Source organism: Leopardus geoffroyi, chromosome X (genome assembly GCF_018350155.1).
Source record: "Leopardus geoffroyi isolate Oge1 chromosome X, O.geoffroyi_Oge1_pat1.0, whole genome shotgun sequence".
Classification (NCBI taxonomy): domain Eukaryota; kingdom Metazoa; phylum Chordata; class Mammalia; order Carnivora; family Felidae; genus Leopardus; species Leopardus geoffroyi.
Window position 1 is genome coordinate 119,177,281 of NC_059343.1, and position 288,358 is coordinate 119,465,638.

General features: G+C 40.7%; 1 pseudogene; it reads right to left on the bottom strand.

Annotated features, from left to right (window-relative positions):
* Nucleotides 1–57,311: 57,311 nt before the first annotated feature.
* Nucleotides 57,312–61,602, bottom strand: LOC123594467 (annotated as a pseudogene).
* Nucleotides 61,603–288,358: the final 226,756 nt, after the last annotated feature.

Here is a 288,358-nt window from a genome sequence, read left to right on the forward strand (position 1 = left end):
TTAGGAGTTCAAGCCCCGCACAGGGCTCTGTGCTGACAGTGCATAGCTTGCTTGGGATTCTCTCTGCCCTTCCCTTGCTCGCTCTCATTCTTTAAAAACATTAAAAAAAAAAAAAAAAAGAATGTTTAAAAAAAGAGAATGTGGCATTTGAATAAAGATGAGAATTTGGCATGTAAACAGATCCTGAGGCTAGCCGGAAGAAAACTATTCTAGGCAGAGTAAACAGCAAGTGCAAAGGCTCTGAGGTGGAATCATGCTTAAAAAGAAAAAAAAAACCCAAACAAAAAGAGACCAGTGTGGTCAAACCAGCAGGAAAGTAGTAGAAAATTAATTCAGAGAGGTAAACACTATGAGTTCTCTGGTTCTTTGGTTGCAGTAATGTTCTTTTTTTTTTCATTTGATTGTTTTGCTTTATAAGTGAAGTGAGAAGACACTGAAAATTTTCAACCGACAAAAGACATTTTCTGATGTATATTTTAAAAAATTATTTGAGTGACAGCATTGGCAACAATTTGTGAAGGGTAGAAGGGGAAGAAGCAGGGATAGCATTTAGCAGATTCACTGCGATGATCTAGGTCTGAGATGATGGTTCTTCGGAAAAGAGGGAGAGAAGTGGTGGGTAAAAACAGATGGATGTAGACAATTCTATTGCTTAACCATTATCGAAAATTGGGGGGGGGCACTGTGGAATTTGGGGGCTACTGTGGAAAACAGTATAGAGGTTCCTCAAAAACACTGAAAATAGAAATACCATATGATCCAATAATTCCACTACTGGGTATGTACCCTAAGACAGCAACAATAATTCAAAAAAAATGCCTGTACCACTATGTTTACTGCAGCACTATTTACAATAGCCAAGACACGGCAGCAACCTAAGGGCCCATCAGTAGATGAGTGGAGAAGGAAGAAGTGGTATTCCAGAAGAGGATGAGATCCTGCCATTTGAGACACCGTGGATGGACCTAGAGGGCATTATGCCAAGTGAATTAAGTCCAACTGAGAAAGACAACTACCATAGGATTTCACTCCTAAGTAAAACCTTAAAAAAAAAAACCCACAAATGAATATATACACAAAATGCAGAATCAGACCTATAAACAGGGAACAAAGTGATGGCTGTCAGAGGGGAGAGAGGCAGAGGACTGGGCAAAATGGGGGAAGGGCGGTGAGTGATACAGGTTTCCAATTGTGAAATGAGTAAGTCACAGAAATAAAAGGCACGGCATACAGAATATAGTTAATGATTCCGGTAATAGCAACGTATCCGGACACATAGTAACTACACTTGCGGTGAACTCAGCATAATGCGTCGACTTGTCAAATCACCATGTTGTATCCTTGGAACAATGTGTGTCAACTGTACTCAAATAAAAAGGTTTAAAAATAATTTAAAATTTTATAAAGAAATATGGGAGTGCCTGAGGGGCTCAGCTGGTTAAGTGTTCAACTCTTCATTTCCACCCAGGTCATGATCTCACGGTTCCTGAGTTTGAGCCCCGCATCAGGCTCAGGGCCTGCTACGGATTCTCTCTCTCTCCCTCTCTCTCTCTGCCCCTCCCCGACTCGCACTCTCATGCTGTCTCTCTCAAAATAAATAAATGTTAAAAAAAAAAAAAAAGGAAATATGAAGAACGGCTTTTGTTTCTTCAACTGATGAATATATCTAGAGTTGCGTAATTCTCCACTAAACATCCTTTGCACATGAAAATCGTGACACAGGACCCCATTTTATTGTTAGCAACACATACTATTGCATTAGTTAAAATAACATATTCTTAATTAATATAATAAAATTAAGGATTTATAATCTCTGAAAAAATGAGGGGCCTAAATTTTATCTTCATATTATTAATTTTCTCTCATGAATTCCTATTAAGTCTTTGAAAAACATGATGAGCAGCTACTTGGTTTCCTTGGTTTTGTAGGACTTGAAAGGAAATTCTTATTTGTCTAATAACATTTAAAATCATGTAATTGCCTGCAAATAAAACAATGTAGTTGGCACAGAAATGAATTTCAGCTTCATTTAATATTTCTCCAAAGCCAAATGTCATTTCCTTAATAATTATTTTTCCCTTATAAAATGCCTCCAAGTCATCTGCACTATCTTAATGTGAAGTACACAGTCTTAAACACATTTTGCTCCTATCTCAGAATAATATTTCCAGTAGTATTTCATATCCAACCATCAGGGAAGGATTCAGGGTTTGTTTGCCTTTTTCTCCTTCAATGTGCTCCACACATTTTGATTCCTCAGCTTAAAGAAATTTTCCCCCTTGGGGCGCCTGGGTGGCTCAGTCGGTTGAATCTCACTGTTTGTGGTTTCAAGCCCCATGTTGGACCCTGTGCTGATGCTACGGAGCCTGCTTGGTATTCTGTCTCCCTCTCTCTCTGCCCCTCCCCTGCTCTCTCTCTCTCTCTCTCTCAAAATAAATAAACTTAAAAAAAATTTTCCCCCCAAATCATCAATTGGTAAATTCCTATTTTTCTAATACAAACAACAAAGCCAATCTGATAGCACTTAAAAGAAAAAATATATCGGGGCACCTGGGTGGCTCGGTCCATTGAACTTCCAACTCTTCATCTGGATTTCGGCTCAGGTCATGCACGATCTCATGGTTCGTGAGTTCGAGCCCCACATCAGGCTCTTTGCTGACAGCACAGTGCCTGCTTGGGATTCTGTCTCTTTCCCTCTCTGCCCCTTCCCCCCTTGTACTCTCTGTCTGTCTCTCTCTCAAATAAATAAACCTTAAAACAAAATTTAAAAAAAAAGAAAAGAAAAAAATATGGTTTGTGTGGGGGGAAAGAAAATGGTGGAGATGAACAAAGGTACCTCATTTTGTTTTCCAAATATACTATAATGATTGGGGGGGGGCGTAGATGTTAAGTATATAGCGCTAAACATGGGCTCTGTGAGGGTAGGGGTTCCTTTTCATTCATTATTTTATCTTCAGCCCCAGCACGCTGCAACGGATCCCTAGTATTTGTTGGAGGATCCTGTGTGTGTTTTTTTCCAACACCACCAAGCGATTCTGTGACACCAGCTAGGTATCTTATAGTTCAACTCAGTTCTGACACTGTTACCTAGAGTTAGTGTCATATCCCAGAGGGCTCAGTGCTACTAGATTACATCCCACCCCCCTTTCAGAAACCAATCTCAAATCCACCTTGTTACCGTCTCAGGTTTGATTCATTTGCCAGAGCGGCTAACAAAATGCGGAGAAACATTTAATAAGGCTTGTCAGTTTATTATAAAGGATACACATGAACAGCTAGATGAAGGTCCAGAAGTCTCAGGAGCCCAGGAGATTTTGTCCCCAAGGAACTGGGATGCACCACCCTTTGGACAAGTGGATGCCCTCACCAACATAAAAGCTCCTCAAATCTTGTTTAAAGAGTTTTTGAAGAGCTTAATCTGTAGCCTGTCACCTTCCCTTCCCAGAGTGAGGCAGAAAGTTCCACCCCTCTAATCAACTGGTCCTTCTGATAACCAGGCCCCTCTTGAGGCTATTTGAGGACACCATCCTAAATCACCTAATTAGCATAAGCTTCAAAGGGACTCCTATGAGTGACAAAAGACACAACTATCACTCTGGAAATCCCAAAGGTTTGAGGAGCTTCATTCCATTAAGCAGGACAAAGACCAAATATATTTCTTATTATACTGCACAGCATATTAAAAAATAACAACAACCAGAGAGAAAAGGAAGTCTGATAACTTCCAAAGCCATTGTTATCTGTTATCGGTTCTGGGTCTTTGCACTCTGCTAAATATGGGACAAAAGCTATGAATCATTTCACCATAAAAACGGACATACACCAAAAATTTTGCATGCATTCTCATCGAGTTGTTAAGCACTGAGGATTTTTATTTACTCATTAATTCATTCGTAATATAAAAACATGGGGGAAAAGCTGCCAGAAACTGAACTATGCATTAAAGATAAATGCAATAAACGCATAGTCAAATGTGGAAAAAAGCAGAACTGAAATTTTACAGGTTTAGAGAAAGATAAACAAGAGGACCGAATTTATACTGGGCAGAGGGGGGAGGGGTATCAGGGAAGATTTCAATGAGATAATGTTTTTGAAAGGAGGAATGAGTAGGAGTTAGCTGAGGAAAACAATGACGGAGCGTGCCTGGCGTGCACGGCGGAAGTAAATGCTTTAGGGTAAGATCTGCAGCAGAAATCAGCTGGCATACTTTAGCAACACCCCAAACCTCACTCCGGGCTACCTTTACCAGGCTTTCTGTCACCATGGGTTAGTTTTGCAAGTTCTAGACTTTACTTAAAGGGACTCGGTTGGTGTTCTGTTCTCTTTCACTCCCAAACCATTTTGTTGAGCTTCATCCATGGTACTGTGTGTCATTAGTTTTTGTTCTTTCATTACTGAATGTGTCCCATTATATGACTCCCTCACAGTTCATTTATACATTTCTCCCGTTTATTCTACATTTGCATTGCTTCCGGCTGGAGGCCAATAGGAATAAAACTACCATCATCATGAACATACAGGTCTTTGAATGGATATGGGTCTTCATCCGGTCTGGGAGTAGGATGGCTAGATCATAAGGCAAATGCGTATTTAACTCCATAAGAAAGCCAAAGTGCTTTCCAAAGTGGTCATAGTCATGCTACACTACCACCAGCAAGATACTTGAGTTTCGGGTGCTTTATGGCCTTGTCGCACTTGGAAATGAATAACGTCTTCATCTTTACCATTCTTGTTGGTGTGTAGTGTTAATTCATTATGGTTTTAATTTTCATTTGCTTGATGACTAACGACGTTGAGCATATTTTCATGTGGTCATTGGCCATTTACCTTTTGGGGATGTATCAGTTTAAATATTTTGTCCGTCTTAACTGGCTTGTCATTTTTGTTGTGAGTTGTGTTTCAGCATAGCCTACACAGCAGGTCTTTTTCAGATAATTCGTGCTGCCATATATAATCATCGTTGCTGTATGTTGCCTATTCATTTGTCTTGTCTTTTGAAGAGCTGAATACTTTAATTTTAATGAAGTCTAATTTATCATATTATTGTGTCTTCAACAAGACAATTCTGCCTGCAATTAAGTTTCCAAAATATTCTCTAAAGTTTTCTTCTAGGAGCTTTATAGGGTAAGGTTCTATATTTAGGTTTAGAATCCATCTCAACTTAGTTCTTATGTATTGTAACTGGGAGTCGAGGCCCACATTTTTGAAAATGGACATTGAGTTGTTATAGAACCATTTGTTAACAAACAATTTTCTTTTTCCAATGAAGAGTTCTGGAACATTTGCCAGAATCAAATGACTGATTAAGTATAAGTCTATTACTGCTCCATTTATCCATGTGTTAAACCCTTATGTCAGTATTATTCTACCACAATTACTATAGCTTTATAGTAAGAACTGAAGTAGTCTTCTAAATGTGTTTTGTTTTCCAATTTTTTTTAATATATCCTACGTCTTTTTCATTTCCATATTAATTTTGGAATCAGTTTGACTATTTCTACCAGGAAACCTGACGGAATTAGGACAGAGATTTCACTGAATATGCAGAAAAATTGGGGAAGAAATGACCTCTTAAATGTATTGAAGTCTTCTAATCCACGCATTTTTCTTTCATTATCTAATGGTTTGTTCTCATACTGCAAAAAGATACCATAAAAATTTGTATATAGACTTTCTAGTAAATGCCTGCTAAATGAAATCATCAGTTTTCATAGGCTTTTAAAAGATAACCTGAAAATTTTCTACATAAACATTCACGTCCTCTACAGATAAAGGCAGTTTTGGTTTTTATTTCATTATGTATGTTTTTCTTTCTTTGACTTGCATATTAAAATTGCTAGGATCTTCAACAGAATGCTAAATAAAACGGTGGAGGTGGTTTTCCTTTTTATTGATCTCATGAGGAAGGTTGTTAAATTTTCACCATTAAATATTGTCAGCTGTAGGTTTTATTGTGCATACACTTAATCTTAGATAATGAGGTCCCTTTATATTTCTACTTTGCTTAGATTTTTTATCATGAATGCATGTTCAATTTTGATGAATGATTTTCCTGACATATTGAGATTATTACATGACTTTTCCTTTAACCTATATGGCAAATTACTTTGGTTCTTTAACAAACTCTTACATTTTAGAACACACCGATATTTACAAAAAAGTTGTGAGTACAGAAAGTTCTGAAATACCCCACAACAAATTTCTCCTACTGTTCTTACACATTTTTATCAGCTTTATTGAGAAATAATTGACATATAATATGTAAGTTTAAGGTGTACAATGTGATGATTTGATTCCTGTGTATATTGCAAATTAGTTACCACAATAAGCTTAGTTAACAGCTCAGTCACTTCACATAATTACCACTTTTTTTGGGGGGGTGCTGATACCATCTAAGGTCTACTCTCATAGCAACTTTCTTTTTTTTTTAATTTTTTTAACATTTATTTATTTTTGAGACAGAGAGAGACACAGCATGAACGGGGGGGAGGGTCAGAGAGAGGGAGACACAGAATTTGAAACAGGCTCCAGGCTCCAAGCTGTCAGCACAGAGCCCGATGCGGGGCTCGAACTCACGGATTGCAAGATCATGACCTGAGCCAAAGTCGGATGCTTCACTGACTGAGCCACCCAGGCGCCCCTCTCATAGCAACTTTCAATTACATAATACAGTACTGTTACCTATAGTCACCATGATGGACAATAGATCCTAAGAAATTTTTTTTTTTTTTAACGTTTATTTATTTTTGAGACAGAGAGAGACACAGCACGAACAGGGGAGGGTCAGAGAGAGAGGGAGACACAGAATCTGAAACAGGGTCCAGGCTCTGAGCTGTCAGCACAGAGCCCGATGCGGGGCTCGAACCCACGGACCGTGAGATCATGACCTGAGCCAAAGTCGGACACGTAACCAACTGAGCCACCCAGGCGCCCCTCTAAGAAATTCTTTATCTTACAAATATGCAAGTTTACACCATTTAACCAACATGTCCCCATTTCCTCCACTGCTCAGCCCCTGCTAACCACCATTCTATTTGATTACTAAGAGTTTCAGTTATTTTAGATTCTGCATACAAGTGAGAACACACAGTATTTGTCTTCCTCTGTCTGAATTATTTTCATGTGTGTATGTATGTGTGTATATACATATATACATATATACATATATACATATATATATTCTTTATCCATTCATCTAATGGACACATAAATTGTTTACATGTCTTGGCTATTGTAAATTATTATTATTATTGTATCATCATCATTATTATTATTGTAATGCTGCAAAGAACATGAAGGTGCAGGTATCTCTTCAAGGTTCTCATTTCATCTCCTTCAGATATATACCCCATAGTGAGATTGCTGGATCGTATGGCATTTCTAATTCTTTGAGGAACGTCCATACTGTTTTTCCATAGTGGCTTCACCAATTTCCGTTCCCATTAACAATGTACAAGGGTTCCCTGCTTTCTATACCCTCGCCAGCATTCCTCCTCTCATCTTTTTGTCTTGTTTTGTTTTGAGAGAGCGAGCGAGTGAGAGAGCGCATGGACAGGGGAGGGTCAGAGAGAGAGAGAATCCCAGGCAGGCTCCATGCTGTGAGCACAGAGCCAGACACAGGGCTCAAACTCACAGAGAGATCATGATCTGAGCCAAAATCCAGAGTCAGAGGCTCAACTGACTGAGCCAGCCAGGTGCCCCATTACCTCAACTTTTTGATAGCAGCCATTCTAACAAGTGTGAGGTGAGATCTCATTGTGATTCTGATTTGCATTTTCCAACGATCAGTGAAGTTGATCATATTTTACGTAGCATCTTTTCATGTATCTGTTAACCATTTGTATGTCTTCCTTGGAAAAATTTCCCCTGCCCATTTTTTAAATGCATTATTTGGGGTTTTATTTTCTATTGAGTTTTATGACTTCCTTATATATTCTACCATTCTACAGGTTATCTTTTCATTTCATTGCTTCTGTTGCTATGCAGAGCTGTTTTACATAGATGCCGTCCCATTTATTTTGCTTTTGTTGCTTGTACTTTTGGTGTCCTATCCACCACCAACCACTGCCAAGTTGGAAGTGGTGTCCAACCACTGCCAAGACCAATGTCTTAGAAGTTTTTCCCCTATTTCCCTTACGAGATCTATAGATTCTGGTCTTATTTTTAAGTTTTTAATCAATTTTGAGTTGATTTTGGTGAGTGGTACAAGACTGGGGACTAATTCCATTCTTTTGCATGTGAATATCCAATTTGCCCAGCATCACTTATCGGTGGGAGTACCCTTTACCCACTGAGTACTCTTGGTTTCCTTGCCAAATACTAGGTGACCATATATGCTTTGGGTTTATTTCTAGGCTTTCAATTCTGTTCCATTAGTTTGTGTTTCTATGCCAGTAACATACAGTTTTGATTCCTGTATCCGTGTAATGCAAGTTTGAAATCAAGAAGTGTAGGTCCTGGAGGCTGGGTCTGTGGGGGCTTGCCTGAACCCTAAAAACTCAGAAGCCCATCTGATCCCTGAGGCCTTGAGGGGCAGCTGGTGCTGGGGCAGGCCTGTGCCCGGTTTCATGGGAGCCCACCTGGAGTTTGGGATTGCAGGGCTGGTCTGGCTCTGGGACAGGCAGGGAGCCTGAGGCCACAGCATCCGGCTTGGGGCTGCGGCAGGCTGGGATCTTGGGCTCACTGAGTTCACAGACCCACCTGGAGCCTGGGTTCTTGGAAGCTGGTGAGCACCCTGGTAGCTGAGGCTACAGGAGCGGCCAATGGCCTTGGGTGCCTGCCCAAGGGTGAGAGCCTCCCACCGCGGGAGATTATGGAGCCAGAGGAGCCAACCGGTGCCAGGGTAAGTCAAGTGCCTTATGGGCACTACCTGGGGCTATGGGAATGGCCTGGTTCCAGGGAGGGGCTGCCCTGGATTCTTCAGTAAGTCCTGTGCTCACTTCACTTGCTTTCTCCCAAGGGGAAGGTGTCTCCATGCTGGGCTGCCCAGGCTTGGGGGAAGGGGACAGGGGTAATGTGAATGTATCTTTCTTACCCTCCTCAAGGTATCTTTTTTTCTGTGCTTCACCCAGGGGCTGTAATCCCTCACCCTGGGGGATTCAGGGGATTACCTGAAACCCTTAGCTTTTGTAACAGTACTTTTATGCATCGATAGCTGCTCAGATTGAGGTTTCTGCAAGGGACAGGGGAGAGAAATTCCTATACCAATACCTTGCTGATATCATTCACTTCTTGTACTGTTAACGTCTTAGGCTACATTTGTCACAAGGTAACAATAAAGATGTCTTTCTCCTAAAGTCCATACATTATTCACATGTTCTTAGTTTTTATACCTAGTGTCTTTTTTCTGTTCCGGGATCCCATTTCAACAAGATATTGCATTTAGTCATCATGTTTCCTGAGGCTCCTCAGAAAACATAGTTTCTAAGACATTCCTGTTTTTTAGCTGTTTTTTTTCCCTCTTTACTTTAGTTGGGACAGTTTCTTTTGCTGTACATTCAAGTTTCCTGATCTTTCATTCAGTAGTTTTGAATCTGCTTGTAAGCCCATCCAGTCTTTTTTTTTTATTTAGTTTATTTTTCATCTCTCACCATTCCATTTGATTGTTTTTTTATATTTGTAAGTTTTTTCTTAGTATGTTCCATATTGCCTTAAAATCCTTGATCACATTTATAAGCTATATTAAAGTCTTTGTCTACTTATTTCATAATTTCTGTTATTTCTGTGTCTGTTTCTTTTGTGTGGTTTTTCTCTTGGTTTTATGTTCCATGTTCCTGCTTCATTACGTATTCACTAAATTTTGATTGGTTGCTGGACCCTGTAATGTTATATGATGGGCTGTCTGGATTCTACTTTATTCCTTCACAAAAAGTTGGTTTTTTTTTAAAGTACTTCTCCAAGAGCCTAATATTTTTCAGGCTTATTTTAAGTGTTGTTATAGTGGGTCAAAAGTATCTTTTACTGCGAGGCTATTTTAGGTCTACTCCAGAGGCCAAACCATTCTAGTGTCTTTACTGAATGCCCTAGGTGCTGAAGGAGTTCTTTCCATCTTAGCTGTTGTAAATCTTAGACCTGCGCGAATTCTGGGAATTGTTCAGCATACGGCTTCCTGGCAGTTCTCTTCTGTCTGGCCTCATGGGAATTCTCTCTATAAATGTTTGGCTTTATGGGGCGCCTGGGTGGCTCAGTCATGATCTTGCGGTCTGTGAGTTCAAGCCCCACCCGCATCGGGCTCTGTGCTGACAACTCTGAGCCTGGAGCCTGTTTCAGATTCTACGTCTCCCTCTCTCTCTGCCCTTCCCCCGCTCATGCTCTGTCTCTCTCTCTCTGTCAACCATAAATAAACATTAAAAAAAAAAAAAGTTTGGCTTTAAATATTCACTTGAAGGGGCACCTGGGTGGCTCAGTCGGTTAAGCATTCGACTTCAGCTCAGGTCATGATCGCGCAGTCCTTGAGTTTGAGCCCCACATTGGGCTCTGTGCTGACAGCTCGGAGCCTGGAGCCTGCTTCGGATTCTGTGTTTCCCTCACTCTCTCTGCCGCTCCCTGCTTGCATGCACTCTCTCTCTTTTGCTCACGTGCTCTCTCTCTCAGAAATAAATAATAAGCATGAAAAAAATAAAAAAACAAAAATTCAGTTGAAGATTCATGGAAATGTCTATGTAGATTTCAGAACCCCTTTTTGTACATAGCTCTCATTTATTACTCTTCCCCACAAGTTCCAGTTGTTGAACCTTTCTGAACTCTGCATCCTAAACGCAATATGACACCAATGACAAGATACCCATAGCCCTGAAAGTGCCTCCAGGGAGAAATCCTGGGTGATCATAGGACTTACCTCATTGGTTTTCCTTTTCTCAGTGATTATTCTCTTTAACTGTCTGCTTCCCAATGTCTGAAAGCTTGTTGAATAGGTTTTCTCTGTATTTTTTTTTTAAATTTTTTAACACAAGGGAAAAAATTCTGGAACCGATAACTGTGTCATAGCTCAATATTATAACTTTAAGGAATATTGTATGGTGAAGATAAATAGACTGTCTCACTTCATGGAAAGGAAGGAGAACTATTCACCATTATCGGAGATAATAGATGAAAACTGCATCTGTCCCAGGGAAACCCAGATAAAATATGAACCTTATTTGAAATAAATAGATTACGTGACTATTGGGTGCAAGATAGGTTGGAATGATAGGATTAAGTGTGGAAACAGGAAAACCAGTTAAGAGACCACTACACCAATGACCGTGGCCTGGACTGTGCTGATATTCACAGAAATGACAGAGAAGCAAACGTATTTAAGATAGTTTGGAAACTGACCTGCTGGAGATGGACTGAATGGTGAGCGACGGATGGGAAAAAGAAGCTAAGCAAAGATTAAAGTTTCTTAATTGTGGGTAATGGAATAACATGCTTCAATTTTCACATCGCCCCAGAGAAGGGGTCACTGCATGCCACTTAGGGCCATAGAGGAAGCACCAGATTTTGATCAGGTGGCAGGAGACAGGAGCCAGGGGAAAGTCGAGGCCAGAGCCTTTACTGAGATTTCCATGGAAAAGGCAAGGCGGGGCACAATAAACAGCATAGATTTGGCTGATGTATGAGAGGTAGGTAAGGAGGTGGGTGGGGCCACAGCCTCAGGATCCGTTGGTTTTGTGCCTCGCCTCTGCTACCTCTAAGAATTGGCTAGCCCAGGAGGGGCCATCTCTACTCAGCCGACAAGATTTTTAAGATGTCAAAAGGTCATAATATGCAGAAAATTTTAAAAAATTGATTAGTACGATAAAAATATTCAAATTTGAAGACCTGAGGAGAGACGAGGGATTCAGATATAAATTTCGAGCCAATGGCTTTTCGTTTGCAGTTGAAGCCAGGGAAGAATTTAAGATGGTCTATGAAGAGCATTTAGACAGAGAAAAGGTGAGAGCTCAGGACATATCCCATAAGACTTCTGACTTTCAGGCTGAGTCAGGGGAAGTGAAGGGACACAGAGGAGAAAAAAAGTCACCCAGGTAAGGAGAAAATCAGAGGAGCACGGTTTCACGAAACCCAAAGTAAGAGAAGGGGAATGCCTTCAACTGAAGAATGCATTCAATTCTGAATTGTGGAGTTCATTGGTGACCTGGGCGAATCAAGTTTTGGCGGAGTGGTGGGCAAGCAGCCCGATCTGAGCGGGTGAAGGGAAAATTGCAGGCGTGATCACAGAAAATGGGAGCAACTCTTTCGGGATTTCAGGGGTGGGCAGGTACAGATGATTGGTCAAATAATAACTTCTTAAAGTTGTAAAACACCTCTACATATTGAAATGCTGATGGGAAGGATCCTGTGTACAGAGGGAGGTTGAACAGGTCAGAGGAAAGGGATAAAATATTCCTAACAAGCAGTAGGGGTAAAATCAAGACTACGTGTCGGGGTGGGGGCGCCTGGGGTGGCTCAGTCGGTTGAGTGTCCGACTTCAGCTCAGGTCATGATCTCACACTCGGTGAGTTCGAGCCCCGCGTCGGGCCCTGTGCTGACAGCTCGGAGCCTGGAGCTTGCTTGGGATTCTGTGTCTCCCTCTCTCTCTGCCCCTCCCCTGCTCACGCTCTGTGTCTCTCTGTCTCAAAAATAAATAAAAACATTAAAAGAAATTAAAAAAAAAGACGTGTCAGGAAGCTAGGACAGGAAGTAGGGTGGTTTCTCTAGTGGGAGACAGCACACCATGAGAGTTGAGACTGGTTTAGGCTCCAAAGGCAAGATGCTCTTTTCAAAACCCCTAACCCTCTCTATTTAACTTTGGGTAAACTGATCAATCCACCTGTGTTTCAGTATCCTTCCTGGCCAAAGCAGGAAATAATTATAGACCCGACCACACGAGGTTGTTGTAAGTATTGAATGAAAAGCTTCGAAGAATGCCTGTGTGAACACCCAGACACCCACAGGGCTTAACATAGTGCCCTGCAGTTTGGAAGCATTATTTTGAACAATATTATGTAATAGGGGTGAAGAAAGAAAATACTCATGCAGTACAAACAAACCAGCCTGATTTAAAAATCAGAGGCCATTTTCTGACTAACTGAATGTCTTCACTAAATTACTTTACCCCTGATAGGTACTTTGTACTTCTTTAAAAGCTGGAATATAAATACTTACATGCATAGCTGTGATAAAGATTAATATCTAGGGGCACCTGGGTGGCTCAGTCAGTTAAATGTCTGACTCTTGATTTCGGTCAGGTCATGAATTCCTGGTTTGTGGGTTTGAGCCCCATGTCGGGTTCTGGGCTGTCGGCACGGAGCCTACTTGGGATTTCTCTCTCTCTCCCTATTTCTCTGCCCCTCCCCTGTTCATGCTCTCTCTCTCCCTCCCTCTCTCTCTCTCTTGCTCTCTCTCCCTCGCTCTCTCAAAATAACTAAAGTTAAAAAAAATCTCCCCCTCTCTCTCAAAATAACTAAAGTTAAAAAAAATAGCATCCTTTAAAAAAAGATTAATATCTAAAGCAGTTCAACTCAAAATGAGATCTGGATATCAATGCTAGTATAGCAAGTGTTCGATTCCAATCTGTGAGGAGTACAGAAATTGAGAGGAAGTGTTCAAAAACATTCGCAACAAAGTTACGTCTCTTAAGTTGAATAATAATTTTAAAAGGAGGCTTGGATCATTGCTTTGTGTTTCCATATGATTTTCATATTAATGCACTTGATTGGATTTTACAGAAGTGTTAATCCATATTAGATTAGGAAAAAAACTGTTCCAACAGTATAGATAATTTGAGAAATACAAATTTGAGACTAAAGCATATTGACTTCCTTTAAAACGGATGTTGGGGGCACCTGGGTGGCTCAGATGGTTAAGTGTCTGACTCTTGATTTTGGCTCATGTCATGATCTCATGGGCGGGATCACGCCCACGCTGGGCTCTATGCTGACAGCGCAGAGCCTGCTTGGGATTCTCTCTCTCCTCTCTCTCTGCCCCTCCCCTGCTCACTCACTCTCTCAATTCATAAATAAACTTTAAAAAAATAGGGGCGCCTGGGTGGCGCAGTCGGTTAAGCGTCCGACTTCAGCCAGGTCACGATCTCGCGGTCCGTGGGTTCGAGCCCCGCGTCGGGCTCTGGGCTGATGGCTCAGAGCCTGGAGCCTGTTTCCGATTCTGTGTCTCCCTCTCTCTCTGCCCCTCCCCCGTTCATGCTCTGTCTCTCTCTGTCCCAAAAAAAAAAAAAAAAAAAAAAAAACAAAACTTTAAAAAAATAAAATAAATGGATGTTGGAAAACTCCATTTATGAGCTTGTTTTTTGTACACACAGGATGGCTGGAGATTATTACAGAATAATAAGATACAGTTGCTTCCTCACAGGAATGTACAATCTAGTATTTCTAGTATTACGTGATACGACAACCAAGAAATTACAGAAAGGAACAACAATCTAGCCAAAATTATACTAATTAAAACAGACTGCCTGATGAAGTGATTATTGCCCATTTTTGGAGGGGTGACATAGGACCAACACATCAATTTGGTTTGGGATTAGAGTAGAATTATACCATTCCTTAAGCTTGAGTTTATACAATTGAGACAATTCACTAAAGTATTAATTCAACCAATATGTATTGAAAATTCAATAACCGGGCACTGTTGGATAGCTGTGAATATAGCAATGCATGAGATAGTGATGTTTTTTGTCATAGCGTTGACAGGCTTGAGTGGGAAAAGTTTTTAAAAATGCATTGAGTTACATTATTTTTAGGTAGTGATAAGTGCTGAAAATTTAAGACAGGTAAACTAAGGTACTATTTGAGATAGGATCATCATTGAAAGACTCTCTGTAAGGAGATCTAAGAGAAATAAGGGAGTTGGCTATGCTGATATTTAGGAAAGGAATGTTCCAGAGAGTGTGGGATAGCAAGGGCAGAGGTCTTGAGATGAGAACACGTGTGCTGTGTTTAAGGAATAGCAGTGGAGGGGTGCCTGGGCGGCTCAGTTGGTTGAGCATCCCACTTTGCCTCAGGTCATGATCTCATGGTTCTTGAGTTCAAGCCCCGCGTCGGGCTCTATGCTGACAGCTCAGAGCCTGGAGTCTGTTTTGGATTCTGTGTCTCCCTGTCTCTGTGCCCCTCCCCTGCTCACGCTCTGTCTCTGTCTCTCAAAGATGAATAAACGTTAAAAAAAAAAAAAGACTACCAATGGAGTCTTTGCAACTGGAGAAAGAACAGTGAAGAGGAGAGCGGTAAAAGATGAGGTCAAAGAAATACTGGAGACACAGATTTGCAGGGAATTTTATGCCAAGGTAAGGCTTTTTTGGCTTTTACTTGGATTGAAATAGGAAGCCACTTGTGATTTTTAGCGGAGGCATCAATGATTTCTCTTACATTTTATTTATTTAAAAATTTTTTTGGGGGGCGCCTGGGTGGCGCAGTCGGTTAAGCGTCCGACTTCAGCCAGGTCACGATCTTGCGGTCCGTGAGTTCGAGCCCCGTGTCGGGCTCTGGGCTGATGGCTCAGAGCCTGGAGCCTGTTTCCGATTCTGTGTCTCCCTCTCTCTCTGCCCCTCCCCCGTTCATGCTCTGTCTCTCTCTGTCCCAAAAATAAATAAACGTTGAAAAAAAAAATTAAAAAAAAAATTTTTTTTAATGTTTATTTATTTTTGAGAAAGAGAAAGAGAGAGTGCACAAATGGTGGAAGGGCAGAGAGACACAAGGAGATACAGAATCCAAAGCAGGCTCCAGGCCCTGAGCCGTCAGCCCAGAGCCCGACGCGGGGCTCGAACTCACGAACTGCGGGTCCATGACCTGAGCCGAAGTCAGATGCCTAACCGACTGAGCCACCCAGGCGCCCCATGATTTCTTTTACATTTTAAAGATAATTTTATGTTATGAAAATGGAGGAGTGCAAAAGAAGAGACAGGGAGAACGGCAAGGAAACTACTGTGACAGTCCAGGTGAGGGATTACGGATGAATAAGGACAGAGAAGGCAGGGTTGGTGGGTCCACTGTGGTGAGAAGTGGTAGATTCTGACCGTCGCACAAATCTCCCTGTAACGTGCACCTGAGGTAACTTTCCAGTACGAATTCTCACTCTGTCTAGTGCAGCGACAACAATAACACCAATAATAATAAAAACTATTAGCTGAGTGCATATTATGTTCCACACACTTTTCTAAGCAATCATGGAATAGTTGAAAAGACATAACATGTTTCACATTCTGCATGTGTCAGCCTATGTGCAAGGCTGTCTTTCTCCCATGAGATTATAAGCTTTGCAAAGGTAACGGCCATATCTTACTTATTCTTACCCCTCCTATAGTATGTAGAATTCTGCACCGAATGTAGAATTTACCGAATGTAGTATTTGTCGTGTTGATTTATAAAGGTGGGGAGAAGATTAATGAAAGAAATGCCCTACACTCAGCATGCCGAAAAAGGACGATCCTTGCAGAAACTGACGTGAACCCAAGGAAACCGGGCATTGTCGGCATAACCGATTCCACAGACTTCCGGAACTGGCACAGAACGGAAGCTATTTCACCAGCTTTCCCCAAGAACAGGCTCCACCGCCCCATGTAACTATCCTTCGTGGCACTCAACGGGTACAACTTTACAAACATGTGAGTGACCCCCGTGAATATGTGAACGAAGTCTGGATCCTCCACAAGAATGTCAACTCCAAGAGAAGAGAAACCGTGACTGATTTTCAACACGTTACCCCCACGCTTAGCACAGCACCTGGCCTACAAATAAGCAGTTGGTATTCATCAACTACATGTCTTGAATGAACGGTTATTAATTATTACTTAGTTTTATTTTACTACCTTGATTGAACTAATGAATATAAAGCCAACGACCATTACTGACGAGAAGGGTAGGCCCGCCACACAGCCAACACAGGTGATCCATGCGTTAATAATCCGTCTTTCCACTGGGCACAGCAAAGACTCCAATTACTGAACTTACTAAATGATTAGCTTTTCAACTGATACTTTGTTTCATCTGTGGGATTCCCAAAGAAATGACGTGATAGGTTTATTCAACCAATTAGCGGGTGTGATTCAATTGATAAAATTTGTTTTTCACAGCCTATCGATAGAGCCTCAGGTTTCGGTCAGAAAAAATAAATGCTTGTGACTAAATTCACAGGTCAAGGCCTCTTCTGACGGCATCATAATTACCTATAAAGTCAGCTCTCTTTTTTTTGCCATTAGCAGTGTAATGCTTTATCCTTGGATATTCACTTTTCTACAAATTAAGTCACACAATCAATCTCATTAAATAATGCATTATTTACATTATTTACAGTTTCCCTACCAGTTTAAGAAGGCAGATTTTATGTTCAGCTCAGATAAAAAAATTTACCTTGTTCCACAGTTCTCAGCTCCTTTTAGGTTCTCCAAGTAGATCTGTCCAACAGTAAAACATGCTGCCTGAGGAATTAGCACCCTTTAAGTCGACATGTTCAAGCAGAGGCTGAATTTGTGAACAGCCATCTGTCGAAGATATTGGATGGCATGATACAGATGATCTGAGAGGCTACTGTACTTCTATGAATTGTTATTTAAAAGTCCCCACCAAAACACAGATTTATAAAATATGGCTACCAAAGATCATTATTTTTAGATGCTCCTTTCTAATGGCTAGCTAATCTTTCAAAGTAACAACTGATGATTTGACAAAGACAGGATATTACCCCTGGTGTTATGATTGAAGAATCTGTTGATAATACTTTTCCAGCCACAGGACATACAGACTGAATATCAGAGTCAGCTGAAAATAATCTCTGGAACATATTCCTCTAAACCTATATCCTGCATCAGTGTTGGTCAAATCTCCTTTGGGGCATCAAGAAAATATGGAACTTAGATACATAGTTAAGATGATCAAATATGGAAATTCATAATATCTTTTAATGATAATAGGCAGGCTACTGGAAACCAGGACTATTCTTTCAAAGTCTGACTTACATACATTTGACCATTGCGGGGCATCTTCACATATCCAATCCAAAACCTTCCACCTGAATTTAGGGTAAAAAATATAAGAGAAATATCTCTCATACCATATATATATCTTATACTATGTACATAGTATTCTTCTATTCTATTTAGGAGACTTTTTAACAAAATAAAATTCATTTTTCACATAACCATAAAAGTTTTTTTTCAATTCGATAAAATTGTTTCTGATCCCCAAAGTAAACTAAAGATTTGACCAATAGGGAAGGAAGCCACTGAATTGGTGGGTCATTTCTTTGACCACACATTCTAAATCTCTGCTTCACCCCTTGGAAAGTCAATCACTGAGCCTCCGTATGAAGGAAACGAAGAGCCTTGGAGACTAAAAGATATTATTACATTCATTTGGTAAAATTATCATAACATCTAAGCATTGCATATCTTTAGTTTTCCACTGTTTCAGGCTTTGTATCATCTTTTTTAACTCATTATTTTCAGTAGGATATGTGACAAAAGGTCCAAGAGATTTCAAAGCTATGAATTACAGTAAACAAAAAGTATTCACTGAAAACACATCACACTTTGGTCTGGAAATATAAATGTCCCAACCGTAGTTATGCAAAACTAAGATCTTAGGTTGGTGGGTAGTTGTTTTGGGTGTGAATTGTAAGGCAATCCTCGCTTCTTGTATTGTAATCTGATGAGAATTCAGCATAAGTGCTTTCTTAAATTTATGAGTATCAAACTCTTTTTAATCTGGCTTTCATACATTTGTTATGTTTCAGGGATGTTGACCCCTCATGGCAAATTAGAAGAAAATCGAACTAACCTGCATTTGCATTGGTAATATCTTCATACAAGTAAAAGGGCTCATAAAAAATGTGTATGTTGATTCCTATTGTGCACTCTTGAAGATACACCAAGTAGAATACTGACCATCTCAACCTGAATAGACAATACTAACCTGAGTAAAAAAAATATATGTATATGCGTTAATCATATCATGTTGAACTGCAAAGAAGTGTGCGTATCATACGAGGGAAGAGATCAGCTCACGTGGCCATTGCAAGACAGGCCTATAATTATTGGTGGCCCAAGTAATATTTAGTTCTTCTGTACTTGAGCTGAACAAGGTAGATAAAAATTCTTTCGAACCCCGGCTCGATCCGTTTCCAGTTAATGTCTTTCTGCTTCGGATAACACTAGGAGTTTTATAATATAAAACGTCATACTCTGTGTCTCAGTATCTTTAGAGATTAAAACAATTCACAATCCATGGTTTAGTTTTAAAAGTATATAAATGGATTAACTCACTATATATCTAAATAGGACTGTACAAAGGAGGGGCAAACAGAGAGCATATGAACATCCTATGTGCTTTAGAGATATTATCTAGATTTTGAATTACTTATGCATTTATTTTATCTAAGCACCTCTGAAGATGAACTTCACCTTTGTCCCCTTGGTATCTCTAACCTATGGACTGGTTCAGGTCCCATGTGGCTTGTTCTCAATGCCTGACATATTTCTTGCAATAACTCAGGTTCCATTTCATACCACTGGCAGAACCTGCTACATTTAAGAATGAACAAAAAGCAGAATCAGACCTATAGATGCAGACAACAAACTGATGGCTGCCAGAGGGGAGGGGGTGGTGGGATGGGCAAAGCGGATGAAGGGGAGAGGGAGATACAGGCCTCTAGTTACAGAATGAAAAAGCCATGGGAGTCAAAGGCACAGCGTTAAGGAATATGGCCAACGATAATATAATCGCACTGTGTCTGGACACATTGTAGCCACGCTTGCGGTAAACAGAGCACAAGTATAAACTTGTAGAATGTTGTATACCCGTACACCCGAAACTAATGTAACGTTGTGTGTCAACGGCCCCCAAATAAAAACTTAAAAATAAAGGAAGTAAAAACGAATATACATTTCACTGATCAAAATGACATGACAACTGAATGGCACATAACAACAAGTCGATAACCTTGTACTGGACATCGCAACAAACGGTTCCCGTAACTAATTACCTAAATAACCAAGTAATAAAGAGAAAGAAAGTAAACAAGCTACTTGGCGGGCAGAAAAAAAATGTGTATTGTTAGCAACTTTTATTTTTCACTTAGTTTTCATACATAAGCCTACATTGAAGGCTACGCATACCCAGTAGAAAACATTACCACTAAAGGAAATACAGCCAGAAAGTCAGACTTATTCAGGGAATTTTCTCCTATTCTCACTTCTGTAAACAGGGCCATTAACAATTTAAAAAGGCCCAACTTACTGAGTGGAATGTACATTTCTACCAATTCCTTTTCTAAGGCTTAATTTTTTTCTTAGTTTGAAATTTTTTAAAAACTATCCAACAATCACTCCACATACGTTTTTAAAAAGTTCACATTTAATATACATTAATATATATATATATATTTATATATCACATTTTATATAAATATATAATTTAAAATAGGTTAGGAGGTTAGCCATATTAATGTGTGTCATAATGTGCAAAATTTTATAATGCTGCAATTTAAGAGCTGGAAAGTTATCATTAAATATTCAAGTGTACAGAGTAGCTCACATAATTTAATCAGGAACTTTGTTAACGACTTCAATGATTTGCAATCAAATAATTTTCCTCTTGTCCATTCCATTCCACTTGGAATATATAAATACAGATTTAAAAAAAAACAGAAATGACTATGATTATACCTATCTAAGGACAAAAATTTCCATATTTTTTGATTCCACAGAAGCAGCCTGCTGTGACTCAGAATTGAAAAACGTAGCTAATTTATCTCCTAAAATTCATTAGGTTTATCTCCGAAGTTCATTATGTAATATTAGTAGCCTTGTGCAAAATGCAACCATAAACAAAACTGATTGTGCCACTCAGTGCCTCACTGTTGAACGAGTAATCAAGACAAAAGGATAAAGTATCTGGAAGCCAACCAACGCCTACACGAAGAAAATACAAAAGTTATAGAAAATACAAATCATGTCTATTGAAAAGCATCAGGAACTACTGAAGAAGCAATGACCAGCGGGGTCAAGATTCTGAAGGGAGGAAAAACACCGAGAGGCCAGCTGACAAGCCAGTAGATGCTTTTACTCCCAGGAGGCCTTGTCATTAAAAGAGCTCAGGGCAAGAAAATGCAGTCTTTGACCAGGCAGACCCTGTTGCTGGGGAACGAAGATACAGGCAAAGAGTCTGTCAGTATCACCCACTAGAGAGAAAATTGAAAGCTTCTCAGCACGAAATCCCAGGAAGAAGGGCAAAGTAGAAAACTGGTCGTTGCCTACATATGGTTTTATCCTCAAGAAATTTACCAAATTCTGAAGCTACAAGCGGCAGGATGCTAAAAGCAAAGCTGAGGTCTTCCGCAAAGTTGTGTACAGTTTTCTGCAACAGTTTACCTTTGCTGAGAGACGAAAGTGAAAGCTCGGGACCGGCTAGGGAAAGGGATCCTAGTTATCATACTAGACTCTGTGTGGAAAACTCTAGATGGCCACGCTGATGTGGCATCGGTGTCCGCTCACAAATCTTTGCATGCAGGAAAATAACATCACCTGGGGCTTCAAATGTGTAACTAATGATTTGCCTTCAGTTAAAAAACAAAACAAAACCAAAAACAAACAAATATATATATATATATATATATATATATATATATATATATATATATATATATGTATATATATATATCAATCACTCCCACCAAGAGACAGGACCGTTATGACTAAAAGCAAGGGAAAAAACATCATACAGAAATGCCAGAGGTACCTCCAACGTTGCAGATGGAAGACAAAGATGGAAAAAAGAGAAAAAATGTGGATGATCTGAGCAGAAAAGTTTGGAGCCAGGACACAAGGCTGTTGCTGGGCCCATAATAGCATCTGCAGTTGGTGGCCTGTTACCAGAGACTTGGACAGGTGTGGATCTTGGAGCAGTGGGAATCCAGTCCCAGGGTTGTGCAGCGTCAACAGTTGGGATCAAAGTCTGTGGACCAGGCTCTGGAGGCACAAGTGGGCATGTCTCTCGTCGGGTCGCTGGCAGGAAGGACCCCTCCCTGACTGTGGCTGGCAGGACCTGGAGGCTAGGAGAGGTTCATTTCAGGATGTCCAATGGTGTATCTGCGAGTGTCTCCCGCTGCGTCCCTGGCCTAGCAGGACTGCTTGCTAGCGTGGCTGGGAGGGGTGAGAGTCCAGTCACAGAGCAATTTCAGAATGTACAGTAGGACCGAGTTCAATGGGTTTGCCTCCATGGGCTCCCAGACAATGGCCAAGAGGAGCTAGAACTGAGTCATGGGCCACTTCTACATCCAAAGCCAGGAGTCAGGTCTGTGGGTCTATTACCCCGGGCAGCGGTATGCGTGAAACTGTGCTGAAGTTGAGTCTACAGTCAGTGGGCACCTGGGAGAGCCCCAATTCTGACATCTTGCTGATGTCACCCCCTTGGAATGTGTTTCTTGCAGTGCTAAAAGTAAACACTCTCAACCTCGCATTCCATACGCAGCTGGATTATCTTTTCTAAATGAAGTAAAAATGAATATATTTCCAGACAGTAACTGAGACGTATGTCACCAGGAAATGTCCAAACTGTTCTTGGGGCAGAGAGAAAAGGATCTAAGGTGAAAAGATGAAAATCCAGAAAGGAACAAAGAGCAGTGGCAAAGGTAAATATAAATTAACATTTACTATTCTACATACGACTTGCCATGCCTCTTGTGTCTTCCAACATACCTGGAATAAAACTGCATGATGACAAGAATGCAAAAGTCCTGGGGTAAAAGGAGCAGAAGGTAATGGTGGGAGAGCTGGGAAGAGTAACATTTATTAGGCTCTAATAACTCAAGAAGCATGTTGTAGTATCTAGAGATCCACTAAAAGATAGGAAAGAATGTATAACTGACGTGTTTTAGAGGAAACTGATGTGTGGGTATAAGTTAGAGAGGCAGAGAAATGATGAATGTAAGAGAAGGTAAGAAAGAAAAATTAATATGGGAGGACCAGTAAAATAGAATCCGAGTTTGCCTCAAAGCAAATTTTTCTGACCGTGGAAATTTTCAAACCCTCCCATAATTCCATTAATTTGAAGGGCCAAGGTTCTACAACAGTGGGGTCTTTAATTCCCTTCTCATAACATCTCCATCCAGCAGACGGCAGAACTCCTTTTGAATGAGGAACTGATTCAACCATTTTTACGAGCTCATTAGTGAAGACGTACTGCAGAGAAAGCAAAAGATACAGTAATCCAGAACACGGAGTGCTCAGAATTACTATAGGACGTGAAGGTGATAATTGGACAGATTTGGCCTAAATGCAGCAGCACACCAAGAACAAAAGTACACAAGACATCGGAGTAAGTGCTGGTAAAAGTGAGTTCATGAAACCTTTCAGTACCCACCATATATTGTCGCTGACCTACGCACCAGGGCTACGAAAGTAACACATCATATCTCTTGCTCTCACATTCTTATAATCTAGTAAGGGAGACACAGGGAAACAAATAATCTCAATCCTGATTTGATATGTATATAAACCTGAATATGGTCACGTGCCTCCAAAAAGTAAGAAAGTAATGAGACATGCCAACTGGGTTTTGCAATTGAATGGGCACTGGTGACCTTAGTGAAATTAGTTCCTGCTGTCTGTAAGGAAGAGAGTAAAATTGTAGTGGTTGAGAAGGGCAAAAGTGGTAAGAAAATGGGGAAAGAAAATACTGACTAGTGATTAAAACATTTTGATTTAAAACTGAAAAATATTAAGGCAAGAGCTACATAAAATGAGGAGTTAAGGTGAAGAGGCTATGATAATGTGGTATGTGTTAAAGTGGGCAATGGGGATATATATTTATCAACTTAAGGGGGGGAAGGAGTAGGAAAATAAGAAGAGAAAGGGAAAAGAGAATGATCTGCTTGGGAGATGGAAGGGGACGGAATGAATAGTACAGGATAAGAGATTACATACAAGAGGAAAGATCCCCCTCCAAAGTTACCGGACTTTACAGTGGAACTGATTTTTCCTCTAGTTAAATGTTTTCATCTAAGTCTTTACTACTAGGCAAATACTTCTTCCCATTCACATTTTCATAGGATGTTCAGGCCCCAAAAGCACAGACTTCATATCTCTAAAGCTATTAATTCTTCTCTTTTGGCCTCTAACTGGATACCTAATTTGTCAGTTCAGGAATCATCCTCTTTGTCCTTTCCAAACCTACTGGATGTTGCCACGACTAGAAACCTAGGTTCTTCCAACAGGGCTATTAGGGGATAACAAACAAAAGGAGCCGGTGGTACGTTCCCCATGATGTGAGGAGGGTTCTGAGTTTCTGTGGGGAAGTGGATGGCATAGATATCTGCTGATGCTCAGTCAGTACAATATTGTGAGGGTTTGGAACCATTGCTGAAAGGCCAGCAAGTGAAAAGATCAGATCGGAATCACAGGTGCACACAGACGTCTGGTGTTTGCTGAGCATCACTCATCCACCGAAATCCAGTTGCGGGGAAGTGGCACTAGAGAATGGGTCAATCCTCCAAATCCCAGCAACACAACACAGGTCTCTCTCATACTGTACCAGTCACCTCACAACCCAGTGACTACCTCATTGCTCTGCCAAGAGTTGCAAACTCAAATGCCTACCTAGGAAGGGCAGGTAATCGAAAGAGACCATAGAACATACGTAAGACGAGAGGCCATAATGGGATCTGGATAACCCGAAAAAGATTGTATCCTACCTTAAATTATGCAAGTCAATTTTTCTTTCTATAGTGGAGGGAAGTTGTTAAGAGCATCGCTTAGAGCCAAGAGGAATCTTGAAACACGACACTTAGGGAATCTAGTCTTAATTACACTCCTCAAAGTCTCTAATAACAGTATTTTTAAGTCTCAGTCTTCAGACCAGCAAAGTGAAGCACGTGGGTGCCAAAACCTCCGAATTCCTATCCCTTCAAATTTTATGATTCTTTTTTTTTTTACCCAAAGGGAGTTTCATTTGATTATTCCTAAATATTGCTACTCATTTTGGCTAAAAGGAAAAATTGTACAGCACTCCCCACCTGCCAAAGAGTACATTTCAGTTTCCTGAGTGCATTAAAACACCTTAAATAAAGACAACCAATTACTGACACATTTATTGACATTTTCAGAAGCTAAACCTGGGGTGAAATGTTAGACTAGTAGGAGACTGTGTAATATTTGCAAGGAAAAATGTGGTTTGATAAGAAAGATGTTAAAAGCTTAACTATGAAATTACCAAGTATTCTAAAATTGAAGCACTTTCTGATATGATGTGAACAGTTTTAAAAACTTTGCCTTAGATGAATACAAACAATTCCACAAGAGTGGTAACAAAGGCTAGGGAGTCCGCGAGAAGGAAAAGTTCTGGAAGCTAGCAAGCAAAACAGAAGTATATGTCCTTACATTACTTTGTCTTTGCCAGAATGTCAGCTAGGCATAAAGGAATCTCAATGGAGCTAATCGAGGTCCCTAAGGAAGGAAAAGATGATTTTTAATACCTGATTAGGGAATGCATTAGCTCAGGCTGCCATAACAAAATACTATAAACTCAGTGGCTTGCACAACAGAAATTTCTCTGGAGACTGGAGCTCTGGAGACTGGAAACCCAAGACCTGTGTGACAGCATGAGCAGTTTCCAGTGAGAGCTTTCTTCCTGACTTGAAGATGGCTACCTTCTTCTTGGGGTTTGCTCACATGACCTTTCTTTGGTGTATTTGTGTGTAAAGACACTATTACTATCATGTTATCACCCTTATAACCTTATTTAACCTTAATTACCTCCTAAAACTTCTATCTCCAAATAATAGTCACAATGGGGATTAGGGCTTCAAAATATGAATTCTGAGTGGACATAATTCAGTCCATAGCAGGGGTGTGAGAAAGAAAGAAGCGAAGATTAATGTTTTTCCTTTATTTATTTATTTTTTTTTTTAATTTTTTTTTTCAATGTTTATTAATTTTTGGGACAGAGAGAGACAGAGCATGAACGGGGGAGGGGCAGAGAGAGAGGGAGACACAGAATCGGAAACAGGCTCCAGGCTCTGAGCCATCAGCCCAGAGCCTGACGCGGGGCTCGAACTCACGGACCGCGAGATCGTGACCTGGCTGAAGTCGGACGCTTAACCAACTGCGCCACCCAGGCGCCCCTGTTTTTCCTTTATTTAAAAATGACTAACATGTAATCCAAAAGGAATACTTACTGACTTCGGATCAAGATGGTAAACTGAGTATATGTATATACTGGCCTACCTTCCAAAAGCCCATTAAAAGTATGTACACAAGGAAATAAACATAGAACAGTAAGGAAAATGAAGGGTAATGAGAGATCATCCTTAGAAGGTAACATCTTCTCATCAAATTCTGTAAGAAAAAAGTAGATGTCAGCACACTAACGCATAGAACAAAGGGGAGGAAGCCACCATCCAGAATCGACACACGGGGAAACTTAAAACCGAGGTGGGAGCCAATCTTTCTAGTATAGCATTGGAAAAACCACACATTCTGGGTTGGAATGTATGCATATGGGATCAAAACAGAAAAGAGGGTAAATACGTAAGAGGGATGTGAAAGGAATGTCTGTATGTGATAACACCGACCACTTTCCATTCCTGTTAACATAGAATCAGCTCCGTGATCTTCACTAAAAGATTGTTCTCTAAAGAAATTACAAGTTTAGCCGCAAAGAGATGGGCGACGTGGTATGCAACAGAAGAACGTGGGTTTGTTATTAACCAATTTTCTGAAGCACAACAAAGCATACGCATTTGATTACACAGAACTCCTTTAAAGAAGGAAGGACACTATCAGGTAAACAATCCACGTTACAAATAAGTAACCTAGGCCTTCATTTTTTAAACAAAATCATTCATCAGCAAGTATAAGCATATATTTGAAGACGCTGATGGAAAAAACAGAAAAATTAAAGAAGATCAAACCAAATACATTTAAAAAAAATTTTTAATCTTTATTTATTCTTGGGCGCCCCCAAACCAAACATTTTATACTTGAGGAAATAGATGCAAGTCAAGGAAGAGAAAAGGAACAAAAAATCTAATTAGACTCCTCAAGTATATGTGAAATGATACCAACTGCACCAATAAAATACGGACAGAATGTTTTATGAAGGCAACTATACGTACAAGTAAGAATTTGTAGAAATTAAACATCAGCAATTTTAAAAGGGGAAGTCCTTAAAAAGGATATAACATATAGTCAAGGATATCTCTTAAAAATAAAGTAAAATGGAGGCTCCTGGGTGGCTCAGTCAGCTAAGAATCCGACTTCAGCTCAGGTCATGATCTCGCAATCTGTGAGTTTGAGCCCCACATCGGGCTCTGTGCTGACGGCTCGGAGCCTGCTTTGGATTCTGTGTGTGTGTCTCTCTCTCTCTCTCTCTCTGCCCCTCCCCTGCTCATGCTCTGTCTCTCCCTGTTTCAAAAATAAGTAAAACATTAAAAATATTAAAAAAAAAAAAAAAAAGAAATTCCAGAAAGAAAGAACAGAGAGAGGAGGTTACCAAAGGGGAAAAATATTACTTGTAAACAATGAGAGTAATAACTCTTTCCAGCTAGGAGACTCATCACGTACCAAAAAGGATGTATTCATTAACTCAACCAGCACTGATGCAGAGCCTACTAAGCTTAGGCCCTTTATGGATGCTGGGAACACAGCGATGAACGTAACAGATGAAACATGAAAATCGCCCTGTCCCTATGCAGCTTACATTCTAGATGAGGGAGACAACAAGTGAAGAAACAACTGATATACACAGGGTGTTGGATAGTGAGACCTGCTATGAACAAGAGAAGACAATAAAGGATGAAGTGCTGGGGCTTGGTATTTTAAATAGGTTAGAATAAGCCTCTCAAATAAAGGTCCTATTTGAACAGAGATTTGAAGAAATTAAGGGACTACGTATACAGACATCTGGTCGCAGAGAGGTCAATATACCTGGAACCGAATAAGCAAAAAGGAGGAAAGGCTTTGTAAGCCACTGTGAACTTTGGACGTCCCTCTCCATGAAATGAAAACTCGGGAGGGTTTTGAGGGTAGCGATGGTGATTTGCTATTTCCATTTTTAAAAGTCCTTCTGGGCTCTCTTGTAAGAATGGGCTACAGAAAGACAGGAACGGAAACACGGCTCTTGTTTTTGTTTCTTTCTTTTTGTGAGAGAGAGCATGAGCGAGGCAGGAACAGAGAGAGAGGGAGAGAGAATCCCAAGCAGGCTCCACACTCAGCATAGAGCCCACCGCGGGGCTTGATTTCACGAACCGCAAGATCGTGACCTGAGCTTAGTCAAGAGTCGGACACTTAACTGACTGGGCCACCCAGGCACCCCAGGGTCCTATTTTAAGCGCAAAGGATGAATGAATTCTAGATGAAAACACAGACCCTTCTACTTCAGCAAAAGTATCTACCAAGTCCTTCATAAAACAATGCTCACAACTAATGCAAAATGAGGTCAGGGACACCAAAGACTACCTTTAAAAGTATGCTTTCATATCCCCATCTATCAGTTTCTCTACTGCAGATGGAAACCATCTTATGGGCATTTTTTTTTTTATGATACTTAGTGCCTTTTTCACACTTTTAACAGTCTTAGGCAATGATACTATATTGATTCCTAAAATAGATCCAACAATTCAAATTCTAGGCTCAATAGGTTACATCACTCCTTATGACACTGGTAATACGTAATTAATTTTTGCTTTTAAAAAAAAATCATGTGATTTTGCAACACAGAAAGGTCTTTGCGAAATTTAATACCCCGACACTGAAGCCGGAAATCAGCATTCATTTTCTACGTGGAAGTGGCTCCTGAAACCAAATCCTATGTACCTTTGTTGCTCCTGGAATTGGTTTATTCTGACGAGTTCCCAAATCAATTCTCATGATTCTTATGAGATTAAGAAAAACACAAGTATGATAGATAAGGTAAAGAGAAATGACATCAGTTAACCCCATATTAGCTCATTTTCAGTGTATCTTCAAATGCACAGATGTTCTTCCTGTAATCATATTCCTCATTTCTTACTAAGGTGAAATTTACATGACATAAAATCAGTCATTTCAGGAACATTAACTATATTCACCACACTGTGCAAACACCACCGATATTTAGTTCTAAAACTTTTGCAGCATCCCAAAGAAACTATACCCAGTAAGCCATCTTGCTCCTTAGCCCCTGACAACAATCAATCCATTTTCAGTCTCTATGGATTTGCCACTCTGGACATTTCATATAAATAAAATCATACAATATGTGATCTCTTATGTCTGGTTACTTTGTCACTATTTTTTCGCAACTCATGTGGGCTGCACCACGTATCCGTACTTTGTTCTTTTTGTGGCTATATAATATTCCTTTTTCTCTCTGTCTCTCTGTCTCTGTGTGTACATATGTGTGTATACACACTTTTTTTTTTATCCCTTTATTAGTTGATGAATATTTAGGTTGTCCTCGCCTTTTGGTTACTGTGAATGGTGCTGCTATGAACACTCAGGTACAGATATCTGTTTAAATACCTGCTTTCGTTACATTTGGGTATAGATCTAGGAGTGAAATTGCTGAGTCATTCGGTAATTCCTTGTTTAACTTTCTAAGGAATCCATATGTTGCTTTTGAGTTTTTATAAGTCGGGAAAATACGAAGCCGTGAAACACACCCAGTTTTCTACATTCATTGTTCAATTTTGTCAATCCCTTAAGTGCAAATTTAGAGCCCAATTTGATAGTGTTGGCATCTTTATGAAATGAGACACATTACTAAGAAAAACACTAAGGACGTTGTTTTCTCAACTTTTCAATGAACCTATAAAATTCAATTACCACTTTTGATGAAACACAAGTTCTTCATAACTTAAGAATATGATCATTCTTAAAGAAGTTAAAATGCATCTGCATTGTCAGTAAATAACATCTGAAAAAGGGAAGCCTAGCATTGCCTTAACTGCAAAAAGAAGGCAGACAAGCAAATTAAACAAGATATATAGAAATTGAAAAAGAAACAAAAACTACCAAAAGTAAAAAAGACAAAAAAACCCCACTTGTTTTAACATACTTCTAAAGCAGAAAATAAACTACAACAGTCAATAAACATATGAAAATACACCCCACCTAGCAACATCTGAAGGAAGACAAAATAATACAAAAATATACTATCATTTAGCAGGCATTAAATTGGAATTGTTTTTTTAATTGCAATACCTGATGTTGGACAATTTGGAAGAAACTTATTTTTCCAATAAAAATTATACAATTTTGGGGGCGCCTGTGTGGCTCAGTCAGTTGACCATCTGACTCTTGACTTCGGCTCAGGTCAGGATTTCACAGTTCATGAGTTTGAGCCCCACATCGTGCTTTCTGCTGTCTGCATGGAGCCTACTTCAGATCCTCTGTCCTCCTCCCTCTCTGCCCCTCCCCTGCTCGTTCTCTCTTTCTCTCTCTCTCTGTCTCTCTCTCAAAATAAATAAGTAAACTTTTAAAAACAATTGTACAATTTTTAAAGTTTTTGTTATATATAATCTGGTAGTTTTTGCATTTATGCTCAGGGATTTCTAATTTTAACTTTGGCTACAAGGATGCCCATCAGAATATTGTTTATAATATCATAATGTATCAACAATCTAACTGTCCAATAATTAAGAAAATTGGAATGACCACAATGTGTCCTCACATTGAATACCAAGACAGCATTAAAAATAATGGGTGTGGGGTTTCATTAGAGGGTGATGAAAATGTTCTAAAATTGACTATATTAATGGTTACACAGCTCTGTGAATATACTAAACCTGTTCAATTGTACTCTTTAAATAAGTGATTTTTTTTATGATAGTTATCCCAATAAATCCATTACCATGAAAATCCACAAAATTAGATACAGGAAAAAATTAGAATATGAAAGTTAGTAACATCGGAAGAAATTAAGTGGAAAAACGCAGTTTACAAAATAGTATGAACGATATAATTTACTCCTTTTTATAAAATATATAAGAAAAACAATCACAAAAAATTAAAAAGCCTTCTTGCAATTGTAATCAGTAACAGAAGGTGAACACAAACCCAATTTTAATTAGAAAGGAAATATAACCACAATAAAGAAGATATCTGTAAATTATAAGAAAATACTGCCAACAAGCATATGATATTAATGATTAATTTTCAATTGAAGGGATGATTTTCTATATAAGATACAGATTATCTAAAGGGAGAAAACTTGAGTAACACAATGATATTGGGGAATATGGAAAACGTTCAAGTATTACCTCAAATGTAGCACTATGCTCATATTGCCTTAGAGAAAATATCTTTCAAAATTCAAGATCCTCTTAATATGCTACGTAAACAGTTCCGTCGCCTACAAAAATAACTAAAATTCACATTTTAGAAACCTAGTTTAAGCTAATACTGCGATCCTGCAGAAAGAGAAGACATAGACTATTCATACGTGTACAGATTAAAAAACATTTTTAATATATCTCAGCAAATCAAATCCATTTTTGTATTAAAAGATGCTATTCCCGATGAATACATTTTTAGTCCATCAATACATGACTTAATGTTATGAATTCTATAAGCAAGTTATAGTAACGTAATAAATTATATTTTCTTATCTACACTATAAGTAGGGAGAACGAGAAAAAAAGGTTTAAGCTCCTCTGGAGAATCCTAAAAGACATTTTATTTAGCGTCTGCACCTGCTGCTGCTACTCCTACGGAGCCCTTACTGTGTGTCAGTCACTGTAGAAAACACTTTACGTTCATTATCTAAGTTAATCTAACACGGGTTTGGAAGGCTGTGTAGCGTATGGAAGTCAGGCAACCAGTAAATGCAGAATTACTCCAAAGGCCGTCGTCTCAGTGCAATGTTGTCTTTCTTTCAAGGATAAAGGATATATATCTTTTTTTTTAATGTTTATTTTTTTAAATTTTTGATAGAGAGAGACAGAGCGTGAGCAGGGGAGGGGCAGAGAGAAAGGGAGATACAGAATCCAAAGCAGGTTCCAGGCCCCGAGCTGTCAGCACAGAGTCCCCAATGCGGGGCTCGAAATCATGAACCGCGATCTCGTGACCTGATCCAGAGTCGGACGCTCAACCGGCTGAGCCACACTGGCGCCCCAAGGAGATCTATCATGGTTCAAAAGCCAAATTACATCCACTGAAACAAAAGAAATGATGTCCACTATCATAATTGATATTTAATACCAGTCTTACTGACTTACCCAAGCTATGAAAAGAGTAAATGATTGAACTCTTGAAATATCGGCGATAAAATAACAATTACTTTTATGGTGACAGTATTACCTAGCTAGAAAAGACAGAGGCAATAACAACATATTAGTAACAGAAGACGAAGGATCATAAACTCAATGCACAGAATCAATAATTTCCTTATAAATGAGAAAATAGAAATATAGCTTATTCAAAATTATAAAATTATAAATACGTAAAAATATATAAAATAATGATAAAACATAAATACTGTATTTATTATCTTAAGAAATCTAAAGCATATTATCGAGAGACTTAAAAGGACTTTCAGAATTCTCCTTTTGGAGAAAGGAATCAATATACCCTCATTATTTTTAAAACAGCACCAATTATTCTGAATTTCACCGAAAACTAATGTTTAGAAGTTATGAAAACCAAGGGAAAAAGCCTTGCACAAGTGATCACTAAAACATGTAAATAAGCATATTAAAGAGTGGATGTATTATTCACACAAGTCTAGACACACAGAGCTGTGGAACAGAATATAATGTCTGGAGAACTGAGAATATTCATGAATGCATTATACGATAAAATATTTGTTTCAAATAGTCATGGAATAAAAAAATCCACTGGCTATACACTATTGTTATTTGTATTTTGATAATCACACATGAAATACATCACAGATGAGTTAAATAATTGAAAGCAAAAAAACTATAAAATATCTTCCTTAACAAGGAAAATTTAAAGAAATGATATCATCATATCGTGGGACTGTCATGAAAATTACAAAATTATGGTTCTCGGAAAATCTTTGACCAACTTGGGAAACTTGTGTGAGAAGTAAGGATAAAACAGAACTTTGTGAAATGTGACCTAACTCTGTCAAAATTTACTAGTGATTGACTTCTAACCAATAAAATTATGAGAACTCTATTTTTATTTTACCTTTATTTTCAAATTTGTTACAGTGAGTGCACATTATTTTTGTTATCTTTTTTAAATGTTTCCTTATTTTGAGCAAGTAGGAGTGGGGGAGGGGCAGAGAGAGAAAGAGAGAGAGAGAGAATATTCCAAGCTGGCACCACATTCAGCGTAGAGCCTGACGTGGGGCTCTGTCATGTGACTGTGAGATCATGATCTGAGCCAAAATCAAGAGTCAGACACTTAAGTGACTGAGCCACCCAGGTGCCCCTATTTTTACGTTTTAAATTACATTTTCTTGATATATGCCTTGAATAGCATAAAGTGGATACATTTTGTGGGTACAACGTGATTAGTATTGACAACTGTTTTACATACACGTAGCTACACAACAAGAAGGAGAATACTTTCTTTACCCTGTAAAGGTAGCTCATGCTCGTGTCCAGTAAATTCCTCACACGCTTGGACACAGGAAAATACTGACAGGCTTTATCTCGCTATATTTTTATCTAGCATTTCACATAAAACCATACAGAATGCATTTTTTCGTTCCTACTTTTTTCTACCATGTTTTAAGATGAATCTGTGTTTTGTGTATCAGTGGTTGGTTCCTTTCTTTTCCCTACGAAGTAGCCCATTGTGGATTTCTTTCCTGTCTTCTGCAACAAACTGCCACACGGTGGGTGCCTTAAAATGACAGTTTTACTGCCTCATAGTTCTCGAAGCTAGAAGTCCAAAATCAAACTGTTGGCAGCACAGCCCTCCCTCCAAAAGCTCCAGGGGAGAAACCTGCCATGCCTCTGCTAGCCAGTCGTTGGTTTTCCTTGGCTGGTGGCAGCACGGTTCTCATCTCTGCTTCCATCTTCACAAGGCTGTCTTCACTCTGTGTGTATGTGTCAAAAATTCACAGTTCTTAAAAGGACACCTCATTGGGCTGGGGCTCGCTCTAATCCATTATGACCTCGAAGGAACCTCATTACGTTGGCAAAGACCCTATTTCCAAAGAAGGCCATATTCACGGGTTCTGGGGCATCCGTCCCAGTCCACATTAAATATTAAGTCTTTGAATTCGTGAATGGCCTATCTTAGCAGGAATTCATGTCTTCTTAAATTTTTCTCAGCAACGTCTACTGTTCAGTGTATGTCTTGTGCATATTTTGTTACATTTATCATTAATCCATATACTATTATGCTACTGTAAATGATAAGTAAACGCTTTTGCAATTCGTTGTTGCTAGTGCGCAAAATACACTTGCTAGCATCACGCATTCCTTAGTAATTTCTACCTCCACGATCGTCTAATACTCAAATAAACAGAATTCCTTCTCAGGCTGTATACCTCCAGATCTTTTCGTACCTGGTTTCGTGTGCTGGGGTCTGGAGGACAATTCAAATGGTGAATGCGGATATACTTTCTTTGTTCCTGATTTTAGGGCTTAAGTTTTCACAAGTACAACTTTCCTAAGATGTCTCTTATGAGGTAAACACACTTCTCTCCTAGTTTGCTGAGGTGGGCATAATACTATGGTTTTCTCCACTTGTGGGTTAATGTATGGGATAACACTGATTTTCAAATTTGTTAAACCCATCTGACATTCAGGGTTAAAAAAAAACCCATCTTGTCATGATGTATTATACATTTTATACGTTGATGGGTTCTATTAATGTTTTCTAGGTTTTTGCATCTGTATCTATGATAGATGTTTGTAGTTTTCTCTTGCAATTTCTAGGTCACATTTCGGTATCAGAACAGGGCTGGCTTCCTACCGGCAGTTGAGAAGTGCTCCCTCTTCCATATGTTCGAAATATTGTAAGATTGGTATTGTTTATTTCTGAATTTTTTGTAATTTAGCAATGAAAATATTTGGGCCTGAAATTTCATCGTGGAAAATCTACTCTTTTTATGAATTCAGTAACCTACATTTCAATAAGCCTACTCAGTTTTTGCGGGTGACACACACTTGGAGTTTCACATTTCTCAAGTATGATCATTTCACGTGAAGCAAAGACGTTTAAGAGCTCCGGCTATATTGGGGGATTTAACTTCTAATATCCTATGTTTCAGAGGGCAAGGCCTTGTGAATTTTTCCTCTATGGATGTTAAGCTGAATGCCCTTAATCCCTATGACTTGTATTTCGGTTAGGTCTCCCCACTCATTTGGGGGAGCATGTGCAGTATCAGCTTGCACACATCTCTCTCTGGCTTTTGTTCCCTCTTTCTTTATAGCACCTGGTAGTGCCAGATTTTTTTCCCTGCAAGCTACGCTCTGAAAATTTTTCTCACATTTTATCCAGCATGGTTTTTAAATAAAAGGGTCTCCAAGCATTTTGGTTTAATTCACCATGATATTGGGACTGGAAGTCCCAGACTGAATAGTAACAAAAGCCTTTTCAGAATACCAGAGAGAATTCTATGGGTTTTCTCTTTTTATATGCTAATGTAGTGTTTCACATCTAAAAATTTCCTAATGTTGAGACATCTTTGAACTACTGGTACAAACCCTGTTTGATCTCAATTTATCACTTTTTTAAAACATATTGTTTCTGTTTGCAAATATAATATTAATGATTAGTTCATACAATTACATAAGATAGGTTTATAGTTTCCTGTCTCCTATGCTATTCTCTCTACAGTGGAATCCAATTCTCTATAGAGTTATGGTAAACTCAGAATGATTACTTAGCTTTACTGAGATAGAAGTCATATGCCATACAATTCAACTCAACGTATATTTCAGTATATTCCAAGAATATACACACACACCTCCCATCCTCATTATATATACACAAGTAATAATATTACATACCATCTACTAGATTCATCCTTATTGCAATTTGTTTTTCAATGTGCTTTACAACTTTCTAATATGAGCTTGTAATCAGTAGGAACTGGTTGAACGATATACAGGATTCACGTGTTGTCCATTCTGTCAAACTGTTGCTATAGATTGTTTCTCATTTGCTTTAATTTGCTCACCTGAAGGCTAATTCTCTGTTGTAAAAGTCATACACCAGGAAGGAGCTGTTAATTCATATTTCAAAATTGGATATGTGTAAGTCTAGTTCTCTAATTTCACATAGCTGCTTTTCCCTTCCTTGAGTCACAGGTAGATACAAGCTTCCTTTTTCATTTCTGAGCTAGTGAAAAGAATTGATAGAACTCTTTTTTTTTAATCCTCTTTAAAATGTTTATTTATTTTGAGAGAGGCAGGGGGAGGGGCAGAGAGAGAAAGAGAAAGAATCTTAAGTGAGCTCTGCACTGTCAGAGCAGAACCTGACACGGGGCTCAGGCTCATGAACCATGCGATCGTGACCTGAGCCAAAATCAAGAGTCAGATGCTTAACTGACTGAGCCACCCAGGCGCCCCTGTAGAGCTCTTTTCAGACCAGAGATGAATGCAGTGTTGCATGCAGAGACCCATCCTGTGGTTACAATGCCTCTTCTCCTGTATCTCTCTAGCTTACTCAAGGCCACAGAGCTTGATATACTGTTTATTGTAATCTGTAGGAAATATGTAATCCACAGTTTTGACTTGAACGGATCCATGTCTGATAACATGTAAAGATTTTCTGTTTGTCGTGCTGTACTATACGGGTTTCCTTTGCTATATTTCCACATTTAATAACTTATGTATAAGCCAGGTTTTCAGATAGGTCTTACATATAGCCTATATTTTCATTATACTTTTAATCAGCCTTTGCATTTTCTTCTAATGATGCCTATTTCATTTACATGTACTGATAAGAGATCAATTTGTTCTTAATAGAGTTCTTATTGCCATTGTACTGTTTCTTGTAGATTCCTCTTTTGCACTTTATTCTTTCATAATAATGAACCTAGGGAGATTTTTGTTTTTACTTTCTTGTATTTCTTCTGCTATTTAGAGGCTTTTTAATCTCTCCAGTTCTTACAATACTTATTTTTTAACTATCATTATAGTTTTACATAAAGTATTCAGTCCTTCTTAAAATTTTTTTTAATGTTTATTTACTTTAGAGAGAGAGAGAGAGTGCTCATGAGCTGGGGAGAGGCAGAGAGAGAGAGGGAGACACAGAATCCGAAGCAGGCTCTAGGCTCTGAGCTGTCAGCACAGAGCCCAATGAGGGGCTCAAACCCACGAACTGCAAGATCATGGCCTGAGCCGAAGTCGGACGCTTAGCCGACTGAGCCAGCCAGGCACCCTGTATTCAGTCCTAAAATACTAAAATAGATTTCTAGCACCCCAGGATGCTTCCTCCTTACGCCTCCCATTCAACCACATACCTAAAGTAATCACCGTTCTGACTGCTACAGCCATACCTTTCTTTTGCCTTCTTCATAGAAATGGAATCCTATAACAGGCATTGAGTTGTAGGAAGTTTTTCTTTCTTCTTTTATGTTGTTGCATATAGCAATGGTTTATATTTTTGTTGCACTGTAATATTCCGTTATGTAAATATACCACAATTTATTTCTTCATTCTCTAACTGATGGGCATGTGGGCTGCTGTGCACATGCTTGACTAGATCATAATGAACATGACTCATTTCTCTTGGTTATACACCAAGGAGTGAGAGTGCAAGGCCAACAAATGTGTGTAACCCAACAGTGCCGATCTGATTTCTGAAAAGCTGACAGCAATTTATTTACGCTTCCAGTAGCAAAGTGTGAGAGTTCCAGTCAACTCTCGGTATTATTATTGCCTTTGCAATTTCAGCCATCAGTACATGTTACTAGGGTAGCATTGTGGCTTTTACTTGCATTTAATTAATGACTAATGACTCTGAACTTCATTCTACGTGATTATTGGTCACGATCTTTCACCATCTAATTTTAAATTGCGTTGTGTATCTTGTCTTACTCACTCCCAGGATTTCTTTACATATTCTGGAGACAGACAGTGGTTAAATACACATGTAATTATCTTCTTGCTTTGTATGTATGGGTTTCCTTTTTAAGGAATAGAAGTTCTTAATTTTTCACAAGGTCTGACCTGATTTTTTAAAAATATTTTAACTACACTTTCATTAGATTATAGTTTGCGTGGTAGATTCTGCCCACATGTTTTCTTACATTTTTGTGTTATTATACTTAATGTATCTCCCCTTTTAAAGGGCATATAGTTGTATTCATTAGATCACTCTGACAATCTTTGCCTTTTAAATAGAATGTTTAGGGGCACCCGGGTGGCTCAGTCGGTTGAGCGTCCGACTTCAGCTCAGGTCATGATCTCATAGTTCTTGGGTTCGAGTTTCAGATTCTCTGTCTCCCTCTCTCTCTGTCCCTCCCCTGCTCACACTCTCTCTCTCAAAAACAAATAAACATTAAAAAAAAAAACGTTAAGTACATTTACAACAATGACTGATAAAGGAAAGCTCAAGTCAACCATTTTCTACTTATTTTATCATTTCCTATATCATTTTGGTAAATTCATTTCCTTTCACTCAATCATACATTCAAATACAGTATTTTTTCTTACATTAGGTTCTTGTTATTTGTTCTATTTTGCTTTTATTAGTATCACGAGATTAAAGGATACATCCTTAAGCTATTATAATCTCGCCTTTTCTTCAGTAACTTTACTATTTCTATAAAATGCAAGATTCTCACATAAGTGTATATACACCTGCAGTTACCCTCTTTCCATGCCTTGTGTGATCATTGTCATACATATACATATACATTTATTGTAAACCTCATTATACATTGTATTTTTTATGAAGTTCCTTGCCTGATACATTCTCTCAGCATCTTTTGAAGATTACTTATTTAACGTTTAGGTTTGCAGAATATTTTCCCTGGAGATGGCTATGGGCCGAATTGCTTGTGTCCTCCAAAAATGTAAATGTTGGAATCCTAACCTCCAATGTGCTGTATTAGGAACTGGGGCCTTTGGGAGAGGATTAGATAATGAGGGTAGTAGAGCCCTCATGAAGGGGACAAGTGCCCTTGTAAAAAAAAAAAGGCACCAGAAGGCTTTCTCTCCCCTCCTGCCCTGTGACTACACAGCAAGAAGGTGCTACCTATGAAGCAGGAATTGGCCCTGACCAGACAGTGAATCTGCTGGCATCTTGATTTCCCAACCTCCAGAACAGTGAAAAATAAATGTCCGTTGTGTGTAAGGTACTCGCTCTGTGGTTTCATTATAGCACCCAAGTAGTCTAAGACAGGGATAGTATCATAGGTTGGTAAGATTTTCTGTTTAGATGTGGTTTTATTCCTGCATTTTAACAATGCCTTTCAACTGCATTCTTCTTTCCTTTCCTTTTGGAGAAAATCCATCCTTTTTTTTTTTAAGTTTATTTATTTATTTTGAGAGAGAGAGCAGGAGAGGGGCGGAGAGAGAGGCAGAGAGGGAGAATCTCAGGCAGGCTCGGCGCCGAAGGGGGCTCGAACTCACGAACCATAAGATCATGACCTGAGCCGAAATCAAGAGTCAGACGCTTAACCGACTGAGCCGCCCAGGCGCCCTGAAATCCATTATTTATTTATTTATTTATTTTGAAAATCCATGATTTAATATTACTGATACTCACTTGAAAGGAACCTTATAAATGTTTTCCATATTTTTAAAGATATCCTTTTTTTCTTTCTTTTTTTTTTTTTTTTTTTGCTTTGTCTTTGAGAAATTTGACTAAGAAATGCATACAGTGTTGCTTTATTTGCATTCATTCTGCTTGGGATTCGCTGTGAATCTTGAATTTGTGAGTTGAGGCTTTCTATCAATCAATTTTAGATGTCACATCTTCAAATACTGCATCTGCTCTGTTTTCTCTTATTTCTTTCTGGAACTCAAATTACATATGTTACTTTTTTTTTTTTTAACTGCGAGCATATTTTTCTTATACTATGTCCATCTTTTAAAATTCTTTTGGCCCTGTGTTTCATACTAAGTATTTTCAATTCACAACTTCTTTTCACTCGTCTGCCTCCTGCAATGTCCCATCTTCTGTTAAACATATCCAATATGGCCTTAGTTTGAGATATTGTATTTATTTCTAGAACATGAATTTGGTCCCTTCTCATAAACTCTAATTACTTTTTTTTTTAATTTCCCCATAATTGTCACTATTTTCCTGAAAACAAAGCCATTTCTATTTCAAACTCTGTAAGGTAATGTCACTGCCTGAATGTAGTGCTATTTATATTGTCCTTAGTGGGTTCAGAAACATCTCATTTTTTTCATATTAACTTAGTCGTGGAATCGTAAATTGGCACAGATGCTCTAAAATGTAGCATGGTGATAAGAATCAAAGGAACTTCAATATTAATATGCTTTAATCTAAGTACATAAAAATACAATTAACAGAAGCTAGAAGATGCATGAAAACTTTTGAGTACATATATCCTCACTGTACCACTGTTAATATAAGCAAAATATGGAAAGCAATCTAAATGTTCAGTATATGAATCAACAAAAACATTACTGTCTATTCTAATTTATTATTGTGTGGTCACAAAAAAGTCATATTTTCAATGATTATTGAAGGACACAGAAAGCTTGTGTTAACATAGTATGTGAAGCTTCAGGCTGTAAACTTTATAACTGTACGTGTTTTTATCTACCACCATATATCAGCTGGGTGACTGTCATCTTGGTGAAAAAGAAATTCATTATCAACCCCTTTCACATGTTCAGTAGAAATGAAAAGATCGCCTCAAGATTACAGAAAATTACTAGAGACTAGTGTTTTTCTGATATTTATGATTCTAATGTTTTTATCCTACTGACATCTCAATTTCATATGCATGTCACTTTCCATGGCTGTTTTTTTCCATCTGCTGAGTGTGTGTGCGCGCGCGCGCACACACACACACACACACACACACACGGGATAAATCTTATTAAAATTTATCGCTGGATTTGTTTGAATTTTAATATATTGAATTATTTTCACTTTCTTCATTATTTTCTTCAACAGTTTTATGATGCCATTATATTTTAATCAAAAGAATTTTTAAAATTTAATAAGAACAAAGAAATATTGATGGGAACTATAAAGAAAATAATTAAACTGAAAATATGTGCTAGTTGGTAATTTTAGTCATATTCATCGAGACTCTAATTCATGATTCATATGATCAACTATGTAATTCTATCAGAAATAATTAATGTAGCAGCAAAAGTTAAACAAACACCCCTCACTGGTTAGCCAGATATAGGCACTGAAAGCAAACGTACCCTCAAAATCTTCATCATGTAGACAAGCACACAAAGTTGAGGATAAGCACATACTCAGATACAAATACACTCATTTAATTACTGAATCAGGCATGAAGAGTGTACTATGTACGTACCTTATATATTTGTCCTGATCAACTCTGAAACCTACACACACATGAAGTTTCACTAGTATATTTGAATATATAATTGTTATTGTCTGCACTAAATGAACTTCTTTTTTTTAATGTTTATTTTTGAGAGAGAGAGAGACAGAGACAGAGCGTGAGCAAGGGAGGCGCAGAGAGGGAGGGAGACACAGAATCGGAAGCAGGCTCCAGGCTCTGAGCTGTCAGCACAGAGCCCAAGGCGGGGCTCAAACCCACGAACCGTGAGATCATGACCTGTGTTGAGTCAGACGCTTAACCAACTGAGCCACCCAGGCACCCCTGCACTAAAGGAACTTCTTAAGCATATCATTAGAGCACAGACATATAAAATTTGATCGTATTATATAGTTCTAGCTTTAATTCTGAATTTAAGTATGTGTCTACAAACTTTCCTACACAGATATTGAGAACAGCATCTACAAAGCAGCAAGGCTGTGATAAAGAAAACTATAGACTCTGTTACAGATAACTAAAATTTAAAATATTCTCTGGGAATTATAGCTCCACAATTGTTTGTCCTTAATAAAACAACTTCAAAACAACAGTAAACTAGTGAACATATAATGCAACTATTTTTTTTAATTTTTTTCATTGTTTATTTATTTTTGAGAGACAGAGAGAGATAGAGTGTGAGTAGGGAAGGGGCAGAGAGAGACAGAGACACAGAATTCAAAGCAGGCTCCAGGCTCTGAGCTGTCAGCACAGAGCCCAACGCAGGGTTTGAACCCATGAACCGTGAGATCATGACCTGGGCCGAAGTTGGACGCCCAACCAACTGAGCCACCCAGGCAACCCTATAATGCAACTATTTTACAAGTCAAAATTTCAAAGTAAATAAATGATGTGCTATTTCACAGGGAACTATTTCTACAGGCTGGCCTTGTGTTAATTTCTGCCAAGTGAAAGTGACACACTTCACATTTGCTTGTCATGGAAACAGGGATGGGGTATGCAAAAATTGCCTTTACGAGGAAAAATTCACATTGGTTAAACTCTCGCAAGTCAGAAAAGCAGTTGCATTCTATTGACATCAGATACTTAAAAATTTAAATTCTCCCGCTAAGATTCTATCAGCTTGATGTGATCGATTTATACAAACAATCAAAACCACGGTAAGGTAATGTCTGAGAAAGTATCTGCTAATACTGACTCCCCACTAGACGGTTTGCAATGAGCTTTGTGAGCCCTCTTTCATTTAATTTCACAATAACCGTATAAATTATGACATGTAATTCAAATTTCATAGCAAGGAAATAGAGGCTTATGAAGGTTTAATAGCTTTACCAAGATCACAAAGCTAAAACTGAGAAACACAGAATTTTAACTCACATTTATTGGCTCGAAAAGTAATTCATCCTATAAAAACACGCTTTGGAAGCCTAGTATGTCATCACAGAATTATCCTTAAACACACTCAAACACACCCACATACATTCAACCTTTTTCACACTTAACCTTCCCTTCTCCCAATCTTGTCTCTCTGAAAGTTAGATGGTAGATAGATAAATAGATAAAAGAACAGAGAGGGCAAAAAGACAGAAAGAGATGGGCATACTATTCAGAAGAGGTTAAATTTTGCTTCATCCTTCCATCCCTGCAGACGATTCTCAACATGACCCTTGATTCCCAGCTACTCAGCATAGCAAAGAACATTTCCTGTGACTTCACGCAGGAGACTGTCCCCACTGCTGTGCACTATTAGAAAGTTCTTTACACTCAGTGAAAATTTTCTTTGCTGTAACTTTCACCTCTTAATGCTAGTTATGCCCAAATATTTCAAGACAACTAGCATGTCTCCCCTTATTCTTCTAGTCCCCAGGCTAAACACCCACGGAAGATTATACTGCAGCATTAATATCCCCACCTTGCAGTTCCTACACTCCCACCTGTCTTCTCTTTGTTCCTCCTCTCTCAAACAGTGGGCACAATGAGAAATTATGTCATCGGTGAACCAAGTTATATAATCTCACTCACCTCCTACTTCATTCACGCACATGGCTTCTTTGCAGACCTTTCAGGTAGCAAAGTACTATGGGAGTCAGAGGAAAGAAACCATTCAGGAATCTTTCTTCGACCATGAAGTTCTTGTTTTCAATCCCAGAGGTCACAGAGATATACAAGGCAAATATGACATAGGGAGCAGTTACTATAACGAATAAGGAAAGTTGCTACAAGCATGTTTTAGAAAAAAAAAAAATTGTGCTTTTCTTCTAGCTTTGCATTTACTAGCTATGTGTTCTTACACAACTTGCAAATATTCCCTCAATCACAATTGCCTCAAAAAGGGAAACTAACTCTTAATTCACATGGTTATTGTAAAGATGAGAAACCTATTCATGGCAGAGTAGAGCAGACTGACTTTATCTGAAAGCACACAAATGATCAAGTTCACTCATGTACTGGAATACTGCAATGACCAAATTAATGGTTAATTCGATTTAAAGGTATAGGCCAAATGTTCAACATGAAGGCTAATTCAGAAAGGGTGGAGCTTTTATCATATCGGAAGAAGGAGCTTCCAAGATCCCCGACAGTCATTTGTAGGCATTTATTTCATTCAACATGGTAGATTTAATCCACACATTAACCTCTGTTCTCAACCTAACTCCACTAAAATGACAGTAGAATATTTAAAGTCATAAATCTGTAAAGCCAGAGGACACAAGAAATGCAAAGCAATTTTGGAAAATGGAAAGCAGATGGACAATTGGAAATTGACTTAGCAGTCCAGAGAAATTTAAGTATCTGCAGAAGAAAAAGCCAACAAGTAAACCAGTTTGTGATGTAGCACCCAAGAAACACTCAGGAATTGCAGACATCAATTCCTTTTAAAGACAAGGATGTGAGTGGCGATAAAAAGAATTTGTAGTTACCCCTTCTTTCATACTCTTTGTGGAAATCTATTCAGCTAAATATCCAAGATGATCACTTGACCTACTTGTGGGTGATCCTACAAGTGATCAACTTTCTACTGCCCAGTAAACAACAAACATAATTCAGCCACATTCTCTTATCTCTTTACACAAGGGATCGAGTGTTTTCCAGTTTCCAGTCGCGTGTTCCTCATTTCCATTTGAGACCTCAACGTAAGCACTGTTAATGTTCATATTTCCACCAACATTCTGTTCATGACAATTTATACGTAGCCTCTAAGAACACAAAAGCTTTCTCTATGGTTCTCCTCTTTTCTTTCTGACATCCACCAGAATTTCCTTAAACATATTTGTGATGGTTACTCTTATCTGTCAACCTGACAGGGCTATGGGGGGATTTAAATGTTAATCTCATCAGAAGATATTTGAAAACGATATGAGATTAATATCCAAAATATATAAAGAACTCACACAACTCAATATCAAAAAACCAACAATTCGGCTTAAAAATGGGCCCAAAACAGGAATAGGCATTTCTCCAAAGACAGTCAGGTGGCCAACAGACACATGAGAAGATCCTAAACATCACTAATCATCAGGGAAAATGCGTATCAAAACCACAATATGATGTCGCCTCACGGCAGTGAGAATGGTTATTATCAAAAAGACAAAAGATGACAAGCATTGCCAAGCGGAGAAAAGGGAATCCTAACGCAGTGCTGATGGGAATGCAAAATGGTGCCCCCACTATGGAAAACAGTATGAAGTTTGCTCAAAAAATTAACAACACGACTACTCTATGGTCCAGCGATTCTACCTCTGGGTATTTATCTGAAGAAAACAAAAACACTAATTCATAAAAAATACACGCACCCCTATTTTCATAGCAGCATCATTTACAACAGCCAAGAGATGGAAGCAGCCGACGTGTCAACCAATAGATGAATGGCTAAAGAAGATGTAGTGTGTGTGTGTGTGTGTGTGTGTGTGTGTGTGTGTGTGCACGCATGCATGTGGGTATGTATACATGCATACATACATACCTACACAACGGAATGTTACTCAGCATCAAAAAAGTATGAAACTTGCCATTTGCAACAACATGGATGGACCTAGAAGTTATTATGCTAAGTGAAATAAGTCAGACAGAAAAAAGACAATACCATATAAATTCACTTTATATGTGGAAACTCACACACAAAGAATAAAAGAACAGCGAAAACAAGACAGAAACAGTCTCATAGATACAGAGAAATATCTGGTGGTTGCCAAAAGGGAAGGAAGTCGGGGGAATGGACCAAATAGGGCAAGTAGATTAAAAAGTACAAATTGGGGCGCCTGAGTGGCTCAGTTGGTTTAGCGTCCAACTCTTGATTTCGCCTCAGGTCACGGTCTCACAGATAGAGCCCCACACGGGCCTCTGTGCTGACAGCGTGGAGCCTGCTTGGGATTCTCTGTCTCCCTCTCTCTCTGCTCCTCCCCTGCTTGCGCACTCTCTCAAAATAAATAAACAAACTTAAAAAATAAGGTACAACCTTCCATGCATAAAATAAATCAAACCCGGGGATACAATGTACGGCATAGGGAAAATATTTAACAATATGTAACAATTTTGTATGTGACAGATGGTAATGAGGTTTATCATGGTGATCATCTCTTAACGTATATAAACGTTGAGTTACCATGTTGCACCCTTGAAACTAAGTTTGTCAACCATGCAACAGAAATATTAAAAAATATAAATATGTGTAAAGAGCTTCCCCCTAAAACATTACTCTCAACAAAAAAAAGTACCTCCACCGCAACATCCAGATGTGTTTGACCAAGTATCTGGCTACCAACTATGACAACTGCACACAGGTTTCAAAGGCACATCGATATTCATAGCAGCACTATTAAAACAGTCACAAAGTAGAAAAAACCCAATGTTCACCAACTAACGAACAAGTAAAATGCAGTCTATATAAGACAGAATATTTAGCCATAAAAAGGAATGAACTTTAAAGACATTATGCGAAGTGAAAGAAATGACACAAAAATCTACATATCATGTGATTCTGTTTAAGCGAAATTTCTAGAATAGGCCAATCCACGGAAATAAAAAGCAGATTGGTGGTTTACAGGGTCTAGGGAGAGAAACAATGGGAAGTGACTGCCTAAAGTGTACAGGATACCGTTGGGGTCGTCAGAATGTTCTGGATTTGGATAGGTGTGATGGTTGCACAATCATGTGAATATACGAAAAGCCACTGAACTGTAAGTTTAAAATGGTTGAAATACTGAATTTCATTAGGTGCACTTTACCTAAATAAAAAAAACTACACAATGGAATTTGCATCCACAATAATATAAGACAATTCGACAGCAAGAGGCACCAACATTCAGATAAAGGGTAACATATTTCAACAGAAATCTCACCAGAAAAAGATAATCAGAAGGTAAACAAGCATGTTATATGATAACATCATTAGCCGTCAGATAAATGCAAATGAAAAGTGTCATGTTTTACCGTTGCACACCAACTAGAACTGTTAAAATTAAAAAAAAAAAATAACGAAGACTGATAAACTCTCATATGTTGCTGGTGGAAATGGAAAACGGTAGAGCCGATTTGGAAATCTGTGTTGTTCCTAAAGTGTTCAACAGATATTACTACCTGCTCCTCTAGCAATCTTGATCATAGCTATTTACTCCAGGTAAATGATTCACAATACCTCGATTCATAGTAGAAACTAACTGAAAGCGGTATAGTGCCTCTTAAATAGTAATTAGATCAAGTGTGCTTCGTCCACGGAATCAGCTTCTGATAAACTTACAACATGGATGCATCTCTAAAGTTTTATGCTAAGTGAAAGAATGCAAACAAAATATTTAATGTATTATTCCACTTATATGAAATTTCAGAAAAGGCAAAATAGAGTACAGAAATCAGGACAGTAGATACCAAGGGCTGAGGTGCAGAGGTGTGATTAACTGCAAGATGGAAAGGAGTTCTTGCTGGGGCGCCTGGGTGGCTCAGTTGGTTAAGTGTCTGACTCTTGATTTCGGCTTAGGTCATGTTCTCTCGGTGCATGAGTTCGAGCCCCGCGTCAGGCTCTGCGCTGGCGCATGGAGCCTCCTTGGGATTCTCTGTCTCCCTCTCTCTCTGCCCCTCCCCAGCTCACATGCTCTCTCTCTCTCTCTCAAAATAAATAAAGAAAAAGAAAGGGAGTTCTTGCTGATCGTGGTGGTGGCTATAGAAAAGCATAGCTTTGCCAAAAGTCATAAAGAGTGTAGGTAAAATTTGTAAATTTTACTGTAGGCAAATATTAGAGCTGTAAATAAGAACAATGATAGATAAAAATGAATTCTCATCTAACACTGGTTAGAGAGATCAGTCATCAACTCATGAAAGCAATCTAAAGCGATTCATTCACTTACTCATTAAACAGCTATTTACTGAGCACCTACTCTTTACCTGGTGGTATTCTATACAGTGGTAGTACATGTCCTGTGGCTTTTTAGGAAATGTGTTTCATTCTTTTACTATACATAGGAAATGCAGACACAAAATTTTCCTGGGTGCCTTGGGAATTTCATTGTTATATTTACATACGTATGAATATTTTTTAAAGAAAATAAGGTCAATTTCAACTGAAGCAAACCACTGAACCCAAAACACTTCTGCTGGCCCTTTGTAATGTAGATATTAGGAACCACGTTGTTAATTGATTTAGCTGTTTCTCCCCATAAAATAGTACCTTTCACATCCACCGTCTCCCTGTTTAACAGTACCATTTAGCAGATACTTGTCTTTATGACCGTGTGTGTATACATTTCTTCTTCCCTAGATTGGAAACCTTGAGAAAGCAAGAATCATGGCTCTTTTTAAAATTTCCTTATTCTTTCCCCAACCCTGCCAGACTCAGCATACTACAGTCACTAAATGCTTTTCAGATGAACTGAAAATCTAGTCCTATGCCTTTGATAGACACATGTCTGCCAATGTACGGAAAACGCGCAGTTACTTGTTTCTGATTCTACTCCCCTCTGCAGTTTCATAGTGGAGTTCTACATCTACCATCTACCTCCCTCCCAGTTTTCCTCCCCATAAAAAAACGCAAGGAGGATGCTTAGATGGACACGAGGCTCATAATTCACTCCTGCCTCTCTGGTTAGACAATCACTGACTTTGTATTTTAAACCTCAGGAGGAATTATCACCTTAAAGCTTTCAGAGGGCTCCTTCTGGCCAAAGTAAGAAAGCGGCAGTGGGAGAACAGTCCCAGAAACCAAGTCTTCCTCATAAATGAATTTATTTTCTTCTAGAACCGCCTGCCCCACCCCTCCCCAGTAATCCGCACAATTATTCAAGTTGCCTCAATTGAAAACAGGCCCTCCAACTCAATGACTGACTTACTGAAACCTATGATTAGTCTGCAGAATCCAGATAGATGGAAACCCTGTGCCAGAGCACAAAGCATTTTAAGCCATCGCAAACATGCTCGTTAGAGAGTCAGAGAACTTCAGGTGCATCCGAAAAACTGAAGAGAATCTTGGGAATTTTAATAATCAAAGTCTGCCCCTTTAACATGTTTTGAGAACACCCACATTCATTCAAAGAGCAACTACTGAGACATTACTGTGTGCTTGTCACTGTTTTGGGAACTTGGGATACATCTGGAAATAAAAGAAAGCCCTTGGCTGTCATGAAGTCTATGATGATAACTGCGTGGACTCTGACATAGCAGTTACACTCTTATTCGGTTAAAAAATACAACCTAAAATACTTTGGCTCAAATACACATCTAGAAGCAGCAGAATTTAACATATGTGCTAATTCAAATGAAAAAGCCTACACATCGCGAAACCATCTGTTTCTGAGAAATCCAAATCATCTTCAAGCACTAATAACATGAGTATGGTCTACAGGGCCATGAATACTCTGGTTCATTCTTACCGTTTTAGTCGGCATTGCCATTCCCAACGTATCCCCTATGCTCCTCTTATAAATCCACACTCTTCGCAAATTGTCTGCCATACCATTCTCGTACAGGCTGTTGTCCCATCAAACGTGTTTCTTCTGCCCAAAATGCCCTCATCCTGTATTGCCCACCCATGCAACATCTCTTTACCTTTGGAGGCTCAGTTGCAGTCAATATCCACCTGTGAAGTCCTCTGCCACACTAAGCTACACCTGAAAAAGTCATAGTTCTTGTGTGGTGTTATCGTCCCATATACCTTCACTAAAACAAAGGGCAGAGTACAGGGTAATTATTTATTATTTTGTTATTAATTAATTTATAAATACACAGTGAATATGAGAATATGAGTTATAATAAATGTTGACCAACTGCTTATCGATAAAAGAAATTGAAAAATGCATATATCACTTCCCTTTTAAAAAATATACCACTTTGGACCTTATATTTACTCAGACATCAAAAGGGGGTACTTGTCCCCCCTAGCAGAATGGGAGACCCTCGAATAGTAATCTCTGGCATAGTTTCACTGTACTCAAATGAATTTTGGCCACCTAGCCAAAGTGCTTTAGAAAATGTATTGTTGGAGCACCTGGGTGGCTCAGTTGGTTAAGCATCTGACTCTTGATTTTGGCTCAGGTCATGATCCCAGGGCCGTGGGATCAAAGCCATGTGCTGGGCTCCACTGGAGCGTGGAGCCTACTTAACATTCTCTCTCTCCCTGTGCCCCTCTCCCCTACTTGTGCTCTCTAAACTAAAAAACAAAAATTGAAAAAAAAACGTACTCTTTCGCTTCCAGAATACAAGGGTGGAATTAACGAACATATTTTGTCTAACTGCCTAAGGGAGGTGGCAGGCAGCAAGAATATCCAACACCCTGTATTCGGAAAGGTAGCTATAGTTATTCCTAGACACTGGGCGGTTCTCTTTTCTAAATTATCACATCAGAATAACAATACTGTCTACAAGAATTTGAGGCTAAACTTGATTTGAAGAACTTCGTCTTTATGAATCAGTCCAACATTTTTGTCATATCCAGAAATTAAATGTGGCCTCATTTCATTATTTTGATGTCTAATTGGAGACAGTGCCCCCGGGGCGCCTGGGTGGCTCAGTCAATTAAGCAAGCAACTCTTAGTTCACCTCAGGTAATGATCTCACAGTTCGTGAGATCGAACCCCGGCTCAGGCTCTGCACGAACAGCGCGGAACCTGCTCGGATTCTCTCTTTCTCCCTCTCTCTGCCCCCCCCCGCCCCTGGCCCCCACTTGCTCATGCGCATTCTAGGGGCAGTTTACGTCATGGTGGTTTGCTTCTTCCAATTCGGGTGAGCGCATGTCTCAATTCAAATCTCCCTCCACAGGGGGCCGTGTGGCAAGAATCTGAGACTGTTCTCTAGGATCCCACACCGATTCCTGGCCCATGGTCACCAAGAAAAAGGGTTAAGAGGCGCCTGGTCTAGAGACCCTGAGCAGAGAACACTGCTAAGCTGGGTCCCGACTCCTGACCTCGGGAAACGGCATGACACTAAATTTGAGTTATTTTAAGCCAGTAAGTTTATGGTAATTTGTTACACTGCAATAGAAAATTACCTATGTCACAGCATGGTTATAAAGACTAAATGAGTGTAATATTTAAATCTGCATAAGTGCCTGTTAATGAAAAATGCAGATCTGTGAATCATTCAAGAAACTAAAAATGAAGAGTGTCTACATCTGCAAACTCATATAAAGCAGGGAGCAATACCGGGAAAATTTCCTCAACTCTCAATCTTTATTTCCAAATGTTAGACTCGAGACTCGTAATTACGCTCCTTGCCTCTTTCAAATCAGAACCATTGTGACTACCTCCACAGAGCTGGACTATAATTTATTCTCCATTAATCTAACATACATAATACCCTCAGAAACGGATTCAAATATATTCCTTTTTCGTCCAATACCCACTTAATAACAGTCCACTTCTCTTAAGATCTCTCCAAGCATAACAGCTCTATGAAACTGAGGAAATTCAACATATTTAATCAAATGTATGCAACCAAGATGAATCACTTTTTCACAAATTATTCTCAAATTCTGTAGGATGCTGCAAATGAAGCTTCAGTTCTTTTAAAAATTCATTTAGCTTCTTTTTCGACCTCCCATTATACTTAAAATAAAACATCTGTAGCGGTTTAGAAAGCTTAGACTATTAAAACAAAATAATCGACATTTTAGCGCTGATCTCAAGCTGTTCCAAGAACAATGAATCACCAAAGATGCCAATTTTACACTATGAAATAAAAACGTTTCATCCAATAAAAGTTTATGTTCCTGGTGGCAGCCAACTTATTATTTTATTTAGAAAGATTCATTTAACATCCAGCTGTTGTAGGCTATGTATATTTTGGAATATGCGAGGCACTTAGATATTGATTTACATGCATTAAGAACATCAAAGCAAGTTGATGATTTTCTTCTTTTAAATGATTGTTACATAATCAGGTTGAAGCCTTTTGCAAGCATTTTCATTGCTGGAGCATATAAAATTTAAATTTTACCAACTGACAAAAGAATTATCTCACAAAGACTCATTATATTTCTACATTCCAAATTAGATTGGAAAATAATGTATGCAATAAAAGAACTTTAACCTCACTAAATTTTATGACACGTCTTACCGGGTGTCTTGTATTATGTAATAGAACCTTCACTATCCAGTCTGCAACTGCCACTATCTGGGTTTAATCGGTCTGTGTTGTGGATTTCTACAAGAAGCACTTTTCATCCTGGGGGTGGCTGTATGCCAAAGGGAGGACTCCCCCAAGCAGAAATTCTCTGCCTGCTGAAATAATAACTGACCCGTCACGTAGTACGCATGCTTACACTCTCCCACACCGGGGATGTGAAAAAAATCTTCTTTACCAGGATGCTGACAGATTCGATCTACTTGGAGTGCCTGAGTGGCTCAGCTGGCGGAGCGACCAATTCTAGAGCGACCCACTCTTGATTGCCGCTCAGGGCAAGATCCCAGGGTCGTGGGATTGAGCCCTGCATTGGGCACCAGGCTCGGCACAGAGCCTGCTTAAGATTCTCTCTCTCCGGGTGCCTGGGTGGCTCTTTCGGTTATGCGTCCGATTCTTGATTTGGGCTCAGGTCATGATCTCACGGTTTGTGAGGTCGAGCCCTACATGGGGCTCTGCACTGACAGTGTGGGGATCACTTGGGATTCTCTGTCTCTGTTCCTCACCCACTTGTGCTCTCTCTCTCAAAATAAACTTAAAAAAAACACAAAGATTCTCTCTCCCTCTGCCCCTCTCCTCTGCTCGTGCTCTCATTCTCTCAATAAATAAGCAAGTAAATAAATTCAATCTTCTTTTTTGGGGCCCCACTTTCCCAACCTCAGGGAAGGGTCTCTGATATTTAACACATCACATAAATTGCTAAGGTGCATCACTGTCAAATTCTGTTGGGAACTCTAATCCCTTGGTGTTAAGAGTGGGTACAGGGTTCTTTTACCACAAATTCCAAGTCTACGCTAGGCTTATTAATTAGTATTCATTTCGTTCAACCTATCTATCAATCAGTTACTGTTAACTCTTAGGATGCTGTATGGTAGTGAGGTAGATGTCTTCACCACTGGAACCAACCTGTTTCACAAACCTAGTGAATCTCTTTCTACTCAAAGGCAGAAGAGGCTCTGTCTCTCTCTCTCTCTCCAAAATGAACATAAAAAAAAATAAAACTTAAAAAATTCAAAAAATTATTTTTTGAAATAATTCTGGATTTCCCATAAAGTTTTGAAGACATGTTTATTTCCATCTCTGATCCAGTTCCCTTTAATATTATCTTAATACATTTGTCAAAATTAAGAAACCAACGTTTGTTTCGTATTAAGCAAGCTCCAGACGTTATTCAGATTTCACCAATTTTCCCACTAACGTCCTTTTGCTGTTCCAGGACCCAATCCCGGATGCCACATTGTATTTAGCGCAATGTGGTTTTTGCCAAGAAACAAAAAGAAAATGAAGGTCTTCCACAAGCAGCAGAAGTCTAGATTCTTAATGCAAAAGCTTCTAGGGATAGGCAAGATGAGGGGACTCCCATTCTTTCCTCCATCGTCCACAGTGGCAGGATAAAAATCACTACTTCAGTAAAGTATCCTGCCACAAGAGTTAACAAATCCCTTTCTCATTTAACAATACGTTTCAACCATAAACATATCTTTATAATGAGATGTCAGGAAAGCGCTGTCAGAAAAGAGCTGTGATTTGCCACATCATATAAATACAGCTTTGACATTCAGGGCTAATTTTATTAGCTATAATCCTGGAGATCTTTCCACAATACTCTGTTGCTTCCCAGCCCTTCTCTGAGCCAACAGAGACTCACGGACTTGAGACAACTTAAACAAAAATAAAATTAGATAACAGAGTGAAACGATGAGGTAGGATATAAATAAATTAGCTGTTTTTTACATATGTATGAGTATATATTAGATAATACCTAACAGGGACAAAAATCGTACCAGTATTCTGAAATCAGTGCTGTCAACAGTCAACCAAATCCAATTATAACAGATTTAAAGAGACGTTCCAGACTCCATTTTGTATCAAATACTCTTTGAAATTCATCAACGATCAAGCGGTCTCTTGATCACTTTTTTCATTTGTACACCACTGACATTAGGATTCAAGGTGACATGTACAAGCAGTGTTTTCTTTGGCGGGGCGGGGAGGCCTGAAGTCTCTTTTCCTACTTTCTTGCTCTAAAAGGAATCCATGCTGTCCTTGTGGAATTATGTAATTAAGAGTTTAAATAGTTTATGCAAGTATACCACGGTGGTCATAGCAATAGGCTTCAGCTAAACATAGCAAGATAGTTTGTTGGAAGGTAAGAATTCAGTGTTAAACTTCGATATTAGGACTATGATTATTTTTATCTCAGAATGAGCCTGCTTCCAAGGTCCCGTGACACTAAAAAACTCAAAAGATTAAACCTGTTGCAGAATCCAAATCTTGTAATTTATGGAATATTTACGTTGGATACTCATGAAACTCACAGAATTTTTAATTTCTAAGAAAAGGTTCCACCTAAAATGGCTATGTGACATTCTGTTTCATGACTGGTAATCCGTCAAATTTTAAAAGTGCCTGGAATTACAAGTAGAAATTTCTTTCCCTCCCTTTTTAGAAGTCTATTAGAACATAGCAGTTTTCCTTTATAACTCGATTTCTACTGGAGGAAAAGAAGTATTCAAAAGAAGATGTCGGGAAAACATATTCTTTGCTTGTTTAATGATCCAAATTTCCCATGAATCTTTATGCATTTTGTCTATCTTTGCCAAGAGGGAACATGTCTAATGGTTTGTGGTCTACGCTTAGAACCAAAGAGCGGATCCCTAACTGAATAGAAAAAACATATCATGCCTCTCTTGGTTATTCCCCCTCTAGACCCGTCTTCATTGCAGAGCCTTTTGGGGTTGCTCAAGAAACATCTACTTTTGCGCTTGGGTCTCCCCCAGACTCCCCACCAGTTATATTCTTCTGTCTAGCCTAATCTCCCCAAATGACATGCTATTGACAAAGGAAATACTGGTGTGCTCATTCGTGTACAATTCAGTGTTTCTTCCTGTGTGGTGTTACGTGTGCTATTTCTCCGTCTACTGAATATTAGGAAAAGGTTTCAAATGTCATGTCTAGGGAAACAAAGACGTGACAAACCTCACGCAGCAAATCAAAGAATTCTCTATTACTTTTTCTCTTCCAGTCCTTGAGGAAATTTCAGTATATTTCTTAGCATAATTTTATGCACACTGGCACCTTACCAGAGTGCGGTTTGATTACCAGACAATAACGACTGACATCTGCTGTAATTTATCCCTCTTCTAAACTGGCTTCGCTACACATCTCCTCTGTCGCGTGGTCTTTCTGAAGTCCTTTTCCTGCTAAGACTACCTTCCAGCAAATTAAGTGTCACCCTACAAATCCATCGAGAACCAACCAGGTAGGGATGCACAGTGTCATTTCCCACATTCCACGTTCCTTCTTGCAAATAACAGTAACTGCTTGCTTACCTAAAGCTGACTGAACCAGCATCGTTTACAAAACAAATATAGATTGACCAAGAAATAAACTCCTATGTTAAACATTTAAAAAATCAAATTTTTCCAAATTTGATGGGGGCTAAGGGCTTCTTTGGACATGTTTTCGAGTGTCAGGGCCTTTACTGCAGAAGTCTCAACCATAATGCAAATATTACCGTTTTCAGTTTCTGCTTCTTTAAAGGGAACCTAGAAACTTGTGTAGAAGGCTGCATATAATACTTAGACGCTTTTGTAATTTCTCTCAATATTTTATACTTTTCTCCTCCCATATCTAATTTGACAACTCGTGTCTTAATGAGTCATCTTTGTACTCTTTTTAAGATATTCCTCGGGGCGCCTGGGTGGCTCAGTCGGTTAAGCGGCCGACTTCGGCTCAGGTCATGATCTCGCGGTCCGTGAGCTCGAGCCCCGCGTCGGGCTCTGTGCTGACAGCTCAGAGCCTGGAGCCTGTTTCAGATTCTGTGTCTCCCTCTCTCTGACCCTCCCCTGTTCATGCTCTGTCTCTCTCTGTCTCAAAAATAAATAAAAAAAAAACGTTAAAAAAATTAAAAAAAAATATTCCTCTCGTTTTTCCATAGAAACCTTTCAAATTCATGGGTCTTCCGCATACATCATATTTTACCTAAATTAGATAACTGTGATACTAAGTAGAAGCGGTATGATCAGGGTCGTGAACATACACAGCTACCTTTTGGAAGGCACACCACTCAGCTGTGGTGGAGACAAATGCGGGGTCACCTCAGGGCGCCCTGGGGGGTGCCAGCCTGCCCCAGGCACTCGTCCGCGTCTGCAGGAAGAGGTGTAGATTAATCTGATGAGGAAGTTTGCTGAGCTCAACAGCATTTTAGACACTACATGGGGCGGGGGGAGTGTGGCAAGGAGGCAGGAGGAAAGAAGAAACTTCTTCGGCAAATGAGAAAGGGATAGTTTTATATAAATATATGCATAAACATCACTTTATGTTTCTGAGAGTATCCGATCACCTGCAATCCCAAAATATCTCCTCTCAGACATGCTGTACTCTGAAGGAATTCTTTCCTGAGAAATGTCCCTGATGAGTTCATTTTCTAATTTGAACTTGAATTAATTACCTTAAGCAATTTCACAAATGCCCCCAAAATATCTTTTTAAAGATGTTATCGAAAGTATACTATGTAACTAGAGCTAAAACTGGAAAAGCGACAGCTTCACTTTCTCCCCTGTGTCTTTAATACGTATTCCAAGTTCCAGATATAGAAATAATGCAGCCAGTACCACCGGGTTCGACAAAAGAGATGTTGATTGAAATGACTCAAAAGTATCTTTTGGAGGTGAGAGTTATACTTTCATTTTGCCCACCTAACAGCATAATGCTTGGGAATTCTTCTCAGAATTAAGACTCCTGAAATTTTCCCATCCTTAAAATACACGTTTAAAGTTCCCCATTAGTCAACTTCTCACAGCGTGTGCTAAAAATACACCAATAGAAATTACATTCAATGAGATGCTCTCTCGCTAGGAGCCCCTATTTTTAGCAAGCAGGTGACGGTTCTGAAATTAAAGATTGCTTCTAATACATAAAACGTTCACACTTTAAAGTATTCGGTTCCTTTCAAACGTCGTCAAACTTTTCTAAGTGAGCAACCCCAGAGGCAGTCTTCTTCCAAGAAGAGCTATGAAAGGTCAACTTTCTTTTGAGGGCACATAATGCGAGATCACAAATATCAGGAACCGAAACTTGATTTTACCCGGGTGATACAGCGGTGCACTGCTCGTTCGGAAGGGTCGAGGCAGCAATGCCTACTTCTGGTTTTTGCTCGCTTCGCTGCATGCAGCCTGCCGTCACTCTCCCTGGTCTCCTCCCCATGGTTCAGGAGAGAATTTCCAAAAGGACATTTTTTTCCAAGGTCTATTTTGCCATCGCAATGCCAATTGGCGTTTTTTGAAGTGCAAAGCGTTGCGTTTGTAAACTAGGAAGATAAGGTCTAGCAACAGATTGAATGGGCTTTCATTCGCATTTACCTTTACTTCACTCTGAACCTAAGACGTTTGGCAGGTGCTGACCCCAGCCCATTGCCAAATAACTGATTTGTAAGCCTGTATACTGGACGATGCGTTCGTTCTAATTAAAAACAAAACAAAAACAAAACAAAACACCTTTGGGTAAAATGTTTAAGTTGAAAGCAACTTTTTTTGGCAAAATGCAGTTCATGTTCGATTGTCACTGTTATCACCATAGCGGCATAAGTCTTGCAATAGTAAGATGGCTTAAATTCCTGGTAATGTGCCAATAAGAACATTAAGATTTCTTTTCCATGGGCCAAAAACATCTAATGGTATCTGCAGGCTCATACGACAGAATAAGTACGTGTGTATATACACACTTATTTTTCCTTTGCGGTACATAGATTTCACATTCAAATCATATTCAAGAGCACAGATAGATTTCCTGAGATCTTTTTTCAAAAGCGAACAGCTTAAAAGCCAAGGTTCCTTGAGATAAATGCATATACTATTATAAAAACGGAGCTGACTGGAAAATTATATTTTTATAATATAATCCACTACTGTATCTTTGGTTACCTTGCATTTCAAAAAATGTGTATTTAACCGTAGGACGTACAGTCACGATGAAGAAACAAAGAACGGTACCTGCTTATCAAAAATGTTAACCATTTACTTGATATTAATATTTGACCTACCGTTCTTTTAAGTTTGTCTTCAGAGAGAGGGAGTGTGAATGGGGGAGGGACACAGAGAGAGAATCCCAAGCAGGCTCCACACTGTCAGCACAGAGCCTGACGCGGGCCTCACGCTCCCAAACCGTGAGATCATGACCTGGGCCGAAATCAAGGGTCAGACGCGTAACCGACTGAGCCACCCAGGCGCCCCTTGATCTATATTTCTTTGAGTAAACGCTTAGGAACGACTTGGAATAAAAGAGGAGAGAAAAAATCTCGAGGCATTTTCTAGTTTTAAGGACATCCAATTGATAAATACATAATATTAATTTTCTTACCAGGGAACATAAGCACAGAAAGCACATACGTATATACAAGACAATTATAAAGAGGATACATATAAGTGCCACCTGAGTCAAAAAAAAAAAAAAAAAAAAGAAAGTACTGACAGGATCCAATCAACATACATATATATCCCTCAAATAAATTTAAATATATACATATATATTGCTTGTATTAGTTTATTTCTTAACGACATGAATGGAATTATTAAAAATACACAATAACTGTTTTTTTCATTCAACACAACGCTTAAGATTGTGGATGCAAGATTTACCATACTATTCGAAATAGGTACAGGCCATTTATTTTCATAGCTGTATACTATTCCATTATAGAAATATACCCAGCCCTGGTTGTTTTGTATTCTGCAGCTTAAGTATTAAATATACTACTGATATGAACATTTTTGCAGATGTAGCCTGATGTATATATTTACTAGAATTACCCCAGGCCTATAGCAAGGAGTGCAATTTATGGTCATAGTGCAGGTATACCTTCCCTTTTCCCAAGTTGTAGCAATTTCTCATCCTACCATAAGTGTATGAGATTTCTCTTTGCTCCATAGCCAGGATAACTTCAATATAAATGCTTTAATTTCCACACTATCAGCACAGTGCCTGACGCAGGGCTCGATCCCATGGAACCATGAAATCATGATCTGAGCCAAAATCAAGAGTCAGACACTTAAACTGAGCCACCCAGACAACCCACTGAATTGTATTTTTTAAAAAATATATTCTGGGGGCGCCTGGGTGGCTCAGTCGGTTGAGTGTCCGACTTCAGCTCAGGTCACGATCTCACGGTTTGTGGGTTTGAGGCCCACGTCGGGCTCTGCGCTGACAGCTTGGAGCCTCGAGCCTGCTTCCTATTCTGTGTCCCGCCCCCCCCCCGCCCCTCCCCTGCTCACATTCTGTCTCTCAAAAATAAATATTTTAAAAATATTTAAAATAAATAAAATATATGCTGATTAAGAGTCTGTTGATTATGTATGTTCAACAAGTACTTCATTCCATTGTCTTTTTTCATTTTCATTTATATGTTTTGCTAAAGAGAAGTTCTTTAATGTGGACATTTTCACCAGCTTCCCTCTAGAAGTCTATTTTTTCTCTCATTTTTTGTTCATTTTGTTTTCCACACAAGTGAAATCTTACAGTATTTCTTTGTCTGACTTATTTCCCTTAGATTTGTACCCTCTAGGTCTATCCATATTGTTCTCAATGGCAAGATTTCATTCTTTTTTATAGCTGAGTAATATTCCATTGTGTGTGTACATACACACATGTATATATACATACATACACATACACACACACACACACACACACACACACACACCACTTCCTTTTCCATTCATCTACTGATGGATACTGGGTTGCTTCTCTGTCTTGGCTATTGTAAATAATGCAAGGGTGCACGAACCTTTTCGAATTTGTGTTTTTGCTCTCTTTAGGTAAATAAACAGTAGTGGAATTACTGGATCATAGGGTAATTCTATTTTTAATTTTTTGAGGAACCTCCATACTGTTGTCCAAAGTGCCTCCCCCAACTTACATTCCTACCAACAGTGCATGAGAGTTCCTTTTTCTCCACATCTTCAACTAAGTTATTTTTTAAATTATTTACTTATTTTGAGAGAGGGGGCAGGGGAGGGGCAGGGAGAGAAGAAGAGAGAGAATCCCAAGCAGGGTCCACACTGCCAGTGCAGAGCCTGGCGTGGGGCCTGAGCTCAAGAACTGTGAAATCATGACTGGAGCCAAAATCGAGAGTCAAACCCTTAACCTACTGAGCCACCCAGGCACCCTGTTGTTCGGGTTTTTAAGTTTAGCCATTCTCACAGGTGATATCTCAGTGGTTTCAATTTGTATTTCTGTGATGACTAGTGATGTTGAACATCATTTCATGGGTCTGTGGGCCACCTGTTAGGTCTTTGTAAAAAAAAAATGTCTATAGAGTACCTCCCCCTGTTTCTAGTTGCATTATTCGGGGTTTTTGGTGTCGTGTTGGACAAATTCTTTATGTTTTGGATATGAACCCTTTATCAGATGTATCATTTGCAAATCTCTTCTCCCATTCAGTAGGCTGCTTTTTGGTTTTGTTGATGGTTTCTTTTGATGTATCATATATGTATTTATGAATCATATACATAAAATGCGAGGGGAGAGTAAAACTTAGTGCTTTTAGAATGGGTTCAAACTTAAGTGGCCATCAACTTAATATAGACCACCACATGCATAAATTATTATTAGGGAACCTAATGGTGACCACAAATCAAAAACTTTTGATAGATACACAAAAAACAAAGAAAAACATCCAAGCATATCACTAAAGAAAGCCATTAAACTACAAGGGAAGAGCACAGGATAAAAAAAAAAAAAAAACAACTACAAAAACAACTGTAGAACAGGTAACAAAATGGCAGTAAGTACATACCTACCTATCAACAATGACTTTGAACATAAATAAAATAAATTCTCCAATCAGAAGACATAGGGTCAACGGAACAGATAAAAAACAAGACTCATCTATATGCTGCCTACAAGAGACACTTCAGACTAAAGACATTCAGATTGAAAGTGAAGGCATATAAAAACACTTACCATGCAAATGCAAGTGAAAAGAAAGCTGAGGTAGCAACATTTATATCAAATAAAACACACTTTAAGACAAAGACTGTAATAGGAAACAAAAAAGGACGCTACATGAGGATAAAGGAAGTAATCCGAGAGGATGTAACAACTGTAAATATTTACACACCCAACATGAAAACACTTAAATATATAAACTATTAACATACATAAAGGAAGAAATTGACAGTAACCCAATAAAAATAGGGGGTATTTTCTTTGAGGTGATTGACATCTTTATTGTTTTGGATTTGGGGGTGTGGGGGCAGGTGATCAGGAGCTCTTAGTGGGGCCACCTGCTTCCTCTTCACCATGATAGGCTTCTGGCCGTACAGGGTGGCACTGGCTTTCTGAATGGCGGATCTGGGCAGTAGTCCTTCTTGGGGATCATGTGCCTGATGCTGCTGAGGGTGGCCCAGGCTTTCTCATTAACGGTGGTCCACATGGAGGAGGTGGTAAGTTTTCGCTGGCCAGATCGTGGCTCCATGACCACCACTACACCTTCGCTGTTGGCCACCGGCTCCATGCCCACAGTCTTGTGGTATGGCCCATTGTAGCAGAAGGACATGTGGGCCTTCAGGTTATTGGGTTCAGTGCTGTATGTCTGCTGAATCCTCTGGATCAGGAGGGCGGGGCAGTTTTGCATGACCATCCACTGCAGTTGGGCAGACATAGCCATTCCTCTCACTATGGCGTTGGGAGACGGAAAGAGCAGTAATAGTAGGGGACATTTGCACCCCACTTAGAGCAATGGATACAACATCCACACAGAGAACACAGAAAAGGTGGTTTTGACTAATACATTTGACGAGATAAATCGAACAGACATTCAGAACATTCCATCCAAAAACAGAGGAGTGTGCATTTTTCTCAATTGCATTTTTCTTTATTCTAAAGTCCTATTTCAAAAACTATTTAATGGCTATGAATATCATGGTTTTCATCTAAAAGATGCATAGTCCTGGGCGCCTGGGTGGCGCAGTCGGTTAAGCGTCCGACTTCAGCCAGGTCACTATCTCAGGGTCCGTGAGTTTGAGCCCCGCGTCGGGCTCTGGGCTGATGGCTCGGAGCCTGGAGCCTGTTTCCGATTCTGTGTCTCCCTCTCTCTCTGCACCTCCCCCATTCATGCTCTCTCTCTGTCCCAAAAATAAATAAACGTTGAAAAAAAAATTTAAAAGATGCATAGTCCTGCCTTTGCATTTAGGTCTACAAGTTAAGTGGACTGGATATTTGCATGTTGAGTGAGGTAGGGTTATACTTTTCTCATTTTTGAAACGGATATCTAACCATCCAAGCTCAACTCATGGAAATGAACATCTTTTCACATGATTCTGCAGTTAAAATCCAAACGTGCATATGTGCAAGGGTATTTTGTGGGGCTCTATTCTATTTCATTGTTTTTTTTTTTTTTTCTGTGAACAGGCCACACTGTCTGAATTATCAAAGGTTTTAAATGAGCCTGATGTCTAGAAGACAAAATCTACCTGCCTTGTTTTAAGAGCGTGCTGTTAGTGGATCTCTGAATTTCAATATACATTTTATAATTTGGTTGTTACAAAAAAAAAAAGTGGGAGTTTATGGTGAATGCACTGATCCTATACATTTGCAGAAAATTGACATCTTTACAATATTGATGTTGACAGTGAACCTTAATTTCCATTTATTTCCACCTGATTTAATTTCACCCAGTTATAATAATACTGCCCTAAGAGAATTTACACTTTTCTTAAATCTAACATGTTTGTAAAATTATAAATTGTGTATTTTAAAAATATTTTTTTACTATTTTTTTTCTCATTTTAAAGACATTTCTCAGAGGGCTTTTAGGTTTAAAACAAAATTGAGGGAGGTACAGAGATTTCCCATATACACCCTGCACACATGCAGGGCACCCCTCACGATGAATGTCTCTCACCAAATAGTACACTTGTTACAATTGATAAACCTAACATGAACACATCACGATCACCCATAGTTTATATGATGATGATGATGGTTCATTCTCAGTCTTCTACATTCATTGTATGGGCTGGAACAAACTCATAATGATATCATGCAAGGTATTTTGACTGCCCTAAAAATCCTGTTTTCTGTCTATTCATGCCCTCCCTCCCACAGTAACCACTAATTTACTGTATCCATACTTTTGCCATTTCCAAAATGGTCATGTGGTTGAAATCACGTGGTATGTAGCCTTTGTAGATTGGTTTCTTAAACCTAGTGATATGTACAAGAGGCTGTTTACCATATTTTCAATGCCTGAGAGCTCACTGTCTGGAAGTATCAGTGTATTTACCCAATGACCTACTACAGAGCATTTTGGTTGCTTCCAAGTTTTAGCAATGAGATATAAAACTGCTATAAACATCTGTGTGCAGTTTTTTTCCCCCTACAAAGAGAGTTTTCAAATCTTTTGTGTAAATACAAAGGAACGTTAATTGCTGGATCCTACACTAACCACCAGTTTAGATTTGTACGAAACCACCAAACTCTCTTCTAAAGTTGTGCCATTTTTCATTTCCGCCAGCAGTGAATTAAAGTTGTCATTGCTCCACATCCTGACCACACTTGGTGTTGTCCGTGTTCCAGATTTTTGCCATTCTAATGGGCACGCAGTAGTAGCTCACCACTGTTTCAATCTGCATTTCTCGGATGATACAGGACGTGGATCGCCTTTTGATGTGATTTGCCAATCACATACCTTCTTTGTGAGGTGCCTTTGTCCCATTTTTTATAGGGTTGTTATGTTTTCAAATTGGGTTTTAAGAGCTCGTGGTACAGTTTGGATAAAAGTACTTTATCATGTGTTGTCTGCAAATGTTTTTCTCCCTGTTTATGCCTTGTCTTATTCTCTGGGTATTTTAAAGTACAAAAATTTTTAGTTTTAATGAATTGCAGCTTCTTTCTTTCATAAATGTCTTTGGTGTTGTATCTAAAAAGGCATCATCAGACTCAAAGTCACCTAGGTTTCCTCCTGTGATATCTTCTAGGAGTTTTGCGTTTTACATTTAGTTCTATGAACCATGTGGAGTTAATTGTTGTGACAGGTGTAAGGTCTGTGTGTAGATTTTGTCCAAGTGGATGTCCACTTGTCCCAGCACCATTTTTTGGAGACACTACCTTGCCTCCATTTTGTTGTGCCTTTGCTCTTTTGTCAGAGATCAGCTGACCATATTTATGGGGGTATACTTCTGGGCTCTTCATTCTGTTACGTTGATCTATTTACCTATTCTAATGCCAACACCACACTTTCTTGATTACCTTTATATTAAGTCTAAAAGGCAGTGTCAGACTTCCAGCTTTGTTCTTCAATTGCAATGTCATGTTGGCTCCTGTGGGTATTTTCACTCTCCCTGTAAACTTCAGAATCAGCTTTTCAATATCCACAAAAAGTAACTTTCTGGGTTTACAATTCAGATTATCACAAATCTATACGTCATTTTGGAAGAAAATGACATCTTGGCAATAATTACTATTCCCATCTAATAACACAAACTATCCATTTAACTCTCAATATAATTTTCCTTATGTAGATCTTGCATAAATTGTTAGATTTATATCTCAGTGTTTCATTTTTGGGGGTGCTCATGTAAATGAGATTGTGTTTTCAGTTTCAGGTTCCACTTGCTCATTGTTGGTAGCTAGGAAAATAACTGACCTAGGAAATATATTAACCTTCCTATAATCCCTTACTAGTTTCAAGAATTTTTGTTGGTTATTTTGCATTTTGTGCAAAAATGAACCATGAAAAGTTTTATGTCTCCATTCTGAATCTCTATACACTTTGTTCCTTTATCTTGCATTACTATATTAGCAAAGACTTCCAATACCATTGGAAAGGAGTGGTGAGAGGCGGTATCCTTGCCTTGAACCTCATCTTAGTGGGAAAGCTTCAAATTTCTCACCATTCAATGTGATATGACCTATATAGGTCTTTCTGAAGTCTTTCTCAAGTTGATAGATTTTGCCTTCCTTCCAAGTTTACTGAGATTTTATCATGAATGAGTGTTGGATTTTGAGAAATGCTTTTTCTGTATCTATTAATACGATCATGCGATTTTAACTCTTTAGTTTGTTAATGTGATGGATTGATTTTAGAAAACTGAATCATCCTTATACATCTGGAATAAGTCCCACTTGATAAAGGTGTGTAATTTTCTTTGTTTGGATTGTATTTGCTAACATTCTGTTGAGCATTTTTGCCTCTACGGTCATGAGACGTATTTGTCTGTAGTTTTATTTTGTTGTAATATCATTGTATGCTTCTGGCATTATGATAATGCAGGCCTTATACAAGGAGTTCGGAGGCACTGCCTCTGCTTCTATTCTCTGGAAGATGTTGTACTGGTGTAATTTCCTCCTTAAATATTGTACAGAACTCACCGGTGAACACATTTGTCCTGGCGCTTTCTATTTTGGAAGTTTATTTATTGTACCTTTACATTTTTAAATACATAATGGTGTATTCACATCACATGGATGTTCTTGCGTAAGTTTTGGCAAATAGTGTCTTTTCAAGGAATTGGCCCATTTCCTCATATTACTCAAATGTGTGAGCACAACGTTGTTGAGTATTTAACAGGCTTTTAGTTTCCACGGGACGTATAGTAGTGACCACTTTTCTCTCGCAGTATTACTAATTTGGTTCCAATTTCTTTTTCTCTTCTCTGAGTTTGGCTTTCCTTGATCTCTTTGAGGAACATGCTTTAGGTTTTCTTCATTGACTCTACTATTTCCTGTCTTCACTTTCACTGATTTATGCTCTGAGTCTTATTTTCTTCTGCTTACCTTGGATTTAATTTGCTGTTGATGCTTTTGTTTCCTAGGGTGAACGCTTTGATGAATGACTTTAGATCTTCTTTTAGAATATATGCCTTCAGTGCCAGAAATTTCTCTTCTGTGTATTGCTTCCTTTGCACCTCAAAACTTTTGTTAGTTTGTGTTTTCATTTTCATTTAGGGGAAATATATTTTAATTTCTCAAGATTTTTTTTTTTACATTTTTTAAAACTTTTATTTATTATTGAGAGACAGAGACAGAACATGAGCATGGGAGGGGACAGACAGAGAGGGAGACACTGAATCCGAAGCAGGCTCCAGGCTCTGATCTGTCAGCATAGAACCCGACGCAGGGCTCGAACTCACGAACCGTGAGATCATGACCTGAGCTGAAGTTGGACACTTAACCGACTGCGCGACCCAGGCGCCCCTCAAGATTTTTTTTCTTTGATCCATGTGTCATTTAGATCTGTGTAGTTTCATCTTCATGTTATTTTGAGAACTTCCAGTTACCTTTTTCTTAGTGATTTCCAGTTTAACACTACTGTGGTCTGATTTCTACTCTTTCAAATTTATTAAGGTAAATTTCATGCTCCCCAATGTGGTGTATCTCACTGGATGTTTACCTTTGAGAACAATGTGTCTTCTGCTGTTATTGGGTGAAGAATTCTAAACGTGCCAAATTACATACAGTTCGTTGTTGGTGTAGCCAAGGTCAACTCTGTCCTTTCTCATTTTCTGCCAGCTGGAACTACCCATTCCTAAGAGCAAGGTGTTGAGATCTCCGAGTATGATAGTGGATTTACTGGTTTCTTCTTTCAAAGTTACGCTTGTACCTAACGAAGTTTGATGATCTGTTTTCACTCATGTACACATTAAAACAAAAGATAACATCCTGATCTGGCTTTGGCACAAGAGTAAATCTAACCTCATAAAATGAGTTTTGGAAGTTCCCTCCTCTTCAATTTATCAGAACAGTTTGAGGTTTGGTGTAAATTCCTCTTAAATGTTTGTTAGTATTCATCACAGAAACCATTGGGTTATGAGCATTTCTTTGTTGGGAGATTTTAATATTAAAATCTCCTTACATGTTAGTGGTCAGTTCAAATTTTCTATTTCTCCTGATTTGGTCTCGGTAGGTTTTATGTTTCTAGAATTTTATCCATTTTTCCAGGTTATCCAATTTGTTTCCATATAATTGTTCATAGTAGTCTCCTGTGATCTTTTGTATTTCTGTGGTATCAGATGTAATGTCTCCTGTTTCATTCATATGAGTTTTTTGGGGTCCTCTTTTATACTAATCTACCTAAAGGTTTGTTCATTTTCTTTGCACTTTCAAAAAGCCAACTCTTGGTTTCGATGAGCTTTTCTATTGTCTTTTTAGTCCCTGTTTATTTGTGTTCTGATCTCCATGTTTCTAACATTGGGATTCATCTGTTCTTTTTCTAGTTACTTCACTATAAAATTAGGTTAACTGTGATCTTTACTTTTACTTGTTGGTGTTTATTGCTACAAACTTCCCATTTGAACTACTCTTGGTATATCCATTATGTTTTTGGTATGTCATGTTTCCATTTCCTCTTGTTTCAAGATACTATTCAATTTACTTTACACTTCTACTTTGACCTATGAATTGCTCAGGAGTGTGTTAATTTCCACACATCACACATTTGTGAATTTTCCAGCTTTCCTCCTGTTTGGATTTCTAGATTCTTATCTTATGGTTGGAATAAATACTTGGCATGATTTCCGTCTCCTTGCGTTTGCTAAGGCTTGTTATTACCCTTCTACTGCTTTCCATATTTATTTATCCAATCTTCAAATTTCACTTGGATATATATTTTATATGTTCATCTTATAAATATTATATTTTGAGATTTTTTATGTAGCATAGGCACAACTTAGTTGAAACATTGACATTATCAACCCTCTTACTTTTCAGTGTTATACAAATATAGTGAACATAAAGATCTCTGTATCACATGGAAAGATCAGTATTTTCACAAACAGAATGTACCCGTACACTGGAAATAAAAAAGAATGAAAAAATATTAAGAGCTAAAGAAGACTCTACATGTTCCCTTCCAAAAACTACCCCTCTAAAAAAATCACAATCGTAATTTCTAACTTCATAGTTATGTTTTGACAAATTTTGCACTTCACATAAATGCCATACTGTATAAACTCTTTGGAATAAGGATTTATTCATCTAACACCATATGTGGAAAACACTAACCATATTAAACATAGTTGTTAATCATTGCCAATTTTGGTATCCTAATATGTGATACATGATGAAATATTTATCCATGATATAATTAGACATTTGGTTGCTTTCCAGTTCAGTGCTGTTATGGACCTTCTAGCATGTATATTTTAGTTAACATATGTATGCATTCCTTCTGTGAGTAGAATTAGTGGATCATAGGATATTATGAAATTTTGCAGATATCAAATTTTCAGAGTTTATAGTGATTTCTCACCAATGTACGATCATTCTAGTTGCGTAACATTCTTCGTATTCCTTGGAAATTTAGTCTATTTTTTTATGTGTTTAGTCCAATTTTTTCCATTCTTATGAATATTTATGGTATCACATTATAAATTTAATTTTTATTTCCCTGATGTTCAATAAAGTTAAGGACTCTTTCATAGATCTTTTTTTTAAGTTTTTACCTAAATTCCATTTAATATACAGTGTAATATCAGTTTCAGACATACAATATAGTGATTCAACACTTCCATACAACACTCCATGCTCATCACAGCAAGTGCCCCCCTTAATCCCCATCACCTATTTAACCATCCCCATCTCTGGTAACCATCCCCTACCCCCTCCTCTCTGGTAACCATCAGATTGTTCCATAGTTAAGAGTCTTTTTCTCGGTTTGCATCTCTCATTTTTCTCTTCCCTTTGCTTGTTTCTTTTCTTAAATTCTGCATGATTGAAATCATATGGTATATGTCTTTCTCGGACTTATTTCACTTAGCATAACACTCCCTAGCTCTATCTATTTAAGGGGCAAAAGATTTATGCGATCTGAAGAGAAACCAGAGGATCTAGCTCTGTTTAAATGTTGTTGCAAATGGAAAGGTTTCATTCTTTTTGCGGCGGAGTAATATTAAGTTGTGTGTGTGTGTGTATGTGTGTGTACCTCACCGCTTTGTTAATCATTCATTAAGTAATGGACACATGGGATATTGTAGATACTGCTGCTCTAAATACTACGATACATATATCCCTTCTGTATTCCTTGGGTTAAGTACCTAGTACTTCAATTACGGGATCGTAGGGTAGTTATATTTTTAACAATTGAGGAATCTCCATACTGTTTTCCACAGTGGCTACACCAGTTTGCATTCCCACCAACAGTGCAACACAGTTCCCTTTTATCTGCATCTTTGCTAACACCTATTGTTTCTTCTGTTGTTGACTTTAGCCTATCACTTCACAGGGTCAGAATGCCTATCGTGGTGTTGATTTGCATTTCCCTGATGATCAGTGATGTTGACCATATTTTCATGTGTCTGTTGGTTATGTCTTCTTTCGAAAAATGTCTGTTCGGATCTTCTGGCCATTTTTAATTGAATTACTCATCTTTTGGGTGTTGAGTTTGATTAAATTCTTTACAGATTTTGGATACTAACCCTTTATCAGATATGTCATTTGCAAATATCTTCTCCTATTCCACAGGTTGACTTTTAGTTTTGTTGACTATTTTCTTCCATGTGCAGAAACATTTTGTTTTGATGAAATCCCAATAGTTTCTTTTTGCTTTGGTCTTCCTTGCCTCAAAAGACCTATCTAGGAAAAAAGATGCTCTGGCCTATGTCAAAGAAGTTACCGCCTTGTTCTCCTCTAGGATTTTTATGGTTTCAGGTCTCAAATTTAGATTTTTAACCCCTTTCTAATTTATTTTTGTTAATGGCATAATAAAGTGGTCTAGCTTCATTCTTTTGCATGTTGCTGTCCAGTGTCCCCAACACTATTTATTGAAGAAACTTTTTCCCACTGGATATTCTTTCCTACTTTGTCAAAGATGAATTGGCCATCTAGTTGTGGATTCATGTGTTTTCCTTTCTGCTCCATTTATATAGGTTTCTTTTTTGTTTAAAGTTTATTTATTTAGAGAGAGCATGCATGAGTGGGGAAGAGGCAGGGAGAGGGAGAGAATCCTGATAGCACAGAGCACAATGAGGGGCTCGATCCCCAAAACCAAACTGTGAGATCATGTCCTGAGCCAAAATCAAGAGTGAGACACTTAACTGACTGAGCCACCCAGGGGCCCCTAAAGTTTCTATTTCTGGGCCAGTACCATACTGTTTTGATCACTATAGCTTTGTAATATAACTTGAAATCTGAAATTGTGATAAGTCCAGCTTTGCTTTGCTTTGTTTTATTCGGGGACTTCTGTGGTTCCATACACATTTTAGGATTCTTTGTTCTAGTTCTGTCAGAAATGCTTTGGGTATTTTGGTAGGGACTGCATTCAATGTGTTAGATTGCTTTGAGTAGTACGGACATGCTAACAACATTTGTTGTGATCCATGAGTATGGAATGTCTTTCCATCTCTTTAAATCTTCCATTTCTTCCATCCATGTTGTATACTCTCCAGAGAGCAGGTCTTTCATCTCTTTGGTTAGGTTTACTCAGAGGCATCTTATTGGTTTTGGTGCAATTAGAAACGGGGTTGGCCCCTTAATTTCTTCTGCTGCTGCTTCATTATTGTGGTATAGAAATGCAACAGATTTCTGTGCATTGATTTTATACCTTGCAACTTTACTGGATTAATTTATCAGTTCTAGCAGTTTTGGGTGGATTTTTCTTGGTTTTCTACAAAGATTATCATGTCGACTGCAAATAAGGACACAGATTGACTTCTTCCTTGCTGATTTGGGTGCCTTCTTTCTTTCTGTTGTCTGATTGCTAAGGCTAGGATGTCCAGTACTATCTTAAGTAACAATGGTGAGAGTAGACATACCTGTCTTACTCCTGACCACAGAGGAAAAGTTTCCTGTTTTTTTTTTCCCCATTAAGGGTGATATTAGCGGTCGGTTTTTCATACATAGGCCTTTATTATGTTGAGGCATGTTTCCTCTAATCCTACCTCATTGAAGGTTTTTATCATGCATAGATATTAAAGTTTGTCAAATGCTTTTTCTGCATCTACTGAAATGATCATATGGTTCCTATCCTTTATTAACACGGTGTATCACATGGACTGATTTGTGAATACTGATCCTCCCTTTCAACCCAGGAACAAATCCCACTCAATTGTGGTGAATTATTTTTAACTGTATCATTGGATTCAGTTTGCTACTATTTTATTGAGAATTTTTGCATCCATGTTCATCAGGCATATTGGCCTGCCGTTCTCTTTATTAGCGGAGTCATTATCTGGCTTTGGTATCAGGTAATGATGGCCTCACAGAATGATTTTGGAAGTTTTCATTCCTTTTCTATTTTTTGGAAAGGTTTGAGCAGAGTAAGTATTAACTCTTTTTTAAATGTTTGGGAGAAATCACCTAAGCCATCTAGCCCTGGACTTCTGTTTGTTGGGAGTTTTTTGATCAGTGATTCCATTTTTTTTTTTGCTGGTTATCAGTCTGTTCAAGTTTTCTATTTCTTCCTGTTTCAGTTTTGGTAGTTTTTACGTTGCTAGGAATTATCCATTTCTTTCAGGTTGTCCAACTTTTTGGCATATAGTTTTCCATAATATTCTCTCATAATTGTATTTCTCCGGTTTTGGTTGTTATATCCCCACATTTGTGATTTTATCTATTTAGTTCCTTTCTTTTTTCCTTTGGTAAGTCTTGATAGTGGTTTATCAGTTTGATTATTTTCTCAAAGAATAAGCTCCTGGTTTCATTGATTTGTTCTATTGTTTCCCTATCATTTATTTCTGCTCTAATCTTTATTATTTCCTCCTTCTGCTGGCTTTAGGCTTTGTTGTTTTTCTAGCTCCTTTGAGTATAAAGTTAGGTTGTTTGAGATATTTGTTTCTTGAGGTTGACCTGTATTGCTATATACCTCCCTCTTGTTCATTTGTCTCCATGTAGATTTTAAATTTCTTCTTTGATTTCCTGGCTGACCGATTCATTGTTTAGTACCAGGTTGTTTAAGCTCCATGTACTTGTAGTCTTTCCAAATTGTATTCTTGTGGTTGACTCCTAGTTTCACAGCATTGTGGTCAGAAAAGGCGCATGGCAAAGCAAACTAGTGGCTGCCTGGAGGTGGGATGAAGACTGAAGGCAGGTGGGCACGGGGAACCCACGGCATTGGGTGGTGATAGGAATGTTCCAACAATAGAGTGTGCTGATGGTTGCATAACTATAGAAAATACTAAAGCTCATCAAACCAAGCACATTACTTGGCTAAATTTTGTGTTATAACTCAATAAAGGTGTTTTTTAAACAAAAAAAGGCGGGGGGGGAGGTGCATGGTATGACTTCAGTCTTTTTGTAATTGTTGAGGCCTGTTTTGTGACCTAATATTTGGTCTATTTTGGAGAATGTTTCACGTGCACTTGAAAATAATGTGTATCCTGTTCTTTTAGGATAGGATATTCTGAATATCCTAGTCCAGTGTGTCATTCAAAGCCACGGTTTCCTTGTTGAGTTTGTGCCTAGATGATCTGTCCACTGATGTAAGCGGAGTGTTAAAATCCCCTACTATTGGGGTACCTGGATGGCTCAGTCGGTTAAGCGTTCAACTTCAGCTCAGGTCATAATCTCACAGTACATGAGTTCAAGCCCCACCTTGGGCTCTGTGCTGACAGCTGGGAGCCTGGAGCCTGGAGCCTGCTTTGGATTCTGTATCTCCCTCCCTCTCTGCCCCTCCCCTACTTGTGCTCTCTCTCGCTCTCAAAAATAAACAAACATTAAAAAAAAATTAAATCCCCTATTTTTGTATTATTATCAAAGAGTTCCTTTATGTTACTCATTGTTTATATATTTGGGTGCTCCCATATTGGGTGCATATCTACGATTCTTGTATCTTATTGTTGGATTGTTCATTTATTATATACTGCCTTTTCTTGTCTCACTACAGTCTTTGTCTTAAAATCTATTTTGTACAATATAAGCATTGCTACTCTGGCTTTCATTTGACATCCATTTGCATGATAAATGTTTCTCTGCCCCTCACTTTCAATCTCCAGATGTCTTTAGGTCTAAAAGGAGTCTCTTGTAGAGACAGCATATAGATGGGTCTGGTTTTTTTTTTTTTTTTTTTTTAATGTATTCTGACATCCTATGTCTTTTAATGGAATGTTTAGTCCAATTAGATTCAAAGTAATTACAGATTGGTATGTAATCTGTGCCATTTTATTACTTGTTTGGTCTTGTTTCTGGAGATTTCTCTGATCCTTTCTTGTCTTTTGTCACTTTTGGTCTCACCTTTGAACTCAAAGAGTCCCCTTTACAATTCTTGTATGGCTGGTTTAGTGGGCAAGAACTCCTTTAGCTTTTGTCTAGAAAAGTCTTTATCTCTCCTCCTCTTCTGAAGAATAGCCTTGCTGGATAGAGTATTCCTGGCTGCAGATTTTTCGCATTCAGCACTTTGAATATATCATGCCACTTCCTTCCAGCTTGCCAAGTTTCTTTTGAAAAAACTCCAGCTAGCCTTATGGGTCTTCCTCTGTAAGTTAAGGACTTTTGTCTTGCCTCTTTTAAAATGTTTTATCACTATATTTTGCAAATTTAATTAAAATCGCTCTTGGTGTTGGTCTGCTTTTGTTGATTCTGATGGGAGTTCTCTGTGCCTCCTGAATATGAATGTCAGTTTCCTTCCCCAGAGTAGGGATGTTTTCTGCTATTATTTGCTCAAATAAATGTTCCTCGTCCCCCCTTTTCTCCTCCTCCTTCTTCTCCTGGGACTCCTATGAGATGAATGTTATTACATATCATGGATTCACTGAGTTCCCTATGTCTATTCTCATGTTTCATAATTCTTCTTTTATTCCGCTCCATTGCTTTCCATTAATCTGTCTTCTAGGTCACTAATTCATTCCTCTGATTCTTCCAGCCTGCTATTCATTGCATCAAGCCCGTTTCCAATCTTGTTCATTGCATTCTTCATCTCTGATTCCTTTTTAACTTTTCTGTGGTAAGGGAATTACTGATGTCCCATATTCTTTTCTCAAATCCAGTGAGTATCCTTATGATTGTTGCTTTAAATTCTCCATCAGGCATGTTATTTATACCAATTTTGTTTAGATCTCTGGCCGTGGCCTTATCCTATTCTTTCATCTGGGATAAATTCCTCCATTTTTGCATTTTGTCTAAGTCTCTGCCTGTTTCTCTGTGTTGGAAAAGCCAGTTAAGTCTCCTGCTGCTGAAAGTAATGGCTTGACGAAGAAGAAATCATGTAGTGCTTCAGGGAGTGTCTCCAGTATATGCTGCAATTTTCTTCTGGCTGCCCTATCCTTCAGGCCAGTCATCTGCAAGAGGCTTTCCTTGCCTGCAGTGGGCAGGGTTTTGTCCCCGGCCTGAATGTGACAAATTTTAACTAGGTGTGCTCTTGTCTGCTTATGAAAGGAGACCTGGCAACACTTTGGACAGAACTGAGGTCATGCAGAACTCTCTGGTGAGGAGAGGTGGTGTGCGCAGGGGTTTCTACTGGCCTTTTGGGGAAGGGGCCCACCTCACTGGAACTAGGCTAGCTTGACTGAGAAGGGTAGCCCCTCCACAGGGCAGGGTGGTAGGGCCTGGTGTAAGCAAGTGGCTTGGCCAGTGGCCCTGTGCTGCTTCCTGCAGGTGGGGTAGGGGAGGGAAGTGTGGTCAGCCAGCTCCTTCCCGCCAGTCCCCCCACCCCCCAGAGAGAGGCATCTCCATGAATACTGCCACTTAGGAACACGTTCCGAGAAGAGTGACCGGTCACCCCACCGTGTGCCCTCGGCTGTCTCCACGTCATCTGCCCCCTGGGTTGTTTGTCTGCCTTCTCTCCAGGAGCAGCACAGTGCCCTCAGAACTAACTCTACCCCGACCAAGGCTGTTGACCTTTAAAACTCAAGGCTTTAAGCCCCGCTGGCTGCAAAACCTCACAAAATTCAGCCCCTCCTACTTTCCCAGCCAGTGGCCCTGGGGAAACATTCTCCTTGTGCATTCCCCTCCGTGCTCCTCTCCAGACCTGCTCCATTACCGCCTCCCTCCCCTGAACCATGTCTCTGCACTTCCTACCTTCTTTGATGTGGCTTCTTTTATCCCTTTAGTTGTAGAGTTTGCTATGTCAGTCTTCAGGTCTGATTTCTGGGGTATTTAGGATGATTCGAGAGTTATCCAGTTTTGCTTGTGGGAGGAGACGGGCCTAGGGTTTTCCTACTCCACCACCTTCCTCCCCCAAAAAGCAGTCTACTATTTTAATGTTCTTTCTTGTAAACTTTTCATACAGGTCTTTTGCTGAGATTTCTATTGGGTTGCCTTTTTCTTAAAGATTTATACATCTTCTATGCAAGTCCTTTGTAGGTCAATTATTTACACATATATTAAAAAATCCATTTTTTTCAAAATTTGTGGGTGGTACCTTTTGAGTCCTATTTGGGAAATCACTGCCTAATCCAAAGCAACCAAGTTGTTCCCCTAGTTATTCTCATTTTCTACATGTTGTATTGTATCATATACCAAATGCAAATCAGCAATTAGTCTGGAACTAAAATTTGATAGGATATGTGTTCAGCATACAGTTTTTCCATATGTACATCCATCTGATCTGGCATCAGTCATTACAATAATCCTTCTTTCCAACTGAACTGACTGGTAGCTTTTCCCACAAATAAGGTGAACATTCAAGTGTCGATCTGTTTCTGCACTCTATTCTGTTACATTGGACTATTTGCCTATTCGCTCTCACGGTAACTTCAAAGTCAGTCTCAATTTCTGTTAGTTTGTACCCTCTGTTTTTTCCCCATAAACATCATTTTGCATAGTTTCCTTATTAGCTACGTTAAATACATAATAAACATAACAATGCACCCACCATACAGCCAATATCTTCACATCAATTCCTAACAGCATCTATGCATCAGTGGAAATTTTTACTAGGATTGTAATGATATTTTTCATTATTTTTCAGAGTATTGATGTCTTTTCCAAAATGTGTTTTGAATACAAGAACATAGTATCTTCTTCTATTTATATTTGTCTGCTTTCATTACTGGAAAGTTTAATTTTCAAGTCAAAGGTATTACAAATCTATTTATTCTTAGATATTTGTTGATTCTATTTAAATGCTAATGAAATTTTTTATCCTATTTTTTAAAGTTTGTTTAAGTCATCTTTATACCCAACATTGGGCTCGAACTCCCAGCCCTGAGATCGAGAGTCACATGCTCTTCTGACTGAGCCAGCCAGCTGCCTCTTAATCTAATTTTAAATTTGTTACTTATATAAGACATATATTTGCTTTTGTTTTGAACCATATACTCAAAAACCTTGCTAAATCTACTATACTACAATAAACTATATATTATGCAAACGTTGGTCAGAGAATTCTTTTGAATTTTCTAGGTACACAATCATATTGTCTTCCAAGTAATTACAGTTTAATTCTTGATTTCCATTTCTTCTGCTTTTTCATTCTATGCCTTCTTACACTAGTAATGAGTCTATGTGTTGATAGTATAGGCATCCTAGTGTCCTTGCCCTCACAGGAAACATTTCAATATTCAACTACTAAGAATTAAATTTCCTACACATTTTTTTTAAAAAAATTTAATGTTTATTTATTTTTGACAGAGAGAGAGACACAGCATGAGCGGGGGAGGGGCAGAGGGAGAGGGAGACACAGAATCCGAAGGCAGGCTCCAGGCTCTGAGCTGTCAGCACAGAGCCCGACACAGGGCTTGGACTCACAGACCGTGAGATCATGACCTGAGCCGAAGTCGGAGGCTCAACCGACTGAGCCACCCAGGCGCCCCCCTACGCATTTTTACAAATATTATTCATTATATTTAAATATCCCCTTTTCAATTCCTTGACTGCTAAGAATTTTGTCAAACATAGGTTCATATCTCTCATCCTTTCCTCAGTATTCACTATCATAGTTCAAAGAAACCATCATCCATCCAGTTTTTCAAACCTGAGATCTAGGAACGGTCTTTGACAGCTCTCTATAATCGATCTAACACCAGGTCATTGTGATTTTATCTCAAAACATACCTCAAATCAATTTCAATCTCTCCATATCCACCACTATACCTGGTCCAGAGCACAATCATGTCTTGCTTAGACAGCTGCATCAACTTTACTAATCGTGTTTCCACATAACTCCTGTTTTGCACCACCCCATCTATTATACACATGGCAAACCATATTCCCTTGCTTACAACAGCCCCCAATAACTCTCCAGATGTTCTTAGAAGGCATAAAATTGTAATAAGGCCTATGATTATGGCCTGAAACTCACCTAGATCTTAGTATAATCCTACAGAACTTTCTATATCACTCTGAATTCGTTACACTGGCACTACTCCACTTCCTCAAATATACTGTTTGCCTTTTCCCAGGTAATTCACTTGATCCTGAAGAGACTTTGTACCACTTCGCATTTTGGTAGATATTTTTGTACTGAAACCTCCTAAATTCCAATCAGGTGAAAAATAAGACAGTCAAGTCACATTTCCATATGGCTCTCCTCTAGGAGATGGGTCCACAAGTGGAATAAAATTCCTGTTCAGTACTATCCCTTCCAGCATGCTACACCCTGATTGCTTTCCTATCATTCATCCCTAATGATATCGAAGACTCAGGAAAACAAAGGTACTTCTCCAATTAAAAATGGTCAAGTGAGCAAGAAACTATGTAATATAATACAGTCATATATCAAGACCCAGTTCTATGATTATCTTTGGTAACTTTCTTACTCAACACGTCTCCAGAGGCAAGGGAAACAAAAGCAAAAATGAACTATTGAGACCTCATCAAAATGAAAAGCTTCTGCACAGCAAAGGAAACAATCAGCAAAACTAAAAGGCAACTGACAGAACAGGAGAAGATATTTGCAAACAACATATCAAATAAATGTTTAGTATCCAAAATCTATAAAAAACTTATCAAACTCAACACCCGAAAAACAAATAATCCAGTGAAGAAATGGGCAAAAGACATGAACGGATGGGGCGGTGCAAAAAGACATCCAGATGGCCAAAAGACATGAAAAAAAGCTCAACATCAAAACCATCATGGCTTCACACGTGTCAGAATGGCTAACATTAACAACTCAGGCAACAATAGATGTTGGCAAGGATGCGGAGAAAGAGAATCACTTTTGCACTGCTGGTGGAAATGCAAACTGGTGCAGCCGCTCTGGAAAACAGTATGGAGGCTCCTCAGAAAACTAAAAATAGAACTACCCTATGACCCAGCAATTGCACTACTAGGTATTTATCCAAGGGATACAGGTGTGCTGTCTCAAAGGGGCACATGCACCCCAAACTTTATAGCAGCACTTCAACAATAGCCAAAGTATGGAAAGAACCCAAATGTCCATCAATGGATAAATGGATAAAGAAGATGTGGTGTATATATATACAATGGAGTATTACTTGGCAATCAAAAAGAATGAAATCTTGCCATTTGCAACTACGTGGACGGAACTAGAGGGTATCTTGCTAAGCAAAATTAGTCAGAGAAAGACAAATATCATATGACCTCAATCATATGAGGACTTTAAGACACCAAACGGATGAACATGGAGGAAGGGAGGCAAAACTAATGTAAAGACAGGGAGGGGGACAACACATGAGAGACTCTTAAATGTGGAGAACAAACTGAGGGTTACTGGAGGGCTTGTGGGAGGAGGGATGGGCTAAATGGGTAAGGGGCATTAAGGAATCTACTCCTGAAATCCGGGCACTATATGCTAACTAGCTTGGGTGTAAATTAAAAAATTAAAAAAAAAAAAAAAAGCATTTTTAAAAGGCAAAAAAAAAAAAAGGCCTACTGAGCAAGAAACTATGTAATGTAATATAGTCAGATATCAAGACGCAGTTCTATGATTATCTTTTTTTTTTTTTCAACGTTTATTTATTTTTGGGACAGAGAGAGACAGAGCATGAACGGGGGAGGGGCAGAGAGAGAGGGAGACACAGAATCAGAAACAGGCTCCAGGCTCTGAGCCATCAGCCCAGAGCCCGACGCGGGGCTCGAACTCACGGACCGCGAGATCGTGACCTGGCTGAAGTCGGACGCTTAACCGACTGCACCACCCAGGCGCCCCTCTATGATTATCTTTGTAAGCTTGTACAAATAATGCTTCTCTGGGGCTGCGCCACCCAGGCGCCCCTCTATGATTATCTTTGTAAGCTTGTACAAATAATGCTTCTCTGGGGCGCCTGGGTGGCACAGTCGGTTGGGCGTCCGACTTCAGCCAGGTCACGATCTCGCGGTCCGTGAGTTCGAGCCCCGCGTCGGGCTCTGGGCTGATGGCTCAGAACCTGGAGCCTGTTTCCGATTCTGTGTCTCCCTCTCTCTCTGCCCCTCCCCCGTTCATGCTCTGTCTCTCTCTGTCCCAAAAATAAATAAACGTTGAAAAAAAAAAAAAAACAAAAAACAAAAAACAAAAAACAAATAATGCTTCTCTAATTCTGGTTCCCTTGGGGAAAATAACAATGAGATCGACCTGAAAATAATCAAATAACACTTCTGCGAGAATCAATTAACATATACATTGAGAACACTGTAAACTGATCTACAATTGTTGTTTCTATTGTTGAAGATACTATTATTTCAGAACCAACCAGAGAGCTACGTTAGAAACCTTAGGTAAAACTGAGTAACTCTCAGAAAATGGGAATATCTGCTTGTACAGCAGGATAGTTACTGGCCCACAGCGTCTTGTATCTGGCACGAAATGTTTACATGGTAACACAACCATCAACAGTATTATATGCTCTAAGGCAACTTTTTCACCTTCCTGTACATCCATCTCTGCATCCTGCCATGCTTTTTAACCGGTTTCACAATAAGTCACATAGGTCATGATACAAAGGTCATATAGAAAAGGAGAATGTTTTCTTTTAAACACGGGCATCAGTATGTTTTAGGAGGAGTTCTATAAATAGTATTAACTGCTGAGGTTGTAGGATACAAGAAGGAGGCTTGATCATTAGGAACGAGGTACCTCATAATAAATAAAAGGATATACGACAATAAAGCATTTGTATTTCACAAGCCAGGGTATCTTGGACAAAGTACTTCAGCCTGAATAAATCTCGTGCAATATTTTCTGAATTAGACACTTCTGAAAAAGTGAAATTTGTCACTGATAAGTTACCCAGCAGAAAGCTTTTGTGTTCACCAACACTAGTAAAATGTGTCTACTAAGATATCTGTCTTAAGCCGATAAAAATAAGAAGCCATTATTAACCTCTTCAACCAAGTATTTTCCAGGACAGTTTTTACTAATGTGGGTAGAATGTTTTAAATGTAGCCTTCAGAAAATCCAATTACTCGGACCAGTCGGCAATAGCTATGTAGCTCCTGTGAATTAATCGGACTAAGGTGGTTGTTATTCCTTAGATACACACACACACACACACACACACACACACACACACACTCACACACACAGAGAATGTATTGTCCTTATCCCATAATTATCCCCAGTGCACATCATAATTTTCTAGAAGCGACTTCTTCCTCTATTAGCTTTTTGGACTGAATAGTATTTATATTTTTAATCTGTTCTTAGTTTCTTTTTCTACCTTGAATATATGACACTCTAATTTTTTTCAATGTGACCATAGAATTCTAAGGGTCAGAAGCCAAATCTGCTTATTTCTCTAGAGCAGTTCATGGCACATAGCAGATGCACCGTAAAGGGCTTTTTAGTGAACGAGCAAAAGAACAAATGAGTGAAACCATCCTAATTAGAATGACTCTTTCCTGCCATCTATGTCCATAAAGGATAATTACTGTTTCCCCATCTGGGTACTTTCTCTACTACTCTTTATTGTGCTCTGAGCCCAAAGAAACTAACCTATGTGGACTGCTTCAACATGTTTCCTTGAGAACTTCAGGCTTGGCTTGGGTGTGACAATCACTGGCCAGAGTTCAGGGTGAAGGAGGGATACTGCTATAGAAATATTCCTCCGATTTTGTCTACATGTAGTCATCTCACACTCGCTGTGTCCCTCAACCAAACGGCTCTCATCCCCTTATTCTTGGGTTTATATACTATCTTGCAGTGGTTTTCTTAACCCTGCACACACTTCATCAAAATCTCTTTGAATCTCTTTCTTTGGCTGAGCCATCTGCTTACTACCAACACTGACTGAGACAGTGCTTCAGAACGTCTTTATGGACATGAAATATACATACAATAAAATGCGTATGTAAAGAATATTGGCAAATGTGCACAACCACGTATCTAATGCCACCATCAAGACAGATTTCGCACAAACTGGTCTCCTTTCTAACCCACAGAGGACTTAGGTGCGTTCTTGAACTTCATATGAAAGTACCTATAGTAAGTACTATTTTCTGTCTACATCAGTTCAAGAAAATGTTTTTAAGATGCATCCAGTGTTTTTTATTGCTAAGTAGCATCCACTGTTTGACTCTCTAACATGTCAAAACGCATCGACCAAATAAACATTTGGGTTATTTTCAACTTTCACTATTGTCAAACTCTTTTCTAAGACTTTTCATTTCTCTTGGACGAATTCCTGTAACCAGAATTATAGGTCATAAAGTAGCTCTACAGTTAGTCTCTTGAGAAACGACCAAGAAACACTGCGACACAGTCGTCCCTTTGTACGATCCCACAAACATAGGAGCACTTCGATTTCTCCACATCCTTGCCAACGCTTGGTTTCAAAGTCTTTTTAATGTTTGTGATTTTAGAAGGCACATAGTCCTCTCATTGGGGGTTTAATTCCCATGTCTCTAATGTCTGATAATGTTGCGTACATTTGCATATACTTATGCACCATGTACATATTTTCTTCAGTAAAATGAAATTTCACATCTTTTGTCAGTTTATGAGGGTTTCTTATTACTGGCTTTTTGAAGTTCTTTATACATTCTAGATACATCCTTCATCAGATACATCTAACACAAATGTTACATCCCAGCCTACGGTCTGTCTTTTTCATTTATGAATATTGCCTTTTGATGAACAAAAGGATTTCATTTTGATGATGTCCAATTTATCAATTTTTCATTCTGGTTAATGCATTCTGAGTCCTAGGAAATATCTGTCAATACCAAACTTGTCAAGATTGATAAGCATAAAGATTAAGTTGAATACTTACGTTTTCTTCTGTAAGATCTGTAGTTTTAGCTTTTAAGTTACATCTCTGATGTGTCATAAGTAAAATTTTTCTTAGTATAAGATAGTGGTCAAGCATCATATTTCTCTGTATAAATATCCATTCACTTTGGCTTAATTTGTTGGAAAATCTAAACCTTCCCCTGTGAATTACCTCCATGCATTTATCAAAAATCAATTTACTGCATACATATGAATGTAGTTGGGATGAATTTGTTCTCTAGTCCTAGGCTGACACAAGACTGTCTTTATTATGTGGCTTTACGGTAAATCCTGAAATCAGGTAGTGTGATTCCATTAACCTTGGACAATTTTTTTCAAGATTGCTTTGGCCATTTGGTCTTTCATTTTCACATAAACATTAAAACCACCTCGTCAATCTCTACCCATGAGCTTTTTGTGATTTTGACTGGAATTACATTAAATCTATGGATTTAATTTGTGGGAAAATTTACATCTTAGCATTTTTAATTTTCCTAATGCTTATCTATTTTTGAGAGACAGAGCATCAGTGAGCATGAGCGGGGGAGGGGCAGAAAGAGGGAGACAGAATCCAAAGCAGGCTCCAGACTCTGAGCTGTCAGCACAGAGCCCGACACAGGGCTCGAACTCATGAACTGTGAGATCATGACCTAAGCTGAAGTCAGACACTTAACCAACCGAGCCACCCAGGCATCACTTTAGCAGTTTTAAATATTCTTTTCCATGAATACAGTAGAATTCTCCACTAACTTAGGTCTTCTCTCACCAATGACTTCCCTCACCCAGATCAATATACAGATCTTACATGTCTTTTGAGTTTGTTCCTATTTTTTTATACTATTGTCAGTGGCATGTGATTTCTTAAGTTTCATTTTCCAACTGCTTTTTGCTGGTATAATTAAATACAATTTTTTTTAAGTTTTTTTTGTTTTTTTTTAATTTTGAGAGACGGAAAGCGCAAACAGGGAAGGGGCAGAGAGAGAGGAGAGAGAGAGAGAGAGAGAGAGAGAGAATCTGAAGCAGGCTCCACACTGCCTGCGAGGAGCCCAATGCAGGATTCGAACTCACAAACCACAAGACCATGACCTGAGCTGAAGTCAGATGCTAACTAACTGAGCCCCAATACAATTGGTTTTCTATACTGACACAGTATCTTGCCAACCAGCCAAATATTAATTTCAATCCTTTTTATGGTGCATCCTTTACTTTTTAATATCAACGATCCTGCCATCTTTACAAAGACTGTTTTTGTTTTTCCATTCTATTATGTATGTCTTTTATTCTTCCTTATTACTACACTGGTTATGGATTTCAGAACAAATTTTCATAAAAGAGTAGACACCCAAGTATTCCCAAATTGAGGGAAATGTTCTATATATGAGCTGTAGGGATCGTTTATATGTATCCAGTTAATCAAATTCAGATTACTACTACTTTCTGTTAACAGTTTTTAACAAGAGTGTGTGTTAAAGTGCACCCCAAGTAGCTTTGTTTTGTTTTGCATATACAGAGATCCTATTGTTTTTAATGTAATCTCTTCTATTATGATGGTAAGCAACATTGAAAATTTTAAGAAATGCAGACGTCCGTTCACATGTGTGTCTGTATGTACATACATAAATATTTCCTAGCTCTATTAAGAGGGTGTAGGAGGGGTGCCTGGGTGGCTCAGTCAGTTAAGTGTCCGACTTCGGCTTAGGACATGATCTCCCAGTTCTTGAGTCCGAGCCCCACATCGGGCTCTCTGCTGTCAGCCCAGAGCCCACGTCAGATCCTCTGTCCCCCTCTCCCTCTGCTCCTCCCCCACTCATGTTCTGTCGCTCATAAGCAAACATTTAAAAAAAAAAAAAAAAAAGGAAGGTCTAGGAGCAGTAACATTTCCGTAGTAATCAGCACATCTAGTTCTTGGTGTTTTTGTTATGTTCTCTACCAAAAGGAACCAGACATCCTTGGAAAAATCGCTGATTCCAGACCTGAGGCAAAGAACGTACAAGATGAACTTGAAATATCTGGTGGCTCCTGAAAATAATGGAAATGCTCTCAAGGAGATAAAATTCAGCCACAAAGGCTCCCCCCTAGCCAGACTGGTAGTAATTTCAACATAAAATAATGACATTAGTAGATATGGCCCATGGAACAAGTTATCAAGCTAGGTTTCCATACTTACACTAATAAATACATGAATAAATTTTAATTATGTAACTCACCCAGAAAAGTTCACTATCATTTCTGAAAAAAAAAAAAAAATGGGTGGCCTGAGTGTTACCATGATTAAACAATGCATAGACCCAGGTCAAAGGGCATCCTACAAAATTATAAGACCTGACCTCTCAAAGCCTGTAAAATATTGAAAACCGCGTGAGACACATGAACTACTCTGGATTGAAAAACTCTAAAAGCATGTGACAACTAAATGTATTTAAAATGTTGGCTTATACTCAGGTAAAACACTGTGGAGGCAGTTGGCAAAATCTAAAGGAGACCTTCGTTCACAGATTGTGAGAATGTGCTATCAATTTCACGGTCTTAATTTGAGTAACTAATGGGGCACGTTAGGTGGTACCCTTGTTCTGAGGCAGTGCACACTGAAATTTTTAGTGGTTACAGTTTCTTCTCAAATGATTCCGAGACCAGTTGCATGTGTGTACTCAAACACCATAAACAGCACGACAGAGCAAGCTGGAGGTAGAACAAGTAGGGTAAAATGCTGAAAAGGGGCAGAATTGGAAGAATTTTCATGAAGGCTCTCTGTGGGTTTTTTATATTGGTCTCTCAACATTATTAAAAGCATTTCAAAATTAAAACACAAAGAAATAAAGCTCATCTATTGTGGGCAACATGATGGTGGGTGTTAAGGGACTAGGCGACTGCCCCAGAAATTGGTTGGCATGGGGACAAGCCTGCATGGGAAGGAAGCTCCTCCCAGGAGGAGATGGGCCAGAGGCAATGGCAAGGGGGCAACCGTTAGAAAGGGGAGGAGGGGAAGGGAACTACCAGAAGAGAAGGGGATCAGACAGAGACCTTCCACGTCTAGATGATGTTGATCAGCAGCAGAACAAGGAGTCTCTGGGTCAGGCAGCTTTGAAAGGTCATTGCACCTTGGAGGTCTTAGAACTATAGTGTCATACGATAAGAGTAAAACCTATCAGATGAGGTTTCATAGGGTATGCAAAGGATGAAGGCCCTCCATTACCAAAAAAAAAAAAAAAAAAAAAAAAAAAAAAAAGCTTATTTAGGCTATTCAAAAAATAACTCCATGTGTCAAAATCTGAGTTTAGAACCCGTAATCTTTTAAGCTCGCTGGTCTCAGCCTGGATGGAGAAATATAAAAAATCTACGGGCCAATATACAGGTTCCATCTTTAGCTCATTTAGACAACTGATATTCCTTTTATTACAAAGTCTGCCTTTAACTGGTTTCCTCAGTTGTTTTATGTTTGATGCAATCATGTTCATGGGCTTAAGTATACCAACTTGCTATTTGTTTTCTAGTAGTTTTTTTTTTTTTTCCCTGCTCTTTTGTGCCATATTTCGAGTTAATCAAATGTTTTTGGTCTTCTTATTTCACACCATCGCGTTTTAAACTAAATTACTTTGTCGTTTTTTAATGTTTTCTCTAAATGTTACAGTACGCTTAGGGCTCACGTTGTCCAAATTCACAGAAATGTTAGAATGTCACAATAGGAGGGGTGCCTGGGTGGCTCAGTCAGTTACGCATTCGACTCTTGATTTAGCTCAGGTCTTGATCTCAAGGTTTGTGAGTTCAAGCCCCACATTGAGCTCCTTGCTGACACTGTGGACCCCACTTGGGATTCTCTCTGCCCCTCCCCCACTCACATTCTCTTTCTCTCTCTCTCTCTCTCAAAATAAGTGACTTTTAAAAAAAGAATTTATAACGTCCCAACAGGAAAATTTCATATGCCACATTTTTGGTGTTATTGTTGCCGTATTTACATTACACGTGCAATAAATGCTACAATATAAGGTTATTATTTTTGCTTTGAAGAAACAATCATCTTAAAAAAAATTTTTAAAAATAATGCTTTTTCCATATCCATATGGATCTACTTTTTCTGGTGACCTTCACTCCTTCCTGTAGATCTTAGTTACTGTTTGGTGTCATTTCCTTTCACATTTCTCTACAATTTTATTTATCCAACAATGTTCCAATTTCTCTCTTTTCTAGTCTAGGGCATTTCCAATGGATAGCGAATTCTAGCTTAACAGGGAATCCTCTCTCCCTGCCTTCAGTACTGGAAGATTTCACTGTCAGGGCCCCTGGATGGTTCAGTTGGTTGAGCGTCTGACTTCAACTCAGGTCATGATCTCATGGTGTGTGAGTTCAAGCCCCACATCAGGGCTCTCTGCTCTCAGTGCAGAACCAGCTTGGGACCCTCTGCCCTCCCTCTCTCTCTGTTCCTCCTCTGCTCACACACACGTGCAGTCTCTTTCTCTCTCTCAAAAATAAACGTTTAAAAAATAATAAAATAAAAGATTTCACTTTCTGACCTCCGTTCTTTTTGGCAAGAAGTCAGCCATCACACATACTGTTATTCCAGTGTATGTAATTTGTTTTCTTGATCAGACGGATTTATTTTTTAGCTTTGGAAATTTCTGGCCAGTATTTGTTCAAATATTCCTTCTGCCCACATTACACATAATTAGGCCACTATATATTGCCCCCCCCCCAAATCAGTGAGTTTCTATCCATTTCTTCTAAATCTTCTGTTTTTAAAAATTGGATAATTTCTACTGACCAATATTCAAGTTCACTTCTTTTTTCTGTAGTCTACAAACAGTTGTTAAGTCTCTACAGTGATTTAGCATTTTAGATACTATTATTTTCAATACCCTATTTTCCATTTGGTTCTTTTGTATATTTTCCTTTTCACTGCTAAGATTCTCCACCCAGTCATACATTATGATCTTTTCCTTTAACATCCTTACCCGCTTATTCTAATATCTGGGACATCTCTGGGTCTCTTTCTCTTAACTGTGTTTTTAAAAGTAGTGTAACATTTTCTTTTATCATGTGTCTCATAATTTTTACTTAGGGCACTGTGGGTGATCATTGTAGGGTCTCAAATATATCGCCTTCCTTTAAAAGATATTGGGTATGTTGGTAGACAGTTATCTCCAATAGTTCTCAGAACAGTATGAAGTCTGGTGTCACCACTCAATGCCCATCTACACGTTAGGCAATGTTCTTAAAGCCTGTGCGTCCTTTGCCTTGCACGTGTGTATCCTAGTCCTTGGACAAAGACACCATGAATCATCTCACAAACTTCTGAGAGCCTTCCTCTATACAGTCACCACTTTCCTAAAACTACTGTAAAATATCCCTCTCAATATTTGCTCTTAGAGCAATGAGCATTTGCTAAAGGTCTGTGAAAATTCCCTCTAGATCAGATGTTATCACAAGAGATTTAAGTTTAAAGACTGGTTCGCTCATTTTATTGCTATATGACTTGGGGCAATTTATTGAATCCCAATGGCCACATCTGAAAAATGACAATAAGACCATTTATATCTTAGATCTCTAAAAGGTATTCTAAAACGCATCAATATTTCTAGGACAGTGCCTGACACAGAATAGTGTTTAATAACTGTATTAGTGGTAACAGCGTTATCATTTTTAAATGGCCAAGTGACCTTAAACATGGTTCTTAGCTACCACCTATAAAAATACAAAATCCAATGTTTTTCTCCATATGGAAATTAAACTTAACTTTGAAATTCCTGATTCTTTTGCACACGGTCACTTATTTTTGATACAAACGAACATAACGCACCCCTACCCACCACCGCGCAGCTTGAACGTGGCCCCGCCGGGACAGGGGTAGGACAGGGAAGCGCTGACATGCATCTCCAACATTCCCAGGCTGCAGCCCGGATTCCAGGCACTGGGATACGGCAGGGCGCGCGCCAACCTCTCAGGTTATGGGGAGGGGGGTTCTCTGCAGAGTCAGGGACTCTGAGGAGCTAGTCCCAGGTTCAGGTGCTCATTTATCTGCCCCAGTCAGCACGTCCCCCTCCACGAGGAAGCGTGAGGAACGATGCAGGGAAGTGTTTTTCTTTTTATGTTCGCACGTAAGGGGTAGCAGTATCGAAATTGACAAGGGGAGGCAACAGTCAGGACCCCAGCTGGTCACCGGCAGCTCCCGGCCACAGGATGGTGGCGAGGGGGACAAAACCCCAACGCTAGTCCTGCCCTTCTCATCCCCTTACCACTCGCAGATCGTGAAGAAAATTTTAAATAAAATTCCTGACTCTCAATGTATCTTGAAATACAGAAATTATCAGTAACTTTCTGAATCAACTCAAACTGCATTCACAGTCTAGACACAGACAAGCTTTGAATCTGGCCATTTCTCTGGTCATGGACATATTTAAAATTGTTTGATATTTAAGCTTAGTTCATACTCTAAATTCATCCGGAAAGCATCAGATAAAAATATGAGTAAGAAGTGAATACATCTGTATAGGACTCACAACATTCAACACGCACAGAAACCAATTTGTAATATTGGTAAACATTTAAAAAGAACTATCAATGGCAAGTTAATATTACCATGACATGCGCTTAAAAATAAGTAGGTCAGGGGCGCCTGGGTGGCGCAGTCGGTTAAGCGTCCGACTTCAGCCAGGTCACGATCTCGCGGTCCATGAGTTCGAGCCCCGTGTCGGGCTCTGGGCTGATGGCTCAGAGCCTGGAGCCTGCTTCCAATTCTGTGTCTCTCTCTCTCTCTGCCCCTCCCCCGTTCATGCTGTGTCTCTCTCTGTCCCAAAAATAAATAAACGTTGAAAAAAAATTAAAAAAAAAAAATAAGTAGGTCAGGGGCACCTGGGTGGCTCAGTTGGTCAGGCGACCGACTTCGGCTCAGGTCATGATCTTGCTACTTATGGGTTTGAGTCTCACCTCAGGCTCTGTGCTGACAGCTCAGAGCCTGGAGCCTGCTTTGGATTCTGTCTCCCTGTCTCTGTTCCTCCCCAGCTCGCACACTGTCTCTCTCTCTTAAAAACAAACATTAAAAAACTTTTATTAAATAAGTAAGCCAAGGGATTCTGGTTTGGTAGCTACAGCTTTTTTTTTTTTTCATGTTTATTTTTTGAGAGAGCAACAGACAGAGTGTGAGCGGGAGAGGGGCAGAGAGAGAGAGGGACAGAATCTGAAGCAGGCTCCAGGCTCTGAGCTGTCAGCACAGAGCCCGATGTGGGGCTCAAACCCACAGACCGTGAGATCATGACCTGGGCCGAAGTCGGATGCTTAACCCACTGAGCTACCCAGACGTTCCTCGTAGCTACAGCATTCTATAAACATCAGTTCTTTTATCAAGTTTAATATTGATTTATAAATCCAAATACATTTGGCTGTGACCTTAGTCTCATTGGTTCATGATATAAACAGGAAATTTAGAATTGATGTTAAAGGAGACATACTTCTTTTTGAGAATGTTCTCATGGAAATGAGAAAAATACCTGAAATTTTCCATATAAATTCTCTTATAACTCGGGTATCTTTTTTTTTTTTTTTTTTTGGTGTAGGATTTACAACGTAGTTTCTAGATAGAGAATTCACCTATTCTCCATTGCCACATTTGCTATCATAACTTATGAGGATTAAGCTAAAATTGTTAAGCTCTTTTGATTAGGATGTATCTATCATGGAAATCTAAATCTGCCAGATCATTACTTCAAACAATTTCACACTCTTTTCCCAACCATACTCATGAATTGAAATATCCTTCAAGTACCACACTATGATTTTCATGGGACACACTTTGAAATCCGTACTAAATTTTAATGAAGGATACAGAGCCAGACAGCAAGAGAAAGTGTATGCCTACATAAATCTTGAATGGAGTTGGGAGGGGGACAGTGGAACAACGACCTGAAGCAGAATTTTACGAATTACTTCTCCTGTAAAACACTGACTTACACTTGCATAGTAATGTGCGGCCTGAAATCATTACTACAGTATTGATTTCTAGTCACTAGAAATGATAGAGTGACATCTCTAAAAAAAAAATAATGAAAATAGTAATTTGTGGACAGTTTTTTATTTAAAAAAATTTTTTTTAACGTTTGTTTATTTTTGAGAGAGACAGAGACAGAATGCAAGTGGGTTAGGGGCAGAGAGAGAGGGAGACACAGAATCCAAAGCAGGCTCCAGGCCCTGAGCGGTCAGTACAGAGCCTGACGTGGGGCTCGAACCCCCGAAACCGTGAGATCATGACCTGAGCCGAAGTCGGACGCTCAACTGACGGAGCCACCCAGGTGCCCTGAGTGGACATTTATTTTAAGGTGCAAAAAATACTGACATTTTTTTTAAGTTTGCACATATGTATTAAAGACATTATTTAAGTTGTTTTTTCACTGGTTATTTTGAGTTTTTAGGAGTTTACAACAGTAAATATGGAGAATAGTGATTTCTTGTTCTCAAAATTCCATAAATCTGAATTAAACATAAAGGAGAGCAAAAAAAAAAAAAAAAAAAAAACAACAACCAGAAAAACAATGGGTCAAAGTCATTTCTTTACCCTCTTAGTGCCTAGCACATTGTTATTATAATTATAGGGACAAGCCAAACTGTTCCCCGAATAGAGAACTGAGGCAGCCTCCACGGTGAATGGATCTTGCCTTGGAAATGAAATCCTTAATCCAGAATTTTACTCTGCCTGAGGACCGTGTTGTATTTTCGCATGACGCACAGTAAGAAACACATGGTCTGTGGCCGGCAGCGAGTTGTCATTGAGTGAATTCTGATTACACAGCTATAGCTGGTACCCTCGTGGACTGAAAAGAAGCACCAGAGCTAGACCTAAATTAATTAGATGTAGACAAGTGCACAATCCGAAAACGCCATCTTCAAGTACAGGTCAAGTGTTTTCATGGTCTCTACCTCGCTACCTTTGTGCATGCCCACGCACCATGATGCTCTGACACCGAAAACTATTACATCCTGACAATAACGGAGTACTGAGCCAGGCATTTCAGTAGCTAATATAACTGAACTTCAGGGACCATATCAAAATAATGGACTTTCATAATTGAAATCAACAGCTGACATTCCAAATGTTTCACAAATTTAACATAGGAAAACTACATGAATCCTAAGAAATAAATATCAATAAATAAAGCTATTCACTACACCGGACTAAAATTAAATCTTGGCCCAACCTTTGCCACTTCCATGATAATAAGTACTGATTAGGGCATTTTTATATCAGATTATTCTAATCATAGAAGAATACCTTTCAAGCAATCAGAGGTCTTCCCAATTGCATCCCTTAAAATATCTACTACAGTTTAAGAAAGAAAATTTAGGGGCGCCTGGGTGGCTCAGTCGGTTGAGCGTCCGACTTCGGCTCAGGTCACGATCTCGTGGTCCGTGAGTTCGAGCCCCGCGTCGGGCTCTGGGCTGATGATGGCCCAGAGCCTGGAGCCTGCTTCCGATTCTGTGTCTCCCTCTCTCTCTGCCCCTCCCCCGTTCATGCTCTGTCTCTCTCTGTCTCAAAAATAAATAAACGTTAAAAAAAAAAATTAAAAAAAAAAAAAAATTTACTGGGGCACCTGGGTGGCTCAGTTGGTTAAGCCTTTGACTTCGCTCAGGTCATGATCTCACGGTTCATGCCCCGCATCAGGCTCCGTGCTGATAGCTCGGAGCCTGGAGCCTGCTTCAGGTTCTGTGTCTCCCTTTCTCTCTCTCTCTCTCTGTGCCCCTCTCCTGATTGTGCATGCTCACTCACTCTCTCTCTCTCTCAGAAATAAAAATAAATAAAAAGAAAGAAAGAAAATTTACTGCTATGCTGTAGAAGCCAAATATACATTTAAACATACTGAAATGTTGGGGCCCGTGGATGGCTCAGTCGGTTGAGTGTCTGACTCTGGACTTCAGCTCAAGTCATGATCCCAGGGTCATGGATCAAGCCTCATGTTCAGGCTCTGTGCTAAGCGTGGAGCCTGCTTCAGATTCTCTCTCTCCCTCTGCCCCTCTCCCCACTCGTGCTCTCTCTCTAAAATAAACAAAAAAAACATACTGAGATTTTTTTCAATTTTTACTTTAAATAAATATAAGTTTATTAGAGGTATTTCATTGCCATTGAGTGATGTCATTTGTCAAAAGCCATACTTTGCTACATATATTAAAATCAATTACCTCCACTATCACTTATTTATCGCTCATTAGCGACACTAAGTTTAAGTAAGAATTTGAGAATTCTTATTCTTTTTAGTGATTCATTGATAATTCACAAAGGAAATGCAAATTTTATGAGTTAAATGTTAAGCACAAAAAGAATACACTTGTCAAATACACAAAATTAGATATAAGATCCAAAATTGTCAGCAAATGAATTTCAAGAGTCTATTACATTGGCATTTAGGCATGCAGTACACTAAGATTCTGGCTGCTTAAGACAGTAAAATACGATTATTAATCCATCAGGTACCAATTAGGTTTGACAAATGACTATATGAGACAGCCTTTTCTAAAAACTTGGGACCTGGGGCGCCTGGGTGGCTCCGTTGGTTGAGCGTCCGACTTCGGCTCAGGTCATGATCTAGCACTTTGTGGGTTCGAGCCCCCGCGTCAGGCTCTGTGCTGACAGCTCGGAGCCTGGAGCCTGCTTCCGATTCTGTGTTTCCTTCTCCCTCTGCCCCTCCCCCACTTGTGCTCGCTATCAAAAACAAATAAACGTAAAACAATTTTTTTTTAATAAAAAATAAAAAAATAAAAACTTGGGACCAAAGAGACGAATTGTCGAGAAATCGTTGCCTTTCTCATTCCAGAGGTGTTGGGAGAATAAAAGACCCAAAAAGGCACTTTCAGATTTTCAATGTGAGGAAATATTACAAAAAATCAAAAAATATATATATGAAACTGGGTTACATTTCCAAAGGCTCATTGGTACAACCAAGGCATGCATTTTATTATTCTCTGTCATAGGGTAGCATAACCCATTTGTCCTACAAAGGGTCTGGTATAATAAAAAGTGCCTGAAATTTGAGATCAAATACAGTTGACTCCTGAACAATGTGTAGGCTAGAGAGACTGGACCCCCACACAATCTAAACTCTGTGCATAACTTTTGATTTCCCAAAAACATAACCACCAATAGCCTACTGTTGCCCTCAAACCATACCAATAGCACAAACAGTAGATTAACATACATTTTGCATGTTATAGGCATTGTATATCATATTCTTAGAATAATGGAAGCTAGAAAAGATTAAGAAAATCATAAAAGCCATTTATGATACTGTTCTGTTTTTATGAAAGAATCTTTCAATAAGTGGACCCACACAGTTCAAATCCATATCATTCAAGTGTCAACACTATATGTAAGTTCTGCCTACAGGTTTATAACTTACTAAATGTAAAACATAGACATCTTACCATTGCTGAACTTCATGCCATGTAAAATGAAAAGATCTTATTAATATGGGTATAGAAGATAAGGCATGAAAATAATCTAGCACAGTATTTAGCACCCATAGTTGGAATATAACATACAGTTATTCCCTTTATCCCTTTCTGCTTTTTATATGTATGGACAAGTGCTCAATGGATCATGCAACAGATCTTGAGAAGAATCTTAAACCCTGCAAAAATTTAATTATGTTCCGCGAGATGTGTGGTGGTTCAATATTCGCAGATCAATGTGATACATCATATTAACAAGAGGAAAGATTAAAACCATGAGATCATCTCTATAGATGCAGAAAAAGCAATCCACAAAATATCTGTTCATGATCAAAATTCTCAAGAAAGTAGGTTTAGAGGGAACATATCTCAAGACAATAAAGGCCATACATGAAAAACCCCCAACTATCCTCATACTCAACAGTGAAAAACAGATTTTCCTCTCAGATCAGGAATAAGACAAAAGATGTCCACTTGCAAAACTCTTATTCCACGTAGTACTGGAAGTCCTAGCTGCATCAATCAGACAAGAAAAAGAAAAGACCTCCAAATTTGTAAGGAGGAATGAAAACTATCACTGTTTGTAGATGGCATGATACTATACACAGAAAACCTCAAAGACTCCACCCAAAAACTATTGGGACTGATGAATGAGTTCAGTAAAGCTGTAGTATACAAAATTAATATACAGAAATCTGTTGCATTCTCATACACTAATAAGAAAGCAGCAGAAAGAGAAATTAAGAAAACAATCCCACTTACAACTGCACCAAAAAGAATCTGAGTAAACTTAACCAAGGAGGTCAAAGACTTGTACTCTGAAAACTAGAAGACACTGATGAAAAAAACTGAAGATGACATACACAAATGGAAAAATATACCTTGCTCATGGATGGGAAGAATTAATATCATTAAGATATCCATCCTACTCAAAGCAATCTACAGGTTCAACGAAAGCCCTATCAAAGTACCAATAGCATTTTCCACGGAAGTAGAACAAATAATCCTAAAATTTGTATGGAACCACAAAGGACCTCAAATAGCCAAAGCAATCCTGAAACAGAACAAAACTGGAGGTATCACAATTCCAGATTTCAAACTACACTGGAAAGCAGTAGTAATCCAAACAGTATAGTACTGGCACAAAGATACACACATAGATCAATGGAAGAAAATAGAGAGTCCAGTAACAAACCCACACGTACATGGTTATTTAATCCACACCAAAGGAAGCAAAAAATATATACACAATGGGGAAAAGGTGGTCTTTCCAATAAATGGCGTTGGCAAAACTAGATGGCTAACGTGCATAAGAATCAAAATTTCTTACATCACATACAAAATATGAATAAGGCCACTTTCCTACATCATAGACAAAAATAAACTGAAAATGGATGAAAGACCTAAATGTGAGACCTGAAACCATAAAACTCGTAACAGAAAACATAGGAAGTAATCTCCCGGACAATGGTCTCTGTGGGCACTGGGTAGAAAATAACCTATGTGAACTACACCACAGTGAAAATCTTCTGCACGGGAAAGGAAACCATCAGAAAACAAAAAGGCAACCAAATGAATGGAAGATGGTATTTGCAAGTAGCATATGTGGTAAGAGATTAATCTGCAAAATGTATAAAGAACCCCTATAACTCAACACCAAAAACAAACAATCTGATCTTTACAAAGGGGCAGAGCTCCTCTTCCTTTTATCCACCATCGTGGTGTGTGCGATGGACCGTCCCTCACCATGTCCTCTCAAGACTTCCAGGATCAAGTAGTTCCCAGCCAAGAAACAGAAGCAGAATTGTCCCATCCCCCAGTGGATCTGGACGAAAATGGAATAAAATCAGGTGCAACTCTAAGAGGAGACCTGGGACAAGAACCAAGCTGGGTCTATAAGGAGCCACATGAGACGGTACACAAATTTATGCTGCATGAAGGTCACTTGGTTGGATCACCTCACTCTGTAAACATCACTATTACCTGACAACAGGCACGTTTTATTTTTGTTTGAAAATACATGAATAAAATAAATAAATAAAATGGGCAAAGGACCTAAACAGACATTTTTCCAAAGACATAAAGAGGGCCAACAGACACACAAAGAGGTGCTCAACATCACTCATCATCAGGGAAACACAAATCAAATTCACAGTAAGATATCACCTTATACCCGTCAGAATAGTTTGTATCAAAAATAAATAGGAGGGCACTTGTTAGGATGAGCACTGGGTGTTATGTGTAAGTGATGAATCAGTGGGTTCTACTTCTGAAATCAATACTACACTGTTAACTAACTTGAATTTAAAAAATTAAGGGTCTTTTTCCAAAAAAAAAAAAAGAAGAAAGAAGTGTTGGGGCACCTGGGTGGCTCAGTTGAGTGACTCCTGATTTTGTCTCAGGTCATGATCCCAGGGTCATGGGATCGAGCCCCATGTTGGGCTCTGCACTAAGCTTAGAATTCTCTCCCTCTTCCCCGAACCCCATTCTCTAAAATAAATAAAAATTAAAAAGAAATAACAAGTGTTGGTGAGGATGTGGAGAAAAGAACCCTCCTGCACTTCTGGCGGGAATGTAAATTGGTGCAGCCACTGTGGAAAACAGCAGGAAAGTCTCCCAAAAAATTAAAAATAGAAATGCGATATGATCTTGTAATTCCACTACTGGGTGTTTACAAAAAAAAAAAAAAAAAAAAAAAAACCCAAACACAATTCAAAAAGATTTCAAAACACAATTCAAAAACAATTCAAAAAAATGTATGTACCACTATGTTTACTGCAGCATGATTTACAGTAACGGAGAAACGGAAGCAACCCAAGTGTCAGTCAACAGATGAATGCCCACACACATGCTGGAATATTGCTCAGCTATTAAAAAACAATGAGATCTTGCCATTTCCAGCAACGTGAATGGACCAAGGAGGTATTAAGTGAAATTAGTCAAAGACAAATACCATGTGATTTCGCTTATATATGAAATCTGGGGGGGGGGGGGTACTTAAAACACCAACTCTTAAATACAGAGAACTAATTGTTGCCAGAGTAGAGATGGGGAGGGACTAAGGGGCAATAAAGATAAAGGGGATTAAGAGGTATACATTTCCGGCTATTAAATAAGTAAGTCGTGGAGATGAAAAGTAGAGCATAAGGAATACAGTCAATAATATTGTAATAATGTTGTATTGGAACAGATGGGGACTACATTTATCATGGTGAGAACTGATTAATGCATAGAATTTGGAATCAATATATTTTACATCTAAAACATAAGACTGTATGTCAATTATTCTTCAATAATATAAATAATAAATTACATAAATAAATATCTGCTTCCAAATGTGTAGCCTTCCCGGAAAACACACTAAGCTTTGTCTTTATGCGTTTTCATGGTCTATCATGATTCTTGCTCTTGTAGGCATCTTTCTATCTGCAGTCTCAATATTCTCCTGGGGGCATCATTGCAGCCATGCTTTCCATGCTAGACTATCCATCCTTTCTCCCAGCGTGTCGTATACTTCAAATGTAAAAATGAACACAGAAAACTTTTTGAAAATCTCAAGTACATCACAATACCTCTATCTTGAGAAGACACTGCTTCTCAATTGTGAATTTGATTTCAAAGTGAAAACAGTATGATCACTGATCATTTGTTCATGTGTGCAACGTGGAGAAAATCTTATTGCCTAATTTCTGCAATGAACAGAATTACACAGACACAGATTTTTGGTCTAATAAGCTAATAAGAAATAATTTGTATTCTAGTAATTAGTATTGCTTTGAGACCACACAATGACTTTGTCTTTTTCATTTTGAGAAAATCACTTTTATGCATAATTTTTGTATGCTTTCAAATTAAAGTAAACCCATTCAAACTTCAATGTTACTAATCTTATTTTTTCCCTAACCCAAATGTACTTCAAACGGTAACAGGCAATAATGAAAGTACAATGATACGTGTAAGAGAATCCAGAGATATACTTTATGAAGGACTCATTGGTAATTAAATGTTTTATCTTATTCTTAAAAAGAGTCACAGTAATGAAAGGCTTATTACGGTTGATTACTACTACTGCTAATGAATGATTAAAACAATTACACCTTACATTTAAATATCACTTAATAATATACAAGACTTTTGTACATATTGTTGCTGTTTTGTCAGAGCAGTACGAGTAAATGTGAAATTTGAAATACTATCCATATTAAGTTACATGAGCACACACTTTAAGACAGCTCGCTATTGTTTTCAAAATAACATGCAAATGTATGGTCATTGCATAAAAGACCAGGGTTCCACAATGGAACATGCACTTTCTGGCTTCGTACCCTTATCCGTACTATTTCGTCTACTTGAAACCGTTGCCTACGCTTGTTTAAACCAGCCCAAAGAGCATCAAGGCACGCTGCCATGGTAGGCATCCTTCCTCAGACATCAGTTCCGCAAGAGCATTCAAGTGCCTGCTTCTAACTTTTCAGAGTGCTTTGTTGCGGTTCTCACGGCACCTTATCAAGATAGAATACGTGTCTCTTGCCAGTATTGTGGCGGTATCTCTTTTCAAAAGTATCTCTGTTCCCTACTTCATCCTCATACTGCAGGAACCAGAGCAATGTTTGAAAACCCAGATATGATCATGTTACTTCCTACTGAAAACCTGATGATCACACATCTTTGAACTCTCTCCTCACTCTCTGTACTTCAGCCCCATTTGCCCTTTCCATTCCTCATAATCAGTCAATTCTTAACCACCTCAAGGACTTGAGGCATACGAAGCCTACCAAAAAAAGGGAAAAAAACAAAATGGAAGGAAACGGAGTATCTAATATCTTTAGAACCGTTGTATCAACATGGGACTTACTGGAGCCATTTTTTCTCGTCACCCGAATGCACTTAATCAAAAGTGACGTGGCGATCTCTCACGACAGAGTCCGTTAACTGACATTTAATGGAAACTATATTCAATGAACATTTTCTTTTTTCAATCAAACCCAAGCTCTGACCGCTGCACTAAATTAGAGGGCCAGAGCCCAAATGGTGGGGGTGGGAAGCACACAGAGGGAGTCAACAAGGAAGAAGAGTGTAGATGTACCAGGGGATCTGCCAGGTTATCCATGCAGGGATTCAGTATCTCAGACACAGGTGAACGAGGTAGTAATCCACTGTTTTGAACTAACCGTCAAGGTAACAACAGGATATCTGGATGAGATGGTAAATGTGTGTGATTACCACTGCTCCTACTCCTCCCTCCAGGGCCACAAAAAGTTGTTACTAATGGGTATCGTGTTGAGAGGAGCTCAGACTTGGTCTCGAGAGTTCGTCACAAACCACTACCCGAGATGATCGTATTACCAATCGAGCATCATTGCATTCAAGATTAAACCTGTTGACATCCTGTTTACAAATATAGGAACTGAATTAACTGACATGGATCAAATAACCAAGTTTCACGAAAAGAACATTTAATTTCAGAGACCAAGAATGAGGCAAGGACGGATACCTTCTTCCTGTTTCCTCTTGTTTGCCCTACTGCTGTTGACTTTAATGTCCCCGCCATCCTTTCTAATTGTGACATATAAATTCCTCTCTCTATACTGACTGACCCACTTGGGGTTTCGTTCACAAATACTGTATTCTCAGGGCCAGGCTGCAATCCGATCCCACAATCCAGGCAGTGGCCGTGTTTATCTATATGCCTAACTGATGCCTCATTTGAACATAATATTTTCATAAAGTACACTTTTCACTTTGAACTAGAGGCTTTAAAAATCAGTGTTTTGACACTGGCATAGCGTGTTGGGAATTGATGCTTCATCCTAGAATAAAAGAACAGTCAAATACATCTAAAAATTTCTATAAACAGCTAGTGTATGGAATTGGAAATCATTTCACACAAAATCAGGACATCTTGGTAAAATAAAAAAGTATATACACCTGTGATATGCAACATTCAACAACACATACCAGGATCTCCACCTCTGGGTGTTATCCCCATGACTGCATTACATTACACAGCAACGGTAAAGGGATTTTCAGATATCATTAAAGACCCAAATCAATGGACTAAGCTAAAAAGGAGATGATCCTGGGACTCCCTGGGAAAATGGCAAGGTAGGAGTACCCTGAGCTCACACCGTCCCACTGACACACCCAGATGACACTCACGTCTGTATAAATAGCCCGGAAAATGACCTGAAGACTGGCAGAACAGACTGCCCACATCTCAATGTAGACAAGAGGCCGTATTGAAGAGGGTAGGTCTAAGAGGGTAGGAGGGGCAGAGACAAATCCCCAGAACATCTGGCACTGAAAATCAGAGATGCCAAATTTCCCAAGTCCTTACAGTCAGTAGGGCTTCAACACCTGGAACTTTCAAACTCAGTGGGCTCGGCTCTGGGAGAGCCAGAAAGGCAAAAACCAGTCCCCATCCTTCCAGAGATAGCACAAAAATAGTCCCATGGAGTTACAGCAGAGAAGCACCAGTTTCAAAACCTCCTGGGGGATAGTGGGGAGAGATTTGTTTATTAATCTCAGAGCATGCGCTAGAGGGGCAGGGATCATCAGGAGACTTTTCTAGGAACAAAAGAGCTGACCGATGTCATTTCCGTCCCCTGGCCCCCAGCAGAGACACACTGAACACCTACAAAAACTAGCTCAGAACCACCTAGCGGGTTAACGTCATGCCCCAACCGCATTTTCCTATGGACGCAGCCCTTCCAGACAGGCCTCTGGTCGACGTCTGCTGTCACAGAAGACCCGCACGAATCGTGCTACCACCACACTCCCTGCCTGGGCACACCCGTGTGCAGATCAGGCCCTCCACGCAGGCCCGCCTCATCCAAGAGGGCTGCGAGTCCCAACCAACGTACACCTTGCTGGCCACACACACACCCTGCCGCCACATTCTCCTGTGGACCTGCCCCAGAACTATGTGCCTTTAGCCAGAGCCAATCCAAAGCAGTGCCATAGGCCCGACAGTGTTTAAGCAGCCTTCACAGGGGCCGGCACCGCTCCAAAGTGACTCCTGCCCCTGAGAAAAGGGAAGAAAACCACAAACATGAGCCCAGGTGAAGCCCCAGGAAGGGCCTGGGGCGGGTCTGGATGCAGGCCCCACCCACCAACAAAAGCTTTCCAGAGGACAGCAGGAAAGCACCAAGCAGACAGGATCAACTACATCTATGGCAAATGCTTGGTCTGACTCGAGCCCGATGTGGCACCAGAGTGCCTCGCTAATAACACAGGCACCAAACCACACCCACAAAAAGCAAAGACAGTCGTTGCAGAAGACTGGGATACAGGGAAAAGTGGCTCAGACACAGGGACTTAGACAGAATGAATATGGGACAGAGGAATATGCCCTAAATGAAAGAAGAGGACAAAGATCACAGCAAGAAACCTAAATGAAATGTAGATAAGTAATACACCTCAAAGAGAATTTATTTTTTTTTTAACGTTTATTTCTTTTTGAGACAGAGACAGAGCATGAACGGGGGAGGGTGAGAGAGAAAGGGAGACACAGAATCCGAAACAGGCTCCAGGTTCTGAGCTGTCAGCACAGACAGAGCCCGATGCAGGGCTCGAACTCACGGACTGCGAGATCATGACCTGAGCCGAAGTCGGCCGCTTAACCGACTGAGCCACCCAGGCGCCCCCACCTCAAAGAGAATTTAAAGGAATGGTCATAAGGATACTCACTGGACTTAAGAGTGGGATACACTTCACAAAGAAAGTAAACATCAGAAAGAACCAATCAGAGATGAAGAACTCAGTAACTGAAATTAAACATGCATTAGATGGAATCAATAGGAGACAAGAGGGAACACAAGAAACGGAACAGCAAATCGGAGGACAGAGTAATGGAAAGCAATCAAGCTTAACGGCAGAGAGAAAAACAATAAAAACTAAAAACAGACATAGAGAACTCACTGACACCATCAAGCACAATGTGTCAGAAGGAGAAGAGAGAAAAGGGGTCACAGGATATGTTTGAAAAAACAACAGCTGGAAACTGTTGCAAATCTGGGGAAAGGAACAGAAATCCGGATCAAAGAGACACAGAGAACACCCTCCCCCCCAAAAAAAACAACCCAGTCAGATCCATACCAAGACAAACAGTAATTAAAATGGCAACAAGAAGTGATGAGAGAATTTTAAAAGCACCAACAGAAAAGAAAAACAGTTACCTACAAGGGAAATCCCAGAAGGCTATAAGCTGATTTTTCAACAGAAATTCTACAGGTCAGAAGGGAGTGGCAGGATGTATTCAAAGTGCTGAAGGGAAAAACATCTGCAGCCAAGAATACTCTAGGCAGCAAGACTATTATTCAGAATAGAAGGAGGAAGAAAGAGTTCCTCGGGCAAATAAAAGTTAAAGGAGTTCATGACCACTAAACCAGCCCTACAAAAAATGCCATTTCCACTCTTTGAGTGGAACCGAAAGACCATTAAGTAAGAGTAAGACAATTAGGGAACACAAAAAGAATAAGATTAAGTACATCTATACACATCAGTCAAGGGATTTAGAAAATAAAAGGATGTAAAGTATGACAACCATATACCTAAACCGTGGAAAGAAGAGAAGTAAAGGTGTGTTCAAACTTAAGTGACCATGAAGTTAATATAAAGCCATGTGCAGAAGATGTTATGTACAAACTGAATGGTAACCATGTATCCAAAACCAGTTACCGATATGCAAAAAAATAAAGAGAAAGGAATCCAAGTATATCACTAAACAAAGCCAAAAAACCCTGAGAGAACAGATCAAGAGAAGAAAGGAACAGAAAAGAACTATAAAAGCAACTGTAAAACAAGTAACAAAATGGGCATAAGTACATACCTATAAATAATTACTTTAAATGTAAATGGACTGAATGCTCTAATCAAAAGACAGTAACAGAGTGGATAAAAAAGCAAGACCCATCTATAGGCTGCCTACAAGAGACTCATTTTACACAAAAAATACACATTTGGATTGAAAGTAAAGGGATGGAAAAGCATTTGCCATGCAAATGGGAGTTAAAAAGAAAGCTGGAGTAGCAATACTTACATGACACAAAATACACTTTAAAATAAAGACTGTAACAACAAACAAGAAGGACACTATAAAGTCATAAAGTCAACAGTCAAAAAGAATGATGGAACAACTGTGCACCCTACATGGAAGCACCCAAACACATAAAGCAGCTAAGAGCTAATACTGAACATAAAAGTAGTACCAGATAGTAATACAATACTAGTAGGGGGCTTTAAAATCCCACTTGCACGGAGTGCCTGGTATTCAATCAGTTAAGCCTCCAGTTCTTGATTTTGGATCCCAGTTCATGAGCCCCGCAGTAGGCTCTGTGCCGACAGCATGGAGCCTGCTTGGAATTCTCGACTCTCTCTCCGCCCCCTCCCCCACTCGTGCAATCTCACTCAAAATAAACATTTAAAAATAAAAAATAAAACAAAATGCCACTCACATCAATGAACAGATCATCCAACTAGAAAACCAACAAGAAAACAGTGGCTTTGAATGACACATTGGAACAAATGGATCTAAGAGATATATTCAGAACATTCCAGCCCCAAAAAACAAAGTATGCGTTCTTCTCAAATGTATATGGAACATGGTCCAGAACAGATCAAATATTTGCCCACCAAAAAAAAAAATCTCAACAAATTCAAAAAGATTGAAGTCCTACTATACATCCTTTCCAACCACAGCACTGAAATTAGAAATCAACCACAAGAAAAAAAATCTATAAAGAACATTTATACATGGAGGTTAAATAACGTGCTCCTGAACAATGAGTAGGTCAACCAATAAATCAAAGAGGACACAGAAAAATACAGAGCCAAATGAAAATTAAAACACAAAATCTTTGGGATTCGGCAAAAGCTGTTCTAAGAGGAAAGTTAAAAGCGATATAGCTCTATACCAAGAAGAAAAATCTCAAATAAACCACCTAACCTTATACCCAAAAAAAGCTTTAGAAAAAGAAAAAACAAAACCAAAAATGAGTAAAAGGAAAGAAATGATAAAGATTACAGCAAAAATAAAACCGAAATTTCAAAAACAACAGGTCACATCAGTGAAACCAGGAACTGGTTCTTTGAAAAGATCAACAAAATTGATAAACCTTTAGCCAGACTCATCAAAAAGAAGAGGAAGGACTCAAACAACATTGGAAGTGAAAGAGGATAAATAACACCTGAAACCACAGAAACACAAAAGATTATAAGGGATATTAGGAAAAACTATATGCCAGCAAATTAGATAACCTAGAAGAAATGAATCAATTCCTAGAAACATTTAACCAACTAAAACTTAAGCAGGAAAAATAGAAAATTTGAACTGATTACCAATAATGATTGAATCAGCAATCAAAAAAAACTCCCAACAAAGATAAGTCCAGGACCAGACAGCTTCCTGGGGGGAGTTCTACCGAACATCTATGAGTTAATACTTATTCTTCTCAAACTGCTCTAAAAAATAGAAAAGAAAGCTTTCAAACTTGTATTATGAGGCCAGCATTACCCTGATATCAAAACCAGATAAAAACACACCAAAAAACAAAACAAAAACAGAGGCCAATATCTGATAAACATAGATGCAAAATTAATCAACAAAGTATTAGAAAACCAAATCCAAAAACACATTTTAAAAAAATCATTCACCACAGGGGCACCTGGGTGGCTCAGTCCATTAGGCGCTCAACTTCGGTTTAGGTCATGATCTCACAGTTTGGGAGTCCGACCCCCACATCGGGCTCTGTGCTGACAGCTCAGAGCCTGGAGCCTGCTTCGCATTCTGTGTCTCATTTGCTCTCTGCCCCTCTCCCACTTGTGCTCTGTCTCTGTCTCTCAAAAATAAATGTAAATATATATATATGTATACATATATATGTATGTATGTATATATATGTGTACATATTTATATATTTTATATATATATACATATATATGTGTGTGTGTGTGTGTGTATATATATATATATATAAAGTCATTCACCACAATCAAGTGAGATTTACCCCTGTGATGCAAGGGTGGCTTGATATTTCCAAATCAATCAACACGATACCTCATATCAATAAAAAGTAAAAACCATATGATCATTTCAATAGATGCAGAAAAAGCATGTGACAAAGTAGACATCCACTCATGATAAAAAAAAAAAAAAAAACCTCAAAAAACAGGTTTACAGGGCACATACCTCAAGATAATAAAGATCTTTGATGAGTAAAAGCCCACAACTAGCATTATACCGAATGGGGAAAAACTGAGAGCTTCCCTTTAAGGGCAGCAATGAGACCAGGATGTCCACTCTCACCCACTTTTATTCAACACGGTACTAGAAGTTCTGGCCACAGCAATCAGACAACACAAAGAAATAAAAGGCCTCCAAATTGGTAAGGAAGAAGTAAACCTGAAGGGGCATCAAAGAATCTACCCCTGAAATCATCGCTGCACTCTATGCTAACTAACTTGGATGTCCGTTTTAAATAAAGAAATAAATAAATAAAAATTTCAAAAATGTTCAATAAAATTATAAACTCCTAAAAAAAAAAAAAAAAGTAAAACTGTCACTATTTGCAGATGTCATGATACTCTACATACAAAACTCTCAAGACTCCACCAAAAAACTACCAGAACTGATAAATAAATTCAGTAAGGCTGCAGGGTACAAAATCAATATACACAAATCTGTTGCATTTCTATACACTAAAAATTAAGTGGCAGAAAGAGAAATTAATAAAATAATCCCATCTCGCCCACTTATCATCGCGCCAAAAATAAAATAACCAAGGTGAAAGACCTGTACTCTGAAAACTATAAAACACCGATGGAAGAAACTGGAGGTAACACAAACAAATGGAATGATATTCCATGCTCATGAACTGGAAGAATGTTGCTAAAATGTCAATACTATCCAAAGCCAACTCCACATTTAATGCCATCTCTATTAAAATACCAACAGCATTTGTCACAGAACTAGAACAAACAATCCTATGATTTGAATGTAACCACCAAAAGACCCCCAGACAGTCAGAGTGATATACTACAAACTTTTAGCAGTCAAAACAGTATAATACTGACACATAAACAGACACACAGATCAAAGGAATGGAGGGCCCACAAGTAAACCCATGGTTATATGGTCAATTCATCTTCAACAAAAGAGGCAAGAATATGCAATAGTGGGCGCCTGGGTGGCTCAGTTGGTTAAGCGCCCAACTCTTTTTTTTTTTTTTTTTCTAGTGTTTATTTTTAAGAGAGAAATACACAGAGTGCAAGCAGGGGAGGGGCAGAAAGAGAGGGAGTCAGAGAATTCAAAGCAGGCTCTAGGCTCCGAGCTGTCAGCACACAGCCTGATGCGGGGCTTGAACTCATGAACCACGAGATCATGACCTCAGCCAAAGTCGGACGCTTAACCGGCTAAGCCACTCAGGTGCCCCAAGCGCCCAACTCCTGATCTCGGATCAGGTCATGACCTCCCAAGTTTGGCTCCTGGGATCGATCCCTGCATCGGGCCCTGTGCTGACAGTACAGAGCCTACTTGGGATTCTCTCTCTCCCCCTCTCTCTCTGCCCCTCCCCTTGCACACACATTCTCTCTAAATAAACATTTAAAAAGTACGCACCGGGAAAAAGTCTCTTCAACACGTGGTGTTAGAAAACCTGGACAGCTACATGCAAAAGAATGAAAGTAAACCACTTTCTTATACCATACACAAAAATAAACTCAAAATGGATTAAAAACCTAAACGTGAGACCTGAAATCATAAGAATCCTAGAAGAGAACATAGGCAGGAAGTTCTCTGACACTGGCCACTGCAGTATTCTTCTAGATAGGTCTCCTGAGGCAAGGGAAATAAAAGCAAGAGGAAAGGGAAATAAAAGCAAAAACAAACTACTGGGACAAATCAAAATAAAAAGCTTCTACAGAGAAAAGGAAACAATCTGGGTGACTCGGTCAGTTAAGCATCCAACTTCAACTCTGGTCATGATCTCACGGTTTGTGAATTTGAGCCCTGCATCGGGCTCTCTGCTGTCAGTGTGGAGCCTGCTTTGGATCCTCTGTCGCCCTCTCTCCCGACCCCTCTCCTGCTAGTGCTCTCTCTCTCAAAAATACACATTAAAAAAATTGTGAAAAAAAAAAAAAGAAGGAAAGAAAAGGAAACAATCAACAAAGCTAAAAGGCAACCTACTGAATGGGAGAAGATATTTCATAAAGAGATATCTTGATAGAGGGTTAGTATCCAAAATATAAAGAACTTCTACAACTCAACACCAAAAAAAAAGACCCCACAAATAATTCAATTAAAAAAATAGAAGACACGGACATTTCTCCAAAGAAAACCTACAGATGGCCAATAGACACATGAAAAGATGCTCAACACAACTCATTACCAGGGAAATGCAAATCAAAACCACAATATCATCTCACACCTGTCAGTATGGCTACAGTCAAAAACAAAAGAAAGGCACCTGGGTGGCTCAGTAGGTTGAGTGCCAGACTCTTAATTTCAGCTCAGATCATGATCCCAGGGTCGTGGATTTGAGACCCATGTCAGCATGGAGCCTGCCTAAAGATTCTATCTCTCCCTATACCCCTTTCCCTAGCTTGCAAGCTCTCTCTCTCATGAAAACACCACATAAGAAACAAGTTGTTGGCCAGGATATGGAGAAAAAGGAACCCTCTTGCACTCTTGGTGGGAATGCCAACTGGTGCAGCCACTGTGGAAAACAGGAAAGAGGTTCCCCCCAAAATTAAAAAGAGAACTACCATCTGATGCAGTAATTCCGCTACCGGGTATTTACCCAAAGAAGACAAAAACACTTATTCAAAAAGAGATATGCACCTCTATGTACATTGCATTGTTATTTACAATAGCTGAATTATGGAAACAGCCCAAGTGTCCATTAACAGATGAATGGATAAACAAGATGTTGTGTGTGTTTGTGTTTGTGTGTGTGTGTGTATGTATATATACACACAATGGAAGATTACAGAACCATAAAAAAGAATGAAATCTTGCAATTTGCAACAACATGGATGGATCTGGAGAGTATAATACTAAGTGAAACACATCAGAGAAAGACAAATACCATATGATTTTACTCACATGTGGAATTTAAGAGACAAAACGAACGAACAAAGAAAAAAACAGACAAAACAAAAACTACAGAGAACAAACATGGTTGTCAGAGGGGTGGTACATGGGGAGGTGGGTGAAAGAGTTTAAGGGGATTAAGAGTACACTCAACATCACGAGCACTAAGTCATGTAAAGAAGCGTTTAATCGGGGCGCCTGGGTGGCGCAGTCGGTTAAGCGTCCGACTTCAGCCAGGTCACGATCTCGCCGTCCGTGAGTTCGAGCCCCGCGTCAGGCTCTGGGCTGATGGCTCGGAGCCTGGAGCCTGTTTCCGATTCTGTGTCTCCCTCTCTCTCTGCCCCTCCCCCGTTCATGCTCTGTCTCTCTCTGTCCCAAAAATAAATAAACGTTGAAAAAAAAATTAAAAAAAAAAGAAGCGTTTAATCACTATGTCGTACACCTGAAACTAATGCTGTATGTTAACCATACTGGAATTAAATTTTTTTAAAAACTGAAAGCAAAAGAGGATATAGTCCTAAATGGGCCTGATTTAACAGTTGGAAGCCCTTTGAAAAGGGTCTAGGCTTTCCCTTATGTCACAGATGCTCTTCTGCTGACTTCCAGCACCATACCGCCATGAGTTTTACAGCAGCAAGAAAGTGCATTGTGCCCACAACCACATGAGCATGGGGGAGAGAACCCAGAACCTTATCTGAGACCCCCAGCCCTAGCCAAGACCTTCACTGCAAACCCTTAGCAGGGGACCTAGGCAAATTGTTCCAGACTCCTGATCCACAACGCTTTGAAATAATAAAGGAGTATTGTACTAAGCATAATGTTTGTTGTAACTCATAAAGCTGAGCATAATATACCTAAAAAAAAGTGTTCTTTTCCCAAAATTTTATCTATGTGTGTTTAAAAAAAACATCTAGTGCTATGTGTAGTGAGCTGAACAGTGCCCCCCCCCAAATAAGTCCATATTCTATCCCCAGAAAGTATAGTTTGACCTTATTTGGAAAAGGGGTATTTATAGATATAATTAAGGATCTTGAGATGACATCATCCTAGATGTAGGATCAGCCCTCAATCCAATGACTGGTATCCTTACAGGAGGCAGGAAAGGGCACTTTGAGACAGAATGACACAAGGAGGTGAAGGCCACGTGAACACCTAGAGCCAGCAGAAGCTGGAAGAGGAAGGAAACCTGTTCTCCTAGGGGCTCCGGAGAGTGTGTGGTACTGCTTACACCTGGACTTTGGACTTCTCACCTCTGTAACTGTCAGATACGAAGTTTCTTTTACGTTCATCTACTAAGTTTATAGTAATTTGTTACGGAAGCCCTAGAAAACTAGTATGTGTGTAGCTACATGAGAGGTGGGTGGAAAGGGAAGTTGAATGCAGAGTCTACCCTCTAGGAATTCCTAATCTAGTACTACATCTATGACAGACACCAAAATGGCATGTGCCCAAAGAGAGATAGGGAGAAAACGGTTCTGGTGTGAAAAGAGGGAAGATCTCCTTCCACCCAGGACCAACAGAAGGTCTCCTGGAAAAAAATAATGGTTAATGGAGGTCAATATTTGGGCATGAAGATGTTGTGAGAAGCACTTTCCAGATAGGACAACAGGGAGACAGAAAAGTAATAAGCACCTGTGAAATCTCCTCTTTTTTGTTAGAGCAACCTACCACCAGACATCCATTAGACATTAGTTGCACCTAGCATGCCCACAAAGTTTCAATATCATGTTCTCATCTGAAAGTTCAAATGTTCAGGGTGCCTGGGTGGCTCAGTCAGTTGAGCGTCCGACTTCGGCTCAGGTCACGATCTTGCCATCTGTGAGTTCGAGCCCCGCGTCGGGCTCTGTGCTGACAGCTCAGAGCCTGGAGCCTGTTTCAGATTCTGTGTCTCCCTCTCTCTCTGCCCCTCCCCCGCTCATGCTCTGTCTCTCTCTCTCTCTCTCTCTCTCTCTCAAAAATAAACATTAAAAAAAATTTGAAAGTTCAAACGTTCTACGTAAATTCAAACAATTCTAACAAAATCTAACTCTACAATTTCATATGAATCTAAGAAAGCAAATTCTTCTCTTCTTCCAACTATTAGTCACTATCGAGTGCCATTAGGCAATACCAAACACACATATAAACTTGAAACTCTATAGCAATAAGAATATAGTAAATAAGATGAATGTACTTGCCTGATGTTGTGTATATACACGTACGTAACGATACCAGTCCAACACTTACTGACCTTTGTACGTTCAATCTTTATATTTACTTAATTCAAAATTTTGCATTTAAAATCATGCCACATCATATCACCTGATAAGTTAGAATCAAAAAGTAATTTATGGGTTCATTTTTATTATTACAGCCACCCACCACTTAAAATTAATAAACCAATCTTCCCATGAAAATTGAATTCTAAAAATTATTATTGCTGTGGTAACAAATAGGAAAGAGAAAGCATATTGCCTGGAGCTTTGTAAAACACAGGTGTCAAAATTAAAACAGAACTAGTCAGAAGATCTAATATAATCATTGGTTCCATCCATGCACAAAAAAAAAAACCATTTTATGATAGTATACTTTATGAAGATGAGACTTACATTAGACCAAAATTTTCCACATATTAATCCAGTAGTGATTTCAATTGGTAAAGAAAAACATAAAGGATGGAACAAGCACCACACACAACATGCACAAACAGGTGATTCTAAAAACACTTTGAGTCAAGCTGCTAAACTACTTATCTTCACTTTCTTCATCAGTAAAATGATGATTAAACAGACACAAAGTTTCCCTGTTACCCTAAATATTGTGAAAAGGAAATGAGATTATGTGTGTACAAGTGCATATAACTCATGATTGCATTGAAATGAGGAAAGAGAGGGGCGCCTGGGTGGCTCAGTCAGTTGACCGTCCGACTTCGGCCCAGGTCATGATCTCACGGTTCGTGAGTTCGAGCCCCGCGTCGGGCTCTGTGCTGACAGCTCAGAGCCTGGAGCCTGCTTCGCATTCTGTGTCTCCCTCTCTCTCTGCCCCATCCCCACTCATGCTCTGTCTCTGTCTTAAAAATAAATAAAAAACATTTAAAAAAAATGTAAATGAATGAAGAGAGATAAAGACTCCAGTAGGAGAATCCGTTAAAAACACAACCACTTTGACACATTTCGACTCTGTTGATTTTCCTGCAACAGTGAACAAGTAACACATCTAGTAGATTTGTACCTCATATCAAATATTGTCCTCCTTTAATGTTAACTAAAGTCTTCCTTATCTATGGTGAAATAGCTTTTGGCAGTAAGTGAGGGACGTCAATGAAATCAGCAAAGGGCCATGGGCATAATCCAGATAAAGCTGGACATTCTCTTCCCCGTTTTCAAGCCTGTTTCTGGGCATCTGGGTGCCTTGGCTCAGTCAGCTAAGCAACCGACTCTTGATCTTGACTCAGGTCATGATCTCAAGGTTCAGGAGATTGAACCCCATGTTGAGTCTGCGCTGGTGATGAGGAGCCTGCTTGGGATTCTCTCTCTCCCTCTCCCTCCCCCTCCGTCCCCCACACTCTCTCCCACAAAATAAAGAAATAAACATTAAAAAAATAAAGCCTGTTTCAGCATGGTGACACAGGGAAAATCAAACTCAAATTGCACTCCAAAACTTGGTTGAGAGCAATATACAACTTTTCAGATGTTTCTATCAAGATGCAGTGAAGGCAGTTAGCAGTGATCACAGAGCCAAACTTCCTAATTTTTATTTCACTCCTCCATTTTACACCCCATACGGAATCAAGGCTACTCTCATCTCTTCTTTACTTCCCTCAAAACTGTTTACTTGGCTTTATGGGTTCACATCTCCATTCAGGATTTCTCACTGCACCATCCTGCTTCCCAGATTTTATTTTTCCTCAACCTGTGTCTCCATATACATTTTCCGTTGAACATTCTTCTCATATCTTGCTCTAAAATATTTCAATTTTGTCTCTCAAAAAATTGTGCCCAGCAGACAAGGTAATACAGAAACATCGTTTCCTCCTCCTTAAAAAATAGAGCACCTGGGTGTTGCAGTCAGTTACGCATCCAACTCTTGATCTCGGCTTAGGTCATGATCTCACGTTTTGGGAGTTCAAGCCCCACATCGGGGTCTGTGCTGATGGTGTGAAGCCTCCTTGAGATTCTCTCTCCTTCTCTCTGCCCCTCCCCCAACTTGTGTGCTCACTCTCTCTCTCTCAAAATAAACCTTCTAAAAATAATTTCAGAAGTAGAGCATATGTAATTTTTCTACTATAATATATATATATGTGTGTGTGTGTGTGTGTGTGTGTGTGTGTGTGTATTTTCCTAGCATATACAGATGTCTTGGGAAGGCAACTTATCTCTGTCAACTTGAACTTCCTAAAATCCAACTGATGACATAGAAGAGAGCAAAACAATGCCTTGCATCTGCAGCTCACCACGTTCATGCATTAAAGGATGTAAATTCCACCTCCCCGTCCTCCCTTTCCCTTTCCAAAGGGGTAAGCCCCTCCAGTAGAGGCTATATTTTACCATTTAAGCAAAGTTAGCAAGTTGAGAAATACACTTATATGTGCACGATAATTTTTCTGTATCAATATTATAATTTTATTATAATACCTATTAATATATGACATATAACAAAGTTATAATTGAAATGGAAACTGCAATTTTAATTAAATTACCTTGAAACATTTTTGAAATAAAAAAAACACCTTGGTTTATCATATACAAGTAAATGTATTCCAGAGACTTAAATTATTATTGGAATAATTTTTCCAAAATTCCGCATATGTAAATTTGGAACAGAGGGTACGGAACCAAAAGGAAAATAAATGAAGGGTTCGAGCATATAAAATTATAAAAACAAGTCATACTTATAAAAGGCATTATCACACAAGGTTCAAATACAAATAAATCTAGAGAAATAATCCAATAAAAAGACAATATGACGACAAGGAAAATGGAATGGATGTGTATCTCCTGTTTGTGCTCCCTTATCCACTCCTGCTCTTTTTACGGCTCTATATCCAGGTATGTTGACCCGTGTGGATTAACGTCAATGGTTTCCAGTGCCCCTAGCTTCTGGTGGGGTTTGGCACACAGAGGCACTCGAAGTGGTGCAGGTCAGAACAAAATGAGAGAGGCTTATTTTCCTCCCAAGACGTCTCCTTGCCAGGTTACTATGGGTCGGCTACATCCCTCTATGAAAGATCACAGGTCCTGTTGAGCACTCCTCCCTACAGCCTAGGCCACTCTTACATGTTAAGTCCTCCTTGTGGTTGAGAGCTCTCTGTTGTTACTACCCTCTGGGGTACTGCATTATCCCTGGTTTCCCTAAACTAGATACACTCAAAATGTAGTTCAAAGAACCCCTGGGACCCTACAACATGTTAAGAGACTATATGAAGCCAAATTTATATTCATAAGGATGTTGTTACTTACCTTTCCCACAACAGACCGAATGCACAAGTAAATATGCAGCTATACCCTCTTAAACCACACATTAAAAAGATCTGTAAGGCTGGAAAACAATACAACTCTTCTCAGTAATCATGGTTTGCAAAATGTAGTTATTTTTCATAAATTATATTTATGTATTAACATATAATGGGTTTCTGAAGGCTTAAATGAAACAAGGATCATGCAAATACTTGATTTTAAAGTCTAATATGTTAAATATGGATAGATAATGGACACAGATAAAAGTTCATTGAGGTCCTCAAAAGTTTTTAGAATATAAAGTGGTCTGGGGTCTAAAAACTTTGATAAACACTACCTAAGACACAGTACCCACCTTTATAAATAGACCCTTTTTAAAAAAAAAGTTTATTTTGAGAGAGAGAGAGAGAGAGAGAGACAGAGGGAGGGAGGGAGACCAAGGGAAGGGCAGAGAGAGAGGGAGAGAGAGAATCTCAAGCAGGCTCCACACTGTCAGTGCAGAGCCCAACGCAAGGCTGGATCTCACGAAACAGGAGATCATGACCTGAGCCAAAATCAAGAGTCAGATACTCAGCCGACTGAGCCACCCCAGACACCGCTATAAACAGACCCTTTTATTTAACCCTCCGACCTTTGGCTCAGTGGAGTATGACATGTTCCTAGCCAGGACACTGAGTGAGATATAAATTGCCAGTAAACTTCACTAACAGTTAATGAAAAAAGTTATACAAGGAAAAGCTATCATTTTAGACCCCACAAACTTTTCCTGAAAGGTTTAAAACATCCAATATTGTCAGAGTGTAAGGAAACAAGCATTTTCACTTTTGTTGGCGGGGGGGCGGTGGAGGAGTGTAAATTGGTACAAATTTGTGGAAAGCAATTTTTCAGCATCTCTTAAAAGTAGAACTGTGAATACTTTATGACTTAATATTTCAAATTCTAGGAATTTATCCCTCAGAAATTAAATTGGGAGGATTAAAAATATCATTACAGTAATACCCACTATAGCAGCTTGTAAGAGCAAAAAAGGAAATAAAAATACAAAGGAAAGATATGAATGTTTGTTAAAAAATTAGATAAACTATTGTATAACCACATAATACCACGGAAGTGCTTTAAAGCAAACACAAGTTAGATTTATATGTACTTAGTTTACAATTGTAACTATGATATATTCAGAAGCCGAACACTGCATATAGCATAGATCATTTTCATGTACAGATGTATAAATATGCACACGTGTTTATCTTTCTGTGTAAATATGACAGTATCTAGAACAAATTATTTAATACCCAAGACAGGAGGACTAGAGGTGGAGATTTTCATAAAAGGCTTCTGTTTTTAATGAAAATACAAGAACTTGGGAGTGGGCGGGGGAAGCAGTCCGAGGTTATTATTTTTTTTAATGTTAATTACGATTTATTTTGAGAGGGAGAGCATGCATGCGCGCCAGCAGGGGGGAGGCAAAGAGAGAGAGAGGACAGAGGGAGAGAATCCCAAGCAGGCTCCATGCTGCCAGCACAGAGCCTGAGGCAAGGCTCGGTTCCAGGAAATGAACCCTGAGATCATGATCTGAGTCAAGATCAAGAGTCAGACACTTAACCTAGTGAGCCATCCAGGCACCCCTTAGGTTATTTAACATATGAACAAATAACCCACCAAAAATCAGCCCGAGGATATTGATATATTATTGATTTTATTGAGACTCAGATGATTATGGCTTAAAAATAATTTTATGCTCCTTTACCCTTCTACAGATTTATAATTATGCTAGTATACAACAAACACGCACACATCTTATTTACTTAGACCACAAAGACGAAGGAAATACCGAAAGAAGTTAATGATATTCAGGGTTCTGCTGAGGACTAGGAGTTTCAGAGGGCACAACAGAACATCTTGGAAGGTCAGGGAAGGACGTGCAGTTGGGTCGGATTACATTACGTACAAAAAGCCACGCCCAGATAGCGTCGGGACAATTTGGGCATGTGCTGGTGAGGTAAATGGGAATTAGGGGCAAGCTGAGATTAGTCCAGATGGCCTCTTACAGGAAGTCACCTCTCAGCCATTACAGGAAAGTTAAGTTGTGTCTGTTGTACGCTCTTAAGGACGGTTAAGAAACATGTTCTGGTCTCTACGGGTACACATAGAGATATGAGGCCTATGAGGGACGGTGTAGTGCAGAACACCTAGACTCCAGATTCAACTTTGCCACCTGGGCCAGCAGCCGGACAAGAGATCTGTAATGCTCTGGGCTTCAGGTTCCTTAGTCATCACCTGGGGACCGTGATATTACCGACCTCACGGGTCTGGTACGAGGATTAAATAAGTCCATGTATGTAAGGTTTTCACCACCACGGTACCTCAAACAGAGCAAGGCATCAAAATACGAACGTTGTTACTGTTATCAAAACACAATTTTCACTTTTAGGGCAAATGAAAGTGTAGGCTCGTTCTTATCCCCTAAATTCTGCACAGATGAAGCGCTCTCCCTCATTTGTGCATCCCGAACGACCCGAAGCAGGGCTAACTCCCATAACAAGCCATGTCTATCCCTCTGTACTCTTCCGTGTTTTCTCCTCTTCCTCTGCAGATCATTTAATCATACAAAAGGGGATTCGTTTCGCCTTCTATTAGCATTTAAATGTTTGCTTTTTTCATTCCGGTAACTTTCTCGAAAGTGACCTGTCTGTATTAGCTTATCGTACTGAGGGACACTAGGGTACTAAAACCTGGTACCCAGAAAGCTGAGGGGGACAAAGTGTCATAGGAGGGCAGTTTGGTAATTCTATTTTGGTCAACAAAAACAGTTTCTTCAACCTTAATAGATCTAGTCAAATATTCTTCCAAGACTAAGAGGATTTTTAAATCTTTAGAATTTACCCTGAAGCATTTTAATAAAATATGGTGTTTTATTAACAGTTTATAGAGCTCTTAATTATTTAACAGACTTATGCTATTTGGTTCTACGTGTTTTCTCCATCATTATACAACGCTTAGAACACTGGAAGATCGATACATAGATTCATGCCCCCACATCCCAGCCCCTATTCGGACAGTGTCTCCAATAGGTGACAATTACATAGCTCTCAATAAAATAGAAACTTTGGTGTTCTAGAGGACAATGGAAGAAATTAGATGGAGAAAACACAGTCATTCCCAGATTTCAATGCATGTTTTAAATCATTTCCATGGGAACCAACATTTGGCACAAAGGCCACCGTTATGAAAAACAGTTAGAAGGCAGCTTCTACCAAGCCAGATGGTTAATTTTTAACAGGGGACTATAACAAGGAGGAGCTGGATTATATAACCCCTAAAAACCCTTGATAAGGGATTCAAGTGGACCAAATCACTGGGCTCTCTTCCAGTTCTCTGCCAATGTTACTCTCCGTGGCAACAACATCATCAACCACAGGAGAAAGCACTACTAATTGCAAGGTGTTTAAAAAGTGAAATGCCACAGGTAAAGAAACAGGACTAAATATTTCTAGACCAACCAGGGAAGTTAAGGTCAAGAACCCTGAAGTTCTTTAAATGAAGTTATGGGAGCAGAAGCAGCAAGGCAGAGGGAGAAAGTGTGTTGGCTTAAATTCCCACTGCAATTAGAATAAAACTCATTATCCAGGTTAACTGTCAGTATACCTTCAAGCCAGCATCGTGTAATGTCACTTTACATTGTATAGAACTGAGCATTCTCTGATTTTAGCACTAAAAGCAACCCTAGATATTCAGCAAGTTACTCAAAATCACACAGCAAGTTATTAACACAGCTGGGACATGAGCCTCGGGACAAAGACGTATAGATAATCCATCCAATGAGATTTATCTGGACACACTGCTCTGCTGAGGAAAAGCTGAACTCTATCCTTAAGATAATTCTTGGAACAACTACTTCCCAGGGTCTTTTACCAGATTCTCATGAGACTACCTAAACTTATATTACCTGTAGCCACACTGCCAGTCCCAGACTTTAAATTGAGGTGGGACATTATTTTTCCCGTCCTCGGAGGTTATCTTTGGTTACAAGGGTTACATAATATGAGGAAATAACTCAAGACATACATACATACATACGCACACACAAACACAGACACACACACATCCATTCAAATAAACACATACCATAGTATGTTCCTTTTCGGAAGCAAGACATCAATACCTTGAGGTTCAATTCTTGAAGCTACGACTTTAAATTTGTTGTGATGTTGAGAAAAATCAGTTTCTGTATCCTCAATTCTCCTAGGTATAAAATTCATTTACTGATGACTATCTCAAAAGGGTATTATGAATCTAATAAATCCCTTAATTACGAGAAAACATATTACAAAATATCTAACCTGACAAGAAACACATTGTTTGTATGGCTTCATTAACTGGTATACGATATTTTTTTCTCATTTCTTTCTTATAATTTATTGAGTTTATAAAACTAGTATAGCAATAACCAAATTTTAGTATAAAAGTGAACATAAAGAAGGTGATGTTTAACATAGAAATGAAATATGCGTGTTGGACAGTGAAAGTATTTCTCTGCAAATTCTTTATCATGTGAGAAATATTTTTAGAAATTGATAAATATGAGCACTCTAACATTTGTGACTCAAATTTGTTTACTTCTACAGTAATTTGAAGAACAGACACTTCTTTTTATTTTTCTTCTCATTCCTGAACGACTTATCTATAAATGTCATTGAAAGCCTCATTATCTTACTTTGGATGACTAATCTATAATGGCAAAGAAAAGGCCCATTTTGATTACTTTGCCTATTAGAGAAGATACTTAAATCGATAACCAGTTTTGTGAATATTAATTATAAGAAAATACTTTGACTTACTCCCTAAGCTCACTCAAAATGCCAACAAGACAACTTTATCCCCGTGACTGTCTACTGATGCAACAAAATTGGCCCAAATATCATTGCTTGTTCATTCCTAGTGTTCTCAGTGGGCTCTCCTGGAACATTCCAGCACAGCAGGCATTGTTCTGTGCCTCCGGCCATAAGTTAATGGAGAAAGCTGTCAAGATAGACCCTGCTTGGGAAAAAGCATCAATGGAGCATCCAAAGGTGGTTCCTAACTCCTGTGAAAACATGTCTTGGGAGCCAGACCTATCTGCTCCATGGGACTCATTAAGATATACAGGGCCACATTCGGTCTCAGCATCCTCACACTCACAAATGTGGCCATCACGAGTGCTACAGGCATGATTCTGAAAAGAGACAGCAGTCTATGGGAAAGAAACTACTCTCCAATCCACTGAACCCCCTTCCCTCGGTCTTGGTGTCCTCTCAGGAGATGTGCAGATATTGACAGGGTTTCGGAGTGTGATCCTAGTGGCCAGCTGCAAAGATGGATGCAACCAACCTCCAAGGGAAACGGACTCCAGAGCCGCCTCTAAACTACTCCCTTTTCTTGCCACCGCATTCCTAGCACTCTGATTCACACAGGGCAGATTCTTTACTCCTGCCTTGCCAGCTTCCTAAGTCACCATCGAAGCCTCCTACTTCCTCCTGTCTGCACATGAATTCCTGGGGCTGGGAGGGGGTGCCTCTCCATCACGCATGCTCCCGCCCCCCGCCTCCCCCCCGCCCCCCCCCCTCCACCGAACAGGGCGCCTCTCAAACCCCACCCTTGTCACTTCTCTGGGCTCTAAGCCATTCTCAAACCCTATCACTAGGCCATCGGAATCCCCTGCCTGAATCCATCAGAGGCTATATGTGTGCAACGCACTTACGAGTATGTCCAAGCAGCAGCCTTTACCATAGCAGTCCATACCCTGACCGCACAATCCACACCTCCAACACAGTGTTCTCTAAATAGGATTTTACTCAAATGCAATCTCACATTCCAAGACTGACTTACCCTAATTTACAGCCGGGGCTTAAGGCCAGAAGAGGTGCTCCCCTCACCGACTCTAAAATAATATTGTCACAAGCAGTTAGAAGGCAGTGGCTTCATGGAGAGGTAATAGTTGCTTTGATCAGGGAAGTAACAGTGGAGATGGTGGGAAGTGGTAGAATTTTTGATATATATGAAGGTAGAGCCAGTTAAGACATACTAATGGACTGGATGTGGGTCATTAAAGAAAGAGAGGAGTCAAGGATGATCCCCCATGTATGGGAAGAATGGGCTTGCCATTTGTTGAAATATAAAAGAAAATGGGAGTAGCAATTTGGGTGGCGGAAAAGAACATTTTGGTCCTGAAAGGTGCAGAGTTTAAGCGGCCTAGGAGATACCTGATTTATCCACAAAACTGGATGAGATCACCGAGCAGGTGAATGGGAATCAAAGACCAAGGAAGGAGACCAAGGTCATTATGTTTAAAAGCTACAGACGCATTATTTGCAATAGCCAAGACTTGATGACAACCTAAGTGTCCAGATGGACGAATAAAGAAAATGTGATGTATACGTACAACGTAATTATGCAGTCATAAAAAAAGTGAGGAAATCCTACCACTTGTGACAACATGGCTGACCGTGAAGGCATTATACTAAGTGAAATAAGTTACAGAAAAACAAAGACTGTAAGATATCACGTGCGTGTGAAAACAGAGGAAAAGAGATCCGACTTGTGGTTACCAGGGCTGGGTGGGAGGAGGGGGCGAGGGTAAGGGGGAACTGGAGGAAGGTAAGCAAAAGTTAGAAACTAGGAGATAAATAAGTACTAGGGATTTACTGTACAGCGTGATAACTCGTTAACATTGCTGTATGATATATAGGGAGATCGCTGACGGTAGGTCCTAATAGTTTTCATCACAAGGAAATTTTTTGTCCTTTTTATTGCATCTACAGAAAATGGATGTCAGCTAAACCTACTGCAGTAATCATTTCACAATATATGTAAATCAAACCATCATGCGGTATGCCTTAAACTTATACAGTGATGTCTATCAATTATTTTTCAGTAAAACTGGGGGAGGGGAAGCTAAAGATAAGTGGAAGCCCCAACATGAGGGACTAAGAACGAGCATCCACTGATGTAAGACAAAAATGAAACGTAGCTGGCATCCTGGAACCCATGTGGATATAGTGTATCAAAAAAAAAAAAAAAAAAAAAAGGAGGGAGTGATCCATGGAGTCAAATGCTGGGCTCAACGACATGAAATTGAGAAATGAGTAATGATTTCACAAATGCCGACATCATTGGTATATTTGGTAAGGGCAGTTCTGGTAGAGTGGTGGGGGCAAGGACCTGACTGCAGGGGGCTGAAGAGTAGGAGACAAAAAAACTGGAGACCATGAATATGGATGCTTCTCACACAAGAAGTTTTGCCACAAAGGATAAAAAAGAAATAAGGCAGTGACTACAAGGGGATCCAAGAAGTGTCGTATTTGTTCACTTGTGAACTGTGATGGAAGAAATTAAAAAAAAAAAAAAAAAAAAAATACGTGTCCCAGGGCTGCAAATCAATCTGCAGCTAGAGAAATATCCATGGCGTACTGAAATGAAATATTTGGCATCTAGTGCCCAAGTGGCAGGCTAGATAAGACCACAGAAATTTCCTCATAGTCAAAAGGCCAGAAGACAGAGTATTTGATTGCAGATGGGTAGATAGGGTAGAGCGTGTCTACAGAAACTCTCTTCTGACTGCTTTAGTTTTCTCGCTGAGGAATGAAATAAAGTCATTAGCAGAGCATGACAGGAGAGGAGGAGGAAGTTTTAGAACTAGGAGTAGAGAGGAAAAGGTATGAAACAGAGACATAGAAAAGAGGGAAAGTGACTTGCCTAGGGAAGTACAGTAGGACTGCTGTCCTGAATAAGACAGGTGGGAAGTGAGAGCTAACTGGCCAGAATCACATATAACCCGGGGTATGCCTGTGCATGGGGAAACGTGCAGGACGGTATTGCTTATGTGGGTACAAAAAAAAAAAAAAAAAAAAAAAAGACAATTGGGAAAACAGACTGTGGAAATGGAAATCCAATAAAATGTTTATAAACCATTCATAGTAACAAGGAAAACGTTAATCTAAAGGTGAGTGAAAAGGGACACAAAAGTCACATAAGCCATATGAGCTTAAGTATGGGGAGAAAATAGAAAAACAAAAGCCTGCAAGGGAATATGCCCAGATGTCATCAGTGACCATTTTGATGGGCAGATTTAGAACTATTTTTTCCTAACGCTTTTCTACACTAAGCTTGCTTACTTGGACAATGAAAAAAATGACCAGACATATTTGAAGGAAACCAGTCAAAATTCTCAAAGAATTGCTACAATTACTTGAAAGTGTGAAAGTAATGTCTAGACAGCAAGCATTTTTGTCTAAACTTGCAGGTCAAGCTTTCTCAAGGGTCATCCTCGAACCACTGGTATCTGAAATACTCTGGACACTTTTTAAATTGCAGATTCCTGGGCTACAGCCAAAAGCTACTGAATCAAAATCTCTAGACGTGAAGCTCAGGAATCTGGACCTGAACTAAACGTTCAACGAGGGATCTTTTTGCCCTTGTCAGGGCTAATCCCTCCACCTGTGCTCTGAACCTCTTCCCCCTTTACAGGAACCTGTCACTATCAACTATCCCCAAGGTCTCTGGAAACATGAATCTGTTCCTCTCAACTAGATTTTTTTTTTTTCATGAGGACTTAAATTTAATTAAGAATCTAAAAAAAAAAAAAAGTGTTTGATTCCACGTTAGAGTTACAGACTAATCTCATTCCTTCTTTGCGGTAATTATCAAAATAAACCCATCGTTTCTATTTCCTCATCTGCTACTCCCAAATCACTACAATTTGGTATCTTCCTCCATTATTCAACTGAAAAGCTAATGCTATTAACGTTGCCTAAGCCAATGGACATTCTCCATCCCCATCCTGCTTGACCTCCTGGTAACATAGGACACTACTGAATGCTCTTTATAACATTCTCTTCCCCAGGGCGCCCGGGTGGCTCAGTCGGTTAAGCATCCAACTCTTGATTTCGGCTCAGGTCATGATTGCGTGGTTCACGGGATCAAGCCTGCATGGGGTTCTGTGCTAACTGCACAGAGCCTGCTTGGGATTCTCTCTCTCTGCCCCTCCCGGGCTCGTGTGCGTGTATGCGTGTTTCATTCTCTCTCTCTCTCTCTCTCTCTCTCTCAAAAAGAGATAAACTTTAAAATAAAACAAAAAACAATCTCTCCCCTGGGTTTTCACGTTACCATAAGTCCTTGGTTTTTGTCTTACCTCTCTGGTCCCGGTTGTTCTCATTCGTAGGCCTACTCTCGTCTATTCAGCCTTCCGATTTTGGAATGTCTTAAGACATGATATTCTTTTCACCCTGTACTTTCTCCTCAGGCAATCACATATTCACTCTGGACTTCAGTTACCTCCTATGAGCAGGTGACTCTCAAATTTATATCTTCCCATACCCTAGTACATTGATAGGTCAGGTAACAGATCTGTAATTTGCTTCAGAATGATCCAAGATGGGAGCATAGTGTGTATAGATGAAAGGTATAAATGAAACAAGATTGATCATGAACGGATTATTCTCGAGGCTACAGCTTGCATATATGGGATTCTACAGCTCTGTTTTTATAGATTTGGGGGAGTTTCATAAGAAAAAAATATACCTCTAGCTTTGATGCTGTTCTCAGCTCAACAGCCCTATATCCAACTGCTTAATTCACATCTCCTCAGATAATATTAGTAAACATAAATAAAATTTTCTATTTATTTCTCACAAGAACTGCACAAGGTGGTTACTATTATTCATGGGTTACAGATGAGGAACTGATGACACAACAATACTAGATAATTTTCCCTGGGTCCCCCAAATGGAGGTTCCAGGATTCAGATTCAGGCAGTCAGCTGCAGAGCCCTACTGAAGTAGCTCAAAGGTACTTAAAATTTTTTTTTAATGTTTTTATTTATTTTTGAAGGAGAGAGAGAGCATGAGCAGGGGAGGGTCAGAGAGAGAGGGAGACATGGAATCTGAAGCAGGTTCCAGGCTCTGAGCTGTCAGCACAGAGCCCGATGCGGGGCTCGAACTCACCAATGATGAGATCATGACCTGAGCCGAAGTCGGACACTTAACCGACTGAGCCACCCAGGCACCCCAAAGGTACTTTAAACTCAACCTGTCAAAAATGAAACAGGATCTCCCCTTCCCCACTCCTGTCCTTTTCCACGGTTCTTTATCTTTGTGAAGGTTACCTCCATTTATCCACTTATGAAAAATCAGAAACGTAACTGTCAATTTGATGTTTTCACTCTCAGTTATACCGATGAAACAGCCACAGAATCTTCCACCACAGCACAATTTCAGACCAAGCGACTATTGCCTCTTTTCTCCACTGCTGCAGATTGGACTTTTCAAAAGGAAAATCTGATCATGTGACCCCCTGCTTAAAACACTGCAGGGCTATAAGACGAAGTTAAGATTTAGACTAAACTCCTGAACGTGGCCTTTAGTTATCTGTAGGACCTGACCCCCTCCATCCTTCACTTTCACTCTGCACTTAGGCAAACTGGATTTATTTAAGCTCCTTTAACGCACAATGGTCCCCTGATAAAGTTCTTTGTCCATGCTCTCACCCCTCATCTAGAAGGCTCCATCCAATCTTTGCTGATAACTCTGCCTTATCCTTCACTTCTCAGCTGTAGCTGCTTCCCTCACCCTTCCCGGTATCAGTTGGTCCCTCTTATGTGCTTTTATAGAAGCACATTCCTTCCAGCCCTTATCATCAGTTTTTTTATTTCACCGTCTGTCTCCCCATCAAGGTTCTCAGCTCTATGAAAGCTGGCATCGTAGGTGCCACAAAGCAGGTGCTCAATTTGTTGATCGCACGAATGAACGAATACACGATGACATCACTAGATGCACACAAAGTTTGAGAATCCCTGTTGTACAAATGCCGTTCCTCTCCCTTGCTCCCATATTCCTTAAGACTGCTTACAGGAGTAACAGCTCTCCTTGATTCAGGCCCGTCCTAGTCCATAAAATGAACATCTAGAAAAGCATTTTCTATATGAAGGCATCTGTCAATATCCAACGTTGAAGAGAGTGGAGAGCAACAGAAACTGTTGCTCGTAGATTGCTGAATGGAGGAGAAGTTGCTACAACTATTTTCAAAACTGTAGGACAGTTTTGGGATCCGATGAGCAGGCCACTCCGTGGGTGCCCAACGACTCCAGGTTAAGAATTCCTACTCTAGAAAAATGTGTACATATGCATGCCACAAATGCACGCAGGTATATGAAAAGCAGCATTGCTCCAGAATCAAACATTTGAAAAAAATCAAACGTCAGTCAACAAGATAAACTGTAGGATACACACATCACGGAATGTCACTTAATCAAAATGAACAATGCAAAGCTATATAATGGCCCCACAACATAATTTCAGACTCATTTCTATCAGCAGATACTCCATCTGGAATTGGTTTTGTTTTTTGTTTTTTGCTTTTTTACAGCTTTGAGATACAATTCACAGCACACACAATGTGTCCGTTTAAAGTGGATGGTGCGGTGGGTTTTAGGATAATCAGAGTTGTGCGATCATCACCACAATCAATTTTAGAACATTTTCCTCACGTCGCCAAAATAGGATTGTACCCATTAGCGGCTCTTTCTTATTTCCACCAATGTCCCTGGACCTTGGCAACCAGTGATCTGCTTTCCGTATCTATAGATTCATCAGCTCCGGACATTTCCAAATAAATAGAACACCTACTCAGGTCAATAGGTCGCTTACCGCAGCTAGCTTCTTTTACTTCGTGTAAGAATGATTTAATTCCTGAACCCAAAAGCAGGAGACACTGAGTTTGGGCATTTAAGGGTACATGCATAGGTAGTAGAACAGAAAAAGAAAACATCACAGAAGTCCCAATAAAATCATCTGTAGGATTTAGAATTTTAAGGGTTAACAGAAATTTGTGATCTGGTAGGGAAACATCAGAGACCTCTGAGCTGCTGTCAGTGTTATTTTTCTTGTCTTCAGTTAAGACTACGTGGAGTGTTTAATTTAATAGCTATTTATTAAAGTAGACATTTATGTTTATGCATGTTTCTGAATGATGGATATTGTATCATTAAAGATTTAAACAGTAAATATTTAATCAGAAAAAACTATGCCCAGAGCCTCATGATCTGCTCATTTTCAGTGGAATTGAGTCAGAGTCCCACAGCGTGAATCTAGCGACCTTGTTGAGCTTACTGGATTATTATGAAGATCCCTAAGCCACTATACTGTCACTTACTGATTCATCTGGCCATTCATTCATTTATTCTCAGACTGTTAGAAATGGGAGGGCCGCTGAACATCTTCTAGTACAATTCCTTCACTTTGCAACAGGGAAATTAAGATCCCAAGATAAAACTGCCCAAGGTCAAATGTTAACTTTGTGGAAGAAGCCAGCAGCAACTTGCAAAGAGCTACTATTCATTCTCCCCTGATATCCGTTCTCTCTTCTTCGATAGTCATCGAATTTTTGTCTGAGAATGTGGTCGCACAAATAGAGACTAAATTTTCTAACCTCCCTTAAAGTTACATGGGACCAGGTGATGAAGTTCTGGCAAAATAAAGTGTGTGGGAATGCTGTACCTTGCGACGGCTTCTAAGAAGTTCCTGTAAGACAGCTGGGAGAGCCACCTTGTCCTCTATCCTGCGGCCCGAAATGTAAATGCCATCATCTTAACCCGCAAGGATGCAGAAACCGAGCATGCGGCCGGAGGACGGTGACGTTCCCGAGGACCTCTTGGAGGACAGATGCCACATCAAGCCAGGGTCTGCTTCCCATGGAATGTTATGTAGAAAGAAATTACGTTCCCTAGCATTTAGCCCACCGGCTCCCTGGTTTTCCTATTACTTACCTTTCAAATAATCCTTATTAATGCAGAGACGCCAGATACATACTGAATAAATTAAATTGGCCGATTCTGTGACGTACGCGACCCTGTTCTTTCTACCACACCATGCTCGTCATCCTTGTCCTACCCTATCTCCTTAAAAAATCACAAAAACGAAACTCCCTATGCTAGATCACCTCTCGGCTTTGAACATGCGCTCTGGTTCTGTTATCAAAATCGGATATACGAGGGATAAGATACTTTAATTTAAAAAGACGGTCCAAACCAAGCTCCAAACTCATAAGTAACTTCACTGTGGACGTGGAAGGTGTGTGGATGATGTAGAGATAGGGGCCAAGTTACTGTAAATAAATCCAGAAAGTCCAGCTGATGGCTCCTCAGATATTGTTTTCATTAAAAGTTGTTCCAAGCGAACGTGCGTCTTTGAGGCTGCGGCAGTTACGTCTCACGAGTCTATCTTCCAAGAATGCTGTGGGGGCTGTTAAATAGTTTCCTGCTCGGTGCTTTAAGCTTTTAGGGGGGGAAATGCGTCAGAAATGTAAAGTGTTATTAGGATCACTACAAAGTGAGACATGAAAAATAAACGCACATAAACATCTCTCCTGGCCACTGTTCAGTAAATCCAGGCTGCGAATTAGAAATCAGTTGTACGTACCATACAGGGACCCGAGGTTCACGATGCACGAAAAGGAGCTTGAGAGACGTGATGTCAACAAATAGGGGGAAACGACAACTTGGAAACGCAGGATGCGCTCACACTTTCAGACTCCTGGTTTGCGTGGACTCCTCTGCAGGACTGCCGTAGGTCCCATCTGAGACCCAGAAATGTGGAGGCGGCGTAGGTGTGTCTCAGGTCACTCTGGCCTCAGCTGCTAGAGGAGGACTGAGCGGTTGGGAAGCAGCAGGAACTCTGGATTTTGCAGAAAACCTGCGCTTAGAGAAGGATGTGCAGCAGGTGCTCCAAGGAGCTGCCTAATGACCGTCAAAGTTAGGTTCCCGGAGCAGTGGGGTTTCATTTGCTTTTAATGTTTATTCATTTTGGAGACACAGAGAGTCAACAGGGGAGGAACAGAGAGAGACAGAGGGAGACACACAATCTGAAGCGGGCTCTAGGCTCTGAGCCGTCAGCACCGAGCCCGACGTGGGGCTCGAACCCCCGGAACCGTGAGATCATGACCCGAGCCGAAGTCGGACGCTTCACCGACTGAGCCACCCGGGTGCCCCAGAAGCACCCACGAGGGCTTTAGAAGACCCTATGGTATTAGGCTGGCCTTCGTGTTTCAAGCTGAAAGGGGAGGCTAACGGGAGGAAACAGGGATGGCACAGGGTGGCAGTGAGCCAACATCACCGGACCCCCTAACGTCTACACAGCTTCTGATCCACATGCACACAGTCCCCTCGAGAACCTTAAAGCTGACTAAACCCAGGCCGCTCCTCTTTGCCATCCATAACATGCTCAAAAGGCAAGTCCCATCCCGTGACCCCAACCTACCCTGTCTTCTCCCAATCCTGCTGTGACCTTCTGGCCTCTCCTGACTGACCTTAGTCCTTCCTTTGTGCTCTCGACACTTAGAATGCTCTAGAAGCTTAACTTCTTAATTGTGGATTTCCTTCATCTTCCGCCTAAATTAAAACTCAGCTCTCCGCTCAATCCACCTTCACATCCTGCAGTAGCAAGTGCCACTGGGACAAGAGGACGGATCCGCGTCTACCTCAATCTCCAACACCATTTCGACCACTGTAAAAATCGCATGCCAGCTATGTGCACACCGCTTTCTGTTCTTCTGCGTTGCTTTCATCTGTAGTTGCCACGGTCAGTCCTGTAGGTTAAGACTTGGCTACCTAGCTCCCTCCCTACCCCAAATCCTGTCGGTATCTTGGGTGACTCCACACTTAGGGCCACAACGTATCTGATGCCTTGGCCTCAAAGTTCCTTACTGATTACGTCCCCGGTGACTTCTGGGCTCCTCTATACTTCCATCACCACAACAGGACTTTGTCATCAACCCAAACTCCTACACCTTTCATATCACAAATCTCTTCTCCACCTGCTAATTCCAACCCCCCATCCTCTAGCCCTTTGACTCCCTAATTGTCCCTAGATGTGCACCTTGATTTCAGAGAAACCGCCTGTCATCTTTCATTCCCTTTGTCTCTCAGCCTATAGAGAATGCCTGAACATGCTCGTTTCTCTATCCAACTCAGGATCCATCACCAATCACATAAAAAAGTCTCTAACCACGGTCTTCAACTTCCAGAAATACTCAGTTTCTTGGAGACACCAGGTTTTCCTTTGCCTCATTGCCTTTGTGTTTGCGATTTTCACCGTGGATACTTTCCCAAATTCTCTGCCTGATTAATTCATACTCATTCTTTAAGACTCAATGGTCTCCTAGGGATGTTTTCTCAGTCATCCTGCCCTCTCCCTTCTCCTCAACCACGCTGGGATAAACATCCTCCTTCTGTGTTCCCTCTGTGCTGTTCTGTTATTGCCCCTTTCAGAGTGCTTATCACACTCGATTAAATTTCCATTTAGGTGTCTGTCTCTCTCGAAAGACTGCAACATGCATGAGGTTAAAGATCTTGCCTGTTTCAACCATAACTGTATCTCCAAAACCTAGATCCATGACGGGCACAAATATTCACTGAATGAATCCCGGAACACCAAGATTCCTCACATTTCCACGTCTTTGGACTTTTCTCTCAGCCTAGATGTATCATGCTTTGCCTCCATCCACTTCTTCACCTGATTCTTGCTTTCTCTTCAGTCATCAGCCCTGGTCCCATCTCTTCCAACAAGTCTCCTCCGATTTCTCCATCCTTCTCTGGTCCCCACAACAACCTGTATGTATTTATTATCATCATGTCCACCTATTGTTGATGATGGACTCTTCTGTCTCCTTAAAAGTTAGTGAATTACTGAAGAAGGTCCATGACTTCTTCCTATCTTTCCCCATCAACTAGAATGAGACCTACCCAGAAGAAGGGCTCAATAAATTCCAATTTAGACATATGAGCAAATTGTAATTTCAAGTGCTTCCATCTAAAGCATAACTTTTAACACCAATCAAAAGCTCTCTATTACCAGCCTTCTCTCTGCAGGGTCTGGGTAATCCACAGGGGAATGGATTTCTTCCAAACTGAGAACCATATCAATGATCTTTATCTGAGCATTTGGTTGTTTCTTAATGCCCAAGTTAGTCTGCAGGCGTTTTCTCCCCATTCCTGAGTATTTGCCTGGATAGTTAAATCCCCACAGTTCTCTCTTCAGCTCCTGTGGATGTTAACATTCAGGCTTGCCTACATGTTTGACTTCTCACTTTCTTTTGTCCTCTTATCTGTCCGCCTGATTTCTGATACATCATCCCTAGACCTATAAGCTTAAAATGAAATCCCTAAGCTCTTGAACTTGAATCCAGTTTGCAACTGAATTTGCTTTGACTCAAACATCTGCAACACTGATCTGCATTTTAGTAGACACAGCATTATGGGAAGCTTGATGCCATTAAATATGTTTTTCAAGAACACATCCCATAACAGATCTCTTCAGGAAGACCTCACATCAAGTCTCAATGGAAAGAACAATTACCAAAGTCTCTGATGCCAGAACCCACATTTGCTCCCATAAGGAAGAACCTCAAAACCTGCCAAATTGACCGAGGTTACACAAGACCTCATCTGGGAACCAGATGGAAGACATGAGCCTATGGTCACAGTCCCCAAGGTTTTTAATAGGTGTCCTCTTCTGGTGCCAGCAGTCAGCACCAGTCCTGGCACGGCCTTTGGGTCGTGAATTCCTGTGCAGCCAGCAACATCAGGCACCTACTTTAGCCATGAATGCCCTCTAGGGACTTGCTAAAGATCTTGAACTCCTTCTGTTCCGCTTGATTCTGTCTCTATCATGAGGAGAAGGGAGGGTGTTCTGTGCATCGTAGGACGTTTGGTATACCACCCCTCACTTTTATCTCTCCAGATGTTACCAAATGGCCCCCGGAAGGCAAACTGCCCAACTGAGAAACACTGCCCTAGCAGAAGGTGTCTGTCCGCCAGGGTGAAAGCAGGTAGCCACCATTCTGTAGTCTGGCCCCAGGAAAAGGGAAAAAAAAAGGGAATCCAGGCAAATACACGCCTAGCTTCAAGGGAGGCTGGGAAATGCTGCTACTAGATGGGACATTACACACTGAGAGAGAGAGAGAGAGAAAAAGAAGGGAAGAATAAATATTAGGGGGTAAAAGGAGTACTTAGCAGAATGCTACATGTGTATAGTAAAACAAACAGTATTGTGCTCCCCTCTGCTCCTAAGAGTTATAATGCCTTACAAGGGAGCAACGACTTAAATTGCATTCACATTCCAGGGTTTTCCTCTTCAGGTGCTTACTCAGAGATCACAGAAACCTATGGGAGAGCTGTAACTAGATAAGGCACTGACTTTCATTCACGCTTGTTCTTTTTTGTTTTTATTTTTATTTATTTTGAGAGAGACAGAGAGAGCACGCGCGCCCAAGCGGGGAAGGAGCAGAGAGAGGGAGGCACAGAATCCCAAGCAGGCTCCGAGCCCCACATGGGGCTCAATCTCACAAACCGGGAGATCGTGACCTGAGCCGAAGTCAAGAGTTGGACACTCAACTGACTGAACCACCCAGGTGCCCCTCATTTCACTTGTTGTTTAGGAAAAGGACAAAAGTATGATTGTAAATGTAATGAATAAAAAAGAACATAGGAGGGAAAGAGCAGGGATAGCCAACAAGAAACCACAGTATAATTCAAGTTTGAGAATACTTTTTATGATTACGTTGGACTTTTCCTTAGATTATTCTCTTCGGTGTCAGGTTACATAGAAGTATTTAAAGCACACCATGTTTTAGCTTTGTTGAATATTAAAATATTGACGGGCCATATTTTAGCACGCTGCTCTGACAACATTTAGCCTTTCCCCTGCATATTCTATTGAAAATTGTTGATCAAATTACCAATCTGCACTATTAAACCGCGTTTACTTAAAATATATAACAAGACACAGCTCATTATTCCCTGATTAAATCTGCAGGGACTACTGTTACTTGCATCTAAACTCTCCAAAGTCAGTTGAGCTCATTTTCCAATAAATGCAGAGTATACTTGAAATACCTGCATGGAAAAACAGCAAGTCCACAGACCACATATTCATGCAGGCTCTTGGAAACCTTTCTCCACATTTCTATGTCATGCCCATCCTCCCTGTGTCCACCCCCCATGATTGGAACCTTCCTAGAGAGCAAGGTAATTCTAATTAGCACTCTTTCTAGAAGATTAACAGATGTACCTCATGACTTTCTAGTCTAATAAGTACCAGAGATTCTCTACGCCGACTGTTACTTTAGGTGACTTTGAAAACCAGCAAAATGATAGCTTTTTATTACCACCGTTTCCTGGTTAAGAAATGGAGTCATGTAGACCAGACTGGTCACAAGGATGTGATGCAATGAACCGAGGAATGGTGAAATGATCGGGGGGATCTGTGGAAAGCTTTCAGAAGGATAAAGAATCCTACGTACTAGTCTGCTGACCCCACAGAAGATGGGACCATGTTTCCCATGCTGACTACAGTATCGCTTCATACAGTAGCCATCAATAAATACGTTGTTGATATGTGACAAGGCAGGCAGGCAGGCAGACAGATGTGAGCCAAGTATTAAAGGATGGCTCACCAGACAAAGCAAGAAGGCACTCCAGCCCCTGGAACTGGCACAATGACAGTGGCACTGAGGCCCACAATTTGCACATCATAAAAAAGGTACCCAGCTGATAGAAGGAAGGGAAGCCCACATCCAGCCATTGCTCTGCTTACCGTGGACTCTCCTTGGGGGCTGTAATAACTGCCCAGCACGTTACAGCTTTTTCCCAGTTTGTCAGACGAGAGGGCGTGCGTTTTTCTTATTTACGCAAAAGGATCGTGTAGGCTTCTGTATGATGTGTTATATATAATGCAGAATGCTGCTCCAGTGGGATTTAAAAGTACAACGCATTCCAGGAAGAGCTTTTAGTATAGCAGAACAAGGCACGTGAGGAAGGAAGAAAACAAAGCTGGAAAAGTAGGTTTGGGATCACTTTCAAACCATAAATTTTATCATATAGGTAAGTGATAAGAGACAGAGTGCTAGAATGACCAGCTTTTCATCGTGCCTTCACTACTTTCTACGGCTTAACACTCATCGTCTTCAAGATAGGGCCGGTAACAGTACATCCCCCATATGGCTATTGGGATCATTGCAAGGGACCGTATGGACGACTGCTACAAGCAGTGTCTAGAATTTGTCTAATGCTCACCAGAATCATAGCTACATAAACGTCAGCATTTTTCAAAGACTTGTCTGACTGCAGTACAAGGTGTTTAAGAGAAGATCAGAGGCTTGAAGACCACTGAGGGGACGAGGATAACGGTCTAGGACAGAGATGGTGACGACTGAATGAAGGAAGCGGCTGGGAGGAAGGGAAGAGGTGGTGGATGGGAGAGAGGTGAGAAAGCCTATTCACAAATTGCGTCCAAATGCCAAAAAACGATCTTCTCCAAATTCTAAATGCCAACTCCACAAAATCCAGTATCCATGAAAGATTTCAAAATACCCTTGCATAATTGGTATGTGGAGCCGAACTAAGCAAGGCCTTGAAAGCCAGATTAAGGAGTTGGGCATTCATCCTGAAGATCAGTATTTTCAAAAGTGTCATTTTTTAAACCACCAACATCAAAAATCACCAGGGGACTTATTAAACATGCAGATTCCTGGGTTTCACTCCAGGTCTCAGGGATCAGTCTTTGTGGTGTGTCTGCTTATTATAAAGGATGTTAAAGCGCACAAAAGCTTGAGAACAACCAGGGGAGGCTCTGATGCTCTCTATGCTAGTAGGTAATATTCTCATTTGTGTTTTAGAAAGGTTACCATGGTGACAAGGAGTGGGGAGGGAACAGGGTAAAAGGTGGGTGGAATGGTGAAAAAATTAAGGGCAGGGGCCACTGGTATTTCCCGCATGCTGCATTTCTCAGGACAGACTCCAATAATGGCACTGGCATTTACAAGTAAGCTTTATAGTTACGATGATTCTAATGACGGAACTTAATTCACAAAAACCCACTACGAACCCTGGTGGGGTTTTCAGCGCCCTTTCCTTAGGACATCTGGGAGTGGAAAGATGAAAGCTCTAGACACAGAACGCCTCAGCACGTTTTATTTTTTCTGGAAATATAATCTTTCATTTCAAAAAGAACAGGCACTCGAGGCCGAACTAGGAAGCTAACCGCAACAGCCAATTTGGCTTCTAACACCTCCCTGACTCGTACGCTTTTGGAGTTGGACGTGCTGAGGTGCATAAATATTTGTACGTTTTGAAAGAGCTAACCCAACTGCTCTTAGTCGAGGGGGCCAAGAGGAGCGCACTGAAAGCTCTAGAACTGTGGAAAGTGAAACTTGTTGCGGTTTTGGAACCTGCAGCAACTGGGATCTCCGGGGGGCGGGGATGTCCCGATTGCTCAGCCTGCTCAGCCGGAATACTAGAGTTAAGAGCCTTTGCAGTCAGTGAGACCGAGTTTTAGCTCCGTGCCATGACCTAAATGGTTCAAAATCCTCAAGCCTCTGTTTCCTACTTGGAAACTGTAATGTTACAACAGCAAGAAAATGTTGTCAACGTGCAAAACGGAATACCAAGGACGCCTGCCCTTTGTGGATTCAAGGACATAATCCTGGCACCATGTAAGTACTCCAAAAGGCCACTTATTATGGAAGATTAAAATCCATGTCTATGTAGTATCCAGTAGACGAGTGGCATGAGGGAAGCGTTTACTAATTCGGTTACTACCAACAGTTATATTACAACCAAGGTTAATAATAAACACTAGATAGGGCTTGGCTTTCCTTAGAGCATTCTATTTCTGTAGACTTACCTTCCTGCATTGAAGAGCGCACTATCCTTTTCCTTTGGTGGCTAACTCCATTAACAGGAGCCCTGAGCTGAGATTTACAGGGAAGGGAGAGAATACACTTCATTTATACATGGAACTTACCGAACCCCTCCCGTGTGCCAGGCCCCGTGCTAGGTACAAAAGACAAACAGCTAAGTCACGTTTCCTTTCCCGAAGGCACTCAGCCTAAAGAAGAGAAACGTAAGGGGGATCATGGACACACACGCTCTGCAATCTACCAACACTCCGAAATCATAGCCAAGTCAGCGTTCTTGTGTATTCGTCCACGCTTACTACAGGGCAGGCCCTGTTCTAAGTGTTGACTATATATGAACTCATTTCACATCGACAAAAACATTACTGAACACGTACTATTACCATCATGCACATGTTGCAGATGAGGGAACTGAGGCCCACAGATAGTAAGCAACATTCCCAAGGTTGCACATTCGGGTGGCAGAGCTGTGATTCAAACTTGGGCAGGGTGTCTCCAGAGTCTATATGCCTAAGCCATTGCTGTACATTCTACAGTTCATGTGGCTCGAATCCAGAACTTCAACTGGATTTTTACGGGTTTATGTGACACAAAATCTGATGACAAACTCAGTCTTGGGGAAGAAAACATAGAAACTAATAAGTACAGCAATGTGACGTGTGCTACAATCAAGATTTATGGCAGGTGCTACGTGAGAGAACACAAGGGAGAAAAGACCCAAATGTCACTGAATGAGTAGAAAAAGGAGAAACTGGGAAAAGAGTATTCCAAACAACGTGCAATGTTAAGCATGCCATTTTAGCAAGTTTCTCGTAATTTTGTTCTCGTAATTTAGACAGCAGGACAACACAAACACAGGCATGCCGTTTTATCCTGATTTTCCAAACATTATTGATATCTATAGACTTCGGTGATGCTACTGTAGTTTAACTTTGGAAGCAATGGAGTCAGGGGGTCTGTGGCATGAGTCTGGGCTGGGCTATGAGACTACGTGATCACCCCTGGTAGCAGGTTTAACCTTGGCAGGAGTCCCAGAAGCCTCTCATAATCCAACGTCTCAGCATATGTCAGTCCTTTACTATTTAGGGCTGTTGCTGCATCAGATGTTTTTGGTCATTATTTATGTTGCTCTTGTGTTCTACACAATTGCTTCAAATTTCCACGTTTTGTACGTAAAAAATTCCCAAATGCAGAAATGAGGTAAATGCAAGGATGTCGTCAGTTAATTGTAAGGTATACCCAAGAAGCAAGCTACGGTTTAGGGGTGCCTGGGTGGCTCAGCGGGTTAAGCATCCAATTTTGGCTCAGGTCATGATCTCGTTGTTCGTGAGTTCAAGCCCCACACTGAGCTCTCTGCTGTCAGCACGGAGCCTGCTTCAGATCCTCTGTCCTCCTCTCTACCCCTCCCCCACTTGTGCTTGCTCGCTCTCAAAAAAAAAAAAAAAACAAACATTAAAAAAAAAGATATGGTTTAGATTCTTTAGCCTTTGTTATTTATGAATCTGTAAGCTTATATGGCTATAGTCCTCTATCAAATAATAAGGAGCCCACATCTCCTCAAACTTGGTAGTCTGCATAGTTTGCAACTATGTATCCATACAGGGAATATCCTTCTTTCCATCTGATATCAATCAATGAGTTGGCATCAATATGGATTTGTAGCTTCTTCATCAATATGCCATTCTAAGGCCCTACTTGGAAAATATTTTCAAAGGTTATCTTAAAAAGTACAGAAAGTTCGACAGATTCCCCCATCTGGAAATACTTTATTAAACACAAAGTTTGGGATTACTCAAGTCCTTATATTCTGACGGTCCACTCCTTCAAATGCGTACGCATTACAAACAGAAAACCGCCCCAGACTTTTACAATCCAGATGTGTTGTCCAGACACACTGATGCTAAAACAATTAAAATCTCAGGTGACATAGCAGGTGATTAAATGGAAGCCTAAGTAAGGAGCCACGGGGAGTGACCTGGGTTTTCAGAGAGTGCAAAGGTATTCAATGAACACGCAGTTGAAAGAAGTAGAATGTGACTTGTCATTTGGGACACGTGGGATTCGGACATGGAGAGAGGAAAATTTTGCGAGGGCGGGGTCGAGGGCCAGAGCTGCTTCCGTGCCCTTAGCTGACCCTCCTACCCTCAACAGAGACTAAAGCTTGGGCATCCGACAAAAATAACTCCTAAATCTTACATAGTAACTGTCACGTGCAAAGCATCGTTCTAGCTGCTTTATTCTTGCGTGAACTCATTGAATCCTCGTGGTCTTGTGAAGATCTCCCCATTTTACAGACGAAGGAACTGATAGATGTGGATGCTTGGCATGTGCCCAACTCACAGCTACAACGTGCTAGAGCGAGAACTCAAGCCCGTGCAGTCTCGCTTCACATTCTGTGCTCCTAACCACGACACCTTGGTATTTCTCAAACCCTTTGGTCTTAGGGTCTCTTTACACTCTTAAAAATTACTGAGTGTTCCAAAGCTGTTTTGTTACTTTGAGTTATACCTGGCCCTATTTTCTACAGGGGAATCGACATGGGTAAGCATCAAATGCTTATGTATTAATTCATTTAAACAACGAAATTATAGACATTGAGAACACATCAGTGCTTGCCAGGGGCTCTCTTGCCGAGAGCAAAGCAGTGGTGGCTAATAACGGGCAATGCCCGTGTGATGATGAACCTGTTCTATATATTCTAGATCTTGAATCGATGCCACTAGCCTGGCTGTGCTAGGATACTATGGTTTTGCAAGACGTTGCCACCGCAGTAACCTGGGTACAGAATATATGTGATCTCTACTATTTCTTTTTTTTTTATTTAAAAAAAAATTTTTTTTTAATGTTTATTTATTTTTGAGACAGAGAGAGAGAGAACATGAATGGGGGAGGGGCAGAGAGAGAGGGAGACACAGAATCTGAAACGGGCTCCGGGCTCTGAGCTGTCAGCACAGAGCCCAACGCGGGGCTTGAACTCACGGAACGCGAGATCATGACCTGAGCCGAAGTCGGCCGCTCAACCGACTGAGCCACCCAGGCGCCCCAATCTCTACTGTTTCTTACGATTGAATGGGAATCTGTTTATTATTTACAGGTAAAAAGCTTAATTAAAAGACAATAAAACCATCGCATTCAAACATGAAATAACCACACTTCCAAAAATAGATTAGCGAGGAGGATAGCATGGCTTCACGTTATTACAAATCTCTTCAATGCTTCCTTTAAAAGCAGGTTCAACTCTCTTACCTGCTTCTGCCTTCAGCCTATTGCAATATCACACCTCAAGTAGCCTTTCGAATCGTCTATTTTTTTTTTTTTTAATTGAAATCCAAGTCAATTCAGATACAGTGTAGTATTGGTCTCGGGAGGAGAATTTGGTGGCCCATCACTTACATATGACACCCAGCGCTCATCCCAACAAGTGCCCTCCCTAATGCCCATCGCCCCCCAGTATCCCTCCAGCAACCCTCAGTTTGTTCTGTGCGGACTATTCTATACTCGTGAGAGAAGGAGAAAGCAAAAGGAAAAAAAATGATTTTGAAGTTTTCGTGGACACCCTAAAAATATCTCCGGGCCCCCAGTGGTCTCTAGACCACAAAGTGCAAATCAATGCCTTAGAATATACTGCCTCCTGACATGAATGTTCGATGCTGGCATAATATTAATTGTGCTAAGAGTTCGGTTTCGGCTCCAAGGTGATTAGTACGAACCCAAGTCAGTGGCCGGGTGTTTGAATGCACAACTTCTTTTGCAGCCTAGGAGATCTAAAAGCTCCCAAATGAGCACACAGTAAGCAAAACAAACTGTTCGAACTGCTGCAATTTGCCGGCTCCCTCTCCGCCGAAGACTCCCGACTGCCTGACTTCAAAGGGAACACTGTGTGAGGAGAGCATCTGTGGGAAGAAGATAGCAAGGCAAACGTGGCAACGAAAGAACCATCGGCTTGAAATGTTTTTGTAAAATGCCAAGACGCTTATGCGTGGGGACACGGTGTCATTGGAAAGCATAAAAGAACGCTGGAGCACGACAGTTAGCCGTGACTTCAGAAGGAACCCCTTAACCCTTCGGAGGTCTCTTCTGCCAGCCTCTGCTTCAACTGCCGCTGCCGTGGGACGAAGCTGGAAGAGAAAGCGCTGACATTTAAAAATCAGAGTGCAAATCTGTATTAATACCCACTTTGGCTTGGCGGTAGATTCGCTCTCACGCTGGGCAAGAGATGCTCGGCGCTAAAGCTGGAGGAATTTACCGTCAGCTTGGGCTAATGCCAAAGCTCGGGAGCCCACGACCCGCTCCAAGTGGCCGGCTGAATACACCAGAGCTCGGACAGTCTGGATACAGCGAACATAAAGCTTCCCACATGCAACATTCAACAGAGCAATTGGGAGACCCTGAAACAATTAATGTTAGAAGAAATTTAAAGACCAGAGGAAAATACTCATTAAATGAAGGCTGATCATGAGTTGTGCCTTCAGCCTTTATAGCCCAAATAACTTTCCAAAGTCGGTTTTACCTCCCTGAAACTGATATTTCTACACTTCCAAGTTTTTGCTTAACTAAGTTTAATAACACCGACTGTTTACCGAGGGTATGATATTTGCCAGACGCTTTGCTAGGGACTTTGTTACATTAGCTCTACTCTTCACAAAATCCCTGACGAGCAATTGCCATTTTTCCTCTTCTATGCCTGAGTAAACTGAGTCTCAGAGCCCATAAGTGCCTTTGCCTTGCTAATACAGTGAGAAGACAGAGGAACTGATATCCAAATTCCAAGCCACGTCTCTTACCTCCAAAGCCAGGATATCCTATTGCTTCCTCCTTATTTCTGTGCATTTAGGAGGATTTTCAGGTGGGCTTTATGTAATTGCCTTAGTTTATACGAAAATTCCTAGCTCTTCTGGACTCTGAAGGTATAAATGATGAGAGGCAAAAATAAAGTTCTTAATGTGCTTTAATGCTTCCGGCTATAAGACTTGACCTAGGCTTCGGAGAACTCCCCAACTCTTAGCCACGGAAGTTCCTTCAATTCAATTGGTCAAAATCACTTGAACATGCTAATGAGAGCCTCTCTCCCACATTTTCTAAGCCACGGTCTGCTTGGTAATTAGCATGACAACTGAAGTCGATCCTTCAAAGGAAGACCCTACCTAAGCTGGGGCAGGATAGTAATTGTCCCAGGGCTGACTTAACAAAGTGCCACAATGGAGGTGGTTGAAAACAAGAGAAAATCCATCTCTCACAATCGATATTTGACTTCCAGTCTTTATAAGCTGTGGGTGGGGTCAAACTTCCTCCGAAGGCTCTAGGAGAGAATTATTGTGGCTTCTTCCTAGTTCTCTCAAATGCCACCAATCCCTGAGAGAATCCCTCATGTCCTTGGCTGATGCAGGTGTATCACTCCAATCTCTGCCTTAGTTGTCCTGTAGCCTTCCTCCTGAGGGTCTGTGTGTCTTCATTTGGAGATCTCTCCTGTGTGTGTCTATGTCCTAATTTCCCTCTTCTTTTAAAGGACAGTCATTGGATTAGAGCCCATCCTAATCCACTATGACCTCACTTAGTTTAAGGAATTACTTCTGCCAACACCTAATTACATCACATGCTGAGGTTCCAGGTGAAAGGTTTTGTTTTTGTTTTTGTTTTTTTTTTTTTTGAGAGAGAGAGAGAAGCGTGCACACGGGACAGGAGCAGAGGGAGAGAGTCAGTCCCAAGCAGGCTCCACGCTGAGGGCAGAACCCAACGTGAGGCTCTATCCCACAACCCTGGGATCGTACCTGAGCCAAAACCAAGTCTGACGCTCAGCCAACTGAGCTAACCAGGCACCTGCCAGGGGAAGGGATTTCTGAAGGTAGCTATTTGACCCACTACAAGCAATTAGCAGAAAAGAGCAGAGAGGGGAGTCCCATTTTAAGGATTTGTACAGCACTTGGCTTTCGTAAGGCCAAGGAGTGGGCTCAAACCTTTTGTGTCATTTCACTCCTACCCTTGTTTGCAAAAGAAACTGGTTGGTGAGTAGACCTCATGTCAGTATGTCTCACATTAACATAATTACCCTATTTCCTTCTTGGGCACATGCCTTTGTGTGAAAACATTTTCTCGGAATGCTGGCTTACTGTTTCGCCACTCTCCGTTAGAACGTAAGCCCTCCGATGCAGGAAACTTACCACTCTTAGTTGCCGCTATAACCCCAATACCCCAAGAAGAGTGCCTGGCATGTAGACATGCAGTAAATGCTCAGCGAATGATTGGATGGATGTGTAGGTGACTTCTGGCTCTTAACAGCTGACTGATTAGGGTTTTCACAGTGCTGTTCCCTCACTCGTTTGCTGAACATTTAGGGACTGCTTTACTATTTTGCCAAGCACTGTATTCAGCACCGGGTATGTAACAATACAACCGCAAGCCTAAGCAGGCTTATATTCCCAGATCTCCTAGAACATTAAAGAAAGAACCCTCAGGGCACCTACAAGGTTATCAAGAACTGTACTTGGTCCCATGGGTACACATACTACCATAGACTTAGCCCTCGTCCACAGACAACCATTGTATGTAAGATTAAAGAGTTAAGAGAGTGTATGAAATTATGCCTATGTTCAGAGTACATAAAGAAAAATAAGAATAGTCTTTTATAAATTGGTGAAAACAGAACTACAAGTAAATGTTTTGACTAGGCAGAGGGGGAAAAAGGTAGAGATTCCAGGCCTACAAGTCTGATTTGTGCAATGGGATAAAATACACTAAGAAATGAAGCTGAGTCAGATACAATGAATTTCCATATCTTGACGGAATGATATTAAAAAAGGTACTTATTTTTCCACAGATGATTAAATAATATTTTACAGGATAGAGTGATGACAAAATCAAGCTCCCCACTGATCCTCCTGGACCACTAGGCCAAATAAAGTCAACATGATAGATTCTAAAGAAGATACATGAGGGGTACCTGGGTTGCTCAGGTGGTTGAGCGTCTGACTCTTGATTTCCACTCAGGTCATGATCTCACAGTTCGTGAGATCGAGCCCCACGTCCAGCCCTGCGCTGATGGCCCAGAGCCTATTTGAGATTCCCTCTCTCCTTCTCCCTCTCTCTCTGCTCCACCCATGCTCATGCATGCTCCCTAAATAAACATACAAAATAAAATTAAGATGATACATGAAAGTTTCGCCTTTAGCTTGCTTGCATGGAATAGATTTTTGATCAATTACAGTAGACCAAATGGAGGAAACTTCTTGTCAGACAGAAGCTCCTTTGAAAAATCACAAAGTCAACCACAATGTCCAATAGTGTTCTCGGATGTCTCTCTGAATCCAGTGCAAGCATCCATAACAATAACAGAAAACCAGGCCCCAGATCACCAAACTAGTAATCTCACTGTGCTTGGGACCAGTCAGATCACAGCTAGAACATGGTTTAAATCAGAGCTCTCCCTTTTAAGATGTACATACGCATACTGGACTGCATTTAGACAAAAACAACTATGATGCTACCTGGTTGGAAAATTGTAACAGAAAAGGTTCAAGAAAATGGACAAATATACTAAGTGGAAATAACACAATGGCCGATTATTAACTTTATGAATTAGAGGGCTATTATGTGGAAAAGAAATAGACCTATTTACAGTTGCTCAAGAAGTATGGGGTACTGTAATCAAAAGGAAAGCGCTATTAGAGCCACTAAGATCTGGATTTCTGCCTCGATCACTTATTGACTGTTACCAGAGATGAATTACTTAACTTCCGTGAGCTCTCAGTGTCTTAATCTATAAATGAGAGTCATGATTACATACGCTTCCCGCATTCACAGGGTTGTTGAGAAAATCAGAAGAAAAGTAATTCTACAAAGAAGGAGGCTATTACGTTGAGGACAAAAATAGATGTGAGGCAGGGTTTTCTTTTTTTATATTCCAGTGTGATTACCATACAGTGTTAGATTACCTTCAGGTAGACGACACAGTGATTAAACGTGATGGAGTTTTAGTCAACAATGGAGGCATATTTGAACAATCGGACTTGCTCCAAGTTTATACGTTCCTTCAACAAGAATTCTTAAAACTTACTATGTTAGGAGCACAGTCCTGGGCACTAGGGATGCCACAGCGAATAAAGCAGACCAAACCCTTGCCCTGATGGACCTAACATCCTGGGAGGGGGGAGAAACAACACCGTTATGTTATAACAAGAACGTCTGTAACGTAATACCAGCCAGCAAGAAGAGCCATGAAGAAACAAACCACGGGTGAAGGCCTCCGTGGCAGAACATTTTATATCGCGGGGTCAGCAAAGGCTTCTGAGGAGGTATGATTCCAGCAGATTCCCACATGACAGTGTGAGAAAATACCCGAGGGAAGCGCTTTACTGGGAGACACGCTGGCAAGGGTATCAAGCTCGGAGATGGAAACAAGCTTGGTTGTGTTAGAGCAACAACAAGGCCAGCGTGGTTGGAGCAGAGTCAGTGAGCGCAGAATGGTAAAAGCAAAGGTAAGGAAGTGTGCCGAGGGCCACATCATGCAGGACATTGCAGGCTGGTGAGGAGTGCGCATTGTGTCTGAGTAGTCAAAGTGTTGAGGAAGCCATTGGGGAATTCTGAGCTAAGGGGAGATATGATCCGATTTAATATTTTAAATTCTCAAGTGGCATGGTTGGATGAGGGTAATAAAGATCCCGAATAACATCTATGGCTTTATCTTCCTCACGTGAGTGTGTTCACTGGCATACAAGCTCTGCTCCTTGCAGTTGTCAGGGCCGGTGTGAAGGTGTGGTACTCTGTAGTGGCCAGGATCCAGACTACGTGTGGCTCCTGTGGCTCGCACATTCTTAGCTCGTTGCCCTCATCTCCATGATTGGGAGCATCATGTACAAAATGTTATGAAAACAAAGAAGCCAGGGAATTAACTCTTCCTGAGAAGTTGGGGGTTGTGTCACAGCGTTGATTTAGATTGGATCTCCTAAACAGAATTTCATCAGGTAGGACATACAAAGGAAGACAATGATAATCCTAGGTATGCCGGTACATAATGGGTACGGAGGAAATAGCGTATTTTGGCCACAATAAAAGGCATACTGGGAAGGCACAGCGGGTAGTAAGCAAGGCAATATCCATTTATTGAATTTCTATTGTGTTAAAGGTTCCATGATGGGAAAAACTACATACAAAATTAAGGCATAGTCTATCTCAAGACCTTTAAAACTTAAGTGAGGAGACACGCACGCACACATCTTACCATATAAGACAGAAATTGGAGCAATGAGAGAAATTTTATCGCATTTTCAGGATGTAGACTTCCTACATGGGATGATGATTTTTTTTATTCCTTTAATCAAGTCACATTTTTATTCTCAAGAAGTAGTTCTAGCTTATTCATATAGATCCTGAACAACAAACTTATTCCTAGGTGTTCCTATAGACTTTATATATGTTTTTCCCTTCATGTTGGGCTCTCTGAACCCAACTGCCTCTTGAAAATTATGTAAATAAACAGTCAGTGACCGTTTTGTGCCAGATAATATTCTGGGTGGTAGAGATGTAGCAGTAAGCACAATAAAGGGAAAAAAAAACTCACCTTCATGGAGCTTATATTCTAGCAAGGGTTCTCAGAGAAATGAACGTAATGGATAGGTTAAAATATGTAGTATGTGAATAGTGATAAATTTTAAGGAGAGAGATAAAGGAGGGAAATAGGAAGAGATGTCAGGGGTGTGTGTGTGTCTGTCTGTCTGTGTGTCTATTTTTCAACGTTGATCAGGCAATGCCTTCTTGAGTAGAAAATATCCCAGTATTGACTTAAAGGACATGAGGGATTTAACAATGTGGATAATATCTGTTTTGAACAGTATATTTGAAACAGTGCTTTTAATAAGACAGGTACAAAATCCCTGAGACCAAAGTTCGACTGTGCAGTTCAATGAAGACCAAGGATGCCAGTGGACTTAATGCCGAGCACGTTGGGATGGAGGGGCAAGCATCGGGACGTAGGGACAGAGTAAAATTGTGACAAGACTCCAAGGCCCTCAAAAACTATTATAAAGACTTGGGCTATTACTTTGAGATGGGGAACCAGAGGATTTTCAGCAGAGGAATGACAGGGCCTCAGGTATGTTTGTAAAGGATCAACCTGGCTGCCGTTCTGAGAATAGGCTTTGAAGAGACGTAAGAGTGAAAGCAGGGTGACATTAGAGACGGTGCTGTGATGAAACAGGAGACGTGATGGTCACGTGATCTAGGCTGGCAGAGTGGAGATAATGAGAAGCGGTCGGATTATGCACATGAGTTTTGAAGCTAGAGCGCAAGAAGATTAGCTGATGGACGGATTCGATGTGGGAAGATAGGGAAAGAGTGAAGTATGGAAGACAGCCAGGTGGTTGGCCTGCAGTACCAGAAGGACGGTGCTGCAATTCAGGGCAGTGGGTAAGGCTGAGGGAGGAGCAAGTTTAGAAGAAATTTCTGGAGTACGATTCAAGATCGTATTTGGGTGCTCTCATCATTACCCTTACTGGGTACTGGCAGACAGTCATTAGATGTTTGTAGAATGAAAACAGACGTTCGTGAATGGATGAGTGTGTTACAGATTGAATGAATTAGCAAATATATTAAGAGGAGATGCCCTAGTTTTGGCAGTAATTCATGAGCGTTGACTGGTCCGCAGCAGGAGTCAGAGTCAGGTGATATGCATCTGGGTATGACAAACCTAATAAAGGGATTAAATAAAAGGTGGAGACCGTAACCAAGCCCAGAAGAGACTGTCCTCGCCAATATATCAAGTCAGAAGACTGTTAAAAGAGAGGACCAAGAGCGCACAGTAGAAATGTTGCAAATGATTGGATGAGTAGTGAAGCAATAAAAATAAAGGCACATAAAAGAGTGAGACTGAACTAGAGTCCCTCAGATGTGGTTTTGACCTTGAAAAATACTTTTGATGCGGCACAACATATCATCTAAATTATTACACGCCAGTCTTAAAACAGCTAAAACGGAGGCAAATTTTGGACTTAAAAAAAGAAAACAATACAGGGATGTTGCTCTCTCTTCCTGCTTAGCAGGTCTACCCTCTTTCAAAGGCATGTCTGTCTCTTGCAGGTAGTAGGCCAAGGTAGTGAGGATTTGCAACCTGGGAAAAGCTCAAGGTGCATGTATTATTGAGAGAAAAATAACTATCCAAAATCCTTTAGCTTCTAATTGACATTTCAAGGACAATTTTAAGAACTGATCCATGAGGACGAAGGACTGGAGACCACCCCATAATGTGCAGAAGATAACCTTTCTACCTACCATGTTTGTTAATGAGTTGTATCGACCTATAGCGTAACAATTATATGACCTAGAAAGATGAAGTAAAAGAAAGCCCATTCTTTCTAGCCCAAGAGCGTAAAGAGAAGAACAGAGACATGCGTGTCTCAGACTCTACTCTCCAGTCCTCAACACTGAAGGAAGAAATATAAATCAGTTGAGGTAAACACTGAGGGCAGATTTTTCCAACCTACTTGGGACAATGAACGGAGACAGATGTGCTACACGGTTGGCCTTTTGCTACTGGTTAACAGTGTGGAGTGGTGTGGTTAGGCCGAGAGAGGTTCTAACGTCAACAACAAAAAAAAAAATTTAAGAGGGGAGAAAACAATAAAGACACGAAAGTATGTTTTTCATTGATTTTTGTCTTCTTTCTCTAGAAACAGATATAAATTCTCCTTTGAGAGAGCTCCTTCGCTCTGGGATTCGGGGAAACCAATGACGACCCTTTTAGTTTTGCTGAAGTAAAACTAGATTCCATTCTAAAATGGAAAGCTTCAAACAAGAAAAAGCTGAAGTGTTCGGATAATACAGTAATAGCAGAGCAGTATCTCTGCAGATAATATAAATTTAGTTTTACTATCTAAATCTTAGGATTTGAGTCCAGCATACTAGAACAGATAAAGCCTTATATTAGAGCAACCAGAAAATGCTGGCAGGCCAGGGACTAAGATGAGAAGAGGAACGTACGAGAACCTAGACTATGTGTGCAAATATGTCTGATTTACACTTTTAGGACTCTCATGCATTTTGGCTCATTTGTATTCTATGTAAGTCTGGAGTAAATATAATTAAGTATTATAATCTGACCCCATCTGAAAGAGAAGAAAATTAAGACAACGATTTGTATCCGCACAAATGTCACATCGGTAAAGGTGACAAACAATCGATACCAGAAGGAATATTGTCATCAGATGGCTACAAGTGATAATGCAAATTAAAATCAGGTAAATCACAACAAAGAAAATCCCAGGCCCAGGAGGGGTCGGTGGTAAATTCTAGCAAACATTAACAGAAGAATTAATACCAATCCTTCAGAAGTTTTTCCAAGATCTAAAGGAGTAAGGAACCCTTCTTCACTCTGCCAGATCTGGCTGCTATGACAAAAATACCATAGTATAAAACACAAAAGTTGGTTTCTTACATTCTGAGGGCTTAAAGTCCAAGATCAGGATGCCAGCCCAGTTGGGTTCTGGTGAGATCCCTCTTCAGACTTACAGACCAGCAACTTCTCACTGTAACCTCACACGGCAGAGAGAGGAAGCAGGCTCTCTAGGAGTTGCTAAAAGGGAACTAATACCTTTCATAAGGGCTCCACTCTCATACTTCATCTAATTCTGATGATCTCCCAAAGATTTCAGCTCCTAGTACCATCACAAGAGGGGGTCGTGTTTCCACATAGGAGTTTCGGGGGCAACATTTAATCCATCACACCCTCCTACAAAATTCAAACATATCACGAGCAAAGTATGAAAAAAATTCTTGTTTTAATATATGCAAAAAAATAAAAAAATCAACTAGTAGCAAACCAAATTCAGCAACAATTACAAAAAATCATATACAGTCGACCAAGTGAGATTTAACCCAGGAATCCAAGTTTGTTTTCGTACCCCAAAATCAAGCAGTATCATAACAAACACCAAACAAAATAGAAATATGGTAAGAACTTCCTCAACCCAATAAAGGTCATCTACAAAAAACCCAAACATAACATCATGCTTAACTGTGAAGATCTGAAATATGATCGCACATCGAAAATACAGAGGCCTGTAGAGGAAAAAACATGCCCACACCTACTTTCTTTTACATGGACAACAAAACATCACCCTGGGTATAAAAGATTAGGAGATGCCCAAGTGATTTCTTTGGGATCAGTGTACAAGCATGAAAATCAGGTGGTACACCCCAGGAACCTCCACACAGAAATCCCCGAAAGGAGGCCTTCTGACCCACAGCGAACAGGCTACTTACCCCCTCAAGAGTAGTGAGGGCTGTAGAATTTCAATAATTGAACTCACTGGCTAAACCAGCATTACCACACAGCTGCAAAACTCTACAGAAATTGCAGACAGGCTATTAAACTAGGATTTATGAAGTCAGCTTTTGTCCAACCAAGTGATTACAATTTAATAAGTTCGCCTACTTAGCTCTGAATTGGACACAACCGGTCAGAAGAATGTGTGAAAAATAAGCTTATGAGAAGACTCGTGTCTCGTATCCGAATAGGCCATTTACTCATTTATCAAACAATTCTTTAAAGTCCAGTTATAGGCACTTCGGGGAATATAAAATGGTGTTAAATGTGGGCTCTGCCCTCTGGAGGCTTATTGTAACCTAATACGTGAACCAAATTCGTACACAGATACCTATATCCAAGCATCATGGAGGCACAAATATAATACCGTGGAGGTCAGATTTGGGGAAAAGTACTTACTACTAGCTAGGGAGAAGGCATTAAAAAAAAAAAAAAAAGTAGCACTTAGGCAGACTTTACAGTCTGGACAGAAAGGAGGGCAGAAATGCACAAAAAATGTACATGGAATAGAATGTACATCACTTTGATTAAAGAGTGTTAAAAGCGAGGTAAAGAGGCTGGATGTAAGAAATATATAGGTCAGATAACGAATAGCAAAATACCTCTGAGCTGGGATTATGACAATAGGTGGAGACTAGCTTTAATTGGATTCAATTAGCCAAATACTTTCTGTGTGCCGGACATGGAGAACTGGGGGACACAGATACAAGAGAGGAGGGCAGATATTAGACAACTGTAATACTCCAATGTCAGTTAACGAGGGCCAGAAAGAGGATAAAGATTAGAGAAGTCAAAAGTACCCAAGGCAGGTACTTCATCTGTCCTGTGCAATTGTCCCCTCTGCACCTCAATAGCTAATTTGAGAAATCTGAAGTCTCTTTGTGTATTTTAACCAGGTCAAAATAAATTTTAGAATCCGTTCCTAAGATTTCCAAGAGAATAGATAATGAGTACCATCCTTTTGTTCTCTTCAGATTGGAAGAAGAATGCTAAATTAAGGGTAGCACAACTCCTCGTACAACAAACCCTAGCCTTCTGGGAGCCTAAATCATTCATTTCATCTTCTGGAAGTTTTGAGGATAATATAGTAGACACAGTTTACAAATCCACCCATTCATTCCATCATTCATTCAGTGAGTATTTATCTTCAAAGTACTGCATGACTCCAAATGTTCTATGCGGTGGGATAGGAGGAAAACAACCCAGATACCTTTCCATCATAGAGATAAATAGTCTAGAGAAACAAACCGAAAATGAACGAAGATTACATCAGTTTGTATAAATGCTACAAAGCAAAATAAGTCAAGATGCAGGCAGAGAGAATGATGGCGGCGCTACAGATAATTCAGATATTCTTTTCATGATTGATTTTAATGTAGGATTTTTCACCTTTTTAGATGTACAGGTAAAGTTTTCATGAAAAATTACAAATAGAATGCATGCACACCGTACTGGTTCAGTTACCTAAACTTATTTGATGATTATCATTCCACTAAGTGATTTGTTGTGTGACCAAATCATTCATATCAGTAAGTTATTTTAAACATTTTATAGGCACAATCAACATGAATGGTTTGGAGAAGTCACATTCTTTACTCTCTTTACTAACAGATAATGTTCTCATACCGGATTGCATCTTTCCCGGGCTACATTGCACACTGCATTCTCTGTTCACTAAAGAATCCCCTTTTCTTAGTCACTTTCTCTAAGATGTTGAAAAGAGATGTAGCTAGACTAATCCAACAACATAAAAAAGAAAAAAACCTTCACATATTCCCTGCCCTGTATCCAAGAGGTTTCTTGTAAATTTCCCCACCTATCTTTCCATAGTTAGTACTGCCACACTCATTATCTCCCTCCTTAAATAATTATTTCTCTCCTTGTTGATTCACCTTTCCCAAAAGGACTAGATTAATATTCCCAAAATATGACTCTAATCATGTTTCTTACCTCTCGAAATCCATGATGCCTCCTCATTGCTCATGGAGTTACCGACATGTCTCCAACAGCAATTACGTAGTGTATTGCTAAACCTCCAGTACCATTCATCCAATGCAGGTTGGCTGTCACACTTTGTTTACTCTCAACTCAAGTGACAATTGATAATCTGTGTTTTTATTGTAGTGGTTCATCTCTCAACTCTTCTAAACACAGTACGAGGAAAGAAGAAAGGCTTAAACTGATAATTTAAGTATCAATCTCAAGATAAAGAAGAGGAAAACAAAACCAAACAAAGATGAAAAAGAAAAATCAGAGATAGGAAAAAAAATATACAAAAAAAGAACTAGCAAAACCCAAGTTGATTCTTAGAAAAGACTAACACAAATGATAAATCCTTAATAAGATCACTCAAGAAAAATAAAGAGGCAAGAATCACCCATGTCAGTAATGAAAAGAAAAGTCTATACAGGTTCTATAGACAGCAAAATAAAAATATATCAGGAAAATCTTTATGAAAATATAAAAATTGATGTGAAAAGAATACATTCCTAGAAAAGCTCAATAAACCAAAACAAACAAAAGAGAGAAAATGCCAGACTAAGATGGCTTTGCCAGTTCATTCTCCAGAGAATAGAAAAGATATTTCCCACTTCATTTACTGAAGTCACCATTACTCTGATAGAAAATTTTACAATAACACCAAAAAAAATTATAGGGCAGTCTCTCTCATAAACATAGATGCAAAAATCCTAAATAAAATATAAGAAATGCAGTATTATATGAAAGGGATAAAATACAAGCAGACTAACTAGGAATGAAATATTACTAACATTTTAAAAGACCCCAATATACATATATATACATACACACACACACACACACACACACACACACATATATACATAGCATGCTTATAGGCTGTGACAATGTCCTTTATCCACAAGTTGATCTATAGATTCAATGCAATTTGAATAAAAATCCCCTTGAAAATATTTACAAAATTGACAAGCTGATTCTACAATTTATATGGAAATGCAAAGGGACAAGACAATCTTAAAAGAGGACTATTGGATGACTTACACTATTGTCTATAAAGACATTTTACAGCTACAATAATGAGAAGTACGCATTTGCCTTAAAGACAGATAGGCTAAAAGGGAGAAACCAGAAACACATTCGTACATACATATAGTCATTTGATTTATGATACAGATATCATTGCAAGGCAGTATAAAAGGTATTGTTTCTTCAATGAATAGTTCTGGGTCAATTTACTATATACTTGGAAAAAATAAGCCTTTATCAGTACCGAAAACTATACATGAACGTCAATTCCATATGTTTTCCAGCATGAAAAGTGAAACAAGTCTTCATACACACACAAATATATACATATATTGGAAATTATCTTTGTGAACTTGAGGTATTCAAAGATTTTTTTAAATTTTTTTTAACGTTTATTTATTTTTGAGACAGAGAGAGACAGAGCATGAATGGGGGGAGGGTCAGAGAGAGAGGGAGACACAGAATCGGAAGCAGGCTCCAGGCTCCGAGCTGTCAGCACAGAGCCCGACGCGGGGCTCGAACTCGTGAACCACAAGATCATGACCTGAGCCGAAGTCAGACACTTAACGGACTGAGCCACCCAGGCGCTCCGAGGTATTCAAAGATTTATGAAGGCTATAAAACAGTAGTGGTAAGAGATAATATTCATAAATTGAACTTTTATCAAAATTTATCAATGGGAATATGAAAAGGCAAGCTACAGCATTGAAAACAATATTTCTAACATATCTGGCAAGATTCATGTACAGGATATATAAATACTCTTACAAGTCAATAAAAAAAATTAAACTCAATAGAGAAATGAGCAAATGAATTGAACAGGCATTTCACAAAATATTCAGGTTGACAATAAACATGGAAAGCTGTTCAACATCTTTTGCCATGAAAATGCAATTCAAACTACAATGGGATACCATCATATACAGTCACCAGAATAGCTACAATTAAAAAGATAGCCGATATCAACTGATAGCAACAATATAGAGCAACTAACATTCTCATGCACTTCTGTAATGTGTTCATTGGCCTACTGCCTTTGGAAAACTTTTTGTTAGCGTCTACTGAAGAGATCCTACAATCTGGCAATTGTAGTCCTAAATGGATAGCCAAGATAAATGTGTGCACGTGTGGATGAAGACACGTACAAGAGATTACATAGAAGCACTATTACTTTTAGCGCATGAAATCATTTGTTGGAAGACCATTGCAGTTTACCATAGGGAAAGACTTGACGGCAGATGAACAGAAGCATTATTGTAATAGCTCCAAACTGGATACAACCCTGATGGGGAAATAATTTTCATATAGTAATCAACGGAGTACTATACATCAATGGAAAATAGATGAATCCATGCTACATGTAAACTATGGATGAAACTTGAAATAGAAGAATGAGCAAAGAAAGAAGTACAAAGTAGCAAATATTGTATGAGAATGTAATAATGTCATTTTGACGTTACACACACAAACGTAACATCAAAAACAGGCAAAAATAGTCAATGGTATTAACTACAAAGATAATGGTTATTTATGGGGAAGATAGGCGAAAATCTACTAAGGGTAGGAAGGGATCTTATGACATTCTATTAATACTTTATTTCTTAATCTCAGTTATGCGGGGGAATGTAGAGGTGAACTTTGACAGCTATGTTACGAGTGTGGATTCTTACAACAGCCTCAGTCATTCTTTCATGTGAGCTCATCTGTGGAAGAATTCATGAGCTCCATTGGGAGAATTTCCATTACTTGGAGGATTTTGTTTTCCCTTTTCTCATATGTCTATCTCTAGAGAACTCTGGAACATATTCTCACATTTCAAACATTTCTCTGATAAATGGCATTATTGTGATTGTTCTCCACGGAAGACTAAGACACTGGGGATCACAATACCTCCACTTTCCCACTGCATCTCATTACTCTAAACAGTACCCGTTCACTCTAGGTCATGGCATACATAAGTTACATACAAATGTTATCTTTTTAATTAAAATTTTTTTTGAATTGAATATTGTTTTTATTAAAAAATAGATGAAGGATGGTACAGCCATTATAGGAAACAGTATGGAAGTTCCTCCAAAAATTAAAAATAGAACTACCATATGTTCCAAAAATTCCATTTCTGGGTATATATGCAAAGGAAATGAAATCAGGATCTTGAAGAGATAACTGCACACCCGTGTTCACTGCAGCATTATTCACAATAGCCAAGATACAGAAACAACTTGCATGGAATATATATTTTGTATCCTTATATCAATCCCCATAACTTAAATCCTAAAATCAGGATTTTGGTTATTGTTTTGAATATTTATGATTGATAAGCAATTACATGTATAAGATAAACAGAAATGCATTCATTCTTCTGCACAATATTTGTTCAGCGCTTATTATGTGCGTTAATCTTCTCTAATTCCCACAACAACCCTGTGGGGTTTTATTCTCACAAGTGTGTGAATGTGGAAATTGAGAGAAAGCTTAAGCGACTTGCTCAAGGTCTAACAGCTGCAGTGTAGATATAAAAATTGTAGACCCTGCATTCATCTCTCTGCCTTCAGAGACTACTCTTTCCACTGTGATGCACACATTCTCTCTCTCTGTGCTAAGAGTGAATGGAACAGAGGAGTACCCCAGGAAGAGGTGATCAAGGAAAGCCTGGCAGAGTAGGTGGCTCAAGGGGAAAATTTAGAGAGTTAGAGCAAGCCAACTGAACAACTGACGAAAGAGAAATCCACCTACGGACAGACATTAACTTGTTCCGGAGTCGGCTACATTCATAAAATACAAGCAGTAGGTTTCCTCCCCAAATTAATACAGTGAAACCCTACTCCTCAATGTGATAATATTAGAGAAGGGAGAGCCCTTAGGAGGTGATTAAGATTAGAGGAGGTCATAAAGGTAGAGCCCTCACGAATGGGTTTAGTACCCTTTTAAGAGTCAGGAGAGTTCTTGCTTCCTCCGCTCTCCCACCACGTAAAGATACAAGTCAGCAGCCCAGAGCTCAGAAGAGGGCCCTCACCAGAACCCAACTATGATCTTGGACTTCCAGCCTCCAGAACTGTGAGAAGTAGCTTTCTGTTGTTAATAAGCCCCCCTCCCCCAGCTATGGCATACTTGTTATATGCCTGAACAGACTAAGACAGGCATCATAGCTAAAGTTTAGTGTGGAAGGGAAGGCATCTGATTCAAGGTAGGGGTGACATCATAAAGAATACATCTATATTAAGGGCTTTGAATGTCACCCTGATGGTGAAAAGCCAAATTCAGATGGTCTTTTAAGTGATCACCACCACATTAAATGACTCCACACTATTTCAACAATCAGGATGCTGAGTGCCTTTAAAAACTCAAATATACTACTACTATATCCAAATATTGACCAATTATTACAATTGTTCCAGAGTACCCACCACTCTTTAGCCCCTTATCCTCAATAATGATGGCCTACACTCGACGATCTGCATACTCCACGCCTACAATGAACATGGAAGATTACTAACAACTCCATGGGCAATTATCTCTCAAATTATGATCAATAATTTTAGATTGGGCCTTAATGCTTTCAAGTAATCCTAGTATTTTTTCTTTTTTGCGGTCAGTTCTTTCTCCCACCTTTCTAGACTAGTATTCCAAACTTTTTTCCATCTTTTCAAACTTCCCACACCCACTCTCCACTTCTCATTCTCAGCAGATAATTCTGCTTCCTATTTCACCAGGGATGTTGAAGAATTAGAAAAGAATTTCCAAATGCTCCCACCATCCACATACACCCACCTACCTACATCTGTGCCTATGTAGTCTGTGCCAAATTAGAGACATCTCTACGGCAATTGTTCCCTATTTCTTCTACAGAAACAATTTGCTCTCTCTGATGGATCATTCTAATCAGCATTAAGACACACACACACACACACACACACACACACACACACACACACACCAGTTCTCCAAATTAAAAATATACCCTTCGTAAGCTCATTTTTCTTTTATTTACAGCTCTAGTCCTTCTTATATACAGCAAATTTGAAAGCATTGTGTATAAGGTGAGCGCAATCTCTTCCCCCCATCCTTGCTAGAACCCATTTAATCAGGTATTTTTCATCTATCATTCTCTGGATGGTTGCACCCGATGTCCTGACTTTACCATTCAAATGCTGACTTCCAAATATATACTTTCGAGCACTCTCCTGATCCTCTAGACGCATATGTCAAACGGCATTCTTAACATCAGTACTTGAATGTCTAATAGACGACTTAATATAACCAAAGGCCCTGATGTTCCCTTCAAATGAAGTCCTTTTGCAGTGTTCCTCATTTCAGATAATGGCAAATCTTCAAGTTGTTTATGCCAAAAAATTGTTTAGTCATCCCTGACTTCACTCACTGTCACATCTCACATCTAATGTTGTACAAAATTTTGTTGACTGTAACTTCAAAAATACATCTAAGATCCAATCATTATTTATCACTCTCTGTAACAGTACCACCCTAGCTCAAGCCAACAATCATCATTTCTTAATTGGATTATTGCAATAGCCTTCAAATTGATTTCCTGCCCTCTGTTTTTGGAAGTCTTTTCTTTCTACGCTCAATACAATAGCTAGAGTAATCACATTAAGTGTAAGGCAGGATAGGTTATTTCTCAGTTTGAATCCTGCAAAAGCGACCAATTCCCCATAAAGTAAAAGGTTAAGTCCTTACTAAATCCCACGAGAGGCATATTGGCCTCTGTGTACTTTTCCAACCTCCTCGCCAACAACTCTTGCCATCCCTCACTACTCTCCATCTACACTGGCTTTCCTACTATGCTTCCACCACAACGAGCAAGCCCATGCCTACATGTCTTTGTCCTTTCTATTCCCTTCCAATTTCCTCCCTGCAGATATCCGTATGGCAACCTCCCTCATTCCACTCAGTTCTGTACCCAAAGGTCACCTGCTCAGGTCATCTGCTTCCAGTTAGGATGTAGAAATCTGTAAAAAGAACACCGCTCCCACCCCAACAACTAAAGAGAGCCAGGTAGTCTATAAAAATCATAGCTTAAAACAAGAAACAAAAACAAAAGCAAGCAAACAAAATATCAGAAAGCTGAGATCCAAGAAACCTCAATGAACTAAATTCCAGAAAAAGAAAGGCACTTCATGGAAGAGAAGAGGTCCATGATTATTTTTGTCCACGGTGGGATAGTGGTGAAAGAAAGTATTTTTCCATAGACTGGGATAAAAAACTAGCCAAAAGTTTACTAAGCTGTAATGCCCATATATTGGCTGGGGTGATCAATTAGAATTTCAAAGATCCCTCAAAACAGAATGAGATTGAATCCATCTGTCAAATCTTTCCCAAGAGTCTTCACGGAGTACACAGAGGGGTCTTCACAAAAGCTAGGGTAATAGCACAAAAATTAAGAGAGATCCTTTGTAGCTACTCTAGTTCTTAGTAAATCTGAAGCAAGGCAATTTTTTTTCTGAAGACTGTTGGCTGGGCAGATGCCTAAAATACAGAAAGCCTGGAGCAGGAATGGAAAGCAAGGAGAACTCTGAAATTACCCTAAAAGGTGGCAGCCATGCTGGAGAACAGAAAAAGATCTCAGACAGTCAGGAAAACACAAAGGGAGGTAACCCATATTCATGGATAGGAAAACTCAACACTGAAATATTTAGTCTCCCTGCATTTATCCGCAGATTTAATACAATCCCAATAAGAATTCCACCAGACATTTTTGAAGAAATTGGCAAGAGGATTCAAAAGTTCAAAAAGCAGAAGGACGTAGAATAGCCAAAACAGTTTTGAAAAAGAACAACATTGGAACAATTATCTGATTTTAAAACATATTATAGAGCTACAGTAATCAAGACACTGCAGTACTAGCTTAAGGACAGAAATAAAGGTCAATGGAACAGAATAGAAGGTACAGAAAGAGACCAATGTATGTTCCATGAATACACCAAGTAATTTTAATTGGGAAAGGAAAATCTTTTCCGCAAATGGTACCAGAACACATGGCTATCTGTGTGGAAAAAAGAGAACTTGGACCTTGTACCATAAATCACAATCCAAACATAAATCCCAGGATCATAAGCCTTCTAGAAGAAGGCATAGAACACTTCCCTGACCTTCATGTACTTTAGATTTCTTGACAAGTTAGAAAAGCACTAGTTTTAAGAAAATGTTTAGATAACATGGGCTTCATCAACTTTAAATTTCCTTTTCAACAAGAAACCACAATAAAATAGGCAAACGCCATACTGAGAAAAATAATACATATATCTGATAAAGACTCTTATTCAAAATACATACAAAACTTCCAAAAGTCAAAAACAAAAAGGCAAATAATACAATAAAAATTATGCAAATAAACAGCTATTTTTTAAACAAATGGCCAATAAACACACGGAAAGGCATTCGACATCATTAGTCATAAGGAAAATGTACATTAAAACCACAATAAACTGTCGCTACATACTCTCTAGTGCAGCTGTAATAAAAAATTATCCACAATACCAAATATTTGCAAGGATGTGGAACAAGTGGAATTCTCACGCATTGCTAATGAGAGCATAAAATGATGATTTTGGAAAACAATTTGGTAGTTACTTGTAAAAGCTAAATACACATATACCCTACGATAAAGAAATCCCAGTTGTATTTACCTAAGAGAAAGGAAAACATGAGTCTACAAAAAAACTTTAATTGCTATGATCAAAGCAGTCCTATATATAAAAGCCTAAAACAGGGGCGGGGGAGAGCCTGGGTGACTCAGTTGGTGAAGCGTCCTTAAGCGTTTCAGCTCAGGTCATGACCTGGCAGTTCATGAGTTCGAGCCCTGCACGGGGCTCTGTGCTGACAGTGTGAAGCCTTCTTGGGATTCCCTCTTTCCCCCTCTCTCTGCCCCTCCCGCACTGGTGCTGTCCCGGGTGTCCCTCAAAATAAACAAATAAATAAACTAAAGCAAAAAAAAAAAAAAAAAAAAAAGCCGAAAACAGAAAGAACGCAAATGTCCATCAACACAAAAATAAGTTATGAAAAACTCACGTTGAATGCTACCCATCCATGTGAAATAACCAACTGGTGCAACCTGCACAACTCAGAGAATCTCACCCACGTTATCTGGAGCAAAAGCAGCGCGGTAACTACAGGCGCACGTACACGTAAACACACCACCCAAACGCTGCACACTTTCACTACCATCAAGTCCAAGAACAGGCAAAACTCTGCTGGAGTCATAGATCAGAAGAGCAACTGCTTGGGGGGGGGGGGGGCAGGGAGAAGCACTGACTGGTGCTAGCAAAGAGATCTTACGGGGACGTAGAAACGTTCCGCATCTTGCTTCAGGTCCTTGGGGCATGAGCATATACAATCGTCAAACTTGTTAACTGTAAAAAACTCAAGTGCACATGTTAATTCTTGGAAGTTAAACCTCAAGAAGTCAACCCGTTGCTTTTATCCTTGAACCACTTATTCAAAATTTCAATGTCAATACTTCGTAACCCCTTTCCTCATTTCTTTCTTTAGGCCTTATCCCTTCCAGATAGGTTATATGTAATTACATATTTCTTTTCCATCCTCCCCCTGAATATTCATTCCAGGAGGCAAGAAAGTTTTGTTTTCTTCACGGATATATACGCAAGCCTAGAACATTACCTGAAACATAGCAGGTGCTCAATAAACATTTGCTGAATAAGTGGATGGGTTCTCAGTAAACTGAAATTTGTTAAAAACATCCATTACAATGAATCTGTAACATCATCCCTATGCAGTCCAAGAACGGAGGCACTTAGAGGGGCCTCGGTAAAGGGTCTAGTGTTTTACCGATCGCTGTCACATCCAGAATGGGTACACTGCGTTTTCTTTTCCAGACACAAATGGCTGCAATTTTTGTAAGCATCGGTGTCTCTGGATGGCCTAACTATTCACCATCTATCTGGCACTGAAGTTTGGTTGAAGGACGTGCATCAAAATTATGGGGTTGATTACGGAAAATAACTCCAATTATCTCATGTTATATTGAATAAACAATTATAATGAACATTTCATTATTCAAGTCACAAGTTGGTAAACGTCTAGGTGAGATCTGCCTAAGGCCCCAGAGAGAATCAGTGAATAGTATTTATGGCCAACTCATGTGTCTGAATGAGAGAGGTTGGGGAAAGGAGACCTAGGGGTTCTTTTCTTCTAAAACTTTGTCTTTATTAGATGTTAGCTTTGAGCCCATGAGAAGAATATTTGCACATTTTCACACGGATATCAGTATGGAAGTGGCCCAGGACACCCCAATAGATTCCCCAGCAGTTAAATCACAGACTTTCCTTTTAGGAACCACCTGTGACCCTGCCATCCATGGAGTCTCACTATTAACATGTCGATGTACTTCCCGCCAATCTCGTATGAGTTTTCAATAAAATATGAACGTTTAACTATTGGTACACTGATGACCACGGTTTTAATGGTCAATTGTTTTCCACTTCTGTAACTTGATCTTTTATCCTTTTTTTGAAAATTTTGTCATTTCCTTTATTCATTCATACTTTAAGAAACATTGTGCTGGAGAGTACAACTTATATGCCCATAACTTCATGTTCAGCTTAAGATTCAAAGCAGGTCCCAAGATCAGTACATTCCTTTTTCTTTTTCTTTCTAATTTTTGCGACATGCCTGGAGGGAGGAGAGGGACTCCTGACAATAGCAGATGGGATTATTCCGGAGTACTGATTCTTCAAAGAGATGATACGCTTTGTGTCAGTCTCTTTTCTTGTGAGTGACAATTCTGATGATGGTACAAACCCAACCAATCAACACTGCCAATGATATTGTGTTAATACAAAGAAGAGCACTCCTGGGATGCCTGGGTGGCTCAGTCGGTTAACCGTCTGGCTCCTGATCTTGACTCAGGTCATGATCTCACAGGTCATGAGTTCAAGCCCCGTGTAGGGCTCCGCACTGTCAGTGTGGATCCTATCTCTCCCTCTCTCTTTGCCCCTCCCTGCTGATGCTCGCTGGCGCTCTCTCTCTGACATTCAAAATAAACCTAAAAAAAAGAAGAGCACTCCCGTGGGCTGTTCCCATTGAGAGCCCAAAAACCTCACCACATACACACAGTAACAAAGCTCTTTAATAACCATGGAATTAAAATGAAGAGTCTGACAGGCTTTGCTTTGCAGAGCAAGTTTTTTCCTTGTATGATTAACCTGTGCTTCTATTAGAGCTTTCTGTAGCACAGCGCCTCTGACAGAAACAGTTAGGCTTAGGGCTTCTCCTATACCCCTTCTATTATAAATCTTGGCCCCTAGAAGACATGAAATTTCAATACCCTGAAATTTCTCAGTTCCTTGACTTCTCCTCATCCAACGATCTCATCTTCCACACAGCGTAGACCACTCACGCCCACATACCTAAGGATTTGTTCAAACCAACTATTGCAATCTCTCCATAATGTCAATTTCACTCTCTACCACGTCCTATCTTTCCAGGTTGTTTTCTCCCGTGCCATGATGCCAACAAAATTCCATCTCCACTTGTTCATGACCCTTTGATGTCATTTCTCTTCTCCATACCCAGCTTGTTATTAGTTCATTCAAATTTCTGGTAGATCATAAGAAGAACCCCCTCACGTGTTACCCTCACTCCCTCCCCCCGCTTTACTCAGTCTTCTCAGAGTAAAACCACAAAACTACTTCAATCTAACGTTTCCTACAAAAATGCAGGAGAACATGGTTGGGGAGCTAGCCATGATGACTGGTCTCACGTAAGATTCATGCTCATTAATCTCAAGTGAGTCTTCAATGCTGCCTCATAATTCTAATACATTTCCTAGTCCATTCTCTCCCAACTCTGAGGAAATGATCTCGTAACTTTTTCTTCCTCCCTCAAAACTCCCAAGGCCTACTTTCTCATCCTTTGCAACCAACTCGTGACTTTGCTTCCTGTTTTCACTAATAACATTGAAGTAATCACAGAATTTTCTTACTACAGCGCTCCTCTCTGACTTCCTCCTACACACACACATGTGTATATAAGAATATACATATTTATACACATATACATTTATACATATATATATATATATATACATATACACACACACATATATATTTGCAGAACAGTGTCCATAACTCTAAACCAATAGATCCTCATCACCATCTCACTTTGAATACCAAACAAAAGTCATAATATATACAAAGGTGAACTACTGATCCCTTCAAACCTGCTCCAGCTATAGTCTTCCTCACCTCGGTTTCCAGCAACATTTTCCTTTTTTGTTGCTGTACCAAAAAAGATGAAGAATCCTCTTTGACTTGCCTACTTTTCTCCCACTCCATGTCAGTTTGTCAGGAAATAGTGGTGTTGTGGGTTCAGTCGTGTCTACCTCAAAAGATATGCTGAAGTCCTTACATCCTCCCAGTACTGAACAATGTGACCTTATTTGGCAATGAGGGCATGGCAGATGTAATTAAGATGAGGCCATATGGGAGGAGGATTGGACTCCAAACCAGTTTGACCGATGTCCTTTTAAAAAGATTTCCTTAAGGACGCCTGGGTGGTTCCGTCAGTTGAGCATCCCGCTCTTGGTTTCGGTCCAGGTCATGAGCTCGCGGTAGCGAGATCAAGTCCCACCATGGGGATGGGGACCGTCAGCCGGGAGCCTGCTTGGATTCTCTCTCTGCCCCTCCCCCACTTGCCTGCGCATGCACGCTCTTTCTCTCTCAAAAATAAACTTAAAAAGAACGAGGATTACTTTACAAAAAGATGGCCGTGTAAAGACACAGAGATACACAAGGAGAACACCATGTAATGACAAAGGTAGAAAACTGGAGTTAGAGAACTGTAAGCCAAGAAAACCAAAGACTGCCAGCAAACCAGCCAACCACCAAAAAAGTCAGGCCTAGGCAAGGAAGGACCGATCCCCTGTAGGTTTCAGAAGGAACATGGCCTTACTGACACCTCGCGTTTGAATTTCTAGCCTCCAGAACTGTACAAATCATAAATCCTGTCATTTTAAGCCCCCTAGCTGGTGGTACTCTGCTACAGCACTCCTAGCAACTAATACGACTGCCAACGTCTCCGTTCAAACTCCGTCTGCAACCCCGTCACCTTTCACCATCTCCACTGCTGCTTCCCTGCTCTAATGGGCCCTGCTGGGATGTATTTAATGACATTCACCTATGACTAGAAACGTTGCTTCTACATGAGAAGTCATTACGTCTCTGAGGAACGTCAGTACCGAATAATTATGAATTCCATGCCAGCCAACAGTATCTAAATATCTACCACAGAAAAAAATAACTTGAATAAAGATCAGCCGGGGCACCCGGGTGGCTCAGTCAGTTAAGCATCCGACTTTTGGCTTCAGGTCAGGTCATAATCTCACACTTTCACGGATTCGAGCCCCGCGTCGGGCTCTGTGCTGGCAGAACCTGCTTGGGATTCCCTCTCCCTGCCCCTGCCCCACTCACACGGTCTCTCAAAAAACAAATAAACTTTAAAAAGAATAAAAATCCAGTTTATGGAAGCAATATACAAATTGCAGCTTAAATTCACGCATTTATACTATGCGTAACACAGCAAAGGTTTGTTGTACTTGCCAAGGGAAGAAGTAAAAACTTGATGGCGGATGGCGGTGGGTGGATTAGAGACAGACTGTGATCCTTCGCCAAGTGGTGAAAATGCAGGTAATTGACTTCTAGGCAGCTAATCAGTATCTTCTCTCCAGCACAGTGAGCTAATGCTGGAAAGGTCAATATCTTTGCTTTCCATATCTTTGCAACTGCCCTTGTCATATTTGTCACATATTTTGCTTAATGCCTAAAGCTGTTCTCATTCTTCTAATTTTTGCACTATTTTCTTCACAAAATTTCACCGTTTGGGAGTTCATAGTACTCTTGCACTCAAATTGCATTAAAAAATAACATTAGAGCACAGAAAACTACCTCAGGGCAAAATAAAGGCTGAATATGAGAGCACTTTTAATTCCACGGACAAAGGTAATGTGTATGCTCTTTCTTTACTCCATTCACACGCTGTGCCTATACCAAGTAAAACCTTTTGGGCTTCTCCAGATACGGTATATGACCCCAATGTGTCCCATATATTCTGACTGGAAATTGTTGCTTGAGTAAATAAGAATGTGTGCCTGAAAATCTAAGGGCAAAATGTCATTTCTTACAATGTATTTAATTTGTTTTTGGTGAAAAGCCTTCATGGCCCCAATTCAACACCCTCCCCCCAAAATACTCATCTTGAAAACGATCTGGGTTTTTAACGGCTGTTATGGCAAAATCATCAACTGACTAGGCATTACGTGAGCTAAGTTTGTTTTGTTCCATGCTACCCACACATCACGTGACTCTAAATAGTGTTTTTAAGAAAAAAAATTTATTTCTGAGAGAGAGAGTGGGGGAGGGGTAGAAAGAGGGCAAGCGAGGATCTGAAGCCGGCTCCGTGCCGACAGCAGGAAGCCCGATATGGGGCCCAAACACACGAATCGGGAGATTATGACCTGAGCCGAAGTTAGATGGTCAACCGACCGAACCACCGAGGTGCCCTTCTCAATAGTACCCTAAAACCTTGGTTTACAAGCATAACTCATTCCAGAAACGTGCTTGTAATGCAAAGCACTCACATATGAAAGCAAATTTCAAGAACCACTGGCTCAGTTGTGACCATGTGGCATTCGGCATCACATACTACTTGTATTATAAGACATCGCTTGTCCGTCAAGTTCAAATTGATTAGAAATGTTTGCTCGTCTTGTGGAACACTCGCAGAACGAGTCACTTGCAATCCAAGGTTTTACTGTACTTCTGACAAGGTTAAGAAATCTTAAGACATCCTGCACTAGCCAACATCTGGTTCTTTCAGCAGAGGGCACAGTTCTTTTAGAGAAGGACTAGATCAGATCAGGGTAGTTCCAAGCTTTTCTTACTTTGTTCTTACAAAAAGAGTAAGAACTTTTTAAGTTAAGAACTTTGAACTTTTTACGGAAAGTTCAATCACACTCAAGGTAGCAAAGAACACAGGTAGCAGGTCTTTAAATTGATTATGCTCTAATTACATAATAAAATCCATCAACTCATTTGAGTGAGGGCACGCTCTCTGGTCCCATGCTCCACTGGGCAACCCCATCCTTATTGATAGAGTTGTCCAATTTAGAGAATGAAAATGCAGGAGGGACAGCTAAATTTGAATTTCAGATAATCAAATAATGAGACATGCAATAATTGGATGCAGTATTTGGGATATAGTTTTACTGAAAAGATTTGTTTGCCTGAAGTCCAAACTTAAGTATCCTGTATTTTATCTTAGCAACCTCATTACTAGAGGATGAGACATCTATTAAAGAATCACATTGTAGCTCACTATAGTCTGCCAAACCACTTCAATAATCCCTCGTGACATCACTCCCATGAGGCACATAACCCCCAATCACCAAGGGTTCTATAAATATGCAATCCACTCAACACCCACTTACAGAAACTTGTAGATCACTTACTAAGTGCTGGGCACTGGGGACACAGGATAAATAAAGCCCACTCCCCAACTTGGAGAAGTACACCCTCCAGAGGAAGAGGCAGACATGTAAACAAATACAACACAGCGTGCTTAGAATAACAGCATTAGCAGATTCTGAGGGGCAACGTGATGGGGGTGGGGGGATTAAAAAAAAAAAAAGAACATAATTAACAAACTGTTTCTGAAACCATAACTAAGACTCGGAGTTTGCGAAAGTCTGTAATAAGAGAAACAGATGCATCCGACTTTTCTGTGAATGATATCTACATGTAATTGTTAAAGCACCTCTCTGAATCTTTAAATGCTGGGACATTGCTGGAAAGCCCAGGCCCTCGACTAAAGAAAATGACATTCGCCTGTGTTAAAGACAGATGGTTTAGGCCTCTTTAATCCATGCAATCTATCTAAATATATCTTTATTCCCAGTGTCTATGCACACTGCTGGTTTATGGTCCTTGGTTGGAATGTTAGCCAAGTCATTTTGTGCAAAAAAGGAAGTGCGTAGGCTAAAGCTTGGATGAGCTCACTAGAAATTACTTTCTATTTTGGGTCTCTAAGTGACTGCGGTTTGGGGATCATAAAATAAGATGGCTTTGTCTTTGGTCACAGCCTGTGTAAGCTTTACATACAGAAAAAAAGAGAAGGTTGTGTAGACAATAGAGAGAAACAGAAAAAGAAAAGGCCTATGAAAGAAGTCTCTTGAAATCGCTTTTAGTTAGCATACGAGCCACCTGGTAGGAACATCTTGAATTGATCAAGCCCTACTTACACAGGAAAATATATTTATGTTGATTATCATTTATCTTGATAGCTTGAATTATTCTTCCCTATTTTGGTATTAGATAAATATAGATTAGCTAAAATAACCTATAGACTACTACTGTTCCAAAGAGGTGACAACAAAGAATGCTAAAATTATTTCAGTTGCTCTTTTGTTTGCAGTGACATGGAACACGTTGAATTAATAATCGGTATTTGTATTTCTATTATTAGTGGGGAATCTAGACTGCATCATTTTCATCAATCATAGTTAACAGGGTCAAAATAACCTTCACCACAAGTCATTCTACAAAACGAAAGCGTCACTATACAAATCTGGTAAACTTCTCTCATGCTCTCGCCCTGTCTGTACTTCTGTGTACCTCCTCTTACAGAGGCACTCATGACCCAAGGGGTTTAGGTTAGTTTTGGAGAGGTGACCGACATCAACTTGGCACCTTTAGAGACACGAAGGTGCTTCTAGGCATTCTGACCCTAAGCTGCTAGAAACATCCGGTAACCGCGAAGAGGTACCAGTATCCTTTGAAGGGATGACAATTCAGTGAGCTGCGTACTCAATCCAAATACATACAGGTCAAGGTCCCCAAAGCCTATCTATCTCTTTCTCCTTATGTTGACTCAGACATCAAACTCTAATCTTGATGAGGCACTCTCCATCAGACCTGCACATAAGACCAGTGTGGTTGCTAGGATTAAATACATCACCTGAATCCTAAATACAAATTATTCTGTGTGTTTATTTCATAAGACACCTCTCTGAAAGACTGTAAAATTGATAGGTCTTTGCGGTCACGGACTGACCTGGTCTTTCTGGTACTTTTTTTTTTTTTGTCTCTATGGATATCTATCTTTTCTTTTCTGGACAGAAGAATGAAGCAAGAGTGTGCAGATATATTAGACACCAAGAAAACAATTTCGAATGTTTAATTTCCAAAATACAGAAGCAAATTTAGTGTTTAAATCTCTACTAATATTCAAGAAAAATAATATATTTGGTTCAATTCACTCATTCATTCATTCAACAATGTTTATCTGATGTCTACTAAAGTGGCAGGCATATTTTCAAATGAAAACAGTGAACAGGGTCGCCTGGGTGGCTCAGTTGGTTAATCATCCGACTCTTGATTTCAGCTAAAGTTATGATCTCACAGTTCATGAGTTCAAGCCCCGCATCAAGCTGTATGCTGACAGCATGTAGCCTGCTTGGAATTCTCTCCCTCTCTCTCTCTCTCTCTCTCTCTCTCTCTCTCTCAAAAATAAACAAAAAGATAGTGAACAACACAGACAAATATCGCTGTGCTAATGCAGGCAATATTACAGATGATAAGTCACTGAACTACAAATTGGGATTCTAAAATACTGTTTTACAATAAAAATAAAAAATTTTTAAAACAAATATGATAAGCTTAATTTATTATGTTCTAAGTACCAAAAATAAGCCTGGGATTGACCAGATGGTGTAGAAGATATTATCATATATTTAAAAAAATTAGAGAAGACAAAAATAAAACCACGTGGGACCTTTAGGAGAAGGCAAGTTGATTATTTTTACTACGTAATGCTTTAGACGGTACTTCTACTAGGATTCCTACGTTCACCCATTTGCCTCTCAGTACCCTGGCTCCTACCTGGCTGGTTAGGAAAAAGGTCACCTTTCCCCCTTATCTAATGGTATAGACATAGTCACAAAAAAGGTGAAAGTGAGAAGTTTGAGTTGCAATGGGAGCACATGACAGGATAAATAAAAGATGAGCGGGGTGGGGGTGGGGCACACCTGGGTGGCTCAGTCAGTTAAGCATCTGACTTTGGCTCAGGTCATGATCTCGCAGTCTGTGAGTTCGAGCCCCACGTCAGGCTCCGTGCTGACAGCGCAGAGCCTGGAGCCTGCTTCGGATTCTTTGTCTCCGTCTCTCTGCCCCTCCCCTGCTCGCACTCTCTTTCTCTCTCTCTCAAAAATAAATAAATGTTGGGGCGCCTGGGTGGCTCAGTCGGTTAAGCGTCCGACTTCGGCTCAGGTCATGATCTCACGGTTCGTGAGTTCAAGCCCCGCATCAGGCTCTGTGCTGATGGCTCAGAGCCTGGAGCCTGTTTCAGATTCTGTGTCTCCCTCTCTCTCTGACCCTCCCCCATTCATGCTCTGTCTCTCTGTGTCTCAAAAATAAATAAACGTTAAAAAAAAAATTTTTTTAAATAAATAAGAAAATAAATAAATGTTAAAAAAAAAAAAAGATGAGCATGGGAACTTCAATAATTACAGCTCAAGAGAAGCTACAGAAACAGCAGATTTGGAGATCTCTGGCTATAAGTGACTCAGAGACTTCATACTTGACAGTAAAAAAAAAAAAAAATACAGAAAATTAAATGCAGATGATGAAGTGGCCTTTATGTAATTATATATGTATGACATGAAAGTATGTTGGAGAAGGTTAAAACATCACTTTCAAAGGGTCCAAAGGCAGAAGCAAAGCCATCATGGTCATCAGTAAAAGTTTCCTAGAATTCTATAGAAGAATTCAGATTCAAGAGTTTCCTAGAATTCCGTAGAAGAATTCAGATTCAAGAATGGATAGAACGCTCTTGGTTTTGAGAGCACACAGTATACACTGTATGTTAGCTAACTGGACGATAAATTATATTTTAAAGAATAAATAAATCACGTGTTCAATGAAAAAAAGGTACAAACTTCCAGTTATTAAATAGATAAGGCACAGAGATAAAAAATACAGCACAGGGAATAAAGTCAATAATATTGTAACAATGTTGTATGGTGACAACTATACTTACTGTGAGCAATGCATAATGTATAGACTTGTGGAATCACTGTGGTGTGAGCCTAGAACTAATATTGTATATCAACTATACTTAATTTAAAAAAAACCATCTGAAAAAAAAGGATAGAATGCTTCAGCAGAATTTGGGAACAACAGAATTCTCTCGCCTAGAATGGCATTAGCTACATCACGTATGCAGGGAAGTACAAGGTGTGTTTGAGATCTATGGAGCAGCCCATTTGGTGGGAACACAGGGACAAGGGGGGAAACAGTACAAGATAAAGCTGGAAGCTAGAACTGAGAATCATACTGCCAAGGAGCTCAAAGCTGGGGGTAAACATGGATTAAGTTGATGAACAAAAAGCAACATTGAGATTATGGTCAAGTACCAGTATATACGACTACCTGTGTCATACTGGGAATTTACTCAAAGTTTTCTTTTTCGTGTTATGTAATGAATTTCCTGATAAGACAGGTCTAATACAGTCACATGGTCTTTAACAAAGGAGGAAAGGCAACTAAATGGAGAAATGATAGTATCTCTTTTCAATAAACGGTGCTGGTACAGCAGACATCCACATGCAAGCAATGAATCTAGACATAGACCTCACATCTTTCACAGAAATTCAAAATGGATGACAGAGCTAAATGTAAAAGGCAAAACTATAAAACTCCCAGAAGATTACGTAGGCTAGGCTTAACCTGTAAGGTTTTAGGTATTATTGAGCCCCATTCTAGGACTGGCCAGGAGTACAGAAACAATAAGCTTCTAAGAATCAAAATCCTCTCCTCCCTCCTGCCCTAGAAGACAGAGCAATAGTGCGATGAAAATTCTTCAAGAACGGGCGCCTAGGTGGCTCAGCTGGTTAAACATCCGGCTCTTGGTTTCAACTCAGGTCCTGATCTCGCAGTTTCGGGAGTTTGAGCCCCACGTCGGGCTCTGAGCTGACAGTGCGGAGCCTGCTTGGGATTCTCTCCCCCCCCCCCCGCCCCTGCCCCTCGGCAACCCATGCTCTTTCTCCAAATAAATTTTTTTTCTTAAATTCTTCAAGGAGATGTGCACCTTAGTGGAATCCTGTATCAGTCTGGCTAATTTGAATATGCCACCTGAACAAAGGATCAAAAACTCCTGGATGGTTCACATAATTTTTTTCATTTGTTCACTTTGTCATTCATTTATTGAGTATGTAGGCTACTTGTTATGTACCAATTCCAGTGCTACATGATGGAGAGAAGGAGATAGATCAGATAAAGCCTTTCCTGAGGGAACTATCAAGTTCGTAAGCAAACTTGTAAGTAAATAATTGTGGGAGCCAGAACACCACAATATGACCATAGGCGCGTATTCATTTAGGCTCCAAGATCTCTGAGAAAACTAGAGATGGAGTTGGAGACCGAGATCGTAAGGTTAAAAATACCTGAAAGGACTTGAGTGAATTGCCTTGGGAAATGTGGTCTGTTCTTAGTAGGCAGATAGGCATGTTTTGCTTAAAGGAAGCCAGCTGTATATATAGCACAGTGCATTCACTCCCTTCTTTGTCTTTGCTTCTATCGTAAAGATTCTGATTGGAACACATGTATCTGCAAGATTGCTCTCGTACGCAAGATCCGTACGATAGCTGAATCAGATGTACATTGTGGACATGCTTTGCTAAGCTTCGGTTAATCATTGCTGATCCGTTTTTCCTGAAAATGTATATAAGAAGATGTGCAGTAAACCTCGGTGCCTCGGGCTGTTGGCTCAGGGAACCCTATGCCTCGCTATACCGTCGTCTCTTTTTCTCCGTTCCTTCGCCACCCCAGGTCCGCGGCCCATTGAGGTCGACAAATAATGAAAAATCAGATATGAAGAGTGCCAACGTAGGAGAAATACAGGATCCTGTGGAATACAACCAAAAAAGGTGGAGTGCCTCCGTTTGCAACTATGTGCATGGAACTGGAAGGCATTATGCTAAGTGAAATTAGGCAGAGAAAGACAAAAAGATCATATGACTTCGGTCATATGAGGACTTTGAGAGACAAACGAGATGAACATAGGGAAAGGGAAGCAAAAATAATATAAAAACAGGGAGGGGGACAACACATAAGAGACTCTTAAATATGGAGAACAAACAGGGTTGCTAAAGGGGTTGTTGGAAGGGGGATGGGCTACATGGGGAAGGGGCATTAAGGAATCTATTCCTGAAATCATTGTTGCACTATATGCTAACTAACTTGGAGGTAAATTTTAAAAATTAATCAAATTTTTTAAAAATGGGGGGGGGGGGGTTTGGGCGGGAGTACCCAATCCACACCGGAGAAGTCATGGAAGGCTTCTTGGAGAAAAGCTGGACGTGGAGCTAACAGGGAATATACTTGACCCTTCCTTCCGCCGGAGCAGAGAGAAAAGGGGAGCAGGTGGCAAGAGGGGAGGCTGCAGAAGTTGGCAGCCCCAGATCACAAAGGGCCGCGTGTGCCTGGAAGCTTCTGAAGGTTCTCCAAAGAGCAAGCTATTAAAGACTTCTATGCAGGGGCGCCTGGGTGGCTCAGTCGGTTGGGCGGCTGACTTCAGCTCAGGTCATGATCTCATGGTCCGTGAGTTCGAGCCCCGCGTCGGGCTCTGTGCTGACAGCTCAGAGCCTGGAGCCTGTTTCAGACTCTGTGTCTCCCTCTCTCTGACCCTCCCCCATTCATGCTCTGTCTCTCTCTGTCTCAAAAATAAATAAACATTAAAGAAAAAATTTAAAAAAAATAAAAGACTTCTATGCAGGAAGAGGACACTATCTGGCAGTTAAAAAAAAACCCTTTCCAAAACCATCTTGTAGAAGGGACTCGATGAAAGAGGACGCAGATCTCCACTGAGGACAGGAAGACCATTTACAGGAGACTAATTCATTCAATGCTCAAAGGGTTGAGCTCAGCAGCACTTCGATTCTGAAAACCACTCACCCTGCTGCGTGAAGTTAGGGTGAGAAATCAACCTAAATGGTTTTGTGGATGCAAACAGGTCCCCACAGTATCTCCTGGAGGAATTTTTATATCCAGCAAACGGTATTCAGGGTCTTGGGCAACAGACGCCTTCACTGAGCTAGTCTTCGGCATTCCCTTCTGTCTCTCTTGACCTCTGTCCTTCTGAGGGTGACCTCTAGGTACCTCCTGCCTGCATTAATTCCTCTTTTCTGAATTCAATCCCCACTTAATTAAATGTCTATGCCTCAAATTGAGCCATGATCTGGTCCCCCACATACATGAGAGGTTGAGAAACACCAGCCTTGTGAGTACAAAAGCACTGCGTTGGGATGAGGTACTAAATCGCCAGGCGGGAGTACAACAGCAGAGGGTTAAGAGTGGTGAAACCCAAGAACGACACCCCTTCGTGAGACAGAGCAGGGAATCTCCTGAAGACTCACTACGGTTGGTGTGCCATGGGTGGCCAGAGCCAGAGGAGAAGAGATGCCTGCGTGCAATCTCCAGACGAACCAGACAACAAGCCTGCCAGTTTTACCGGCTCAAGGGAAAACATTTGTGAGGCAATCCAGAATCCACGGGGCCGCTTACTTTTCCCATGGACTTAAAACCAGTAAACCTGCATGGGGTCGACATTAGCACACGTTTAAAAAATCTTTCTGAAAGGTAAAGTTCGTCTTGTTTACCGCAGGAACACCTACTGCATCCGGATTCAGAGCTGCCTCGTTAGAAGATTAAGGACTGATGTGGAACCCATCAAAATATCGTGGGCAGTGATCCTGTATCTTACGTGAACAGGACGCTGAAGTGGGCTTTGCAGGGAATGTTCCTCAACTAAGCAGCACCGTCCAGGTGGGCTCTCTGTGGAAGATAAAAGGCTTCTATTCATCACCTATTAAGAATGCCTGTTGTCAGGGGGTGGGAAAAACCTGTGACTGCAGGCAAAGCCCCCTGTTGGCCTGTGACTGCAAGCCAAGTCCCCTGTTGGCCTGCTTCCCGATTCGATTCCCAGCGCCATGGTTGAAGGCGGAAGCTGAAAATGACGCGGACGGCCAGCTCGTAGGGCGTGCTGACAAACCTCTCACATGGGTCCCAGGGCCGTTTAGTTTTTAAATCCCATTCCCTTCACTTTATTGTCGAAGCACTCTCCTTTAGGACTTAGAAGCTTCGGTACAACATACACCCCTAATATCAGCTTCCGTCTCCTACCCACATATCTCAAGCGTGTGGGACACGCACGGTTCCTTTTACTGCTTTTCTTAGAATTCGTGTTTCACATAAGCGACGTTGCCGTGCTCGTCTGATTCACGTTCAGGTAACAAAAAACAGCAACATGCCTCTGTTTAAGGAAGTTGAAGAAAATGCGAAGATAAGGAGTGGTTCAGGTTCTGCAGGTCACAGAATGCAAAACAAGGCAGAATATTGGAGGGCAGGGGCGCCCGGGTGGCTCAGTCAGCTAAGCGTCCGACCGACTCTTGGTTTCCGCCCAGGTCATGATCTCACGGTGCCTGGGATTGAGCCCGCGTCAGGCTCTGCGCTGACTTGGGATTCTCCCTCCCTCCGTCTCTGCCCCTTCCCCACTCACACACACACTCTGTCCCTCTCAAAATAAACAAACTTAAACAATAGCAATTAACACAATATTGGAGGGCAGAAACTTGCAAATAAACAAATGTCACAGATACTCCAGAAAGCTAACCGTTAGTAAAATAAGGCTACCACCTAAGAAACGTGCAGTGTTGGGGCACCTGGGTGGCTCAGTCGGTGAAGCGTCCGACTTCGGCTCAAGTCATGATGTCACGGTTCGTGAGTTCGAGCCCCGCGTCGGGCTCTGTGCTGACAGCTCGGAGCCTGGAGCCTGCTTCGGACTCTGTGTGTGTGTGTGTGTGTGTGTGTGCGCGTGCGTGTGTGTGTGTGTGTGTCTCAAAAATCAACAAACATTAAAAAATAAAAAATATACAATGTGTGGTGTTGGTTCACATTTTACCAATATGTTCATTCTAGACCCTGTTCCGCATTCCACCGTCAACAACTGTTCATGAACAGGCACTGAGCAACCATTTACGGAAGTCTGCTTCAGACCCCGTCCTACATACTGGGGATGCACACACAGTCCCTGCTCTCGTGGCCCCGAAGTTAAGCGGGGCAGTAGAAAGAATGGCAACCAGACTACAATGTGAAGAACTGAGGAGGATGGGGTAGGGGATGCTTTGCCCAGGAACGAAGGGTGTCCTTTTTCCATTGGGCCGCTTTCGACCTCATCGCCCACCAGCCACCATTAAACACCAGAAGGTGAACTGCCATTCACCAAAGGATACTTGAGGTTTCCGAATCTTCTTTTGCACACTGGGTAACCAAGCACAACTGATAAACCGTAACGTGTCCGGTCAAGACATTTTAAATATTAGGATGCTTTGAGTTCAATAATGAGGATCACTGCACTGGCTAAATACTCTTTCTACTTTTGGTACTTAGAAGATGCTCATTCTTTAATCACGTGGTTCTGCTTCTCATCACATTGGGGGCAACTTGGGTATGCAAAACCTTTAGCACCTTGGCAAGCATACAGTCGGTGCTCAATAAATGGAGGCAATATTACTGAACTTTGAACCATGTTGCCATCACAGTCATTACTATGAAGTAAAGGGACACGTTTCACAAGGCACGTTAAGCAAATGTGCCTTCTTACTTTATAGTTACTCCCCACATATATAAAAATATTCATATCCCACAGATAAAACTCGTTCCACTGTACCCACATCTGCTCCAAAACACATGGCTGTCTTGGGTGGCTTAAGTGTATTAGTCTCATCACAATAATTCATAGAAGGAACAATTTGAGATAACAGTGAATTATATTCCCCTAGCAAGAACTCGGAAATAAATATAAGGGTGCCCAGTGTATGTAGTATCTATTCCTAGATAACTGAAGGTTAGAGCAGTTATGCAACTGTGCAAGAGTTGGCCTTTGATGGATTCAACCCATCAAGAATCCACGTGCTTTGGAACAGATGCGGGTGCAATACCAAAAAAAAAATTTACAGGGTGCTTACAAAAGGAAAGTAAAGGTAGAACACATTTTGACAGTCCCAAGCAACGCAATGGGCTAGCTAGTCCGGCTTTGTCTCGAGAGAGGGGGATGTGCTAAATCAAAAGATGAAGGAATATCACATATCCAGACACAGGCCAGGTGAACATCAACTCAGCTTAACTAAGTTTAAAGAAGGAAAGGTTCCATTTCCAGACTGGAAATGCAAAGAAAGAGTTCGAGTTTTACTTTTCTCTGTCATCTCACGGCAAGTGGACTGAACACAGTAAGGCAGAAGAAAGGTAAGGTAAGGTAAAAGGAAAATCAAAGATTATGTACAATGAACATCTCCCCATTTCCGCCACCTACCCACCCCTAGGAACCACTCTTCTACTTCTATGTGGCTGATGGTTTTCGATCCTATATAAAAGTGAGATAGATTATACAGGTTTTTTCCTCTCTGTGTCTGGCATATTCACTATGAATGTATCAAATCATCATAAATATACAATTTTTGTTTAAATCATTTAATTTTTTTAAGTTTAATTTTGAGAGAGAGAGACAAAGAAACAGAGACAGAGAGAGAGATTGGGGGAAGGACAGAGAGAGAATCAGAAGCAGGCCCCACACTGTTAGCATGGAGCCCAACATTAGGGCTTGATCGCACAGACCAGGAGTCAGGACCTGAGCCGAAATCAAGAGTCTGATGCTTAACTGACTGAGTCACTGAGGCGCCCCAAAACATTTTTAAAAAGAGAAAGCTAAATCTCAATTTGAAGAGGAATATTTGGAAACAGCCCATTTACTGAGTCCCAGATTTATACCCAAAGGAAGAACATTAAGTTTTTCCTCTCATCTTTGAACTCCTAGTAATAAAAACAGGTAGTATTCATAAAGCACTTCGAGTAGTGCTTTGGATATAGTGACTCATTTAGTCTTCAACAACCACCATATGGGAAGATATTAATCACATCCCCACTTTGCAGATAAGGAGACCAAGGCATGGGAAGATCAAGGCCACCGTTAGTTAATGAAAGAAACAGCAATTAAAATATAATGTCCTTTGGTCCCTTAATTAGGTTGACTTCTTGTTACTTTTCTTTGTGTGCAAGTTTTTTTACCCTAAGGTGCCTCCCATAATTTCTTCAACTGTCCGCAAACCTTATTCTGGTTTTACCTTTCATTCATATAACCTCCCACAGTGCAAAGCGCTACTATGATGTGTACAGTTAAAAGAGTGGAGTAATTACATTCTAATGTCAAGTATCCCCTTACTTACAGAAAACCAAGCATCAGTTTGGACTCGCTGCAAAATGGGACTATCTCAAAATGGTGGTCTAAAACACCCATCTATTGCCACAGCATAAACCAGGTACTGATCTTGACGGAGAGAAGATGACAGTGTTGAGATGGGAGAAACAAACCTGCCGTAACGCATGCCTACTTCCAGGGCTATGACAGGGATATTTCAAGGAAGCCACGCTGTCTATAGAATTTAAATGATGCTAAGGACTTTGAACTGAAGGCTGTATTTAAAATACCTATGTAGGGGCACGTGGGTGGTTCAGTCAGTTAAGCGCTCAACTTCGGCTCAGGTCATGATCTCATGGTTCACGGGTTTGAGCCCTGCATCGGGCTCTGTATTGACAGCTCAGAGCCTGGAGCCTGATTCGGATTCTCTCTCTCTCTCTCTCTCTCTCTCTCTGCCCCTCCCCTGCTCATGCTCGCTCACTCTCTCTTGCTCTCAAAAGTAAATAAACACTAAAAAATTGAGTATAACTCAGCAATCAAAAAGAATGAAATCTTGCCATTTGCAGCTACGTGGATGGAACCGGAGTGTATTATGCTAAGTGAAATTAGAGAAAGACAAATATATGACTTCACTCATATGAGGACTTTAAGACACAGAAAAGATGATCAGAAGGGAAGGGAAGCAAAAATAATATAAAGACGGAGGGAGACAAAACAGAAGAGACTCTTAAATATGGAGAACAAACAGAGGGTTACTGGAGGGGTCGTGGGAGGAAGGATGGGCTAATTGGGTCAGGGGCATTAAGGAGTCTACTCCTGAAATCATTGTTGCACTAGATGTTAACTAATTTGGATGTAAATTTAAAAAAGTAAAATTAGAAAAAAAAAGTTATATGTAACTAAATAAAATACCCATGCAAAGACTGAGTTTTTCTACCTTAAAGACACCACAGCAACACCAAACCAAGGTTAATAAGTACGATGCAGGACATGCAAACAACAAACAGACTAACAAAAGTCTTTCCAGGGCCACACTTCCTAAGGATTACCAGCCACCCCTTAATGAGAAGGCATTCTTAGTGACAAGAACTTCTCTACACCGTGTAGAGTCTGTGGCATAGAACTATAGACTTGGAACTGAATGGAATGCTCATTATAGTCAATGTTGGGGTTGTACGCCCTCACATTACACGTGTTTTGCCATCTTGTGATGACCCCAGTTCAAAAGAACACTCAAATCATGCCAAGCATTAACTACTGAAGTTGGGGGAGGGGAGGACCTGCCTGAAGAGTGAGGTCAGATGCTAAGGACCAGAGAGCAAACCCAAGTAAGCCCAGACCCCTTTCAGAATTTGTTCTTCCATCAGGGAATGGAACAGATCTTCCTCCTCTTCCAGAAGTGTCCATTAGTGCTTGGTGAAGAGACTTGTTGAAAAGTCTCATAGCTCACTCTTCTGGACTCTACAAAAATAGACTGTTAGAGACAACTCGTGTACAAGCTATGGCTGGAGTCGAGGTCTCTGACCTACTGTCTCAGTTACCAAGAGACATTGAGGCAACAACGAGCTCACATTATTTCTTCATTTCAGCAGATAATAGAGCTAAGTTTTTATTTAAAAGTAGACATGACGTGTTACGTATATTAATCAGTGGCACATTTCCTCGAAATACAAGGTAAATGCTGTGGTCAGATAACAAATGAGACAGAAATAAATAGGTTTAGTTCCTTGCCCAAGGCCATTCTGTATGTCAGTGACAGCCACAGCTTTGACACTTTGCCCTAGGCTCAGTCTCCAAAGATATGTTTCTGATCTTTAATAATTACAAAGTCGCTAGAGAAGAAACATTGTGCCTATTTCAAGATACTGAAACAATTACACAGAAAAACATTTTTTCCCCCCCGGTACGGACATCTCCATTTAGAGCATCCAAACTCCTATTTTTCCCCAAAATGTATTGATCAACATTTGGTGGATGACACTTCCTAATCTATATGAAAATGTGGTGATCAGGTCCCGGGCATGGATTGAATTTTCACAGCAATCACTGAACAGGCTGAGTTAGAACTGTTCAGTTTTAGAGAAGCAGAAGGCTTTCTGCTGAACTTCGATTGACCAGTAACTTCATCGAAGGCACTTAGCTCAGCAGCTAGATTAAGGTGCAAGTGAGGCCTGCACGTATGGTACCATCCTCCTAAAGTTCACTTCACTTCACTGTCAATACAAACACCTCCCCAAGTCACTTGAGGAGCTTTGAAGAAACACATGCCCATACCCTGCCCTTGACTTAGTAAATCAGGGGCTCCGGTGGAAGGGCCGAGGAATCTGTATACTCACCAAGCACTCCGTTAGCCAGGGCCCCTATACTCAGACTAACTCCTAGTTTTCCACATGCAGATCCTTAAATGTTTGTCGTTGGCCACAGGAATCCTACACGGGAGATGCAAACTACCCTTGCTACTGACAAGACCAAAGACGAAGTCTGAGATGTCATATTCATTTTGACTTTGGGAAGACACCAGGGGAAGGTCTTCATGGGAAAGGCAAGGTATCATCCTTTCTGTGTTCAAATGGTACTGCATGGTGGCTATGAGCAGTCTTCCGGCACTAGAATATCTGCGTTCAAATTCTGGCGATAAATCTCACTAGTTTGCGCAAGGGGACAAAGCAACCACTTCTCCCCTCTCTGTCACACTGTCTCCACCTGTAGAATGGAGACAATAATAGTATCTCCTTCCTAGGGCTGTTAGGTGACTCACATTAAAAGTTCACATTCTAACCACTTCAAAAATACTAGGTTCTGTTGTACACTGTTCATATTTTCAAAAAAGGGTTTTGTATATATCCTGTGGAATAGGTTCAGGTCCATCACCCCCACCACGGAGATGACCCAACTTAAAGACAGAGTAAATGACTTCTGCGCCATGGTGCTCTGAAGATTCATGGTACAAATGGTAGTAACCCCAAGGCTCATGAGTTCTGGTCTTTTCCTCTTCCTCACATACATGCTTTCCCTTGACTCCCAATTCAAGATCCTCTTGGACTAGGAGTTATTAGTATGTAGACTACAGCCCACAGGAAGATGGAATTCGATTCCTTCATACATGACCTTTCACCAGCACATGAAGAACGTGGCTCAACTCCTGACACTGAACAGGGCAAAGTTTCAGTAAGCGCAGAACTCAGCTACGCACAGATTTCTCAACCACGTTAGATCCGTTAAATGTTTTTAAGCTTCACAGTGGAAGAACCACTCTGCTATTAATCTACTGTCTTGTGACATCCGCAACCTGCATGACAACAGTTGACAGACGGTTGGCCAAGATGATAGGCAGAAGGTCTTGGGACTCTAGGTATTTCAAGAGGCTTTGGACCAGAAGTTTTTGGGGAAACAGATCTCAAACTGCCCTGAGTACTGATGGTTTTTACAGAGAGACATTTGGAAAGGAAATAGAAGTGAACGTACCGGTCTTTAAACTAGAAAGTGGCAGCAAGTCGACACTGTCTTGAGCGTTGCTCCTGCCGCTGCGACCAATGCCATGGTCTTTAATAAGAGCCCAATTTGTGCCATGCACGAATTGGCTGGATGCCAAGGAGGGGCGAACAGTTCAAATTTGTTCCATTTGAATGGAGTCTTACAGCAGCATAAGTTCGCCAATTATGGGCCTCTCTCGGCCTTATTCTATTGTCAACCCAGTGCTCCAGATGACTCGGAAATCACTGGATATGCCACCATACAGACTTCTGCCCAATTAACTGGGGACAAGAGAGCTGGCAGAAATGCTTGCCTCAGTGGGGCAGGAGGCCAGCGTGGGCCTGGGCTGTGTGTGGGGAAGGCTGAGCAGTAAAGGCTGAGCAGAGTTATTGATTCATTTTATTTTTAGATGCTTTAAAGAAAACTCAATCTGGTTGGTCAAGATTAATTCAGCAAGAAAATAATTACCAAGAAAAGTACAGACCAATGTTTTCCTCCAGGTGCACATGGGCATATATCTACCTGAAGAGAATTAGAACCCCACTTGTCAAAAGACAACCTTTTTAGACTGTAAAATGTTTTCCAGTCTAAGTTTTCCATTAATACCCCTTCAATCTTACATACTAATTCTTATAATACTACCGAAAAATCTTGCCATTGCTGGCCAGTTTGCAATTTACTTATCTAGAATACTTTTTTACTTAATCACATATGTAAAGGGTCAACATAAAAAAAGTCACTTACGGCTTGTGTGCACGCGTGTGCCCACACACACACAACACAGAGAAACGCAACATTAACACATGCATCAACACGTACGACAGTGGAACAAAGCTAAGGACCAAAGACCGATCAGTGATAAATAGATGTGAAGAGGTGAAAAGTATAAAAAAGTCATTTGTTAAAGAGGAACATGCCTAAAAGATTAATGTCAGAAAACCGAAACTTTTCCCCACAGACCACTTTTCTACATAGCTCCACTGACAGTCTTCAAAGGGCTAAATGGATCAAACGGAATATGGCTAAAAGGAAATGGAATTCATTATTTTGTTCAAAGGAAATGGAGAGTAAACAATACTGAAGGCAAAACTGTAAGGGTGAGCAGTAAAAAAGAAAGCATCACCTAATTATGCTGGTCGAGACGTGAGGGAGGGCAGGACGGGGACAGAAGAAGCCCCACGTGGTCCACTGTTGCTTTTCCGCCACTTCCACACCTGACGGCAGCGTGGCCAGCGACACCTTTTCCAGCCCAACCCCAAATAAATCCACTCATGTCACAGCGAGACACAGCGACCTGGATAACCACACACTATAATGGAGGTTAAAGAAAAGCAAATGTTCCACTTCACATGGCCAAATTTGCTTAGAAGCACCTTTTCAAAGACAACAAGCCCAGCCGTAACTTCTTTAGGACACGTACAATCTTTGGACGAATTAATTGACAGCCTGGTTTCTGGGCTTCAGATTTTCGGTTACAAAGAGGCAGCATAAATTCGGGCCAACTCAGTATGTCAGTGTGGCTGATACCTTAAGTAGCCCGGCCATTGACTACGCTGTCATATGAGCCATCAAGGACCAGGTACTTCTCAGCAAGCTTGGAACAGGAGGCCACTGCAATTCATTTCTCAAATAAGATGGGGTAAAATAAGATCTAGGCAAAACATATATACCTGCTTTAATGGCAGTAAACATTTGGAACCGCAGCTTACAAATGAGCACGGGAATAAAGTACAGTTCTAAAAGAGCCACAAAGGAAAAAACAAGAAAAGAAATTGTTAATTACTTGAGTGGCCAGAAGCCACCGTGGCACTTCATAAGGGCTTTTAATTCTGACCTTAGTCTTAAGGAAGGTAAGAACAAACATCTATTTAGGAATTACTCTATCTCAAATAGGAAAGGTCCAATGAATGGTTATTACTATTTCATTACCACCTTTACTGTCTCACTCAGTCCTTATAATCACACAGTAAAGAGGCAAGTATAACGATCATGCCCATTTTTTGTTTATTTTTTAAAGTTTATTTACTCTGAGAGAGAGAGAGCATGAACACGCAGGATAGGCAAAGAGAGGGACGGAGAAAATTCCAAGCGGGCTCCACACTGTCAGCACAGAGCCTGATGCGTGGCTCAAACTCACAAACTGGGAGATCATGACCTGAGCTGAAACCAAGAGTCAGACGCTTAACTGACTGAGCTACCCAGATGCCCCAATCATACCATTTTAGATAGGTAAACTGTGGTGGCTCATTTTAAGTGACATAACCAACTATTACAGCTAGTAAACTGTGAACTCCAGGCCTATCTGCTACCAACCATCTTCCATATGCACTTCGGACATCTGACCTCTGAAGCTATGAAACAGATTTGTCTTGTTTTCAATCACTAAATTTGCGATGCCTGCGTGGCTCAGTCGGTTAAGCGTCCGACTCTTGATTCTGGCTCAGGTCATGGTCTCATGGTTCAGAAGATCGAGTACCACGTTGGGCTCTGTGCTGATGATGCAGAGCCTGCTTGGGATTCTTTCTCCCCACCCCGCCCCTCCCCCCAGCCCCTTCCCCACACTCATGCTCTCTCTCAAAATAAATAAACATAACAATTTTTTTTAATAAAATAAACCATTATATTCGTAGTAATTTGTTATAGCAACAATAGGAAAGTAACATTGACTGTATCACTAAGCCTCCTGAAAGTGAAACAAACCATATAAAATGACATATGCTAAATTTCTACTGAGCTGAGAGCTTATTCAACAGATTAGAATCAGACTATTAGAAAAATTTCAAGTTAATCAATACTTATAAAAACACATTAAGTATCTTTGCATATAAATGGTTCGCACAAAATTCATTAACAGTTTAGTTACATTCAGATTTCAAATAGGAAACTAGATCCCAGGAAGCTTAACTGCATATAAACACATAGAAATATGATCAAACTCACTCCTCCACAGAGAAATGAAAACTGAAACAAGATTCTACTTGGAGACTTTGTTTTTATGAAGTTTGGAAAATCAAGTCCTGGCATATCCTACCACAAACAGTGTCTTGAACAAAAAATTCCTCTCTTACAGTTTTGGAGGTGATAATTTTGAATCGAGTCTTAAGAAGGCTAAAATCATGGGGTTGCCTCGGTGGCTCAGTCGGTTGAGCATCCAACTCTTGATTTCAGCTCAGGTCATGATCCCATGATCATGGGACTGAGCCCCACATTGAGCTCCACACTGAGCATGGAGCCTGCTTAAGATTCTCTCTTTCTCTCACTCTCTCTCTCTGCTCTCTGCCTGTCTCCCACGCTTGTACTCTAAAATAAAAAACAAAAAAGGGCTGAACTCACGGGGGCTACAGGGATGAAATCCTTCTTGAGGTTCCAGGAATCGAGAATCCCTTTCCTGGCTTTTTCCAAACCTTCTAGAGACCACACACACTCTTCTCCATGAATCACATCTACACATCTCTTACTCTGATTCTAATCTACTCATCTACTCTGACTCTGATCTTCTCCCCCTCTCTTACCTTTATTGTTTGGGTTTTTTTTTTTTTTTTTTTACATATTCTTGAAACGTATTTGTAGTTTTTTTAATATATTCTTGATGTCTTGCAAGACAGACATTGAGATTATTTTTACCCCAGTCTTTGATTTGCCTTTTCAATGTCTTAATGATGCCTTCCATTAAGGTGAATTTGAAATTTTTTTTTAAGTCCGGCTCATCATCTGTTACTCTCTTAGGATTATTCTTTCTGTGTTCTAAGAAATATTTTCTTGTCCAAAGTGACAAAGATATCCCCCCTAAAGTTCTGTCCTAGAACCTTTAGAATGTAACTCTCATCTTCATTATATTTGTAATTCATTTCAAGTTAATGTTGGTGCATGATGTGATCTAGGACTGATCACTTTTTTCCTTACCAATATCTAGTTGTGCCAGCAACTATTCCTTAAAACGACTTCTCTCTCTCCATTAAACTACACTGGTGCCTTTGTCAACAAAATATTGAACCAACATGTAAGGGCCTATTCAGGGACTCTTTGTTTTACCAACATATGTCTGTCCTTTAGGTCAATACATACCTACCACCACTACCACCGTCACTCCTGCTTCTGTTTTAATCACTCGAGATTTTTAGTGACTCTTAAAATTGGCATAAATTCTCCAAACTTGTCATTTTCCAAGACTGTTTTATCCTGGATTTTCTACCTGCACACACATACACCATTGTAATCTTGACCATTTCTACCCAGGTAAGCGTTGGAGTTTGGGTTGTAATCACAATTAATCTACTGGTCACTTTGGGATTGACAAGCTAACAGTAATTAGCCTCTAATGCATGAACACAATATCTGGATTTATGTAGATTTTCCTTTATTTTTAATGTTTGGTAGTTTGGGGGTAGAGGTCCTACACGCTTTTTTTGGTCAGATTAATCGCCAAGTATTTTGGGGTTTGAAGCTATTATAAATACTAGTATTGATAGTATTTCAAGGTATCATTTTCCTTTTTGAATTATGAGTAAACACAATATATTTTATATGTTGACCTTGTCTCCTAAACTCTTTTGTAATTGCAAGTGATCCTTTGACTTTTCAATATCCAAAATCATATCGTCTGAGTAGAGGTTTACTTTCTCTTACCCAATAGTTATGCCGTTCTAATACCTCCAATATAAAGTTGAACAGAAATGGAAAGAGTGTTCAAGTATGGTGTTTCCTGCAGGATTCTTAAAAATTTACTTTACCAAATTGAGAAAAGGTCCTTCTATTCATGTCTTATCGAACGGATTTTCATGAAAGGGTTCTGGATGTCAACTTGTTAAAGATCAATAGATATGACCATATTTCTTGGCTTTATTTTGTTAATGTGATGAATTATTAATTTTCATGTGTTAAACTAATCTTACATTTCTGGGGTAGATCTGATTTGGTCATGATGTATTAGGCCTTCTTTTTACGGATAGATTTGATTTACTAATATGTAATTAAAAATTTTTACATCCATATTAATGAAGGATGAAGAATCTAACTTTCTATACTTATCCTTTCCAAGTTTCGGTATTATGGCTATACTGGCCTCATTACAACTTAAAAAGTGTACTCCATTTTAGGAGAGGATTTGTGTAAAAATGGTATTATTTCATTTATTTGATAGAGTTATGCAGTTAGGTCTTGAACCAGATGTTATAGTAAAATGTTTAACCATTTCTTCATGTAAGCTTTGATAATTTCCTTATGTCATCTTAAGTGCCTAAGAAAACCTTGAAACCAAAAATCTTACAATATTTTTTAAAAGAAAAAGTAGGGACGGGGGGCCTGGGTGGCTCGTCGGTTAAGCGTCCTACTTCGGCTCAGGTCATGATCTCACAGTTTTGAGTTCGAGCCCCGCATTGGGCTCTGTGCTGGCAGCTCAGAGCCTGGAGCCTGCTTCAGATTCTGTGTCTGATTCTCTCTCTGCCCCTCCCCAGCTTATGGTCTGTCTCTGTCTCAAAAATAAATGTGAAAAACAAAAGAAAAGGAAAGGAAAAGATAAAGTACAGGTCAATCACACTCATGAAATTGATTTAAAAACAAAACAACACAAAAAACAAAAGCAACTTCAGTAATCTATAAATTAGACCATGACCTAGTTGAAGTAATTCCCGGAATACAAAAGTTTGGTTTAACACTACATAATTAATTTGTTCACCACACTAATAGAATAAGTTGAAATAATAACTCAAATATAGAAAAATTAATGTTTAGCCCACTCATACTTAAAACAAAAATAAAACTTTTAGCCTAGGAGTGAAAGATCTGCCTTAACGTGAAAAGTGGATCTACAAAAACCTTAAAGCAAAGATCGTACTCAATGGTAAGATGTTCCAAGTTTTGTTTCCCTTTGAGATCAGAAACAAGAAAACTGCGCCCACCACAATTATTTCTGCTCACCACTGCCATAGAGTTCTTAGTCAGCCCAGTGAAAAGCAGAAAAAGGAATTTGACTTTTTTGAAAAATGTACTCTTTATAAATGGTATTACTGTTTACAAAGGAAACTCAAAAGTATCTACATTACTACATTTAGCAACAAAGCAAGTTTAGTGGATGATCAATCAATTTAGGAAATCATTTTATTTTTGCATACCAGCTATAAATGATTAGAAAATACAATTTTTAAAAGAGAACTTTTAAAAGACCTCAAAAATGTGAAGTACCAGGAATAAATCTAATAAGTGCCAAATCCTAGAGAAAATTATAAATTTTATTGAGATATATTAAAGAAGACCTAAATAAAGAAGTGTTCCACAGGGTACCTGGGTGACTCAGTCAGGTGAGTGTCCAACTTCAGCTCAGGTCATTATCTCACAGTTCGTGAGTTCGAGCCCCACACTGGGCTCCGTGCTGACAGCTCAGAGCCTGGAGCCTGCTTCAGATTCTGTGTCTCCCTCTCTCTCTGCCCCTCCCCTGCTCACACTCTCTTTCAAAAATGAATAAACGTTAAAAAAAAAAAAAAGTGAAAAAAAAAGAGTTCCACTATATTCCTGGATCGAAAGACTCGATTTTATAAAAATGATCTAAGTGATCTAAAGATGTAATACACAGTCCCTATTAAGATCGCAACAGATTTTACTGTTTGCAACTTGAAAAATCTAATTCTAAGTGCTTAAGAAAATGCGAAGTGTCTAAGTAAAGCACTGCCTCTCAAGCAACTCATGTACAGGATGCACTAGAATATATTACCTTTACAGCACATTGTATCTGCCCTAATTTGGAAACGACCCAAATAATTATCAAATGGATAAACGAACTGATGTGTTTGTATCGAAAATCTTATTTATATATACTATATATACATACATATACACATGTAAATATATGTATATACATTTATATATATAAATACACACGCACACACAAACACACACACACACACAAAGTGTGTGAACCACAGCTGTATTTAACATGTTTTAGTCTCACAAAAAAAAAAAAAACCACTGCATAAGAGACTTACTTAAAATTATGATTTCATTTATATAAAAGTAAAACCAGCCAAAATTCAATTATATTTTAGGGATGCATGAGAAAACAGTAAAAGTGTCAAGATACAGAAGAGAAAAGATTATCACAAAAGTCAGGATCACAGTTATTTCTAGGGCTGAGGATTATGATCAGAGAGGGAAATAACAGAGTGTTCTAATACACTGGTATAATGTTCTGTTTTCTCGAACAGAGTGGGGGTTACAGAGATTTCCACCTTGTAATTGAATATTAACTTAGACATATTTTCCATACATGTCTATATGCAGATTATATTTAAAGTTAATGCAAATTGGTTTAATATAAAATAACTACATGATAAGATATGTGATCTTATAAAAGGAGAGAAGAGCCTGATAATCATTAAAAATATCTATTCTCCCTAAATGAATCAATACACTCAATGTAATTCCAATTAACATTCCAAAAGCTAATTTCTGATACTGCAAACTGATTCCAAAGTTCATATGGAAGAAAAATGTTCCAGTAATAGCTGGAGCAATTGTAAAAAGAACAAATTGGACGGACTATTCCTATCAGGTGGTGAGCTGTGGAACGCACATCGTATAATTATAATGATCAAGACACAATTGTACTAGCACATAGAAAAGTGAAAAGACCAATGGAAATGGAAAAGACAATCTAGAAGTACACCTAACGGTATTTGGGATCTTGATAGAAGAGTATGGCAAAGAAGCTAAGCAAAAGTACAGCACAATGAAACTGATGTGCTTTGAGCCTTTTCTCCAGTTTACGGAGACTGAACATAAACATGGTCACGAGATTAACACTGCAGCATTATTGACGTTAGCCAAGATATGAAAACAACCTAAGTGTCCATTGATGGATGACTGGATAAAGAAGATGTGGTATATTATATATACACATGATAGAGTATTACTCAGTCCTAAGAATGAGATCTTGCCATTTGTGACGAATATATAAACCTAGAGTGTATTATGCTAAGTGAAATAAGTCAGAGAAAGACAAATACCATGTGAATTCACTTATGTTTGCAATCTGAAAAGCAAAACAAAACAAGGGAGAAACAGAACGTATACAGAGAACAAACTAAAGGTGGCTAGAGGGGAGGAGGTGGAGGGAGGATTGAGGTGCAAAGTTGCAGTTAGAAAATAATTAAGACACAGGGATGTAATGCAAAGCATGAGTATGGTAAATGATACTGTAAAAATTTGGTATGGTGACGGATGGTAAACAGACTTATGGTGGTCGTTTCCTCATGTGTATAAATAGCAAATCACTATGTTATACATCTGAAACTAATAATTTATTAATTTTACTCCAATAAAAAGTGGTGGACAATTGGATACCCACATACTAAAGAATGAAACTGGATCCGTATGATCTACTACTTACAAAAATTAACTCCAAATGAATTAAAGACCTAACCAAAAGACCCGAAATCATAAAACTCCTGGAAAAATACAGAGAATAAGGTCCTTGACCTTGGTCTTGGTAACGACTTTTTAGACAGACACAAGTACAAGCAACAAAAGCAAAAATATACAAGTGAGGCTACATCAAATTAAAAAGTTCTGCACAGCAAACGGAACAATAAAATGAAAAGGAAACCAACAGAATGGGAGAAAATATTTGCCAAGTACACATCTGATAAGGGGTTAATATCCAAAACATATAAAGAACTCTTATAAGTCAACACCGCCCCCCCCCCCGCAAAAAAAACCCAAATAATCTGATTTAAAAACAGGCAGAGGACCTGAATAGACATTTCTTCAAGGACATCCAGATGGCCAACAGACACACGAAGAGATGCTCAACACAACTGACCATCAGGGAAATGCAAAATCAAAACTACAATGAAGTATCACCTCACACCTTTCAGAATGGCTAAAATCAACACAAGAAACAACAGATGTTGGTGAGGAGGCTGAGAAAGGGGAACCCTCTTACACTGTTGGTGGGAATGCAAACTGGTGCAGCCACTGTGGAAAACAGTATGGAGATTCCCCAAAAAGTTAAAAATAAAACTACCCTACGACCCAGCAATTACACTACTACGTATTTACCTAAGGATACAAAAATATTAATTCAAAGGGATACATGCACCCCTATAAACATAGGTTTATAGCAGTTATCTACAAGAGCCAAATTATGGCGACAATCCCAGCGTCCATTGACTGATGAATGGATAAAGGAGTGGTGTATATGTATACACGTACACACACAGAGGAATATTAGTCATAAAAAATAAAATCTTGCCACTTCCAACATGGATGGAGCTAGAGAGTATTATGCCAAGCGAAAGAAGAGAAAGGTAAATACCTTACGATTTCATTCGTATGTGAATCTAAGAAACAAAGCAAATGAGCAATGGAAAAAAGAGAGACAAACCAAGAAACAGACTTTTAACTGTAGAGAACAAATGGAGTTGCCAGAGGAGGAAGGTGGGGGGATGGGTGAAATAGGTGATGGGATTAAGGAGGGCACTTGCTGTGATGAGCACCGGGTGATGTATGCAAGCGTTGAATCACTATATTATACACCTGACACCAATATGAAACTAAAGGAGGTGGATTACAAATGTAAACATTAAAAACAGTTTTAAAAGAGAATACAGGACTTTCCGATGGTAATGGAATTCTTCAATAAAACGTGAAAACAAAGAAACTACTGATAAAATTTAAGCCCACTAGAACCAGATTTTTGTATGAAAATTAACGGCGTAACAAAGTTTAAAGAAAAATAGCCCTGGCGAGGACATTCATACAACCTAGGAAATTTAAGGAAAGGTTATCCAATTTTTCCACAGAACAGAGAAGTAATCAACCCAATGGCAAATAAGTAAAGGATATGGCCATGCAATTCATACAACTCAGACATAAAAATGACAAACAACAGTAATATACTATTTTACACATACTGTATTTTGCTTCAAATGATGGATCTTTAATAAATCGATGGTCATAAAGGCACGTGCAGGTTTTCAAAAATGCAGGCAAGTGACAAAACCAATAAAATGCTGATGAGTTTTATGCTTTAAAGAAGACTTAACATAAATGGCTTTCAGCGAGATACTGGATGAACTGGGTTATACACCGACACTTAAATACTACTATACAACAATTAACATCTGTCTAGGGACGCCTGGGTGGCTTGGTCAGCTAAGCGTCTGGCTCTTGACTTGGGCTCAGGTCACTATCTCAGGGTTCGTGGGTTTCAGCCCCATGGGGGGCTCTGCACTGACAGTGCGGAGCCTGCTTGGGATTCCCTCCCCGCTTCCTCCCCCCCCCGCCCCCCCCCCCCCCCGCTCCTGTGCTCTGTCTCTCTCTCAAAAGAAATCAACTTTAAAAATAAACGAGTGTAGGGGCGCCTGGGTGGCGCAGTCGGTTAAGCGTCCGACTTCAGCCAGGTCACGATCTCGCGGTCTGTGAGTTCGAGCCCCGCGTCAGGCTCTGGGCTGATGGCTCAGAGCCTGGAGCCTGTTTCCGATTCTGTGTCTCCCTCTCTCTCTGCCCCTCCCCCGTTCATGCTCTGTCTCTCTCTGTCCCCAAAATAAAATAAACGTTGAAAAAAAAAATTTAAAAAAAAAATAAAAATAAACGAGTATCTGATCCGTCTCACTTTCTTTTATGTAAAAATACGTGAATATGTAGTATTTATATGTACGTTAATTGTTGAAATATATCTGACATAAAATTGGGCAAGTTTAAGGTGTACAACTCGCTAATCTGATACATTTGTATATTGTAATAATTACCATTATAGCAATAATTAGCACCTTTATCACATCACATAATTATCATTTCTTCCTAGTGGTTAGAATTACTAGTCTCTTAGCAAATTTGATTCTAATAGGACATTTATGTATATAAAAAATACTAGAATTGCCTATAAATACACAACACAATAAAAGCATGGATTACATAGACACAGTACAGGAGTAGAGGAAATCAGAAAGAGAAGGTAAACAAGGGAATTGTTCAGATTTATAACATAACTTTCTTTTTTTTACCTCCTCAATCATTGCAAACTAGATGTTAAAAACTAAAATGTCATTTTTAGGAATAGAACCAAAGAATCATGAAGGGTTTTCTATGTTCTATGTCAAAAGACTGTGGCACTATTTGATTTACTATGTTACTTCGATTAAATAAAAAATTTCAGAGCGAAACAATAAAATTTAAGAAATAGGAACTTCTGCTTGGGCCATAATGGAGTAACAGGGACCAGCTGAATGCTCACCTTAAACAACTAAAATACAAGACATAAGCGAGTAGACACTGCATGATTCAACTTGTATACATTTCTACAAAATATACCAGATCACTGATTGCCTAGGGAGGATGATAGAGGCAGGCTGGACTACAAACAGACTTGAAAACACTTAAGGGACTGGAAATCCTGGTTATCTTTACTGTGGTAGTGATTTCACGGGTGTATAACGTATGTCAAAATTCAAAGTATATACTATAAATTATGCTAATTATCAGTGAAGCTATTTAATAGGTAAGCTATTTGATTTTACCCTTTCTATACATCCAATCCTTAATTTTTCATAGTGGGGATTATAAAAATAATACCCTTTCTATACATCCAATTCTTAATTTTGCATAGTGGGGATTATAAAAATAACATAAAAATATACATTATAAAAATACCATTTTGAATTATAACTTAGTATGTATGCAACATTTAGAAAACTATCTGAGATTTAATAAATGCTTTATAAATTCTTCCTATTATTACATACTAGATATTGGCACATATCTCATTTAATCTCAAAATACCCTAATTTCTGTAAGAGGGGTGTTTGTAGGCTCATTTGACAGATGACCTAACAGAAGTTCAAATCAATGAAGTGAAATATCTATTTATATGGTTCACATCTGGCAAAAACACAATTTGAACATACACGCACCTGACCACAAACCCCTTGCTAGTCTTCATGGCTTTTGCATATATTTATTGATGTCTTATTGTTCAATACTCTGACTTGATAAATTATAAATATTAATTTCTCTATCACACAGGCACAGTCATCCTGTGCAGGATGTTCTTTATGGCAAAATTCCCAAGCCTAGCATTTCCACACGTCATGTATAGACAGCCCTTGGCCATCAACACACAGGACAGATTTTCTTGCCTCCAAACCCTGGGAAAGCCCAGACACTACAATGAGGACAACCGGAAGTAATTCCCTTCATCTCCTTGAAATCCCATACCTAGTGTTTTAAGAGCTGAAAAGTCTTGTTTGGTTTTCTAAAATCGTGTCCTAGATCCCAACAATCCTGGTTACTGAATGCGTCCTCACTGGATAAATTAAGTTTTACAGACATTTATTTGCTTTATGTCAACAATACTCATTCTTGTGTGCAAAGCCATAGATCTTAGGATATAACATTTGTATTTCAAAACTCGACTTTAGTGGCCTCGTGGCGCAACGGTAGCGCGTCTGACTCCAAAACTCAACTTTAACTCAGTGTTGTTTTGGTAGTTACTATGCAGTAACTTAATGTTCATTCATTAGTCACTTAAATACTGAAGCACTACTCTGAGTTTACAATGTTGAATACGATATATTCCCTGATCTCACAAAGCTTATAGTCTAGGGCAGGATCTACGAATTAAGGACTGCTAGCATCACAGTGCTTGTTAAAATGTAGGATTCCAGACCTCACCCGGAACTTAGCTATCAGAATCTCTAGGGATGGGCCTCAAGAATCCATAGATCTACAAGCCGATAAGAGCTCTCAAGTGATTTTGATGTAGGGCCAAGACCATGGGTTAATGTCAAATTCATAAAATAGCACAGCACTAGATCAAGTATTAGCCCTTACAGCTGAAAGATAATTTGGTCATCTTCCGGTGTCTCAGAAACTTCATTTTACACACGAGGCTCCTGAGATCCAAACAGTGGCCTGTCCAAAGTCACCTGTCCCCCGGGCACACGCACAACTGGCCAGTCCGTCTCATCCTAGGCTGACTACATATTTTACTGTCCACATTGGTATGATGTTGAGTGTGGAGGAGGTGAACTATTAGAACTACCCTGGGACGACAGATGTAAATTGGAACTTTCTGGGCAAACCAAGACCCAGGACCACGTTACCTAATCCCCAACGTTTCATCATTTTTTATTCACATACAGGTTAACCTATACCCAAATGTTTTCCTTCTCTTGGAATCAGTTTTGTATTCTCACGTATAGCCATTTATAAGCTCCCCGCCCCCGGCACCTCCTATACATTTCAATTTAACGGAACTGTATTTCTCCTCTTCTAAGAGACATGACACTTCCCTTCCCGTCACCTTCCCGCTTCATGGTAGAACATGGGTTTTAAGAATTTGGGCTATGTAATCTTATAGACCTGAGTTTAGTCAAGATGTGTGACCTTGAGAAACCTACTTCGTCTTTCTGTGACTCAGTTTCCCCACTGAAAAATGAATTGAGAGCATTAAATATGTTAATGCAACTCAAGTGATCAGAAGAGGGGTGCCCGGCTGGTTCAGTCGGTAGAGCATGCAACTCCCGATCTTGGGGTGGGGAGTTTGAGCCCGATGTCGGGAGTAGAGTTACTTTAAATAAAAATGAAGAAATGATCAGGAGTATATGGCACACAGTAAGAACTCAGATGTTCATCATTATTGCTATTAATAAAACTTGCCACCTTGATATTTTAAAACACTTTTTTTAATGAGAGATAGATGTAGGAAGACTAATCACAACATCAGGTACTTTATTTTTTTTTCCAATGTTTATTTATTTTTGAGACAGAGAGAGAGACACAGCATGAGCAGAGAAGGGGCAGAGAGAGGGAGACACAGAATGTGAAGCAGGCTCCAGGCTCTGAGCTGTCAGCACAGAGCCCGATGCGGGGCTCGAACTCACGACCTGTGAGATCATGACCTGAGCCGAAGTCAGACGCTTAACTAACTGAGCCACCTAGGCACCCTCAACATCAGGTACTTTAGAACAGAGGTCGTTTGTGTTCCCTCAGTGGCTTCAAATCAGGCCAATCTAAGTCTGAATACTGATTTAACCATTACTTGTATGTACCTGGTCGAGTTACCTCACAACCCCAGAACCTCAGTTTTGTCACCTATAAAACAGTGACAATTCTACCATCGGTCTTACGGTCACGTTGCCATGTTTAAAAATCATCAACACAAGCGATTTCCACTGCACCGTGAATAGTAGGCACACAATATCGGGTCCTATTACTGTTAAGTACTGATCTTTAATAAACATCCTATTTGATTGTTTTAAAAGCACAGAGAATCATAAAGGACACAGCTAAGAAATTTTGATAAAGATCCTTATTCAAAACCTAACAGACGAGGGGCGCCTGGGTAGCTCAGTCAGTTGGGCATCCGACTCCGGCTCAGGTCATGATCTCGCGGTCCGTGAGTTCGAGCCCCGCGTCGGGACTCTGTGCTGACAGCTCAGAGCCTGGAGCCTGTTTCAGATTCTGTGTCTCCCTCTCTCTCTGACCTTCCCCCATTCGTGCTCTGTCTCTGTCTCAAAAATGAATAAACGTTAAAAAAAATTTAAAAAAAAACAAACAAAAACCTAAGAGACGGGTGGCTTTTGCACACATTTATGCTGCTGCATTCTCCTAAATGCAACTCCCGGCTCACCCATTCCAAAATTTTTGTAAACCAGTGAAACTGGACAACATAGTATTCAGAATGTATTACTCAAAATAATATAGCTAAATGTTCACTCTCATGTGTGCAAGGATTTCTTTTCTTTTTGGGACACTTGATACATAATGTAAGATTCATTTTACAAGTACAAACCAAAAAAACGTGTTCTGAAAATGACTAATCCCCCTAGAACACCGCATATCAGAATAATCTACTTGCAACCAACTTTCTATCCTCTAAATATTTTAGCAACACCAGTGTGATAATGAGAACTTAACTAGAAATTATAAATTTTTGAAATGTGCATTTTTTTAAATTTGACTACAATCCAAGGTCAATGAATGAGATCATTAACAAGCCCTCATTACTTAGCAGTGACCTCTAATGGTATTCATTTTAAATTTGCCTTTGGGGATTTTAATTGTTCTTACGCAGCTGTGGTTCCTCATTATTTGAATATCATACATGTCGTTGTAAACATTAAAAATCTTATTCAGGGGAATATTTCAGGAGTGACATTAGAATGAGACCATGTATTTGAGGGCATTGGAGCGGTACACTGCTCCCAAGAGTGTGCCTGCGTGGGGTCATATACGAATGTATGTATGGCTCCAATCCCATACAGTATGAAAAAGACCATTTAACCTTGAATGTTGAGAAAGAAAAATGATATTTTTCTAACTGAATTGGTTATTATCAGCTTGGATTATGAAACTCTCACTTATTATCCATTCTATAATAATACATGAGCTCAGAGTTTTTTGTTTGTTTGTTTGTTTGTTTTACTCCAAGGTTAGGGATGAGTTTGTACAAACAGATTTGAGGGTTATGGCATAAAACCTTTTTGTAAAAAGGTTAAGTGCCCCATATGGAAATTTAACTAACCAACATATTGAAACCCAAGAGTTGGTCTTCACGAGCTCGAATTCTTACATACATGAGCATTCAGAAAGGTCATTAGAGGTCTTAGGATTCATGCAGGAGTATTTCTTTCCTAAACTTGTATTCCCAAGTTTACATATTGTTAGAATCTTTAATGATCAGTTCCCTCAAACGGACATTACCTCAACGATTACTTGCATGTTTCAAGCAAGGTCTCATAAGACTAAGTTTAGATTTCGGATAAAAATGCTTGTTTAGCCAGTATCAATATTTTAGTGCCATTCTACCCAATCCGACATATGCACTAGCAAGTGCAAGCAGAGTTCAAAGTCCTTGCCATGACTGTTCTGCTTAAGCTACTGAAGACATTCATGAATATTTCATAGGAGTACATAGTCTTAGGAATTTCTAATTGCCAACATAATTTCTTGCAAGGTAGAATACAGAAGTGCTATGTCAGAAATAGAGGGCATTTTTAGAGGCTGCTAGAGCATATATCTGCCATTTCCATTCTATAACCTTGAGCTATTAATTGGGATAAACAGAGGTGTCCTTTATCCAAATAATTCCTAAATGCCCACTATGTACCAGGTACTTGAAGTGCTGAGGATAGAAAGAAGAAATGGATATAGTCAAAAACTTTGAGGTTGTGTTGATCAGAGTTTTCAATTTCGTTAAAATATTTGCTACCTCTTGTTATAAACAAACATTCCCAAGTCATGTGACTATACATCAATCGTACTTCCTCTTCACTGGGGACAGAATCCCCCGGAAAGAAGGTTGAGACAATTATCGACAAGAAAATAGTGTTGGGAATGCTCGGCACCTCCTAAGTTTTAGAAATGTTGAACGGATTAAAAGATGTTTCCTCATCTGCCTACTGCTCTTTGGCAGTCCGTGTCTTCATCTTAATTCTAGAAGCTCTCTGGTTCTTTTCCTCCCTCACCAGTCCCGGTACAAACATGACTTTTAGCCAAACAGCTTTGGCATATTTCCTTCTTGGGAATTCCAACTTGGGACAGATGTTTCCTCAGCTTGTCTTTTAGACTCTGGGCTGAAGTTCAATCCAGATTGCACAATGAGTAATATCACCCACAGAACATTCTAGCACCCCAGTAAAAAACGATCAACAAACAAACAAACAAAAAACACAACAGCAAGGACACAGAATTATGTTGATAAATTTACTCTTTGCCGTAAAATTTGTTCTACTTTTTAATCCAGGCTTGTATGCAATATCAGAAACCTCGCATCTGGAGGTTTTGTTAGTAAAATTTCAATTAGGAATTATCATGACATTATGTGCTTAATGCATTCATAGTAAGTCATGGAGATCTTGGGATGTTAAATCTATCATACAGTCAATGCTAAATATTAAGTGGGAATAAAAACTTTAGTAAAGATCAAATCTCAGGTAGGTCTTATATTCATTAAAGCAAACGATATGAATAATCAATCATTTAAACCTCTGAAAACAAGTAAATGAAATATCATATAAAAAGATGTATTAACCCACCAGTTTGGCGAAAAATTAAACACGCAAAAGATAAGCATGTTGGTAGGGCATTAAAAAGGGTTTAACCTTTTCGGAGGGAAATTTTCAATATTCAGATTACTTAGAACTTGCATATACTTTGACCCTGCAACTCAACTTCCAGTATTAGGTCTAAAGAATTTTAACACAGGGGCACCTGGGTGGCTCAGTCCATTGAGCGTCCAACTTCGGCTCAGGTCACGATCTCGCGGTGGGTGGGTTCGAGCCCCGTGTCAGGCTCTGTGCTGACAGCTCAGAGCCTGGAGCCTGCTTCGGATTCCGTGCCTCCCTCTCTCTCTCTGCGCCTCCCCTGCTCACACTCTGTCGCTCTCAGAAATAAACATTTTTTAAAAATTTAAAGAATTTTAACACAAAAGATTATGATAAAGGAATAAATACCACCAGTCATCAAATTACAAGGCAAGACAGCAAAAGAAGGAACAGAAGATCTATAAAACAGACAATTACCAAAGTAATTGTATACGCTTACCTATCAGTAATTACTTAAATGTAAATAGATTAAATTATCTAATCCAAAAACACAAAGCTATAGTAATCAACAAACTATGATGCAGGTATAACAGACCCATAGAACAGACTGGAAATCCTAGAAATAAAACCACACATGTGCAGTCAACTAATATTTGCAAAGGGACCCAAGAATAGTCAAGGGATAAAGATAATTTCTTCAATAAACAATGTTGGAAAATTCAGATGATGTTTACAAGCAGAAGAATGAAACTGTACCCGTATCTTATACTACTCACTAAACTTAACTAAAATGGATTAAAGACTTAAAAGTAAAACCTGAAACTGTAAACCACCTGGAAGAAAACTTAGGAGAAAAAGCTCCCTGACATTCATCTCAGCAATGATTTTTTGGATGTGACACCAAAAGCACAAGCAAAAAAAAGAAAAATAACAGATTACATCATTCAGCACAATGAACAAAAACACAATGGCAACCTACAGAATGGGAGAAGATACTTGCAAATCATACTTGGTAAAAGGTTAGTAGGGAAGGAACTCCTACAACTCAACAACAAAAAACAAATGAGAAAACAAAAACAAACACAAAACCTAAATTAAAAAAAAAAAAAAAACGGGCAACAGACATGCACAGATTTGTTTCCAAATGAGACAGATGAATGGACAAGAGATCGGTGAAAAGGTGCTTAACATCAACTCATCATCAGGGAAATGCAACTGAAACCACAATGAGATATCACCTCACATTGCTCCAGGGGCTATTATCAAAAAGCCGCAAGATAAGAAACCCTGGCACCTAATAAAACACTGTATGCTAACTAACCGGAAAATTAAAAACTTTAAAAAATAAAAATAAAACAATGTTCAAAACAAGAAGTCCTGGGTGGTGCTGGGGGGGGGGGGGAGGTACTCTGACTCTGGTTTCCGCTCAGATCACCATCTCACGGTTCGTGGGGTCGGGCTCTGCATGGTGGGGGCGGTAGGGTGGGGGGAAGAATGGTGCTCCCCCTGGTGGTGTGGGGAGCAGGGGAATCGGGCTCCACGTGCGGAGGGGGCAGAGAGAGAGAGAGAATCCCAAGTAAGTTCAGAGCCTGCTTGGGATTCTCTCTCTTCTCTCTCTGCCCACCCCCCAAAATAAATCAACATTAAATTTTTTTTTTTTTTTTTTTTTTTTTGGTTAAACAGGAAAGTGTGGCATGATTTGAGAAAAGGGAACACTTGCATACTTTGGTAGGAGTATAATTTGGGAAACAAATGGAAAACCATATGGAAGTTCCCCAAAACATAAAAGAGAATTACCATTGGATCCATCATCCCACTTTTGGGATACATCTAAAGGAAAAGAGATCATGATCTCTAAAAGGTATCTGTATCCACATGTTCACTGCAGCATTATTTACAATAGGCAAGACATGAAACCAACCTGAGAGTCATCCACTGATAAATGGATGAAGAAATTGTGATATATAGAAAACGTGAAATTATTCAGCTATGTTAAAAAAAAAAAAAAAGAAAAGGAAGTCCTTCCACTTGTGACAACATGGATGAAACTGGAGGGCATTACACTAAGTGAAATAAAGTCAGACACTGACAGACAAATACTTATTATCCCACTTTTCCGTGGGATCTAAAAACAGGGCAGCTCACAGAAACAATAGGTTAATGGGTCCCAGCTGTGGGAGTAGGGGGGCAATGGGTAAAGGTGGTCACAAGGCACCAACTTCCAGTTACAAGATGAGGAAGTTCTGAGAATATAACGTACAGCATGGCTACTATAGTTAATACTATGTTGTATACTTGGAAGTTCCTAGGAGATGTTAAAAGTTCTCACCCCCGACAAGAAAAACATGTGAGGTGATGAATGTGGTAATCATTTTGCAATATGAATCTATATCAAATCATCACACTGTTCACCTTGAACTTATGTAATGCTTCATGTCAATTACATGTCCATAAAGCTGGGAAAATAATCTCTATTTCAAAGCAGGCTTTTATTTCCCCACTGAGGGAATTAATCCTAAAACTTCTTTAGTGATTAGTTCCCTTTCATTGCACTCTAGGAAAAAAGTAGGACTTATTGGAGAAGAGACAAAGTATAAATACATTACAAGCTACTGCCTGGTTCTAGGCTCTATACAAGTCCTTGACCTAGACAAAGGATTTCTTGTTTTGCTGCCAATGTTTTAAGTGGAACTTTATGCACAACGAAATTAGTTAATCCTAGCCCATTTGATTCTTGCTCTTAAAAAAAAAAAAATCAATGGTGAGCTCATTAACAGCCAGAGTCTAAAAAACATTCATATCATTCCCATCCAACCCACTCACTTAATAGTGAAACATCAAGCCCAGAGAAGTCTCTTATGCAAGAAGACACAGTGAATTAGCAAACGACCTGAGAATTGAATAGGTGTGTGCAAAATTTTTTTCCCCAAGTTTATTTTGGGAGAAAGAGGGAGAGCACACAGGAGGGGCAGAGAGAGAGAATCCCAAGCAGGCTCCGCATGGTCAGCACAGAGCCCAACGCGGGGCTCAAACCCGCAAACCGCGAGGTCTTGACCCGAGCTGAAACCAAGAGTCATACGCTCAACCGACTGAGCCACCCAGGCATCCCTCTTTAACTTTATTTATTTTGAGAGAGAGAGCATGCACGATCAGGGCAGCAGAGAGAATCCCAAGCAGGCTCTGTGCTGTCAGTGTAGAGTGCACGTGGGGCTCAAGCACACGAATCATGAGGTCATGACCTGAGCCGAAATCAAGAGGCGGACCCTTAACCGACTGAGCCACCTAGGCACCCCTGTGCACTCACATTCTAATCAAATCCATTTTTTCCCCACCATGCCATGTTACCCATATTTCTCACTAATTTTAACCATGCACCAACTTGTGCACAACACAAGGGCAGATGCCTGGTTTTAGTAACTTTTACATATTATAGCACAGTGTGGGCCACAACGCAGATGTTTGCTAAAATGTTATCTAAAGACATTATTACCGCCAGAGAGCAGTAACTGAAAGAGGCGACGGAAAATCTGAGACAGAAAATCTGAGATTGAGGCCTTCACTATGTTGCCAGCTGAAGAGGCCGAAATGCGAGAGCCGGTGAACAAGGTGGCCAAAGAAGCAGAAAACGCATACTCAAGGAACACAAGAGCTCCTAGTTGACCGAGCCCGGGACAGTAAGGACCCAGTCGCTTTTTGCAACCTGCATATGTTTGACTCCTAGAGCCCGAAGCCTCCCAGACTGAGATCACGGCCAATTTAGGTTTTGAAGGGAATTTTCTTTTCACTGGCAAATACTTAACCCACTTAAGGAGTTTCCTAAGAAAATTATAAGTTGCAAAGATTTTTCTTTCAAGGTAAGCAACTCAGGAATTTTCCACCATGATGCCAACGCCATAGGTTGGCATGGTAAGAAAAATGACACTAAGAAAAGTGGTCTTGGAATTTGGGTACTCAAGCAGCCATTACACGAACAAGCCTTAGGCAGATCATGATCAAGTTACCTGTAGCCAGAAAAATAACTGAGGTAGCAGGACGTTCAATGAAGCTCTGTAGGGTCACACAGCTTCCTTTCAGGAGAAATTTGGCCTTGGTCTTGATTGCTTTATAGAGCTGGCTATGGATTAAGTAATGATACGGATATTGCTGCTGATAATAGGTTCACATAAGAGGCCTAGATGGTTTATTACTTCAAAGTTCAGTAATTAAGCTCTAATAAAGACATTTAAGGTCATTTCCTAGGTTCCAGGCATTTCCCTCTGTGGAAAATAGATGGTGATTTCCAAAAAAGCCTGAGTTGAGACAGATACGTTGATCTTCCTCAAAATTACACAAAGGAATGTATATCCTCATCTCTTCTACTCCTCATCTTCTATTGCTAGTGGCAAGTTTTAAAAGCATGCCAGTCTCTTGATGCTAAGAAACTGAAGTTTGCGGCAAAGCCCATAAACCATGTTCGCATGAAATTCAAGAATACCTACGTCAATGAGGTATCCAACAGAAGAAATATGCACCTTTTCCGCCCAGTGTTTTCATTTAATCTCTTTCGAAGTAAACCGTTTCATTAATACAAAAAATAGACCAACATAATACACATGGTATAAATTATTTGGATAGAGACTCCTGTCGTTACATAAACTAATTAAATTTCCAGTGACATATAATCTGACAGAATGGTGAAACAGTGCTTGCAGCAAACATTCCACAAGCATTGGGCTCAACTGTAGATCGTTTGACACTTTGGAAATAAATTCCTTGTTAAGTTGAAAGTGATAAATTTGGTTTATAGTAATTATACACAGACCATATAATTAAAGTGTAATAACATTTCAACTCTTAAAAATGGGTTCTATTTGGGATTTCACGTAGTAGCAACTTGAAAATAGCATAAAGGGTGCCTGCGTGGCTCAGTGGGTTAAGTGACTAACCTCGGCTCAGGTCATGATCTCAGTTTGTGAGTTCAAGCCCTGCATCAGACAGCTCAGAGCCTGGAGCCTGCTTCAGATTCTGTGTGCGTGTGTGTGTGTGTGTGTGTGTCTCAAAAACATTAAAAAAATTTTTTTAAATAGGATAAAATATAAACTTATCTTTAATCATTTTCTAAAAATTTGTAATTAAGGGGCAAACATGGTTCTGAAGTTAAAATAGATCAATAATGCAATGCAAATCTCAGGTGACTGAATAAGGTATATAGAACAGAGATACATTTTTTAATACTATGAAAATACCTCATTCCTGCCTCAATCACCTATAGATTGCAGAGAGGGGAAGAACTACATAAATAGCAGCTAACCCAAAAATAATTCACACTTAACATTTTGGGAATTCACAACTTTTCAAGTAAAACAGTGAATGGCCATTTAAAGAAAACCCTTAGGAATAATGTCAATTTAATTCAACCTGAGGAACATTTATTGAATACCTACCAGGAGCGAAGGCAGCTCTGGTGGTATTAAAAAAAAAAAAAAAAAAGATCAAGGTTTCCACCTGGGAGAATGGCAGTAACGAAGGGAAGTCAAATGTGTAAACAAGTTTTAAAAATGTGAAGGCTGCTATACCCTCTGTGCACATAGACCCAGGAGGGCACAGATGAAGAATTAATTCAATCTAGTTTCAGAGTGTTGAGGGAAGGTACAGAAGAAAACACTGGCGATCAGACTTCAGCAAGGAGTTCACCAGGTAGGGAAGCACGGATGGAACATTCCCAGAGTATGACATCATGATCAAAGACCTAGGAGAACTCAGCGTGCTTGGCGAAGAGCATGACAGGAGATTAGGACATTGATTCTCCAACTGCAGTACAAGAATCAGACCCAGGAGAATCTCCTCTGGAGTTCAACTAAAATTCTTAGGTCCCACTTCTAAAGATTCTGTTTCAACAGCACTGGGATGCAGCTTGAGAAACTTTTAAGATCTTCTTAATTTGTTGCCCAACATTTTTGATTCAGTAGATCTAGATTGGTCCCTGGACCACACTGCAGGGACACTGGCTTAAAGTGTTGGGGATGGGAGGGTAGGGGGACTCGAATTGAGGCTTTAAACCTCGATCGTGGCAAAAATGTGGAAGACGTCCTATTTCACGGGAAGGAGTTTGGTCATTTGTAGACAACGGGAAGTTATGAAAAACACAGCGGCTTAAAAGGACAACCAGCTATTTAATTCAATTCTGCGGCCTGGCTTAGCTGGATGTTTCTTCGGATCTTGGCCAGGCTCCCTCGTGGATCTGTGGCCAGATGTGGGTCACGTAAGCAGTTTTGCCGATCTGTGCTCTCTCTCCAGTCTCTGGTGCTTCAATTAGGGCAAATGGGCTGACTCAGCTCTGCCTTCGTGTGGTCTCACATCTCCTAGGAGGCTAGCCGAACCTTGTTCATGTGACAAGAACGGGATTCCAGAAGAAAGAGTAGAAGCACTTGAGGACACTTGAGACCTGGGGCTTATAACTGACACAGCATTAAATCTGCCACATTCTATTCGTCAAAATAAGCCACAAGTCCACCCCACATCTAAGGAGTAGGGAGGATTACCTCTTGATGGATGTGAAGAGAAACAGAATTTGCCACTCCAAAATAAGCCTCTTTGGCCTAAGGATTATCTTGAGCTTTTTTTTTTTTTTTTTTTTTTTTTTAAAGTTGTTTAAGTTGTTTTATTTTTTTGAGAGATGGCACAAGCACGAACAGGGGAGGGGCAGAGAGAGAGGTAGAACGAGGATCCAAGCAGGCTCCACACTGTCAGCTCAGAGCCCTACTCGGGGCTCGATCTTATGAACCATGAGATCATGACCTGAGCTGAAATCATGAGTCACACACTTAACCAACTGAGCCACTCTGGCGCCCCAGGAGCTGATTTTTTTTTTTAACGTTTATTTATTTTTGAGACAGAGAGAGACAGAGCATGAACAGGGGAGGAGCAGAGAGAGAGGGAGACACAGAATCCGAAGCAGGCTCCAGGCTCCGAGCTGTCAGCACAGAGCCCGACGCGGGGCTCGAACTCACGGACCGTGAGACCATGACCTGAGCCGAAGTCGGATGCTTATCGGAGCGAGCCACCCAGGCGCCCCGGAGCTCGTTATGTTTAAGAAACAGCAGACACAGGGGCGCCTGGGTGGCTCAGTCAGTTGAGCATCCAACTTCGGCTCAGGTCATAATCTCTCGGTTCGGGAGTTCGAGCCCCGCGTCGGGCTCTGTGCTGACAGCTCGGAGCCTGAAGCCTGCTTCGGATTCTGTGTCTCCCTCTCTCTCTGCCCCTCCCCCGCTCCTGCTCAGTCCTTCTCTGTCAAAAATAAACATTAAAATTTTTTTTTTTAAAAAGAAACAGCAGACACAGGAAAAACTCTGAAAAACCTAGAAGTTACTCTTTCATAAGAGACATTTACAAGAGAAACTTCCATTTATAAGGGTGTTTCCTCCTCTGTGCCAGGAAAAGAAAGAGGACTCTAATCTCCAGAAAGTCTTATCAATAGACAAGGCCCCCAAAGTTCAATCTAAGGATCTTCCCCTTGTTTCCCATGCTTTTCCCGATAACCTTTAACTGAAGATGGTGGCTTGGGCCCTTTTGGGGGAATTGCTCAGTTTTCCAGAGTCTGTCTCCCCCACTGATACAGGAGGTATACATGTTATTAGACTTCTGTCTCCCTCCTAATTAACCCACCTTTTACCACAGGGGATTCTCAGCCAAGAGTCCTGAAGGAAAATTAGTTTCCTCCCCCACAGGTGAAATTTTAAAGTCATGTTGTAAAGAGGCCTGGGTAAAGGGGAGCCACTGATTAGGGCTCATCATTGCCCATCAATTCACCACTGAAGTTACCCCCTGTCCCTGTTTCTCTTTATTTTCATGAGTAAAGCACCTAGCAGAGCCTGTGGCACAAGGTAGTAATTTAGTGGATGGCTACCACTCTTTCCTCCCCATTTTACACAGAATAGACACGTTAGCACAGCAATGTTTCAGGAAGATTCCATCGACAGTGCCACTGCAAAATCAGAAGTAGTGGGGGGCCTCGGTGGCTGAGTCGGTTAAGTGTCCAACTGGGGTCACGATCTCGTGGTTCATGGGTTCGAGCCCTGCATCTGGCTCTGCGCGGACAGCACAGAGCCTGCTTGTGATTCTCTTTCTCTCTCTCTGCCCTTCACTCACACACACACACACACACACACACACACACACTCTCTCTCTCTCTCTCTTTCAAAAATAAACAAAAACCAAACAAAAAAAGAGAAAAACTAGTAGTGAAGACCAGAGCCAGAAAAATTATCTCCACACTTTAGCACCATGTATGAAAAGGAGAAGAATGCAGACTGAGGCAGTGTCAATGGAAAAAGAAAGGAATTGACAACTATTCCATAGGTATATTCAACTGGCCAGCATAGCAGAGTGGCAGAGACGATGAACTCTGGACTGTAAACACGAACCCTGGATCCAGGAATATCTAGGTTTATGTGCAAACCCTGCCATCTTGGTCAAATCACTTGATGTTTCTAACCTTCAATGTCTTCATCTCTAAGATGGCACTTGCACCAAGAACAAGGTGCGACGCATGTACAGTAAGGACTGGGGCTCCAGAGACACACAAACTCCCTTTGACAATGCTCTATGCAAGGATCCGAAGCAAAGACGAATGCCGCTCTAGAGAACCACAGACATAATCTATGTAGAGACCATATTATTCACAGAAATCACCACCATCGGGCCAGTGTGGATCCAGAATATGGGTGCATGCCCCCTGTATTGCTGCCTCGGAAAGCACATGCAGCCAGATGTAAACATTGGTCTCCCGGCAGCCTACTAGAGGACAGAATGTTAACAGTGGCAATTAGAGAAAGACCACACAAAGGAAGAACAGCTACCCTACCACACACGTTTACAAAAATGGAATCCCACTATACGTACTGTTGTGTCAACTTTCTACTGTGTACCATGAACACGTCAACGTCGATACAAATACTTCTACCCAATCATTTTTTATAGCTGTGTGAAAAGTCCACAAACTTGCACCTTTATTTAAGTAACCCCTATTTGGGAAAAACCTTATTCGCTCCATTTTTTTTTTTTTTTACACCACTGTCTCCCATTACAGAGAATACCATGCACACCTGATCGTTCACAACAAATATTTAGGAGCAACATTCCCGAGTCAGAGTGTGTGGACAACTGCAAGCTTCCTAAAGACACACTCTAAACTGTTTTAGTGATTTCAATTCCCGGCAAAGGAGTTTACCATCCTGGAATCTTCACCATCACTACATGGATCAGCTATATATTGCTACGGAATGAGTTACCATGAGCGTAATGACTTAAAACATGTATTTGTTACCTCACAGTTCGAGTTTGGCAGGAGTCTTCATCGGGGGGAGCTATGTTCTCTGCTTCAGGCTCACCAGCTACGATGACCATCTCAGCTGGGCTGCATTCTTATCTGGAAGTGCAATGAAGGATCCATCTGTAAGCACTCTCAGACTGGCGGCCAAGTTCATTTCTATATGGCTAGAGGTCCTCTCGGCTCTCAGCTCCGAAGGTCTCCCGACAGTTCCCTGCCACACAGCCATTTTCACAAGCAGTTAACAACATGGCGTCTTCTCTGGTCAAGGTCAACGGTAGTACAAAATAGAGTCAGTCTGCAAGAGTCTTCTGTAACGTTATGCAATCGCAGGAAAAACATCCCATCATCCTTACCACATTCTCTTGGTTAGAAGCAAGCGCACGTCCCACTCAAACTCTAATGAAAGGTTTTCTGCAATGGTGTGCACACCAGGACGGCCATCACTGGAGTTCATCTTAAAGTCTGTTTACCCCCTAGGTGTCATTTGTTTTACTTTTTACAATTGTCACACAAACTAATCATGGTTTCCATTTGTGACTTGCTGTCCACCCATTTTGCCTTAATTTAAATAGTTTTTAATGGGAAACGTGGTCAACATTAAATGCTGCTCACAAACAAGTAACCTAGAAAGCCCACAGCTCCAGCAGCAATTAACCATACATTGCCTAGAGCTCTTTCTGGGCTGAATTTAAAATGACCAGACATCAAAATAATATCAAGAGAAGTAGTTCACGTTGATGAGAACGCTCTCTGGAGCAAACGTGCTGGAGTTGGAATATGGACTGTGCCGTTTACAAGCTAAGAAACTTTGTGGCCAGCTACTTAGCCTTCCGGAGTCTCAGCATTTAGAACTGTAACATTTGGACTATGTTAATTAATGCTTAAACTTACTGAGCACTTTCTATGTTCCGCATCCTTTCTAAGCGCTTTCATAGGAATTAACTCCTTTAATTCTCACAGTAACCTTATGAAATAGATATTCTGAAATTATCCTAGGGCACAGGGAAAATTAAAGGAGTTCATTTAAGTAAGGTCACAGAACATAAGCAGCAGTAAGTGTTGTTCTTGGGATACTTGCAGTGCCGCGATCACGTCGGTGCTCTGGGTGATACAAAGATGATAATATAATGCTTAACCCTAAGAAAACTGAGAGAAGATATTCACAGGAAAATAGCAAAGTCGGTATGGGGGACAGTTCATTCGGCAGCACTAACTGGCACCTGTTCTGGCTAAGTCCGCAGCAGCTGCGAACTTCGGGAAACGGCGAGCCACAAATCTGTTTCAAAGAACGGGTAGGCAGGGACACCTGAGTGGCTCAGTTGGTTAAGCGTCCGACTTCGGCTCCGGTCATGATCTCACGGTTCATGGGTTCGAGCCCCCACCTTGGGCTCTATGCTGACAGCTCAGAGCCTGGAGCCTGCTTCGGATTCTGTGCCTCCCTCTCTCTGTACCTCCCCTGCTCACGCTCAGTCTCTATCAAAAATAAATACTCAACATTAAAAAATAATGGGTAGGATTGGGTTCTAGAGCAAAGTAGGAGTGGGAAATTACAAATGAATGCAACAGCTGGTTCAAAGGCCAAAAAAAAAAAAAAAAAAAAAAAAAAAAAAAAAAAACAAAAACAAGCCAAGGGTACTTTTAAATATAACTGTGCTCTGTAGAGAGCCAGGTGTCCAGGAAGGAACGAGGTGAGGCTGGACATGAACGTTGACATTAGAATATGGGTGGCCTCCTTCGACTGCATTCACCTGTAAATACCCACTCATCCAGGGATCTTTCTCGGATTTACTCAGTGAACAAAACGACAGTTTTTCATAAGGTAGACTGTGTATTTCAAGAGGAACACAAAATTCAATGCTAAACCTACCTTCCATAGGAGGAAAGAAACAACAGAATGCCTTCAAGCCTTCACTGCCTCATTTACTATTAATCTATCCCTCAAGACTCAACTCCGACAAGATGCCTCCCCAGACATTTACAAACTCCTGGAATATCTACTATCCTTTATCACGTGAACACACAGTACCGATGGGACTCAGGGCAGGCCTCCCCCAAAAGAGGCCACATTCGTTATTTTGAATCTGTTACTTAACAGCCAGTGCAACAGGGAACACTCTGACCCTCTTTAGAGCCCCTGAATGCCGGAAATTCCACACGGGAAGGATACTCTGCCTGCACCCGGAATGGAGAAGACATCCTTATAGCCAGATAGGGAGTTCGTGGCCAAGAAGGCTATATAAAGCAGGATTTCTTCATTCATTTGCTACGGTTTTGTGCCAGTCTCAGCCTATTGATACTAACGCTATCTGCCAGAAATGCCTGGGGACACCCACCTCGGAACCAGTGACCCTCCCACAGACATCTCCCCTTTGCAAACCATGGCTACAACTGGACCAACCTTTGTGATTTTTTTTTTTATGGTTTGTATTTGAGAGAGGGAGAGAGAGAGAGAGCATGAGCGGGGAAGGGGCAGACAGAGGGGGGAGTCAGAGAATCTGAAGTGGTCTCTGTACTGATGCAGTGAGGCCGACATGGGGCTTGAACCCACAAACCATGAGATCGTGACGTCAGCTGAAGTCGAATGCTCAACCAACTGAGCCACCCAGACGTCCCTCTTTTTTTTGGGGGGGGGTGGGAGAGGGCAGAAAAAGAGGAGCAGAAAGAGGGGAGGGGAGGGGAGGGGGGGGAGAGAGAGAGAGAGAGAGAGAGAGAGAGAGAGAGAGAACTGCAAGCAGGCTCCACACTGTCAGCACAAGAGCCTGACACGGACCTCAAACACTTGAGTCGTGAAATCACGACCTGACCCAAAATCAAGAGTCAGAAGCTTAACCAAGGGAGCCACCCACACGCCCCTCAACCCTTTTGATTATGATGACAACGTGTCCTTCAGCAGCAACCATCAGGAAATGTGAAAAACAGAGGTTTCTTACTTACAAGACCTGAAAATTACACAGCACACCTACGGCCACACGGCAAGATCACAGGCAAAGAGAGGCACATGAGCCTGGGGTCTGGCTTCTATTGGAGTTGAAGGTGGGGGCCTAGCGTTTCAGGGCCCCCCTCTTTATTGGCGAATGTAAAACACGGGAAGAATAAGAGACTGGCAGTCCAAATGGTTAGTTACTGACATCGACCAAGAGCCCTAAAGCAAAGGAGCCTGGGTCGGTGGAGGCAGCCGCACTCTTGATCTAGTTTTGTGCCTGGCAGTGTGTTTCCTGGGGACCGCCGTCCTTGAAGTGGACACCTGGGCATCAAAGCTGAAGTCAGGCACTTGCATTTACCAAAAAACAAAACAAAACAAAAAAACCTGTCAGGGCTTTACACTTGCAGCTACCCCAAGCCCAAATCCCTTTGGCCAATTCTTCACAAATATTTGTTTCTTTGCTTAAAGATGTAAAACACTGCCTCCTTTGGTCTCCTCTGAGCCCATGTTTCTGTGGGCTCCCATATATGTGCCATTAAATTGGTTTGATTTCCTTCTCCCGTTAATCTGTCTTCTGTCAACTAAGTAGTTAGACCAGCTCATCAAGAGCCAAGAAAAGTTTTCCTCCCCTATAGTACACTGCATGATTAAGTAACTATCAAGTGTACAAATCAGGACCTTTTTTTTTTTTTTTAATTTTTTTTTTTTCAGCGTTTATTTATTTTTGGGACAGAGAGAGACAGAGCATGAACGGGGGAGGGGCAGAGAGAGAGGGAGACACAGAATCGGAAACAGGCTCCAGGCTCTGAGCCATCAGCCCAGAGCCCTACGCGGGGCTCGAACTCACGGACCGCGAGATCGTGACCTGGCTGAAGTCGGACGCTTAACCGACTGCGCCACCCAGGCGCCCCCTTTTTTTTTTTTTAAGAGAGCGAGCGCACAAGCAGGGGAAAGGGGCAGAGGGAGAGGGAGAGAATCTTAAGTAGGTTCCGTGTTCAGCACAGAGCCCGACACGGGGCTCCATCCCACAACCCTGGGATCATGACCTGAGCTGAAATCAAGAGTCAGCGGCTCAACTGAGCCACCCAGGCGCCCCTAAATTACAACTTTCGATACGAGAACAGGCTGCTGGCTGAGCAGAGACCAGGATTTACAGCAGGAAATGACAGTACTGCTTATTGAGCCCCTAGTACATTCCTGGCATGGCGCTAAATACGTTCACACATTGTGCATTTAATCTTCAGCACTACCAGGTGCCGTAAGCCTAACTTCAGAACCCAGTTTCCCTGCTATGATGACTCCAACGGTTAATGCTGAGAAAATACATTTTTTGCTGACTTATCTAGAATTAGGAGTTCAAAAATTAGACCGTACGACTCCTGGCTTTGTACCACAGCAACATACACAACAGTGCTCGATTCACGAAAGCCCAGTGGTTTTAAAGGAGGTATAAAAACCTATGTGCCAGACAAGACCAATCACAAATACTGCAGCTAATGAATCTCTCCTAGAGCCAGCCACTCTTCTAGGCCCATCTATTAATTCGTTTAATCCTCACAACTACGGGAGGTCAAGTACTATGATAAACTTCATTTCATGCATGCAAATACTGGTCTTCTGTCCAATGAAAAAGTTTCACTCCATCTCAGTCTATTTCCCTTCCTTGTGAATTTTGCCAGGATATTCCTCCCCATCCTCCACGCCTAGCCCATTGGGTCCCAAGAGTCAAATTATAGAAAGAAATGTTTTACCATCAGTACTTTTTTAAGTTTGTTTATTCGGAGGGGAAGGGAGCGGGAGAGGGAGGGAGAGGGAGGGAGGGAGAGTGTGTGTGTGTGTGTGTGTGTGTGTGTGTGTGTGTGTGTGCGCGCGCGTGCGTCTGTCTGTCTGTCTCACCAGGGGAGGGGAAGGGCAGAGAGAAAATCCCAAGCAGGCTCCACACCCCCCAGCACAGAGCCTGATGCAGGGCTTGATCTCACCAACTGGGAGAGATCACAACCTGAGCTGAAACCAGAAGTCAGACACTTAACCGACTGGGCCACCCAGGCGCCCATCAGTACTTTTTATGTGTAACGTACACACACCTTCTGCAGGTCAAAGTTGCTCAAATCACATGGATAATAACTACCTTCAAAATATTAGGAAGATCACCTAACTCTGCACCTGAGTCTATAAATCCAAAAAAGATCTGTGCAATTCTGTTTGACCCACAAGTAGGGAGATCACGAGTGTAAAGTTAGATTTTGACTACCAAAGCGTTTAAAGCAATGTAAAGTCCTCAACACGTATAAGGATTAATCAACAGGAATCTTGCTAAATGGAACAACTCCTTTCTCCCGGGCACCTTTGTTTTTCCGTAAGATCTAGGTTTACCTCAAAACGATAGCCCTGTCTGTTTTGTTCTTTTTACTGCCATTATACTGGAGGAAAGTTTCTCTCCTCTCCTTTATCTGGGTCTCTCGGCTTCTCTGATCCTTGGTAATAATTAGTTTTATTTTTGGTGCCGTTCACATTCACTGAAACCGGCAGCCACAGAAAAGCTGGCAAGGCCAGGGGAGCGTGGGAGCGGAGACACTACGAATTCATGTTCATATTGCAGCACAGCAAGCAGCAGGGATCCAAGAGGTCACGGGAAGGACTTGAAGCCAAAGTCTTCCAGGACACAGCCTCTTGGTGCTCAAGGCCCCTGAGGATGCTCGGCTTGTGAATCTAGAAAAGCCGCACCCGCATGCATTCACCTCTGGAATGAACGGTCCCGGTCGCTATGCTTGAGATTCCCGAATGTTTTCCTGTGTCCTTTAGATCTTGATGGATCTTCTGTATTAAGACACCAGGTTGTCAAGACGCCAACCATCCTTCTTCGGAGCTTATCAACAGGTGATGAGAGAGACGCTGCTAAAAATAGCAGTCAACAGAAGCCTGGGAATTACAAACAACACTGGACCCTCCATCATGTGTTTTCCTTACTCAAGACAGCTATACCGACTCTGACACATCACTTAGAGACTCTTAGGATTGGAGAGTGACGAACTCTGTATTGCTTCTAAAGTAGATGCAAGAGTTTCCTTCTGGGGGTTAAGTGGCTTTAAGTGCATTGAAAATACTTAGGATTCAAAGTTCAGTAAGTGGGTACCGACTTTAAAGATATGAAAACTGAGGCTCGGGTTAAGAACCTTCCTCAATGGCACACAGCTAACGTGAAGGTCGTAACTTTCACGAAGACCTGTCTTCGATTCCAAAGCTCTTGTCTCTTTTACCAAAGTCGTCTACAGAAAAATAGGAACGTGTCCCAAAGACAGCAATAAAAATAACCGAAGGGGTGGATAATGGGCTTCGTGAGGAGTTCTTAAAGAATCTGATGGTATGCCGGACTATGAAAAGTTAATATAGGATAACGTACGCTTCTATAGAGTCCCAGTAACTAAAACAGAGGACGTTGTTTTAAGGTGTAAGGGGGGGAAAAAACTAAACATTTCAAGATCTAATAAAAACATGCTATGTAAGCACAGAAGCCCTGGAGAAAGGAACCACTTCCACTGTTTATTCCTAGAGTACTTGAAGCAAAATATGGTCAGATCCCTCTTAAACCTGCCCAAAGAGATATAGCTGGAGCAGATGTGCTCTCTATGGTCCTTTCTGTTCTATGATCCCACGATTCCATTAGCTAATATTTTGCAAATTAAAAAAAGTCCACAGTGGTTTATGAGATCTCCATTTGTGCCTGACAGTAGGGTAGGGAGTACGCAGCATAAAATTGCTTGCCTGTTACATGCAGTTAACATTAACACAGTATACTGAAATAGGATATGTTGATCCCCTTTTGATTTAGGAGCTCTAGAAATGAAATAAGGTGTGCTCAAGGAGCGCTGGGGAAACGATTTGTCTCCCAAATGTCAGATAGTTAAGAAAGAGCCCATTCAGACACACTCATTTATATAAACCTTGTTATTCCATGCCTCACATCCAAAGTCAGAGATGAATGGCGTAATGGTTTAATGAACCAAGATTTCCCTCAAATCATAGGTCACAGGGAGTTAAAGACATTAAAACTATTTTATTACTTACAAATACCTTCTTCCATAACGCCATCTTAATAGTATTCTCCTCTAGACAACTCTATCAGCATGTGTTCGTTTATAGATGAACTTACCTCCCTGCTTACTCTGTCCATTTCATCTGTTGAGAGGATGCCTTTTGCCTTTCATAGTTCAGAGCTCAATCTTCAAACTAAGCTGCTCCCTGCTCTAACATTTCTCTTTCCTATAAAGCCTGTAAAACTAATGAACACCTTCACAGGCCATGGAATAGGAGACGCAGTGATTGTGTGAGGGCCACATACATCATCTGTACAAGAAGGAAACAGCAAATCAAAGGCTCGATTCAACTAAAATAGTGGCAAATCTTAACGCTCGTTTAAGTTTCGTAACGTAAATGTATTTGGAAAGACCATGAGAAGCATGTGGAAAAAAATACGGCGTAAGGACTCTGAGGAATTAAGGTGACGAGCTAAATGAGGCTGCCTGCACCCCCATTCCAGTATCTGGCGGACCAGGCAGTGGAATAGGGAGTCAAGGAAGCATGCCCCAGCACGAGAGGTTTAAAAAAAAAAAAAAACAAAACAAAACAGTGGCATTGACCTGTCTCGTACTGAACAATTCCTGCTAAGCGAAATTCACAAAGGGTCACTTTAACACTGACAAAATCCAAATCATCACAGAATACAGAACTATAAAGCATAAAGGAAAGCCGATAGGTGATCTACCCTGAGAAATCAAGCGTGGATGGATTGCTTGAGAAGAGAATGAAGTGAGCAGGGAGAGGGACCTAGGAAGCGGCCCTGAGGAAATTCACTAGGAAAGAATTAGAAAAACTATGCTGTAGCACTGAGGAGGACTAAGAGCATACTCGTGAAAAACACTTATTCCTGAAAACGAAATCACGTGAGTCATTAACACCTTTCATCAAAACAAGCAAACCCTCTCTGCGGGAAACCAAAATACCAGCACATAAGCTTCAGCAGCAGCAGCAGCAGAACAAAGAACAAAACGATTACTGCAGAAACTCCATCTAGCGGTCCGCGCGCGGTTTCTCAACAGGTTTCTGCAGAAGACACTAGAACAATCATAACAGAAGCGGTATGCAAACATTGCAAGATCGCTTTCTTGAATGAAGACTTCAGCGTTACAAATTCAAAGGGCAAAATCAAAACAGATGAACACATACACATAGCACGGCTCAATTTTTGAATTTTAAGGATAACGAGGCTTCTAGTCACCTAGTAAAAATGATAATAAAAAAACAAAAAACGATTACTTACAAAGAGACACAAAGTTGGCTCCAGGCTTCCTACGGCCTGATCACGTATGCACACACGTGTGTCGCATTAACAAGTCTGCGGCCACCGCCACCACCAAAAATATGTCCACAGTCGCAAACACTCCAGATTTTCTGCCAACTTCTATGGGAGTTATTTCTTAATCTTTGTTGCCAGATTCACTCCTACAATCTACTCTTAAAATGCTAGTTTCTGTAGGGGCACCTGGGTGGCTTAGTCGGTTAAGCCTCCGACTCTTGATTTTTGGCTCAGGTCATGATCACGTGGTTCGTGGGCTCAAGCCCCACATCAGGCTCTGCACGGACAGTGTGGAGCCTGCTTGGGATTCTCTCCCTCCCTCTTTCTCTGCCCTTCCCCTGCTCCCGCTCTCTCAAAATAAACAAACTTAAGAAAAATGCCAGTTGGTCTAGAGTTTCGCACCGAGGCCCTCTGCCCACACTACACTTTCCAAGCTGGTTGCGGTGACAGCGTATATATAATTCCTAAACCAACCCAACTACCCATCAGACACCCTTATATGCACATCCTGTGGGTTTCTCAAATAGTATTCCTGTTTTACTTCCACTAGCCCTTGGCGTATTCTTCTGGATGTGCAGCTTTCTCCATTTATTATTTTTCCATATGTAAATCAGGACACCCATTAAATACCCTGAAACTTTTCACTTAATATGCAAAACACCTTATAACGACCTTAAATATTATATGGCCTGCTTTGAAAACTTACTAAATACATCTATAAGCCTATGAAACACATGTAGACTTTAAATAGGGTGGAAGGAAGAAAAATGGGAAAACGTTTGCCCCACAGGAAAATAAACTACGATTTAATCCCAAATGGAATATTAAAGAGTGATCAAAAGTGAACGAAGTGTCACCTCATCTAACATGAAAACCCTTAGCAAAAGGATAGAGGGTATTAGCAGCATGGTACTGAAGAAAAAAATGTGAGTCCCAGCACGAGTCTCCATTTAGAAAGTAAAAACTGTCATTATAGAATATACGATTGAACGTATTCTGCCTATATATGTGTATGTATATGCACATTCATGTAAACACTGTAAATAGGTTGATCTAAAGGCACAGGCAGGAGGATAGGATAGGGCACACAATAGGAGATGTTATGATCAAAATTCTTCTGCCTCTTATGTTGAATGAGGGCTTCCTAAGTATTTATTCATATGCAATTCATAGATCGAACCATGCACACATGGGTCAATGAGAATTTTTCAGGAAGTAATAATTTAACTCTGCATACCTCAGGTCCAAAAATAAAATCAGTCCACTAAGAAGTACCACTAGGGGGGCACACCTGGACGGCTCAGTCAGTTAAGCGTCTTCAGACCCTCGATGTCAGCTCAGGTCATGATCTCATGGTTCAGGAGTTTGAGCCCTGTGTCGGGCTCTGCACTGTCAGTGCAGAGCCTTCTTGGGATTCTCTCTCCCTGCCCTTCTCTTGCTGTCTCTCAAAAATAATTTTTTTTCAAGTATTACTAGGACCTTTGAAGTACCCAACTAGATCCCATAACCTTCCTTCCTTAGTTATCCTAGATTTTGTGTTAATTGCTCTAAATGTTCTGTATTGCTAAAATATTTCTTAGTTGTTTCACTTTTATAGAAACTTTGTCATACTAAATATATTCTTGCATTTCTGAATTTTCCCTCAATATTTTCAGATACATTCATACTGATGCATTAAGCTATATAGTTCATTGTCGGTTATGTAAGCATCCCACACAAGTACTTATCCATTCTAGTTATTAGTAAACATCTGTCTTGTTTCACGTTGCATGCTTTTACAAATAACTTGTTTTGAACATTCTCTATGGGTCTCTGGAAGCACCTGCACAAGGGCTTTTTGGGAAATTTTATATTATATACATACACGTACGTATATGCGCGCGTGCACGCACGGAATCCAGAGCATATAGAATGTGCTCGTCTTCAATACGTAACACCAAAGAATTTTCCAAAGTTGTATCAATTCATATTGTCACCAGCCACTTGAGTTATGATGCTCCACATCCCTTGGCTTTTGTTATGGAGACACATGTTGTATATATCTTCTCAAAGTTTGTGGTTTCGTTTTCCATTTCCATTTCCTTTACGGTGGCTTTTAGATAAATAGAAATTCTTTATCTAGATGTATGTAACCAAATTTACGAGACGTTGGAGTTTCTTGCCTTGAAATCTTTCCGTGAACCAAGAGCAGGAGTAAACAAACGATAACCCAATGGCCAAACTTTGGGATTCTGCATTACTATGGCCAAAGAATGTTTTACATTTTTAAAAACCTATAAAATAGATTTTATAATGTGTACATTTTATGATTTTATTCTTAAACTCTTTATTTTGAGAGCGAGTGAGAGCACACGGGAAGGGCAGAGAGAGGGAGCTGTCAGCACAGAGCTTGATGTGGGACTCGAACGCACGAACTGCAAGATCATGACCGGAGCCAAAATCAAGAGTCAGATGCTTTAACCGACCGAACCACCCAGGCACCCCTGTTCTTAAACTCTTAAGTGACGTAACATGTGCCTGTGAACTCAATAGCCAACTCTGTGACAGACACATCCGGTAAGTGCCGACCATATGGATGTCACATTAAGTATGTGGCATCCTGAAATCCTTACCTTCTAATTGCCCTGAATTTGGTCCCTACATTGGAAACTTTAGTATTATTAAGCAACTCAATGAAGGAAGCAGAAGAGGTACTGTAAACAAATTACATAGATTTTCTTTCTACTTTCTAAATTTAATCCCTTATGCTGGATTGATAGGTCCTAACTGGATATAATCTGGCCTTCATTTCTTCTCAACGCACGGTGGTCCTAGCGATTTTAAGGAACACAGAGCATATGGAAGAGCAAGGTTCACCTTTAGCTTAACCGCTGTGTGACCCTGAACAAATCACTTCACTTTCTCAACCAGCTTCATCATCGGTCAAATGAGATAATTAAACCCTTTTCAGGAGGTTATAATTACCTATGTGAAAATCGGAGTGCCTGACTCCTAGCACATACTTGAGAACAGACAGAGTCACCTCTTCAGATGCAGCTATTTCATTAATTCCATTCACCACGACTCATTTGTAACCTCAACATGTTTAGAAGGAGGGCATTTGTCATGAGCACTGGGTGTTGCACGTAAGGGATGAATCACTAAATTCTACCCCTGACATACACACACACACACACACACACACACACACACGCACAAAGAAGGCAGGTTTCATTCTTTAGGAGACTCCGTTAAAGGAATCAACAAAAGTCAAATTACATTTCATTCACATTTCAAATCAAGATATCACAAGCACTCTCCACAGGGTTTAAAAGTGGTCTTCGCCAGAATCGCGTGGTAACGGAGTCCTAGATGGTATAGTGATCGCCAGACAGCATTATTCATGTTTGTGACAATTCCAGAGCAACAGCCTGGTGAAGGCCACTTGCATTACTAACAGTTGTAAGACTCCTTATTTTAAAAGCATTCAATCAACAAGACCTGCCTTTGCACTAACCATTTCCCATCACAAATCTCTCTTGACGGACTATAATGCATCTCTCATTATGATGTTCTGTCCTACCCAGCTTGCAGTTCAGCCATTTCCAACTACTTTACTTCAGATTAAAAATATACTACCTCTATTTTACTGACCTTCAGAGATCAGAAAACAAACCTAATTCTAGTCCACATAGAACATCAAGTTATATGATACAATTTATCAGAAGACTACATGCTGTTAAAAAAGTTAGCTTGGAAAACAAATAAAAAGCTTGGTCTGAACTTACTTTTAAGTAGTTGTTATAATGCTTGCATACGAAGTTTTATTCAACTTTTTTTTTTCTTTTGGAAAGAGCTAGAACCTGTGAACTACTTCCCCAGACAGGTTTGGGCAATCACCACCTAACATAAGCAAAGCTATTCGAACATCTCCATTGTGGAATCTACTTTGCTGCCTATAGGCCGCTATACATAGCACTTTCAATTAGGGAACCTGGCCTCTTCTCTCATTGCCCCACAGGACATGATCTAATTTTAAACTCCAATCTTCATTAGTACACCATAGTCTCAACCCTTAATCTCCTGCCTAATTTAATTCTGTTCATCTACTCATTTGACCTCTATAAAATTAACTTTAAGGTTTTTTGCACAGTTGTAAATATCTTGCCTGGATAAGTGTCATGGAGGTTAAAGCTGGAGGACAAGATGATGGAATTAGGGGCTATTAGCCCAACAAGTCACAAACCTCCAAGCCTCTGGCCCTCGGGTCACTATTTCTCTACCTGGATCAGCCTTCTTTTCCTCTTCCCTTGCAAAACAAACATCTCTCCATCTCCAGCCATCTCTGACATTCCCATGGCGATTAGCTTATGTAGGTGGTTTTCCTTTATCCCCCCACAAAAATCCTTCAAAGCAGAGACCAGTCATTTCTTTTCTTCTCCTACAGTTTGCACAGTAGGAAGAGGGGGTGGGGGCTACTGTGTTACATAAGAATTTGCTTAAAATAGAACGTGCTGTGAATCGGGAAGTAAATCTAAGAAAGAAGCACACCTCATTGGACTCCCAGTACCTAATGCCTTTCGCTTTCATGTGCACGCTGCCTTCGTCCTCCACTTTGGCACGCGATGCTTCTACCATTTATCCTTAATCCTAAAGGTTCCATGCTCCCTGAGTCTTTTTTTTTTTTTTAATTTTTTTTTTAACGTTTATTTATTTTTGAGACAGTGAGAGACAGAGCATGAACGGTGGAGGGTCAGAGAGAGGGAGACACAGAATCTGAAACAGGCTCCAGGCTCTGAGCTGTCAGCACAGAGCCCGACGTGGGGCTTGAACTCACGGACCGCGAGATCATGACCTGAGCCAAAGTCGGCCGCCTAACCGACTGAGCCACCCAGGCGCCCCTCCCGGAGTCTTCTTTACTGAACTGTTCTCTCCTTTGCCCTTAGGAATTTCATCAACTGATTTTTTTGTTTGTTTGTTTTTTTGAGTCAAATGGGAGCTCAAAACCCAGTTCTGCTCTTTACCAGCCATGTGATCATAGACAACCTACTTACTAGTCCTTTCCCTTTCACTGACCATCAAAAGGTTTTACACTTACCTAATGCCACAGTTGTAACTTCCTCAAAAACATGGATCCATTTAAGTCCCCTTCACCTAGCAGAATATTCAGTACAGTTAGGCAATCCGAAAAGGTTTACGGAGCAAGTAAATCCCCTCAGGGTGCCACGAGGGATTCATTCATTCACTCACTCTGGGGACACTGTGTGTAAAGAAAAAAAAAAAAAAGGTATTTACAAAATACTGACAGCATTTTCAAGTGAGATGGTCCTAGGTTCAGATTTTGGTTTGGTTACTTATCCCATGCGCCATTTTTTTTAAAGTCCTCTCTAACCCCTCAACGTGGGTCTTGAGCTCGCGACCCCAGATCAAGAGCAGCATGCTCTACGGACTGAGCCAGCCAGGTGCCCTCCCTCCCCCGTGCCATTTCATACCGAGTTTTTTACGGGTCCAATTTTCTACTCGACTATCAACTCCTTAAGACAAAGAGTACGCATTATTCATCTTTAAGTTATTCCCCTTTAAAGGTTATCATGATGACTCACAAATCTGAATTCCATAAAAGGGTGCTTAATGAAAAGCTAGTGCAAAAACAATGTAACAAGAATAAACTGCTCCTATAAACAAGACATTTTCATGATTTCTGTGCTGGAAGGCTCCTCAAACTCCCCACTCTAAGTCCCAGCAGTTAGAGATGGCCTCTAAGGAAGGGGTGATTAGAAAAGATCCTTTACAAAGAGTGTATTCAGGTTTATGGAAACCAACAAGGGATCTTGAGGCACCCAATGCCAGCATTTTTGAGAAGATACTGCCCCTCTTAGGCCTAAAGGGGACAGAAGAAAAAGTCACAGCTGTAATCTTGAGAAAACTACAGCTGGAAAGCGAACTACCCTAGAAGAACCGGATCTTAGGTTAGGAACGAAGTCACTAAATAAACTGTGGACAAAAAGGAAGTGCTAGACGAATAATGTCCAACTTCTCAGTCCCTCTGACCAACGATCTCCTGCCAGAGTCTCTAACCGGCCAAACACTGATGACAATAAGGGAGCCAAGTGGATGCAGTCTATAAAGGTCAGCCTCTCAGGGTAGACAACAGGATTAAGAAGCATAACGAGCGAACCAGAAAAGTAGAAAATATGGAGCACACTGCGTCGTGCCCTAGCTCTGTGACCAACACTGCCAACCATTTAGCGGCCCAAGCCACAGTTCGGGCTCTTATAAACACTTGGGCTTCCCCGCCATTCCCCCACAGATTATTCAGAGGAAACTCCCATTCATTTTACTTTCGGCCCACTTTGCTCCATCCCCACTGCCACCTTGGCTCAAGCTACCCTCCTATCTTGGCTTCACGGCTCCGTCGGCCTCTTAACTAAATTGCCTGCTCCTGCTCTGGTCTCCGAGATGCTCTCCAGGCAATGAGAATTGGTAACAGGGAAGACTGAAGAGGTGGGTCTTGAGGGGCCTTGTAAATCGAAGGCCTGGGGCGGTGATCCGGAGACAGTGGTCAAGACCCTCTTTGTAGTAGTAGCAGTAAGGACTGCTGGTTCACAAGCTCCTCAGGAGACTGCTGGGTGAAACCTGAAACCAGCCCCTATACAGACTAAGGGAGAGATCGAAGCAAGAGGCAGCCACTCCACATGGGTAGGCAGCAGGTTTAATAAGCAAGGAAATGAGCTGACGAGGTGTGTCTTAGGTGGCTGCGACACAAGTAGATCTCAGCACCCGCCTGCCAAATCTTAAGAGTTTTTCTAGAGGCCTCAACTGGGTTCAGGTCTCTTCTCGAGATGGCCTCAATCCCACAGCACTACCATAAGGCTACGTCCTTGGGACAGCTTCTGGGAAGGCCAGCACACTGCACATTCCAAAGACAGATGAGGGGGTGATGAGCCTCTGATTGCTGGATCCAGCTCGCAGGTCCATACCCAGTCCTATCCGTGACGTGTTCCAACAGGCAAGGTGGGACTAGGACCATCAGAGATATTAAATGGGTAAAAACCAGAGCGGGCTTGGTTACTGACGACTGAATAGATGCCACAGTGAGAAATGAGAGGTCCCGGGTCCCCGATATGGGCAACTGGATAAAGGAGAGGCTTTCACGGAGATAGAGAATTGAGAAAAACGTAGAAATGTGGCAAAAACCCTTGCGAGTGAGAAAAATCAAGAGCTGCATTTTATCTGGGTACATACATTATCCTTGACCTTAGAGTAAATCGCATGGATTACGCAACTTGGCAGAATTCGCGGAAGAGAGGGCTTTCAAATAATAGCTAATGTTTAGCCAATAGTTCTTAACGGGAATTTGACCTTCATAACTTTTGGAAATTGCGGCACAAAACCGCAGATATCTAGCTCCTCTCTCAGCAGCACCACCACCCAGAACTTCCCAGCCTGCCCGCTCCCGAATTCTTTCAGATCCTAAACAAATCTTACTCTTTTTACCTCTGGGCGTTTCCTTACACAAGCATCTTCCCCTCCCTGCAACAGCACTGTTCTTAGCCCGATTTACTCTTGGTCCTGTAATACCCAGCCCCAATATTATTCCCCACAGAAGTCTTGCCAAACACCCCCGCCCCCCGCAACAACTGAAGCCTTAGTTTAACTGTCTACCCTTTGCCCAACAGCACTTTGTTTACCACTACCTGTCTTAGCACTGGCCACATGGTTTTGTAATTGATGGTCTACTTATTGGTCCTTCCCATCATGGTCTAAGCCACTTCAGGGAATGACCACGTCTCGTTCACGACCACGTTCTCGGCACCTGAGCTTAGTGCTGGATGTGTGGTAGTTTGACACGTGTTTATCAAATGAAAGCCCATTCTTGCTTTGGAATTTGGCTCCTTTAAGTACCACAAGGAATTATTGTAGAGTTCAGAAAGGGCTTTTCCTCTTTCTCCCACTGGTATTTTGTAGCAACTATAGTCACCATCTCTGCGGGCCCAACTTGCTGGGGGAGGTCAGGACTAAATCTTAACGTGTCGAACCTAGCAGGCTGCAGGATTCAGGACAGAAGGGAATCAGCCTCTCAGCAGCTAGTCTCATCTTGTAGACAAAACACACACACGCGCGCGCGCAGGGGTGAGGGAGGGAGGAGATGAGGAATATTCCATGAGCATCACGTGCCTGACTCAACGGAAGCACATTCAATACATTATCTCTTATCCTACAAGCACCCTCCAACGGGGGCACCTTTGCCATACCTGTTGTACGGGAGGAAACTCGGAAGGCTCAGACTCGATACGACTTACCCCACATCACACAGTAAACAAGAGGCCAAAAAAAAAAAAAAAAAAAATCAAAATTTAAACCCAGTCCTGACCTCAGATTCTATATTCCTCCGTGATGGAGGTTATTAAAGCTCTTTCCACAAAGAGCCAGATAGTACTTCTGCTTTTATGGGTTACGTGGCCTCTGTCGTAACCACGCGACTCCACGGTTACGGCACAAATGGAGCCATAGACAGTATACGGATGAAGGAGCGTGGCTGTATTACAACAGAACCTTATTTATAAAGACAGGTGGCTGACCAGCCTTGACCCTGATAACATGCAGATATCTGCTCTATTATGTTTCTCCACCCTGGCTACACGGAAGGATCACCTGCGGAGCTTAAAAAAAAAAAAAAAAAAATGCACATGTGTAGATCACACCCCAGAACAGCCGGTCCTGGAAAAGGCTCCGGAGACCAACAAACCTCAGTAGGACCTTGGAAGTCCTGGATGGTTTCTAAACTACAGATGGGGAAATTGAGGTCCAAATAGGTTAAGAAAACTGTCCAAGGCTACTGCTGTCAAATGGAAGGGGCAACGGGCAACTGCTTCTTCTGCCCGTCTTCAAATTTTTGTCTCGATGTTCGGTCTCCACAGCACCCGGCAGCGTGTGAACGGTGAAAGGTTCATGCTCTCACGTCGGTTACAGTGATCACGGATGTGCCCCAACCAGGTGAAAGGACTGGATTCCAGGTCAGGTCTACTTTTGTTTGTGGAGGGGAGAATTTCAGTGGAAAAAAAATACCGCCTTTAAGAGGATTTCAGGGGCACCTGGGTAGCTCAGTCAGCTGAGCATCTGACTTCAGTTCAGGTCATGATCTCGCAGTTCATGGGTTCGAGCCCCGAGTCGGGCTCCAGATCTTCTGTCCCTCTCTCTCAGCCCCTACCCCACTAGTGCTCTCCCCAAAATAAATATTAAAATAAAAAAAAATATTTCAAGGGGCACCTGGTCGGCAGTGTGCAGACTGACTCTTGATCTCGGGGTTGTAAGTTCAAGCCCCACGTTGGGTGTAGAGATTACCTAAAAATAAAGCCTTAAAAAGAAGATCTCCAGTAATCACTTTAAAGGACATATCAAACATCTCATTATTCTTTTTTTTTTTTTTTTAATTTTTTTTCAACGTTTATTTATTTTTGGGACAGAGAGAGACAGAGCATGAACGGGGGAGGGGCAGAGAGAGAGGGAGACACAGAATCGGAAACAGGCTCCAGGCTCTAAGCCATCAGCCCAGAGCCTGACGCGGGGCTCGAACTCCCGGACCGCGAGATCGTGACCTGGCTGAAGTCGGACGCTTAACCGACTGCGCCACCCAGGCGCCCCAAACATCTCATTATTCTAAGACAAACTTCTTATGCCCAATTAACATTTCCTTTTAAAATACTGGGAATGTAGAATTGTAAGCTCTGAATCGCACTCTGAAAACTTGAAACAGGAGTCCCAGCTTTTGCTAGAACTAAATAGATCACTACCTCTCGAATAGAAAAGCACCTTTCACACAAAACCAGTGGCAGTGGATGATAAAGAGGATTCTGTTCGAGGTGAGAGGACACTCAGGACCTCTGGGTCAGTAAACCATGGTCATGGAAGATTAGTATGAATCGTGACAGATGCAAAACTGCTATTAAAATCAAACACTTTAGGGTCCTATTTAAAAGTTGGAGCGTGCTCATCAGATTTAAATGGATAGTGAGAGAACCTGACAGTCAGGTATTCTAAAATCTACAACAGTTGCATAGACAGGTCTAGGGGGACCAAATTTATCTCAAAAAAAAAAAAATCTTTTTAAATTCTTACTAGTGTTCTTATACACCTCAAATTCTCCCTGAAATTCAACAGCTCAAAAATGTTCTTACATAACCTCAGCTTATGTAAAAAAATGAGAAATATTGTGATGAACGCTTAAAGAATCAGCATCATCCAAAATGTAACCAAGAATGTTAGTTATGTTCATATACAAGTATGTTCGTTGTGTTTTTCCAATTTTTATAGTGATTTCCTAACCACTTATCTATACAGAGTTGATTTTTATTAAATACAGATGGTTTACAGTAATCTGCAAAGTGTAAAAACTTCAAGTATTTGTTAGATGGGTCACACAAAAGGTAAACAGTGTTTAAGTAGCACAAAAGGTAAACAGTGTTTATTTAAAAAAATTTTCATGTTTATTTTTGAGAGAGAGAGAGAGAGACAGACACAGAGTGCGAGCAGGGGAGGAGCAGAGAGAGAGGGAGACACAGAACCCGAAGCAGGCTCCAGGCTGAGCTGCCGGCACACAGCCCGACGCGGGGCTCGAACTCAGGAACCGTGAGATCGTGACCTGAGCCGAAGTCAGATGCTTCACCGACTGAGCCGCCCAGGTGCCCCTAAACATTGTTTATTTTAACTAAGGGAGAAAACCAGTCTGAACACGGGACTTTACCAATTCACAAAATAAAAGACCTTGAACTATTCCCCAAAGCTGTAAGGAACAATTTGAGAGCATCAGACACCCGCCACCAGCTTGAAACCCCCCTTCCCCGCTGCAGCTCCTAACAACCAAGAGGCTACCGCTTAGCACTTCTGAGCAAGCGGCGCTTTCAATCCGGTAATTAGAGAGAGCGGGGGACTGGCGCACCTGCAGAATCAATCACACCTAGAGGGAACTAGAAGGCTTTTAAGCCCTTGCTCCTGTAATTGGCCAAATCGGTCTGGAGTCAAGGGAATCCAGTTAAAAACTACCAACAATCCGGGCTACTTCAAGGTTTCCTTCACTTTACAATGTTCACTTTCCCAGCTTGTAAAGCACAAGTGATATTCTATTGGTCAATGAATGGCTTACTGAAAAGGTCTATGAAACTGAAAAGGTGTATCAAACGTCTACATTTTTACCTGCTAAATCCCATTTTAAATGTGCAAGGCGACTTTTTGATGGAACCTTAGGGAAACCTTGACGAAGAAAGGTTCTCTCAACGAGAAGAGCTGCCCATCCTCTCACACAGAGATTCTTAACCTTTCTGGGTCACTGGACCACTCGAGAACATATGGAAAGTCCTGAAACTTCTTGAAAGAAAAAAAAAAAAACATAAAACCAAAAAACAAACAGGACAGAGGAACAAAACCTGGCAGGCGATTTTAGGAAGCTGAAAAACCTCACCTCAAAGTCTCACGTTTTTATTTTAGAAAGAATGTCTGCTCAAATCACTTCTGAGATGTATTCAAGCTGAAGGCAGGAAATGCAAATAAATAACATGCCATTATATCTACTATCAGGTTAAAAGTACCTGTGAATGTGTTGCTTTGGCTATACTGACTGACCTTCATTCATTTATTCAACAAATATTATTGAGCGCCTATGTACCAGGGTCTGTGTTAGATACCGGGAAGCAGTAAACAAAACAGAGACCCAGATCTCTTGAAGTTTGTATACAGAAACGTGATTCAAGCTGTGTATGGTGTATGTACCAAGGGGAAAAAAGAAAAAAAAAAAAAGAGAGAGAGACCATCTTAGACAATACCAGCATTACTTTTAGCTGGGATTCTTGACCTTGGCTGTATATTACAATCACCTGGGGCACTTTAGAAACACCTTAAGGACTCCGGCACATTGCTGCAATGGTGCCTCCCTTCTTACACCTTCTATACAGCTGTATACTCGAATACATCGTATATACTGTCGCACTTTATGCTTGGGGCGGGGGGTGGAATTGTTTGGGCACAGCAGAGACTGAAGGGTTTAAGTTGCACACAGGATTAGATGGCTAGCAGAAATGGGCCAGCGCATAAAACCTTAAGGACTTCCAGGGGCCACTGAATTTTGTGTATCTTAAAGGTTAGGGAGACGCCACCGGGCATCGGGGTCACACTTACTTTGGAATTAGCTGTGCTAATTCTGTGTTGCAGAACACTAACACATCTCACCTGCTCTGAGTACAGCTGAAGCCAAAGAAATAAAGTAGCTACACGTTTGAGGCAATCCCCCTAGAAATTTCGCCCCTTTGAATGAGCAAGTTATGCCACATTGGTTTTCTTTCCTGCTTTCTTTCCCTCTCCTCCTCTTTTTCCCTTCCTTTTTTTTTTTTTTTTTTTTGTTTGTTTTGTTTTAACATTTTGAGATAGAGCACGAGTGGGGTTGGGGCAGAGAGAAAATTTCAAGCAGGCTCCACACAGTCAACACAGAACCCTAGGCCAGGCTTGAACTCCGGAACCACGAAATCGTGACTTGAGAATGCTTAAACCAACTGAGCCTTTGAATCAGCCATATTAATTTAATTGAACTCGGGGTAATACTTCCCTTACTCAACCTAGTGTAATCAACAATAAGACTTGCAACTAGGCAAGACTGTCACCATTCTAGAAGCATATACTAAAGTACACTGGATTCTACGGCAGCTTTTTGGCTCTGAATAGAATCTCTACTGGGTCGTGACCTTTTCACCCGGTTACAAGTCAGACTTCAGGAAACAACTCATGAACCTTCCTGAAGGGAAACTAATTAGCCCTCTATGCTTTGTGTAGTTCTCAGCTGGAAGAATTATAGGCTTCAAAACACAGCCCGAATGATTTAAAGACCGCAGGAAACGAAGGGACTCTGTGAGCCTTGGGAGCTGTTGCAGGCCTCTTACAAGTTTGTTTTTAATCTACAACGAAAATAGGTAATGCAAGAACTTTCAATGTACACTATTTAAGTGCACTTTTCATCACCAAGTACTTGCAAAGCTTCACGATTTGAGTTATTTATATCCTACACGAGCGTTTCTTAACCTCAACCATGTTGACATTTTCCCCGGAAAACTCTTCGTTGTAGTGGTGCCGTCCTGTGTGCCATAGGAAGTTTCATGGTACACGTGATCTCTACCCACGAGATGCAAGTAGCATCCCTCCTGACAGGACAACCACCGATATGTCCGGATATTTCCAATTGTCCTTGGGGGGCAAAACTGTTCCCACCTGAGAACCACAGCTGTATACCGTTCTGTAAAAAATTCAAAATCGCTTACAAAAACAATACTACAAAAATAAGACTCAAGCATCACTACTAAGGAAGTATTTATGAACAGAGACCCAAAACCAGTGGAAGAGAGGTAGAGAGGTAGGAAGATAATCAGGACTAAAATGTCTGATGTATAGATACATACACGTATGTATATACACCCATATGTAATCTAACCTGTTACAGGGACTTTACATTAGGCAAATGTAAGCAAGCAGTCTTGGGGATGCTGTTATCTTCTTCACGTCTGATTTTGGCGTTAACATATTTCCAGGAAAGGTAGGCAGGCAGAGAAGATGGATGGAAAGCGGGAGAGGGCAAGGACAAGCTGAAAGCTACAAACATGAGGTGCAGCCTGGGAGCTTGGGCAGGAACCCACGAACACTGCGTCTGTTCCCATCATCGCCTGCTACCTTGACAAAGCGGGTGGTCTTCAGGAAAAGCTGACGCCCTGGGCCAAGAAGCGACACACTCACCTGACCTAGGAGCGAACGGAGATCAAACAGGATCGAAAGGAGGAGAACGCAGTACATAGCCTGCCCGCCGCCCCCATATGAAGGGCACGAATCAGCAGGTGAGTCAAAAGGCCTGTGCACTTCAAAGTCACGTGCCTCAACCTCTCACAGGTGAAAACCCTCACTCACTGCTGCATTTCTTGCACCCACCGAAGTCATGCAAAATGTCTCTGATGGCCCAAATGAAGCAAAAATATATACAGGGAAAGGAATGCGTGAAAAGTAGTTCAGCTTAGCCACGCTGACACATTCCAAAGCCACCACATCTTCTCACCTGATACAAGTCTGGTAGAGAATATAAATTTATCGGGGCGCCTGGGGGCTCAGTGGGTTAAGTGTCTGCCTTCGGCTCAGATCATGATCTCCTGGTTCGTGGGTTTGAGCCCCATTGTCAGGCTCTGTGCTGACAGCTCAGAGCCTGGAGCCGGCTTTGGATTCTGGGTCTCCCTCTCTCTCTGCCCCTCCCCCGCTCACTTTCTGTCTCTCTCTCTCTCTCAAAAATAAATAAAGATTAAAAAAATGTTAAAGCATATAAATTTATCGATTCATTTGGAATAAAACACAGCCAAGGGGCACCTGTCTCTGTCGCTCTCTGCACCTCCCCCACTCACTCACACTCTCTCTCAAAAGTAAATAAACATTTAAAAAAAAAAACTTAAAAACAAAAAAAACACAGCCAAAATTTAGAAGACCTCCATGGAGAAAAAAATTAAATAACCTAAGTCACTTAGGTTGATTTATCGGTAGTTCTTCAAAAATCCAATCATTTCTAAAATCAGGCTGATCGTGGACATCAAACATGTCTAAACCACCATGCTGATGTGTTTGCTATTATTACAAAATATAAACACTTTCACAAAAACATAATGGAAATACTCTGTTTATATGTAATGCTATTTTGTTCCTTTTTGAGAACGACAGCTTCTATTTGAATTGGTAGAATATTGCTTTTATGGGTGTAATTATGACTTATGTATACCTTACCACCAATTCCAAGCATATGCCTGCTCTGTATCTTTATTTTAGAACATGGTTCTCGCCATTATGCTGGGCTCTAACAAAAATTTTATCATCACGCGTATTTCGCCACAAAACAAATTGCATTTGCATTTTAAATTTATTGAAATGTAAATAATACCCTGTCATGTAAGTGTAAACTACAAAATAAAATGTCATCTCTTCAGTTTTGAACCTTTTTCAATTATTATATTTTTTAAGTACACTCTCCTCCCAACATGGGTCTTGAACTCACAACCCTGAGATCAAGAGTCACAGGCTGGACTGGAGGATCCAAGCGGGCTCTGCACTGACAGCACGGAGACTGATGCAGAGCTGAAACCCACAAACCGCCAGATCATGACCTGAGCCTAAGTCCTAGGCTGTTGAGTGAGCCACCCAGACGCCCCCCAGTTTTGAGCATTTAAAGTAGCATTCACAATGACGTCAGATATTTCATCTTTGACACAATGATCTTCCCAAAGCCTTGCCTTGATTCCATACATTCGGTTTCTTAAAAGTGGTACTGTTACTGAAATACACTCATTTTTTTATCCGAAGTATGTGATGATACTGATAGGAAATGCAACTCTTTGAACTGTCTGCAAAGATCCTCTTCTGTTAGTGGGGCCAACACACTATGAGCTATCCTTTTATTTCATCTGTAGGCATAGTTTGAACTTTGAAAAAATTAAGTTCGAACAGCGATCTCATTCTGAAGGACAAGTCAGGTTTCAATGAGTAACCTGTAAGCACACCTCTTGCAGCCGCGTGATTAGTAGGGGAGCATCACCCTCTGAACAGTCTTCTTAAACGACAGCTAACATTTGAAGTGGTTGCTGATGCTTCTTCGGCAGATTTGTGATTGCTGGTTTTCACATGATCACTCACACCACTATGACCCCAATGAGGGAGTGGGAAATACTGATGAATATTCTGTTTTTATCATCAGTTCTCTTGAGAGATAGAACTTGAGTTTTTAATTGTTTCATTAAGTATGCACTTTTGCTTTTTGGAGCTCATCGCTATGGAAAAGGTAGATGGCAAAAACTTTTAAATAACAAACAAACGACTGTCAAACTGTATCTTATAAAAATTGAGAAGGCACAGCAGAAAAGCCGTGTGGATTATTCTCTACAAAGAGTGAGGTGTGGCTGCTCGGCCCCAATTTCCCCCCTATATTTCTTGGACACAACCTATAATTTCCCATGTTTCCCACTGACCCTAACAAGTGAGGATCCAGCAGCTTTATGAATTTTGCAGTTCATGGAACAGACAACATGACAACTGAGTCAGTTACCTCTCCCAATCCCCATCGGAGACTAGGAAATAGTCACTGCAAACGTTTTGCATACGGTCTTTAAAAATAAGGGGCAGAAGATAAGAAAGGGGCTACCGCCGTTCACGAGCATCTCACCCACTGCTGGAGGAGATGAAGTCAGACAATGGAAATGGAAATTTCAGATTGGCCAAAGCTGCCCTGACATATTTTAGTGAAACTATGAATATTAATACTTCATTAAAACTTAAATATTCGGGAAAAAATATCAAATCAGACTGGATACCAGGAGTAAACAGGGACTCTCCCAGGCAAACTGGGACTTACAAGCATTCTACATTTAGTAATTATGACTCACTTTCAGCCTTAAGTCTGATTCAAAGCACCCCCCACTCTCCCGAATTAGGCTGTGGGATCTGCCGTGGAGATGAGGTTTTCACTCGTATGGAAACGGAAATGAGCCCTCCTTCCAAAAGCCACCAAAAATCCGAAGCTTCCTACCAAAAGCCAAGTGAGTGCGCTACCCTTAGAAGTGAATCCTCCAGCGTCACTCAAGCCTTCAGGTGGCGGCCGGCGACCCAGCCAACATCTGGAATGCGACTTCGTGAAAGGTCTTTAGTCCAAACTACCTACCTAAGCCACTTCTGAATTGCTGACCCATAAAAACTGTGAACTTAATTTTTACTGTATCTAAGACATTACATTGGAGGATTATGTCTTACATAGCAATCAATTACAGACTCCTCCATGGCTGGGCAAGGAATAGGGGAATTAGAGGAAGAGGAGGAGCAAATCTTGCATTGGCTGATGTATCTTTTTAATGTTTACTTATTTTTTGAGAAAGAGAGAGAGGGAGAGAGAGCGCGCACGCACGTGCACACAAGCGAGGGAGGGGCAGAGGGAGAGAGAGGGAGGGAAACACAGAATCTGAAGCAGGCTCCAGGCTCTGAGCCTTCAGCACAGAGCTTGACCCGGGGCTCCAACCCATGAACTGTGAGATCATGACCTGAGCCGAAGTCGGACACCCAACCCACTGAGCTACCAGGTGCCCCGGCTGAGGTATTTATAAATCCAGCCTCTACAACTCCATTTCATAATATGTGGCCACATGCTGGCTTTCTTGTGGGGCTCATTAGTCATTCTTCAGAGCACCGGCCATCGACCTCCGTAATGGATTCTCTCATTCGGGCTATGCGTTCTCTGGATGACTTCTTGCAACACCCTCTAAGCTCTTAGGAGGGCAGAAGACCTATAGTTTCTCCCCGTTTGGGTCCTTTCACTCAGTAAGTAGCTCTCTTGGGCATAGTCGCATCTGGACCTCAAGATGACTCGAGCCAACTACCTTCCGAGCTGTCCACCTGACCCAAAGGAAAATCACCCATTCTGTCACACCAAAAGATAAATCCATAGTCCAGCCAACTGCCCATCTTTCCCCTTGCACTGCCATTTGGAACTACTAAATCAACTCTTGATTTCTATGTTTGTTTATGCCCCCCAAACTCCAGAAGGTGATGGCCAATTCCTCCAAGAACTGTTTCACTGTACTCCATCTGAGTGGGATCATGACTTGGGCATATGAACTTCTGCAGTTCAGGAAGTTTACATCCAGAGAATGTCATGCCAGTCTCCTTTTACAGACACACCCGATCTGTACAAGTGGTTTCTTAAGAAACCCTCTTCCAACTCAACTTGTTTGTTTTTCATTTATTATCTTTTATTTGAGACAGAAAGAGCACACAAGAGCAGGGGAGAAGGGCAGAAGGACAAAGAGAGAGAATCTTAAGCAGGCCTCACACTGAGCTTGGAGCTTGATCCCACGACCTAGAATCATGACCTGAGCCAAAATCAAGAGTCAGACACTTAACCAACTAAGCCACCCAGGCGCCCCCCGCAACTCAAGATTAGAGGGAAGTTTTTTAAAAGCCATTCTAGGGGTACCTGAGTGTCTCAGTTAGTTAAGCATCTGACTCTTGATTTCGGCTCAGGTCATGATTTCACAGTTCATGAGACCGAGCCCCGTGTCAGGCCCTGTGCTGACAGCTTGGGGCCCGCTTGGGATTTTCTCTCTCCCTCTCTCTGCTCCTCTCCTGCTGGCACGCACTCTCTCTCTCCATAAATAAATAAACTTTAAAAAATTTAAAAAATCAAAGCCGTTCTAGTTGCTATTCCTAAAAATTCCCTTCAAAGAGCCCATTTACAATGTTTATTATTTCCCTTACATAGGAAAGATGGAGAAGAGGTCGCTGGACCAGGTTCACTAGGTTTTAGTATGTCCTGAATGATTATGTCCAGCACTACTGTTCTCAGCTTTAGGATTTTAGCCAAAATGCCCAGATAACTGAAAAAGCACAATTTATTATCCTGTTCCATTCTAAATGTAAAGGTAAGATGTCTTTTTTCCCACTGTTTCCTCAAAAATACAGATGGAGCTACCAAGATCTGATGATCACAGGTCAAGAACTATCAATATTTTAAAATTAAGTACTCCGATAAGGCATCCTACAGCAGTTACTTTGGAACATAAAGGCTAATTTCTTTGACATTGCTTTAAGTCAGTAATGACTTCTTTAAACTTTTTAAAAATACTATTTCTTGCTAAAAGTAGAAGGCATAACAAAGCTATTATTTTTAAAAATAATCCATCTTCTTCACAAGCCTCTGGAGGAGAATGCCTCTGGCGTACAAGCTCAAACACTAGAAATGAGGGATAATCTGAAATAAGGAAAAAGACGGAAGCCACGATGGCCAGATGAAAAACTACAATGAAAAAAATGAATACCTGACTCACCTGGTGAAACCAGATGATGAGCCACTTTGGAACATGGACTATGGGGCTGAAATGTACCACCTCTATGAATCTGTGTGAATTACTTAAATTCTCTCAGCATCAGTCATGTCATTTGTCAAAACGGAGATGATAATTTGATGAACTTCACTCGTGGAGAGAATTTGGAGAACTAAATGAGATATCACATATAGAATACTTGACAAAGGTATGAGAAACTTGAACAAGTTCTTCCAGGTCATGAAAGGACGGGGTAAAATGATAAAATTCTACGATAAATATATGACCAATGTGGAAGACATATTGATTCCAAAGATGCAAACTACACAGATAACGGGTGATTTTGAAAAAAAGGAATAAAACAGAGAGGACAAAGTTAATAAGCAAAGATAGCATAGAGAAAGCTGTACATCTAGAGACAAAGATCTTTTTCCTGACAATGGAAAGTGCTCAAACTGTATTAAGGAAAATAAATAAAATTAATTCCATACCTACATTTACCTTAGTGTATTTTCTTTTTCTTAGTGACATTGCTAGACTTCGATTCCAAAGAATCCCATGAATATCCATTAAGGTAACACAAAGACAGAAGAAAAGCCTGCCAGAGACTGATTTAGGTCGACCCCAGGCTCCTCTAGGATATGGAAGCAAAATGTGTGACAGTTTTACTCACAGAAAGTGTTGTTCATGTGTGAGCACATCTGTAAGCAAGCTATCACTCAGGAATTATGCCAACTTGGTACTCTTCATGAATAAAATGTTGGAAGGTCTTCCCAAATAAAACTATTTGCAAATGTACGCTAGGAAAAAAAAAAGAGAAAATATCAAATTTTTGGAAAAATTTGAAAAAACAGGCTGCTGTATAAATATATACTCTAAATAACTGTAAATATATACTTTAAATCATTGCTTCTAGTGTGATTACTAAATTAATTTTCTTTTGATTTAAAATGAGAAAATGATATTGTGAAAACCAAAAACAACCTAGAAGTTAAATTGCAAAAATGGATTCCTCAATCCCAGGTGGTATTTTCAAAGACTAAGAAAGAAAGAAAGGTTAAGAAAGAAGAGGAAAGCAAATGCAAGAAATTCCAATTCTCACAAAGGAGTTATTTCGGACAAAAGAGTTAACGTTATTCTTAATGGTGAAAGAGTAAAGTTCTACCTATTAAAATCAAGAAGAAGGCAAAAATACTATCACCGTTACTATTTAACATGAAGATTACTTTGGAAGTTCTAGCCAATCCATTAAAACAGAAATACAAAGTGTCACTGGAAAGGAAGAAAATTGTATCATTACTACAAATGATGTGGTTACAGAGCCAGAATTTGAAAAAAATTGAAAAGCTACCATAAATCAGAAAAGTTTTCAATTGGACTTTAAATTAAACGCTCAAAAATTAATAGTGCTCCTGTGCACAGAAGTAGAAGAATTAGAAATAATATGGGGAATATCCAGTTCATAGTATTAATTAAAAAATAAAGTACCTAAGAATGATCTTAACAAGTGTAGTACGTACGTGAGAAAGAATAAACTGTAAGGAGTAAATTTTTGAAAATCTGGATAAATGAAGTAATCCCATGATTATGGACAAAGATATAAATATCATAAATCAATTCCTCACAAACAGATGTATGTATTTGATATAAACTTAATGAAAATATCTACATAGTTTATTGAGATAAATCTTAAAATAATTCTAGAGAAAAACTGGAAAGATAATTTGAGAGAAATAGCTAATATTTTTAATTTTATATATTTGCAGATATCGAAGCATATTATAAAGATCAACAAAGCAATATAGAAATGGCACAAGAATCAACGTTTTTATGGGATAGAATATACAGCCAAAAAATACACGCTAATATATATGTCAGTTTTTACTACATGATAAAAGAAGTATCATAAGTTAACATAAAGAAAAAAATATTTTCAAATGGTAATGAGACTCTTTAGTTATTGGAATGGGGTTGAGAGCAGGAATAAATTAAAAACTCTACCTCACAATATGTGCAAATATAACTTCCAGAGGAATTTTAGCGTGAAATACTTTTAAATCATATATTTTTAGAGAAAGTGGTGAATATTTATCTTACATTTGGGGGAACTTTCAATGCTCAGATGCAATGCAAGAGACTGCAAAGAGTAAAACAGGAACTTTAAAAATGGATAAACTTAAAACATCTGAATGTAAAAAAGAAAGACCAACCAAAATCCAAAGCAAAACTGAGAACTTTGCCTTGTATATGGCAAATGGTTAATATTTCAACTTATAGCATCCACACGATACAGTATTATGCACCAGTATTATGCAACAGTATTATGAACAAATGTTCCCTAAAAATATTTTCCCATAGGAAGCTATTGTTATAATTTCATCTGCAGAATGCTAACTGATGCAATAGTGTCCATCAACTGTTTGGAAAATGTACAGATATGGAGACCACACGTATGTATACCAAATAACCCTAGACAATGGGATCATAAGTAAATTTTAGTTTTTGAGTATTTCTCTGTATGTCAAATTTTTTAGTCTTTTTCATAAACCATACACGTTAAAGGTGAATTTATGTTCACAAATTTATACACATCTATTAAAAATACTTAAAAACCCCATCAATAAATGGAAAAAGAAAATGAATAACCATTCACAAATGAAGGTATGTCGGGGGCGCCTGGGTGGCGCAGTCGGTTAAGCGTCTGACTTCGGCCAGGTCACGATCTCGCGGTCCGTGAGTTCGAGCCCTGCGTCAGGCTCTGGGCTGATGGCTCAGAGCCTGGAGCCTGTTTCCGATTCTGTGTCTCCCTCTCTCTCTGCCCCTCCCCCGTTCATGCTCTGTCTCTCTCTGTCCCAAAAATAAATAAACGTTGAAAAAAAAATAAAAAAAATAAAAAAAAAACAAATGAAGGTATGCGGTTATCAATCAAATATATGGGAAAAGATCCACCCTACCCCAGAGGTTGAATAAACAAAGAAAGACTCAAGATTGTTCCGAGTAGTGATTAAATTAGTAGTGATTAAAAAGTAATAATTGTGGATGCCAGCAAGCATGTGGTGAAACATGTTTTCCCATACGTTAGTGGGGGGGGGATTGTGCATCAGTACAACTTCTCCTAACAGGTGTCAAGAAGCCCAAAACTGTCCATGCCCTTCAGCCAAGCCCTAGTCCCTACAATTGGTGAATATACTGCCTTCCAGGGCAAAAAGGTTTGCAAATATAATTAAGGTTATGAACCACAAAATAAGGGGATTATCCCAGATTATCCAAATGGACGCAATAATCATATGAACACTTACAGAGAACTCATTATTTTTACCTGAACCTTCTGCATAGAATTGCAAACATTTTCATTTCCTTGTTCTAATTTCTATGTGCTAATGGGATGCCAACTTTTGTTGCACATTCCCCATGTAGCTTCTTTCAATTAAATTTTAATCTAATTCTTTTATATTTTCAATCCTTCAAAAATATGTTTGTAAGCCTCTATTAACATTACTCACAGTAAGCCATTGTTCATACCAAATAACTGCATAGCATAAATTCAAAATAATCATTTTTTACCAAGGATACAATTTGTTCCTCATTTAAGGATCTATGCTCTAATGCATCTTGTACCATGCCTAGAATTAGATTTAATTGCTTTGATGGCATAATTCCCATTTTACATTTGGATAGTTTTAAGAGAAAATCTGATATGTACTTCATCAAGATATTCCATTTGGGAACAGATCCATAAATACTGTTGGGAAGAACTTCCTAGACTTAGAGTCAAACTGACAGGAGACAGATTACCGGGAAAAATCAAGTTTAATAGGCGTGCACACAGTGAATCCACACAGACAGGAGATTCAAAAGACAATGAGGCGATACAAAGCTTCCGGGAGCAAAAAAAAAAAAAAAAAAAAAAAGAGGGGGAGGGGTTTGAGGACACAAAGGGGAAGAAGGCCATTAGCGGGAAGGTGAAAGGAGATGTTGGAAAAACCAAGCTTATTAGGTAGATGAGTGTGTTAGGTACAGGGGAGACTTTGTTAATAGCTCTCTTCCTGCTACGGGCTGTCCTTTCCAATGTAAATTTCAGCAGTTGTGGGGGAGGCCGAGAGCTTTTCCTGCATCTGCTGGGTTTTGATTACTTTTAACTTGAAATAATCTTTATGCCTAAGTGGCCCATCTGGGGCAGCTTGCCCTACGCCTATACAATATAATCGTTTTTTAATTCTTCCAAAGAATGTCATTACTATCACCATCTTTCCAAAGAAGAAGATCAAATAAGTCTCATGTGGCACAAATAATGCTTCTAGAGTTTGAACAAAATTCTAGCTTGCACACCTTTTCCTTTGCCAGATTTTTAGAATCAATCATTCACACAGCCTTGCCCCCAACACAATTTTAGTTTATTTAAATAATGCTGATACATATTTTTATCTACTTATGTCTCATTCAATATTCTTATAAGAATAAAGCTTTTAATTTTAGCAGTCAGTCCCTACCTATCTTGTTTCCAATGTAAAAAAAAAAAAAATCAGTATCCTGTTTTATACACGTTATACCTAGCACGTATAAATACAAATTTAAGAAATACGCATTTTTGCATAGAAATGTTCCTCGCTGTAATATGCAAATTTTGCAAATATACTATTTTATAACATCTCGGGATGCAAGGAAAGGCAAGAGAATTAGTGCTTGCCACCAGTAAAAAACATGACACCTCTTCATGAAAGCATTATTGCAATTATACCATTTGAGAGAAAGGGTTTAAGAAGTTAATTAATTGGCCTTTTTTCTTCCTAATGATGAAGTTCTGGGGGACGGTGGGAGGTCCGGAGCCACCAAGAAAGAAATCTTGAAGCCTTCTTTGGTGCAAAAAGGTGATTTTATTAAAGGAGGGGGACAGGACCCGTGGGCAGGAAGAGCTGCACTGGGGTGGTGATGGGTAACTCATTATATACCTCCAGGTTGGGAGGGGGTCAGGGGCAGAGTAAGTCTCTAAGGAATTCCGGAAGCCAGGTTTCCAGGACCTGGAGGGGCTAGCTGTTGCTAGGGAAATTCCACTCATTACCGGTTAGTAAAACCCCAGTCACAAGACCCTTCAGCTGTGTATCAGGGGCCGTAACCTTGGGGGTATGATTGCCTGCACATATCTTGGGGCGGTGGAGATAAAGGAAGTAAACTTACAGGGTCCTCGAGGTTGGGATAATGTTGAGCTAAGGTTCTCTTTCGCCCCCCGCAAAGTGTCACCCTTGAGGCAGCTGAGCTCCTAGAGGGAGGTCACTTTGCCTGTCTCAAGGACTTGTCAATGGGCTGTAGGCAGTAAGGGAATTTCATTTTTCATTTGCCTTACTTTCCCACATCACCATGGCAAGCACTTAAACCCTTCTCTGGGGTGCCTGGGTGGCTCAGTCGGTTGAGTGTCGGACTTCGGCTCAGGTCATGATCTCGCGGTTGACCAGTTCGAGCCCCGAGTCGGGCTCTGTGCTGACAGCTCAGAGCCTGGAGCCTGCGTAGGATTCTGTCTCTCTCTTTCTCTCTCTGCCCCTCCCCCGCTCATGCTCTGTCTCAAAAATAAATATAAACATTAAAAAATATATTTTTTAAACCTTTTTCCTTTGTTCTGGGGTAGCCAGGAGTGTCCGAGGAATATCGCACATTCCACGGTGAGGGGTCAGGGGTGCCAGCCTGGATCTTGCCCTCAGCTTGCCCCAAGCTCCCTCATCACCTAAGCACGTTTATATCCTAGCAAATCCTCCCAGCAGTAGGAAGCAGGGTCTGGTTCCAGTGTTGCCAGTGACACAACAAGAAACTTGGTTGTCAATGAAACACATTTACCAATGAGGACACGTAAGGCCGCAAACACACGCCCCTCCCGCTGCCCCAGGTGGGACATGTGTGATAGTCCTCTGCACTCCTGGCTGCCCAAGAACAAAGGAAAGGGGCAAACAAATGGTTAACTGATAGAGATCACAGTCCTGCAGGACCTAAGTCTCCGTCAGTCCTCCACAATGATGTGGGAAACAAAGGCAGAAGGAAATGGCAGATAGAACTCAATTGCCTTATAACCTGCAGCCCATTGACAATTCCTTGAGGCCAGCAGAGTAAAATGTTTCTCCAGGAACTCCTTACCGTCTTAATGCTAATGATTTGCTACAGGGGAAAAACCACCTTCCCTTGACAATAGCTAGGCCTCCACTATCCTGGGAGTCTTCTTTAGCATATGAAAATCTCCCTGGAAACTTCCTCTGGACTTTACCTCCCCCAACCCCATAGTATGTAACCAGTGTCTCTTCATGGTCCGGTCCCCATGCTTCAATAAAATCACCTTTTTCTTCAAGAATTCTTTCTTGGCCGTGGGCTCCAGACCCCACGAACCCCACTGTCACCGCCCCCCCCCCAAAGAAAAGCTCATCAGTTGCCTTCTGTTTTAAGAACAAGACATAAGAAACGTTTCCCTGAAGCCTGAACACTACTGGTAACACGCCTGCTTCTTGGGTGCCCATGTCAAGTTACAAGGCCACCAATGCCTCACCAACCAAGACTATTTATTAAAATACTCTGGGGAATTTTTTGATAATACAGTAAACTAATCGTCGTTTAAACTGTTTTAAGAATGCTTTGGGGCGCCTGGGTGGCTCAGTTGGTTGAGCGTCCGACTTCGGCTCAGATCATGATCTCGCGGTTTGTGGGTTCAAGCCCCGCGTTGGGCTTTGTGCTGACAGCTCAGGGCCTGGAGCCTGGAGCCTGCTTCGGATTCTGTGTCTCCCTCTCTCTCTCTGCCCCTCCCCTGCTCACGCTCTGTCTCTCTCTCTGTCTCTCCATAATGAATAAACATTAAAAAAAAAAAAAGAATGCTTTAGGGCATTTTTATTATTATATTTTATTATCATAAAAATTATTATTCATTATTATAAAAATAAAAAAAACAATTCTGTGAAAAATAAAATTTTCTCTTAGGACTGAATTAAATTGAAATACAATTTAAACCCTGAATAGAACATTAGAAATCACCTAGTTAAAATCCTCCTCATTTTTCCTATTAGAAAACTAGCCCAGGGGTGCGTGGGTGGCTTGGTGGGTTAAGCCTCTGACTCTTGGTTTCAGCTCAGGTCATGATCTCCCAGTGGCTCATGGCATCGAGCTCCGCGCCAGGCTCCAAGCTGACAGAGCAGAGCCTGCCTGGGATTCTCTCTCTGGCGCTTTTCTGCCCCTCCTCTGCTCGCTCTCTAGCTCTCTCTCAAAATAAACAAACATTAAAAAAAAAAAAAAAAGGGGACGCCTGGGTGGCTCAGTGGGTTAACTATCCAACTCTCGATTTTGGCTCAGGTCCTTATCTCACAGTTCCGTGGGTTCGAGCCCCACATCAGCATGGAGCTTGCTTGGAGAACTCTCTCTTCCTCTCTATCCATCCCTCCTTCGTTCTGTCTCTCTCTTTCTCTCTCAAAATAAATAAATAAACTTTAAAAACGAAACAAAAACAAAGAAAAATGGCCCAGAGGAGGGAACAGACTTGCCCAATGCTTCACACTTTAAAAGCAACAAAACAGGAATACAGCCTTATCACCTGACTTCTAGGCTCATCATCAATGTCTCTTGATCACTGATACAGTAGGTTGGCAAAATCAAGTGCGACATTTAGAAAAATGCAGGGATTTTTATCAAATTATAAGAACTAGTACTTGAAACAAACAGGTTTTCTACAATCTGAATGTCCTATTTTCTTACTTTCTCTTAGTCTAATGTGTTCTTAATTTAATCTGAGGAAACAGTATACCACAGGGATGGATTTAGTAAAAATTTTAATGAATGACAGTAGACTCCAATAAAACGAAATAAAGTAAAATCCCAAAATAACTTCAAATGTTGAAAAGTACTTGGATAAAAGAGGAAATTTAGAGCTGAAATTTTTTTTATAGAATTTCAATTAAGTTTGACAGCTGTTTCATTACCAGCTTTTATTCATTGTAATAATACATTGTGAAATGATAATCCTTTTCAAAAAAAAAAAAAAAGACTCCTATAATTTAGGTAATAAGATCCTCACATAAAATCTGAAAAATTTTTAATATCATTATTTCCTCACTTTTGCAGTGACTTTCATGGAGAATGTTAAGAAAAAATATATAACTAAAATGTGGAAAGAATAAGACAATTTAACTATGATGAATAACCAAATTACATAATAACTGGTGGGAGAATTTGAGCTCATTTATTGAATCACAAAGGTTTTCCAAGGTAAAAAGCAATTAATTAGTCTGAATAGTTATAAAAATAAGATTTAACCTCACGTTCAAGCAAATGCTTAAAGAAACAGTATTGGCAGCACAGATTTATGATTGGATGGAAATTACTAGAATAAATGCACCAATTTTAACATCTGAAACAACAAATCACTACACTGGAACCACAGCAGTGTAGACATAGGAAGACACAGAGAGCATAATTTTATGGACCAGAATGGGAAATAAAGACAACTTACCAAAGAGAAAGCACGAAAATAGTGTCAAAACTAGAGAACAGAAACATTCATTAAATTAAAAGAATAGCTAGCATGAACTTTAATCAATTCAGATACAGTAACGCAATTGTCAAGTGTACTACAATCAGATCCCTACTTTAAGTGTGATCTGAATTACCAACCAAAAATGAGAAAAGAAATGGATCATAGTATTTCGGAAGATAGCTTTCAAGCTGTCAGTTAGCAACGTTGAGATTCATTTTTGAACAAGGCAACACTTTATATTAAAACCATTCTCCTAAGGATTTGTTAAAACTGCTCCTTAGTCAAGTCATAAATTCTAGATCTTACCCAACTGTACACAAAATTTCAGTTTGCTCAGGGATGTGACCAACTCACCACTGGGGTTTCCTATATTTCACCACTGGGGCTGGGAGAATGACCGCCATGACTATGGTTCCCAACTGAAAAGCCCTAGTTCTGACATTATGCAGTGAAATCATCAAAAAATGTCTCCAGGGGCGCCTGGGTGGCTCAGTTGGTTAAGCGGCCGACTTCAGCTCAGGTCATGATCTCGCGGTCCGTGAGTTTGAGCCCCGCGTCGGGCTCTGTGCTGACAGCTCAGAGCCTGGAGCCTGTTTCAGATTCTGTGTCTCCCTCTCTCTGACCCTCCCCCGTTCATGCTCTGTCTCTCTCTGTCTCAAAAATAAATAAACGTTAAAAAAATTTTTTTAAAAAATGTCTCCACATTTAGACCAGATTTTCAATTCTTCCTCAGTGTCACTGTCTTTGTTCTGAAGTGATTATGCAATTATTTTTAAAAATACTTAAGTATTATCACTGGTTTAAAAAAAAGTAGAAAAATAAAGATACAAGTATTGATGAGTAATGAGAAGCCTAGAGCTCATTATTCAAAATGATAAAAGAAAATCGTCATACATGCTGAAAGCTGTGATGTTCCACTTTTAGACGCTTATGGTATTAAATTGAATAAAAGGAAAATAGGACATGAAAAATGCAATACCCTATGCAAAAATTAACACAGAATCAATCATAGACATAAATCTTAAAATGCGCAACTATAAAACTTTGAGAAAAATATGGGAGAAAATCTACATGTCCTTGGGTTGGGTGATGAGTTTTCAGATGCAACACATAAAGCATGATTGATGAAAGAAAAATCATGTAAGTTAGACTTAATTACAGCTAAAAACAAACAACAACAACAAAAAACAACCTCGGGGCACCTGGGTGCCTCAGTCAGTTAAGCATCCGACTTCAGCTCTCGTTACGATCTCACTGTTCGGGGGTTCAAGCCCCACGTTGGGCTCTGTGCTGACGGCTCAGAGCCTGGAGCCTGCTTCAGATTCAGTGTCTCCCTCTCTCTCTGCCCCTCCTCCTCTCATGCTCTCTCTCTCTCAAAAAAAATAAACATTAAAAGTTAAAAAAAAAAAACTTTTCTGTATAAAAGATGATGTTAAAAGAATGAAAAGACAGGTCAGCCTTACAGAAAGCACTGCCCAAACACATATCTGATAATGGACTTTTAACAAAAATATACAAAGGACTCTTAAAACTCTACAATAACAAAACAAATTTAGGGACCCTGGGTGGCTCAGTATCCGACTCTTGATTTTGGCTGAGATCGTGATCCTTGGGTGGGGGATCAAGCCCCACGTTGGGCTTAGCACCAAGTGTGGGGCCTGCTTGGGATTCTGTCTCCATCTTTCTGCCCCTCCCCCACTCGTGCTTTTTGTGCTCAGGCACACACACTCTCTCTCTCAAAATAAACAAACATTTAAAAAAGGATGGGGGGGGGTGCGGAGAGGTGCCCGGGTGGGCTCAGTTGGTTAAGTGTCCAACTCTTTGTTTCAGTTCAGGTCATGATCTCACGGTTTGTGAGACTGAACTCCATGTTGCTCTCCACACTGACAGCACAGAGCCTGCTTGGGATTCTCTCTCTCTTTCTCTCTCTCCCTCTCCCGCTGCCCCTCCCCTTCTCTCTCTCTCTCTTTCAAAATAAATAAATTTATAAAAATCAAGAAATAAACAAAGGGGGTGGCAAAGATCTGAACAGATGCTTCACCAAAGAAGATACACAGATGGCAAGTGAGCCTAGAAAACTTTGCTCAATATCATCTGTCATTAGAGAAATACAAATGACAACAACGAGATACCACTCCACACCTGTTAGAATGGCTAAACTTAAAAAATTGTCACCACCGACTGCTGCAAAGTACGTGCAGTGACTGGAAGTCCCATTTATTACTCACAGGAGTGCCAATGGCACGGCCACTTTGGAAGACACTTTGGCAGATTCTTAAAAAGCTACACTTAGTCTTATCAGACAATCCAGCATCTGTGCTCCGAGGTATTTACCCAAATGAGTTGAAAACTACGTGCACACAAAAACCTGCCCAATGTTTATATGAGCTTTATTCATAATTACCAATAACTGGTAGCCCCCATGATGTCCTTCAATAGGGGAATGGATAAAGAAATTGCAGTACAACCATACAATAGAATATTATCCAGCAATAAAAAGGAATGAGCTATCAAGTCGGACAATGTCACTGGATATAGCTTGGGCTTCTTACAATGAAGACATTTCTTCGGAGAGAGGTCTAGCCCGACTGAGATTCTCTACTCTCATCTTTGTAGGAGTATGTCATGCTCTTCATCTCAAGCCTAAAGAGAACTGGAGGACATGTGGGTCCCGCAGTGGGGGACCACCAAAAGCAGGAATCGAATTGATGTTCTTGGAAATCTAGAGGGCTGAAGATGAGCTAATTGCTTTCATGGCAGAATCAATGGAATGTTCTCGAACTGGAATCTGCCTACACTACTAGGTTGCAAAACTTGCCCAGCATTCCACATGGGCCAGGTGTGGACCCCAGGTGAGAGGAAACCAGAGGGTAATTACAAAATACTTAGGTTGGATGGTCATCACTAAATGGCAAAATAAGAAATGAAAAGTATAATATCTGAAATGGAAAGAGAAAAAAAATAAATGTATTTATTGATCCAAGAAGCTCTGTCAACTCCAAGGAGGAAAAATACATCAAGAAGCACACCATAGTCACACTGCCAAAAAGCAAAGACAAAAAGCAAATGTGAAAAACCACCAGAATAAAGAGATACATAAACAGTGATAGAAATGAAGAATGATTATCATCCAAAACAAAAGGAAGCCAGAAGACAATGTAGCAATACAGTTAAAATCCTGAATCAAAGGACAGAGGGGAAAAAAAAACCCCAAAAACTACAGGATTATTGCAACATGTTCTAAAGTAATACCTGATAAAGTTCAGCACTTCAGAATGAAAGCAAAAACTCAGAAAGTTAAAATAAAAAAAAAAACAAAACTTTCTTGATGGGGAAAAAACACTCCCAAATCCTCTACTCTAGTAAGTATTTTATTTACTAGTCATTAACTTTGGGATCTAAAATAAGAAAAGAAGCTCACTGTCAAACCCAGCACAGCAGTTCGTTGCCATCAGTCAAAGAAAGGAGATGCTTATGGATTTTAAGTGAAGCAACATACCCGTCATAATCCGTCACGATAGGATGATCTACACAGAGACACCACAGCTCAGAGCCTGGAGCCTGCTTCGGATTCAGTCTCCCGCTCTCTCTCTGCCCCTCCCCCACTCATTCTCTGTCTCTCAAAACGGAATAAATGTTAAAAAAAAAAAAGTTTTTTTTAAATAAAAAAAAAAAACGAACTTTATAAAACCAGTAAGACATTTCAGCAAGGTTACCAGATAAAATACTAATTTATACCAATGAATCATTTTCCTTTATAGCAGCAATAATAGACAAATTATAGTTAAGGATTAAGGCACCATTCGTAACAGTAACGAAGTTATGAGGTATCTAAAAATTAACCCAGTAACTTCCTAAGACTCCTGTTCGGAAAGTTGCACAACTCCAGAAATACCTTACAAATGATATGGGCAGAGGTGCCTGGCTGGCTCAGTCAGTAGAGCATGTGAGTCTTGATCTTGGCCCGAGTTTTGAGCCCCATGCTGGGTGTACAGATTATTTTTTAAAAAATAAAATGTTAAAAAAAAAAAAGATGTGAACAAATGGAGAAAAATGCCATGTTCATGGATTTGATGATTTAATATTGTAACTATAACTCTCCCCCAAAATAATCTATGAATTCAATACAATTCTAGTATTAATTCTACCAGAATTTATGTAGGCATCAACAAACTCGTTTCTTTCTCTTTACTAATCCTATATTTTGTTAATCTTCTTTTTTAAAAAAAGATTTTATTTTTAAGTAATCTCTACACCCAACGTGGGGCTTGAATTTATAATCCCAAGATCGAGAGTCATATGCTGTACCAACTGAGCCAGTCAGGCGCCCCTATTTCGTTAACCGTCTTCCGTGAGTTCCTGGGCCCAATTCCAGTGTGTCTGTGGAGGCTTCCCCACTATCAACAAGCAATTCTTGGGCACCCTGCTAGTGTCCAAAAGGTCAACTCAATTCTAACACTATCTACTAGGAGACGGCATCAGATGCCACAGGTAAAGGACTCAGTCCCCCAAGACCACCCTCCACTTCAGAGGCCAATCACAAGCCCAGGTTGATAATGATGCTTCTGAATGGCCAGCTACACATTGAAGGTTCCAAAGACCCCCTGCAACTAAGGATGCTGCTCCCTACACCACATCACTCCTGCGCTTCTGACCGACTGGCTAGAAATCAAAGGTTCCCATCACTTCCTCTTTGGATTCGACTGATGAGCTAGAGGAGCTGACAGAACTCAAGAAACTCATTTACTCACTAGGTTACTAATTTATTACAAAGGATATTAAAGGACACGAACCAACAGCCAGACAGATACATAGGGCAACGTCCCAAACAAAAGAACTTCTGTCCTCAGAGAGTTTGGGGCCTAGCATGGTGGCCCACAGAAATGTTCTGGTTCCCCAACCCGGAAACGCCCACTCCTTTCCTTTTGGGTGTTTATGGAAGCTTCATTACATAGGCATGACTGATTACATCGCTGACTGCTGCTGATGGATTAAACCCCTAGCCCCTCTCCCCTCCCTGGAAATCAGGGGGTGGGACTGAAAGTTCCCTCTGGTCATGGTTGGTGCCCCTGGCAACGAGGCCCCATCTTTGGGTGCCTTCCAAATTTCATCTTATTAACAAAAACCCAGTCAGGGTGGAAAGGGGCACTATGAATAACAAGACACCCAGTTCGCTTTTATGGCTCTAAATTATTTTCAGGAACTAAAAACAAGAGACCAAATATTATGACAAAAGACGCTCCTATCACCCTTGGCACTCAGGAAATTTCAAGGGTTTTGCAAGTTATGAGCCAGGAACTATGGAGGAAGACCAAATCTATATGTATATATAGATTTCCCAGAAATCACAATATATTTATTTACTATACAGTATTAGTATTTTGTTATACTAATACCCAGTAGATATTAGAATGTAATGGAGAAGCAGGTTGTCTTATTAAGAGCACTGTTGTTGTTGTTTCTTTTAATGTTTATTCATTTTTGAGAGACAGAGACACAATGCGAGTGGGGCAGGGGCAGAGAGAGAGGGAGACACAGAATCCAAAGCAGGCTCCAGGCTCTGAGCTGCCAGCACAGAGCCCGATGCGGGGCTCGAACCCACAAGCCATGAGATCATGACCTGAGCCAAAGTTGGACGCTTAACCGACTGAGCCACCCAGGTGCCCCAAGAGCACTGGCTCTTGAACCACGTTATCTGGGTTCAAATCTACTTTCCCTAGTACCTAGTTATATGACCTGTGCAAGTTACTTAACTTCTCTCTCTGTGTCTGTTTCCCATCCAATTGTATGGGGATGAAAACAGTACCTACCTCATCCATTGTTGTGAAAACTAAATAAGTTTTTTACAGGTAAAGTACTTAAAATGGTATGTAAGTATCAACTATTATTAACTTCACTACCACTGTGGCACAGTAACAGAAATCGTGTAGTCCTGGCACATAAACACAAAATAATAGATGAAAAGAGAGATCAGAAGCAGATTTCTGATGAAGGTCATGTCGCACATCAACAGGAAAAAGTTATGTAGTACATGGCACTGAGAAAACTGACCCATAATGTGGAATAATGACATAAATGTGAAAGGGAAGTTAATAGAGGTAAGCAAATGAAGGGTTTTTTTTTTCACCTTAATATCAGTGGAACTCTTCTTCAGCAAAACCCAAAAACCACTAAGCATAATGTTTACAAATAAAACCTTTATTTAACTATATCAAAATGGAAGATTTCTGGTCAGTGAAGGGAACCAAAGACAAATTTACCAGCCGGGTGAAGGGCTGAAAGAAGATGTTTGTAGCATATGAAACTCACAAGGAATATTTAAAGTACACATGGATTGAGGCGCCTGGGTGGCTCAGAGGGCTAAGTGTCCAACTCTCGCTCTCCGCTCAGGTCATGATCTCATGGTTTGTGAGATCGAGCCCCACGTCAGGCTCTGTGCTGACAACACGGAGCCTGCTTGCGATTCTCTCCACTCCCCCTCGCACGTGCACTCTTTCTTTCTCTCTCAAAATAAATAAACAAACCAAAAGGTAAATAAATATACAGGGAACTCGTGCAAACTGACAAGAAAAAGACATAAAATGTAATAGAAAAATGGGCAAGAAATAGAAGAGACAAATCGACGGATGATAACAGATATATGGAGAGACACTCAACCGCAGGCAAAACCCTCAAACGATGCTACACCACCTGACCGACGCCAATCAGACTGGCAAAAATGAAAAGTGGGATAATATCATGCCTTAGAGAGGGTGTGGGAAGAAGAACTCTGTCACGCCTTATTGAGAGAAGGGAAGCACGAACAGCCCTGCCGGAGGGCACGCGTGAAAGGGTCTGGTGACATGAAACGTGAATACGCCCAAGGCCCCGGCAATCCCGTCCCTGCTGATATGCGCTGGGGAAATCTCCGTGCGTCTCACATCTGCTCATTAAACTACACGTATGAGCGTGCTTATCACTGTGTTGGTTGTGGATCTGGCGTACGGATGAGCCTAAGTGTCCATCACCTGAGGGAAGATGAAGACGGTGTTGGGATGCCAGTCGGCGCTCCGAAGCAAAGAACTGTACACATAGCATGAATGAATCTCAAAAATAAAGTGTCGAATAAAAAAAAAAACTAAAAGCAAAACAAGTTACATAGCACAGTACCATTTGTATTATGGTTTTCCAGAGCAACCGAACCAACAGCACATACAGAAATCTGTATGAGAAGAGATTTATTAGGAGAGCCTGGGTGGCTCAGTCAGTTAAGCATCCGACTCTTGGTTTCGGCTCAGATCATGATCTTGCAGTTTGTTGAGTTTGAGCCCTGCATCGGGCTCCCCAATGTCAGTGGGGAGCCCACTTAGGATGCTCTCTCGCTCTCTCTCTCTCCCTCTCTCTCTGCCCCTCCCCTACTGATGCTCTCTATCTCTCTCAAAATAAATAAAATTTTAAAAACTCAAAAAAAAAAAAAAAAAAGAGATGTACTGCAAGAATTGACTCACGGGATTATGGGGGCTGAGAAGTCCCACGATCTGCCATGTGCAAACTGGAGAACCTGGAAAGCCAGTGGTTTGATTCAGCTGGAGTCCGCGGGCCTGAAAACTGGAAGGCCTGGGGTATCAATCTCAGTCTAAGTCAGAAGGTCTGAACACCAGGAGCACCTATGACAGAGCAAAAGATGGATGTCTCAGCTCAAGCAAAGAATGAATTTACCCTCTCCTGCCTTTTCGGGCCATCCAAGCCCTCAGTGGTTAGCAGGACTCTCCTTTATTCAGTCTACGGACTAGTCTTTCAGACTGCAATGCTACTCTCTTCTGGATACACCCTTCTAGACACACCCAGAAATAACCTTACTTAAGTTTTTAGGAGCGTAGTAGCCTAGTCAAGTTAACACATGGAAATAATCATCACTCTATTCATACACAATTTTACAAATACAAACAAGCGTTGTAGCAAATGATTGAAAACGAGGGCTTGTGTGCTGGAAGGGAACGGGTCAGGGATCAGGGAGAAAGAGGAAAAAATACATTAGAGGAAGGGGAGAGCTTTGCATGATCCCGTGCCCTGAAGTGAGCGGGAGGGTCGGATCCACTCGCTGCACCTCAAGAAAGGTGTAACTGGCAGGTACGTGAGAGAGAGAGAGAGAGAGAGACCACTGAGAATGCCCACCCAGCCACCCCCACACATGTTATATATTCCCCGTGCCGTTATTTATCCTACACATTCCAAGTTTTCAGCTACGCGCTCTGCGCAAAAGCAGAAGCCTGACATTACCGCGACAGGTGGGTGTTCCTACACTCTTTTTTTTTTTTTTTTTTTAACGTTTATTTTATTTTTGGGACAGAGAGAGACAAAGCATGAACGGGGGAGGGGCAGAGAGAGAGGGAGACACAGAATCGGAAACAGGCTCCAGGCTCTGAGCCATCAGCCCAGAGCCCGACGCGGGGCTCGAACTCACGGACCGCGAGATCGTGACCTGGCTGAAGTCGCACGCTTAACCGACTGCGCCACCCAGGCGCCCCAATTCCTACACTCTTTTTACTAAAAACCTCGGCACTCAGAAAAGTCAACTGGCCCAACGTCTCTCAGAGGAGAAGAGTGGCAGAGCCTGGCAATTAACCTGAGGCTGAGCACTTCTCCATGAAGCTACTGTCTCCCAGGACAAAGACAGCTCGATATGATTCACTTGTTTACTGGTGTTACACTCAGTTTTGAGTGTATGGTCTTCCAAGCGCCTAATAACGGGCTGTCGTCTCACATTTATGAACCCAATTCATCGTCAACCTTTTCCTTTCACAACTGTTTGGAGAAATGGGCAAAGTTGTTCTTTCACATTCCTATTTTATCGTCAAGGAGGCTGATGCCCAGGGTTGGAGAAAGGAGTCAGAAGTCTTAAGTCTGAGTCGTTTGATGAGGAAAATCAGTGAAAAGTAATGCTTTCAAAGTACGGAACACTGGGGCGCCTGGGTGGCTCAGTCAGTTAAGCGGCCGACTTCCACTCAGGTGGTGATCTTGTGGTCCGTGAGTTCGAGCCCCGAGTCGGGATATGTGCTGACAGCTCGGAGCCTGCTTCGGATTCTGTGTCTCCCTCTCTCTCTGCCCCTCCCCTGCTCGCACTCTCTCTCTCTCTCTCTCTCTCAAAAATAAATAAACATTTAAAAAAAATTTTAAAAACACAAAATATGAAACATATTTGCTCATGAGCCTAGCAGTGGATGTGTATGCAGTACATAGGATGTTCAATTAATCTGTTCCATACATTTATTAAATTTGATCACTATGTTCCTTCTTCTCCTGAGGGAATTGTTACCAGAAAGTGCCAGACAGTGAACATTTGATCAGTGCTCCTAAATCCACACCCATAATCTGCCTGTTCTTCAGATCAGCAGCTTCTAATCAAATTTAATTGTCAAATACAATTCATGTGATACTTTCAGGTTCATTTCACTACAAATAAATTTCAAGAAGTGTTTTCTGGTGAGACTAATTGTCCTTTACAGAATCACCCTCTTGACAGACAGCATTACACATGCAATTTCATCAGTAACTACTAGCATTTGGGCAGTTAACATTTTTCTCAGCTTAAATTTGTACATTTTTCAATATTTTATTACCTACAGTCAGCCAAAAGAAAGAAAAATGAACTTGCTTCACTATTTACACTTCTGGAGCACATTCTTGAATGTATGCCATTTATTCCCATAAATCCTAGTAGGACAAGATATTAACAAATTTGGCCTGCCTAAAAACTTGGATATAAAGATGATACAGCAAACTGGAAACAAGGCTGAGAATTAGCCAACAAAAATCATACTAAATGAGACAGTCCGAGTATAGTAAAGAAAATCATATTACTTTTATTTTTTTTTAATTTTTTTTAACGTTTATTTATTTTTGAGACAGAGAGAGACACAGCATGAATGGGGGAGGGGCAGAGAGAGAGGGAGACACAGAATCGGAAGCAGGCTCCAGGCTCTGAGCCATCAGCCCAGAGCCCGACGCGGGGCTCGAACTCGCGGACCGTGAGATCGTGACCTGAGCTGAAGTCGGACGCTTAACCGACTGAGCCACCCAGGCGCCCCAGAAAATCATATTACTAATTCGTCATTCATCATTCCTTCTGATGAAATCTGCACTAATTTACACATATAAAAGCTGTCATTCATTTATCTTTTATGTAGTTATTCCTCACCATGTTCCCAAGAGAATTAACGACATTTCAGAATATGCGTATAGTATGGCAATACCAAATACACGTAAAAATAAGTTGAGACAAAATTAACGGTGTAGTAAAGTAAGCTAAAGTCAAGCCCGAAGTGAGGGTAATACACAAAATATTATAAAATCCAGAACTAGGTGTGTCTGAAATTCACAGCAGCCAATATCAAGAAGAGATATGATTAACCACAATATTCTCCATGTCCACCAAACAAAAACTAGTTTCCTAGTTTTGCAGAAGACAATACAACCAACTGTCATCAAAGAGAAGGCCCTGTGTTGCTAACAATTATATTTTTCCATATATAAATTGTTTGAGTTAATTTTTTTTAAGTTTACTTATTTTGAGACGGAGAGTGCATATGCAAGTGGGGGAGGGGCTGAGAGAGAGAGAGGGGGAGAGAATATCCCAAGCTGGCTCTGAGCTGTCATCCTGGAGCCTGGAGACCGGGGGGGGGGGGGGGGGGGGGGGGGGGGCTCGATCGCACAAACCCTGAGATCAAGACTTGAGCCAGAAGTCGAGTCTGACACTTAACTAAGCCACCCGGGCACCCATTTATGAGTTAACTTTTAAAAAGGTAGTTTGCCTCTGATTATTTAAATTTTGCCAATCTATCCATATTTCTATTTCTAGGAATTAATATGCAAAACAAAATTCTAAATTCCAAACAATATGTAGACACGAAGATATTTATCACAGCATTATTTACAATAGCCAAAAAACTGGAACCAATCTGAATACATAACAATAAGATAGTACTCAACTATATCCACGCACTAAACAGTTTTATGTCAATTAAAAATGTTACTATAAAAATATAATACTTACAATATTCAGGGGCGCCTGGATGGCTGAGTCAGTTAAGCGTCCGACTTCAGCTCAGGTCATGATCTCATGGTTCTTGAGTTCAAGCCCCACGTCAGGCTCTGTGCTGACAGCTCAGAGCCTGGACCCTGCTTCGGATTCTGTGTCTCCCTCTCTCTTTGCCCCTCCCCCTCCCCTGCTCACACTTTCTCTTTCTCTCTCTCTCTCAAAAATAAACTTTAAAAATGTTCATAAAAAAGTAAAAAAAAAAAAAAAAAGAGTATGTATATTATGACCCCAAGTTTGTCTTTAAATTATATATTTAAGGATAAACAAAATAAGAGGTTAAACCAAAAATTATATAGTGGTTATCTCTGGGCTATACAAGAAGAGATCTTTTTTTTTTTAATGTTTATTTATTTTTGAGAGAGACAGAGACAGAGTGTGAGGGGCAGAGAGAGAGGGAGATACAGAAGCAGAAGCAGGCTCCAGGCTCTGAGCTGTCAGCACAGAGCCTGACGCAGGCCTCGAACTCATGAGCTGTGAGATCATGACCTGAGCCGAAGTCAGACGCTCAACCGACTGAGCCACCCAGGCGCCCCAAGAAGAGATCATTTTTATTTTGACCTTTGGAATTTTGTCTTTATGAAATTCTTTGGAATCAACATGAATTATTTCTGCAATAAAAAAGTAACTTAGAGGAGGGACACCTGGGTGGTTCAAGCCCCGATTCGGGCTCACTGTTGTTCAGCAGAGCCCACTTTGGATCTTCTGTCCCCCCTCTCTCTCTGCCCCTCTCCTGTTCGCTCACTCATGCTCTCTCACTCTCTCTCTCCAAAAAAAAAAAAAAAAAGTAACTTGGGGCACTTGGGTGGCTCAATAGGTTGAGCGTCTGACCCTTGACTTCCGCTTGGGTCATGATCTTGTGGTTCCTGGGATGGAGTCCCACATGAGGCTCCACACTGACAGCACAGAGCCTGCTTGGGACTCTCTCTCTCTCTCTCTCTCTCTCTCTCTCTGTCTGCCCCTCTCCCACTTGTGCGTTTTCTCTCTAAATAAATAAATAAATAAATAAATAAATAAATAAATAAACTTTTTAAAAAAGTGACTTAAAAATAGTTTAAGAGATATGTAATATTTTGGAGACTTTCTTACACAATGACAGTGGTACCTGTCCTCTGCACCTAAACCTCTTGGCGATCCCAGGTAAAGGACCACACAAATGGCAGAACAAAATCCGAACCCAGGTTTTCTGTTTTCCCATCCCGTTTATCCACCTCTGTAACACCAATGGTCAGGTATGCAGTTTAGGCCTACTAGAAATAATTAATGAACACCAGGCATTATCTTCTCTACAGTATATGGCCATATTTAGTTTTTTTCTAAGTAAAAATTGTAGACTGATAACTGATAGTAACTTTTTATCAAAAGACTTTACTTTTTTTTAAGTACATTTTTATTTATTTTGAGAGAGAGAGAGAGAGAGGGAGAGAGAGAGCAAGAAGGGGAGGGGCAGAGAGAGAGGCAGACAGATTCCAAGCAGGTTCCATGCCGTCACCGCAGAGCCCAATGTGGGGCTTGAGCCCACAGACTGTGAGATCATGACCTGAGTCAAAGTCAAGAGTTGGACACTTAACTGAGCCACCCAGGAGCCCCCAAAGACTTTACTTTTTGGAATCGTTTTACGTTGACTGAAAAATTGAACAGAAAGTACAGAGTGCTCCCATATACTCGCTCTCCGTCTACTCCATCCCTCCACAACTTCTATTTATCAACATCGTGCATCGGTATGGTGCGTTTGTTATAATTAATAAACCAATATTGATATATTATTATTTGTTGTTTTTATTTTTAAGTAAACTCTACCCCCAATGTGGGGCTCAAACTCATGACCCCAAGTCAAGAGTCTCATGCTCTACCCACGGAGCCAGCCCGATGCCTTCTTGATACATTATTATTAACTAAAGCCCATAGTGTGATTCAGGATCCATTCTTTGTGTGGTACAGTTCTAAGGATTTTGCCAAATGCGTGATGTCATGTATCCACCACTGGGATATCATATACAATGGTTTCACTGCCCTAAAAATCCCTTGTGCTCCACCCATTCGTCCTTTCCCCCAGTACGCTCCAACCTCTCACAATCGCTGATCATTTATTTCACTATCTCTATAGGTTTTTTGTTTTTAGTTAAGTAATCTCTATGCCCAACATGGGGCTCGAGCTCACAACCTCGAGATCAAGAGTCAAATGCTCTACCAACTGAGCCAGCCAGGCGTCCCTTACCTCTGTAGTTTTGCCTTTTCCAGAATGTCATATAGTTGGAATCACGTAGCCTTTCAGACCGGCTTCTTTCACTTGGTAATATGCATTTAAGTTTCCTCCGCGTCTTTGCCTGGTTTGATAGTTCGTTTCTTTTTACCACTGAATAATATTCCACTCTAGAGAGGGAGGGGGAAAAGAAGCCTCCACCTCCCCGCACCTCATATCCCACTCTCAGGGGGCCGGAAGCCTGGACTAAGGACAATGAGCACGCAGTCTCGCTTTCCCTACTCTTGGGAGCCACTTGCTGAGCCACTCAGGAGTGTTTCCTTTTCATCCTGCCTCTGCTCCCAACACATTGAAGATGGATTAAAAATAGCGCTGGCAAAGGTTTCCCAAGCAAACATAAACCACAGAGAGGAGTAACGGAATTATTTGCAAGGCACAAAGTAGTCAATGTGAAACACACTGTCGTGTGAGAGCACAGCCGTGACTTTTTACGTGGCAAATGTGTGACACTGGCATCCGTACAGAAACGGGAGAAAATGACAAAAGTGTAATTACTAGAGCTTTTTTTTACACACCCCTACCCTGACAGATAATCAGACCAAAGGGGGGGAAAAATGATACAGACCAGCAGTCAGCAGTGCTTTTCTGTAAAGGGGCCAATACTAAATATTTCAGGCTTTGCAGGAACTAGGCTACTTGGCCACTGTAACACGAAAGCGGTCCCCAGATAATGCATAAATGAACGGGCATGGCTGAGGTCCCATAAGACTTTATTTGCCACACAGGTGGCTACCCGGGTTTACCTCACGGGCCATAATTTGCTGACTTCTCATAGCGAATACCTAAATAACATAATTAATATGTATGAACAAATACAGTGCAAACACTGTCGACCAATTTTATAGAAAATACATATAGGTGTTGTATTTATAGGAATATAAAAATGTTTCCATAAAGGCATCTACAACACAGTTAGATGAAAAATCACTTCCTGGGCCCCCCGCTAAAAAAAAACACAGTAAATCTGGAAAATGAGAAGGCCAAATTCTTGAACCCCAATGTGGTAAAAATAAAAACAGCACATTTAAAACAGAATCTACCAACATAAATGAGAAAAAAAACAAAATGCCCTAATGAATAAATACTGAGTTAAGGAGAAAACCAAAATTAAACGTCCAGAATATTCAGAATATGAGTATCTGTTTTCTCATAACTATGCCAGCAATTGGGTATATCAATCTTTTTTATCTTTACAATATGATAGGTGAAAAACTGTATTTGTTATTGTTTTAATTTGCATTACTTTATTTATTCATGAGGTTAAACATCTTTTATGTGTTCATTCTGCATGGTTGTTAGAGGACAAGATATAGGAGAATACTTTCTCGTTGGATTTGAACATTACACTCAATGGTGAAAAATTAGATTGGGAACAGATAATGCTCTGAAAATATAATCAAGGTGTTAACACGTGAAATGGTTAAAAGCAGTACAACTATTAGGAAAGAAGACAGGAAATTATTTTATCTGTGACTTTTATGATCATAATTAGGAAATAAACTGAAAAACTACTAAAATGAATACTAGCAATTACAGGCTCCACATGTTTCTTAATCATGTATTTTTTAAGAACTGGAGATTCATCCAAAGAGAAAACATTGTAGTATTTGATCCAAAACCGCAAGAGTGATTGATTAAAGATCACAGAACAGATGACCCTGAAAGAGACCACACTACTCATTCATTCCATCGTTCATTCACGTGTCGGGCTTCAGCCACACCGGCCTTCTTCTCCTGTTCTTTCTGTTCCTCGCAAACATACATGCCCCTTCCGGTCTTCACATCATTTTACTTTCCTATCCCTCTAACCCAAACCTCTTCTTCCTCTCTGTTCTTTGTCTGCCTCCCTACTCATCTCTTCACATCTCAGCGCATCCCTTCACAATGCTCTTTTGATCACTGTGCCTAAAACTGCCACCACACCACCACCACCGTTCCCGAGCCCAGTGATTCTCAAAATGTGTCTGTGCACCAGCAGCACGAGCATCACCCCAAACCTACTGAATTAGAAACTCGGGGTGGGCGCCAGCAATCTGGGTTTTAACAAACCCTTCGAGTGATTCTGATGTGCCCTCCGCTTTGAGAACCCCACTGCTCTAATTCCACTGTCCTGTTTTAGTTTATCCCGAGCATTTGTAACAATCTGAATGTCTTGACTATCTAATTTTTTAACTGTTTCTATCACTGGAATGTCAGTTCCATGACGTATGCATCTTTGCTTTGTTTCTGGCTATATTCCCTGTGCCCAGATCAGTGCCTGCCTGATACATAGGAGCTACTAAAAAGGATGTTGAAAAGTACACTAACACATCACCAAGGGCTGCCTCTGGGTGGTGAGATCCTAGATCGGTTTTACTTCCCTTACAATTTCTCTAGGGTTTAAACTATAAGCATGTATCATTTTATAACTACAAAAACCAACTTACATCACAAAATGATATTGAATTTACCAGTATTATGATAAGCTTCAGAATAGTATCTTCGGGAGTGAGTAATTTAAAATCCAAGCCCTTACTTTCAGTTGCACTTGACTGTCTTACAAGCAAATGACCTTTCAAATAACATCCTTGTGTTCTTACTTTTTCCCTCTACAATTTTCTAAAATGTCTCTTCTTAGAGTGTACTATGTAAATTATACCACTTACCCCAATCTAGGTTGTATAAATAAATCTTGAGCCCTAATGTAACAGCAATAACAAAATCAGAATATCTAGGACAACTCACAATAATCATTCCATTGTTTGATACAAATTCCTCCCCTGTTGAGACACAAGAGTTGAATTTTGAACTACCACTCAGGACAGCTGTTTAACTGACATGAAATTCGAACAGTTCTGAGAGAAGCTAGTTTTAGCAGAATGGTAGGTCTTCATTCTCACGGCCATAATTCTCTGCTGTGACTACTGTGAACATGACTAAGTTAGTGTCACTTTGTGCATGAGAATTTGTTTACATATCTTTTATCTTTTAATAAATGATGGACTACATCTAGTCCTAATTCCATCAATTTCCTGGGTGACCTTGGGCAAGCCACTTGACTTCTCTGGACCTTCCTTTCCTCATTGGTAAAAGAAAGAGATATTATTAAATGAGCTCTTAAACCCTTTCTCGCTCAAAACTTTATTAAGATCCACGTCAATTATTCACATTGGGATTTCACTGTGGTGGCTGTCACTTGCTTATGATTTAGCCAGCATCAATTTAAGGGAAACTATGATTTAAAAAAAAAAAAAGTCAGAAAGCGGTATTACTGACCCTTGGCAAACCTGACTTCGTTATACACTTGATATATGCAATTCCTCATGAGACTAGACGTAGAGGAAAAAAATCAGGCTGGGTGATAAAAATCAAACGCGTGCCGAGTTGACTACCCTGTGCCAGACACCGTTTCATGTGTTTCACATCCATTTACCTATTTAACCTTCTCAACAAGGCTGTGAACTAGGTTTTAGTATTATCCCGCTTTACTGGTAGGGAAACCGAGGGGCGAAGTGAAATTGCAAGGTCATAAAATTGGTAGGAGACAGAACTCGGATTCAAACTGAGGCAGCTGATCCCCAGAGGCCATGCTTCTATTTACCAAACCCTGTGACCCCTGACCAGGCCGGCCTGCGTAGGCTCCTTTAAAGTACCATAGATGACTTTGTGAGCAGCTCCATGGCGATGCTCTCTTTCCCCAGCAGTCACATTAGCCGTAGCCACACTTGGCCTCAGGAGGAGCACCACCCACGGCTTTCAGAATCGGCTCTCCTCACCTACCCACCTCTTGGACTCCAGGCCCCTTCGATGAAGTTCCTTTGGGCAGAGATATGGTAGACGACATCATTTGTAACCCTCAGAGAATCCAGTGTTTACTGAGCATCTAGTCAGTGCCGGGCGTACGTTCGGGTCTGGGGGGGCTACATGATGAATATGATGCCGACTTCGCTTTTGAGAAATTCACAGATGAGCAGGGGAGACGAACGTGTAAACAACCCGTACAGATAAGTGGCATAAAAATGACATGACTAAAGGGCTGTACGCACACACAGGAAAAAAAGTCAGTCACTCGGCTGAGGGAGGACAAAGCAGTATGGATGTGTTGGTAGCAGGCCCAGTGGTCAAGGCCCTGAGCATTGGAGGCAGGAAGAATGTAGTCTGAATTCTGGCTTATCCACTTATAAGCTGGGTGATGTTGCAAAAAAAAAAAAAAAAAAAAAAAAACAACAACAAAAACAAAAACAAACAAAAACTCTTACCAATGCCCAGCACAGAGTGGGTATTAAATAAATGGTAGCTACTATTCATTTCGGGTACATCCTCACACGGAAGACAACAGGTGCGGTAGCCCCTGCGGAAGGAACAGGAAAGGGCAAAGGAGACAGCATTCGGTTAGAGGAAAGAGCAGGAGCCACGGCCTGGAAGAAAACAGGCAAGCTTATTAGAGAGAAGGAAAATAATTCCGTAGGACTGCTGGGTATTACAGAGGTTCGGAGACAGAGTGAAGAGACATCATGAGAGGCCGTCCACAGTCACACTGGGAAAGACCTTGAAAATCAAGATCAAAGGATTTTGAACTTCAGCTTGTATGAGAAGGGGAATAATAGAAGGACATCAAATACGGAGTGTAGTGGAAAAATGACATCTCACCTCGTCTATATTGTAATGCCTCAGGAAGTGAGTGTGATCATCCTTCAGATTATTTGGTTACCCTTGAGTAAGTCACTTTCAGAGAGACTTTAATTCCCAGGGAAGAAACTGACGAGACGGCTGCCTATCAGCAACCGTTAATTCAGTCCACATTCCCTAATCACAATTCTCACGTTGGCCAATAATACATTTTCTGAAATAATCGTAGTCCAGCGGTAAAAAACGTTCTGCCGGTTCAGCATTTTTTATTCAGTAAGAGGGGGAAAAAACATTTACCTAGTTAGCCCATCTTGAGGTTGGAAGTTTCACTGGATTTCTGACACCTTAAAAAAGCCCCCCGTTTTTCATTAGCGTAACCATCCAAACTTCTCCAGAAGATCCCCGAAGGCGGTGCAAGATCCTGGGGAAAGTCTACGTTAGAAGCTTACCTCATTTTGGCATACGCCCCACCCTCGTCCTTTGACTCTAGAATCCCAACAGCTGGTGCGTAATCTGTGGCGCTCATCTCGAGGCCTGTTGACGTGGCTGCTGCTCCCGGAATCCATCAGGCATAGTAGGAGAACAGTCGCTACTCTTTGACAAAACGTGTGTTTCCTCTTTTAAGATGAAGTATGGATTTTAACTCCGGCCACTCTTTGGTAGTATTGCGAAATACGGCCACAACTACAGCACAACACAACCGAGTCCAGGAGGGACCCGGATGCCGTCCCTCTCCATCCCCCGCCTCCACCTTCACTTCTGTAGAGGAAGGTGTTGGGCTTCAGAATCTGAGAGAAGCCGTTAGTTGCTGACATTCTCAACTCCCGTTTATAAGCTTAGGGTACCCTATTATTTTGGAAACAAGGTGTTTAACGCCCTGGGAAGAAGTCATAGCAGAGAAGTGTTCTATCACCACGGTAGAATCACGGACAGCTAACAGCCAGCGTTTACTGAGCATGCACTGTGTCAGACTCTCCTGGACATTTTTAATAATCCCAGATGAATCCTGCAGCCCCCTACTGATAAGGTGGAGCGTGATACAGAGTGTATATAATTCCTTTGAGACAAACTCCCCAAATAGATTCCTTGCTGGAAAAAATATTGGGATTTCTCTAGTGACTGAAGTCCTAAAGTCTGTTTTACAACAACAGCCTTTCCGTCCAGGATCGCCAAACTCTGCTCTCCCCCTAAGTCCCTTGAGTATGTCCAGAAACTGAGTCACCGAGAACCTCCATCCTCACTATCCTGACTGCTGGCACATTAAAAGCGCCCTGAGCAAAATCAGCCTCCATGTGTGAAACTGTAACATAAAGAAACTTACAGAAAACCATCAAATAAATCTATCCTAAATGCAGCCATGACATTTCTTGAGGCAATGTACTGAAGGTGATTCCAGGAGTACCAGAAGGGGTTAGCTTCTTCCTGGTTTTCACAAACATACCCACCCAGTGAGGGCTCTTACTGCTATGGTGAATTAGAAGGAATGTGTCACCTGAACCCTGTAAGATCCGAGTTCTGGTCCTGATTAGTAAGACTAATTAGCCGTGTTGAATGGGAACAAGCCACTTTTAAGTAGCGGGGCCTCAGGTGCCTCATCTGTGAATTGAGGAGGCTAGACTGGATCGTCTCCCACGTTCCTTCTGGCTCTGAGGTTCCATGATTATCAAGCAAATTTTTTGCCTGTTCTTCTCCATGTGTCATACATACCTTCTTCTGTAGTTCTCAAGAACTCTTTCAATTTGAAAACAGCTTTCAATATTCATTTAGAAGATACAGACTTTTTAATTAACCAAAACGTTCAATGTCCTATTTTGACATCTACAAAGACGGACATAATTTTAAACTCATTTGCTTCGTGTCTGACTGTTCTATAAAGCATTCCAAAGCTCGTGGTCACGTGGGAAACGAAAGATACAAGCATGCGTTAATGAGCAACGTATCCAGGAGGTGGGAGATTCTTCAATTAATCTGTTTTCCAGGCTGTCCTCTCAGATTTCATTCTATTAAAACCAGCCATCTTTCTTCACACAAGACAACTTTCTCCCCCGACTTTGTGGTACAGTCTCCATTTCAAATATCTTTTCTCCTGGTTTCCATAAATTAGCAAAAGAGCCTGAATATTCCAATGCTCCAGTATTCAAACGGCTTCTATTAGCACGTGTGTTGCTCTCAAAAGTGAAACATAGATCTTTTCTATCGCCACATGTTAGGTCTGGGAGTGTATTCAGATGTGGGCTATTACTTGGCAGAGAAGGCTCTTACTATCAGTGGAACAGAACCATACTCGTGGTCTAAAGGATGATGCAAAACTTTGCTTTCCGTTTCCCCCTGGCTGCCTTGCATTCAAAACGAAGACATCTTCGGCAGGCAAAAGAAGTCGTCTTTCTTCCCCGAGTACCCGCCTATCTTCTCTTTTTTACCCGCCCGCTTCTTCCCTGGATCCCACCTCAGCAAGGTCAAAGCCGGGGGACCTTCATTCCCAACTTCCCCAGGGGAGACGTGGCTCCTTACCATGTTATAGCCCACTCCAGGGTCAGCTAGGACTTTCAGAACACACAACGTGCTGTACATTACTTTAGATGTACATTTAGATGTACTTTAGATGTACGTTTACTTTAGATGTACATTTGTCCCTCGTAACGACCCTCCAAGTTAAGTGCAATTATCTCCCTCATCTTACAGGTTACAAAAGAATTGAGGCAGAGAGATGAAATGGCTCACACGGCTAGCGCATTCTGGTGCCAAGATTTCAACCTCGGCAGTCTGCTTCCAGAGTCCAGGCTTCTAACTGCCATACTGCCTTTTAAGACACAGACTGGAACATTACGGGATCAACCTATTTCATGCAAATAGTCACTACCTCATGTAATCTAATTTTAAGGTGTTATTAAGCTTCAAACAAAAGTCCTTTCTCCTGGAGATGGGGAAATACAGGCACAGAGGGGGGCAATGGGACACAAAACCCTGTCCCAACACATTCATACATTGTTTAAATTTTAGTTTTGCAAACTTTGGTCAGTCCAGAGGAAACCCCCTCGTGTCCCCCAGGACCATGACCTGATATGTGCAAGCGGCTTAACTGACTCACAGTGCACTTCGGCTGTGGCCTTGGTGGGAGGGCAGGACACGGTAAAATCCACTGTGAGAAATAATAAGCCCACCGACCCAATCGAAGGAGGGTTGCGGAGACTCAGAGCACAGTGAAGCTAGGCTGTAATGACCGTTCTTGCAAGAGCGGGTGTCGGATGGACAGGCACACTCGGGGCACTTACAGCAGACTATCTCCTAGCGTGAAGTCCCTCCCCTGGTTCCTCATTGGCTGAGCACTACGGCGGTTACAGCCTTCCCCGGGAGTCTCCTGTGCGCGTCTAAGGCAAAAAGTAGTCTGGTTGGAACAAATGTGTATTCCCGGAGGTGGTGCAGAGACTTTCAGTCCCGCCTCCCTCTGTTCTTTGGCGCATGCTCATTGCAAAGCCCATGAAAATTAGCCCATGAAGCGGAGAGGGAGAAGAAGAACCAGGAAGTGAAGTGTCTAACGGTGTGGGATTCCACAGCCGGGGGGGGAGTGGGGGGGATCGTACATATTTCCAATAGGTTGTAAACCTACTGTTAACTACACAGCCCAGCTTTTATCCGGTATTTCTGAAAATGAATCATCTCCCTTACTTCTCACATCTGACAGAGGGAGAGAGAAAACAAAAACAGGATTTGGGGTTTCCCGGGTGGCCTTACTTACATATTGAAGGAGAAATTGATAAAAAAAATACCGTCTTTACACATCACTGATAACATACAGATTCCTTTAAACTTGGAAAAATTGGACCAATGAAACAGCAAGATGCCAATTTACTAAGACCTGCGGATGCAGGGCTCGAACTCATGAACCATGAGACCACGACCTAGGCCAGAATCAAGAGTCAGACGCTTAAGTGCCTGAGCCACCCAGGCACCCCTCTAAGACCTGTTTTTTATATGTTCCAAAGAATTGTGGCAGAAGGAAAACCGCTCTCCCTCTACCCTTCTAATTTTTGGCTGACACACTCCCCCTCACAAGATTCAGAGGACAAAAGCAAATAGAAGAACCCGCACCTTAAATATCATCTTCAGAAAGACAAATGGAAGATTTTGGAGCGGGGGCGGGGGGGGGGGCAGAAGCCAGTTTGGGGAGGTGACCAGGCAAAGCACACTAAGTCAGGCTACAACTGTTCGGCAGATTTAAATCGCCGCCTTCTCCACGGATCCGAGTTTCCCCAGAGTCACCCTCCTGTTCCGGGTGCGGAGAGGGAGACACCCTCACCGATGGAGATTTCCTTTTTAAATGTCAATGTCCCCTACAGAAAGGCAACTTCTCCTTGGTTTTCAGAGCTTTCCCCAGGTGTGCTGTGTTTAAAAACTAATCAGCCTAAAGTAAGCCTGCTGCCAAAGAGACATTTTGGGGGGGGGGGGGGGCAAATTCTGCGCCCCTTCATAATAAAACATGGGAGAAAATTAATGCAAGGACAAGTAACTGTTTTTACATCAAGTTGAAGCCTTCCAAACCGTAAATCAACAATGAATAAAAGCCAAGTGGTAACATCTGAGTACAGGCTGCATCTCCCCTCATTTTCAAGCATATGTAACTCACAATGAGAACATAACACACAGAAAATTTGAAGCTTCAGAATACACGAAGCTGTGAGTGCTTGAATTTCCACCTCTTTCTTCTCTAAGTCTGAACAAACAGAATATTGTTTCTGTCGGTTCCCAGTATTAAGGCCGGAAAAGATTTAATAATGCAGTAAGCGGGGCTTTCCCACATCTTTAAATGACACTTTAAATCAGGTTTTACTGGAAGCTTACATTTTTTCCCCCAGAATCCCTTAATACACAGAACAAGAAAAAGAAAGAATTAGTAAGATCGGCACCATACCCTCTACGAAGAAAAAAGAGCAAAAAAACACTTTGGGAATAAAAAAAAATTTATATGTCAAAGAATGCATCATCTATGCCTATTTATTAATGCATGACTCCCATTCAATTCTTTCTACGAAGAATGTGTTCCTCTTAAAAAAATATATAGGCTGGTATGAAAAAAAAATCCCCTTTGAGGACCAGAACCCCCAAGCTATGCATCTATAACCAGTCTGTACAGGATGTGGGCCAGCAACAATGTCCTCACTATAGCCACTCTGTTCCTTGTACCTATGTATGTAGAAGCCCTGAGCCTTAACTTTGTCGGCCACAGGTAACTTTTGCTTGTTGATTTTTTTTTTTTAATGTCTTATTTTATTTTTGAGACAGAGCATGGATGGGGGAGGGTCAGAGAGAGAGGGAGACACAGAATCTGAAGCAGGTTCCGGGCTCTATCAGCACAGAGCCAACGCGGGGCTCGAACTCACAGACCATGAGGTCATGACCTGAGCGGAAGTCGGAAGCCCAACCTACGGAGCCACCCAGGCGCCCCCTTGTTTGTTGATTTTAAATAGATGCCCTGGTGACCCTGGGAGAGAAACCCTTAAAGAGGCCGGTCACCATTTATTTGAGGGGGGGGGGGAGTTTCGAAAGAATTCTGAGCAGAGAACTGCGCAAAGCATACCAGGATCCTTTGCTCTCCAAGCCTTCACAACATGAACCTGTGCGCCAAACTGGGCTCAGGATCGCCTCAGTCCCGAGAGGATTTCTGAGGAATCGTAAGATACAATAAAACACAGTGCCTCCTCTCAAGGAGCTTGCGGTCTAGTTGGGGAGGTAAGACATTTCCATAAAGAATTCCAGCACATGGTAAAAATATAAAGGCTCCTGATTGTTCTTGTTTGCTCAGGGGAAAGAAAAACCTTCTGAGTTAATGTCTGTTGCATAATCACTGCTCAGTAATAATGAGTCGACTAATAACAGCACTGTCCCAGATGCTTTACATAGACCTTCTCGTTCCATCTTCCCTGCAGCACAGCGAGGTCAGTGCCCCCTACTTATCTCCATTTCAGAGATTGGGAAACTGAACCACAGACAGGTTGAGTAATGTCTCAAGGTCACACGCTCTTAAGTATCAGAGCCAAGAGTTGAACTCGGGCAGTCTAACTCTTCCGAGTCTCAGCCCTTAATACCTCTACTATCCTGCTTCTGTAAACATAATAAATACGTGCGTTTGGTCTTAATAGTAGGGTTTGGAACATAAGGCTGGCAGCAAGCAATTCCAAGTGGAGGTTTTAACATTAGCAAAGGCGTATAAAAGGGAAAGTGTGAAGGCACGTAAGAGGCAGAAAAGAATTTCATTTCACTGGAATATGGGATGCATAGGTGAAAAATTGTAATGTATGATTGAGGAGACGGCAGATAGAGCCCGGATGGTCTTGGGGCCATCGTTCTCCATCATTCTTGAATAAAACTGAGCCCTCTTTGGCTCCCTTCACCCCGGCTCACCACATGTAATCTGCTTAAAGTCCCTTGAGTTCTCTTCTACATTTTTTCTTGAATTCATCCATTTCCCCTGCCTCTGGTGCGGGGCCTAAAAACCACCTGCTTGGATTACTGAAAGTATCACATAACTGAAATCTTTGCAGGCCTTCATATCCTACGAGAGCAAAGCTCCTAAAACCCTAATGTCTCCCCTTGCAGAACAAAATCACGACAAATCTTTCCCCAGTCGGCTCTGTCTTTATTCCGTGCTTCTGCAGTCGGTTGTGCGAAGGTCATACTGATTTGATTTTCATGAGGTGCTCTGTTAGGCTCTGGGAAAGGATTGAGATTCTGCACAGAAGTTTACGGTATTCTTCAGGGAGACGCAGTGATACAGGCTCAGGAGCTGAGCTATTTCACTATCCAAATGCCAAAAGGAGGCCCAGAATTGGAGCCCTCGCCTCAGAGATCTTTCCACAGCAATGCCCTGGCCCCTTAAACCTGGGTACCTTTGGAGCACCTAGAAACAGGACATTTCATATGGGCATTCATATTCTCATGATGGACAGTGGGGAAGGTGAAGCTCGTGTCTTTGACGCAGACAACAGTGGCTCTGACGTGGACAAGTGGGAACCAGAGCAGGAGAAGAACAACAAAACAGGCCGAGGCTCCCAGACCGGTCTACGGATACATGTGAGGCATGACCATGGACTCCTCAAGATAACAGGAGGATTTATTTTAAGAGAATTATTTCATGGCAATTTTGTGGAAATTCATACTGTCCAAATTTGAATTAAAAAAGCATGACTCTCTGGAGCACCTGGGGGGCTTAGTTGGTTAAGCGACTCACGATCTTGGCTCAGGTCATGAGCTCACAATGCACGAGACGGAGCCTCACGTCAGGCTCCGCACTGACAGCGAGGGGCCTGCTTGGGATTCTCTCTCCCCCCCTCTGCCCCTCCCCTGCTCGTGTGCTCTCTCTCTCCCGCAAAATAAATCAACATTAAAAATATATACGTAGGACTCTCTAACACTCTTGGATGCCGTCACCAGAAAGTGAACCTTAACTTCGACCAAGGAGGAAGAAAACTTCTCCACTTTCCCATAGCTTCTCTACACAGAAACAGGAGTCGCTAATCAGATTGTGTCAAGGTTGGAGCCATTGCCGAGGCCATCTTTAATAATGGCCCAGGTCACTGTGTTAGAAAGCTGTACAGGTAGATATGGTTTTCTTTCTTCCCTCCCTTCCATCCATAGTTGCTGACTGGTAAACTGAGCTGGGCCTGGACCCTCGGGGAATGAATGGCCACCTTAACCTCTTTTTCTTCTCTTCTACATCTCGTCATCAGTAGTACACTGAGCAAGGAACGGGTGCCACTGGAATAGGCCTAGGGACCTTGATCTCCTTTGTCTCCTCACATAGAAGCTATAAGGACTCTACTGCGTGACCATGCGCAGTCTACTGGTGACATCGTCCGGAAGAAGCCATCTCAGTGCCCAGTAGCACATTCATGTTAGTTTTCCTCAATTACGAAGTTCACAATCCCCTTCGAAGATGCATAGCTGGATTACTGGCAATTGGAAAAGCCTTCCAAATCCAGTATCAGTGAAACGCTGTCACCCCAAGGTGTGGACCCCTCCTCTGAAGGAAGGCTTCCTCAAAGACCCGTCTGCCTAGGTCTCAAGCTACCCATGTGACGTACGTGAGACGCTGGTCTAAACACGATAAACAAAACCCCCGTGTTCCCACTGCTGGGCATCACGTACACACTTTCCTAGCTGCAAAGTTCCTGTTTTCCACAGTTGATTTTATAGCCTCCTCTCGGTTTCCTTCTGGGTGACGGTCGGCCTTCCCATGTCAGCCAATCACCCTGGCAACCCGATTTCAGTAGTTGAGATAATATCAGTGCCCTTTAGTAGCTCATGTAATCCCAGCCTTGGCGTATACGTGATAAAGCTGTGACTTTTGTAGCTCTTGTCTGGACCGATGTTTCAATTAATAGAAATACATCCCAAACAAGAATTTCAATATTTCCCCATGCCTCTCTCGAACCTCCGACGGAGTCCAAGGGCCAATTTCCTAGCATCTGCCACTTGAATGCCGTTGCCGTCTCTGTGTCCCGTCACCCCTCCCGTCCTCCCTACGAACTCCTGATACGTTGCACCTCCCAACACACACAGCACCTGCTAGTGGCTGGGACAGAGGGACTCGGTCCCTGGCACTTAAGTTATTTTCTCAAGGGAGTCTAGCAGCTCTCCTCTGTCCTTAAAAGATGGAAAATGCAAATTTGCTCATTCATTTGGCATCTCTCCACCCAACACCAGCTATGTGCCGGGCACTGTTCTAGGCAGTGAGGCAAGAGCAGTAAAGAAAGCAACAAAGGATCTCTATCCTCATGGAACCTACACTCTAATGGATAACACGACAAGTAAGATTCTTAAAACAAAACAACAACCGGTAATGCTTATTCCTTTGCGAGTGCTAACACTTCATTTTCGCTTCGTGAGTGACTCAGCGAGGCAAGGGGACATGCGGAGCTGCCTTATACAACCTCTGCGACTGCCTCCCCTGCTGGCCACTCAGAAGGAAGCAGAGCCAATTCTAACTGGTATCTCACAGAGGCTGCACTTCAGATCATGAGCATAAGCCATGCGCACGGTTACCCAGAGAGGTGCCCGATTAGAGAATTCATCCAGCGCTCTTCACGTAATCCCAAAGTGGCCCTTGGGGTTTCATTTTCCGTTTCCTTTTGTGTGACTGTCTCTCAGGAATCTCACCACGAGGAAGAGTTCTGGGCCACTAAGCTGGATTGGAACACTCCTGGATTCTTGACCTGACACCACCCAGTTACTCTCAAATCTCATCACCGTGTCCAACAGACCTTATTTTGCGGTCAAAGTTGGATAAAGCCTGGAAGATCTGGGTTCCGCTATTTTCCAAATTTTTCTTTTTTAGGTTCTCAACCAACTTGCCCTCTACTGCCGCCTTCCTTAGACTTGCTCTCCCAATTTACCCTTTTCCATTTCTTCTCGAAAAGCTCCCTCCCCGCCGCAGTAAGCTTTCCCATGGACAGACGAGACTAGAAACTGCCATCCCCTAGCCACCTCCTGCCATTAGTTATTGACCTCTACCATCTTCAAGGCCAAAGAGCATTTATTCATTCGTTTCCTGAAAACACATTTACTGAGTGGCCCCTACATGCTACGTACGTGTCTTGATGCCGGGGGTACAAGACTGAGTAAACCGGGACACATCCGTGCTCTAAGGGAACATTCTAGTGAGGGGATATAGAAGATAAACCGAGTACATCAGGCCACAGAGATGGGAATGTGTTCTAAAACGGCTAAACACAGAGGGGCGCCTGGGGGGCGCAGTCGGTGGAGCGGCCGACTTCGGCTCAGGTCACGATCTCGCGGTCCGTGGGTTCGAGCCCCGCGTCGGGCTCTGGGCCGACGGCCCGGAGCCCGGAGCCTGCTGCGGATTCTGGGTCTCCCTCCCTCTCTGCCCCTCCCCCGCTCGTGCTCTGTCTCTCTCTGTCTCAGAAATAAATAAACATTAAAAAAAAATTTTTTTTTTATTAAAATGGCAAAACACAGAGGCTCTGGCCCCAGAAAGTGTTAGGTAAGTCTTAACCTCTGCCAGAAGACATTTCTCCATGCTATTTTCTGATACTCCTGTCATTTCCCTGCCCTTTGTCTTCCTTTCCCCAAAGAGCATGCCAAGTGTCCCCTGTGGCCTATGCTTCCCTCCTACATTGTCCCGCACTGCCTTTGTCGACCTGCCCTCATGACATACACTTGTCTTGGTAGCTTCTTCTCCAGTTTCTCTGAAAAGGTCATTTCCAGCCTGGACCATTGAAAATGCAAGAGAAAAAGGTTCACGGAGTTCATCTCTAAAAGCTGTACCAATCAGTAGCGAAACCTCCAGCCATTAGAACACCCAGCCCCTCAGGGAAGCCTGGCATTTGAAGTCTCACTTCTTGAGCTGGGAAATGGATCTCTGAATCAGGCTTCTTTACTTTTGGAAGTACCGGCCACAGTTCCCTTCCTATTGGCTTCCCTGCTCCTAGGACACTTTTATTAAAAACCTCTTAACTACCTGCTGTCTGTTTGTTTGTTTGGGAGCCCAAATATTTTGTTACTTTGTTTCCTTGGGTCCTAGGTCTGACTTAAAATGTTCCCTTCTCTTTCAAAGTTGAGATCTTCTAGGCAAGCACAGCTTTTGCGAACCAAAATTCTATGTAGAAGAGTAAAACTTTATGTATGCAAAATGATGTCATTGCCAACAAATGTAATTACCAAAAGCATAATTATTAAACTGATGGCTGCCCATGAGAAATCCCAATGCTTCATATTGGGAAATGGCATGACCTTATTTCCACTTCCTGGTCCTCTCTCCACGTCTACATGCTGGGGAAGATGCCTGTGTTTTATGCCTCTAGCTGCTCTACCATATAAGGCAACCCAGCAGCTCAGGGACAGTATCACTAAACTATAAAAATTGATAGAGCTGAACTTCCGGTTTCAAAAAACTCTCACTGTTAACCCTCTCATACCCTAGATTAGGTCAGTGTTTCTCAAAATGTGACTCCGCATTGCCTGCAATAGAACTGTCTAGTGTGCTGATCAAATACATGCTGATTTGATCTGATTTGCTTTGGGTCTCACTTAAGACCTTCTGAAAAAGAAGACGGGAACGGGAATCTGTATTGTTCCAGTTCCCAAGGTAATTCTAATGCACAATAAGTTCTGAGAACCAGGGGGCTACTGGATAAAGTCTAAGCAAATTTGCTTTAGCCAATCAGACCTTTCTTCATGAGACTAATACCTGCCTCCTTAGCCTTATTTCTCTCATTCTCATCCATGAACACTGATTGAGTAACACATTCGCACTTTCTCATCTCCTTTGTGCATCGCCAGCCATATGAAGACCAGGAAGTGGGCCCTCACCAGAACATGATCAGGCTGGTGCTGTGATCCTGGACTTCCCACCTCCAGAACTGTAAGAAATATGTCTCTGCTGTTCACAAGCTACCCGGTCTCCGGTAGTTTGTTATCGGAGCCCTATTGGGCTAAGACAGGTTTCAGTACAAGTATTGGAGGGAGGGGGACACAAACATTTAGTCTGTGGCACTAGTGATCAATTCCCGTGCCTTGTACCTTCTCTATGCTGATAAATATCAATTGTGTATCTCCAGTCCACGTCTTTGTCCTGATTTCCAGAGTTTTATAGCCATCCTCCTGCCAGACATCACCAGTGAAATTACCCACATGCACCTCAAACTCACTGTGTTGAAACTAACCGGAAAATCTGTCCTCCCTCCGCAGTACTTATTTTCTTCCCAGTATCTCCTTATCCCAGTGAGAAGCCTGTGCATCATCCTGATCTCTGCCCTCTCCTGCCCATCCTACACAATTTTCAATAATTACATCCTGCCAATTCTACTTAAGTAATTTTGAAATTACAGGTCTCCCCCTCCCACTGCTATGTGAAAGCAGAGCGTTCCTATGAAAGCTTTCCTAAGTCAAAATGGCATAAAGCAAAGAAGCAATTACCGGTAATTTACATGGAAAATTTTTGAGCATTCCCAGACCCCTTAAAAAATCACCTCTCTTAGGCTTTCCTGATACCTTAGGACACATCTTGCTGACTGACGCACAAAATGAATCGAGATAAAGCACGGGTGCTCGCAGACACAGTTCAAAGCTCTGGTGGCTTGCTGCTGAGAGGCTGAGTACAGTTTGTGAGGAAGGAGCTGGGCGGTGCCACCGTCACTGCTTGGGGTGCAAGCTGCGTCTATAACGGCTCCAAATGCTGTATACTCTTCTTTTGTTTGTAAAAGCAAAAATCTTCTCAGATTTCTTTCAATTAGCAAAACCAGGTACGAATGCAGGTCTTTCGTAAACGGCAAGTGGCATAACACGAACTTTTGAAAAGCGGGTGATGCCCGTCTTGCCTTCGTCATTGCCACTAGCGTAGGTTAGGACACCGTCACCTCTTGCCGGAATTACAGCTAGTGTGGTACTATCTTTAAGCATAAAAAATGAAACGAAACAAAAACAACTTGTTCTTTGTAACAAGTTACGCAATATATAGGTTTGCAAACCAGGTGAAAGCCTCCTGTTCGTCTCCTCTCATTTCATCCTCTGCTGTTAACAGGCAACAGTCTATTAACTAGTCTTTCTAACTTCAGAACTGCCCAAGTTCCATCCATTCTTAACCCCCAAAGCCTCAGAATGATCCTTCTGGTGTTGCAATTAAGTCCCCTCATTCTCCTGCTTACCCAGGATAAATGTGAAAATCTTGTCGCAGGGATCATATTTACTTCCCCCATAATCAGTACAGATCTTAATACGATGATTAGCGGTCCTCATTGACCTCCTGATGTGGGCATGTTAAAAAGGGTCGTAACCTCTCGGTATCACACAGATGAAATTCTCCATGTGTTTTCTTGGAAAGGCAAAGAGAGGGAGAGAGAAACTGACAGCACCTTACCGTGTACCAGACTCTACGCTAAGTGCTTTCTGCATGAAATTCGTCACTTAATCTTCAACCCTGGGCAGTAAGGACTATTGCTACTGACACTTTCCAAATGAGAAAGCTGAGGCTTACAGAGATAAACTAATGTATCCATAGCCATCAACCTAGGAAGTTCAAATACCGTGATTCGAACCCAGTTCTCCCGAGATCTGGAGGCTACAAACCAGACCGTACTGTAATTGCACTGAAAGCAATTCTACAATTTTGAAAGCAACTTTACAACTCTAGACACTTATTTCCCATCAGAAACGCACAAGGTAGAACCTGACTCTGTCCAAGGCCACAGCCCATGCTTCGTCGGTGATCCCAGTCAAACTGTGGCATCTTGAAATGCTGCACACGAAGACGTTTCTCCTGAATCATTCAACCATCTGACAAACCAACGTCTGCTTCTCTCATACGATCACCTACCTCCTACTACTGATGGCCTGCATTTCTTCCTGACATTTGAGATTCTAATCACGTGTCAGCTTTTTCCTGGCATATCTGCTCGTGCTAATGCCAACCCCAACATAATTTCCTCCCTTGCACTGTTTCTTCATTGCAGCTACTTTCTTCTTGGTGTCCCTTTTTACCCATCAAGTCCTGAAATCTCAATATTAATTAAAGATTATGATTTAGAGGCAAGTGCCAAGCGCTTACGGTTCTTACGAAGTAGCGGGATATTCTGGCGCAAACACGTGCACATGAGGTGCTTGTATCTCAGAACCAGATGTTCAGAGATACAAAGTGAGTACGCGTCCAAGAATACGGAGCTCTGAAGCCAACCTGTTTTGTTCAAAATAATCTGAAAATTACGCAAGAACTACTAAGCTACGGGGCACTAAATGCACACGCATAGTCTTCTGTTAGATGCTACAATACACAAAAAGGCCCTCGTTTCAATCGAATCTGAGCTCAAGCTATGGTCAAGGTGCTAGGAGATTTAGAAAAGAATGACACAGACGGATCGAAGGGAGCAAAGAGCAAGGTAGGAAAAAGAGAAAAGGCGTGCTATCAGGACAGATGCAGATGAGGGAGGTGCTACTTCTGGTTCTTGGTATCAGAAAAAGTTGCAGGTGTCAAGACCGGAAGCAGTCCCAGAAGGAAGCACAAACACTTCGTGGAAAGAAATGAGGAAGGAAGCATTCCCGGCACAATCACCTGATTCAATAGGTAGGCGTAGGAAAGCAAGGGGCACGTCTGGGCCTGGTGAGTACTACAGTTTGGCCTGAGCACAGGACACATCCGGGAAAAGAAATGGGAGGTATGCCCGCGCAGAAGAGTGTCACGGGAAGTCTTCAATTCCGTACCCAGGAAGTCTACGCTGCAATTGTCAGGTGCCGCAAAATGCAGAACACAAAAACGTGAGTGAAGCTTCACCAGAAAAATAAAGCTAGAGCACAAGTGACTTAGGACGCCAGAGGCGAAAGGCAATCCGAAAAATGTAGACGAGAAGCAATTTCTTCAGGCGAGAACAACTCTGACCTGGATCCCTACAACAGTACCCGCTGGCCTTTCTGCCCCTTTTGTGCTCCCCCCCCCCCAGAGCAGCACAACTTTTCCTTCCCAAATGCTTATCTGAGGTTCTTATCCTCATCCTAAAAGCCTTTGCCATTCCATGAAGACTCATGATGTGACCCTGATGGGCCCGACATTGGTATAGGTATCCCACCATACTTTGTGAGACTAGGCTTCAGCCACACTGGTCTTACTTTGGTTCTTCAAAGAGAACAAAGGTCCTACCTCAGGACCTTTGCACACGCTGCTTCTTTTGTCTGTCATGCTCTCTGCCCTTTCATTATGTGGCTTGCTACATTTCTTCCATCAAGCTTCTGTGAACCCTACCTAAAGCGGAAACCCCCTTGTTTTTCTCTGTTCATTCCCTTGTTTTCTTAAGCTCATTCAATACAACTTAATTTTTATTTGTTTTCTACTTATCCTTGGTCTGTCTCTCCCCACTAGATCTTCGGTGGCATGAGGGCAGGGCCAAGTCTGTCTTATTTGCTTACACAGTCCCAGTGGTTAAAACCGAGTAGGCGTTCAATAAACATTTGTTGAATAAATGTTAACGATTTACAATTGTGTGGCAGGCACCGTGAAGAGATAGCACTAATAAGACAGCATCATTGTCAAACAGCTAATGGTCTAGGAAAGGGAGACAGATACGGAAAGGCGTCGTTGCAATGGAGGCAAGGGTAGAGTCGAGCTGACAAACTAACATATTTTTCTTTTTTTCTTTAGGTTTTTCTAACTGTTAGGCAAGGAATAATGAGGGTCAGAGAGATGTTTAAGTAGAAAAAAAACTATAGCAAAAGCTATATGAGGTTTGAGGACGAGAAATCAAATATGACTGAACTTTTAAGCCTGGTTGACTGTAAGGATGGTATTGTCATTCTCCAAAGTAAAGATTCTAGAAGGAAAGGAAAAGAATTTTAAAACAGATGTTCATTCTTTTTTTTTTTTTAAGAAAAAACGTTTATTTATATCTGAGAGAGAGAGAGAGAGAGAGAGAGAAGGGGAGGGGCAGAGAGAGAGAGAGAGAGAGAGAGACAGAATCTGAAGCAGGCTCCAGGCTCTGAGCTGTCAGCACAGAGCCCAATGTGGGGCTTGAACTCACGAACTGTGAGATCATGACCTGAGCCGAAGTCAGATGTTGAACCAACTGAGCCACCCAGGTGCCCCCAGATATTCATTATTAATTTTCACGACCTTCTCCTCACGTTGAAAGTCATTTTTTAAGCATCGCGCAGGTTCTAAGTCTTGTTCAAAACAGAAAAATTCTGAAGTTTCCACTTGAGAACACCAATTTTCCAAATAAGCAGTTTCATCAATAGTGTCCTAAGGATAGACACAACTACAAATAACAAACACTGAACTTGAGGCAGCAAGTGGCCTCAGCCTACCCATTCTCTGTATGGTTTCATCACCAATTCTGTCTTCGTCACCATACCCAGAGATGGGGAAACACTTTTAAAGGGGAGAGATTTAATGGAGGGAGAAATATGCATAAAGAAGACCAAAATTAAAGTACGTAACTGTACCCTAAAAAAGAAATACAGGCGATTCGTGTGAGCTTTAGGCATCAGGAACACTCCCTGCTGTTCTGAAAAAATGAATTCATGAGCTAGATAGGACTGTAAGCGATAAGGTGGCTTTCCAGAACCAAAAGAAAAAGCTCAAATATTATTTTAAAAGAAGTAGAAACCAATACGCAAATCTGATGGTTAAGTTGGCTTGAAGTTTCTGCGAACATCACTTTGAGCCAACTTTCTACCCTCCGAACCTTCCCGCTGGCTATGATTTATGTCCATGAACAGTATTCGGGTACACATGCCCAATTTTCTATGGCTACTAGGAAAAAATGGCCTCCGAATATGGTATACTTAGGGGCTGCCCAGAACTTAATTAAAATTCCCAACTGACTAAGCGGACTTCAAATGCTGCCATAACTAACCTTACTAAAGCTCTTCTGCAGAAAAATATGACATTAATCCTGAGTCCAGCCACTATCCATCTTACTTGAACACTCCGAGTGCCATAATTCATATTGAAGCTGTCTCTACACTTGCAAGTGTTTTCCAAACAAAATTTATGTTTAGGCAAATGAGCAAGCCATTTGGAACAGTCTTAACTGATTAAATGCATTTGTACTGGTAGAAAATGCTTTTCCGAAGAGTCACGGAGGCAAAACAACACCTTCTTCGAGCAAACCTGATGTGATTCAAACACATATTCAAAGGTTTCAAAAAGTGGTTTCCATTTGCCTAGTCACTTAGGAGGTTTTCACCATGCAACTAAATGGTATTGCTGGGGGGACGTTATGTTATTTAAGAGTTTAACAACAATAAGGAGGTAGTGTATGTCTATAGGAAAAAATAGATTTGGGAAGCAGATCGACCCAGACTCAAATGCCACCTATTCGCTGTATGATGCCTGGCATGTAACGTAACTTCTTTGTGCCTCAGTTTCTTGTGTTTCCCAAAGGGGTTATACCGCCAATGCCCTATCAGTGGTATGGGAATCCAATGAGATACGGTACATCAACTAACTAGAATAATGCCTGATAGGAGGCACATAGAGGACAAATTTTAGATCATTTTTCCGGTATTTTGCTGGAAAGAAACAGCCATGCAGATGTTAAAAAATATCTATATCTTCTTGCAACCCTTACATCTGCCTGTACGATACATCTCTAGGTCACAGCCTAGACACCCTGGAGTCTTCATTTGTCATCCTCCCTTTTACTTCTGTTCATATTCGAGTTAATTTATCCCTCTATTCTCAAATCTACTTTGTTGTAGCCCCCTTTATTTTCCAAGAGAGAGCTAATGTTCTTTTCCTCCAGAGCGTCTTCCTCACATCGTGAGAAAGCACTTATTGACCCGGTTCGTCCCATCGCTATATACATCTGATCTACCCCCAGCCCTGACAGATGCTCAACTTTTTCAGGGTGGAGCCAGCATGTAACTGAATTAATTCCCCAATGTGCTAAGTTGATGTCAGTTGATGAGGCCAGCTGGTATGAAACTGGTGTTAGAGCTATAGAAAAGGGAACAGTAGAAGTAGTAGGAGAGGTAGTCGGAGAGACTGGCATAGGCTTGACCATGTGAAGTTTAGATTTTATTTTAATGACAACGGGAAGACAGTAGAGGGATGGCAAATCAGACTTTCAGTTTACAAGGCCAACTCTTGTTAAGTGGAGACACCAATATCAAGAGAGTACAAGAAAGGAGGCCAGTTACCAGGCTATTCCAATAGCCCAGGATAGAGATAATGATGCTTTGGACCAGGACGGTAGAGGTCGTTGTAGCGGAAATGGACGTATCTCACATACAGTCAACACCATTTGCTGATGGATTGTATACAGGAGTGAAAGAAAAAAGTCAAGAATGGTTCCCAGGGGGCACTTCGCTGGCTCAGTTGGTGGAACATGTGAGTCTTGATCTCAGGGTCATGAGTTAGAGCCCCATGCTGGGCATAGAGCCTATTTAAAAAAAAAAAAAAAAAAAAAAAGAGGAATGATTTCCAGGTTTGTGGCCTGCACAACTGGATGAATGATGCCATCTGCTGAGATAGGGAACATTCTGAGCACTTCTTCCTCCTGTATAGAAATTGCTTTATTCATCTTCTTATCCCCAGTGCTTAGTACAGGGCCTGACACACAAGTAGCACTTGATAAGTTCAAGAAGAAGTTGGTCTGCTAGATTTCCTGTAGCAAAAATCATCCATAAGAGTTGAAATGTTTTCTAGGGTATATGTGCTTTAACTAAACTGAAGCGCAGACCCATTGTTTACTATACCACGAAAAGAATGTGGGTTTTCTTTTCTGCGGAAATCAAAACTATAGTTGTCTGGTAAGTCTTGGGAACGTTCTAGAAGGCCAAGCAAGATTCTCTCTTCATTTATGCACATCAATGCCATGCATCACACTACTATACTGACATACCTACCTAGGACCTAGAAAATCCTGAAATCATGATAAATTTCTCCAAGGAATGGTCTGAGACTGCCAGAATGACATGCTTATCACATGGGATCAGTTTAGGAGCGTAAGCTTATTGAGGACAAAGCCTGTGAGTGACTTACTTATCTCTACACACAGCAGAGTGCCTTGCATATATTAGGCACCAGCTGAATATGTGTGGAGCTGAATGGCGGAAACATTGCTATATAGTTTTAACACGTCTAGTTTAGTACAAAAATAAGTATGTGTAGGAAAGGGGTGAAATTAACTAGGATAAATTATAAATCGTAAAGACGACTCACCTAACGAAGAGATTTAAGAGTAAATTACAGTGTCTTCTAGTGCCATCTACTGCTTAATTCTTGAGGTATGAGTCTAATTGATTTCTTTCACCATTTTAATGGTGTGCATCTTTAAGAGTAAGATGCAAATAACTTTCAGTACAGCCATTATTTTGGCACCCACCTAGGGTCATAAAAGCCCTTACGTCACTAGGTATAGGGTAGGGTTCCTCAACCTCACCACTATTGACACTTTGGGTTGGGTAATTCTTTGCTGTGGGAAGCTGTCCTGTGCGTTGTGTAAGATGTTCAGCAGCATGCTGGCCTGTACTCACTAGGTGCCGGGAGCACCCCCATCCCAGTTGTGATATCCCAGAATGTCTCCGGATATTGCCAAGTGTTCCCTGGAGGGCAAAATCAACCTAATTGAGAACCACTAGTATACAGAAAAGGAGTTAATAATCACACATTCATTCACCCACTTTATAAATTATTTGAATGCCCACCAAGCATTAAGCTAGCCCCTGGGAATACAACGTTGAATGAAAAAAAATATGCTCTCCGCACTGATGGAGCTTCCAGCAGAAGAGGAAGAAGAGGCAATCAACAAACATGCATAGGTTCACATTGCAATAAGGTCTATAAAAGTGAAGAATGATCTAGATAGGGTGGTCAGGGACAGATTCACCGAAGAAGTGGCATTTAAACTGTGACCTGAAGAATAAGAAGGGGCCAGCTGGGGAAGAGTGGGGGGAGAGCGTCTGAATCAGAGAGAACAACAGCATGCGTGACAGCCTGGGTACGAGCCACGTAGTGTGCCAGTCCCATTCCCTGCATTATTTCATTTACGTAGGGTGCCACATGTCAGCGATGCCCACAGCAATCCCGTTTGCACCTGGGGCCCTCTGTGGATGATGAATTACACTGCCACCTTACATTTAAATATTACAAACATTTGATGGGGACTTGGGTTCTTGTCTCTATACAACATATAACAAAACCAAGCCCCATGCCTGGGTGGCTCAGTCAGTTAAGCGCCCAACTCTTGATTTTGGCTCAGGTCCCGATCTCATAGTTTGTGGGTTCAAACCCTACATCGGGCTCTATGCCGGCAGTGCGGAGCCCGCTTGGGATTCTCCCTCTCCCTCTCTCTCTCTGCCCTTCCCCCACTCGCTCACACACACATGCTCTCTTTCCCTGTCTCAAAAATAAATAAACTTACATTTAAAAAAAAAAAAAGGTGAGCCCCAACTAGGTTAAGTCATGTGTTCAAGGTCACAGAGTTAGTTAAGTGACAAAACCAGGCTATAAAATTGGTGTCCTGACGTCAGAGTCGATGCTTTTGACTACTTTGCTTCGATGCCTCCCCTAGGGAGAGGAAGGATAGAGATGGAAGTACTAAGTAGATAGGAGATCATAATAGTGGGACCAATCATGCAACACACAATACATATCTGGAGAAATTGTATGCATGCAAAGAGATCGAGGGAGGAACTGGGATCATTTGAGCCTGATAGCATGAGTGCTCTATCAGGACCTGTGATGGCAGAAGATCAGAAGCAACTTCCTCACCAAAGCAGTCCTGGAGGGCTTATTCATGAGGCCCTGGGTGATGACGGCAGCCCTGGGCAATGAAGGCAACCTTGCCAAGGGGTCAGTAACAAAGGTCCAATTTGGGGCTAAGACACCAGGAGACATGGGACCCCAAGTGAGTTCCATCCACTGAGATTATTTCCACGTCTGCACAACAGACAAAAGGGAACAAATTCTACCAAAATCAAGGTTTGTCAAGAGACTCATAAGGTAAAGGCTGTTGAGTGTGCTGTGTCAACTAGGAAGCACAATTTACCATCCAGGTAAAAGCAGCTTTTTAGAGGTGTACGCAGTCAGCTTCTTTATCTTTTCAATACCTCGAATTCTTCAGTTGAAGGGATGACAGCTCTTGGGTGCCTCGGGGGCACAGTCAGGTGAGCATCAACTCTTGGTTTCAGTTCAGGTCATGATCTCACGATTCATGAATCTGAGCCCACGCTGGGCTCTGTGCTGACAGCATGGAGCCTGCTTGGTATTCTCTCTCCCTCTCTCTGCCCCTCCCCTGCTCATGTACTCTCTCTCTCTCTCTCTCTCAAAATAAATAAATAAACATGAAAAACAAGAAATGTGAATACTTCTGTGGAGGAATAGAGATATGACATTTTGGAATGTCTTGGTTGAACCATCTGGTCAGAGACACTCGTCTGGATCACCAGTAGCTTGGCGGACTTGTGTGCCATTACGTCAGCATTTCCCCTTCAATCCCTGTGGCTCTCACAGGCGCACCCACAAGAGAACGTACTGTACAGCTCCCATAGTTGTCTCTACTTGGAGACAAGGCTAAACACAAGAAGAAGAAATCACTCTATTCTACAGAGAAATTTCCCAATATTGAGTTGACATTGCAATGGTGCTTTTTCATATCCATCTGTGCTGGTCTGCTGGTACAATCAACACTTATTGTCTGGGATTTCAAGCAGTTTAAAAAATATTTCTATAAATACAGTGCTCCTTTGACCTTTAATCAACCTTTTGGTAGTTACTTGGTATAACAGAAAAATGATGGAAAATGCTTATTCTTTTACCTCATTATTGTTTTTTCACAGTGAGTCATACACTGGCTATGTTTTTTTAAAGAGTAGAATGGAAAGAAAACTTCTGAACTTACTTGGAAAGTGGTTTTAAGTGACTCTTTAACTTCCATGCTGTCTTTTGAAGCTAATTTTTTAAAGTAAACTCTCTACACCCAACGTGGGGCTCGAACTTATGACCCCGAGACCAAGAGTCTCATGCTCTACCGACTGAGCTAGACAGGCACCCCTTAACCTAACATTTTTTAAAAAATTGTATTAAGATATAATTTGTATACCATAAAATTCTCTCCTTTCAATCTACAATTTAGTGGTTTTTAATATATTTACAGAGTTTTGCAACTGTCACCAATATCTAATGTTAAAACATTTCATCGCCCTCCCAAATACCTTCATATGCAATAGCAGTCACCGCCCATTCCCAGTCCCCTCTCTCTTCATCACATTCAACCACTGTGCAATCTCCTTTCCATTGGTACACATTGCCTATTTTGGACATTTCATATGAAGAAAATCATATAAGAGGAACCCTCTTGCACTGCTAGTGGGAATGCAAACTGGTGCAGCCCCTCTGGAAAACAGTATGGAGGTTCCTCAAAAAGCTAAAAATAGAACTACCCTACGACCCAGCAATTGCACTACTAGGTATTTATCCAATGGATACAGGTGTGCTGTTTTAGAAGGGACACATGCACCCCCATGTTTATAGCAGCACTATCAATAGTAGCCAAAGTATGGAAAGAGCCCAAATGTCCACTGACAGATGAATGGATAAAGAAGATGTGGTATATACACACAATGGAATACTACTCAGTGATCAAAAAGAACGAAATCTTGCCATTTGCAACAACGTGGATTGAACTAGAGTGTATGATGCTAGGCGAAATGAGTCAGTCAGAGAAAGACAGATATCATATGATTTCACTCATATGTGGAATTTGAGAAACTTAACAGATGCACCTGGGGAAGGGAAGGAAAAATTAGATAAAAACAGAGGGGGAGGCAAACCATAACAGACTCTTAAATACAGATTACAAACTGGAGGGTTGCTCGAGGGGAGGTGGATGGGGGGATGGGCTAAATGGGCGATGGGCATTAAGGAGGGCACTTTTTTGGGACAGGCACTGGGCGTTATATGTAAGTGATGAATCACTGGGTTCTACTCCTGAAACCAATACCACACTGTATGTTAACTAACTTGAAAATAAATTTTGAAAAAATATGGCTAAGCATGTGTTAATATTAAATGGGAATGCCCCTTGTATCTATAGAAAATTCTGGGCCAATTTATCCAGTAAAAATCAATTCATGTCACATAAATAAATAAATTAATTAATTAATAAAAGAAATCTCCTCCCCAAGTAATAAATATTCCATCCCCTAGTTAACAGCTGTCGATAAAACAAACCCAAACCCTAGGGCGCACAGCTCTCCCGTGAGCTTGCCCCCTCTTGCATCTCGGAGAGCATACTCTCACTTTAATAACCTTTCCTCTTTGCTCAAAAATAAATAAATAAATAAATAAATAAATAAATAAATAAATAAATGGAAAATGAAGAAAATCATCTAATATGTGGCCTTTGGGGTCTGGCTTCTCGTACTTAGCATAACATTTTCAAGGTTCATCCACACTGTAGCACGGATCAGTACTCTGTTCCTTTTTATTGTTGTAATATTCTGCTGGACAGACCCTATTTGCTCATCCATTCATCAGCTGATGGAAATTTGGGTTGTTTCTCCTTTGGGGCAACTATGAAAAATATTTCTATGAACATTCATATACAAGTTTCAGTGCAGACGTCTGATTCCATTTGTCTTAGCTATGTACCTAGGAGTAGAGTTACTGGTTTTCCCCCAAAACTTTTAACAATGGTAATTTGAAACAATTATTGTGGAGAAATGGATTATTATGGTAAAATAATTGGAATTCTTCTTATACAACTACTCTAGGCAGGCTAGCATTGGTATTAGAAATATTTAATTTAGGGGCGCCTGGGTGGCGCAGTCGGTTGAGCGGCCGACTTCAGCCAGGTCACGATCTCGCAGTCCGTGAGTTCGAGGCCCGCGTCGGGCTCTGGGCTGATGGCTTAGAGCCTGGAGCCTGTTTCCGATTCTGTGTCTCCCTCTCTCTCTGCCCCTCCCCCGTTCATGCTCTGTCTCTCTCTGTCCCAAAAATAAACAAACGTTGAAATATTTAATTTAAAGGTTAAGAAGATTGAAAGATTATTTCTCAGATTTAATAGCTTCCAATTAAGCTATTATCAACTTTTAACAACTCAAAGAGCTATTTTCTTATCGTAACTGGTCATTATAAGTTAGGTTTTTTTCCTGCCTGTTTTATCAATGCTATTCCTATTTATGAATTTCATCACCGTCAAATTATAAATTATACTAAGAAGCATGGCTATGTCAGATCATAACTCTTAGACCATTTATATGTTTGATTTACAAGGTTTAAAATAGCTGTATTGTTATATTTGTGAATAATTAAATGAGCTAATACTGGGACAGAAAATATAAAAACAGATGAACATACAATGTGCCTGCAATTTCATTTCATTCACTAGGAAAAAATAATACGGTTTTGCTATAAAAATCACAAAATACTTCACTGGCTTTCGTTTGAAAATGCAAGCATTAGGATTAAAAGGATATTCTTGAATACAACATTAAATACATCTAATTGAAGCGATTCATGCTCTAAAATAACGGCACTGCTGGCCTCGCCTAGGGTAGAAGGAAGAATCCAGAGGAGCTGAAATCCGAAGACTGAAAGCAGGGTGTTGTGGGGGTCACTCCTGCCCTCTGGCCCACTTGAATCAGCAGCAGCCTCATGAGGTACCCAGAATGTTCTCAGGAGCTAATTAGGCCTCCAGCTACAGTGTCCAAAAGCTAGACTTTCCCTAATCAACTGTAGGCATGGGGAATTTCAGAGCAGACCATGTGATGAAACCTTTGAGAACTTTCTGGTGTTATAATTGACGTAGGGATTCAGTCACATCTTCACAAGCTGTCTACCAGCCCTCGGTGCTACAGATGCGATATCTTTGCCCGGATGAAGGCCAATACCTCCCAAAGTGCCCTGGATCACATCCCTTCTTCCCTATTAAAGGACATCACTCCAGCAGTTCTCCCCTCTTACTCTTGCCTTTCCCCCTTTCTAGTAGACTATTCCCATCAGCACGTAATCAAACATACTGTCGTTTCTCTGATTTTGCAAAATAAACAACACAAACCTTCTGACCTTAATTCCCCTGCCAGTTATCTCCTCATTTCTATGTTTCCATTTGCAGCAAAACCTTTGGAAACATTTCTCTACACATCCCGCCTCTAATTCATCTTCTGATTTCCCCTCTTAAACCCCCTACAAGTCAGGCTTTCACCCCAATCTCCACCGAAGTTGATCTTGTCCTGTTCAAAATGACCTTCATGTTATAAATCCCAGGACCAATTTTCTTTTTTTTTTTTTTTTCAACGTTTATTTATTTTTGGGACAGAGAGAGATAGAGCATGAACGGGGGAGGGTCAGAGAGAGGGAGACACAGAATCGGAAGCAGGCTCCAGGCTCTGAGCTGCCAGCACAGAGCCCGACGCGGGGCTCGAACTCACGGACCACGAGATCGTGACCTGGCTGAAGTCGGACGCTTAACCGACTGCGCCACCCAGGCGCCCCCCAGGACCAATTTTCAATCGTCATCTTATTTGACCTATAGGTAGATTGGATTATAACAAACACCCCCTCCCTTTTCATATTACACTTATTTTTTTAGATTTTTTAAAAATGTTTTTTATTTTTGAGAGAAAGAGAGAGACAGAGTGTGAGCAGGGGAGGGGCAGAGAGAGAGGGAGACACAGAACCCGAAGCAGGCTCCAGGCTCTGAGCTGTCGGCACAGAGCCCGACGGGGGGCTTGAACTCACGAACAGCGAGATCGTGACCTGAGCCGAGGTTGGATGCTTGACCGACTGAGCCACCCAGGTGCCCCTCTTACTATACTTCTTCACTTGGCCTCCAGGAAGCAGACACTCTGGGCTTTTCTCCTCTCTGACTTCAAAGTTTCCTCTACCAGTTGCTTTCTTCTCGTTGAACTTTTTTGACTGTCATGCTCCAGGGCTCAGTCAGCTGATCTCTTTTCTATCACCACTCTTCCCTTGGCTTTAAACACCAAATGTCTATCCCCAGTCCACGCTTCTGTCCTCACCTCCATGCTAGGATATTTTACTTCCTACACCAACATCTTCACTGGCTGTCTAACTGACATCTCAAAATGAGCATGGTCACAACTTAATTTTTGATGTTCTACCAAAACTTACTCCATCCCTAGTCTTCTGATTCCAGCAGGCCAAGGATTCCATCCTTCTCAGGCCAAAAACTCTGGAGATATCCCTTATTTCTCTTTCTTTCCTTCTCCTTCTGTCTCTAATTTTTCAGTACCTTGAACTGCTTGTCCAAACCACCATAATCTCTTGTCTGGTTTACCGCAAAAATCTCTTAACTACTCTCCCTGTTTCTATTCCTTCCCCTTAGGCCAACCTACCATCATCTTACATGGGGATAACTGGTTTCCTTCTCACTCTAGTCCCATGGTCTATTGACACTTCAGCCAGACTGACCCTTTCATCTCTGAAACTAGAACATGTCATTTCCGTATTTTCAACTATTCTGATTGGATGCCCACTACACTTAGAATAATCCAAATTCACCATCAACCATTCTACCCAACCAATCAAAGGAGAACAGGGATTTAGGATGCAATTTCTATGGGTCTTTCTTTTTATTTTATTTTTATTTGAGAGAGAGAGAACGTGAGTGGGGAGAGGGGCAGAGGGAGAGAGAGAGAATGTTAAGCAGGCTCTACTCTCAGTGTAGAGTCCGACATGGGACTCAATCCTATGACCCTGGAATCATGACCTGAGCTGAAATCAAGAGTCTGATGCTGGGGCGCCTGGGTGGTTCAGTCGCTTAAGTGTCCGACTTCAGTTGAGGTCATGATCTCACTGCTCATCGGTTCAAGCCCTGCATCCGGCTCTGTGCTGACAGCTTGGAGCCTGGAGCCTGCTTCAGATTCTGTCTCCATCTCTCTGCCCCTCCCCTGCTCTCTCTCTCTCTCTCTCTCTCCCTCACTCTCTTTCTCTCTCTCTCTCAAATATAAAATAAAACATAAAAAATTTTAAAAAGAAAAGAGTACAATGCTGAACCCACGGAGCCACCCAGGAGCCCTGTCCTTCTTTTTCTTTTAATGCTAAATGAAGACAGGATCTTTTTGAAGAATGTCAATTACAGCCCCTCATGTGAATGGTAAGGTCAGCACCAAATACTCTGTCAGACACAAAAATGCAAAGAATGTGATCACTGCATTTGACCAAGTAAAATTTGTGATAAGAAAAAAACCCTGAAAGGGGCACCTGGGTGGCTTGGTCAGTTGAGCATCCAACTTCGGCTCAGGTCATGATCTCCCCATTGGTGAGTTTGAGCCCCGCGTCAGGCTCTGTGTTGACGGCTCGGAGCCTGGAGCCCGCTTCCGATTCTGTGTCTCCTCCCTCTCTGCCCCTCCCCCACTCATGCTCTGTCTCTCTCAAAAATTTTAAACATTAAAAACATTTTTTTAAGAATAAAACCCGAAAATAATAGCAATCAAAACAAATGTAATTGATTGGATTTACCCACTGACAGATAGACTGTCACATTAGATTAAAATAATTTAAAGAAACAGACATGTCACACAAAGTTCCAAAGTACAGCAAAAATACGAAAGGGAAATGCTGACCAAAAAAGCTGTAAAAAATATAAATACCAAATGCAAATAATTTACATAAGGGATATTCACAGAAACAGAACATAATGATAAAAGGAACAATTCACCAAAAATTATTAAGATAAAAAAATTATTAAAACCATTAAGCTTTATGTCCCCAGCAGAGCAGTCTAGTTTCGTAAAGATGGCCTGGTTGCTGGTTTCTGATTCTACTCTGACTCTCCAGACCTTAATGTGATGCAGCTCCTGCTATTGCTAATCTCAACCGCTTCCCCTTCCCGTTTGGTTTCTCTGCACTGATATCACTGGCCAACCAATTCTCTGTATTAAATTTGCTCTCTGTAAAATACTTCGAGTTATCTCTGTTTTCCTAGATGGGCCGTGACGGATACACGAATATTCCTTTTTGACCAGAGACAGGACGTACGCGAATATGTCACGTCGCATCTCGAAATCTGCTGGTTTTCCAGAGGAGCTTTGCTCCTCTCTGCCATTTATTCTCTGCTTTTCTCTCCTTTGCTGTATGCCCTAAGCAGTAACTCCTATGAGCTGCATGACCTGGGCTCTTCTGGCTCCCAGTTAGGTATGGCTAATGGGAGGTACTGGCAGGAGACCGGAGAACATGGACAGTGATCACGGTAACTTTCCTCTGTCCCCTCTCTGCCTGGGTGGGTGCCACAGTTCTGGCAGGAGCAGTGACCTTCTAAGACTTCAGCTTCTTACAAAGCACCTGTATGTTCACAGCGACCATCCCATTTCCACTGCTCTACACCTCACTGGTTTCCAGCAATGCTTGTTTCCTCCCTTTGTCCCATGAAGTTTGGAGACTGTGATAGTCCCTTCTCACTGTTGATAGTCCCCAAGTGCCCCGACCTCTCTCAACTTACTCAAGAAAATTTTTGTCAAAATCTCAGTTGAGTGTGCCTTCTGTTTTCCAGGTCTTTTTTTTTTTTTTTAAGTGTTTTTATTTATTTTGAGAAAGACAGAGAGAGAGGGAGGGAGGAAGGGACAGAAAGACAGGGAGAGAGAGAATCCCAAGGAGGCTCTGTGCTGTTAGTACAGAGCCCAGTGCAGGGCTCAGTCCCACGACTGTGAGATCATGACCTGAGTGAAAATCAAGAGTTAGGCCCTTAACCAACTGAGCCTCCCAGGCGCCCCTGTTTCCTAGATCTTGAGTGCCACTGAAGCATAACTGATACATAAAGGACTTTAATTTTCAAAGAATTGATACCCTACAGACAAAAACATCTAACACAATTAGATTAGAAATCAACAACAGAAGCTCAACATACACATATAAGTGTACACCCCTAAATAACTACTGAGATAAATCACAACGCGATTTCTAACCAAATGGTAAGAAAATGACTATATATCAAAACATTTTATATAATATTTGGTGGCATTTCATACAGAAACATTTTATTTAGTTTTACCTATTTATCTCATAATTTACTTCTTCACTACTCTTTCTCGCATCTCAGATGTTCCTTCCAGAGTATGTCTTCTGCTTGAATAAATTACTCACAAGTTTCTTCAATGAAGACCGTTTGTATACTCTCTCAGTTTTATGTCACATGCCTTTATTTTTCCCACACGCTCGTAAGACGGTTTGACCAGGCGTGTACAGGTGTGTGCTGTTGACTGGTTTTTCTCAACTCTCACAAACATTAGTCCATCTTGTTTTCTTGGTCGTAGATTTTGATATCTTTGTCTCTGGTTTTCACAACAATGTGTGTATTTCTTTTATATCTCCTACTATGTTTTCCTGTGTCTCCAACAGCCGAGGATTCATGACTTTCAGCAGTACTCGAAAATATTCAGGCCTTATAGCCTCAAAAATTACTCCTTTTCTATCCTTTCTATTCTTTACTTCTTGGTGTCTGACTTGATATACATTAAAATATTTCTTACAACAAAATGACAACAGGTTATATCTGCATGGGTATTTTGGTACATTTGAACTATTTCATGATAAAAAATAATAACTGCCCATGGCTGAGGATTAATTATCAAGTGCTTAAATGTTTCCGAATGGATGAACATATCACAAAGGCAGAAAATGTAAACCAGGCTATTAAAAAGATAAAACCTACATAAGTATAGCTTTCTTCCAAATCCTCGCTAGGATTTGAAGACAAACTCAAGCTGTACTGAAAACCTACACACAATGAAACAAATGTTTGCTTTAGATGCTAAGAAGCAAGTCCCATGTTTCTCTGGAAAACTTTGGAACGTATCTTAAATTCTTAGTATTCAAGTCATGGAACACTTAGCAGCAAAGCATTCACCTTAGCTGACGGTGGCATCAGTTTGTGGCTTGATTCGCAGAGAGGAGTTTTCATTTAGATGTTAGTTTCAACCATCAAGTGTTGAGACTGTACCTAATTCAACTCAACTCCAGCTGGAATGCAGTGGCTCTCACGCTCTAATATGCGTAAGAATGCCCTTGGAGAGCTAGTGAAAGCAGTTTCTTGGATCCCATCACCAGAGATCTGGATATGATAGCTGAGACTGGGGGCCAGGAACTGGCATTGCTAAGAAGCCTGCAAGTGAAGCGTCTACTGCTGGTCAGAGGACCACAATGTGAGTCATACGGGTTTCATAAATGAAAAAAAGTAGGTGACGATTTGTTGCTTGGGGAAAGCACTGAAATTTACTTTGCTCATGTTATTATCCGGTTCTCTTTTTGAGTGACTTATATGAGGAGTATTCTGTTGTTTCTTCTCATGGAGAGGCCCTTAAGCTGATAAAAACCCTCACAATCTTGCTCATAACCAACTTTTCAGGCCTCATTTGTCACTCTGTTTTCCTATGCTCTCCATATTCCAGCCACACAAACGCACCCTACTTTCTCCTAATTCCCACGTACCTTCACGCCCAAGTGCCGTCACCTATGCTTTGCCCACTGTCTTAAAGGTCCCTTCTTCTTGCTTTTTTTAAATGTTTATTTATTTTTAACAGGTGGGGGAGGTGAAGAGAGAGGGAGACAGAAGCCCAAGCAGGTTCTGTGCTGTCAGCACAGAGCCCGATGCAGGGGTCGAACTCATGAACCATGAGATCATGACCTGAGCCGAAATCAATACTCGGATGTTCAACCCACTGAGCCACTCAGGTGCCCATAAATGTCCTATTTTCAACCAAACCTTCATCCTTCAAGATTCAGCTGAACCATTTCAAATCTTTCATAACCCTCTCCTCCTCCATTCCACATTTGGATCACAATTTATCACCTTCGTTATACTCCCAGAGAGCTCTCGTATCTTTACTACCATCCAAATTACAACAGGAGTGGATACTTATGTCGCTGTCCATCCAGCGGTGGGTTTACCTTCTAGTACTGGACTGATACTCCAAGACTGTATACAACACCCATCACAGAACCTAGCACAGCGTAGATAATAAATGTTGGTTGAATTAGAACTAAAAGACATGACAACTTAGGTACACGTTAATTGAGCATTAGAATTCTGATACAGCAAATGGTAATTATTATGAGGCCCCACTTTCACTTTTGAAAGGATCTCATCCAGGAGGATAAATTACACGGTCACCTGATCATTGTCCCAGGTGTACTCTTTAAGGTTCCTTTACAGCAGCAGGAGCTGGCAAAATTCTGTATCTGGTTTTCATTTTACCCCACTGGTCCCATCATGTAGTCACCTAGATGTCACTTGATGCATATCTGATTCAAATGTACAAATGACAAAGTCCATTTTCATACC